At 38.5% G+C, this 218,160-nt stretch overlaps 6 protein-coding genes and 1 long non-coding RNA gene across 23 annotated transcripts; 1 reads left to right on the top strand and 6 right to left on the bottom strand.

Moving 5' to 3' along the window:
• The first annotated feature begins 216 nt into the window (after window positions 1-216).
• On the top strand, window positions 217-14,639 carry kif9 (kinesin family member 9). Its single transcript, XM_030123852.1, has 20 exons — window positions 217-328; window positions 1,892-2,063; window positions 2,435-2,541; window positions 2,635-2,865; window positions 2,989-3,072; window positions 3,208-3,300; window positions 7,771-7,918; window positions 8,011-8,075; window positions 8,163-8,240; window positions 8,589-8,657; window positions 9,565-9,669; window positions 9,752-9,804; window positions 9,929-10,004; window positions 11,134-11,246; window positions 11,403-11,558; window positions 11,666-11,874; window positions 13,630-13,788; window positions 13,917-13,993; window positions 14,161-14,220; window positions 14,462-14,639. The coding sequence occupies exons 1-20, from the start codon at window positions 233-235 to the stop codon at window positions 14,561-14,563; spliced, it is 2,253 nt and encodes a 750-aa protein (XP_029979712.1). The 5' UTR covers window positions 217-232; the 3' UTR covers window positions 14,564-14,639.
• Window positions 14,640-15,823: 1,184 nt separating this feature from the next.
• Window positions 15,824-84,176, bottom strand: scrib (scribble planar cell polarity protein). Of its 9 annotated transcripts, XM_030123842.1 has the most exons (44): window positions 83,098-84,176; window positions 60,261-60,378; window positions 58,867-58,945; window positions 58,151-58,240; window positions 56,933-56,989; window positions 56,471-56,534; window positions 54,999-55,073; window positions 54,652-54,796; window positions 53,575-53,693; window positions 53,250-53,449; window positions 52,563-52,729; window positions 52,318-52,445; window positions 52,034-52,159; window positions 49,766-49,951; window positions 49,273-49,644; window positions 47,637-47,699; window positions 44,894-44,983; window positions 44,725-44,802; window positions 43,041-43,358; window positions 40,030-40,110; window positions 37,103-37,342; window positions 36,980-37,000; window positions 36,615-36,725; window positions 36,349-36,525; window positions 36,120-36,236; window positions 35,723-35,911; window positions 35,361-35,480; window positions 34,700-34,756; window positions 34,117-34,173; window positions 33,441-33,521; window positions 29,235-29,306; window positions 28,392-28,445; window positions 27,601-27,723; window positions 26,410-26,457; window positions 25,175-25,342; window positions 24,629-24,788; window positions 24,322-24,541; window positions 24,151-24,240; window positions 23,878-24,060; window positions 22,094-22,233; window positions 21,860-21,897; window positions 21,317-21,391; window positions 18,915-18,969; window positions 15,824-17,814 (listed from the first exon to the last, which is right to left on the bottom strand). In XM_030123842.1, the coding sequence occupies exons 1-44, from the start codon at window positions 83,254-83,256 to the stop codon at window positions 17,678-17,680; spliced, it is 5,448 nt and encodes a 1,815-aa protein (XP_029979702.1). In that variant the 5' UTR covers window positions 83,257-84,176; the 3' UTR covers window positions 15,824-17,677. The 9 variants fall into 9 exon arrangements, with proteins under 9 accessions (XP_029979702.1, XP_029979708.1, XP_029979709.1 ...); XM_030123848.1 differs by lacking the exon at window positions 21,317-21,391; XM_030123849.1 differs by lacking the exon at window positions 25,175-25,342.
• A 490-nt stretch (window positions 84,177-84,666) lies between these two features.
• On the bottom strand, window positions 84,667-92,852 carry puf60b (poly-U binding splicing factor b). Of its 8 annotated transcripts, none has more exons than XM_030122964.1 (12): window positions 92,752-92,852; window positions 92,088-92,184; window positions 91,786-91,881; window positions 91,270-91,359; window positions 90,703-90,753; window positions 89,441-89,602; window positions 89,212-89,304; window positions 87,626-87,839; window positions 87,313-87,545; window positions 86,632-86,746; window positions 85,864-86,111; window positions 85,461-85,760 (listed from the first exon to the last, which is right to left on the bottom strand). In XM_030122964.1, the coding sequence occupies exons 3-12, from the start codon at window positions 91,861-91,863 to the stop codon at window positions 85,461-85,463; spliced, it is 1,584 nt and encodes a 527-aa protein (XP_029978824.1). In that variant the 5' UTR covers window positions 91,864-91,881; window positions 92,088-92,184; window positions 92,752-92,852. The 8 variants fall into 8 exon arrangements, with proteins under 8 accessions (XP_029978822.1, XP_029978828.1, XP_029978821.1 ...); XM_030122965.1 differs by lacking the exon at window positions 92,752-92,852 and adding an exon at window positions 92,691-92,710; XM_030122962.1 differs by lacking the exon at window positions 92,088-92,184 and having other exon boundaries at window positions 84,667-85,760; window positions 85,864-86,099; window positions 92,752-92,819.
• A 767-nt stretch (window positions 92,853-93,619) lies between these two features.
• Window positions 93,620-155,862, bottom strand: nrbp2b (nuclear receptor binding protein 2b). 2 transcript variants are annotated; one of them, XM_030123346.1, is made up of 18 exons: window positions 155,085-155,862; window positions 105,645-105,767; window positions 103,629-103,730; window positions 103,431-103,520; window positions 102,945-102,985; window positions 102,758-102,852; window positions 102,621-102,644; window positions 102,427-102,513; window positions 101,149-101,204; window positions 100,836-100,931; window positions 100,536-100,668; window positions 98,603-98,705; window positions 98,447-98,497; window positions 98,206-98,341; window positions 97,810-97,863; window positions 97,540-97,603; window positions 96,223-96,278; window positions 93,620-96,054 (listed from the first exon to the last, which is right to left on the bottom strand). In XM_030123346.1, exons 1-18 carry the CDS (start codon window positions 155,202-155,204, stop codon window positions 95,968-95,970), a joined length of 1,518 nt encoding a protein of 505 aa, XP_029979206.1. In that variant the 5' UTR covers window positions 155,205-155,862; the 3' UTR covers window positions 93,620-95,967. The 2 variants fall into 2 exon arrangements, with proteins under 2 accessions (XP_029979206.1, XP_029979207.1); XM_030123347.1 differs by having other exon boundaries at window positions 102,430-102,513.
• Window positions 155,863-172,084: 16,222 nt separating this feature from the next.
• On the bottom strand, window positions 172,085-175,123 carry LOC115410915 (mannose-specific lectin-like). Its single transcript, XM_030122744.1, has 3 exons — window positions 175,105-175,123; window positions 173,098-173,191; window positions 172,085-172,437 (listed from the first exon to the last, which is right to left on the bottom strand). Exons 2-3 carry the CDS (start codon window positions 173,185-173,187, stop codon window positions 172,177-172,179), a joined length of 351 nt encoding a protein of 116 aa, XP_029978604.1. The 5' UTR covers window positions 173,188-173,191; window positions 175,105-175,123; the 3' UTR covers window positions 172,085-172,176.
• A 3,459-nt stretch (window positions 175,124-178,582) lies between these two features.
• Window positions 178,583-180,054, bottom strand: LOC115410879 (mannose-specific lectin-like). The gene is made up of 3 exons (XM_030122702.1): window positions 179,915-180,054; window positions 179,595-179,688; window positions 178,583-178,938 (listed from the first exon to the last, which is right to left on the bottom strand). The coding sequence occupies exons 2-3, from the start codon at window positions 179,682-179,684 to the stop codon at window positions 178,678-178,680; spliced, it is 351 nt and encodes a 116-aa protein (XP_029978562.1). The 5' UTR covers window positions 179,685-179,688; window positions 179,915-180,054; the 3' UTR covers window positions 178,583-178,677.
• Window positions 180,055-200,182: 20,128 nt separating this feature from the next.
• Window positions 200,183-203,709, bottom strand: LOC115411433 (uncharacterized). Its single transcript, XR_003934213.1, has 3 exons — window positions 203,562-203,709; window positions 203,372-203,473; window positions 200,183-200,704 (listed from the first exon to the last, which is right to left on the bottom strand). It is a non-coding gene; the product is annotated as an uncharacterized LOC115411433 (long non-coding RNA).
• Window positions 203,710-218,160: the final 14,451 nt, after the last annotated feature.

Genomic DNA, 218,160 nt, shown 5'->3' with positions numbered 1-218,160 from the left:
GACACGGCGGTCGCTCGCGCTCGCTCGGTCGCTCGCTCGCGCCCGTTGCCATGGTAGTAAATGGAAACCACACGGTGAACCTTAAACCAACGACATGGACTGCGGATCAAACTAAGCTCAGTTGACTCGTTTCCACATGAAAACCTCCCAGTTCAACTGATGTGCTGCATCTTCGGTTGACTTTCCTTTGCTAGTTTTTTCTGCTGTACTAGTGTTGTCAAATACAGGTGGTATGAAAGCTGGAAACGGGGAGGTCGAAGTGTTTGTCCGGATCAGACCAACCGCAAACTTTGCCCGAGATCTTATTGAATGTCTTCCGGACGGACAAGTAAGTCCTCTTTACCAATATCATGACATTAAAATGACGCTAAATTTCCACAGTTAAGGAAGTGGCAGTGTATTTATAAGTGTTGAATTTACACGTGAGCTCTGGTCTCTTGTATGAGGCCGCTGGCTAATGATAAACTAGTTCCCTTCATGTATATATCTTAAGACACTAGGTTGAAACCAGCTAGCTAAAGTATGAAAAGTGAAATTATGCAAGGTAATAACAGTTTAAATATTTCTTACAAGCAGATTGATTAGTTAAATCAATTAACGTTTTTGTAGATATTCAGAAATTTCACCTATGTTTGATTTAGAGGCAAGGCAGGTTTATTTCTATAGCACATTTCATGTACAAGACAATTCAAAGTGCTTTACATAAAACATTAAAAGCATTACAGCAGAAGCAATAAAAAGTATAGGCAACAAACAAAAAACTAAAATCAGATAAATTGATAAAACAGAAACTTTAAGCTTAAAAGAATGAAAACTATTCAATGCAGCTGAGAACAGAGGTCTGAAAAGTGTGCCTGTCTGTTGTGCAGTCATAGATCATATTCCAAATTAGCCTGTTCTGTCTTATTTAAACCTCATAGAGCTAAGATGCTGGTGATCAAAAGCATCTACTGATCAAAAATGTTTAGTAAATTCTGAACCACTAATTGGATTAAAACATGTAAGTAGCCTAATTCAGGTAAAACGCTGTTTCTCCGTTTTTCATTGTAACTGGATATGACCCATTTGGATGAGCAGAGGTTCCTTAGTGAACGTTGAAACACTGTCATCTTCTGCAATATTAATTCACCATTAAAACCCATTTAGTTTTACAAATGACAGTGCATGTAGACACTAGTTTTTATGTTCAGTGAATGATATATTTGGCTGGAAATGCCACTTTTACTCTGAGCCTTTATGGACATCTACATGATCAGTAAATTAAATATAGGAAAATGCTTGATTTTCTTTGAAAAATGCAAAATTCAGAGAAGGAGATAAATCAAATGGTAAAGGTTAGATGGTGAGAAAAAAAATCATTTAGGGGTTACAGGCATAATATAGGAGATTTCTCTTAAAAAAAAAAAAAAAAAAGAGGGATGGAGCCATTCAGTAATAATGCTTCATCATCATCTATTAGTCACTATAAGTGAATAGTTTTGTGTTAATCTGCTGATCCGCTGCCTGCTTGTATTTTACAATTTTCCTCGTTTTGCTGTGTTTAGGATGCATCTGGCTGCCAATAAATAAGCAGTGTGTGTACTCCATATAGTAGTTTTTTTTTTTTTCACTGTTTTTTACTTATTTTAACTGCATCTCTTGTGACAATTATATAAATAGTATTAAATTACAATACTGTCTACCGTAATCATGATATTACTTTTTCACCAAGACATGTAGCTCTAACTGAAAGATGGCAATTGATGTAGCATATAACTGCCAAATTATATTACATTTGAATTACACCTTCTGCCCTAACCCTATGAAGCACAGTGGGAGAGACAGATTGGTTTCCTACATTAGACCATCATTTCTGTGTATGTGGCTCTGTTCTGTTGGATATGTCAACCAGACACTGAACATCTACCAGAGGAAAGTTGGCAGGAAGCCCCACCATTCCAGGCAAAGTCAGCTGAACTCTCAATCATTCAAGGTTAAAGGAATTCTGCAAGATGTGTCTCAGGAGTGGGTGTATGCCCGTGTGTGCCAGCGGGTGGTACTGGAAGCTCTGGATGGCTATAATGGTAGGTAGTTCCAACTACGTCAAGACAACATTTTTTAATCAAGTATGTAATGTTTTTTTTTTTTTTGTTATGTCTAATGTAACACCATCACAGTCAGGAAAATGGCATTACTCTGCTGATAAATGTTTCTAGTTCTTACCCTTGGCCAGTGTGGCCACAGGGTATTGTCATCAGTTGGTCATCTGTCCGTCTGTCCGTCTGTCCAAAAACTTTGGCATGCACTGATAAGTCAAGCCAGTGGGTGGCAGTAGTGTGCCTGATAAGTCAGGCTGAGAGTTTTCAAGTGCACACATGTTTTTTTGTCATAATTTTGTAAAAAGGAAAAAAAAATGGGTGAATAATATTCTGATGTCCTGTTAACTGTGTCCCAGGTACTGTGATGTGTTTTGGGCAAACAGGTGCAGGAAAGACGTACACCATGACAGGATCCACTGAATCATACAAGCAGCGAGGCATCATTCCACGAGCCCTTCAAAATGTAACACGCAATGAAGCATTGCATAGTTTGAGTTTTACCTATGAAACAGCCTAACGACTAAGAAATTAATTTGTCCTTTAACATGGTATCCAGGTGTTTCATGAGATGGAGAGGAGAACTGAGTATTCGATCTCTGTACACCTGTCATACCTGGAGATCTATAACGAGACCCTGGTGGATCTGTTGTCGTCACTGCAGCGCTCACCACACCTGTCTCCTCAGAGTATGATGATAATGGAAGAGCCAGGGGGAGGTGTGTTTGTCCGCGGCCTGTCCCTTCAACCGGTCCATAGTGAGGAGGAAGCTCTCAATGTGTTTTTTGAGGTGTGTGGTTATCAAGAAAAGCAAAGTTCATATTACTGTGAAATATGAATCAAGTGTTTTGCAGACCAGCAGTCCAATGCTTTTCTTTTCTTTTTGGAAAAGTCTATTTCTTTGTTTCCTCAGGGTGAGATGAATCGCATCATTGGCTCTAATGCCCTGAACAGAAACTCCTCCAGGTCTCACTGCATCTTTACTGTGCATATTGAGGTGTGAACACATTTACAGAATACGTAATATTCACTTATTTCTTTACTCTATCTTTTGTTTTCTTTGTTTTGTTTTTTGTTGAGCTATTACTTAAAATTTGAGAAATAATTTGTTGTTTTGTTTGTTTTTAATCAGTCTCATTTACGGACTCTGTCTGATGTCAAGTATGTCACCTCCAAACTAAATCTGGTGGATTTAGCTGGGTCTGAAAGGCCAGGAAAGACTCAGGTGAGTTTGACAATAGTATATAACTTCCTTTTACTTACATTTGTGGTTGAACACTTATATGCTTCCTTTTTTTTTTTTTTTTTACTTTATTTTTATCATTTGAATTCTGTACAATACAAACATAAGGGACATTTGGGATACATTGACCATAAAAAACATTGTGACTAACAATTGATTTTAGCAATGTGACATTGAAATGAAAATGGTTCATTTCTCCCATTTATCATAGATAGATAGATAGATAGAGAGATGTACTTTACTTATCCCAAACTGGGAAATTACAGTGTAGCAGCAGCATGGCACACATTCAGTAACAATACAGTATAATACCACAGCAAACATGAGTTAAGAGAAATATAACATAAGAGCAAACACTATACACTTTACACTATAAATTAGAAGTATAAAAAGGTCTGGGTAGAATCTGGATAATAACTGTAATGTGCTGAAAAATAACGTGCAAGAATAGAGCTGTAAAGTGCAAAACAAGTTGAAATATTCCAACCAGGAATGTGCAAGATGACATTTACAGTGGGGCAAAAGAGTATTTAGTCAGCCACTGATTTTGCAGGTTCTCCTATGTAGAAAGATGAGAGAGGTCTGTAATTTTCATCAGAGGTACACTTCAACTATGAGAGACAAAATGAGGAAAAAAAAAATCCAGAAAATCACATTGTAGGATTTTTAAAGAATTTATTTGTAAATTATGGTGGAAAATAAATATTTTGCCAATAACAAAAGTTCAACTCAATACTTTTTAACATAACCTTTGTTGGCAATGACAGAGGTCAAACATTTCCTGTAAGTCTTCACCAGGTTTGCACACACTGTAGCTGGTATTTTGGCCCATTCCTCCATGCAGATCTTCTCTAGAGCAGTGATGTTTTGGGGCTGTCGTTGGGCAACACGGACTTTCAACTCCCTCCACAAATTTTCTATGGGGTTGAGGTCTGGAGACTGGCTAGGCCACTCCAGGACCTTGAAATGCTTTTTACGGAGCCACTCCTTCGTTGCCCGAGCGGTGTGTTTGGGATCATTGTCATGCTGGAAGACCCAGCCACATTCCATCTTCAATGCTCTCACTGATGGAAGGAGGTTTTGGCTTAAAATCTCACGATACATGGCCCCGTTCATTCTTCCCTTAACATGGATCAGTCGTCCTGTCCCCTTTGCAGAAAAACAGCCCCAAAGAATGAGGTTTCCACCCCCATGCTTCACAGTAGGTATGGTGTTCTTGGGATGCAACTCAGCATTCTTCTTCCTCCAAACACAACGAGTTGAGTTTTTACCAAAAAGTTCTATTTTGGTTTCATCTGACCTCATGATATTCTCTCAATCCTCTTCTGGATCTTCCATATGCTCTCTGCCAAACTTCAGACGGGCCTGGACACGTACATGCTTAAGCAGGGGGACACGCCTGATGCTGCAGGATTTGAGTCCCTCTCGGCGTAGTGTGTTACCGATGGTAGCCTTTGTTACTTTGGTCCCAGCTCTCTGCAGGTCATTCATCAGGTCCCTCCATGTAGTTCTGGGATTTTTGTTCACTGTTCTCATGATCATTTTGACCCCACGGGATGAGATCTTGCATGGGGCCCCAGATCGAGGGAGATTATCAATGGTCTTGTATGTCTTCCATTTTCTTACCATTGCTCCCACAGTTGATTTATTCATACCAAACTGCTTGCCTATTGTAGTTTCACTCTTCCCAGCCTGGTGCAGGTCTACAATTTTCTTCCTGGTGTCCTCCAACAGCTTTTTGGTCTTGGCCATGGTTGAGTTTGGAGTCTGACTGTTTGAGGCTGTGGACAGGTGTCTTTTATACAGATAATGAGTTCAAACAGGTGCCATTAATACAAGTAACGAGTGGAGGACAGAAGAGCTTCTTAAAGAAGTTACAGGTCTGTGAGAGCCAGAAATCTTGCTTGTTTGTGGGTGACCAAATACTTATTTTCCACCATAATTTACAAATAAATTCTTTAAAAATCCAACAATGTGATTTCCTGGATTTTTTTTCTCATTTTGTCGCTGATAGTTGAAGTGTACCTCTGATGAAAATTGCAGACCTCTCTCATCTTTCTAAGTAGGAGAACTTGCGAAATCAGTGGCTGACTAAATACTTTTTTGCCCCACTGTAAGTGCAAATGAATTTATGCCCAGAGACCTCAGACAGAGGTGAATTTATTGTACAGTGTTTTGGAATGTGGCAGGAAAGATTTCCTGAGCCTGTCTGTTAGCCAGTAGAACTGCAGCAGTCTTTTGGAGAAGGTGCTCATGACACTGCTCTTCTTGAGTCCTCAATCTATGGGTCAGAATCTCCATGTCAAATATTCCATTCACAATTCAACACTGAAATCCAAAAGTATTCAAGTCGTAGTAGCCGTCTTATTAGAGCATCTTGTGCTCGTACCAGTCAGACTCAGTTCAGTGTTCTATATAGAGGACCCAAAATATGGAATAATCTTCCAACTCTTCTTACGGCACTTCCTCAAATTCAGTTTAAAAAAGTGTGAAAACTCTGCTCCTGAGTGATTGTAATTTTCCACATGGGGTACATTTCTAAGCTTGGTATATCATGAAATTTTATTTGTTGAAAATATACTTTTGTGCAGCTTGCAAATATTTTTCTATATTTTTAATTGCAGTTGTAAATAATTTTTGAAATCTGGAGGTTGCCACTTGTTAAGCCCCTAGAGCAGGGGTGTCAAACTCTGGTCCTCGAGGGCCGTTATCCTGCATGTTTTAGGTGTATCCCTCTTCCAACACACCTGATTCAAATGATAAGCCTATGATCAGGCTCTGCAGAAGCCTGATAATGACCTTCAGGTGTGCTGGAAGAGGGAAACGTCTAAAACATGCAGGATAGCAGCCCTCGAGGACCAGGATTTGACACCCCTGATGTAATGGCTTCCAGGTGTGAAGGAAGAAGGAAATATCTAAAACATGCAGGATACCAGCCTTTGAGGACGGGAGTTTGACACCTGTGCCCTAGATGGTTTTTGGTAATCATCATTACAATTTTTAACCAACATGTATTTATGTGTATGTTTTTTACTACCTAAAGAAGAAAAAAGGTATCCCGCACACTGTACAATCAACATGCAAAAAACTTTAATATAAGATAACGTTTCGGTCCTCTGGACCTTTTTCAAGCAGAGATTTTCAAAGGACCGAAACATTGTCGTCTTATATTAAAGTTTTTGGTAAGTTGATTGGACAGTGTGCAGGACACCTTTTTTCTTTTTCACTTGTACCTCATGCTCCTACGCACCTGTCCTCTGAAGACTTTTTAGGTGTGCACCAGCCTCCATACCACGTTTTTACTATATGAAAATTAATTAAATAAATAAAACAAATACATTTGTAGGCAGTCATTAGTTGTAGGTGGTTCTGATATGCACCATTTTTTGGTAATAGCCTTTTTACGGGCTGCTAATAGTATTTTAAACAAATATTTAGCATTATTAATTACATTATTACCTGTAATATATCTGAAATACATCACCAAACATGTTTTAGGGATTGCACGAACATTTATATGCTGTGCTATGGGGCTTTGGAGGCTTGTTTTGTTATGTGACTAAAAAGTGTGAATTTTTGCACATTTCTTTGGAGCCAATTTATCACAGTATTTTAGGAAATAGTTTAAAGAAATGTGAAAGACATCTGGTCATAAAAAGCTTCTTCTTATTCTATTTTTGCACGGGCTTGAGACATTTGATGCAAACATTTACTTCTGAGTGTGGCAGAAGATCTACTTGTCAAATGTAAAGTCTGCTTATTAGTAACCTGGTAGTTGTTAAATCCAAACTTCTCACACAGCATACCATCCTTATTCGATTCAAATTCCCTAAGGTAGGCCTAGACAGCTGAACCTTGACACAAGCGGGTGTTCCAACAGGACAATGACCCCAAACACAAATCAAAGCTAGTTGTGCAATGGATACAAGAGGAAAATGGAAGAGACAAAACTCAAAAGGAATCCCTGTCCAATATTCCATGGCAAATAAAAATGAAATAAGATCCTCTCAACCTATGAGCCCCCAAGGAAATGTTTATTCACCACAGTGATGTTTGGGCATCCGACATGTCTGATGAAGGGCCAATGCCCTGAAACATCAGTCTGGTGAATAAACATTTCCTCGAGAGCTCACAGACAGTGTGGATCTTATTTCATTTTTTCTCACTGTTCTTTTGGATCCTTCACACCTTTTAGTAACTGGATGTGCATGTCATTACCTCTTTCTAATATTCCATGGTACTCGTGGCTGTATGAGTGTAAACTTTCTTCCACAGTTGTTACTGCTTACATGTTAGAGCTCTGAATTCAGCTGCTATTCAGGTCAAATGGTTCAAATTTTCAGATTCTCCGTAGTTATACTATTGCAAGATCTTGACTTTTTTACTGTTGAAGATTTTTGTGTCATTTCACTCTTTTCTAACCATATTTCTCTTTTCCCTGTGCTCATGAAGTCAGAGGGTCAATTGTTAAAGGAAGCCATGTACATCAACAAGTCCTTGTCATTTCTGGAACAGACCGTTCTGGCTATAGCAGACTGTCACAGAGACCACATTCCTTTCAGACAGAGTAAACTCACATACACCCTGAAAGACTCACTGGGTGAGACTGCCATCCCTTGTTATGTCTCAGACAGTGCTAAGTGTCAAAATCATCTTCAGCTGTTTCATGTGCTGTCTTTTATCCATCTGCAGGAGGAAACTGCAATACCGTGCTTGTGGCCAACATCTATGGTGACGCTGCACACATTGATGAAACGGTAAGCAGTGTCATGTTATAAACAAGTCTGTCATACTTCAGACAGTGTCATTTGAATTTCTGGGTGATGGCTTGATATTCTTTGCAGCTGTCTACTCTGCGTTTTGCCAGTAGAATGAAGTGTGTCCAGACTGAGCCCACTGTGAATGAACATGTGGATCAGGCAGTGAGTTCACATCATAATCATACCTGACAATAGAAGAGAATAGGATAGGACTTTATTGTCACTGTTACAGGAACAATGAAAATCAGTTTAGCAGCTCTGTTTCTGTTTAGCAGCAAACACTTTAAGTGCAAAAAGACTATAAAAAATATCACTGTATAAAAATATCATACAAATTATACCGAAAAATATTGACAATATACAAAACTACAACGAAATACTAAAATGTACAAAAAGCTAACTTTATATTACAGATGGAAGAAATATGTACAACATATAATGGATATGCACAGGTAGAGAAATTACATAGGCAAGTAATGGACTCATATTCACATTTGGCTGATCTGTCAGGTTCAGATTAAGAAGCTTCAGAGAGAGATCCAGGTGCTGAGAGAGGAACTGTCCAGCCTCAATAAACTGGTGAGTAGAGCTCCAAGGAGTGGGAGAGTAACATAATAGTAATGGATTTACAGATTCATTCAACATAGATTATTTAGACAATGTCTTAATTTAATGTGTCTTAGTTTGAATAATGTTCTAATAAAACATGAAATACCACAATAAACCTGTTATAAAGTGTACTTCCAACTACACACACTGTGATTGAGGCAGTTTGTTTTTACATAATTAGAATTACCTTTATAAGCTGGTTCACTTTGGCCTTTCACATCCATTGAATCTCATTCAAGTGTGTTTCTTTTTTTTTGGTTCTTACACTTACACAAAAAAATGAATTGTTGTAGTTCTTGAAATATGAATTGAATGGATGAAAGTCACTTTTCAATTAGATTAATGAAACACCCTTTGTTTTCCCCGTGTCTGCGTGGGTTGACATGCACCTTAATAGGTTAATCGGTCAACCCTGTGGGTGTGAATATTAGAGTGAATGGTTGTTCATCTGTGGTTGTCAGCCCTCTGTGATGAACTGATGTGTACCAGGACCTCACCTAATGTAAGATGATATCGACTCCAGCATCCCAGGAGCACCCCAGAAGATCAAGAAGCTACAGAAAATGAATGAATAGATAATGAAACCCTGAAAATAAACTTAAGGTTAAGCAGACATACATTCTGTGCTCAGATCACAAATATCCATTCATGAAATCAGCACAATCTTAAAAAACAAAAGACAACACAAACGTTTAGAAATTGTCAATTGTCAAATACTGTAAATGATTATGGAGCATTTTTATTCTGTATTTTATAAGGTTAATTGTGCTGTGAAATGTTTATGACAATGAACAACCCAAATGTAGATTGGCTCATGTTTGGTCTAGCATGAAGTTGCTTGATTATTGTATGTTGTTCATTGTTAACTCTTCACCAGGCGGACCGACCACACATCACATATGCACCATTGTCTGAAGCCCAGATGGCTGACATCCACAGCCAGGTTCACAGGTACCTGGATGGAAGTCTAAAGGAAATAGACGTAAGAGCATCCTATTTTTGCTGACATACGCAGCTGTACCACAGTTCTGTCTAACTCCTCTCTGCGTGTTTTCTGATTACAGATTAGAAGTGTCAGACAAGTTCAAGCTGTATTTGCACAGTTCAAGCTTCTACAGTAAGTATTATCTTTCTATTTTAAATATCAGATTTCAAAGTATATTTTCTAACGAACCAGTCTGTAACTTTACCATGATTTGTAACATGATCGATGATAATGGTTTGTCTTATTTTACAACAAGTGAGCAGGAGAAGGAGAAGCAGTGCCAGAGCTACAATTTACTGAAGGAACAAATTGCCAACATGACTGCAGTCAAGGTGAGTAACGTCTAATTCAGGGTCAGAACTACATTGTGGAAATCTACAATGTTTTTTTTTTTCCAGTCTTAGTAACAAACAACAGGTTAAAGCTATACCGTATAATGTGGCGTTTTTACACTTTTCTTTTGTCATCTTAAAATGCTCCTAATAAGCGTGTGTCAAACTAAAATGTAAAAGAAATCCACCAGGTATTGAAACTCAAAAATGTTTAATGCTCATATGTTTCTGATAAAAGTCTGACCAATCATTTTATTTGGTCCGAATGAAATAATTGGCTGAACCTGGCTGAGCCTCCTGTCAATCATCCATTACGGCCATCCAGCATCCGATCCATTATCGCTGTCCCTGCATCTGATATGTGTACCTCTGAATCTGACGCTTCACTCGTGCTGCTTCTCCTGTCACTGACCACAGTCTACTGTCTAGGATGTGTATGGATAAAACTCAAATGCACATGTGGACGGAGAAAAACAGATTTATTAACAGAAACAACAACCAAGGGGAACAAACAGGAGTCTGATGAATGAAGGATGGAGATAAAAGTCCGGAAGCCAGGTGTACTGGACTAAACAGACATGTATGCACAAAGCTCAGCTTTTATGACTGTGGGACTCATACAGGTACATGTACATGGTGTCACACAGTGTAGGATTATGTAGGATGATAAATGCATGGACTATGAAACCTCAAATGTCCACGGAAAAATTCACGGAGGCCACATGTTCACAGTGCGCGTGCCCGTCGCCTGGGCATCTCATCTCTGTGGTGCAGTGGAGACACTGACCCAGTGCTGTACAGACCAGACCCTTAAATTCAGGGTCTACTGATGGAACAGGGGCCATGGGCCCACGGCAGGTGCATGATGTATCTGATTACTGAGGGAGGGGTCCGCGGACACACCGAAGCAGACCGGACCTTCGCCTCTGCTTCCTCCATGCGCATCAGGTTAGAGGAGGAGAGAGGAGGGGAGCCTCAGAGCTCAGGCAGAGGGAAGTGGGCGGGGCTTTGGAGGGAGGCAGGCTGTTCATGTTCCAACTTTTACTAAGTGCTGTGAGAAATGCCACATCGGTAGGTATAGCTTTAAGTGATCAAGCTTTAAGTTGATGCTGCTCAATAAACACTACAGGAAGGTGACACCAGAGGAAGCCATGAGGATTCAGAGGCTGCACAAACACAGGAAAACTCCCATCGCCCAAGTTCCAAAAAAGCCAAAAATAAGAAGCTGAAAGACAGATGCAGGTGAGTGATGGCATTAAATGAAGGTTTAATCAAAATGGATTCTGATGCTTAATACTCATATACTTTTATATTTGTGAATAATCCTACCCCATACATAGGACTGAACTGATTGATTCAACTGTATAGATGTAATAACACACTGTCTTGACAATACAGCCAAAGCAAGAGACAGGTGTCAAGGAGGCATTTAGAGAGTGCGTCCAAATCAAGGCTGAATACTGCCCAGACACCAGAGACTGAAGAAGAAGCAGACGCTGGGAGCCAGGACTCGCATGATTCACAAACACCTGTTGATGAACCCACTCAGCCCAAGTATGTGACTGATATGAATATAGTCTTCTTTATGAGATATTCTGCTAAGGACTGAAAACGGATGACCCTTTAGCATCCTTGTCACTAATTTCTTTGCATCTGTTCAGGTGTCCTCCCCCTAAAGCAGAAGCATTTGAAGACTTTAAGTTGAAGGAAGGCAGTGAGATCAATCATATCCTGAAGGAGAACAAGGCTATTCTGCTAGAGCGCCAAAGCCTTATGCGACAGCTCACAGAAGAGGTCAACACTGTCAAGAGACACATCGATGGCACTATGACAACTATACAACAGCACAAAGATCTGAGCAGAGGCCGAGGTACTTCATTCTTGATCAGTCTTCATTTTCACACATACAGAAGGTGACAGATTACTTTATTACTTAAAGTCCATATGAATCTGAACTGATTCAGTAAAGGTATTTTCTGTGTAAACATGATTAATTCTAAAGGGTAAACAAGATAATAGGAAGTGATGCTGGTTTGGTCTTATTAGTTGAAGATATAAGGTTCCAATTACATTTTACAGGACTTTATAATGTTACTTTACAGTGCATCTGGAAAGTATTCACAGTGCAGTGCTTTTTTAAATATTTTCTTGTGTTAGTCTTATTTCAAAATAGATTCAATTAATTTTTCCCCTCAAATTTCTACACACAATACCTCATAATGACGAAGTGAAAAAAGTTTATTTATTAAAAATAAAAAACAAAATATAACATGCACATAAGTATTTACAGCCTTTGCCATGACACTCAAAATTGAGCACAGGTGCATCCTGTTTCCGCTCATCGTGTTTCAGATGTTTCCATGACTACACTGGAGTTGACCTGTGGTAAATTCAGTTGATTGAACATGATTTGGAAACACGCACACAGTGCATGTCAGAGCACAAACCAAGTCATGAAGTCCGGGGGACTGTCTGTAGTCCAATGAGACAGGATAGTATGGAGGCATACATCAGAGGAAGAGTTCAGAAAAAATTCTGCAGTATTGAAGGTCCCAATAAACACAGTGGCCTCCATCATTAGCTTGATGCCAGGCCAATCTGAGATAAGGCAGTAGAAGGGGCTTAGTCAGGCAGGTGACCCAGAACCCCAGGGTGGCTTTGACAGAGCTCCAGTGTTGCTGTGTGGAGAGAGGAGAACCTTCCAGAAGGACATCCATTTCTGCAGCACTGAACCAATCAGACCTGTGTGGTAGAGTGGCCCAATGGAAGCCCCTCCTCCGTAAACGGCACATGACAGCCTGTCTGCACTTTGACAAACGGCACCTGAAGGACTCTCAGACCACGAGAAACAAAGTTCTTAGGTCAGATGAAACGAAGATTGAACACTTAAAGCCTGAATGCCAAGTGTCACATCTGGAGGAAACCACCCAGTGCTCATCCTCTGCCCAACACCATCCCTACAGTGAAGCATGGTAGAGGCAGCGTCATCCTGTGGGGATGTTTTTAACAGCAGGAACTGGGAGACGGATCAGGGTCGAGGGAGAGATGAATGCAGCAGCGTACAGAGACATCCTTGATGATTACCTGCTCTGGACCTCGGACTGGGCTAAAGATTCATCTTTCAACAGAACGACCCTAAACACAGCCAAGATAAAGCAGTGGAGGACAAGTCTGTGAATGTCCCTGAGAGGCCCAGCCAGAGTCCAGACCTGAACCCCATTGAATGTCTCTGCAGAGATCTGAGCATGGCTGCACTGATGATCCCCATCCAACCTGATGGAGCTGGAGAGGTTCTGCAGAAGAATGGGAGAAACTGCCCAGCAATAGGTGTGCCAAGCTTATAGCATCATACTAAGAGTTGAGGCTGTAATTGTTGCCAAAGGGGCGTTGAACAAAATATTGAACAAACACTGTGAATACTTACGTTATGTTTTTTTGGTTTTTTAGTTTTAATTTACAAGTGTTTAAAACAAACTTTTTTCACTTTATGTTGTGGTATTGTGTGTAGATTTTTGAGGTAAAATTTAATTTAATCTATTTTGGAATAAGGCAGTAATACAAGAAAATGTGTAGTGCTATAAATATTTTCTGGATGCACTGTGCTGCATATTGTGTTTGTATGAAGGGGAGACGGTGCCACAGGATCCAGATGCCACTTTAATGATGCAGCTCAGGGTGCTGAAGGCCCAGTACCGGCAGAAATACGAGGCGCTGCGTGATATCAAAGCAGAGGTCAACTACTGTCAGCACCTGGTGGATCAGTGCAGGTTACGGCTGCTCTCTGGTCAGTTCTCCAAAATCTTTCACATCTGATGCCTCCCTGATAGTGTCAAATTTCCACATGAAATTACAGCTGCAGGCATTAAAAGCAGTCATGTTTGAACAGAAAAACCATCTCCTTGTTTGTTGTAGAATTTGAGAACTGGTATAAGAAGTTGTTCTCGTTACCTGAGGAGGAGGAATTAACAATGGATAAGAACGTTTCACAGGTGAGTCGGCCTCACACTCTGTCTACATAGTATCCATTACAACTAAATAAAAAAACAATGGATCTCAGAAACACTCAGGCTAAAATTGGCCTTATTGCACTACAATAGAAGCTAACAAACTAAATGGTGGTCATAGTAATATGCTTTCCTTTTTTTTTCTTGAGCAGGTTCTTCATAGTCCCAGTGCAGAGTCATTCCACAGTGCCCGCTATAGGGTGCTCAAACGGGTAGGTGTTTATTTAATGTACAACAAATGTACTTGGATATGAAAGAAATAAGTGTAAATTGTACAAGGAGCCACCCCAATGGGTTAAAGCTTTAAGCCTTGCCCAGCAAATCCACATTACTGCAGACGCTGCTCCTGTCTTCCTGTCGACCTTTGGTTACATCCTTCCCTCACTCATGAACAAGACAAATGTTTAAACTTGACGAGTGTATAATATGTCTGTATGAATGGTGTTTTCACAGAGGAGTGCCCGAGCATCGTCCATGACCCCAGTACAGATGAACTCCTCTTCTGGGTCTAGGCCGAGACTTCCTTCAATTACTGCTGTCATACCAGTCACCTAAGTGAGTTGAAAACTAGAACACTGTAGGAGCTACAGCCAGGTCTGGAAGTATTTGGACAGTGACAAATGGAAATCTGCTCTTCCTGTTACTGACTGTTACACCCTGTCAACTCTCCTTAATTACATTCATGATGACATCTCGATTATAGACTTGGATGATGTCTACCTTAAAGCTTCAGGAGACTTTCATCACCAATTTTTCATCAAATCTGTAAAATCCATCTGTGATTACTCGCCTGAATCTCTTCCCTCATGGTGAACAATTTCAAAGTGTACGCCACCAAAAACAATCCCTTTGTTTACAAACAGAACTGGTAGGTCAGTCGTGCATCTTCGGAATTTTGTTGCGACTTGCATTGTGGGAAGCGGAGCTCCAGCCGTTTCCATGTTTATTGCCGCTGTGGCCATAATGCAGCTGCGCGAACCTCCGCTTCCCACTACACACGTTGCGACAAAGTTCTGAAGATGCCCAACTGACCTAGTGGTTCTGTTTGTAAACAAATGAATTGTTTTTGGTGGAGTACACTTTGAAATTGTTCACTGTAAAGGAAAACATTCAGGTGAGTAATCAGACAAATGGATTCGTGATACTTAGGCTATGACTCGGGTTTTACAGATTTGATAAACGGTGACAAAAGCCTCCTGCAGCTTTAAGTGTTTTCCGTTATTCACCAATTCAACAATTCTGTGACCATCCACTCTAGCTGTCTTAACAGGCCTTTTGGTGTGTCTGAACTCATCGGTGGATTCTTTGAGAATGTACCAAGTAGTTTAGGAGTGGCTAAATAAAGCTTTCACCATCTCTCTGAAAAACTGAAGTTTTATCATCTAAATGATGGCTTTCTTCACTGGCTTTGACACCTCTTTGGACCTTATTGTGATTTCCAGTGAGGTACCAAATGCACACTGAACATTTGGAATCAACTCCAGATCTGATTCATATGTCAAAGAAAAACCAGAGAACAGGACACATCTAGACATGAAGCGGTTAGTCTGTCAGTTGTCCATTTATTCTTGAGGGTAGAGGGACTGTTTATAATTGTTATGATTCCTTAAAAACCCCACTTAAATTAAAGCTGATTGTTTCATTTCATATCCGTTGTGGTCATGTGCAGAGACAAAAAATTTTAAAAAAAATTGTCACTGTCTAAATATATATGGACCTGACTGTATGTGACTGCCTGTATTTTACCTTTCACGTGGTGGTTTACTACTGTGTATTGTAATCAAACAGTTTGTACAAAAGACACAACACAGTGAATCGGCTTCTTAAATGAAAAGTAAAATTTATTATTCCTGAACCACAAAATAGACTTCTTTGGTTGTACAAATTCACTAGTTACAGTCTTGTATGAGCTCTAACCCTTGACCCTAGGACTTCTGACCCATTCCCTCCAACCTATTTGCAAATAGCCCCCAGAGAGTACTCAAGACAAAAGAATTACACAAAAACTTAAACACTGCATTAATAATGTAGTGAAACCCATCTGAAAAAAAAAAAAAAAAAAAAAATTACCTACTGGAAGTTAAAAAAGCCATTGCAAATGTTATCAAACAAACTGAATTTCAGTCAGTGAGAGCAACATGGAAAGCTATAATTAGAGGACCCTACATTAAATTAACACAAATGCTACTTAGCTTTGATTCTGCAAAAATAAGCTGTCAGGTACATAAACTGACAGTGTCAAACAGTGACGTTAATGTCTGAATGAGATCGATGTCTTGAGAGGGATTTTTCAAATTGGTTCTGCCTCTCTCGGCTCTCCCATTGACAAACCAATAAAACACAGAGCGTCCCAGCACCAAGTCAGCAGTCCAGACACTTCTTAGTCTAGGTCAAGACTGGCTCAGTTTCACACCCAAAGTTTGCTTTCCTTTCGGTATTTGTACATTATTCACACAATAATAAATGATTTCAGTGGCATCAGATTTAAATTAACCATAGACAGAAAAATATAATACCTGCTACCTTCACGTCACTCTGGAATCTCTCCAGAGAATGCAAGGATACAAATTAAAGATTCACATTGTTAAAAAGAAAAAAAAAAAGAAACAACCTAAACAGGACAGGGGTAAGTACCATTAATTAATGAAACTCATGATCTGAAATATGTGTAAGCATTTTCATATTCTCTACAAGGGGAATGTAACACAGTCAAATCTGGACAAAATGCTCATTTCTAATCAGTATATTATATGATGTGCAACAGCTTAGCTTTGTTAAAAACATCTAATTTGTAGATATGCTTAGCTCAAAAATCTCTGGATGACTATATATAGTGATATTTTATTTATTTTATTTTTTACATTATTCTATCATTAAAATTGTAATGATAACTTACAAAGTATTAGTTTGTCCCTCTTGTATCTAAGAGAACTGGATGGATTAAAATGTAATAGAATAGAAGGCCTTCAATTTGAGTTTTAACTACTAAAAACAATAAGTTACTTAAGATAAACAGCTGATCAATGGCAGTGCAAACATGATATGTACTGTCGTTTTTCTAAGCTATCCATAGTTGTGACTGTGAAGGTAGCAGGGTGTTCCCAACAATATATACACTCCTTTTCATCTCCAAAACAAACAAAATGACATTTTACAATCTATTCAATGAAAGTCTAAAAATAGAATTCAGAGTTAGTATAGCTATGACCCATTTCTTTTCTCTTCCAGTATGTTTTTTTTTTAAACAGCAAAATTATTGGGAGGTGCAAAACTGTAGATAAAAAAAAAAACTAAAGCCATCCTTCTTTTCCTGTTAAAATAACTCCGCTTCTAATAGGCAAACCAAGTATAAAACAAATAAAGAATGGTCTGTAAGTAACAATCGTAGCTAACCACACTAGCTCCTTCCTGCCTTTGAGGGACTGTTGTACAATATCTATTTGCCAACTCATCCACAGACTGTAAAGGCAAGACTGGCACGCAGGATATAAGGATGTGAGTGAATGTGTGGTGACTGAGTGTCATAGTCTCTGCAGTGGTTATATACGGTCGAGTACACTTTGCTCTACTGACGTTATGTGTAGTGTTTCGTGACGTTGCACCTCCTGTGGATGGACCAGTGTTCCACAGTGTGTGTGTTTGGGTTTCTTGTCTTGGTGGTGTGATGTGTTACGTGGGCACGGCGGTTTCCAGGCTGCGGCGACCCTGCCTCAGTTTGCGTTTGTTGCTGTACAGGGCCATCTCCTCCAGGGCTGAGGTGGTGGGCAGCTGGGTGGGAACCTCCACCTCGAGGCTAGCAGCAGGCCCTGAATGACAAAAAAAAAAGTTATAGTCCTTTACAGTTTCTGCATTTTTATCTGCTTGTATCTGAAATTCAGGCCCTAAATCATCCTCTTGAAACGACCGATTGAAGAAAGTGGAAAAAAAATGTGCAGGAAAATGACAAGACGGTGAATGCATCCCATAACCCTGTGAATGTTGCAGACAAGCAGAAACAAAACTGTAGCGAGGTTAAAAAGGCCATCAGGATGAGCTCTAGAGTCAAACTCAACAGGAGAGTTGATGCCGTTAGAGGAATCTGCTTCATCTCGAAAGGAAACTACAGTTTACAAGTCTTCCTACATCTTTGTAGTGCAGGCTGTTGAAAACGCCAACATGAGTAATTAAATCATAGATTGTGCTGAGAAAAAGGTCTAATGTTCCACAAATAAGCACAAAATCAACAGTAAAAAATATTCTGTTTTGTTCACATAGAAATCTTTCATAGTCTTTCTCTAGTTAGGACGTGAACTAGATCATAACATGCATTCACAATGGTCTTAAAGTCTGAAATTTAACCTGTTGAAACGTTTTGACTGTCTAACCAGTTGACTGCAATCCTGGCAGCTACTTCTCAGAGTAAAACATTACAGACCATGGCAAACGGCTGGACAGAAAAACAATAATTTACCCAAACCACTTTTTCAGCTACCATTATCCTGCCGTCTCTAATCCCCCTTTCATCAACACTTCAAAGTAAATTCATGCTGTCTGGATTAGTTAGTGCAATGATTAGTTTGGACACAGCAGATTTCCTCTTGGCTAAATCAGTAGCTGCTTTATATCCAATGGACACCAGCAGTCGAAGCAGACACCCCCCTGCAGCTACACTACAGCTGGCCACACATAAGCAGGTTAGAGTGTAAATTCTCAAACCAACACACACTCCTCCTTAAAACTACACACTGACCCACAAACACATGCACACAGACTCCTACCAACAGCAGCTGCTTATCCCAGGTAGTCACCTGAATCAGAAGGACAGAAGCATTTGAGCTAATATCCATCATCAGCACATGTTCCTCATGTATCCTGTTCATACCCTCTGTTCTCATACAACTACATTCAGAAACAGTCAAGGACTCACCTGGGTTGCTGGAGCCGTCATCGATGAACTGCATATCATCAGCTGTATCAGGGGACTGGAAGGCAAAAAGGGAGAGTGAGTGTATGTAGCTGGAGTGTGTTAGTAACCTGTTTCCCCAGGGAAGCCTTCACCATCAGAGCATTGGAGTTGGCAGCAGGAGAGATCGAGGTGCTGTGCAGCCACTCACGGCCCGTTTAGCAGCTAGTGCTAAAGCTCCCAATCGGACAGAGCCACAAAAGCCAGAGGACCGCTACTCGACTACTTCCCCAGGAGAGATTGGCATGTTAAAGGAAAGGGGGGGTTGAGTTAGACCATCAGTTCCGGGGATTGTTGTATATTTGGTGTGAGCACATCCACAGAGACAGTGACAGTCGATAAACGCACAACAGAAAAAAACAAGCAGCACGGCGCGAACCATTCTGTTTTAGTGTTTCTACTGCTTCCATGCAAACACTGGTAAAGTTATTTGTATACATTTGGAAACAGGTCTGTTGTGAGTGTCGGGACACCATTTACTCCAGTGTGTAAATGTCAACACAGAAAGTTTCACAAGTTTTCCAGGACTGTTTCAATACAGTACTCACATCTGTAAGCAGCAAGACAGTGTCAGAGATGGGGAACAAAAATTAATCCAAGTTTCATGCAAATCTGTACGTTACATTTCAGCAGCTGCTAAAATGGACTGTTCTGGTTTATACCAGGACCTTCTGCCAAAATCAGCTGATATCTTTTCAGAGATAGAAGATGGAAGATAGAAATTTATATCAAAATAGCAGCTACTTTAGAGAATATTCTCATGATTTTAATCAATGCTTAAGTCTCACTAACTTAGGACAACATTCTGCAAAGAGCTATTTTTCAGACTTTAGAATTGTACCACATAGTCACCGACAACTAATTAAATCCCAGAATATCTCAGTAATGTGAGTATTGTATTAAGGAGAAAAAAAGAAATCTGAATCCAACCTCTAGACCTTTTCATCAGTTCAGTAATCTTAAATGCAGTGAAAACATACAGTGTTGGTTCAGTTAAAACCCAGGTATGGGAGGCTGTGAGACACAAGGTGATGTCACTGTAGGGCTGGGTGATAGTGAAAGTACATCCTTCTGCAGCTCTCTCCTCTCAGTTTAAATCAAAAGAATAAATATAAGCATAGACAAGCTAACGTATCTTATTGTTACCAAGACGTACAATCTCAGTGGAGGGTAATTACAGCTGTCTCTCATATTTAACCCCATCATCTCAAACCCCTGTCTGAAAACAGTGTCACAATGTAGACATCCGACAACTGAAAACACAAGCAAGAGTAGATGCACAAGTCTCATGTCCTCTCAGAACATATGGATAACAATATGCTGAAGGCGATAGTGGAATTTTTTTGCCTAATGATGCTAAAAACTGTCAAGCACTGCAGGATTAACAGTTTCTAGAGGTTTTGCGACAATATTAGCTGTACGGTCTCATTCTGTAGTGATAACCTAAACCGTGAGAATGGGGGAAAAAACTATTCTGTGGTCTCCATTCTGTACTGAGCTAATAAATCTTGTTTCGACACATGAAGTAGTTGACTGAACACTGTGCAGCTACGTGGCCATTATCGCCCAGCCCTATGTGAGGGTGGAGTAATTTAGAAACCACACAAGACCCCACAGTCAGAGGAGAGCAGACTCACAGTTTGACATACAACAGATACTTGACCCAAAAATACAAGACCACTGCCAGACAAGCGCTGTTCACTCCAGCACCACTCAAGGATTCCCCTGCTTCCCTTCCCATCTCTTCCTCCAGAACAAGAATCAACCACTCTGGACAGAGCTAACTATGACCTACTGAGCGCTCTCCTGGAAACTGGAGCTCCTAAAGCCAAAACACAATGAGGAAAATACTCATCTACCCAACATGCAACCCAAGCAGGGAGGGAGGCAGCTGATGGAAGTGAATGGAAGAGTGGACAAAATGCATGAGTTTGTGGCCATTTCCACCCCGGAAACCAAGTCTGGTTAGTGGGATCAAAATCTGACTGTGCTGATGAGTGTTATTGTCTGTTGTAACTGATTAGTTAGCTGAGAGTTAGATGGGTGTGAGTCTTTACTCTCAAAGCTGTGTTGTTTTATTTTTTTTTTTTAAATCATTCATACAGCTGGGAGGATGGAGTCAGAACATGAGAAAGGGAGATTTTTTTTTCTGTTTTGTGTCAGTCGCTCATCAAGTAAGAGTTAGTTCACCACATCACTGTAGTGCAGGGCAGAAAGTCCTGATCGATTACAGAGCCAAAACCTAGAACTCAGTCGCACTGATGCCTCTTGATCAGCGGAGAAACTGGAGGGGAGAGGCAGCAAGGAAAGCCAAGGGAAGGGAGGGAGGAGGCCGAGGCCCTGGGAGCTCAGCATGCAGCCAATACCTGAATGTCGTATACGGGTTTGGAAGAAGGAATGGCAGCAAACTGTCGGTAGTCAAACTTCTTTGACGACAGGGACTAGAAGGATAGCAAACAGGAATGAGCGGAGATTGAGGGAGAGGGGAAAGGAAAATAGGAGGAAAGGGTAGGACAAGAAAAGAAAAGAAGAGGAGGAGAGCATAATAAGAGGGAAAGGGAGGAGGGAGAGGAAGGAGGCAGAAGGGCTGATGGGTGATTCAAACAGCCAGCTGTGGCTTATGAGGAGCGCAGTGTGTATTTTCTCAGCGCCGATTAGCTAGAGTGACAATGAGCAAGATGATGGATTAATGTCAGTGTGTTTTCAAGCCAAACTATGTTACCTTTCCAGAATGTAAAAAGACTACCTGCCTTTCACAAATGAAGTTTTTAAATTAGCCTGCGAGGCTGATGTTGAAGCTTTGTTCAAATATTTGAAGTCCATTGAAATGGAGAACAATGGAGTCTGCTGAAAAGAGTCATTTGTAAAACTAGAAAAAGTAACAAAAGCAAAACACTTAGAGGACTTACCAGCCTGCCTGGTGATGTCAATCCTCGAGGACTGAGCTCTGTTAGAAAAACACGAAATGGACAAATGTTGGTACATAATGTTTCACTCCAAGTCTAAAATATAATAACATGACTTCAAGGCTTAAAAATATTAAATACAATTTTGACAGGTCTTAAAAATTAACTTGATGTAATGCTTTCCTAAAAAATCATATATTGAAGTAGCACATAATTCCGTGTAAAGCATCTTCCTACCTTCCATCGGAGTGGGAGAGGGTGTGGGGGCAGGTGAAGGTGACTCCGTCAGCTGGTCTAGCGTGCCACGCTTCTTCCCATCCCGAGATTTGGCGATGACCATCTGAGCTTTCAGTGCATCCTGCTCCAGAGACTTCATTCTAAAAAGAGAAGGAATCGAACACTCTCAGATACATGACGATAGACGACTGATAAATGAAATGCTAAAGATATTAAAGGACAACGACTGAAAGAGGCACACGCCACTATGAGTGGGTGTTGTGCCAGTCACTACTAATGCTGGGGGATCCTTGTCCTGGTTTGCTGCAACAAACCACCAGTTCAGTTTCAGTGCACAATATGAAAATAGAGGCATTCCAGGAAAAGGACTACCTACTGCTAGTAGGTTTACCCTTGACTCACAAACAGCTTGCAAACTTACTGCGGGCTGTGTGTTAGTACAAGTAATCAATGATGTATGAAAATAGAGAGTACAGCAAGGCACAAATGAAAAGAACAGTGCTGCAGAAGGGGAGGATACAAAACACAGGATAGAGGGGAGGAACTAGAAGAAGCTACAAATTATAACAGCAAAGACGTGCAGAAGCAAGACAGCACTAGAAAGGCAGTGGAAGCACTGTCACAGTGTTGCTGAGAGTGCTTGCTTGGTCCTTTCAGAACTCTGCCTCTAGCAAAATCCCCAAATGCCAAAGCACCCGAGCACACCCCCACGATGCAATGCATCTGGCCCTTGTGGCTAGGGCCAAGAGGCAGACCTGAGCTGGGAGGCTGCGGAGGAGGAGGAGGTGGTAGGGGGCTGTGGGGCCGGGGCCGCACCCTGAGATGCCCTCACTCGGGCCTGGTAGAGCCTCTTAGCCAGGTCCTGCTCATACTGCCTAACATCCTCCTCCAGACCATAGGGCCTGTGGCCCCACGAGGCCACGGAGAGGGAGGAGGGAAGAGGACGGAAAAGGACGAGGGAATGGGATGAGGAGAAGTCCACCACGACGAAGGAAAAGGAGAGGGAAGACAGAGGAAGAGAGAAAAAAACCAAAGAACGGAAAGTAAAACACAAACACAATTAGGAAAGCCAAGAGGAATACATTATTTGGACACGAAAACAAGATTAAGAGTGGAGACAGACTAAGGACACAGACACACAGGATGGTCTTTTTACTACACAGTCCACTTCGATTTGAGATGACCCTGAACCATGTTATTGACACACTGTTTTATGGGGAAAATCCAGGTCCAAACTATGAGTCGTTGACCTTACAGTATCGACCTATGTCTAATAAACATTTAGTTCATAAAGGAAGAGTAACAACCACGCTTGGTGTAAAATCAACATTATAACCACAAATGTATGGTATGTCTGGATTACAGATCCAACAAATGCATCCGTTTATTGTTTGTGAAGCATAGCACTGTGGACTCATTTCTCCTTTTGTCTGTTTACTTATCTGTTGCAACATGATTAAACTTTTTTAAGTTAATATTGCGTATAAAGCCATCTGTGACTCAGAGAAAACAAACCTCCATGCACTGCCTTGTTCCAAAAACCTGATTTGTACAAAAGTACTGCTGAGGAAAACTAAATGTAATGTGTACACTCCACATATATTTACCCTTGTTTTTTTTGAGTGGAGGGGGACTTAAATTTGTGGCACAGACTAAAAAAAAAATGCAGATTTGATTCCATAAAGACATTTTCAGGACTACTGTGTTAAATGGTCTCTTCAATGAAACTGTAATAGGTGCGTTATCTTCTTGTTGTGTATGTTGGGTGCTGGTGTTGTATTTACCGTGCTGCTCTCCACATGGCTCTCTTCTCAGCCTCTAGAGCCCGTTTCTCAGCAGGGGACAGGTCTTTGTCAAGGGCCACGGCCAGCTCAGGGCTTTGCATTCGCAGTCTCTCCTGGTGCCTGCGCTCTGCTTTGGCTGTGCGGATGGGAGCTGTGGATTCCCCGGGGTACACTGGGATCAGGCTGAGAAGATACAAGGACAGAAGTGATGAATGCTGTGACATAAACAACGTACACATTCAAGATTGTTGCACTGCACACTCATATCATTACCCAGTCATGGAGTTGGGCCTCTGCTCCAGCCTGAAGCTATCCTCTAATGAATTCCTCTGAGAGTCTCCTTTCCCATCAACTGAGGAAGGCCTGCACACACAAAAGCTGTCAGGATACTGGGGGAAAAAAAAAAAGTTGCATATGAAGCAGCAGTATGATGTAACTTTGTACCCTGAGCTGCCACAGTAGCTTGGTGGTGTGACATTATAGCTCGGTGGTGTGGAGCAGTGCTGAGACGGGGAAGACACCGGCTCCACCTTGTACTCCACTCCGTCCAGCAGCACCTTGCCCGTGGCCTTCATCTGTGCCACCTGCTTAGCCAGGTCCTCTTCCTCATCCTCATCATCTTCATCCAGCAGGTACTCCCGCGCTCGCTGCTCAAACTTCCTCTCTGGACACCACAGATACAGTGTTCATTTAAAGGGCAGGTGAACAAAGTCAGACATGTTTATTAGTAAAATTAACACTAGAAACACACCTTCTTCCTCCCTCATCTTCTTCAGATCATCCTCTCCAACAAGAGAGACTCGAGGCTTGGGCTTTTCTGGTGTCTGCTGCTTCACGTCAATCTCAAAATATTTCTGTCTGTCCCTGAAGGAGCGCTGCTCTGGGCTGTCCTTACCAGCAGGAGAAGGACTCTGTGTGGTTAAAAACACAAAATCAGAACAACAGAATATGACACAAAAAATATTAAAGTGCTAAGATCTTGGAACCTGTGATACTGCAAGAAAGGGATACCAAAATGGTGTTTTTATGATTATAAGTAGATTTCTGCAGAGCTATTTGCAGAACACAATTTAAGAGAAGTCAGACAAAAAGACTGACCAAGAAGGAAAAATCAGCCATCAAATCAGACCCCAGCACCGCAAAGCTGATTCATAGTTGATTCTTATGAAGACCAATTTCAGACATAAGCAGGAAGGCTATCTCCCAGACTCTGAAACACCACCACCAGTCAAGCCAAGCACACCGTGGCCCTGATGACGGACAGGGCTGCTATAGCTGTGGACAAGGCGGTGGGTACCTGCAGGTCCAGGGATGGCCTGGAGACACGAGGCACCGCTGCCAGGCTCATATACTCCCGACGGTCAGAGGAGAGGGAGGGCCGGGGCGACACCTTGCCCGTCAGGCCCATGCCAGCTCCCTCCTGACCTTCTACGTTTTCATCAAACACCTCGTTGTTCAGCTCAGGCTGAAAAAGCCACGAAGACTGTCATCACAGTGTCAGACTAACATGACCAGAGCCAGTGAGTCTCAGTAACAGGTCTAGACATAAGGCTTTGTTCACACCTGGCCTTAACATGCATCTTGGGTGATCCGATCAAAGGCTGACGGCTCCAAGTACATTAGTTCACACTAGTAGTAGAATACACCTCCAGTGACTACTTGTTAATGGACCTCCCTCTCTGCTCTATGTGCAAAGAAGCTCATTTAAAGGCTGGAACATAGTTAAGCAGACACTGTGGATGCAGCACAAACTGTAAGACTGGATTTGTAATGTTTAAGTATAAAGTGAATGATGAATATTTGAGCAAAATGTTGATTAAATTCTAGTTCCTCGGTCGGAGAAGAAAAAGGCAGAGGGTCATTCTGATCTGCACTTTACCCAAGATGGACTGGATATATTGAATCTCTATGGACTTTTTGGAAATTCTGTAATACAAGTGAATAAGTTGGTGTGAGAATGGGAATGTACTTTTGGATGTGTTTAGAGCATGGTAGCAGTTTGAAAACTGTACTGATCTGTACGGATCATCAAAGTAATAAATACCCAATCAGTAAATAAACTAATCACTGAGCATCAAACTCCAAATGGTTAATAATGAATGAATCAGGAACTGAACATAAAATTAACTGTAAGGTGGGATTTTTATTTATTTTTTCAGCTATTATTTTTCCACAAAGTCAGGAATCCTGCTTGAGAACCCTGTTAAGAGCTATCAGCCACAGGCAGAGTCGAGTTCTGCTGATACCAACGTAAAATGTGTTAATGACAGATTAACTGGTATTATCTCTGGTGCACATTGCCATAAGAATGTGGGCATCAGCAGCTAGGACCACTTCTAAATGAGGTGGCATTGCATTGTAGATGCATTCTCACATGGCCTCTTGGCATGGGATCACCAAATGTTAATGCCAGGTCTGAAAAGGGCCCTCGAGCTTTTCGACTTTTACTTCAAAAAAGTGATGTTACAGTTGCTAAATACTCAATATAACTTACAATCAGACTGTGCTTTGCAGTCTTTGGGAAACACTCACCTCTGGAGAAGGTTGGGGGTGAAAATTGTTCCTTGCACCATACAAGTCCTGTTGTGCAAAGCAGGAAGAAACACAGAGTTAGGAACTAGAAGCAATTCGGACTTGGAACACCAACTGAGGTACAGGGCAGGCAGACTGAGAAGCACAAAACATGAATCAGGGATTGATTATTTGTACACGAGCCACACATGATGGATGAATGGGTCACGAATCAACACTGGTATGACAGCTGATGACACTGAAGAACAAAACCAACGATGAACGCATTCCACACGTCACAGCACGTCACAGGCCTCCCAACACGGTGCAGGCTCTGTTTAGGATAGCCTGCTCCAGTCAGGAAAGGGCGGGGGCGAGACCAACCAATCAGCACAGCATGCTTTTTGTTGTTGTGACCCGGGCAGTCCGGGCAGCACGGCCTACCTGCGGAGGCTCCAGCACTGCCAGTGAGCGAGGCACGGCGGCAAATGCCTTGTATGCCTGCTTGACATTCATGGGGAACTCGTCAGGCGAGGTGGGGGAGGGGGCGCGAGGCTGCAGGGGGAAGGGGGAGTAATGAGGGTGGGGTGGGTCCAACATGGTACGGGGGCCAAGGGAAAGAGAGGAAGTAGGGAGGACAGAGAGACATGGAGGAGAGGGCAGACTATGAAAAAAACCAGCAAAGTTGAAGAAGACTGTGGAGGAGAACAGGTGAACACCATGACGGCTGGTTTCATGTGAAAGGTGGGGGGGGGGGGGGGGGGGGTGATGTCAGAGACAGACAGACAGTAGGGCTTGGAAAGTTCAAAGCCATGATAGACTTTTCTGTATGAGCAATTGCGAAGGTGTGAGATGAAGTCTTACGGTGACTTCATTTACCAATTCAACTGTGCTGCTTGCTAAAAGAATCCATTTCAGAACAGCTACAATTAGAAGAGATTGTTGAGTCAGGTTGAAAGCTCTTTTACACCCCCAGGTGCGCCTGGGGCATCACACACAGCTGCAGTCTCACCTGCACACACTCCGCTCCACTGCACATTATACACACAGCTCTACCTTTCTTTGATTCTAGTTGCATTTGGCAAATTCTTGTGCTCTATTTATCTGCTGTTAGGCACAACTTGAATGTTCTGGACTTGTTTGGTGGCAGTTAGCGGCACAGAGCTCACTGTGGATAGTAAAACAGCCCTACGTTGTGGTGAGGGGTCTTACAGAGGTCTGGGAGTTGAAGGGGGAGGGGCCATGCTGGAAGGGGTTAGGACTGTGGCCATCTGGAGTGGCAGGGGAGGTACTTGGCCGCACACGGCCAAGTGGCTGGATGGCACCCGGTCGTGTCTGCAGAAAAAGACAAAGTAGATTTTGTATAAATAAGCAGCTAGAAATGTACTTTTAGATAACTGAAAAGGAATGGACCCAGAGATGGAAATTCAGCATCATAATTAATAATCAAAATATTTGTCTATGGAAACTTAAAAAACATCATCAACCTGAAGCCCACAATGAAAATCTAGAAAAGCTAACTCTTGATATGTAAATAATCTTTATCATGTTTCCAAATAAATTTAAAGTAGTGCAAAGTGTTGTGATGGTAGAAAACTATTCTGATCCTTTAGGCAAAAGTAACATTGTTAAAATGCTAAAGTACTGCCTGCAAAATGTACTTTTACATTTGAAAAATTTAACTAGTCAGTGCAGTGAAATGGTCCTTGTCACCATTTTACTATTGTAATTTGGATTTTTGATTAATTTTACTGCTGTATTAATGTGCATCTTTCATTTCACTGCTGCGGATGTTTAATGTTAGTCATTTGAACTATTTAATACAATGTTGGGTAGTTTAATATACAACAACTCATTCTTTTCTATCATTTAAGCGTTTTACTAACAATTCAAGAGGATTTTAAAAGTTTTCATATTTGTTTTTCTATACAATACCTGACTAAATACAGTCACACTGACAAAGTGCTGGTAACAGCTTGTTTTTAAGTTCCATAGACACTCACTGATGATGAAATGTTGTCCCTGCCGGTGGGAGAGGGGGTGTGGTGAATGTTTGCCTGCAAACATAAGATGAAAAAACAATGATAATGACTAATGAAAAAAAATGGATGGGATCTTCAACAACACTGCACAGTCTCTAGAACTATGGGAGCCTCTTTAGGATGATGCCAAGACAAGTCAAAACACCTGTCAGATGGTGCAACCAGTTTACTGTGGGCCAGTTTGATCATTCCTTATGGATCTCATTACTCATCTTGTCATGATGGCAATTCCTCTCAGAGAGTACACATAGTAACTGAACTAAGCTGATTATGAATAATGAAATGACTAAAAGGACATTTGCGATTCTTTAGTTATTGTTCTGTGAGAGAATATTAAGCCAAAGCTGGTCAGTAGACATTCAGAACAGTCAGTCAAAAATGTATTTCTATAAAATGCATATCCAGTCTGCAAGAGGCAAAGCAGCAGCAATGAGCTGGCATTGGAGACACAGTCACATGCATTCAGACTGGTAAGACTGGGGCAAACAAGGTAACTGAACTAGTCAATATCTCCACATTTTAGAACAGATACAGGCCTCAGAACAGCACATATATGCTCCATATAAAATCCAGGCCAGAGCAGAGAGGGCCATAAGACCCACTTACGAAGCGGGTCTCCCTGCCCAAACACAGGGAGCTGTTGGAAGAGTGAGGGCTGGGCTAAGGGTGGGAGGAAAGGTCAGAAGCATCAACTCTAAAATACCCTGTCTATGAAAACACAAGTGACTCATGTAAAAAGAGAAAATAAAGTAAAAAGATGGCACATGAGCAGATGATGATGATGATGAAGGTAAGGAGGCTCACCGGTTGGATTGTTGGAGAGTAAGGGGCTTCCCTGATTGGGCTGTCAGTCCTGGTATAATCAGAGGAAGGTGCCTGGAAAAACACAGAACACACTCAACAGCTGCTCTCACTTTCTATAGGAAAACAGTGAAGCAACAAGAAAACAAGGAAAAAAAAACAAGGTTCACTGGTTAGTTCGGTACTGAATGCCACTCATTCTGAGGAACCATAAGATGTCAATGGTAAGCGTGCACGTTTCTGAGTATCCTGCAGGTCATGTTCCTTCCTGACTTATGACCTCCCTCTGCAGCTGTTGTTGTAGACATTTCAGTCGGCCCCAACTACATACCCAAATATCTTATGAGGTGCTGCTAGTTCAGAGCTCACAGCAAAAACATGCACCAGTTCAGCTGGGTGTTGGTTGGGATTAATAGACACAAAGCACTGTTTAAAAAAAGCAATAAAAAGTGTCTGAATGTACTTTTGTCGATCCATGGTCCCTATGGTCAAAACAAAGACCAAACTGCACATATGTTAAGTTCACTTAAAGTAAAGCATCTTTGAGGTCTATCCCAATCCCATTAAACGGACGCAAATGGAAAAAAAGTGTGCAGTAACACAACATGCTGCCCCAAACCTCACACAGACAGGCATCTTGCCTTGTTGAACAACCATGGCTGCAACTGGCCGTGCTTCCCGTAGCCCACAGGAGGCCCCGACAGGCCTTTGCCTTTACGATTCGCCACCAAGAAAGGGTTCTCTTTGAAGCAGATCGGCTGAGAGTCCACTAAACATTCTTCCTCTTCTTCTGGTGCAAATGTTGAGGAGTTCAGAGTGGTTGATGACCCTTCACTTTGACTAACAGATGTTCCATTAGGGGAGAACTGGGACCCATGAAGATAATCTTGGTCTGTGCTTAGACTGGAACTGGACTCATGATCCGTGTGGCAGAGCAGGTTTGAGGGGTGGCCTAAGCCAAAGCCAGGAGGCTCTAAAGGGGCCCCGTACTGGGCCTGCAGTGGGGCCTCCATGGGAGCGGTCAGACTTACAGAAGTAGAGAACTGAACAGGAATAAACGGAAGAGGGAGGACACATACAGAAAACGGATAAACACCACGAAAATAATTAAAAAGAGAATCAAGACCTGGAGATACATGAAGTCTACATAATTTAATATTTTCTGTTAAGTCTTATCCTGATTAAATTAACAAATAATACTTTGTTGAAAATAATGATTATATGTAAATTAGGACTAAAAACTAAATAATTAATTTCATGTTGTGGCTATTGATAATAGTGAAACAATACATAATAAACAGATAATGCAATACATTGATTTATTTTGGATTTAATTTTCTTATATTTGCCGTATTATGAGAACCACACAGGTCAAATATATCACCATATTTTATTTTTTATCCCTGCCAATAATCCCTTAACCACTACATAAAACCTCATATAAGAAATTCTCTAAATCTGACATGGTTTCGTTCATTTTGAGATCAAAAATCTAAACTTATTTCAATTACAAACCTAAGTAAAATGATCAGCAAAATTAATGTGAGAGGTAGAGAAATCCTCCAGGCTAATGCTTAACTGTGTTCTATAAAAAGACACTCAACACACAAACCTCTAGCTGCTAAAAAGAGCTGCTTGCGTCACTAAATCTTTTCTCAAGTGTTTCAGATAAGTTTCTGAGTGGCTAACGTTCGGGACCTGTTAACTTGCTATGTGTGCTCGGTCACATTACAGAGGTCCAGGCTCTGCCTTAAATAACCAGATTATCAGAGTGGGAGACAGTGAGACTCCAGGACACCTCCAGCTCCTACTGTACACTCACTCCTGCTGAACCACTTCACTGAAGGCCAACGACAAAATACATCAACTCAGGAAACTTACACATTCAAATCTAACATTAACAGTTTCTGTGCTTTAAAAAACACCAGAGATCTAAAGCCACTTCAAAACACCAGGTCAATCCAGATGACTAACTGTTCAGACCTTTTTGGAATTCAGAACCTGTGGCCTTGACATACCTGCTTGTAATCCGAATAGTTTGGCCAATAATACAAGCATTGTGGAACGCTAATGTGGCCTGTTCATGCTGACTGTAAGAGTGGGTGGTGTGATGAGGGTCAGTGGGATGGAATGTGAACGAGTGCCCTTTTGGCATCGACACAGACTGTGTGGGACAGCTGGGGTTTGGTGTGTGAGAAGACAGCGAGGCCGGTAACTGGTTTGCATGCCGACACTGAGTCGGCCATGCTGGGAATGAGCTGCAAGTCAGAGGCCCCTGAACTCATCAGTTTATAGTTCCAGGATTTGGTTCTGACAGGCTTCGTTTTGGTTTTAACATCTGTGTATAATAATAAACAGCATCATTTGTTCCCAGAAGAACATTTAGCCTAACAGGTTTGGGAGAAACACACTATGCATTTTTAATAAATTACCAGAAGATGTAAACTATGTTCCAATATGTTACTTTTCTGCCCTTATCTCCAGTGATTTCTACATGATACAAAACAATCTGACTGGCACTAAAGTCAATACATTACTAGCCATGTTTCACTGAGAACAGTATGAAAGGCCAGGTTTTACAGTGATTTTTCTGTGTTTTAAACCATATTTGATCTTCCATCATAATAAGCCAAAATTATCAACAAAAGCAAACAAACTTACAAACTAATGTGAGAAAATCATTCCTAAACTAAAATAAAATCTGAGCTTTAATAACTCAACTGTTTTCTGTGTTAAATTAAATACAGTTGACTTAAATTATCTGTGAAATGTCTTCAGTTTCCATCCTCGTCAGTTCATTTCATACATAAACCTTATAATCTGGGTGTTTTTTATGCTGACAAATGGCACCTAGTGTAACCTTTATGACCAACATCAAATCCATGACTTAAAAACAAACACTGAGGTGTGGCTTATCAATAAAGAAACATAATCATTTCTGGTATTCACTTAAATCGTAAGTGCATGACTAATGCCGGTCTTTAAGGGTCATTGTGACACAGTTTTTCACCACGTGTGCTGGAGCAGCAAATCCAGGTCTAATTCACAGAGTGTGAACAGCTGCTTATGATATGTAGGTTAAGTTCTTCTGGACAATAATAGACTAGACAGAACACAACCTCTGAGACGGCACTAAAAGTTTAGATGTGAACACAAAAGCCTGACATCCAAATTTGAATAAAGCAGTAATATATATGTTACAGTTACAAATCACAGATATATGATTATGAATGAGAACAGATATGATCTTGTTTTCTAAGAACTTTTTAAGATGATAATGACAAAATGGCTGAAAAACAAAGCAGGAAGACACAAATACAAGTGAGAAGACCAAAAAAAAGGCTAAAATCCACGGGCACTCCTCTAGAGTCTTAATACTCACTGTGGAATAGTGTCAGGTTTGTGCTGTAAGTCCACTTAAACACACTCCTCTCAGGACTCTGGGAGCTCAAACTGAAACACTTGTCTGCTCATCTTCGATGACACCCTCCCTCCCTCCCCGTCTAGCACCCCACCCACCCAAGAGCCTCTGTCCAATTCCAAACCAGATGCGGTTTTAAAATATGGCCGAGGATAGGCTGGCTGATGGCGGCCAGCTGTCCTCCACCCCCCATCTACAGAGTCTTCCACATGCTCCTGTGCTTTTGGTCAATCTTGTGAGTGGAGAAGCGGGACAGCGCCCACCTCTCAGCCACGCTGCTTTTCACTGTGACCAATCCTTGTAACAGCTCTGTTTATTTGAAGTCTTAGTCCTTTTCGACCCATCTTCTTAACTTCCATATGGACGAGGCTGGGCTCCTAATTCGATGTCTGACCTTTGATTTATCTTCACTCTTCATGTTACTTTGGTCACATCACATTCATTATATCACAGTGACTTGACACGTGGGATGGGTGTGGCCTTGGGGCCTTTTGCGAGCTTGATGTCACTAGTAAGTTACGTCTACTAGGAACTACGAACATGGAAGGAAGTTAACATTCCTGACCTTCAAGGGGCAGCTGGTGGGCTGTGGGTCACTCAGTTTTCCAGGGACACTGACACATATTGAGGTCTATTCTGAGCCGTGAAGGCCATTTCCAATATTACTACCACGGATCCACAAGCCCTTTACAACTCAGAGGAAACAAACCTCCAGCCTCATCCTGATTAAGGATCATTAACCTGTGGATCCGCTGTTGAAACACAACAGAGCATTAAGGCAGACTCACCCTGTTGACTTTCTGCAGACTGGTGGTAGGCAGAGCAGCCAGGGTTTTGTAGTCAAGCTTTAGAGGTCCAGGTCCAATGTTCTACACGAAAATAAATAGAACCAGAGTGAAGAGAGAACTGGGCTGAGGCTTCTAAAGCAGCAAGAATCTATTCATTGTGAATTAGTTTTACTGGAGAAGACCATGTAGCTGTATGTCAAGAACCAACACTTATAAGGAGGATGAAAGCACAGAACAATTCATCGATATACGACTGAAAAGGGCAAGTGTGAGATACTTTATAATCGAAAAATGTGTCTATTCTTCAGATGTAAGGGGACATGCAGAACTGAAATATCCAGTCCACAATATTTATACCAGCAGTTATTTATTTACATCTGGCAGATACAAGCAAATTACCCCCTGTCCACCTAATAAATATCAGTTAATATTCTCATTATTATCATTTCTTATTTTTTTCACATGTGTGATATTTCAATTAGCTTTAGAACAAAATATGTGCAGTAGTTTCTCCTGCCCATTTCTTTCCATATGAAACCCGAGGGTCATTCTCCATAAAAACTAACACAGTTTGGATAATATGGCAGAAGGGCTAAACTCCTGTGAAGCTCCTGCTGTGGTGTCTGTGGTCAGACTGCCCTTTGGCACCGACATGCAGATAGTCTGAGGACCTCACCTCGGTCTCCTCTTCTAGCAGGCGAGTTGCCTCCTCACGCTCCAAACGCATACGCTCCTTCACCAAGAAAGGGAAGTACAGAAGGGAAGACAACCAAACACACACAGCCACACAGTGATGCGATGAAAGGTGAAATGAGGAGGTGATTTAGAGCAGATGAGAAAGCGTTACAGGGAGGAAGATGGATATGAACAACAGTGGAGAAGTAGAATGGAAGTGGGATGATTGGATGATCGTGTATCACACCAAACACACCAAAAGTGGAGGAGAGAAAAAAAACAGGGAAACAAAGGATAGAATCCACACTCGTTAAAAAGTACGCTATGAACTACGGGAGTAGAAAAAAAAGCATGCAAGGTAGGACTTAGCAGGAATAGTTCTGTCAAACACAATACCCACACAGCTGCAGAGGAAAAGCTCCATTCACCCTCTAACAAACTAAAGTTCTGACTAAAACTCCACCCATGTTTGGCATCCGCCGAGCTATGATGCCAGATAAATACAGTACACCTCTCTGCTCATCTGACAGATACAGTTTTATCTCTAGTTTTCTCAAAACAGTGACAGTTTCAGTGTCACTTACCACTTTCTCCATCTCTTCTCGCTCCCACTGTGATGTCTCTCTCACCATCTCAGACTCCTGGAGAAGGGGTTGAATTAAAATGACTACTGTTCATTCTCTACGCTGCAGGAAAAGCACTTTCAGTATCTTAAAACAATGCTGCGTTCAAAAGTAATTATTTCCTACATGCTCTCGATTAACTCTGAAAACAGCAATGATCTAATTTGCCCCTGCATTCCTTTAGTATGGGCGGTCTACCGAAAGTTAATGTGGACTAAAACAACTGTGCTGGCGTTTTCGGGGTACTCTGGTGGAAAGATAGGCTGTGTGGTGTGAATGTTTAGAGTGAGAGTCGCTGGCAATGGAAACTCCACCTGCTAACAGAATTGCTGTCGTGGCACACAGTTGGTTTGACAGAATTGCTGAACAAAACGTTTGATTCATGTGTTGACGTGGCCACTGCTTCCTGGTGTGTGCATGACAAATAGATAAAACTCCCAACTGCATTATTCTAACAAACCATTACACTGCACTTATGTGTCTGATGCCTTGGATCAGCAGTGCATTCATTCAAAAGGTTTCATAGACACAGATTAGTGCTAAAAGTTTTCCATTTACACTTAGAGAAGCATAATGTGGCCTTAAGTGGTGGACAGATACTTAGTGTTGGTTTTTAATGTACCTTCTGTATGATGTCCATTTCCTCGGGGCTCAGGTCTCGGTCTATAGAAGAGATACTCTCCATACTGTTCTTTCGGACGATACCTGTGGCAAAGGGGTTGGCAATAATGCCAGGAGATGCCTACAACAAGACAAAAGTAGAGTTTTATTAAGAAATAATGTGTGTGTGTGGGGGGAGAAAATTACATTATGACAGTACATTGACTAGATCAGCTGTTCAGGAAAGAAAAATACTACATATAGTGAAGACAGATTTTAAATGTATTTTAATGATTTTTTTCCCTTGTAAGTTTGTTGGAAATTTTACAGTACTGTCCTTAAAAGCTTGAACTGATTCAAAATTAATAAATCATGGTATCTCACCTCCACAGCGGCCACTTTTTGAGGGTCAAAACCATCACACACCAGCATGACCAGGGAGTCTCCCACCGCACGAAGGACTCGGACCGCCTCTGTGTGAGTCATCCCCAGCAGGCTGTGGTTGTTCACCTCCAGGATACGCATCCCAACATCCAGTCGGCCGTCGCGTGCAGCTGCACCGCTCGAACTCACCTGTTTCAGACAGAGGATGAGAAAGGGTTTATACAAACACACCTAATGTAGTTATTACATAGTCAAACCAGCTGGCTGATAAAGATATTAAAAAGTCTATGTTCCGTTTCTTTTCTGTGGTTAAAAATGTTCATGTTAATAAGGATATGATCAGCCCACGGGTATAAATAAAGCAAAGTTCAACCAACTGAAATTTGTTGTACTTTACCTTGGAGATGAAGATGCCCTCATCTGTGGCATCAAACGGATTTCCTGCATGTCCCTTGGCCCCTCCCCGAATACTGATGCCTAGTTTCTCCCCTGGCTGTTTCTGAATGACAATTTCCTGTGATGCACATACAAACATGTCACATGTATAGTACAGCCTACATTTACAACCGTATCCCATGTGTAAGTGTTACTTCACCGACACCGGTCACTGTGTGTGGACGTCTCACCTGCATGCCTGGTGGTGAGGGGTCCCTCCGTACTAACATACGAATCTCCTGTTTGTTAGCCAGTAGGGCGCGCACAGCTTCCTGATGTGTAGCATGGCGCAGGTCAATGGCATTCACTTCTAATATTCGGTCGCCGACACGCAACCCACTTTGACACGCCAGACCATGAGGAATCACCTGATGACATGAACAAGCAACATGTTTTAAAAAGGAACACAAATACAACACTAAACAAAAGCACCAACACAACTCTATCACACTATCACCTTTGAGATGAACACGCCGGGTTCGTTGATGCCAAATGGGTGACTGGCGTGGTCACTGCCTCCCACAATGCTCAGGCCCAGAGGGCCACCTGACTTCACCAAGGTCACTTCCTGTTAGAGACAAACCGTATTACAGGATTTTTTATGTATAACAGACCTTCAAGCCTTTTATTAAATGACCATGTGTGTTTTGTTCTACAGATATACTTTCTACTAACCACAGCTGGTTCCTACTATATGCACGTCTCACATCCTCTCATGTCTACAGATATTAAGAAATCTGAAAGGTTTGTATAATTCATAGGCCAATTAAGAGGCTACACTCTAAAGCACACCATTAAAATGATTAGACCAGGCCTTCATACCATGCACCATCTTCTCTGGAACTGGGCAGCAGGGGCCAAATAAGAAGTCATTAATGCTAAATGTTAGCGTCTACAAAACATTCACAGACGCGGAACTGATCGAGTCGTTTCCACTGGCCTTACCTCAATTGGATACTCGTCCTCCATTCGACCCAGGTGGTTCCCGTGAAGACCGTCCTCCTGGTCTGGAGAATCTGAGGGCTCTGGGGGTGGAGGGGAGTGGGCTCGTGCCCGAGACAGACCTGGAGAGCCACCTGGGGCATTCAGGTCTCGCTCCACCAGGAGGGCGATGGTGGGGGAGGTGCCGGTAAGGAGCGCTACTGCCTGGTCATGCCTGGCCTCTGTCATGTCTACACCATTGATCTGGATCGACAGTAAAACCAACGACGGAGGAGGGGGGGGTCAGCCCACCAGAATGCTCACAGTGAGAATGGGCCACATTCGCCCAGGGCAACAGGCCATCATGAATGAACATTAAACAGTACATACTTGCTGCTTGAAGCCCATCCCCATCGATGCACATTATTTAAGTATTAGTTATCTAAAATATTCCGGTTTTAGATTTGGAGATGTGAGTACGGTTAACTGCAGAAGAGCCCAACACCAATAACGAGCAACAGAAACAGGCAGAGAAAAGGAGGGAGCAGGTAACAGCGGATAACTGCAGGTGCTTTAAGGTGGGACAGGTTCCCAAAGAGAGAAACGCTACGAACAAGCAGAAGGAATTTAATTCTGACATGAAACTCCTGCCTGTCATCTTCACAGTCCTCATGCTTCTATCTGTTAACATAATAATTGTAATAATTTTACACCCTTTCTTGCTTTTCTTTCCTTAAAAACCAAGTGGATGCTCATCCAAAATGTTCGATCTTAAGAAAACAAAAGCAAACAGGGATATAATACATACACGAATATAAATAGTTTTTAGATTATTCCCTGTAACCCTAGGGTACATCAGGGTAGAGTTCAGCCATGCATTATCTGCATTTCAGTCCAAACTGACAAGCAGAGGTCAGCACTGACCCGACAGTAACAGCTCTTACCATTGGCTGACACGCCGTCACATCCGCTGCTATGGTAAACGTATGTACCATGTCAGCAGGGTGGCGGCCTCAGCCCATTTACCTCAACACCGGACCCACCACCAAAGCAGGCAAGGAGAAGCACCCAATGCATTAGTGAGCATGCACAAGTAGAGAGTGAGAACAGAGGGAACAGAGGCAGTCTACGGATAAAAGGAAGAGCGCTGGAAAAACAGCCAAAGGAAATGAGAGAGAAACCCGAAAGGACGCAAAGACGATCATTCAGAACATTTTTTTGTGTGTGATTTCCACACGGCAGAGCCAGAATAAAAGGAACAGATTTAAGATGCAGATTGACATTGGCAGAGGGACCTGGTCAGCATCAGTCAGTCTACAGTAACAGTGAATGACACACAAACATGCACCATTAGAGTTACTGAAATACTGATACACACAGAAACAAAGGGCAAGTGAGCACCGAGCAGAAAAATGCATGCACCCAGCCCTTAGCAGTGATTTATGACTCAAATGTCGCAGGATTCAACCAAAATAGCGACAAAAGACACTGGTGGCTCAAATTAGAATATCCAAAGTCACAGCTCTGAACTCTTGGATGTGATGACAGAGTGAAGTCTGATGAGGAGTCTGACAACCCTTGTATTAGTTTGGCTGTAAGTGTAGCTGAAGTAAAGGATGAGCGTAGTGACAAAACGATGAATAAAGAACATACACCAGAGAGGACGTTTACGATACAGTGTTAACATCATTTGTAATGAAATGGATAGTTTACTTTTAATATGTATAGCATTTTGTGTTTTGTGCAGGTTTAGTCAGAATTTAGTTTAAAATGTAGAAGATTTGTTAAGATTACTCGTGGAGCTGACATGGGAATTTATGGTCAGTAAAAACATAGGGTAAGGGGGCGGGAGTATATAAGCTGAACTTCATCCCTCTCCTTTTCGAATGTTTTCTTTTTTATATTGATTTTTCTTGTTGTATTGGTAGGGCTGGGCAATATGGGAAAAAAAAAAAAATCATATCATGACAATTTTTTTCATATCAAACGATATCGATATGTATCACGATATAAATCAAATCACTATTTTTGTCCACCTTAAATTTTCCGTTACTCATGAGTTATTTGTGAAGACATCAGAAGGTTATTTTCGATTTAAATATGATTTATTTTCTGTCAGAGGTTGAACATGACAGATGTGTTGAAGAACATTATACGACTGTTTCAGATAAATAAAACATGTACATATAATTAAAACTAAACTAAAAGTCTGACCAGCAGGAAAAAGCTTTCAAGTTTTAAAAGAGAACACAAACAAAACAGACCATCTTCACAAAACAGTGCTGGGGGTATATACATGGGGGTGCATTCCATAACTGTTGTAACTGGTGTAAACCGAAAATGAAACTTAACACGCTATGAATGTCCGACTCATGGCTTCTATGCCGCACCCTACTTTTCAGTAACGCCATCGCCCGAATTCTCAGTTACATTTTCTCCTGAGGGAACACTCATTACCTTCCGCTGCAGCCCAAACATTAGCATGTGTGCTGCGGCTGCTCTTATGCCTGTGCTGTGTACGTCAACCTAACCTGACGTGGCTCTAGCGTGATCGGTTCAGTGCGGCACTACTTAATTATGATTGGCTGTTCTTATGTCTGTCAAAACATGGATGAATGAATTCTGTCAAGCATGTCTCGTATTTCTATCGAGGAAAAGTTATATCGCGATATATATCATTATCGTTTTATCACCCAGCCCTATGTATTGGATTTAAATGTTGATACTAGAAATAAATCATCAATCAATCAAATCAATTATCATCTTAAGAATATTTACAGTGCAATGATGCACTCTAATTTCAGAGACTCACTTTTTAAGCACTTATGTTGGATAATACTAAAATAGACAAAAGTGATATAAAGGCATCAAATGATTCCTCTAGTAATGATAACGTCGTAAAGTTTCCTTTATGAAGTTATCATTGAGCTGAAGCCGGTGGATGTACTCACAGATATCACCCTGTCGCCAACATGCAGTGTGCTGTCTCTGTGCGCTGCTCCACCTTCTGCAATGCGAGAGATGTAGATTCCCTAAAAATAAACACAAGAAATGATTTATACATGTTTAAATTATTACAAACCAACATCAGCAGATAATAGCGGTTTAGAAGTGTAAATGATTACAACAAAATATACACTTTCTCCTGCTGTATTTAAGTAGAAATGCCTTAGCTGCAGGAGATTCTAATAATGAAGTGGTTGCCTAAATATTTTATCCATCTTTTTTTTTTTTCTCTCTCTCCTGTCTGTGCAACAAAGAGGGCAGGTTTTGGTTCAGAGTACTGGGCAACATTATGAAAGTGTCTGTCTAGTTTTACCAGTTCATAGATGTTACCCCACTGTAAGTACCAGTCACATGGGTGAGTCTTAATATAGGTACATGTGAGATATTAGCAGCAAGGTTATAATAGTTTTGGATTTTTCATTATAGTTTACTTTTATTTAGTTAAGATTTTTTCCTCTCTAATTCAGTTAGTTTTAGGAGCAGGTTCGCTAGTTTTTATTAGTTTTTGGGTTTTCTTTCTAAATGCTTAGTTTTACTTTTTCATATCTTTTATCTTCCTTGCCGTTGTATTCAAATAAATCCCATTCAGGACTCTGCTGCTTTCCCCCAACTTTAGTTTCCATGTTGCCAGGTGGAGTGGGGACGAGAAGCCGATTCTAAACAAGTGACGAGAAATGATGGACCGTGAAGTGCCGTATGGTGTTGTCTGCTAAAATTGCTTGAGCAAAAGAAATCGATTTCATATCATTCTGACATTGACAAAGATGAAAACGAAGGGAATTTTATCCATAATTTTTATACGTTTTAGTTAGCTTTGTAAGCACACATTACAGTTTCAGTTAAGTTTTTTTTTCTTTTAATGATATTTTTTATTTCAGTTAACGAAAATGTTTTTTCAATTCTAGTTTTTGTCATTTCGTTAGTTTTCGTTATCGATAATAACCTTGCTTTGCAGCCATCATTTTGTTAAATTAAAAAAAAAAAACACCTACATTATAGCTGTGAAGCACTAACATATTTGATCATTACAGCACATTAGCACAGCAAAGCAGCACATTAAAAGCTTGACCCAGTTCCCTTTGCTCAGACAAATGACATTGCTTGTTTAACCAACTATAACCTGACTAAAGTCCTCGCCTGCTCCACTAAAACAAAGTATGTACAAACATGCAGGAGCTATGTTTACAGCACCACCTCCTCAGTTCAACACGCAATCAAGCAAGTCACTGCATCCATTTCAAAACCCCTTTTAAAGAGGCCAGACTTACAGTCGGACCCGCCTAAATAATATGTTTATGAGTCCTTTCCTCTTTGTCGGCTCCTTGGACTGCACTTTCAAAGTAGTCCTGCACAGGCCCACACATCAGCCCAAATATACACCGCACCCCGACCAATTACAGCGCAGCGATCAAGTGTCAAGGCTGGCTATTCATATCCCCGTCTCCCTGGTGAAGACTGTAAACGCTGCGGCTAGAATAGATGCTGTTAAAAGACAGACCCCTGTGACACAGTTGCAGCAAAACACAGCGCAGAACGGCGTTCCAAAAAACACACCTGTCAAATACAACATTCAGTGAGTGTATGGTGGCCCGTGTCTGCCGTGGATCAGAAATGCCCTCAAAGAATGCATGACAACCAGCCGGTATGTTCTAACTAGTGACTGACATTTCTAGTTGTCATCGAAATAAAATGAGGAAGAAACTAAGCAAAATCAACTCAGCTATTACAGTTCAGAGTCAGTAGTAAGAAAATAATTTAGTTAAATGAAAAAAAAAAAAAAATCTAGTTTTCAAAAACACTAACTACATAAAATCTACAAATAATAATGCAACATTAAATAAAAAAAAAAAAACATGGAACTGCAACTAAATTTAGCTCATTACCCTTCAGGTGCTCTGGCATTTTTGTACATTTTTCTTTTGTTGATCATTTTGCCTGTTGCAGCTTTTGCCATGAAATTTAGCAGGGACTTTTCTTTTAGTTATATTTTTGAAATCCAGTGTCTTTTACTCTTATATGTGTTTTATACTCCCATGATGCATTTTGCACCCTCTGGTTCTCTTCATGACAAAAATGTACATGCACAAAAAAAAAAAAAAATGCAATGACCTCTATTATAACCACATTTTTAATCTTACTGTCATTATACTATATAACTTACTTTAACTTACTTTCTCTAATGTCCACATTTTATTTAAAAGAAAACTAGTGATAGTTGACATTTTTAGGGTATTCCACCTTCAGCAAATATTATTTCCTCTTTTTTTTTGTTTTTTTACAGATTCGACAAATCAGCTCCTCCTTAATGATACTTAAAAAACTAAAATGATAACGTTCTAAAAACCAAAAGTACTCAGCTCCACAAAAACAAAAATGCTAATGCACTTAATGAACTTATGCACTGATAAAAGTACCTACAATTAACTGAAATAAGAAAGAAAACCTTAACACTACAAAACAAAGCTAGTGAAAAACTCTGCTCAGGTTGGGTGTCTGCTGTCCCTGGATTTGCCTCCACACATGACTCTACATCAGTATCAAAAAAAAAAAAAAAAAAAAGCACAGAACATTATAAAGGATAACTCACACACTGTGTTTGAACTGTTGCCATTATCAGGCAGATGGTATAGAACAATAAAGACATGGATGGATAGATGTAAGAACAGTTTTAACCTTTTAACCCAACAGCAACATATGATGTGCAATATGTTCTTTAAGGAATCAGTACAATAATAGAATGTTTCTGTGTGAGTGATGGATTTCTGGTTGTGTTTATTTTACCTGAACCTTTTATGTTAAACTGCTTTTATTTGTGTGTTTATGGTAAGTTTTAAATATGATTTACAGACTGGATGGCACTTTAATTTTGTTGTAAATGTCATAACGACAAAGATATTCTATTCTCTCCTCCCCTCAGAGGTGTGGTGGATGTGATGGGTGTGTTTGAGCGTCTCACCGTATCTCCAGTGCGGTACGGCGTGGAGCCTTTGCCCCCTGCGATGCTGAAGCCCAGCCCCTTGTCGTTGCGGATCAGGCAGGTGGACAGGCGCTGCCGGGGTCCGCTGGGGCTGCTCTCCATGTTGAAGGCGAGGCCGCTGCTCCGCCTCTCCCGCGGGAAGTAGTCGTCCTCTGGTCTGAGTGGTGTGGTGGTGATGGCGTTTTCCGGCTCCACCATCCGCTCCCGCAGCACCGTCATGGAAACACTGACCCCAGAACTACGAAGCGCTTCCACTGCTGTGTGATGTTCTGCCTCGTGGAGGTCTACTCCATTCACCTGAGACAAACATACAGGGCAGTTCAGGGGCCACATACAGTCCAATATGGTCTAAAGTGGGCCGTAACAGTAAACTAATAACACAACAGCTTAGAAATGATAAGGGCGCCACATTTTTCTTGTTTTAGAGCAAAAAAGCACAATTAAATTATGAAAATGTTTACGTTTATAAACTACCCTTTCACGAAAAAAGTTAACAACTGTGGTTTTAGTATATTGCCAATATTTCTCAGTATATTGTGTGATATTTTTATACAGTCTTTTTTGCACTTTAAGTGTTTGCTGCTATATGGATTTTCATTGTTCCTGTAGTAATGACAATAAAGATTCTTAAGAAAAATAAGTACACTTTTATTATTATGCCTCAGCTTATCATTTATGCATGCACATTACACATCTCCGTGGATCTACAAAGGTAAAAAACATTTAGTAACAGGAATAATGTTAAAATTTTTGAGTTTGGAATTATTATTATTATGCTTTTAATTTACTGGTCCAACCCACTTGAAATCAAATTGATCTAATATGAGTCTGACACTCTTGACAATTTATATCTTCATTTTAATTGTTGGGCTTCATAAATTTATCCCACGGGCCCAGACTGCAACCTCTGGCGGGCTGTTTTTGGCCCACGAACCATATGTTTGACGTCCATGATACAGAGGGAATAAATATCCTGACTTAAAGGAGTGATATTTTGCATTTTTAAATGGAATTATGCATTTTAAAACATTTCCCTGTGGTCTACATAAACTGTAAATGCTATGCTTGGGTCTGAATTCTTCATTAACTCAACTCCAAAGGCTCGTCTTCAACCCTATTTCTGAGTAATGACATGTGAAAGGTCATTTTGAGCGCTGGCCCTTTAAATGCAAATACCCCACCTCCTCCGGGTTGTTGACTGTGTGCTCTGTCTCGTTCAGCCACTTGTGTTCATTAATACAACCAACAACTGAACATTTTAGGTAATCAGCTCAAAGTTTGGACATATTTTCAGTATGGACTACAACCACTGCTGCTGACAAACAATTATGTCGTACTCGGAGAAATGTTCATCGGAATTCTTGACCTTATATGTGCAAATGTCGTGATGTAACTAGTTATAAAACGTAACAACTTAAGAAGGAATGGAAAGAGGTTGCAGAAATCCACTTGATTTTAACCGGAATTAACATAAAGATAGCTTTGCAGCACCTGGAGGGTTCAAATTCAAACTTCTTGAACTATTAGGGTCCAAATACACAAATAAATGTACCAAAAACTAATATAAGTGGGTTTAGCAAAATATGACCTCTTTAAATGTGTTACTATAAACCACTGAAATGTCTACATGCAGTATATGCTAGTCTGCCACACAGGTCCTCACCTCTAGGAGTTTGTCTCCCACTTTAACTCCGGCTCTGGCTGCAGGACCCTCTTCAGATACCCTGGAGATGAAGATCCCCTGAGGACACATTTAAAACATGAATGTCAACTCAAATATTGAACTTCTTGTGTATTCTCGAAGATATCCAGAGTCTGTCATTATCTATTACCTCATCATCCCCCTTGTAAGGCGTGGATCCCTTCCCTCCAGCGATGCTGATTCCGAGACCGCCCGTTTGCCGTAGGATCGTCAGGGTGTGCTGTAAGTTGAGGAGGGGGAGTCAGAGCTACTAGGGAACCCACCTGAACACCCCTCAGCTCAGGGCAGACCGAGAAGGACGCAAACCAATACTGTTACTCTATAAAGATCATTGTTGCCTATGGATGGAAAGGCCAAATTACCTATGATTTTCTCCCTGACTGAGGTTGTGGGTGAGTGGGGGTCCACTCTAGGCAGTCAATTTAAGTTTCTGGTTTTAATTCACTTTTTTGGGTCTGTTCCATGCAACAAGAAGAAACAAAAAGAAAGCTGGAGCCAGTCATTTACTAGTAACCGCTGAATGATGATGGTACAACTAAACCTCTGATAGGAAGTAAATGAACACCCACTGTGTGAAACTGGATTCACCACTTCAGACCCTTAAATGAAAACATACTGAGTGATGTGAATTATACATGTACTGGAGGAGGGACTTAAGAATGAAAGGTACATGCTAAATACCACGTCAAAGACTGTATATTCTGTATGCAAGCCATGCAAAAAAAGAGGGAGAAATAGAAGAAAAAAGGAAAATGTCAACAGTAAAAGAGTGAAGGACTGGGCTGGGAGAACGCCTTCAAGTCCGGAGTGATGTTCAAATCCCAGAAATAGAAGAAAGGCATTAATCAGTAAATACTGCACCTAACAACGGTGCAAAGAAATATATAAGGAGCACATGTCATACAACACTAAAAACAAACATGCAGGAGAAGAAACATGCAGATTCAAACAATAGCAGTAACACCAATTCAATGTTTTGTGATATAAACACATTACTATCTGAGTAGTATCTAAAACAGACAACGGGGAAGTAAAATTCATCCATGCACAGCTCTCATTGGTGGCTAAATCCAAACCATCTCCATGTACCTGTATTTAAGAGGGAAAAAAAGGAGGTACAAAAGCAAAACCCTGAACAAAAGCAGTGCTACAACTTGGCTCAAAATGCAACTGCCCGTTCATTCTAGGGCAACACAGGATGAAGAAGGGATGAAAAAGAGCAAAGCAGCAAAAGCAAAAGGATGAAAATACAGGCACAGTGTGGCAGGACTGATGGAAGATCGCACTTCTATTTATTCATTTATTCCATTCAAAATTAGGGCTCTGTGATATGACTTAAATCTCATGTCCTTCTAATTATTTCATTTACAGATAAAACTATGCATCACATAACACAGCATATTTTCTTTCACATGTAAATAGTTTTGATTGAATGACCACATGTAAAGGCCTTTATCTTACTACATCTTATACAAAATAACCATACTGCGTGATAGTTTTTGTCATTATTAGGGCAAAAATTACATATTTACTTTATAACATATCATAAATTAAACTGACAAGAAACAGGAATTCTATCCACAATTGTGGACTGTTTTTGGCATGTAGATCTACTCCATCTTATATTTTAAAAGGGAAGTGGACTCTGTGTGTGTGTGTGTGTGTGTGTGTGTGTGTGTCTTGGACATTACACAAAATCCGGAAAGAGCTGACTGCTGCAGTAAGGCATACTTATGTATTTTTGGTCAAGGAAGAGATAAGCAAATACAGCAAAGTTGATAGGACCAATATTTTGGGAGATATTGGTAGTTTTGGAATATAATAGCCTTATAATCACATTGCTATCCCCAGAGTCATGTGAACACTTTGGCAGTGCCGTCTGAACTAATGCGTTACAGCAATGCGTGAATATACAATAAATATCCATGCTGGGGGACCGAGACGTAGCCCCCCAGGGTCGGGATGTGGATTTTAAAAACACCCCCCTTTTTGCATCCCACCCTTGGTATTAACAATGAAGTCCAAGATCTGAGGTCCCCCACAGGTCAGTGTGCTAGTGGTATAGACTAATCACTGATGTTTTCACAAAAATAGGGGGGTTAAATATGCAACGGGCAGTGGAAATAACTGATCACAGGTAAGATTCAGTCAGACACAACTCTACTGCACCATAAGGTTGCTTTATTTTTCATCTATATTTATACTGAGTCTTTGATTTTTGGGTGAGAGAGTTGCAGTAGAGAGGGGGTCTTCTTTCAAATTCTGAGATTTTTTCCCTCCAAGATTTGTTTTTTCTCATTTACTCCTAAAAGAAATACATTTCAGTTTTTTTCAGTGTTATGGACCATTTACATCACTAGATAAGCCATATACACCTAGAGAAACATATTCATACTTAATATTACAAAGCCAAACAGAAAGGATACCAGAGGAATAATCCTAATTTAGGATATTCTCACAACTTTGAGAAAGCAAAAGCAAAACCTCAATTATTCATATTAATTGTAATTATCTGCCTTAGTCTGAGTCCTTCTGTTCAGAGTTGAAGTGAAAACTGTCATTTACAACACAATTAAATAAAGGACAGATGTTTTTCTATTGTCATATCACACAGCTCTAATAGAACCTAAGTGAAACAACAAAAAAAAAAACAACATACAATAATAAACAAATGCTTGTTATTTCTTTGCTGCATCGAGTTTCTCCCACACTGGCCGTCTTAGTAGCTGTGGTTAGGGCATCCCTCATGATGGGGTTGGATTAACCATTGATTTTCTGTGGTATCTTTTCCACCACTGAATAGAGGTGGGTGAATGAGTGGGTGAGTGAGGGACACACAGAGAAAGATTGCGTGGGAAAGAGTAGGTACAGACCTCTTCCTCCTCAATTCGAGCAGGTTCAATCAGCAGATTATTGACTTGATCAAATGACACCCCCTGTTAGGACAGGAACCAGCAAGAGGCATGCGGATTAGTCAGGCAACATAAAAAAAAAATGCTCTCACGCACACACTCACAAAAAAAATAAAAAAATAAAAAAAAGACTCTCCCACATTTTCCATAAACTTCACCAAACATAACCAACACTCCCACTGTCTGCTTTCAAGTCGTGGGACTTTTGAGCCCACGGGGCTTGATCACCTTGAAGCAGAAGTGATCCCACACACACTTCCCAGCCACCAGAAGCAAATACAGGCAGAGATGGAAAAACAAGACCAAGGAGCTGAGCTTTAGTGCAAAACACACAGTTTAGAGAGAGTGGACAAAAGAAAGCAAAAGCTCCCAAACCAGAATATGCCAAGCCTCAACACCACAGAGGGCCTGGTCCTCCAGTAGCAGGACTTGATTTAAATCGACTACAGACCTGGACGTGAAAGAGGAACTGAACACTGAGCCTAGAGACAATCTACAGTACAAAGGAAATCAGAGAAGTACTACACGGAATGTGTTTACACTAAAATAGATTTCATATCACAAACAATCTTGAGAAATTATTATCTCGATACCATGTCAGAATACGAGTTAAAAAAGCTCGTTGGCTCATATTCCAGCTCTGCCCATATATGTTCTGAATGGTCTGAGGTCAGCCACACAAACAGACCCACATCCACAGACACACACAAATTATAACAGATTTGGTGAGATGCTGTTTGATCAGTGTTAAAGGAGATTTCTAGAATTACAACAATAGATCAACAATATTCATTGTTTCTCCCAAAATACTAATGATCAATAAGGCAATTAATTTGCTTAAGAAGTGCTTCAGCAGACTTCACTCAATCCATTCATACTTGCACAAGAAGACATGCACAATGTTATCAAAGCAGTGTGAATATGTCATTAACTAATTAAAACAAATCAGGAGATGGCTGACAAGTTTAGTACTAAACTGGGCCAGTGGAAGCAAGGCTAAAGTAGAGCTCAGCCTGCAGCTGCTGACAAAATAAAAGGAAATGAATAGGATCACAAAACTATAATATCACATGATTTAAGTGTCTGTATTTTAAGTAAAATATGAAAATATTCAATGTTTATCTGGGGAGCCATTGTGTAGCTGAACCACAAAATCCAATATGTGCAAAAGTGTCTTATCTCTTATTTTATAGCACAACACAGTGAACAAACACACATGCTACATCCTCATGAGGTCTAGCAAACCACTCCAAACTGAATGCAACTTCCAAGGTGCCAAGAACTCTAATATTTATAATTTTATGTGTATAGAGGTAATGAGCAAACACTAAAAGGATTTCTGTAACAAAGGAAAATATGCCAAAACTGAGGGTTTGATGAAACATTTTTGCAAAAAATAATCAAGAACAGTGCTTTAACCTCTGCTACAACTGTGGTATACAGTCATAAGTAAAGCACTGAAATTCACCGTGTGGCACCTTTACTTAAACAAAGCTGAACATAGGATGAAATTCTACTTGGATGTGTCTCCATTTTTACCCATCCACCCCTGCCATTCCTGACACGCATCCAACCAGGAGCAGGATCTCTCCTTTACCTTGACTTGGCTGGAGTTGACTTGGTTCCTACTGTCTTCCAGCTCCTCCATTCTCTGATTGTGCAGAGGGGTGCCGATTAATGGCTCTTCCTCGTCCTCGTCCTGGTCATTGTCAGCAGCCTGAGTTGGTGAACTGATGCCGTCGGGGCTGAAGCCCTGCAGCAGTGCAGCCACCGCCTCAGGCTTGGGCAGCTTGGTGATCTTGAAGTGCTTCTTGTAGTGTGGCGTGTCTTTCCTTATGAGGCGCTGCTTTTCTGCAGGAAAAGCTGGCCTCTCATCTTCCTCATCGCTCCTTTCCCCGTCTTCCCCATCCTCTTCGTCATCCTCATCCCCACCACGAATGATGGGCTCTTCTGCAAAGTGCACAGTGGGCTGAAGAAAGGAAAGTTTATTTCAGTATTTTACTCACAGAGAGGCACAGATATTTTTTTATCTGGAGAGATTTCCTAACTGTCTTCAATCTCACTGACACAACCTTTTTAAAAACATTCACCTCAATGTACTCCACTTCCATCTCATCCAGCTCTTCCTCCTCCTGAGGACAATGCCCATCCACTAGGTCCTCCCTGTGTGAGGTAACGGTCACATCGTGCCTTTCCTCATGTGAGGTGGCAGACAGTGTGCTGTTGGACACATGGGAGTCGTGGCTCTGATTGGACAGATCACTGAGCCGTTTCTCCTAAAACAGATTTAGTCAGTTTTAGTAAATCATAAAAGGATGCCCCATAGGAGTCAAAACTGAATCAACATAGAATTTATGTTGCTTCTTGAATCTGTGCATTAATAAGGATAGAATGAGGATAGCGATTTCTTACCAAGTCTGCACTATTTGGAAAAAAATAGGACCAATGTCCTTGTATCTCACTGGCATGTTCTATCAAGAATCAATAAGTTGAATTTGCGAGGTTGTCAAGTTCTGCCACTATGTTAGAGTCTTGTGGTCTTTTTTTTAAATATACTTTATCTTTTATTTGTGTTAGTATAAGGTACAAAACAAACAGAGAAATGGTCACAGAAACATTCAGACATTTACATACTGTTTACTGTCCACTGATTGAATGAAAAAGTAAAATTTTTTCCAATATTTTACACCCTTGTGTTGTTGAAGACGGAGACTGTAGGTCATCATTTCCATTAGATGGATGTGATTGACAATTTTTAATCACCAGGGAGACTGAGGGAGGATCCCTTTTTAGCCAATATTTGGTGGTGGCTTTTTTGCCAGTGGCAAGCAGCATTCTAAACAGATAAATGTAACTTTTACATAATTCCTCTGGGGGAATGCTAAAAACCAAAGTAGCCAATGACATATCAAAATGAACAGCAAAAACTGAAAACATCAATTTGATCATATTTCCCCAAAAACCAACAATACCAGGACAAGACCAGAATACATGTGCTTGATCTGCCTCAAGTGATCTGCACTCCTTCCAGCAAGAAACTGACCACCAAAAAAAAAGTGATTTTCATACAGGTGTTATAAAGAAGCGGATCAGACTTTTCCAACAAAAATCCCTATAGGTTAGTGAGTTTGTTGTGCAACTTTGAGATTTCCATCCCTTTGACCATATCTCATTTGGCATTTCCTCTTGCAAGTCTCTCTCCCATTGATGTTTTGTGTGAAAACATATGTCATCGTCCTTTGAATTCAAAGCTGTATAAATTTTGCCAGTGATGTTTTTGTGAATGGAACCTTTATAGGCATCTAGCAGTATTTGAATTAGATGAGAAGGAGTCTCTGTCACAGAACATTATATTCATTTTAAAAAGTAATCACAGAGCTGGAGATACCTGAAGAAGTCATGTTTACCAAGTCCAAATTTGAGAGAAAAATTTTGAAAGCTGTCCATCTGTCCTTCTGAAAGTATCCTGCAGAAAGCAGTTATGCTATGTTTGGACCACTGTCTAAATCTATAGTCATGTAGTGCAGGTTGGAAGTGCGGATCACTCAGAGTCCTGTAGTCTTGATGCAAGAGATCATTCTCCCAACAGAAGTGGGTGGTACTTTGACTGGAGGGTAACTCAACTAATTGAATGAAAGTCCATATATGACTTCCTATCGGTGCTCAGTCATGACGATACTGATATCTGTAACTGTCAAAATGTGGACCATTATAAGTAAAGGCAAGTTTTTCATATTTGAAAAATTCATCAAAAATGGTTAAAATCTAAATTTCTCAAAACTTTGTAGACATTGTCCCAAGGAAACTACATATACAATTTGAAATGAACCCAACCAGTAGTTTCATCAGAGAAGATGTTTGAAGAAATTGCTGGCAAAGATGATGATAGACAAAGTGCTGTCATGCTCATGGCCTGCTCATCAGCCAGTGAGATAAAAAGTACTATTGTAATTATTGAGGGCAATGTTGAGATTGTGTTCCAAGTCAGTTTGCGTGATAATAGAGGAAAATGCACAGATTACTCTTGCAGAAGAGGAATCAAATCAAATCAAACACACACTAGCATGAAAAAATAAGAAATCTAAAAAATCCAAAATACAGTACCTGTCTCTGTTTTGTGTAGCTAATTCCAAAATGTCACATTTTGCCCATTTCTGCAATTACATCACTACATCCTCTTAAATCTGGGCCTGAAATTACTGCCTTTTGTGATTATATATTGCACAGATATTGTGATTATGACTCCATTAATTGTGCGAGCCCCATTTCCAACATGCTTTTTTTTTTTTTTTAAATATTGCAAAAAACAGTTACATTACTGTCTCCAATCTGACCATTTCAGAGCATGTAGTAAATACCTGTGACTCAGGATACTCCTCTTCTCCATCAGGTTTGGAGGTGTAGGCTTCATTTCTCCTCTCCTCGATCACCTTCTTCATCACCTTCAGCTCACTGGGGTGTGGTGTGGCTCTGCGTTGAAGGCCCTTCAGCAAAGAAGAACATGTTACAAAACAAGTCTGCATCAGTGTGGAGTCACTACAAGTCAAATTAATGATGACATGATAATGTGTAGGTGGGGAAATACGGAAATCATAGACATGAAGAAGACACTAAGTGAAGCTGAGTTGTTGCGCTTCCTCACTCTGCGCTCTGCTGCAGCTTCATCATCCTCCTCCTCAGCTTTGGTCTCCTCCTGGAACTGAATGACTGATACTCTGTTCAGGTTGCTGTCTGTCCAGCTGTCATCCACACTGTTCTGCAACAAGTTCTCTGTGGAAAATGAAGGCAAGTAAAGATGAGAGAATTTTTCCAGCCATATAGTGAAACTAAAATTTTTTTTCAAGAACCACTAAAAACTTCACAGTGCTGTGAATATGTGCCACTCACCAAGGCTTGGAGAAGGTTGTTGGGGCAATAAGTAGCATGTTAAAACCTTCTCTCCTGTACGTTCATCGTCCTCTGTCTGGAACTTGAGCATTGGCTGTGACTGATTTTCTGCGAGCCACATGGCCTTCAGATTGAGGTTTGTCAGGGCGAAAGGCAAGTTTTGTAATCTGGACAGAGGAAAAGTGAAAGGCAGAGGAAAGAATGTGGTGAACACAATAAGCCTCTTTTTAACTCAGCAACTTACAGTTAAAAGTAAAAATCCATGTAACATGAACATATTGGGTATTTCCTACTATCATCAAGCTTAAGTATAGCACCCATTTTGACCACCGTCACAGTCAAAAAGTAAAACAAGCTCTTCAGATGCTGTTTATCGTTTCAGTTTTTCTAAATGATATATCTATAGCAATCCCAAATTCTCTGAAATTATAGGTTTTTGTTGAAATATAATAGCATTTTACAAACCCAAAATGTCTCATAAATGTTCCTTAAGCATCCACATACACAGTACAAACAGGACTATTAGGTAGTTATTATATATACTCTTTAAGAAAGAAGTGTAAAAATGTAGGCGATACCCCTTAAGGCTGTGGCTCATATACCTTAAGTTTCTTTGTGTATTTAAAGATTTAAGCTCATTCCAACAGCCGCTGTGCATTAACTGCTCAGAATGTTAAATAACATTACCTGTTCCCAGCCACGTCTAATACATGCAATTCAGTGGCATCTGCAAGCTCAGCAGGCAATTTGCCCAGGCGGTTATCTCTCAATGAGAGAACGTTGAGGCTGGCACAGCCGCCAAGCTCTTTGGGAACACTGCCTAATCGGTTGCGGTCTACATTCAGGTTGGTCAGCTTCTTCAACTTGCCCAGCGAGCGAGGAAGTGACTTTTAGAGAGGAGAAACACACATACATAATGAGTGAAACTGGTAAGGATTAAGGTGCTATAGTTGATGATTATATAATGAATTAAATCAAGCTGATGAGACTGAAAAATTGTTCATATTCTTACCTGTAAAAGGTTTTCTGTCAGGACCAGTTCTGTGAGGTTTTCACACTCTCCTATTGAGTCAGTCAGGTGGGCCAGTCTATTCTGGTCCACCTTCAGAATGGACAGCTGTTTCAGGCAGCCTAACAAGAAAACATAACATATAAGAAAGTGTAGCAATAAGCTACTAGAACAGATGTGAGATGTTTTGATTGTGTTGTGTGAATGTTATCTTTGTAAATATCCCTAATGATCAATGTTACTGCTGCCATTCTCACTCTTCAACTTCACTAGCAATGACTTACCAGTAGAGGGCAGCACTGCTCTTAAAGACACTCAAACAGATCTAGTCTGCTCTAATATACACTCAAGAGTGCAACCAAATAATAAGGCAAACTTCTACAAAATACCCTAAAAACTGGCATTACTCCAGTGGTTCCCAACCTGTTTTGACTCATGACCCCATCTTAACATCCCAAATTTCTGGCAACCCCAGACATTCAAAATGGAGACTTTTTTTTTTTTTTCTAAAATGAATGTTTTTGATCATGTAATAGTTTGCTATACTATGTTGCAAATAAACATTAATTTTAGATGACATTTAGTTTATATAATGTATAATATTATGGATGGAGGCAGAAAAGCCAGGTGTAGATTACTGCACAAAGAGAGAACTTTATTTCTCTTGGTCAGGATATGTACAGTCAGTCCAGCTTGGATTTACAAGGCTGACAATTAATACTGAAAAACAATAACTCAAACTATGAATTATGAAAGAGCTGCAGCATCTTAAACCAACTACAATGAACATTTGACAGATAAACAGTACCACAGTGCTTCAGTTTCAGCTTCAGAGTTTGTCATGTCTTTTATGTATTGTGATTGTCTCTCAACTCAACATATATTTTTTTATTATTAAGTTCTTTGGTTTTTTTTTTATCAATTACTGGAAATTTCAGGCAACCCCATTTGAATTCCAGGTGACCCCATGTGGGGTCCCGACCCCAAGGTTGAAAAACACTGCATTACTCACTAAACACATGACAATGAAAGCAAACTGTGCTCTGTCACATCATCTCATTCTGTTTGCTTCTGTCTCACCTATGCTGTCTGGTATGACTTCCAGCAGGTTCTGTGTGAGCAGCAGGTCAGTGAGAGCTAAAAGGCCATTTAGCTCTGATGGAAGCTCCTCTAGTCGATTCTCTGACACATCCAGACATACCAGTCTCCGGAGATTTCCCAGCTCCTACAAATGCAATAATTACCACTTAGGGAAAGCAACAATCAAATTCTTCTGCACTTATGAAAAACAAGGCCAAGATATGTTTTATCTGCAGTAAATTATATGTTTGTAATATAATACATTTTAAAATAAATATCTAGAGGAAAAAAAGTATTTCTTTGGATGAGGAGCCATGAAAGGCTTTATGTGAGGAAAGTGCACTCACTGGTGGTAGTGAGGACAACTGGTTACGGTCCAGCCACAGCTCCCTCAGGTTGGGCAGAGCACCGAGGGTGTCCGGCTAAGAGATGGGATGAAACGGACAAAAGACGGGGCGCAATGACCAATTACTGAAAATGGCAGGTTAGTTGGAAATGAACAAACACAGCAAAAAAACACAATGAAATATATAAAGTATACATTTGAGCATTAATACATTGTTATCACTCAAACACATGCTCTTTGATTACGTTCACACTGAAGCTTTAGTGCTCAATTTGGATCTATTTCTCAAATCAGATTTTTCTGTTTAAATTATTTATTTTTTTTATATACACATTTTTTTTTTTTATAAATATATCTTATATCAGATTGTTGAGTGAACTGGTTACCGTCCTGAATGGATCCAACTATGCAAAATAACAGTCACAAAGAATTCACAAGCAGCACACACTGTTAAAAACTGAGGCAACTGAAGTCTTTACAGTGAGGTATTTAAAGTTTCATTCATTAGTTAATTAATGTGCAGTGGAGGGGAGCAAGTATGTGAGCAGATGATGACAGGGATAAATAGAATGACTCCTGACAGCACAGAATTGTGACCACTGACAATCCAGAATGGCTAAAAAGTCACATGAATTCAAACACAACTGTTCAGACTAAGGCTACACTGTAAAGCAACCTGTATCTGATTTAGTGCCACATATGGAAGTGCCTCAAATCACAATTGGGGGGAAAAAGGGGGAAAAAATTAGATTCCATGTGTTTGTACTTTGTACAGATATGAGTCACATATATGCCACAAAAAGACAGACTCAAAAATAGTCTGAATGTAGCTTTTGTTATGACTCTATTTACATTATGGCTATCAATTTGTTAAGTACACTGATTTATGCTGACAAATGTTTTATTCAAACTTAATTTGGGACCAATTATTCAAAGTGGCTCTGCTCTTCTTGAGATCTATTATTTCCCAATCTTTTGTTGAAAAAAAGTCAGAATGAACATTTGTTTGCAATCACAAGTTCAACAGGCTGAATTCTTCCAAAATGAGCTCAAATTTAAGTCTAGGTAACAAGTGAAATACTGGAGATGCCATTAGAAACTGGCTCATGTCAGATATGCAGGCAGGCAAGGTTTCCTCATGATGTCAACTGTTTGCTCAGCCTCCGCCCTGGTCTGATCATGAGGCTTTGTTTACCCTGTCCTATTGAGACAGGTGGGTGTTCCCAGCCTAAAACAGCACTCACTCTGGGGTACAATGCATATAAGGCCTCATGTGACAGAGTGGCTCTGTTGCATTAAGTAAACATGTAGTTGGGATCATAGTTGTGATACAAATGTCAGAAGGATGCGAGTGATTACTGTGTGGATTATTTTTCAGGCAGGCCAAGGTGTGTTTGTGCACTCATTTCACTTCATTGTACAGTACAATAGCTACTGTATGTCATACGGTGTAAGAGTACGTGCTTGACTTACCAAAACTTCCAGTTCATTGCTGCCCAGGTCCAGCTGTTCCAGTTTCACCAGGAAAGAGAGTGACCTGAATAGGCACATAAATAGCACAGGCATTAAGTCACACAAATATGTACCTGAAAGAGCACATAGCATAGCTTTTCAGCTGATTACAATATGTCATTCATATACATGTACTGACATATGCCAAGAATGCTTTTGAAGCTATGTTGCATAAGGGAACAACTTCTTCTGTCATAAGCTTCCTCCTCAAAAACACAAATTTAATGCCCTGAAATACTGTTAATTAAGATGTCATGTTCTATTTTTGAGTGTGACAAGAATGTGGAAGCAACAAAATTGAGTAACGAGGAAAAGCAGCATTGTCACAGCTGTCATCCTCCCCATTTTACTTGATAGACATGATGGGGAATTAGGCAAGACGTTGAATACAACACATGTTCAATGAAGGGAGATGACACTTACGAGGGCAGAGACTTCAGCAGGTTCTCCCTGAGCTCCAACGTCACCAGGTTGGCCAGACTATAAGAAGAGGAGTGGCAGGAAAACCAAAGCGAGTGAAAGAAAAAGACAAGGGGTAGGAGTTGGCAGTGGAAGACATGAGAGGATGGGGGAGAGAAGGCAGGTTGGTTAGTCAGATGGCAGGTCTGTTCGTCTGGGCTGCTTGGCGTGGTGAGGGGCTCTTCCATCTGTTTGAGCTCAGCAGTCGCCAAGAGCCCAGAGAAGGGCGGCATCAGAGCCCAATGGGCAATACAGTTACACTCCTCCATGAAAACCCGCTCTGTCCCTGAATGTATCATGGATATAACTCAGTCAAATGGTCTCAAACGCTAATGTAATGGTTTTATTTGCAGCTTCACATTCAAGCTAGCATGATTTTATTATTTTACCCTGTACATTATATCAATTCATTATATAAACATGCTTATACAGATATTCAGATTCTCAAGTGGCAGCATTCGCAATTCTTACAAATGTTTAGGGCATAATAAGTTGCAGCTAACAGCATCTGAATGTGTATAAAGGTAAACTCAAGAGCATAAAACTACAAAAAATTAAAAAAAAACAAAAACAAATACAAAATAGCTTCCACACTTTACGTGTGAAGACAGTCAGTGTGAATAAATTTATTCATAATCATCAGAATTAGAAACCAACTGTGATCTTTCTTCCCTTTATCATTTGGGTAATTTGCTTTGAATGCATAGATTAAAATGTATATATTTTTCTTTTTTGCTACTTGTGGCATTAACGTATTTTTGAAAAATGTGTCTTAACTTTTAGTCATGAAAAAAATAACCAGTGAAAAATGTGGGTGCCATATTGAGATCATTGTGGTGACAATATTACACCTTAATGCTGGATGCACCCATTAATAAACAGTTAAAAAGGAGAAGATGATGTCTGTTTTGAGCTACTGCAGAAACACTGTGGCACAACATGGTGACCCACTCCCTCTGTGGACATAGACAGCTCATTCTAAGTGAATATAACCAAAAAGATTACTAATTTTAAATGCTTATAGAACAATGAATGCATAATTTTCAATGCTATTCATTACTCATCTCAAGTTGCTAGACCTTTAAAGATAATAAACTGTTTGAAGAAGTGAATTAATAACATGTTTTTACTACCACATCACCCCCCCCCACCCCCCAAGAGCCATTTTGCCCATGTACATACTTCCCAATGTCAGTCGGCAAATCCTGCAATGACACATCATTGAGCGCCAAGTGAGCCAGTGTGCGAAGCTGAGTGAAACCATCCGGCAATCTAAAACACAAACACAAGAGAGGAAAATGGTGATGAGTGTCTCTTAGGAATTTGTTGTACAAAGCACAGGGTCAACCTCTAGATATAACCGTCTGTTAAAGTAATCAGCATCAAAGCTCATGCCCGTGGTTCCACTGTTTTCCAATTAGAAGAACTAAGAAGACAGCTGGTACCTGTTAGGAAACACTGATTGGAACTGTGGCAAAAAGAATGAGCTTTTAAGAAGAAAAAGCTTTAAAAACATCTAAAAAAGCAGAGATATGGCTGGAAACATTCTATATCCTTAGTGATGCTTCAAACAAAGCAATGTTTGATTTTATTTAACCTGTGCACACATTTTGGTGTTTGTGCAAAACAATACAATGATTTCAAGCACTGCAAATGTGAAATAAAAAGAAAATGCACAAAGTACATTCAGTAATACACAGTCCGTATAATTTGCTGCGTGTATAAAACAGACAGCCGAGTAAATAGAGCAAACAAATGCAACTCTTCATGCTTTGTTTGATTTTTTCTTTTTTTTGTAGTCCTGCTTTGCTCCAGCTGCGTTTCATCCGGGCGTGCATGATTTTTTCTCAGGCTGAAGACAAGTATAAAAGAGTGATGTGCTGTTGCAATCCACTCACCTGGAGAGGGGGTTTCCACTGAAGTCTGCGATCTCCAAAGCTCTGCAGAACTTAATGCTCTCGGGGATCTCAGGAATGTCTGCAGGAGAAAAGACGAGGCAGGGGGGATGAGAAATGAACACCGAGGACACAGATATAAAATAGGGGGGTTGTGTTCTATAAAGTGAATCATTTTAAGTTCCTTATAATCACAAACAGATGGCTAGTGGCAGGAAACGGAGAGAGCCGGGAAACATGAGAATAAAACTGAAGCTGTACAAGAACAGCACTGGGAAAATATATTATAACAGTGCTGTTTTCATTTGACAGCTGTAGACCCATGAGAACCTCTATATTACAACTTCTGTATCTAAAAGCATTTCAACTGCTACCATTACTCCAGGAACAATACGCAGTGATCATGTGTGAAATGCATACATTTAGGGAAAGTCATGCTAAGAAAAAATTGAGGGGAGTTATTTTGTAAAGGACAGATTGATAAGCATAATAAACATTCTCCTATTGGATCCCTCTGTAGAGCGTTTTCTTATAGCAATAAATAATCTTAATTGTTTAAATGTATCTTTTTATTCTCGCTGTCATCATGGATTTTCAAAAAAAAAAAAATCATTTTGCATGATCTCCATTAATATGGAGATGTGACTTAAGGTTTCAGTGGAAATGGAGGTTACTGGAAAAGACTGCATCTTACTCTGTGTAGGCTACAATTACCTTAACATGCCAACATCAGAAAAGGCACCAATTTCATTCTATGTTTTGCCTGCTGACATATTCAGTGTCCTCACATACTGGCCTGCCCAGGAGGACAACTTTTGCCACTAGGCCCTGCATGTGCAGGTGCACAAATCAAATCCCTATTGAGCCACACAGCCAGTGACACTTATCTGGCTCAGTTTGTCCTGCAGCAGGAGCAGACAGGCAGACAGATGGGAAAGGCCCTCACAGGCCACTGTACACCGCTCTCACAGCACTTGGTGCAGTGTGTAGCAGAACAGTTGTCTCATATCTACAATGCGAGTGTCAGTGTGTTTATGTGCAGCACGGAAGGACACAGAGAGGGCAAGATATTTGCGTGTTTCTGCTGATGAGCTGCAGAAAACAGTCTAAGTAAATTAGTTTCAGCTGGAGTGTCTGTAGCATGTACGATTGGGGGCTGAATTGGTTTATTTTGTCTACAGGCCTATTCCCAAGGCATGGAAATTTATGAATAAGTGCTGAATGTTTTGAGTGAAGAAAGCAAAAAATTGGGCAAAGCTAATACCTAGTGCAGTGTCTTCATATGATTCAGCTGTGTTCCATTGTATAAAATGGAAGAAATAGTGGTTTTATGGATAATACCTTGCAGCTATCTGGAATCAACTATCACAATGCACAGTAAAATAATGTTTGTGTACCATTTCTGGAGATGTCCAGTTCCACCAGCTGCATGAAGTTTGCCACCTCAGGAGGGAGTCTCTGGATCTCATTGTCACTCAAGCCGAGCTTCCGTAGATTCAGTAGTCTGAAAAAAGGCTGTAAAGAGACACATTATCATGTTATTTAAGGACAGAACAATACATACTGTCTTAGTTTTCTTAAGAAATTCTCAATAATTATGCTTCATAAATGATTTGCATATTTATTTGATGATAAAAACCGTCACAGATTATGTCAACTGATTGATCAACTAATTATTTCATTTATTAATAGCCCATTTTAGGTCTGGGTGGAACAATTCATCAACTGGGAAGTATAACTGCAGGATTGAAGGCAGGTATGAATTAGATGACTAAGACTTTTAAATGTTGAAAACATTTCTCTGCTTTAACCACAACTGAAAAGTTAAAAACATTCCATTGTCATATTCCCAAACATTCCTCACCATGGAAACACCAACCAAACAGGGTAGTCTATGATAGGAGAGCTGAGGAGTGTGCTGCAGCCATGCCAAATGCTTTCACAAGAGGCGCGTTGTTGGATGGGGCAGCGTTCAGAAACATTCCTCCGCCAGCCTTGCTATGTGTGTGTTGTGCAAGTGTCTGTGCCATTTAGATGGTCAGACAAGACATGCTGGCGGGGCATGGCAAGAGGAACGGGCCAAAACTTTGCCGTTATTAACCCCATCAATGAGCCCCCTGCCTCTGCAGCCCACAGAGGAGCCACTGTCTGCCCTGTCAAGAGCCACTCGACTCCTTAGACGCTGACTCCAGTTGGACTTTCTGTGATGGGAATTTGTATAAACTCATTCAGAGATGCTTTCTGAACAGACGTCTGCATACTTGGAGCCTAAATGATAACTCAAATTCAAATGAAACTCTCTGTTAAGGACACTAATGTGTGTCAATAACTTGATTAACAACAATTTCCAAGCCCTTCTTGCTTTGCAATGATTAATCTTTAAAAATGTTGAGCTGTTACATTCTTTCCTCAGAAGCAGGACTGTCAACTTAATTACAAAATCACCTTATTCCAATTAGTTAACCTGATGAATTGTACATAGTGACAGAAAAGTAATATTTCCATTACTGTTTCACTGCCACTTTCTATTGAAAGTTTACTGGCCCATGTTAAATGACATCTCATCTCAAAGCACTTAACTCACATTGCTATTATTAGTTATTTCTACAGGCTTTGTATGTATACTGTCAAATCTATCTTTACATAGCATAAAAGGGAAGCAGAAAAGCAATTTTTGGCTAAAATCTTTAATGATGAAATTCTGTGTGTAATTTTATGTAACTGTACGTCCTGTGTCACAATACAATGCCCATTTTGTAAAATAAATTAAGAAACTGTTCTAAGTAATCGTTGTATTCTCATCACATCTAATATTTTCTTCTTTTATTTGGAACTTCCACACAAACAAATCCTGCTCAAAATTAATCCATTCTGTCATGTTTAACGCTGTCTAAGATTCACGCATCTTTCTGTCTAGACATGTGATGTGTGGAAGAACACAAACTGCCCAAATAGTGAAAAATACTGCTATAAAGAGAAAATAATGGGGACGATGATATAAACATCAGTGCAGAATATATATTATAATAACATATAACTCCTAATTGCAATTTTTTGCATGACAATTAATCATCTAATAAAATTTTAATAAAGAGGCGTTGCATATGTAGTTAATCAGATAACACAAAAATGTCTTTGATATATGCCGTTAGCTCTTTGTCTGACATAAGTGTAAAAACATACATGTGCAGTACAAATCTACACACTCAAAACAACAAGCTTGAAGACAGCTCTACAATTACACTGCCAAAGAGAAGAATGCTGCATTTCAGCTCCACTCTGTTCCTCGAAGACAGACATTTCCTGCCCTTAACTAGTTATGTGTATTGTGTTTGGATAAAGAATGAAATGTCTACAACAGCAAGGTTTTTCCCAGAAGCAGTTTGGTGAGGGGGTGTTTTTATAGCAGCTGGCAGTACATGACAGAGCTTGTCAGTACATTTCAAACCTGCAGTAGATATGAGCTTCTCCACCTGATGGAGACTGAAATAGGGGAGGAGTGGTGGGCAGATAAATACAAGGAGGGAGGGACAGATCTAGAAGGAGACAAAAGGGGTGTTGGCTCACTGAGTAGCAGGTGACAGGTATCAGATGGCTGAAACAGGAAACAGGAGCTGAAGGCAACCATGTGACCGGGGCCAAGCCCATATGGGAATCAGCCCCCAGGAGGGGAGGCTACCTTGCTGGCAGGACAGATGACACACGGACATAGAAAGCCTCTTAGGGCGACGGTGCTTAGAAAAACACACCTGATAACCAAGGTTGCAGAAACAAGAATACACTTCAAGACATTCTTTTCCCTGCAGATGCTCTTCACCTATTGGCAAAACATACAATGCAAATTCCCATTAAATTGTTCAAGGACAACCAGCAAATCTTCCATCCACCCAGGCTAAGTCAGTAACCTAATAACAGCTTCTGCATTCCTTTCTTTTTCTGATATCATCCTAGATCATCAGTTAAGAGGGGGAAAGTTGGACTGAAATGCATTCATTCTTCAGGAAAACAACTAATAAAGATGGTCATTCACGACCAACGGTTCAGAAAGGCTCAGCTTGGTTTTCCAGGAAGTTGAGAAGTAACTGCAGTTATCACATTTTGTGCCTAGTTCTCAAACCAGCTCTACTTTGCAGTATTGCAGAATATCGTTTCTTGTCAACATTTCAAATAATTTGTAGAATTAGTTAATGACATTTCAAACAAGCTATTTTTAATGTCACCGGCTCTTAAACAAGTTATAAATAGGTTTCCTTACAGTACAGCCATTTAACATTTACTAGTACTGGAATGGCAACGTGATAACTGCAGTAACTTTAATTCCATCGCTGAAAACTGCATCTGTTCTTTTCCATTTTCCACTGACTGATCAAATTAAAGAACAGAGAACAGTGTTATACGGGTCAATGGGTCAACTGGAATAACAAATGGAAGCTGTGGGATTTACTGTACCGTCACTGTCTCTTTATTGCATTAGTGAGGCACTGGACTGCTCAGTCACTCAGACAGCCTTTACAGGACTAGGGGTTTATGTGTGTGTGTGTGTGTGTGTGTGTGTGTGTGTGTAGGTGTGTGTCCATTTGTAGGGTGAGGCGTCACATTGTTGAGAACCAGTGTGCTACATTTCCTTTACAACTGGGATGTTTTAATAAGGGCCTCTGTAAGAACTGTTTGCTTAAGGAAGTGAAGCTTTTAAAGAGGGACATACAGTGTAGCACAGTGAAGTGGGGGGACACTCCAAGAACCCCATCAACTGGTAATTCAATCAAGCCTGATATATTTTTTAAAAAGTTAAGTAATGTACCTTTTAAGGGAAATTTAATGAGTTTGTCTCATGTCGTACATTTGTACTAAGCTTCATGAAATCCATTACAGCAGTTTTTGCACAATTCTGCTGACAAACAAACACTAACGAAAACTTCCTTGACAGAGGCAATTAAGAATTAGGGGACACTGAGTAACCTAGTCCCTATGTCAGCAGAGGGCAGTGTGGGGTCTCATAGTGCTCAGATCAATACAACATACCAGTCACTAAAACCAGCATAGAAACTGCAATAAAAGTATGTATCCATTTACATCGTGCCAAGAAATGGCGGATTACACAGTATTTGTTTCCCATATCTTAACACAGAGTATGTCAAATCCCTGGGTGCAAATTTTTTGGCATTCAACAAAACCAAACACACAATACCAAGCAGCAAAATCAATATCAACCACCTGTTAACTATTAAATCCTTGTAGATGAAGAAGGGAAGCCACATCTAACCACATTTCTCCTCTTCCAAGAACAAGTCTGGCAACTTAAACACTAAATTGCATGTAATTGGTTGAAAAACCTCAAGTCAAGAGGGAAACCTCACAGCTATGTCCATTCTTAAACTGCTTTAAATTCCAGGGAAACATAACTCAACTACCTTAGTAATGTAAAGCACTATGACTACTAATGCTGCTGTATGATGCTGCTGTTAAACTGTAGTAAACTTGTGCACAGTGGTAGTTTGGATCCTTATAACAGATATGTGTGTAACTCAAGCCCTTTTGTGAATTAGTCTGATAGCGTGGGTCTCCCATAATTACAGAACAGAACAGAATAGAAAATAATAGAACAGAATTGAATAGAACAAAATAGACTTCATTGTCTTTGTATGTACAATATACAGTGAATAAAGCTTACTCCATCATATACATCCCACCCACATAAGGAAAAAAAGGTGAAAAAAAAAAGAGGAAAAAAAAACTGCACTTCAGTGAACATTAAACTACACTTTAACACAGGATGTGTTAATGTGTGGATGAACTTTAAGTAAGAAGAGAGGACACCCTGTCCTGCAGGTCTTAAAGTAAGCACACACAACTGTTTACAAAGTGTCAGTTTGACTTTGGTTTGGGTTTCCAAAAACGTTAGCTAGAGTAGAAGTCAGCTTGTGTGTGTGTGTGTGTGTGTGTGTGTGTGTGTGTGTGTGTGTGGTGTGTGTTGTGTGTGTGTGTGTGTGTGTGTGGGATAAGAGCACTATGTTAACTCGCATGTCTATTAGCAGTGGTTGGTGTTTTTTAAGAGTGTTTATGAGTGTGTTTATGTCTGTGGGAACAAACTGTAAATTCACAGAGAGGAATGCTAATGTTTGTGGACCTCACATCACTCTTCAGAGACCAATTAAAATGTGACTGCAGTTATCCGAGAGGAAATGTCTATGCATTTGATTGTTTGTGCACAGTATGCTCATATGCAAGTAAACTTTATGTACGCAGGCCCAGTGCAGGCCTGACGTTCACAGAGTCTTTAGTGTTCCAGTCAAGTGACTCCATTTAACTTATGGTTTCCATCCAATCAGGCCATCAAACTACAGACAGAACAGGCTCCTCCTACGCTCCGAACACACACTCAGAGTGAATTTAGTGTGCAGGGGGCCGAAACCGTGAGGAAACTCCAGATACAAAACTCACATTGACCTTAAATCATTAACCTTCAGGCAGACTCATGTCTAAAACACCACTGTATAAAAATCCACACAGTGCTAGCTGGTAGAATTATTACTGAGTTAAAGTTTTGGCATTTAGTGAAACAAAAACAGAAGTGCTAAACCAACGTGATCAGGTCTCAGCTCGCCTATGGAGGCATTTTATCAATGTTTCCACTCCAAGTTTGTCACTAAGAGGAAGTTAAATTGCATACAATCATTACACACACCTCTTCATTATTCTCATAACCCTTTTTCCGCTTTACTTTCACACACTTCTATTCCTCTGGAAGTTCAGTATATATTCACACATTCCCAAACCCCTTAATCTTGTGCCAAATCTGCTGTCGGTCCAGTTCATATGTCCCCACTCTCCCCCATATCCATTCCTTCACAACGCACACAAACTACACACACTGCTTGCACACTACTGTGATGAGGGGCTCAAACAGAGGGGAGGGGAGAGCACATGCTTTTGTGCTGGCCTGGACTCTTTCAGTGTCCAGGAAATAAAAAGCTGAAAGGATTTGGTTGACTGAGTAACTTGGTCGGTCACTCGGATAGTGACCCTCATTACGGCACACTGGTTCCTATAGACAGCTGCAGTTATTGTGGTATAAACTGTGTAGCTACAATCTGTGATAACAGATACACAATGCTCTAACGCAAAGTAATGCATTTACAAACAGCCTTCCTTATGCTGCATATGTTATATCACACTAATGTTCAAGTTAAAAGCATCAGAAAGACTACATACTGAAGGCCAGTGCTTTGAGACCCACACAGGCAGTGGTTACTTTACTGCTTGGCCAAAGTAATCCCTCCTCCCGCATTGCAATGTTTGAACCCCAAAGTTCCTAAAATGTCTACACATGAATGACACTCTAACTGGTCTTCTACCCCTCCTTATTTTGCTCCACCTCTCTAAGTTCCCTCCATTTTCTCTGGCAGAGAGACAAAGGCCAAGCGGCCAGCCCCACACAGGGCTGTCAGTCACCCTCGGAGCCCCCCCTCCCTCCCTTTGGCCTGGCCAGGGGATTCCTCCATTGTCATTCCTCCGAGGGCACCGCTGAGAGGAGAGAGAGGCTGGCCAGTGCATGGAAGGATGAAGAGAAAAGTGGCAAAGGATAACAAAAGGCAGGAATGACTAAGAAGGATAAGTGATGGTGAGTGGGGAGAACAGAGAGACAAAGACAAGGAAGATTGTGTGCGAAGTAGAGACAGAGGAGCTGAGAAAAGGGGACCGATGGTGGATTATTAATTAAGAATGTAGTGCAGACAATGGAATCCCACTGTGCTCTGGGCATAATGCACCACTAACAGGGACACAGACTGCAGTCCAATCTAACTGACCAGCAAATGGTCTTTTTCAGACACACTGCCCTTTCCCCCCCTCAGATTAATAACGCAGTTAATTCATCAAAAAGAAAACATGCAGTAAATCAACAGACTGTCATGAATGTTGTTCAGTCTGGTCCGTTGTGTCCTAGTTACAGTGGGGGATATGATGTTTCCACTGGCCTCATCAGAAAACCCACACTCTTCAGATCATCAATACAACATTCCACCTACCTACAACTTTAAACCTACATTTTTCACTTTGTCTGCCTTCACTCACCATCTCCCACACACATTTTGCAGCTCATACACATGTAAAGAATAAAAGAGATGAACAAGCATATGCAGCCAAAGTGCACTTATGGTGCTTCAGCTAGTACTGTTAACTTTAAAGATGCTTCCTCAGGAACTTTTACGCACTTAGAAGTGTTGATATTTATGTACATGTCTTTGTGTGGCCATTTAATTGCATTTGTGTGAAACTATACGATACTGTGTATGTGAGCACTAGTGTATGTGTTCCACTTAAATGGCACTTTGAGCCATGACTAGCCTTATCCGGCTCCTGTCCTCCAGGCTGGTCCGGCCACACAGAGAGTAGGGTGTGGTAAAGCTGGTGTGACTGACAGACTGATTAACTCCCATCTCCTTACACCTGTCCTGATGACTTTGATCTCTGCAGAAAGCAAACACAGCCGAAAGCCAGGCCAAGCAGCACCTAGGCCTACTGCACCACTTCAGCAAAGTATATCTACAGTTACCACACTCTGTGTTAACAAAGAGATAGAGAGGGGAGATTAAAGTTGTATCTAGCACTAAAACATTACAGGAGACATAACCACTGTGCTTTTGTTACAGTGAGGTTTAGATTTGCATGATGAGGCAGGAAAATGCAGTGCGACAACGTGTGGTGGATGAGATTTCCTGTATGACTGAGGCAATGCTGAAAAAGACCAGCTCAAAACAATGCTTTCATAACACACTGCTTTTTTCCTCAGTGAGATGTCAGTGTGAGTAATATTTGGCTTTTTATTGAAGGTACATGGTCAATGAATGCCACAAATATTTTCCTTCCCTGTAAAAGTTGTAGGGAAATGCCACTTCACACTGAAATAACAATTTTGAATGTAAAGGAGTATTTTAGTCTGTGTTTTCTATGGCGTAGATGAGTCAGAAAAGTCATTGAGTAATAGGTGGATTAAGGCCTCTAGACCAGTGTTTGTCAACGGGGGTGGTACCGCATTGGGTGTTGGGACACAGTCAAGGGGAGTTTGGAATGAGAAAGCTGAGAGGGGGGCGGTGAGACCAAAATGTGGGGCGTTAGTCTGTATAAGTATCAATATCAAGCAGGGTTTTATGTCAATTGTGAATTTCCAGCCTCAAAGTGGTCCACGAGGATGTAATAAAAAAGACAAATTTATATCAGTGTTTCTCAAATCACACTCATCTGACTTCCAAACAAAAGTTACAAGTACAGATAATTACTTTATAAATTAAAACCCAGTCAAATGTAGCCTAAATAAGCCTAAGAGTAGACTTTTATTTAATTTGTCTATGTAAACCCACATTTTGCGTCACCGTCTCTATACAGTTAGGTTACCTAGGTTGCTTATTGTCATATCAAAGACCTCTCATTACCTGTGAATTGTGGTGGAAATGAAGTAGAACAGCTAACTAATCCGAAACAAAGAAATGACGACCAATGTTACCAATATGGTGCAAAGACATTCTGTTAGCCTCCAGTTTAGCACCATTTGTAATATACTGCAGACTTAATTTGTAATATACAAAATATAATAATATAGGTTGTTTAAAAAGGGTTTTGTTTTTGTTTTTTTTAAAGAGTGGGAAACTGGTCAGCTAGTTAGGTGGTCTGTGAATTTTTTTTTTTTTTATGATGAAGCGGTCCTTGGTGTGAAAAAGTTTGAGAACCCCTGCTCTCAACTATACATGTACAAATTTGATATGTGTGTGTGTGTGTGTGCAAGTGTATATGAGTGTAGTTCTGTATTTAGGCTTACTGCCTCATAACCTTTATGCCTGAAAACACAGCCGTTAAGGAAAAATAAGAACTGTCCATAGAAAAAAGGGAACCCCACAGTCAGGTCAAACTGACTGAACATAACGTACAACTGAACATAGGCACCTCAAACTGCTGCTTGAAAACACAGTACAGTCTGATAATGGTTCAACTGAGCTACTGAGACAACTCAGCCAAATGCTGCCCTAGAGTCAACATGGTTAATAAACAACCACTGTGGCAATACGCCCCCCATGGCCTCCTGGAATATTGCTGACTTCTGCTGATTTGACACAAAGTGATAACTTTTCAACACGTTGATGACACTAATTACAGCAGACATCTGTAACATCATACACTCATCATATACTGTACAAAATAAGTTTACAGAAAGCAAACCTTACTGTTACTGTAGCCTGAAAGAGGCTTCAGGAGGAAGATTGAGAGGGAGCAGGTGAACATGGCATTGTCTAGCAAAGAGGCTCAGCTGCTCACAAACACACACGGATGGCTAAAGAGTAACTATGTGACACATACACAAGTGGGATTATGCTCATCATATGAAGTACAGTAGAACTAGCTCTGGTAGCTCTTTCAGCACTCTAGTGTTTTAAAGAGCAACTATAACAATATGTTCGTATTATATTAAACATTAGCTACTTGGCATAACTTTGTGATATCAACATTGAAGAGAAATATATCAACATGAATCAATAACTACTTTGAAATCAAAGCCTCATCTTTACAGTTCACAACCTGAGCTAAATTACTGAGTTCCTTAACTGAGGCAAAATACAAGGTATCATTTGTTGTGTGCAAACTTTTTCATTTATAGACTACGTTTACTTCCCCTAAACAGATGTATTATAATAGTAAATAATGTGGCATGTGGTGCTCTTGATTATGCACTCCGTAACCAGGAATGGTGACTACTTGGTGCTGTAAAGCATTTTCCAGTCAGCATTTTAAAAATAGACAAGTAATCCCTCCAGTGTGTTGCCATATTGGTGGGCTAATCGCTACTTTGGTTACTAAAAGTGTCAGTGATACAAAGGCTTGCACCACCAGTTCTGGGAGATCATGTCCACTAGCGCCAAGCTCCAGCATCTATTTGCAATCCAAACCAGATTCAAAACAGCAGCCAGACTGAAAGCCATGAACTTGATTTTTTTTTCAAGCCCCTGCACTTGCCAACAGTATGCATTAGTATTAGGTTTCATAAACATCTTTCCCCTGACTAAAGGAATCACAACATGTAAAGATAATCAATAAACTGTTATTGACAGTACCCTACCTCTACATGATAGAAAGCAGGAAACACTATAACTTTTAAGTGCATTGTGTGCTTTGCTAGAGGGAATGATCACACATATTGGAAGTTTCCTTAGACAAAACAGGGTGCGGTGTAATGAACACCTACAGTGAAAATGTAAATGCTGCAGGTGGATGGCAGAGTCACTAATAGAGTAATGGAGTCGCTACAGTTCAACTAATGGACTGTCCAGCTATTCTCCAACACAGCAGGCCTGAAAATGTACACCCAGCGAGACCAGAAACTATAGAGGCACTCCGTTCCTATTCTCTCTCTGTGTTCCCACACACAAGACAAAACCAGAAGCGCCATTGTTTACAGTCCACATAGGACGTTTGGCTCTTTCCTGGATGGGCTGGATCCGGTATGTGCGGCCTCACTGCCAGCTCTCTGTCTCATAGTGAAGTAGTGCTGCAGTGGCCCGTGGTTGAAACTAGGCCCTCTGGCACCGCACAGCTCAGGCTTAACCCAAGACACTTCTTGGCTTGACAGGCAGCGTCAGCTCATTCTGTGGAAGCAGTAGCATTAAGACGAGCTCTGTAGCTGCTTGTTTGATGGTACATATACACAGACCTGCAGCCAAAAGAGGAATGAGCCGAGTTGTTGGAGGGCAATACAAATAATCCTTAGGCTAATCTTTCTTATAAACTGTCATACTAGAAAGCTATTTTAATAAAACTGTAATCTAATTACTCCTTGTGATCTACATGAAGTGCTATGTCTTAAAAAAAAAACGACTGAAAGAGCGTGTGAGTGTGTGTTGTGAATGTAAGAGTGGCTAGGGTACAATTGAGCCATTGTGTGCCCAGGTTGTGGCCTTCCTCCCAGGATCATGTGGCTCAGTATCTATCATTTTCCAGCAACGTTCTCAACATTCCCCACTTTCAGCAAGACTCACATCGGTTTCACTCTTTACATTTCTTTCATGAATGTTTGTTCACTGTCTTATTGCTGACATGGAAATATACAGCTGTGATGTTAGACCCTCTGAGGAGCGTCGATAACGGCCACATTGAGAAAGTAAACTGCCAGTCTGCTGTCTACATCTCTATTTTCACTTCACATTCAATGCAGGATGAAGCTAGACATTTTGGCAACGTGTTTGAAACAACCAGCATTTAATGCCACACAGTTCTTTGACTGTTGACTTGACATAACAACATCAGTTAAATAAGAAAAGACAGATAATTAGTTGCAATTCTATTCCCCAAAATACAGATTGCAATTGATTTTAATGCTTGAAAACATAGCTAAAAACAAAAAAGGAACATTGTAATACCCTTATTTAACATCATCAGCCATTCATCGTGATGAGTGCAGTGTCATTACCTAACAGAAAATTTGTCCAAAGAAATACCAGTTTGAAGACATGACATTCCCAACCACGGGATAAGAATTACACTAACTCTATCAGGATGTATCAACGGCCTGCTTTGTACCAAACAGAAATGAGCCGACAGACATCTGGCAGCTTTGCCTGCATCCAACAAATCTCTACAACACAAGCACTCCCAAAGTTTGGGAAAATGTTTGACTCTTCAGCCACTAAATAGAGAAGGAATACAATTAATTTGGTTGACCTCATAAACTTTTGCATGCATCATGCCTTTGAAGCATGTCATCTGCCAAATATGAAACATTTAGAGCTGTAAACTCAGGACACTGTATAGCAAATAGTACAAAACTGCAGAAAACAACATAACCCAACAATAAGTTCAATAACTGGTCCACAAGAGCAGCACAAAGTCACCTTTATGAAGTTTAATGATATAGCATCTTGTCCCTGTGGAAAAACGACTGCTCCACTTTAGATGCTGCTATAAACTATCCTTTCCTTGCTGCTGTAGCTTTTTCAAACCTCAAGGACAAAGTGTGGCTTTGAGAAAAGCAGGTCTGCTCTCCCTCTCACTCTCCCTCTGTATGACAGGTCTGGCCTGAGCAAAGGCCAAGGTTGCTGCGCCGTAAGCACATTTGAGAAAGCAGTTGCCATGGTCTTTCTGCACACAGAGATGCAGTAGTTCTGCAGTGACAGGGAAGCCCCAGCCCATCTGGTGACTCTCCCTGACAACACAGGGTGAATGCGCCCCCGCATCAGGCAAACCACTGGCCCTGGGAGATCCATCACCTTGGAGACCGGCATTTGTTCATTGAAGAAGCCAGAGAACAAGACAACTGAATCCTCCCTTGTGACGCTTAACTGACGATGAAATGAAAACTAAGCCTTGGTTGATATATTTTATCTGCCCACAGATAAAACAGAGTATGTTAACATCTGCACTGTATCATTAAAACAAACAAATGAATGAATACAACAATGTAATCTGACTTCAAGTCACTTATCTTAATTTCTGTGATGTGGATTCTTTCTTTATAAACACCAAAGGCAACACCTCGGCATACTCTTAAGCTTAGACTGTTACTGAGCCCTGCAAGGCAAACCCCACTAATATGTCATAGAGACAGCATAATTACAGAGTTGTCTCCACATTTCCCACCTGACTCCAAAGAGGATCAACGCCAGGAACTAACAAAACATTATCCCTAAGCCTATAGTAAAGCTTTAATGAACACTCAAGGCTGTCTAAAACACACTCTTCAACCTGTCTGACGTCATGAACATAGTTTGTTACAGCAGATCTAGCAATACACACCAGAAAAAGAATTACACTACACTTGAAATGAGCAGAGATAGTGTATTTTGTACCATGGCCTGCATGTTATGTTCCTATGCTAACGTAGTATGAGGTGTCAGAGTCCAACTAAACATGGTACATGTACTCGACTCCATACCTTTGACCTCACCTTACATGTTCCTGTGCTTAAAGGATGTGTTAAGACTGTTGAACTGCAGCAAATGTCACACAGTCAGTCCTCCCAGACCAACCTACGACGATACACATCCTGCAGCCTGTTACACTCTTCCTGCAGTCTGCCATTTTTGAGCACAAAAGCATCCAGAAGTGATAACAGGATGAGAATCTAGTTTGCTCATGAGTAAACCTGCACAGATTTGCTGAAATTAAAATACTTTAAAGTAATAATCCTGAAGCTGCAGCATGATGAAGAGGAATATCCAGTTGTGGCATATTAGTCACTTCAAGGTATAGTCTTGAATTTATTAGGTGGATGCCGGCAACTAAATACCCTTATAATGCACACTACCAATAGGCAGCCTGAAGAAATGTTTCCAAAAGCTTTACCTGCTACATTTTTTAAATATAATTTTACCTTTTTCAAATAATTCCAAAACACAAAATAAATATGTACATATATAAAAGAAAAGGAGAAGTGCGCCTTCTTGTCATCACCACATAGGATTATACATAATGTTATCTGGTAAAGTGGCAGGGCTATTGAATTGTCTTTTACACTGGATGCACAAAACCCAACCATCAGATGGGTGGGGTTTACACAACACTTCAGTTCATGGCACATGTGCTGCTTTTGTGGACCAGAACCAACGGAACATCAACATGACAGTGAATAGAGGAGTTAATAGTAAGAACAGGTAAACATGTCCAGAATGTTGCTGTAATTCTGCTTGTGGACAAATATTCACTGAAAATAAACACCATATAAAATGAGCTTGTGTTAAGTATTCATACAGGGCAGCACAGTAGTACAGTCAGAGCACTGGATTCTTACAGCTGACCCCGTTAGCGGTATTCCCATTCGTTATGAAGTCCCAAAAGAGCATGTACCAGCATAATTAAAACACTGCTCAAATAGGGGTAATATTTAACAATGGGAGTCTCAAATGTGATTATCTTGAGGACTTAGCCGGAGTGTATGAATGTGCAGCATGTGTGTCAAGCATGCTTCAGTGTTTTGTGTCTGTGTGTGGGCTTTCCCAGCAGGAATGTGAAATGAGTAAGTTCAAGTGTGTAACTGTGTATATGTAAGTGCGTGTGTGAGTGTGTGTGTGTGTGTGTGTGTGAGTGTGTGTGTGTGTGTGTGTATGTGTGTGTGTGTGTGTGTGTGTGTGTGTGACAGAGACGGAGGAGTGACTGTAGCTTTTAGAGGGCAGGGCAAACTCCTGGAGATTCCAGACATGCCTGCATTTCCTCAGATGTCACATGCTGCAGTGCAAACACAGCTATGCCGAGTTAATTACACAAAGCATTCACACATATCCCAAAAGTTTCAGACTTTAAAACAAAATAATTATTATATTTTCTGCAAAGATTGGTGATGTAAATATTGTTTGGGAAGGTCTGACCCAACTGTAATATAATTAGAAAGCTGCCTGGAGGGAAAAGAAACCACAGAGAATGAACTCAGAGACGCATTGTGAAGTTCTACAATTCCACAGATTAAAATAACTGACCTTTAACTGGACAATGCCCCAAACAATTAACACTTGGTCAATCAGTCGTCACAATTTTCTGTTGTGTTGTGACCAGGTCATCTGATCTAACACTCGACACATCAACACAAGAAATAGCAAAGGAAGGGTTAAGTACTCAGACCAAAACATATTCACAGCAAAGGGGGAAAAAAAACACAATGAGGAGAAAACCAAGGCATTCTTGCTGCACTGGAGATGAAAAGATGTGCTCCAGGGCCTACTAGCAGGCCAGACATGCATGCATCAGTACTGGGCACATACTGCTGCCATCTCTTAAAATTCACTCCTGCTTCGTTCAGTATTCATCTGTGGCATGAGTGTGACACATGGGTGCGTGCATGCTGCTTTGTTGTCTCCAAAGAATCCTGCTGTGCTTCTATTGACCTCTTTCATCCATTCTCTGTCATGAACACAAACATTCACTCATCAGCACCTCCAACAGAAGCCCAGAGCTGCTCATGTGGCACAGCCTACACATTCAACATGCTTCATATTGTGTTTGTTCACTAGACAATTAACCAACCAAGACCATCAAGCTTTGTCAAATTCTACAACTGTCCTACGAATGAAAAACACTGTCATAGCTGCTTAAATCCTAATGGTAGACTTTTCCACAACAGGGCTGGGTGGTGCTGCCAAAAAATACCCTTTCAATATACCTTGACAGATTGGGGATAGGCAATGTACATCACAATATTTTTCTGAAGTGGATAAAAGTTGAAGTTAAGCTAAACCCATGCAAGGTCTAAAAACATATTATTTTCAGCCTATTTAACAAAAAAAAGTTAAAAGGAATGACAAATTTGTGTATAGTCCATGATAAATAACTTATAGACCTATATCACAGCAGGAGGTGCTTTCAATAACATTACAAGGATTAGAGTTAAGAACATACACTGAACAGGTTACATTGAACTAACTAAGCACTTTAGTATTTAAGAATAGCAACAAAAACATGGGCTTTAATAAACTTGCCAGCCTGGCAACACTAATTCTACATTCAATTCAGAATGTAATGCTCTTCGTAAAATTCACTGGTGCAGAGAGTTTTGCAAAAAGGTGAGGAAAGCATAACGATTACAATTCACACTTGATGTTTGTGATAGTCATTTCCTGCATCCCATGCAGAACACACCATAATACATTCAGTATATTTCACATATAATGCTTAAAACTTAAAATCTATAAATGAAAATCCAAATCTATAAATGAAACCAACTTCCTTTACATGAAATCACCATCTTCTCAAGAACTATATATGAGCTGGAAAACTGGGTGTACAAGCATTTGCTTATGGATTGTGCAAAAGATGTTACACTAGAACACTGTGATGAGTTTAGGCAGTACATCCTTATGCAGAAAATGATGCAAATTACCAGCAACAACATCTCAAGCACATTGAGAGAAAGACTAAAACATGTCATTCAGACTCTAAGCTAAAGGTAAGCCAAATCAATAATGAAATCAATATGGAAAAGAAGTAGACACAGCAATTTAGATAATTTGTAAATGGTTATTTAGTCAAGGACAAATGTAGTGAATATCAGGAAACTGAAAACACAGACTTCTGAAGGAACCCACTATAGCATAATATTTATATTTCTTATATATTTTAGTAAGTTAGAATGCAAATGCTTGGCATGAACACGCTAGACACATTCTAGAAATAATTATGCACCAAAACTGACTTGTCTGGGAAGAAATCTGATAAATACTTTAAAATACTTTGGAACAGGTAAGTGTGAGTATTTGCTGTAGTAGTAAATACTGTTGTAGCCAGTATATTACCGTATTCCTTTACCCTGACTCTTATCTTGTATGATTACAAACAAACAAGGCGCTGTGCATCATTTATCCTGAGCGCCACAATTTAGAAACAATATGCACTTCTGAGTGTGCGTGCAAGATAGAGGGAGGGGCAAAAAGAAAGAAACACTGCTGTGCTGGGAGGGGCAACTGATGTAAACAGCAATAAAGCATAAGGCAATTTTTCTCGAAACTTCCATTTCATGCCTGGACTTAACATCCTCCTGTGCTCCACAAACAAGGTGGAGTGGAGAAGGTCTCACAACAAGGCATTCCACAGCTCACTTGATTACTCCAGCTTCCTGCAGGCAGACACGCCCACAACAGAAAAGAATCAACAAGAAAAACACAGCTGTCAACAAATCAGAGCCGTCCAAAGATGCTAAAGAACAAGACGCTGATGGAGATGATATAGAAATTAGATACTTAAACTATCCTGAACCAAACGTTATGTGAACCTGTCACCTGTTTGAAACACTGCATGAAGAGGAATCGACTCTGTTGTGGTAGCTGTTGCTGAGATAGAGAGGCTAGTATTTGGTTTGACGCCAACATCCATTACTTCCATATGATACTGTTAAATCAAAAATACACAATCAACAGTAAATATTGAATTAAAGAAGTGAAAAGGTGAAAGACGTGGACACATCTATAAATCCAGAGCCTCTTGACTACAGAATGTACACAGGGATGTGAGGGCTATCAGGTTTCAGAGCAACAGATAGAGGCCTTCAATGGCTGTGTGTGGCCTGCAGATAAAGGGCAGCATTTGTTTGTGGTTGGTTTTAATGCCATCCCAGGTGACCTATTCCCCCACAGGGACATCAGCACCCTGACAGATTATCCTCAAAGGGCCATTTGTATAGTTCCTGAGCTACTGTACGATTAAAGTGCTCACAAACAGCATCCCATCCCAAAGAAATGTCAGTGCTAAATGTAAGGTCCATATTTAATATTGTATTGGCAATGTCCCTTTCCAATCTGTAGCCTACACATGTGAATTTTACTCACGCAGAATGAACATCTGTCACAAAATGACCTCAAAGTGCACTGCTATCTGTATAGGAAACAACCACCATCTACACAGTAATTATAAGGAACTGATAAGTTTGTTTGTTTACCGAGGATCTTTCCAGAAACCTGTTACTTAATTTACAGGACATTTCCTTCTCAGTAGAGAGCTTCAGTTGGGGGTGAGAGATAAAAACAATCTTAAAATGTGATTGCTATAAGACACATGTTGATAATAATGAACTTGCCAAATTTTTACTCAACATGTACAAACCTAAAACACACAAAATATAAATGTAACAGCTTTGCAGTGCCACATGAGCACATACTGTAGTTTCAGTTAGGCAAATAAATGTCAGAAGACTATTGAGCACACTGGCAGGAACAGATTGGTACATTTACAATGTTCTGAAATCTCCATTTCTTTAAATGGGGAAAAAAAAAATGTAGGCATCAACAACCAACTGGTAAGCATTATCAAGTTATACACCGAGCTAAATATCATTATTCATGATAAGTAATATTTATGGTCCTATCACCCAGGTCAAGCTTCAGTGGTGCCATGTTGTCACTTCCAATAGCAAACCTATTTTTTCAATGGTAAAGTTATTCATTACAGACAACAGGCTGATTTATGCCACATCGACACTAATGCTGACATTTAAATAAAGAAGAATTTTCCTCTCCATTTGAGCAACTCATCCACATATAATGGGACACTAAACCAGGGATTTTTGTAAAGTGCCTTCAAAATGAGGATTTTAAAAATGGGAGAAAATACCCGATTAGACACATATCTATATTCGTGTGGACAGGGCATAAAGTAGAATATACTTAATGTATGTAGCTAACCTGTCCTATCATAATGCTCCAGTACAGCATAGAGCAGCCACAGACTCTCCCCTATCGCAAACAGCTGCCACCACCACCACAGCCATCAATTATTCACTGGAGCCTTGCCTCCTTGTTTACCTTTGAGGCTACTGACCAAGCCATAGTACATGGAATAGTGGTGAGACGAAAAAAATTATTAGAGATGACTGTCTTTATGCATGCCACATGTCATTGCTGTATTTTTGACTGTAGGTCTGAATTTACTCTAACAGAGCAGTTAGCATCTTTGTTTTGTCCTCAAAAAGCATGTTTTTGCAAAATGAGAGGAGGAGGAGGAGAAGGAGGAGAAGGAGGAGAAGGAGGAGAAGGAGGAGGAGAATCATGTGTCCATGTGTGTTAAGTCTCTAGAGGATGAGCCATTTGCTCTGTGACCACTTCTTCTTTCCCACCTGACACTACATGTCAGTCAAGACTTAGTTGAGCATGGATGGATGGACGGCCTTAAGTAAGGCTGGAGTCCCAAAAGACCGGTGATCATTGAAGCTAAGCTCAGCTCTCAGATCATTTCCTCTAGTGGAGGTGCCAGGGCCCCCTTCTGCTGTTAATCCATCTCTGGAATAAAACCCACCCTCCACTAGCCTGTACTCACTCTCCCTGCCACACACACGCATACAGACACACACACACTCACCTCCCTTTACCCCTCTGTTCAGATCGGGGGGAGGGGGACAGGCAGGATGTGAGACCAGCTGGTCATCAGCTCAGACAAAGAAACCTGCTGAATGTGCTCTTGCATCAAAAAGAAACTCAGATCTCTCTGACTGCCATTTCTTCACCACCAGTTCTGGCTCCCTTAAAGTTTTTGTTGACTCTGTAAGAGGGAGGGCCTGATTACAGCATTTTTAATGCAACCACTACTTCCTCTTTTCTCATAGATGTTTAATCCTGAACAAATCTTATAGCTTGGCCTGAGACACAATAAAGCAATAACATTCACACAACTAACCAGATTTTAGAGTTGTTTACACCCTGCGAACAATGGTACCAACGGCTTCAACAAAGCAAGAAAAAGAGTAGAAGAAGAGTGAGAAAGAGCTGAGAGAGCATGTAGCTTTACCACAGAGAGGCCAGAGGCAGGTGTAATTTATCTTTTTCTTAGCCTAGTTCAACCAGTCGCTAGGGAGAGACAAACCAGGACTCACATTAACTGGAAACTAAGGGATGGAAGGAAGGGACCGCAGAACTGAACGACACACTTCATAAACACAATGTGAAGTGTACACGTCTTAGGTGACTGAATCAAACTTTTTGCAGTTAGTACTAAACTTTTGTCTCAAGATACATTTCCCTCATGCCTCCATTACGAATAGATGAAGCACAGTGCAATATCAGTCACAGTGAACCATTTATAAATCCTCCTCTGGATGATATTTGAGTAAATGAAGCAACACTACACTTGAAATATTCAAATAACGGTAACGTAGAACAATTCACATTCACCATGAGCTGAGTGAAGGACTCTAATTTGGGCCTCACTTGACCCAAGACTGAATGTACACAAGGGACTAAAAAGAAAAGGACTCAGATTTTTATCAATGTATTTATGTACTTGAAAAGAGACCCAAATGACTGAAAAGCACATCCCAGAGGAGGCATTCACTGATATGCAGTAGCTTGTATGAAGGGGGTCAAAACGATGGTGCTGAGGGCGTTTTTACGGCTGGGTGAAACCCTAATCTACTCTTTAGCCACTGATCTGTTAGCGCGCACACACACACACAGAGCACTGGTGACAGCCGAAAATTAAAAAGACTGCACTGTCATCCCTCTGTTACTGCACGTATATATACTTCCTCTTTATTATGTTAAAACATTAGTCTTACATATTCTCCAAATCTACTGAAGTCAGTATTTGTTTATGTCTAGCTCATCACAGGAATTCAGTGCTGCAACATATCATGTGTACCTGGAAAGTCCTATTAGGTAATAATACTGGAAGCGACATAGATAAAACTTGTTTAGCAAAGTCGGATTGGGTCACACCCATTAGGGATATGTTCCCTATTTCAACAATAGAAATGCCAAGACAAGAACAAGTGGATATACTAGAACATGTACATATGTTAAAGCCCTTGCATTGGTTGCTGCGTACTGCACCTGCATCTCACCTGGCTACTCCAAAATAGGTCCTCTTGCACATTTCAGCAGGTGTAACTGACCTATTAACTTAAAAATGATCATCTGAGTCCTGATACCTTTGCAGTCTTAATGCAGATCTGGTTAGGGGCAGCGTACTCAGGAAACACACAGACCCATGACATTGGATATGGGGGGGGGGGGGGCGCGATCAGACTGGTGAATAGACTCCTTTGTAACCTGTCATGGGACTTGAGAATGGCTAAAAAGATAATTCCCTCTTCCTCAACATGATCTTTGAGGCAAGTCCTTTGCTGTTTGACAAAGCAGTAGGAAAAAACATCACTTTGTTTCAAGCATTCCCGCTAAAAACTTGTACATTATAGGTGTCCAGAGACAATTATTATGCATCCACTTCTAAGCAGAATATATGCAAGTTCCAATCAGTGGCAGATGAACTAGAGCAAATATAAAAGCTTTAATCAAAAAATAGACAAGTCTGCCAATTTCAAGTGAAAGTGACAAATGTTTTCTTCGCTACTGCTTCAATTTAGCTACTGTGCACTAACACTTCATAAACTTCTAAAAATAACATCCACTGAAAAAAAAGAAAATATCTATTAAAAGAGTGTCTAAGATTATGTATTGTGCAGTAAGTAAACAGAGCCACTTCACAGTATTAAGAGATAAAGATGTATGGGCATGAAGGGAATTCCTAACCAGCTGCTACTTAACAGATTTTCCAAAATCATTCCATACCAACAGGTCATACTATAACACTGAACCAAATTGTGTTAGCACCATTTAGGCCAACAGAAACTCCAAAATCAAAGACTGTGTTCATGTGACAAACAAAAACATTACTACAGAGAACATTCCCTAAGATTGTGGTGGGGGTGAGTCCAAGAGAACTCAGGCAACCATCAGGAAATCTAAATCTCCATCTGTTCTCTATGTTAAACCCCTACCTCTACCAATACGATCTGGACTAGTACATCCCCTGCACCATAAACCCAAGACCACCACATGTCAAAAATGCTTTAAATCATGTTCTTTACCTGAGTGAAACTAACACCGTCTGTCTGACTGAAAGCAATCATATGATAATTTGGAGTCCAAGCCTTCAGAGAGGTGGCAGGTTGTTGCAACAAGCTGATTTTTCTCCATCTATACATTTTTTGTACATGATGTCGCATTCAGAATAGGTAAACCATGATCTCTATTAAGCTTATCGTCAAAGATGGTGAAATAGCTTAAGTGATGAGCAAAAACAAGCCTTGATGTTACAGTGGCATCTAAAAATAAACCAAGACTGACACAGGCTTACACGCACTCATGTTGACTTGTACACAATGTGACATGGAAGAGGCATAGACGCACATAAATACATCAGAACCCTTTCACATGTATAGGCTTATTATGGTAATGAAATCTTCATACAGTTAGTGCCCTTGTTCCCGACCCCGTATGGGACTGACCTCTCACACTACTGCCTCAGTGAAGCCCCGCTGATTCAGAGGACCGGAGAGGGCCCATATGCTTTGTGTCTGCACGCTACGCATTCAGCGAGACCACATGAGACATTCTGTCACCATGCATTTATGTCTCCTGGTTGAAGTCAGCACCACACAGAAAGATTCACTCGGTTAGCTGCCTACCCCAGAGTATTCTGACTTTGAGAGCAGGTATGCTGGATGTCTGATAGGTATGAACTATTCCACAGGTGACTTTCATCAGGCAAAGCACGCCAGGAAGTTTGCATCTGAATAACTATGCAGATAATACAACCATTTTCAACAGCTGTGTGCATGTGTGTGCATTCATGCTGTTTTACTTTTTTGTATACCAAATATCAGTCTAATTTCCAAAATAATGAAAAGCAAATGGTTAAATGTCTGATCAAGAGTTTCCTATGTATAAATGTAGTAACATTTAGTCCTGTGCCAACACTACAACCGTTGATGACCCAGCCTGTTCTTGACAGTTTTTCATTACTGAACATTTCACTTGCTTCTTTCACCACCAACCCAAAGCTGTCAAATGCAGACAACTATGAATGTCTTCTACTGCCCAGTGTATTCATACCCCACCACAATTAGAGCCTTTGCTTCACCCTGACAAAGAACAAAAGGGCTGAACTGAATTAAACTAGGAGAAAGTCGAGCATGCAAGTCTTTTGTTCCACAGTTCCACAGAGTCAGAGAGAAAACAGACCAATGACAACCCTGCTCCTCTTAAAATAAACTCTTGGGCCGTGCAAGAGAACCTTTGTCATATTTCAAATTGTAGGAGTGTGGGTGGGGACAGCATTGGAAGTCATTCCACAGATGCCTTCCCACTCTGCATCCAATCCAAATGGCCACTGATGCCATTACTACAGGCAACATAGTGTCTGTGCCAGCTGTTTTGGTTTGGGAAGTCCCTTGTGAACACAGAGTAGGAGAACTCCCAACATTCCTCTTATAAAAATATATTATATTAAAAACAGAGGGCATACACTTTTCATCCAGATCCAGCCCCCATTTTCTTCAAACCAAGCTAACAAAAAGATGAATAACATATCTACTGCAAGTAAACTAGTTGAATTATTTAGACAGTTAGTGCATGGTTAGGCACTGTTTTTTTTTTTTTTTGCTGTACACACAAAACAAAACTTGCCAAATCAGGACATTTACCATTGCCAGGCGAAGCTACTAATGATAAAGCCCTGCAAGGTAGAACGACCAAACCCACTCCACAGGTGGAAAAGAGGACGTACCTGAGCAGAAAAGGAACCACCTAAAGCAGGTGATATCATGCAAAATATTTTGCTGCTGAAGGCAAGACGTGACCTTTGAATGTTATATAGGTAAAAAGGTATATGTACTAGTGGTATGTGACTTTGACAATATGTAGACAGATGTACCCACTTCACATGTGGGGAACAAACACGAGTGACTGATGGGACTTACATGGTCCGTCATCCCTTACATACCTTGGGTAGCTCTTTGAGTTGGTTGGCATCAAGAAGCAGCTCTTCTAGGCTGCGACTGTAGCGGAATATCTCATCAGGGACCGTCTGTAAGTTGCAATGCCGTTTGTCCACCGACTCGACGTGGCGGTTGCAGCGCCACAGGGGGATACACTTCAGCATGTCCGGCCGCCTTGGGGGATATGGTTGCCGGTGCTACTGAAATCTCCGCATCGAAGGTGAAGCAGGGGGGGGAAGGTCGCTAGGATAGAGGACAATGTCAGAGTGGGGCTCACTCAATGTCAAAAAAATCGCTGTGTTCCCAAGGCGGTCCTGAACAGGAGGCCAAAATCCACTTAAGCACAAAATAATCCCTTCGATCAGTTAGCGATATCTCCAGTTTCAGTTCAACTATAGGGCTGTCCGATTCGTCGTAGCGTCATCCACCCCGGAATTGTAATGAACATAAACAACATTGAGAAGTCCCGCTTAGCGAAAGTGTTTATTTCACTTCTTGTACTTACTTCTTCAGACAGACGAAGTAATATTAGCCTTTTTTTGCTACCACTACCATCCTAGAATCACACTGACGCTGTGTCGTGTCGTGGCTAGCCGAAAAACATGCACCCAGAAAACCAGCTATACACAGACGTATTAAGTACCCCAAGTCATGAATAAAGACTGCTAAAACAAACTATTTCCTTGTGTTTCACATAAAAAATATTCCTCAATAAAAGTTAGCATATTCTACGAAATATTCAGTAGCGATTAACTCGTGTATGGCTGCGCAAGGATGTGCTCGTCTACACCGGCTGTGTTGTTAGCAAGCTAGTTACCGTTAGCTAACATCGGCTAGTAGCTGACTGAATGCCTTTGTGCCTAGCTGTCGTTAGCTAACACTAGTATCGTTAAAGCTATGAAAAGGACCTTTCTACGCGTCCATTTTGTGTGATAATAACATCCCAAACATGAGCCAAAGAAGCTGCCCAGTCAGTGTTCTTCAACTGAGACGCAGTTAAAATGCCAGCACCAAAAGCAGGAGCTTCAACAGGAGTCGCGCTTCCCTCCCATAGTTGAGGCAAGCCAGGCCGGTTTGGCGTGTGGGGGGCTGGGCTAGGTTTGAGCTGAAGCACCGCCGCTTTCGCCTCACTGTAGCAAAGGCCACACAAGTTAATTTAGGGCTCCACCTAGTGGAAACTACAGGTAACTGCAGCTGGGAAGTTTACTCGTTCTTTGAACCTCCTTTAACAAAACGCTTTGTCTTTCACCATCTCCTGTTTAGTCTGGTACCACGGAAGTCACTTTAGGCTCAGTAGAAATAACTACCAATCTGGTTTTGTCATATAAAATCATATATAGTTGTAATGTCAGCACTCAGGTGACTGCTCTGTTAAGAGTATTGGAGTATTTTTGTCACAGAATATTCATGTATACTTCAGTTTGACAATAAACCCCAAAAGCAGACCAAGATTTAACTCTAATAACTTTACTGTTTTACTGGTTGCTTTAACAATGACATGTTAAGCATTTCCCCAAGTAAATATTGAATAGACTGGTGAAAGTTTCAATATTAGGTATATTCTCAACAGCAAATCAGGACACAAACTTTAATTATGGTGCAGAAACACATGGATACAAAAGCAGTTTACAAGGTAAATGTTCTCATCGTGGCACTTATTTCAGATACTGTTCATGTCACAGAATACAAAGTCCAAGTGGAGGGAATAAGAGTTAAATGATAAATATACACTATGCAGAAACAAGAGAACTGGAAGGAGTCCCAGACGAGCCCCTGAGCAACGATATAAATACAAAATAGAGTTGCCCATTTTTCCTACAAAAAGCCAAAAAACAAAATCTTCTCCAAGTTATTTAAAGTTCTGTCTACTGTCATACTGTCCAGGAAGGAGTAGCTTTTGAAAACAATAAACATGTTTACAAATTAATCCTTAAAAATAATTTTTTCATTCCATCATTTGTTAAAAAAAAAAAAAAAATCCATCACACATTCTGTGGACAAAGAATAACCTTTAATAGTATAAAGAAAAAAGTGTTTACATGTCCCCGCAGTTTCATGAAAGAAAAGAAAAACAAAACAAAAAAACAGGAGCTTAAAGCAGGAAACCTAAAATATTTAACAGGATTACAAAATTTGAAACTTGCACCAAAAAGGAGTCTTCACAGATCACAAATCAAAATCTGACACTGAAATATTTAATGAACCCCAAACAGGGTGCGTAACATTAATATCAACAGCAATTTAAAAAAAGAAAATAAAAACATAATTACAAGTTTCAGAGGCCCACTTCTCTAGCTGCAGTGAGTGTAGCTGAAATGAGTTAGGCTGACAGGTATGGGATGGGTGCTGGTGAACCATTTCAGATACTTTATGCAGAGAGGTCACTGCTGTTGAAACGGTCTTGGTCATACACTTCTGCGACAACTTTACGACCTCCGAACCAACGGTCGTTGAGGGCCTGGATGGCTTTGTTCATCTCCGAGGCCATGGAGAACTCTACAAAGATTTTGACAATAATATCTGCGTCCTCCTCTTCTCCTTGCTTTTCCTGGTATATGATGACTCTGTTGACGGAACCGAATTTACCACACTCCTCTGTCACCTCGCCTTCAAGATCGTCGTCAATATCTTCTGGACCGACCATATTTCGAAGTACCATCACCGTAGACTGAGGATGAGAATGTTGAGTATTTAGTAAATAGAAATAGGAAAGAAAAAAAAAAAAAAAAAAAAAAAAGAACCATGTTACACCAAATCTACACAGATCTTACCTCAGACTTCCTTAGCAGTTTCTGCATGACCATATGCCTAGCACTGCTGCCAGAGATGCTCATGTGCTCTTGGTCACTTAACATCTCCTGTCCGGTTCCGTCTTGGAGCATCTCCTCTTTTTCCTCTTTCTTTTCTAGTTGGTTGGCAGCTCCGGCTTGGTTAGACAGGACAGGTGGTGATGCGAGTACAGGATTTACAAGGCCAACCTGGGGAAGCACTGGTATGGGAGGACGCACTGGAGTCACCCCTTATTGAGGAAAACATAAGTCAGGGCCTTAACACAGACACATGCCTTCAAACCACAGAGGCAGTTAAGTACTTGGGAATGCATGTTGCCTTGTAGTTTACTGCAGATCAAATTAATTCAAATACTGATCCTGTTCTTGGGCAAATATTTGACTACAGAAATGTAATCCACAGTCATCCAGTTTGAAGTCGATAATGTTTGATTATTTACTATTTATTCAAGTTGAAAATATGCAAGAAAGGTCTGTGTGTGACCAATGAAATTACTAGCACATTCACACAGGTCATTTATATACATTCTTTTATACACTCAAATTATTTGTTTTACAATTTGACAGGATAATCATGTACACAGCCTGTTTTGCAATGCTCTTAATTGTGCCAATTTCTGCTTTACGTCTCGCTGAGAAGAGTAAATAATTACAGTGGCTTAGATTCTGCCTCAGGGTGTAGTTGTATTAAATGGTATTTATGAAATGAAACCCAGAATAGGGTCCAGTCAGTTGTGTCTTTGTACACACCTGTGATGACCCCCGGTGCCTGGGCAGCCATTACAGCCTGAGGTATTCCCATTTGCTGACCCAGAAGCTGGGGCGCAGCTAACGCCCCCAGAACTGATGCGCCAGCTACAGCCTCCTTAAGAGAGGGGGGCCGAAGACATTAGGTAAGGGAAACACACAGAACACAGCACAAGGCAGCACAGTCAACAATCAAACAGTCATACATTTCAATGCAAATTCACAAACTATTTACCTATTTTAAACAAGCCATAAAATGGCATTTTAGTGAATACTACATTGTAAATTACTTCTGCTGTCAACACTGAAACATACTCTGAGGAATAACACTGTTTACTTGATTATTTTGACACTGACAAAACAGGTTTCACTGTGTTTGTGCTTACTAAGAGACATACCTCTTAGCTTACACGCCCAAGCAGTGAATGGGAGGAGCTTTGTTACTTACATGTCTATATAATGTGCATAGAAAGAAAACCAGATCGTTCATTCATAGTCTGTTTTTTTCAACACGTTAGGCTGGCTAAATAACATTAAGCCCGGTTAATGGAAACTGAGTCTGTGCGGCTGCCGTTTCCATGCAGTTTTACAAAACTGGTCTTCTCCCAGTCACCTTAATAAAAATGCTACATTCATATTCATCTGTACTCGTGTCAATTCTAGCTAGATCTGGGTTATATTTACCTGGAAGGCCATTAAATCCCTTTGGAAGGGATTCATACTTGCCTGGGCCGTTATCTTGGCTGTGGCTGCCGCTGCAGCCACAGCCGCTGCTGGTGGCAGACCACCGGGGGTTGTGGGGGTCAGTAATGGCATGGGTGGGGTCACTGCTTTGCCTACTCGTAGGTACTGACCCCCCAGGTCAAAGAGGTTCATAGAAGATACAGCATCCAGGGCTGACTGTGGCTTTTCATACTCTGTAAGTAAATATAGTTGTAGTTAATAGCAGAGCAATAGCAACAAAAGGGCACAAGCGACTGTGGGGCCACCAGCTCACCAATGAAGCCAAAGCCTCTGTGTCGCCCTGTGGTGGGATCCCTGGCTAACGTGCAAGACTTGATCCTTCCAAAGGCCTCAAACACGCTCTTGATGTCATCGTCAGAGAGGTCAGGGTGGACAGATGCCACATAGATCCGGTTAAAGGCGCGTGCCTCCTCTGCCAGTTGGTCAATGATGGGTTGCGCCTGACCGATGTTACTTGGCCGCCCAACCTACAGCACAGATCATACGAGCAGGGCTACTGAGAAGGGGATTCATATAATCAACTGAGGACGCAGAACCCTAAATCCCTGCAACGATACTTTCGAAACAGCCACCATATTCAGTCAAAGCTACCTTCCTTCAGCTATCATGATGCAATGCTCTGTCTAGATGTCTTATATCACCTGGTTATTCAGCTCCATTGCAAGTACCCTTAAAGATATGTAAGTGGGTTTACCAAGAAAAATACATACACATTTACAGCCTGTCATTCTTAATCTGGCTACCAGTAGAACATAAGCTAGTACTATAAATTAAAGGTGTAGCATTATAATGAGTAAATAACTGAATACACAAAGCTTTAACCTCATTAACCTGTCTGAAAAACCCTAACAAAAATGACCAAATACTAATATGACTGCCATATAATCATGGTCTCATTAGGATACTTGTAGTGATGAAGCAATATTGGACCAATATTTTCCTGGAAATGTTTCTTTTATCAATTATTAGTTTATTCACATTATAAGTACAAACTAGTAACCCAATACCCATAACACTATCAAATAAAGGAGTACAGCTTTATCTCAGTGCACAGTGTGACTGGCTGAGCTGGTGGCAACACCGGAGAACGCAGCAACCCTCAGACTACAGCTACAGTCTAGTAAAGGTTCATACTGTCTTCCAAGTAAGCTGTGTAAGGAATTCATTTATCAGACAGGGGCAATTGTTTACCTGTTTGACTAGATGAGGGCTACAGGAAGTAGCCAAAACCAGTCAAGCGGGTAAACAACTGCCCCTGTCTGATAAATGAATTACTTACATAGGACTACAACTACACACTGATATCATCTACTGTTCTGCAAAAATGCGGGTCCCTTTAAATAGCTCCCTATGTCTGACGATCTCGTTGGGACTTGGATCTGTGCTACAGATGGGGCGGCCAAGCAACACCAACCAGGCGCAGCCCATCATCAGTACACCATGGACACAGAGCAGCGCATGACACCGCTGGGCATCGTACTGGAACTTGTCACTAAAACAGCCTTGGTAACATCAACGAAGCATAACACATAGCAGACAGACACCAGACAATACACACACAATACACGCACCTGAAAATAACAGACACAGACAAGCAAAGAGAGAAAGAAAATTAGTGTCTTTACATACTTATAAACAAAAAAGACAAATGAAAAATTTCAAAATCATTTTTAGAAGCTAATTCAAATATTAACTCAATATCCCAACAGCCAGGAAGGACTCCAAATCCCCATCTCACCAAATAATACACAAAAAAAGGTTAACAAAAAACAAGATAGTTTTCCTTGGTCCAAGTGTTGGCATGACCTCGAGAAATGCTCACATCTACAGATAACTCACCTTAATGTTTCGCCCCCCCAACATGACTGAGTTCATCTGCTCCAGAGCCAGCTGAGCAGCCTCTGGCACATCATACTCCACAAATGCAAACCCCTGCACAGAAAGTAAAGTAAAAAGATGCATAAAATGTAAAATAATAGAGAATAAGAGTTTTTAGCAAATGTATTGAGTCTGAATAACACATTTTTTACCTTGGTAAACATCGTAAAAAATCATTTATTGCACTGACCTTGTGTTTCATCGTAACAGAATCCCAGGACATGTCAATGCTCTTGATGGGGCCAAAGGGGGCAAAAGCCTGTCTGATGGTATCCTCACCAAGCTCATAGTATATGGAGCCCACATACACCCGACACATGATGGCTAGAGCACGTTGCCGCTGAGCTGCCACCTGCCAACCAGGGAAAACAACACACAATAAGCATTAGAGAGTAAGAGAAAGGAAAACAAATACACACATACACACTCACACAAAGTTATAATAAAAATGTGTATTTTCTACTGCGCTTTCTTTCCCCAAAAATAGAGGCCAATGCCAAGTTATGGAGCTGGACATAATAGAGCAGTAATGGGATACATTAATCAATGGACACAACTTTGTGAAATAAATAGTAACGTGGAAGAGTTATAAAATACTGATGTCACCACTTGAATTTACCATATGGCCTCTTTTCTGTTACTAGTGAACAGACATATGGAGGAAAACACACTGAAGTGATTGACATGCACAGCCCTTACAAATATTTGGCTTCAGTAACTGACCTGTAGTCCACGGGTGCAAGTAAGGTAACAAAAGTAATCGTGGAGTTCAAACGAAATCCATATAAAGTCTTGATGAAAACAATTCAAACTTTCTTCTCAAATCTAAGGGTTGTGCTGTGTTTTTTCTGATGTTTTTGATTCAGCCTGCCTCTGTTTCATTCAGTCACCAACAAGAAATAACAATTGTCTAATTCATGACATAATGGGAAGAGAATTATTTCATTCAGAGGAAAAAAAACTTGACTGAGATGGCCAAAAAGATCCCTGTTCCAGCAGTTCTCTCATTTTGGTCCATTACTGGGATTGCTATCCCTCTTTCATCCCATGCCAAGAGCATTGTATTTTGAAATCCAGCAAATGCATATTTCCAAAGAGACGTGACTTTTCTTGCAATGATAAACATGCTAAAAGTTCCCTAACAGCCAATAAGCTTCAGCTATCTTTTTGGTAAAAAAAAAAAAATAATAATAATAATAAGGCTAATTATCCCACTGCAACTCAAGGCGGCATGTAAGAAGTGCTTAATAATTTAACACTAATTCAGCTCACAAAGTGTTACGGACATGGTTACGAGTAAACAAGCCGTATAAAGCCATGTTTTCTTGCAAAATATGCATTCTTGACAAAAGGGCAGGGATTGTTTGCGAAAGCAATTAGTAAAAGAAGGGTAACAGTCCTTTTTTTTTTCATTGGGAATGCGCACAGAAAAAAGTTTAATAATCTATTGACCGATTGTAAAGGTGAGAGAGGATCTCCAAAGCCCATTGTCACTGCTGCCATCTGAAAGACAGTAAAGATGAAAAAAGTGCTGAAAAGTAGGTTAGATATCCCTTAGCTTTGATTTTTTTAAAAAGGTAATTGCTTTGCTAGATAGACAGAAGCAGTTAAGCTAACACTGTATTCAGAACCTCCGTCTAAACAACATACAGTTTGGGGAGTTGCCTCCCCTATCTAAATAACAAATCACCACACAGCAATAAACATGAGTAAGTCCCCTTTAAAAGTGCAAATCATTAACAATATAACCAATGCATTCACCGACGATCATCTCCATCTGAAAAAAAGCAAAAGCAAAAGCAAGGGCACACGGTCTATTGATGCGGTCTTTGTCACAGCAAGGGAGGAAAAAATAGCACGAATTCCAAGACCCCATATATAAGTCCGATGTTTGACTGAAGAGATAACTGAATTACTCATGTATGAAAAGGCTAAGGTAAACTGTCTAGAATCACTCTTAGGCCACAGGTGATTTACAAAACTGTTGTTTGGCAGATTGAAAAAAGTAATACATCTCACCTGCAGATTGGTGAGCTGTTGTTGCTGATGGGCAATGGTCTGCTTCACCAAGACACTCTTAATGCTCTGTTCCATGGCATACTTCTTTGCCTGAAAGAAAAAAAAACAAAAACAACTTACTGATAACACTTCTATACAGTCAAGCACTGACATTTGGAGGACTCACAATATGCACTATTTATACTATGCTTTGTCTGCTTATTCTAAAGCACCACAGTAACCTATTGTTAAAGGCAACAGATCGCATTTCACCCGATTTCAAATGGGAAGGTAAGCACCATTTGTGGTGACCTTCCTTTTCATTAAAAAGTCCTGCTGTCACAGTAGTACTCTGTCAGTAGTAGTTTCTGTCCGTCTAAATCAGGAATTAGATTAGGCCTACTTAAAGTATTGCTGTTACGTAGATCCTTCTACCAACAGGGATTTTTATTTCATATTCTTTGTTGGACGTTAATACTTGTCACACCCTTGCAAAGTCTATATTTTGAATGATGTTTTATACCAGTAGTTTCTTACCCTCTGAAGTGCCTCCTGCTGCTCAGGGGTGAGAGGCGGCAGGCCGAGCTTGGAGCCTGTGCTCTGTCCATTCTCCATCGTCAGAGCTTCACCTCCCTGCAATTCAGAGTGAATTATACAAAAATCCGGAGACGAATTCTGTTAAAACACCTGCCTGAAGGTCCACAACCACATTTCCCTACAATACAAATCTTCATTATAATTTCTGCAACCTCCAAAAGCTTAGGTTATTATTAAATATGCCATCATATACAGCACATACACCCGGAATTAAACCAGGTGACTCCGGACGAACTTCTTACCTACTCAACCCGCTAATCGCTGGGTCCACCAGACTGAGGCAGGAAAGCCCCCAAGGGGAAGAGGACTGATGGGGAAGCTTTAACAATTCAACAAATTCTAGGGGAAAGAAAATGCCTTCAGACTAACAGTAAAAACACAGGCAGCTAGCAGTGACGTTATTTAACACTGAGATCTACACATAGCCAGCCCGTCGTTTGTAGATTAGGCTACTTTTAGTGTGATGCTCATGAATGCTAATAACGGCGTTCCTCCTCAATAACAGTAGCTAGCAATGACTAGCAAGACACAAGTAGCAATATCGGGCTACGGCTAAACCTTGGCCGACAGATCACTTAAAATGGGAACAGATCATTAGCTCTGACATGTTTATTAAATTCCAATAACATAATTGCACAATTCTTACAAAGAGCATAATAAAATCGGCCTGATTTATGTAAACAGTAACGATATCTTTGTTGCTAGTAACAAGCTAACTGTTAGCTAATGGCAAGCATTCATCAGTATGGCGCGTGAAGCAAGCTCTATTTCCCCTTTGAGTTTTATTACCAATATACTGAATATTAAGTACAATTCTATGTGTCTAGATATTGCGTTTTACTTACGCAAAGACTAGTGAAGCTGAAAAACAAGTTATTATCTATATTTATCAAGGATTTTATTTACCGCAGTCTCCGTAACCGCCATGAAGCACACCTTCTTCGAAAGGCCCACACAGCTCAAAAACCGCGAGATTTTCGTGTTTTCAATGAAAGGTATCGCGATGTTTGGATTAAAAAAAAAAAAAAAAGAAAAATCATCGCGAGGATGGGGCGTAGGGGCGGGGTTAACGTAAAAAGGAAAATTCCACAGATTGACCACGGCGTGGGTGAACTTTGTCATGCAAATGTGAGGTCTTTCAGGAACTGTGAATTTATTCAGTATTGATCACCTCCCTTAAGATATTTCTGGGCAATGTTTATGTTTGGTTTTTTTCTTTCGTGTTTTCTTTAATAATATCCTTCTAAGCTTGCACCAAACAACTACACGAAAATAATAGACTATATTTACAAACATATCTAGTAAAAGCTTTTAACACAATATGTGTTCATGTCGGTGCTATCAAAATACCCATGTTTAAAAGATTTTTAAAATTTCTACAGAATTTCATGTATTTGATTTTAGATTTTCCTGCATGTTTATAATTCACCTGCATTTTACTACAATTCTCTTGAGTCAACAATTTCTTCTTTGCAAACTGTAATGCATGTTCATTCTGATTCTGATACATTCAAGATGTGTTTTTATTTTATATTGACACAGTTTTACCGTTTACTTTGGAAACTCACATTGCTTTGACATTGTAAATGGAATGTAACTTGAAGGACATGAGCGAGGAACTTACACACTCCAGTTCTACTCTTGATGTTAATAAATTGCATAAACATACATTATACAGATGTTAAATACAGATGTTAAATTCTGTTATGTCTCAAATTAGTTTAATCTAATGTGATCCAATTGAACACGTGAATCATAAAAATCAACACAATGGTCATGTCACATACTGTTTATTGTCATGTAATTAATTGCAGTAGCTACAATATTTAACAAAGGTTTAAGTAGAACACACCCAAAGGCAAGATTCGTTCAACAAATTCACAGAAAAAGTCATCTGACATAAAATAAGACTGATATGGACATTTTATTCATGTTTGCACAGTCTAAACATTCATTTTCTTGGTCAGGTCTCCTTGGAACTGAACTGTGACGAAGGCAAAATGCAAATATCTGAATGGTTGCAGGCTATTAACACATGCAGCTTGCTAGATCAAATGAGAGCAATAGTGGCACCGCTTTGTATTCATTTTTGCTTAAAGTAAATCCCTTAATAGCCACAAACAAATATGTACATCACAGCCTAGCATAGGCGTATGTCTGGGAGAACTCAGGGCTCCTGTCTTCAGAGACACACTGATAAGAAGGCTTGACACAGAGTATAGTAAGTATTTACTGTAAGCAATGACTGTACAGCAGTGTAACTGTTATGAAACTGTGACCCTACAGAGCTAAAAACAAATGAAGCAGAGTGAAGTGATACTGACAAACAAGAATATACTGCTGAAGATTACTCAGACAATTCACAATTTTTTTTTATTGTCCAGTTTTGTTGAGGAAAAACCCATTCAAATGGTAGTCTATCCTATTGCTGAGATTAGTTTCTTGACATGAAAATCTGCCAGAGCCAAGGGGAAGTATTCTATTTTTATATTTGCGTGGGCTGCAATACAATCAATTCCAAAGTTTACTGTAATATTGTGTAGAAGAAAAGTGTAGTACAATGGTCAGGGCAAAAATATTCAAATCTTTTTTAGAGGTGGGTTTCTGCAGCCATCATGCAAATGTTGGATGTTTAACAATAGTAGCATTATTTATTACAGACATAACAAGATATACAAAAAGTAAGGAATTTGAAAGATTTGGGTGGGTTTTACCTTTAAAAACTTGAACCTTTACAAAACAAATTCAGTGAAAGAGAAGGAAATATTTTAGTTGATTCAGGAAAATGGAGAAGAAAAGAACTACAGCAGAAATATGTAATAATCATATGACAAATTTGACTATTAAGTATTGAGATCACGTCACCAACACCCTTCACCCAATTTTTATAGGACTTAGCTATTACGTTGCAGCTTGTATTGATGCATTATAATAGTTTTGTACATGAGCTACAACTGTTCTCAAACTGATATTGACTGCAGGACAAAACATTACCACTTGATCCATTAGTTCAATACATGATGGCTGTAGCTCTTAATGGAGCTGCCATTTCCGGGTGTTGCAGGCTTAAGTGCATCTTCGTATTCGCTGAGGCTTGCTTTATCGACACGTAATAAAAGACGGGAACAGTGAAAATCATAACCCATATCACTTCATCTGGACTGACTATCGTAAAGGTCAGCCTGAGGAAGATTTATTTCAAATTGCTTTGTTGGATAGATGCCGTTTGTCCAAAGTACACTGCCATATCAGGCACTTTGCAAGTCTTTGGCGTTCATTACACTTTCACAGGGGAAAACCCCTTAAGAGCACTACAGGCTAAAAGAGAGGCATCATCTCATTGCTCGTTATTACAATTAGGCGTGGCATGTTTAGGTCTGGGAGACATAACATCTGACCCAGTACTGCAGAGTGGGGGGTTAACTTCTCAGGTCATTAAGTAAAAAGCGGACTTGTGTGATGCTTCTGTGGTTCACAGTTAAATAGAAATAAATACGTTAACTGACTGAGTATTAACAGTGCATGTAGGACGGAATCTTAAATTCCTAAAACTATAATTAAACTGAAAGTTCTGGCTTGTTGAAGAAAGAGGTCTTAGTAAATTATTATAACTTTGTTTACATTTAAAGTTGAAAAAAAAAAAAAATCTGAGGAGACAATGGAGTGCAAATGAGGCGCGTAAGCAGTAAAATGTCCTTCTGGAGCCATAGTTGCTGCATTTGTAAGTAAAACAAACCCATTCTGAGTAGTGGCATTATGGAAAACATAAGCTGTCAAAATATCTTAAGGCATGGTAGCCCTTTTAGGCAGGGAGTTTGTCAATCTTCCACTGCTTTGTGGGATTGTTAAACACAGCCACGGTGCCTCTGGTTGTCCACCCAGAGTTGCCTTCGGTTTCTTTCTGACTGCTGGCGTATCCTCCTGCTTCTTCCGTGGGATGATTTACTGACTGTCAAGGCCCAGCATCCTTCTGTAGATGTCTCCTTATATCCCCAGCTGGGTCGACTCCCTCATCTGTCCCTCTGCTCCCGGCTGTGTGACCCTGCCCGCTGCCCTATCCCGTTCTCAATCCGTGTGGTCCAGGCCCCAGGCCCCTCTGTCTGGGCCAGTCGTGACCCGTCCTCACTGTGTGGCCCCGGACACGAGCGCTCGGACCCGGTGTCGACTGATGGCATCCTCCAGGAACCCAGCGACTTTCTCACTGTCCTCCTATGAAGCACACAAAGAAAAATAAAGAAAATGTTTAGACAGTACAAGCTGTATAACATACAAGAAAGAAAACTATGCCCAACATATCTGCACCTACAACTAGTGTAGTAAACAATGAAGAATTTAGTTCATAAAACCTCAGAAAAGACAGAAAGGTTTTATACTAACCTCATTAATGAAGGCATAGTGAACAAGCTCACTGGCAAGGTCTTTGGAGGTGTCCGCTGAAAGTTTAACAATAAACAATTTAGTTACAATAATCTGTGATTTTAAAAAAGGACCTACTCTCAACTCAACTTTTATTAACCCTTTAACCCATGAGACATTATTTCAATGAAACAGGCTGCTTGGAATGTGTCATAAAAGCTGCTGTGAGTATGTGCTTGCATTCCTTTTCTTTATTCATTTTTAACAGAAAAAGACAAAGAGAGGAATTGAAGTTTTACAGGTTTTTACTAAATAAGGCACTCAGAATGTACATCAATAAGAGATTTAGTCCAAGGCTGTGTTTATTGGCTGAAAAAGGACAGATGGCTGACGTATCAAACGGGAAGTTTTGTTATCATGGTTGGGGTCTCAGTGGCAGTTAGGATTATTCTTAAACACTGGAAAACCCCTAAAGTCCAACAGTTTAAAGAATGGGTAAACATGATGATAAAGACTGCTTCATATGAATGTATGCTTCATAAGTTTAACAATAGGGATGGAACCACAGCACCAGTTTGGGAGCCATTCAGGTCTTACATAACTATGACTGCCAGTCAGCAGGATGACAGCTGAACTACTTCCCTCTAGTATTTATTTAGTTATCTATTTTATTTATTTATTTTTTCTTTATAAGAACTTCCATGCTTTGTAGCATTTTTGATACTTTTCATTTATGTATAAAAGCCCTGTTTGTTAACATTAAGCAACATTGTATGATTGTCATGTACCAGGTGAAAACGCCAATAAAAACTTGAACTATAAAAAAAAGACATTTAGGATGCTGAATATGAACTGTGAACTGGAACACACTGAACAACAAGTATTTGAATTTAGGTCCTGTAGGTTTAGTTTTTTTGTTTTTTTCTACGTAAGTCCAGCTGTTTTTTGGCACCTGCAAGTTCAGTAAAAACACAGTAAAAAAGGAAAAAAAAGGGGGGAAAAAATGACAACACTTCAAACAACTGTAAAAGTAAAAAAAAACAAAAAAAAAAAACAAGGGAAAAAAATAAAAGCCCAAACCATCTATTTTATAGTGAGTCAGTCTCACTCTCTGCTCTGTGTTTTACCCCCCCATTCCACAGGTGGTGGGGGGTGCACTGAGCATGTTCAGATGTCTATGAAAATAACAAGGTCTATTCTACCAGTACATTTTGAAATGCTTCCTATTGAGTAAACAGTTCAATTTTTATGAATATTTAAAATAAATCATACATTCAGAACACTCATCACAGACACGTCAGGGGCTAAAGGGTTAAAGCATAATTACAGTGAACTTACTTGGAAGAATGTCACAGCTAAGCTGCCGATGAAGTTTGTCATCCATCTTCAGAAACAAAGAAAGCTGGAGAAAAAAAAAACACAAGGTAAAGTTTACATCAAGTTAAATTTATGTTTAACAAGTATAACAGAATAAGCTCTTAAAACTTCTACACTTCTTCACTGGGGCAAATAAACTGTAGTAAATATATACTTTTACACTACATATTAGAGCCCAGCATCAGAGTTTGCACTAAATGGTCGAAGTACCTGTAATACAGTATGACTCACATGAGTTTTGGTCCCTTCTTCATTTGACTCCAAATTACAGTGCATCTGAACAACCTGCAATGCCAACAATCATTAAAACACTGCCTCTAAAATGCTTTGGGTGATAATAAATGTGCACGATAATAATAAACAGATGTGAGCATGTCAGATCTTGTTACATGTTATTCATAAGCACAAAAGTAGAGAAACACAAACAAGTCAAGAACATGTGCAAAAATAATGCTATAAAAAAACTTATTTAACATGAAGCCTTAATGATGGTAAATCAGGATCTACTACTATGCAGACTCAAAGTAGCACACAAGCATTTCTGTCTTTGTTATCACATGGTTCATAACTTAGAACTGTATGCAATACTTAATGCAGCAAGCTTGTCATCACATGCGAAAAGCTAACCTTCCGTGTTTCTGTTTCCTGGGGTTCGGGAGTCGGCGTCTTGACCGTCTCCACCTGCTCCTGAGACAAGGACAGGGCTCGGGGGACGGGATGAGGCCGAGACGAGGCAAAGTTCATTAAAGGGTAGATCCCATTCCTAAAGAACAAAGTACAAAACATTCATTGCAGATATTTAACAAGCGATTAATGTCATTTTAAGATTTTTCTTTCAACACAAAATTACTTGCAGTGTTAGACTTACTTTACGTCTTCCAGAAACTTGTCGAGTTCCAGAGGGGATACATGCGAATATCTATTGAATATAAAACCAGAGACACAGGAGATAGTGAGTGCTGTGCATAATATTTGATTTTCAAAGAAGTAAAAGATATATAAAAAAAAGAGTGGTGGATTTTACTTGAGCTGAACTCCTTGTCTGTCTTCATGCTTAATCTCAGCCATTATAGCGTTAGGGTCGAAGGACTTGGTTTTTTCTTCGACACAGTTCTCTGGAAGCAAGTCTGTAGATGAACCAGATTGCACATTGGTAAACAGATTTGATATGCAGCATGTGCACCAAATAGTCACTTGATATTAGTCCACGAAAGTACCAGCAAATTTTATTTTTTGTTTTTAAGACAGTCTCCTCAGTACCCAAATCGTACTGAGGTACCTTTTCATTGGTACTGGCTCCAATGTCTTTGGATTTTTTTATATCATTTTATTGTGTCTCTTACATTGTTTTTGTATTGTTACATCTTTTACATCATTTATAATTTTGTTGTGTTAAATATGCAACAAGATAAGAATAGAAGAATTGTTCACAATGTTGGTTTTCGTGAACACACAAATCCACTATTTTTACAATCTAAACCTTTAAAACTCATTGACCTTGTGGAGTTCAAAACTATTCAAATGTATAAAGCAAACAATAACTTACTGCCGGGCAATATTCAAGAAATGCTTTGTGAAAGAGAAGGAGGCTATGATTTAAGGGGAAAATTAAATTTAAAGATTCATAAAGTACGCACTACGTTAAAAAGTTTCTGTATCACCATCTGTGGAGTCAAACTGTGGAACAAATTGTGTGTGGAGAGCAAACACATATCAAACATAATTCAGTTTGAAAAAAAAAGAAATAAAGAATTGATTCTTGAGAGGTATAGTATTTAATAATGACAATGAGGGCTGTTTGTTTATGGATGATGTTGTATTGATAAATATGCTGTAATTTTTGAGGAATATTTTTGAACTGTTGAGTCTGCATGACTGTACTGCCATGAACATATTCATTAATTCATTTTCTGAACCTGCTTTATCCTCACTAGGGTCACGGGGGTCGCCTGGAGCCTATCCCAGCTACATGGGGCGAAGGCAGGGTACACCCTGGACAAGTCGCCAGTTCATCACAGGGCGCCATGAACATATTGTTGTGTATAATTCAGTTACTGCATTATGTAGTTGTTGTGGTTCGATGCTACAATTAGGAAAAATGTATTGTTGTATTAAGTTAGTGATAAAGGTGTAAAAGCACTTGAGGGGTAGGATTAAATAAGTTTATATTTCTTCCTACTCCTTTTCGACCATGCAAAATCCAAACTCGTATGCACTTGAAGATAGACTCTGTTCATTTAAATGTTATCTTATTTTTTTGTCTTAATTTGTTTTGTTTTGTTGCATGCAATAAATAAATAAATAAATTTATAAATAAATGGTAAAGATGAACCTGATGAAACCAATTTAGATCATGTTGTTGCACCCCTTACATCATTTTTGTCTTGTTGCAACTTTTATGTCTTGTTAGATCTTTTGCAGCTGACCTCTCACCTCTGAGTGACTTTAAAGCAGGCACTCCTTCTTTTTAATTCACATATGACATTATTTCTATGTTTTCTTCTATTAATTGATGATCTATTATAAACAAGTATGTGACTAGACAGACAGACAGACAGACAGACAGACAGATAGATAGATAGATAGATAGATAGACAGACAGATACTTAATTTAATATATAATACTTATAGACCCAGTAATGCATTTTTGTCCTCTGTAGGGGACAATAATTTCACAGCTATACTTAAAAAACAAACAAAAAAACTTTCCACATAATAAAAAATGTATCTGAAAAAACTGTTGAATTAGGCTGTTTTCAATCCAGGTAATTACTTGATGTTTAAAAAAGCCAAAACTTTCACTCTCCTGGGTCTCTGGAAGATATATAATGAAAACAATTAACCTGTCATTTCATATATTAAGAGTATTTCTATAAATCCTCCATATGGAACAGTCTACATAGCACAGGCTGACAAACATGTTGGTATGCCTGGCATGTGGAGGTGACAAAACTCACACTGGTTGTTGATGAGGCAGTGGGCGGCCAGCAGTTTGAGGGAGTGGACCTCGAACAAGACCCGGTGGAACAGCAGGTCATGAGCAGTAGGACGGAGCTTGGCTTCATGCCGCAAACAAGACTGAGTGAACTCCTGCGGGTGAAGCCCATGTATTAGTACATGACTGCACAGCACGACCCCATTTATTCTATGAAACACGTCTGGTATGTAGGTGGGGTAAATAAAATATAATGGGACAGTCTAAATTTATCGTATTTTCGGTTGGGTGTATTTAGGACATGAAGCATATTGAGACTCACTCTCATGAGAGGGTCTTCCAGAGATTGACCTGCATTGGCGATGGCCTCCTTGGACACAGCAGTGTCTCCGTTGGCCTGGATCTCCAGCACCGCCATCTATGAACACAAACAGTCTGTTATCCTACATAGATTCTCTTCTCTTTTATATTTCCTGTTCACTCTCGAATGTTTCTGCCTGTCTTTTGGCACTTTTTTGTGGTATTTTTAATTCTGTTAACGCTGCATTTTCCCCAGGGTGGGATCCATAAAGTCATATCTTATCTTATACTGACATACAGAGAGTGTCGGATATTACAGATCTTTGCTTTCTCACCTCGAGGGCACAGATGCCAAAGGAGAAAATGTCTATGGCATAATCGTCCGCACCAGCTACAGACAGAAAAAGAGAAACAAACAAGACACAAAATCTATTACACAGGTATCTTGCAATAAACACTTTGCTCATTATTAAAACACAGTCATGATTTTGAGGTAGCCTGACAAAAATAACTAACACCTCCCAGAGCTACACAAAATATTTATTAAATCCAATCTGTGGAACAAGTTGAATGTTGTGTCAGTAGTCGATTGCACTGTGTCATTATTTTCCTCAACTACAGTTCAAACATCACACATCTCTCTGCGCTCTTGTAGGAGATGCCACATCGCGGTTCTCATGACATTCTCAACAGTTTTGTTCAATAAACTGCAGTGAAATAATAACAAAGTGCTTAGCTTAGAGAAGAAAATGATCCTGGAAAAAGGCACTACAAAGGCAAGTGTCTGTGACATTTTACAGTCTTTTGTAATTGTTTTCAGACTTTTCATCTTTTTTCTTCACACAAATGTCCTTTATAAACATGCACCTGAACACCTTATTGAACTTGGTGCAAAATTCACTTTAACCAACTAAATACTAAATATTTCAACCAAATGTGACTGATGCTACTTTAACTAAATTATATACTTTCATCTGTAAAACAACTGTGTTAATTAATAAACAATAAACGACGAAACACACACAATTCAAAGCACAGCAGAATACCTAAACTGTTTATTTCCTACATTATTCACAGTTCACTAGAGCACTGCAAAATAAAAGATAAAAAAAGTGTGATCTCCTGAACCACGTGCCTAAAGGGAGCCCAGTGCTAAATTTTCTGCAATATATTTAGTACAATAATTAAGAAAAGGTATCAGAATAATCTGCCTTATTTCAAACATATAGTTTGATTTGAAGCAGCAGCAGATTTTCCTCTAAGTAATCTGTCAAGTTTTGACTGAATAAAGTATAAATGTCTGCAAAATCGGATTTTTTTAAATTAGCATTTTAGTATTTAGCATTTTATTTGTATAGAATTTTGCTGCTGAAAATTGCAGAGGAAAAAATTGTGACTGAATGTTTTTTTATATCAAAGAACTGAAAGAGTCGACACAGTTTAGGTTATGTAGTTCAATGACAGAGGAGTGTTTTGATAAACTGGTGGGAAAAAATTGTTATAAAATCTGAGATTCTCACTGAATTAGCACTTTGAGGTAAGATATTCTGTTAAAAATGACTGTAAAAGACAGAACTCAAGCCACCAAAATTCTACAAAAATTACAAACTAACTGCCATATTCTGGAGCAAAAAAGTGGAGAGTCCTCTGCTCATCGCGATGTTGTCTGCTTTTCCCATGGACGCTGGCACCTGGAAACACTGTAAAATAAAAACACAGAGAAATATTAGATCAAATAACGATTAAAGACAATGGCAGCTAAAAATGACAGCAGTAAAAACAGATCTACTGCAAAATGATTTCTTACCATTAACGAATAGCCTGTGCCACACTGCAGAGAGAAAATTAAACATAATTGAGATAATCTGATTTGTAGAAACTGCAATTAAATGCAAGTAATCGATGAAGGTTGTAGTAACAGCAAAAGCCCTGTTGGGAGCAGACCTGAGCCGATCTTAATGAGGCCGTTGTGCTGGATGAAGATAGTGTCACAAGTCAGGTTGCCGTGGATTATCGGTGGGTCACATGAGTGTAGGTAACTGTCAGTGGGCAATAATAAACACTGTCAATGTTAGGGCTGTAATAACACACATTTGTTAGGTTAAAATTCTGGAGAGAAATCAGCCAGTACCTGAGGGCAGACAGAATCTGGGTGCACCACCTTTTCCAAGCCTAAAATATAGGGTAAAAGGAGAATTACTTTAAAGACTGTAAGGAGCTTAACAGCGTGTATATTTACATCTGTACTGTATAAAACAACAATGCATAATCTGCCTTAATTTACAGAAATATGGAGTACACAAACAGGGTAAAAATAGCTCAGTCACAGTGTTTCTTTTTAATGCTGCTGTCCAATATCAGACAGAAAGGAGATGTTCACAGAAAAGGCTAAAGGGAGGGAAAAGGAAGGATTATATGCTAAAGAGAGCACATGCCGGCTTCAATCCCACAGCAGCAGAAGGATAAGACAAGTCTGCAGTCGGAGCCGTCATGGTGCTCTGTTACATAATCTCTAATCCTTGTGGAAATATGGATCTGAATAGTGATGGGGCTGCAGTACTCTGTGCCGCCACCAAGGATCACTCATACTGTATGTGACCAGGGTGAAAACACTGACCTTCACATTCATTGTCTTGTGGTTCTTCTTGGTTTTCTTTAAAAACTGCTTGAGGCTACCCGACGACATGTATTCAGTGATGAATATAACCTGTGGGTCACAGATAAAGGCGGGGATTAGTGTTTATTTTTAGTTTTGAGTGTGAAGAAAAGAACAATAGAGACAGACGAATTAGAGTGGGAAAAAAATAAAACATACCCGAGCCTGGCTTTCCTTCATATCCAGCCAGTACTTGTGGAACTTCACAATGTTGGGATGTTCAACCTGCATCAGGTTCTCAAACATCTCTTTGATCTTCTCCTACAAAACATTCAGAAACAGTGGTTTGTGGTAGGTAAACCATAAAACATTTTCCTTTCTGATAAAACTGCAGATTAAATTCTCAAATAGTTCCATATTTGATCTGTATAGTCTTCATATTCTGGAGAATTATCTATAACAATAACTACTATGGTTTATGTGACCAACAAAGTACAACCTGCAGATGTTGTGTTTGCTCTCACACTGAACCAATTAACAGCACTATTTTGTAGACCGAAATTAATAATAATCACAATCAGAATTAATTCCAGCGGAAATTATTAGGTGCTACAGTTGCTGCATTCAAGTACAATAAAAAGTAGCAGGAAAGAACTTATCAAATTATCAATATTAAAAAAAAAAAAAATACTGCTTTTATGCAGACAGAGGGGGTTGGAAGTAATTAAGAAACACGTTGGGACACCTGTAGGAATTGGTAGCACCAGCTTTCGAGGTTTGATCAACCTCCATTGCTGCAGAACTGCTTTAAGTTGTTAGCCCATTTCTTGTTCACCTTTTTGTATAATTCTGAAATGTGCATTATTTTTCAGTCTTGTTTAACTTTACCTTTTTTTTTTTTTTTTTTTTTTTACCTCTGGCAGTTCACCGCTTACCTTTGTACCATTTCAAGTTGTTCATTGGACTTGAACTGCTCGAATTTCAATACAAAACTGGAAAAAATTGGGGTGTTCTAAAACATTTGACCAGTAGTGTACATATTAAAACACTCTATTAAGACATAATTAGAACAGTAATTCGTACAATATGTACAAGACAATATATTATCAATATGATAATTAAAGAAATATACATAAATAACTGCGCAAAAATTTTGTTGTGTGTAATTATAATTCATTCATTTATTCATTATCTGAACCCACTTTATCCTCACTAGGGTCACGGGGGTCGCTTGGAGCCTATCCCAGCTACTTACGGCGGAGGCGGGGTATACCCTGGACATTTCGCCAGTTCATCGCAGAGCTGACATATAGAAACAATCAATCACTCTCACATTCGCACCTCATAATTATAATTATGAGGTTAAAACACTCAGATAATGCATTCACCATTTTTGTTTGCAGTTTTGTACAATAATAAGTCGGCAATTTTGGTTTAATAAGTCTGTCAGCTTGGAATCTTAGGAATCGTGGTGAAAATTTTTCACTGTGTAATTTTTTCAAAGAGCAAACAAAATGGATCAATAATGAAAATCTAAATGAGAATGCATTCATTTGGATACTCATTTTCCAAACCACTTATTTCTTGGGAGGCTTTTGGGGATTCTGGATCCCTTCCCAGTTTCTAACAACAGCAAGGTGTCGCAACGTTCATCACAGGACCGGTATTTACAGAAAAATAATCATTCACTCTAAAATCACACGTTAGACCAATTAACCCATTAAGGTGCATGTCTTTGGACGATGGGGGGGTGATGAAAACCCCGGCCAAAACCCACACAGACATGGGGAAAACATGTAAACTCCACACAGAAAGACCCCACGACCCAGGACCAGGACCTTCTTGGTATAAGGTGACAGTAGTGACTACTCCACCACCATGCCATGAGAATGTATTTATTTAATAGGAAAAATATAGGTCAAGTCAGTTTGAAAAAAAGCATGTCAACTGATGGCTATAATTGGGCTTTTATATATGGGGATATAAAATAAAATATAAAAAAGTAAAATAATATAAAATGTAAGTTCAAAAACCGACAATGAAACACTTATTTCAACATGCAAAGTACAGATCTGGTTCACTCCTAGTCCTTAACCTTTTTGTAAAAAAATTATATATCTAGAAAATAATCAGTTGTAACTGTTTTTATAAAGTTCTTCTTCCTTTGCAACATCAAATCAAATAGAATCACGCTGAATACTGTCTGCTGTCTGCATACAGTTAGGACTACAATACCTCCTGTGCTTTGAAGACTTTCTTGTCCGAGAAGAGCACCTCGTTCCACACCACTTCCACGCCTTCTTCTGTGTCCATAGCCAGTGATGCACTTTCCACACCTGGGACATTACCTTGGCTGACCTGCAGGGGGCACACAGAAACAGATAGGTGACCATAAATTTCTGTGCACTAGTGTTGCAGCTGCAAAATATGTATTGTTTCTTTGTTTCTTTTTACACCACAAAAGGTAAAAACAGTCAGATGCACATTTTATTCAATTCCATTAAAGCTGCTTGAGACTAAACAGAGTGCCTGCTCTGCCCGTGAACACTAGGCCTAACTCAGCCTCAAGCGGTCTCCTAACCAATGAGAAAAAAAGACAAAGAACGGGCTGGCGTCCCCAAAAGACTCAGTATTGTCTGTGCCCCTGAGCTGTTAAAAACAAAACAAAACAAAACAAAGCAGCAGAGCTTACCAGGCTCTCTGCAACACACCCCAAAAAAAGCATGACTGAAATGATTAGACATCACTCCTGCTCCGACAATATCTGCTGAAGAGGTCCTTATAATCCATTCATAGAGATTTGATACTATCGGCTGCATTAATGAAAAATTTAATCTGTCTGTGCAGAAAGATGGAAAAGTCAGGATAGTTTAAAGCAGAATTTACAACCTAACCCTCAGTTTGATCCACTGTTGTATGAAAAGGAAACAGTGTAGATGCAAGTGAGATCACTGACTGTATTAACTGTACTGGGTTTAAGTTCAACGCTGTAAAGTACCATTACCATGCATTACATTTACAATCAGCAGTTAAGAAGGAAGAGAGGCAAGAGGATGAGCAGCAGAGTGAAGGGTGGATTAACAGCAGACAGCAGAGAGGAAGAAGGAGACTGTGGATGAGGGATTTAGAGAAGTGAGACATGGGACACAAGATGGTGGAGGTGGCGCTGAAGCTCTGAGATCAGCAAAGAAAAAAAAAGAAGAGGAGAGTTTAGAGGCACTGGTTGAGGCTGAGTCTATAATCTGGCAGACGCACATAGCCCCGGGGTTTCATCTCTCTGCATGAGGCGGCGTTTATGCAGAAGCGCCTGAGAGCTGAACACACTGCTCATCACCGGATATTGCTGCCTCAGCTGGGGAGACCTGATGCAACCTCCTGCGGTTTTATGGTGCAGTGAGTACAGGATCCCGGATTCAGGATCAAGGTGCAGTTTTAATAAGTATTAACCCTTTAACCCCTGAGATATTATTTCAATGAATCTGCTTGGAATTTGCAGGTGTAGAAGTGTCATAAAAGCTGTTGTGAGTATGTGTTTGTGTTTGTTTTCTTCAGTCGTTTTGTTTTACTGTGTGTTTTAGGGTCAAAATGGGGAAAAACAGAAAAGACAAAATGGTGAATTTAAGTTTTACAGTTGTTTACTAAATAAAGCACTGAGAATGTACATCAATAAGAGATTTAATGTTGAACATGAACTGTGAACAGGAACACACTGAACAACAAGTATTTCAATTTCAGCCCAGTAGTTTTTGTTTTGGGGCTCTTTTTTCTTAAATCAGTCCAGGTGCTTTTTGGTACCTGGTGGATCTCTGAAAAGCAGTTACATGGTCAAAACTCAGTCAAAACTAGAGAAAAAAAAAAAAAAAAAATTAAGGAAAATCACGACAACACTTCAAACAACAGTAAAAACAAAAAAAATGATGATAAAAAAGAAAAATGTGTTAAAAAAAAAAAAAAGAAAGCACAATCTGTCTCTTTATATAACAAGTTGGTCTCACTCACTGCTGTGTTTTGCACACACACACACACACACACCCCCCACCCCCCCCGCCATTACAAAGGCAGTGGGTGGTGCACTCAGCATGCTCAGATGTCTATGGAAAGCACAAGGTCTATTCTTTCAGCACATTTTGACATTTTTCTTATTGAGTTGAATTTTTATGAACACTTAAAATAAATTGCACATACAGAACACTCACCAAAGACACGTCAGGGGTTGAAGGGTTACAAATGATGCGCGACCCTCAATTCTTTATAAGCCCAGACAAATTAAAAGAACTGCCAACAGGACGTTATTTTGAGTGGAAGGACATTTCAGAAATGTATTCAATCACTTTTTTTGTAGCTGAGTCTGTCCTTGTTGCAGTGAATGACCGTCTAATATTCATTTTCAGCACTGAGGGCCTGACTGATTACACACACAGCTACATCAGTTCATTTAGGACATTTTTTTTCCTTTACTGTACTACAGAACCAAAGAGTGGGCAATGTTTCTTTTTTTTATTATTATTATTTAATTTTTTCAAGACGGTTTAGTACAGAAAAAAAAACAAGAACATTTAAAGAGGGGTGTACACAATCAAATAAATTACAATAACAATATACAAGGAAATGTAGTTTCCTAAAGAAAAGAGAATACATAGATAAAAAAAAAAGATTTACAAAAAGTCTGGTTGTCTTATTAAGATACATGTCCTGCACTTCTCCCATACTTTATCAAATCTGTCATTTTGGAGTCTGTTGTACAATATGATTCGCTCCATCACAAAAAATGTGTGAACAATTTGATGCCAGTCTTCCAGGGTTGGGGTATTTACATTTAACCATTTTTTAGGAATAGCTTTCTGAGCAGCTATACTCAACATTCCAAACAAACATTTAGTGTCCTCATTTGTGTCCAATAGGTAAATATAACCAAAAAGCACTTCATCTTGATAGAAAATTGTCTGCACCCTTAAGATTTACCTAATCTCTAAATGAGTTACATTCCAGAAGTTTGTAATCTGAGGGCATGAACAGAATAGGTGGGAATGTTTTACTGCCTGAGTTCCATAGTTTCTCCAACAGCTGGAAGAGTCTGAATAATGTTCACTTTGTGTTGGAGTAATAAAGAACCTACAAAGACTCTTCCAGCTGAAGCACCTCCAAGAATTTGAGCAGGTGATCCTCCACTGAAAAGCACACTGCCTCAACCATACCTGACCTCATATCACTGTACTTGCCTCTATTTCCCAATTATACTTAATATATAGTCTGTATTTGAATTTCTGACCTCCTGAAGGTCTTTATATAACCTAGAGATTAATTTCAGACCAGAATCAGCTTCATATACCTTGATAAAAAGCTTTAGTATGGGCATGTCAAATGTTTCTTTTTTTTAAAGGCTGTCGATATTCATTCATTTTCTGAACCCGCTTTATCCTCACTAGGGTCACGGGGGTCACTTGGAGCCTATCCCAGCTACTTATGGATGAAGGTGGGGTACACCCTGGACCTGTCGGCAGTTCATTGCAGGACTGACATATAGAGACAAACAATCATTCTCACATTCACACCTATGGGCAATTTAGATTAACCAATTAACCTATTAGTGCATGTGTTTGGATGGAGGGAGGAAGCTGGAGTACCCAGAAAGAAACCACGCAGACACGGGGAGAACATGCAAACTCCACACAGAAAGGTCCAACCCCCATCAGCTGGTGCTGGAATCAAACCCAGGACCTTCTTGCTGTGAGGCACGAGTGCTATCCACTGCACCACTGTGTCGCCCGCTGTCAATATCAAATCAGTGAATATATGGATCCTATCTCTGAGTCTGATATAGTTTCATACTGTCTTCTACATACAATTATTGTAGATAATTCATTTGTCAAGACAGGGGTAGTTGTTTGTTTAACAACAAATACCATCGCTGGATCAGAGAGGCCATTTAGAAACGCACGCCAAAGACAATGAACAGGGATGACGGCACATACACCCTATCACACACCCGGGATGTAGTCCTGGAGAAGACGTCAGACAGCAGGGGGCATAAACCCTCCCTGCTGTCTGGCCAACCCTCCTGAACAGCCTATAAGGCACGTCACAGCAAACATCATAGTGATGCTTCTGACAAAGGCTACAGGAAGCAGCTGAAACTAGTAAAGTGGGTAAACAAACAACTACCCCTGTCTAATAAAGGAATTATCTACAATAAATAAATGATCCTATCTGAACATGTGCTCTCAATTTTCATTGCTGCCTTCAGAACATCGCTACTACAACTATTCATTTTAACAATTTGTCATAATGGAAGTCCTTATTGTATTATATTATTGAATTAAAGAAAAGAACACTGATAGATATGTGCATGGGAGGAGGGAAATAATTCTTTTATCCTGTCATTCCAGATACACAAACATTCAATCAAGTAAAATCACAAGACAAAGCAAAAAAATGAAAAAGAGCATAACATAACATGTAAAAGAAACTGTTAAAAGAATTCAATAAAATACACACTAAACAGAGGTGGCAAAAGTGCACAAATTCTTTACTCAAGTAGAGATACAGTAAAACATTATTTAACTTCTTTACTAGAGTACAAGTGAAAAAAGTACAATGTGAAAGGTTCAGGCTCTGAAATGTATTTAAAGTGTGAAAGTAAAAGTTAGGAAGGACGTCTCCACCAGCTGTTGTGTGCAAAGTGAACTGACATTATGCAAATATGTGACAGCTAACTCAAAAGCTGCAGGAGCTGAAATTAAGTGGGAAAACATTAGTTTGAGAATACACCTCGACTTCTGAAGCATTCTCCTCTAGGTCCATATCACAAAACAAAATATTAATTCATATTCATGCTGATATGGAAAAGCCACGGTCACGTCTGACAGAATCTGATGAGTGATTGGTAGTTACTGCTGTCAATCATGTGTTTAATTCCCTCAAATGTCAGACAAAATCTGAGCATCAAATGGTTGATTTGAAGAGAAATTTTAAATGTTAAAAATATTACAGCACTGGTTCATGGTCTGGTCTCCCGTTCATGTCTGTCTGATTTTCAACATAATATTCTTCATTTGTCATGGATGATACACTGAAGGATTCACTAAGGCAGGGGTGTCAAACATAGAGCCCGTGGGCCAAAACCGGCCCACCAACTATTCCAGTCCAGCCCACGGGATCAATCTGCGAAGACCAAAAATTACACTGAAAAGCTTAACAGTCAAAAACTCATTTTAGCTCCAAACTCCAAAATTTTACCAATATTATACCTGTTACTAAACGTTTTGTGTATTTGTAGATCCACTGCAATCTTTAAGTTTGGATGTGCATGAGTAAATGATAATTTGAGACACAGTATTGTTAAAATTACACTTATCTTTCTTAAGAAAGTTGAGGTTTTTCAGGTTATTCACATTATTGTGAAATGATAGTATGTGCATGTAAACATTTTCAGAATTTAATTTAACTTTTTTGCAATAACACATGAAACAGAAAGTTTGGAGTTGTCCTTATTTATAGATTATCATGCTATTATTTTACTGGCCCGGCCCACTTGAGATCAAATTGATCTGTATGTGGCCCATGAACTAAAATGCCTTTGCCATCCCTGCACTAGGGGTCATCTCTTCTACGTGTTACAACTGCCCTTCCATTTAAGTTCAAATCTATCTTACAGCTGAAACAAAATAGCACATTACGTGCACGCACTTGAAAACCCTCAGACTGACTTATTAGGCACACTACTGCCACCCAGTGGCCTGACTTATCAGTGGATGTCAAAGTTTGTGGACAGACAGGCGGACAGACGGATGGACAACCAACTGATGACAATACCCTAAGGCCAGAGTGGCAGAGGGTAAAAACTAAACATTAAATTCCCTCAAATGCATTAAAACTAAAGTAAGGAGGCTGTTTTGATAATGTAAGGTGCATAAAGTGCAAATATTTGTGTTAAGATGCAGTGAGAAAAAGCAAAAACTTGCACAGATATCTAATAACTTTACTTAAATACAGCTACAAAGTACTTTTACTTAGTTACATCCCACCACTGACGATAAACAACAATCACTTAATGGTTAAGTTCATAGAAAAACATGAAATGGATCAACATTTGTGAACAGGAAAAGTCGTTCTGCATCATATTTGCTGATACTTGTGTCCCAATAAAAACCCTTCAACAAAATTTACTCCACCCTGTTCATTCCGTTGGTCCCAAAAGGGTTGAATGTATGAAGTGTTGCTGATTAAAAATGAAATAAGCGTGTAGGCACACCTGCCGCTCCTCTATCATCATCTCTATCTGTGTGGTTTCCAAATGACAGCTGTGCGTCTCTGATGAGCAGCTGAGAAGTGACGGAGGAGTTGATAACAGGGTATCAGCTGAACACCTATTATTTGTGCTTCCCACACCTCAATGACTGCTCATTACTGCTAAATGCTAACCATTGATATATTCTACAGGGCTCCGCTTGTACCACGCCGATGCTGACATCATCTTCTGGTGCTCAGCGATGAATGGAGTCAAAACGCCTTTCTGTATCCGGCTCAACAGGAGGAGGTTTGTTTTTAACAGAAGGATGGCAAAGCAGAGGACGACCACAAAAGCAGCTATAAATGTTCTTATTTATGTTCCAACTTCTCAGACACCACAGCTATGTTGGCGCACATGAGATATGCCAGCCACAAAAGAATGAAGTGACTCCACATATGCTGTTTCGCCCACTGTGGGTTGTTTATTGCTCAATCCACACAGCAGCTATAAAGCCCTTTGCATGATGGGAAGGGGTTTTCTGCAGGGAAGAGGTGGACAGCAGGACAGACATGATATATAATCTGTCTACTCCCACTCTGGGAAGATGATCATCTGATTACTGCTATTACAGAGCTGAAACACAATGCTCTGACTGGCTCACAACAGAGGGAATTCCTTCGCTGTACAGGAAGAAATCGTGTCCGTTTCCCTTTGGCGTCAGGGCTTGGCTGTTGTTTATTTTCTCTAGATGTTGAGAAACACTCGGTCCCCTGTCCCAGTGTCCATATCCCAGGGGTCTAGGGAGGGCCTTTGCTTGGTCATGGTAGCGTGAGACTGGTAAACAACACCCTGGAACCAGAAATGTGATTGGCTGATAGGAGGGAGGTGGGTTGAGGGTGTGGAGAGGGATTTAAGCACCGTGTGTTCTTGTTAAAACGACACAAACCTCTATTCTGATGTTGGTTAAATGTCCATCTGAGCCGGGTAAAACTGGATCCTGAGGGCGAAACCTCTCATTGCATCAGCACACAAATTAATGCTGCACGCCTTTCATTCAAATAATGGTGTTTTCAGTAGGTTGTTGACTTTATGTAATTAGAAATATCAAGTATAGCCAGTAGAACTCCAATAATCAAGTAATTGTCGACTGTTAAATTAATCAACAGCCAAATTCTCTTATTACACCTCCTCTCTGACAGTGACTGAATACCGCTAGGATGTGGAACCAACAACTTTGTACCGAATACGTCTGGAGGTGAACTTAGTTATGAAGATGATTCTTTTTTTTTTTTTTTGTCGTCCAGGATTTGATCGTGTTGGTTGTTTTTGCTGCTTTCTTCCTAATGTATTTTGGATCAAGAATGGATGTTTGTATTATTTGATGAACATTCTGAGTTGTTTCTATCTGTTGACACATGGTGAGGCCTCATTCAGCTTTAATGGGCCCCAACTGTGGAACAATCTACCTGAGGTCTGCTGCGAGTGTTCATATGTTTAAAAGTGAACTTAAAACCTATCTTTTTCACTTTAGCTTTTAGTTAAACTCATTTTTTAACATTGTTTTACCCTGTTGCTTTTACATTATTTTTATTTACAACTGCGGGACAGTGGGGGGGGGGGGGGGTTGTGCTACATGTAATATGTATGAAAGGTGCTACACAAATAAAGTCTGTTTGATTGATTGATTGATTGATTGATGTTCTCCTTTGGTTTTAGTTTGTTTCATGATCCTTAAATGAAATCAGCAAGCAAGATATTTGAGAGAGCCATCTTGGGCTTTGGGAAAAAGGTCGTTCAACAAAGATAATATAATAACAGATTAATCTACAAAAAAAAATACTCATTTGTTGCAGTTCTAAGAGTTAATGTCAGGGAGAAAAAAAAGCTGATCTACACTGGAGGTCTCACAGCTTTATTGCTCTTGAATAAATGACAGTGACTTAAAGCCACTCATGTTTCATATTATTAGTAACATTTATTCACATAGCTGGTCTCAAATCAGCTGAATAAGCGTCTTTTGTGTGAGTGGTGATATTCAACAATCATCATTAGTCTTTACATTTTATATCGCAGTATATAGACTTCTAGCAGCAGCCAAGTCCCAGGTCAAGTGACACTTATAATGTCTACTTACACACTCAGACATCACATTTGTAATGACTGTGACAATTTATTAAACATTATTTCTAATCTAAATTATAAAAGGCAAGTGGCCTCTGTGTGTGTGCGTTAATGATGTGACGTTCACAAATGAATCAAATCTTTTGAACAGCTCTTTGAAATGAACAATGGGAACCGAGTCTTTGTAAAGAGCTGTTCATTTTTTATTTATTTTTTATTTTTTTAAGGAGGGAGTGTCCGATTGCCTGTCAATTTAGCGTCACTGGGAAGGCATAGGCAGGAGGAGAATGTTCGAGCAGAAAAAAAAGAGTGCTTGTGCACTGTGCATGTCTCATGGCAAGAAGTTAGCAAAAAAACAACAGTTTGGAGCATGAGGTGAGCATACTGGAGGAGGCGGAGCTGGAAGACTGGTCAAAACCGGAGAAAAGTTTGAGAGTGAGTGAGTGACCACCTGTGAGTAATGAGCCAAAGAAAAGGGAGGAGTATTTGGATGCACTTTTCAGGAAGAAAAGATGGGCATGCAACTTGCAATATTTTTAAAAAATGTGTACCTAGATAAATGCAGCGACCTCAGATAAATGCAAAAAAACCCAAAACTATACTCTTGCTCTGAGCCATCCCAAAATTCATGAATTTTTAATTAAATATCGGGGCCAAAAATAGGACCAAAATTGGGACAAGAAAAGCTACCCAGGTGTCAGTGCATTTGATCTGGAAAACATGGCTGTAAATGGTCTTATATACCACTATAAATAAAGAGTATTAAATGTGATGATCCTAGTGGTTTTTCTAATCCAGACATGCAGGTTTTTCATGAATTGGCAGTCTCATTTCAGGTTTCGCGTGTAACCCATCATGTCCACTCACATTACACACGGGACCTGCCCATTTAAACACAAATAAATCATGAGTGATTTTGTAACAGCGGTCATTTTTGTGAAACACTGCCTCGCATAATTAGCTTGATTACCAAAATGTACCTGTGAGAGAGTAAAAAGATACACAAAAATAATAGTTGTGTGTAATTTTTGTGTCCTTTTTACTGTGTTACACACATATTTTTGTATAAGAAATAATATTTAAAAAAAGATAAAAATGTGTTTTATTTGAAAAACTGTTTTTCTTTTATCTCAGTAAATATTTATTTTTAAAATAGACCTAAAGTGCTTCCAGACTTGCTTCATAGCATTAGTCTCCATCTGGTTTGAAATTTTAGCCCCCATGTCCTGTATTTAGGGACCAGTTTCACAGAAGCACCCAAATTTAAATTACACATTGTATAGTACATGCTAAACACAAAAATAATCCACAGCTGCAAAGTTTCTAGTCGTCTTCAGTCAGACTCAGCATAAAGACGACAAGAAACTTAACTGATGGTGATACTATCATGGTCAGGAGCCTTTGGACAACAGGTTGACAATCTCATTGGGATTTTACCTTGTTAAGGCGTACTATATATTTTTAAGACTCATGCCAGGCTTTTTGAACAGTGCAAGTAATGAAAATCTCTTTTGTACACAACATGAGTACAAATGCTGGCCAGACCATCTGCAGTCACAGTGCATTGTGCAGAGCCATGAACTACAGTATGGCAGCTCTTTCCGTGTGATTCTCTTACAAAGGCATCTCAGCAATAAATGAAAGAGTGTCTTTGTCTGAGACTGTGTGTGGGTCTCAAAGACAAAGCTTTGTCTGCAGCGTGTCAGCATCTCGTCTGCTCTGAGCCTCTTCCTACACCTCAAACCTCCAAGATGAGCTGATACTCTCATTAATATTTAATAACACGATCTGCTACAGCTAAGGATACACCCAAGTTATCTGCATACCACTGGAGTGCCTACACGTCAGCAGGCTGTGCTGTATCTAAATGAGAGCGTGAGAGCTTCTGCTTTGTGCCTGTCTCCCTCCTGGAGATTTCACTGGCTTCAAAGCGGAGCGGGATCAAAGAGTCACACTGAAATACTGAGCAAAATGCAAGATGTGGAGAAAATGTCTAGAACAAGTGGAAACAATGGCACCTTTTTAATTCAGACTGACCCAGCATGACCTGGAATTATATGTATATATGCATGACAAATAGAATGCTAGTTCTCAGTACTGAATGTTATATCAGTTGAAATTCTTTAAAAAAAACATATATATTTGTTTTTGGTCTGTCTGTTTTTTGTCTTCTTGTGCTGTATGTAAAGCTGCTGAATACTTGAATTTCCCTCGGGATTAATGAAGTATCTATCTATCTATCTATCTATCTATCTATCTATCTATCTATCTATCTATCTATCTATCTATCTATCTATCTATCTATCTATCTATCTATCTATCTATCTATCTATCTATCTATCTATCTATCTATCTATCTATCTATCCATCCATCCATCCATCCATCCATCCATCCATCCATCCATCCATCCATCCATCCATCCATCCATCCATCTGCTTTACACATAATCAGCTTTAACCAACTGCATGTTACTTTTTTTTATTTAGTTAACCATACGTGTGACATTACAATTCTGTGGCGCTTCTTATTTGTACTGAGGAGTCATCTGATTAGTTTATTAATCAATTAATTTGTTATCTTTTTCAGTGCTAACCAGTATATCTTATTTTCTTGCCATGAAATTAATGCAATAAATAAATGTCCAAAGCCTGCCTGAAGCACAAGGAATATGAAAAATCTTTTTATTTACATTTGTCATGCATTCATATTCAAGATGCAAACATACACTCAATCACATGGAGCCCTTTATACTGTACATGGACCATGCTTTTACACCACTGTGTGATCCAGATCAGATGAGGCCCCAGCTCACCACCAGCCTCTCACAGATTAACTATTATAAATGTGATGGTTATGTGACTGCACATTGCATATTTACTCATATCCTGCAGGCCTAATTCATTGTAAAGCAACAAAAAGCTGTTTTAAGACATTGTCGCATCTTGTAGTTTTTCCTTTAATTCAAAAATTAGCAACTATGGAAATGTTTATGCTGCTTGTTGTTTATACATACGTTTATACATTTTTCACATTGTACCAAAAGGCTTCTGGACTGGAGGTGTAATTCTTCAGTTGATGGAATAATTGTCATCTGTAACTATTTTGGGATGTAAGACAGACAGAGGTGTTTTCACTGTTTTAGCTCCAGCTAGAGGCAGGAATCACAGAGTCATTTAATATGACTATAGTTCATTTCAAAATGTAACAATTGCATTGCAATATCTGAGATTATTGTTATCTACAATCACACAGTCTCAGCACAGTTTGCAATGAATCTCAAAGCCCTGTCATATATAATGTTAGAGTTAAATATTTTATCTATATTATAAAAACCAAGTGGCCTCTGTGTGTGTGTGTGTGTGTGTGTGTGTGTGTGTGTGTGTGTGTGCGCGTGTGTGCGTGTCTCGGGGATTCACACAAAATCCGGAAAGAGCTGACTGCTGCAGTTTGGCATAGTTATGTATTTTTGGTCAAGGAACAGAGTAGCGAAAATAGCAAGTTGATGGCACCAGTATTTTGGGAGATATTAGTAATTATGGAATACAATAGCCTTACAATCATGTTGCTATACCCAGAACGCTTTGGCAGTGACTGCTGGACAAATGTGGTACAACATGCATGAATACACAACAGCATAAAAACTACCACATCTAGAACCTGTGGATCCCCACGGGTCAATGTGCTTGTATCACATAAAGTTGCAACTGGTGTATAAGCACAGGAACAGATAACACCATTGTATCATACTGGCGCCAAACACTGATATTTTTATAAAACATACTGGAGCTTTACCAGCCTGACTTCTTTAAATTGACATGGAAGATGCAGTCAATGTGTATAAAAGGCTCTTCTATATTTAATGAAACTGCAACACAGTGGAAAAAATGCACAATTCCTACTATTTGCCACTGAGTAGGGGTGTAACGGCGCTCGTTTGTACCAAACGGTTTCGGTTCGGGGCCTTTGATACAATATGGAGGTGTACCGAATGAATACATGTAGCCTATGTGAAGAACACAAATACTCGCCTTAAATTTTCACACGAACCTTGAAGCAGAACACACACAGTACGAGCAGAGTGGCCACAAGCAGAACTCATGTGCGGGTTTTCCCCTACATTCATTCTGCACCGCTCTGCTGCTGAATTGTCAGTGCCGCTGCAAAAACCCCCACTTTATTCTGAGGCTGGAGAGCCGATAAGGGGGGTGGGGGTGGGGTTTAAACATGACAACCAAAAGTATAACAGAGGCACAGAAGCCAGGTCAGACTTTCGAAGCATGTTAAGTTTCAGTTTCAGTTTTCGGTAGTTACAGAGCACAACCCCCCCACTGGTCTCCTTCACTGTACCGAAAATGTATCAAATCGAAATTTTTCTGTAGTGTTACACCCCGACCACTGAGTATTTTTTCTTCCCCAGTTACGCAGACATTAATGATAATGATAGTAGTAAACTATATTTCGAACATAAGTACAAATAAAATACAAAGGTGAACAAAAGGCAAAGAGAAAGCACGAATTTAAACAGAACACTAAAGAATATCGATGGCAACAAGCCAACCAAAATAGAAAAAAAAGTCTACCTCATTTTGGCTCCTCAACAACACATTATGTCTGAAATGGAGTAGGAAGAAGCCAAGCTTATATTGTCCTACCCCTGTTTACATGACTACTACATAGAGTTCAGAAAAAGAACAGGTCAGACATAAGTTACTGAAAAACATCTTAACTTACAACAAACCATAGAGAACAGAACAGCACAAGGCAATACAGCTGTATTTCCTTCCTTATGTGATTGTAGGTCATTTCGATTGATTTCACTAAGAAAACAATATATATTTTTGCAGGATTATATTTAAAATTTACCTATTTCTATTATAAAAACCTGCTTTACTTGCTTTAAGGTGACTGACAATGGACAGTTTCCGTGGAGACAGGTGTCAACCGACGACCAGACCTACCACGTTCTTCGCTCAGTGTCAAGGCCTTGAGCCACTGACCGTCTGCTGACCTTCATCAGTCACACAAACAGCTCTACAGTCCGCCTCCACGGCTCCGTCTCTGACCCCAGGATGTCACATGTGCAGCACACAATCAGGTCAGCATCTCAGATAATGCGTGCCCGATCAGTGTGAAGAATAACATGATGGCACCAGCCAATATGGAGATTTGATGTTAACTAATCTGCAGCATTTCTCAAATTAATGTCCTTCACAGCCCACATTATGGAAATTAAAGAACGTGCTTCATCGCCAGGATCTCGACTTTCTGAAGCATTAAAGGGTCCGACCTCTTCCAAATGATTGGCAAGGTCATACACGCTCGCGGGCACATATTGAATAAATCAGCCTTCGTCACGTCTCACTTTTTCATTTTCTCATGAAGCAGTTAAGGATCCCTACATAGAGGAATGTAGGAGCATGAGGCGGGTTAACAGAGCAGATGGGTTCAATGCAGGAGGGCTGCTGCAAAACAAACAGCAACAGGACACAACAAAGCCAAAACACTGTGAAAGGATGACAGGCTTACATAGGCTCTTTCAGAAAGCTCATAAAACCATGAATATACTCCTACTGTGGTATACAAATGACCTATTATTTAAATTTAAACAAAAAAAAAACCTTAGATAAAATCCAATAAGAGCTGAAAAAAGAAAAAAGTTACCCTTGACCCAGTCCCATGCTTTTCTTACATAACTGAGATTTGATTAAAAAAAAAAAAAAGTATGACCTTAAAAACAAGATTAGAAATGTTTAGTTTGTGTGGATGCTGTGACTTTCTGTTGCATTTGGTTTTGTGTTTGTATTTCCAGTTTCAGTCTGTACCAGTGCTGTGAGATAACAATAACCACACTGTCCTTGTCCCCTGTGTCACTCCAACAAAGCTGTTGATTTACAGGAAATGGCAGTAGAGAGATGGCAAAACCACAACTGATGTTAAGATGTTTGAAGCCGACCTGACTGAGGTGTGATAAGCAGAGGAAGTGTTGTGGACGGTCATTATATAATCTTTACACTGCCTTTCCTCAGAAATGAGGCTTTGCTCTTAGGGCGGAGGAGTGTGAACGGGGATACATAACTGTTAAGGACACATGTGCCTACATGTGCATATGTGTGAAGAAGTGTTGTTTTCACACCAATTTACACCTTGAAGCCAGATAATTATATGTCAAATGTTAATTAGTAGCTCAGGGATTGGTATTGGATCCCTTTAGATTTCAAATCTCATTTTAAAAAGAATTGTAACTTTAATTAATTCTAGTATTTTAGTGGACAAAGCCTTTCTGACATGGTTATGGACTACCTCGCTGTCTTGTTTTTGTAGAAATAGAAGTGCCCATATTTGAAGAAAAGGGGTCAAAATAAATACCCTTAAGAACAAGATGGTTCCGTGGAGAACAACTTTTTGTTTCAGTGTCACATGCTCTCCATTGTCCCACCCTTATAGAAAACCAGTGGCAGATTCTGCCAAATTCATTCCACTGGAAGAAGCGATTTTAGAGATTTCAGCTGGTTCTTTAGCACCAAGTCACCCAATTATATATTGGATCCATTTTCCACAAGCCATGTATGTTGTGAACATTCTGACGTTAAAATGACATTGTCAGATGCACAAGATCAGGAGAAGATAGATGTATTTTAAGACCTGTCTCCATCTCAACAACAAACTCTCACGAAATCTTGCAACATAAATGTCATCTGGAGGAGGCAAAAAACAAGTAGGAGGCTAAAAAGTGATCACAATACTAGAATAATGTTAGTTCCATTAAGAATATGATATTAGTGTATGCTTACTGTATTTACACCTTATTTCTCTACTTTGATCCATCTACATAACATTCTCAACTCTTCTGACCACGTCCATTTAGAAGAGAGGAGGTGAAATCTTTCACATCATTGGCAAAGCTGCGTCATTTTTGCATATGGGGATGTATATATATGTGACACACAATGCATGCTGCATTGTCAGGATCTTTGATTAAACTCCCCAAAATTAACACTAACTCACTGAAAACAGACCATGTCAACTAACAGTGTAACGTTATATGCAACCAATTAATTCTTAGCCTCTTCATAAAGATCAACACATACAGTAATGTCAATTTTGTTAATGTATGAACACAATACTTAGCACTAGCACTGCCCAATTACCAAACTAACTGACAGACCACATTGTCCAAACCTGAACTAACAACATTAGCTGTAGTCATGCTAACAGGCCAGGTGTTGGAATTAAGTGCTGTTAAACTTCGTGACAGAATCTTCAGGCAGTTTTATTGTGTAACTTCTTCAAGACCATTGCAGCTGTCAAGAGAAAAACATGTTTTCTTAAATAACTTGACGCTCCACCTTAGCAGCTGAGCTACCTGTCAATCAAAGCTACAATGGAAGAACCCCAGCTGTCACTCAAAGCCACCACTCCCTGAATTATGCAGGTAAGTTATACAACAATTCCCTCTCCATGCAGCTGTCATGAATCAATTAACCACAGAAACATAAACCATTTGTTGCACCAGGTTGTAAACATGTGTATTTCTGCAGTAAAGTCAGGTCATTTAACATAATGGTCTATGGGGATCGACTCAAGCGGCCTTTCTTAGAATTCCACATTGGCTTCATTTTTCACCCACTTGGTTTAAATGAGCTATCGACGCTGTGCTGAACTCCAGCCAGAGCATCAGTCCAACCCTGTGCTCTCAGCACTCTCATGAGCCCTGATCATCATAACTTAACCCCATCTGCTGAACCTTCCTGCAGCAGCTGAGGAGTCAGTGAGTTGAAAAGCCCCCACACCCCGCTGAGCACACACCCATCTATTTCAACCAATCGAACATTCCTGTGTTCAAGCGGAAAGAAAAAGCACAAGGTCAGGGGCACTTTTATCTGCAAACCTACAGTGTGTGCTTACTGATTTTCCCATTCAGCCTCTCAAGACAGAAGAGATAAGAGTCTCTCATTAACCGACATACATACAGTACCTGCTGAGGGGTAAAATGAGTGCAGAAACACTCGTTTTGCACACTCCTCAAAAGGCAAGAAACAAATCTCTCCATCTCTTAATCTTGCATGAGTAGGTGATATCTGATCAGACATTTAGATGACATTGTGCGGAAAATAAAAAGACCTACAGGTGAGAAGCAACACCCATCTTTATCAGAAGCCTCCTGCCTCTGCTCCACTGTGGAAGCTTAAAACTGTATAATCTAACAATAATCTGCCTCTTTTGGGACCACATTATTCTCTCCGTTCTGGCGTTCTCCCTCAGTCACTCATTGGAAATTATTGCAGCTGCCACTTATCGCTTATCTAATCACCCATGCTTTTTGTTGAGATCTTAAAGTACTAATCAGCTAGAAGAGACATGGGAGAACATGTGAGAAAAAGTTTAAAGAGACAAGTAAAAACCAGTAAAATAACAGAAAAATAGCCTATAAATATTGACAACTCCAAATCTTTTAGCTTTGTTTTAGTGCAAAAAAGTAAAACTAAATTATGAAAATGTTAAAATGTCAACATTTACAAAGATCCCTTTTGCAAAAGATAACACATAACCTGAACAACCTGACATTTTTAAGAAAAGTAAGTGCAATTTTAACATTATGCCTAAACTTTTAGCATTTATATGTATATGTATTACAGATGACAGTGGATCTATAAAGACACAAAACATTTAGTAACAGGCATAATATTGTTACAATTTAGGTTTGGAATTTGGAGTTGTCATTATTCATAGGTTATTCTGCTATTATTTTACTGATCTGACCCACTTGTGATCAAAAAGGTGAAAATGAGTTTGACACCATTCACTGCTAATATTTTCATTAACCCTTTCATGCATGAATTATGAGAACCTTAATCAAGATTTTTTTCCTGAGTGTTTTTATTCCTCTTCAGGCATTAAAAAAACAATGCAATTGAAATTTTTTTTATGAACCTATTTTTTCATGGAGTTGCAAAAATGTCCACTCAGCTGGACACCATGCGTTTAATTTTTGAGGCAAAGAAACATGTATTTACTGATATAGTGTGTGAAAAGCATGGTAGAAAAACATTTTTAATGCTACACTGTAAAATAAAGTCTGTAAAAAACACAGTAAAAAACTTTCATCTTTACGGTGAAATTCTGGCAACCACGGCTGCCAGTAATTTACCGTAAATTTGAAAAACCAACTGTAATGCTTCATGTCTTGTACTGAATTTTTTACGGTGAAATTCTGGCAACCACAGCTGCCAGCAATTTACCGTAAATCTGAACTAGCTGCAATAAAATACTGTAATATATCATACAGTTTGTGTCATGTTTATTACTGAGATAGACTGTAACTTTGATAGGAAATTACTGTAAACAGGTTGATGGTATAACTGTTATTTTTACAACAGACCAACGTAAACAAATAACAGTTCTGTTCTGCAAAATTTACAGTTGCCACAACAGCATATCGTAATGTCCTCTACATTGTCACCATAATTTTTATGGAGAATTTCTGGGAACCACAGCTCCCAGTATTTTACTGCAAATTCAACAGATTTTTAATTTTTTTTTTTACAGTGTACTAATTCATTGTTTTCTCACATTTTAACATACTCTAACACTAGTCATTACTCACTTCATGGAGATAATATGAAAAAAAGCTTTTGTTGTTAATTACAGTCAAATAAAAATAACAAGCAATTACTTTACACTCAAACAGGTTACTGCAGATCAGGTTTATCAAGAACAGCAAAATTACAGTAATGGTATAAATGTCGGCGTACGGGATGATGCATGAGCGGCTAATGTGTTAGATGATATGGAACTAAAGCAACAAAATCCATGAATATACAAGAGAACAGCTGTAGAATAACTGTCCACTGTAGTGACCACTATGCATGAAAGGGTTAATTTGGCACTTTGCAAATTCATTCCATGGGCTGGATTGGAATCTGTGGTGGGCCGGTTTTGGCCCACGGGCCGTATGTTTGACACCCCTGCTCTCAGAAATACACAATAAGGCAGTTGGAATTTAGAAATACTGACAGCTTGGAAATGTATTACCATCCTCTAGTAGTATGTTATTGTTTCATTGTGGTGGGATGTATGACACATGACAAAACATAGTGGAGAATAATACTGAGCCCAGTACATAATGGTATTCTTAGTTTGGAATATTTGGGTTAAAAATTAGTCATTTTTGCATGTACTTGATTACAATTGGATAAGTGTTTATTATATATCGTCACTATCTGACTTTTTTTGCCAAAATCAAGAAATGCTCCATTTCTGGTGAAGTTTTTTGTGTTTCCTAAAAAATCTGAAAAGTGACATAAGCAATTATTTTAGAAAGGTGATGATATATTGTATGACATGCACCTATTGCAGCTATTGCATCACTTATCAGTCATTTAAAACTGCACTGAGTAATATCTAGTGGTGAAGTTTCATGTCACGACCAACTGAAAACTCTCATCTGCATCTACGGTTGTCCAAAAAAAAAAAAGGAAAAAAAATGGAGCCTGATTCATTTACTTTTGTTTTATGTCCTTTCTGGGTTTTTTAGTTAAGGGGTAGGAACTCAAATTCACCCTCAAACTTAGATGATGGTAATGAACCATCCCACGGGGAATAAAACAGAAAGAAGAAGAAGAGGAACTATGATCTGAGCTACACACTGCTCTCATTTTCCTGTAATTATGCACAAATGAAAACATAATTATGAATATTACACTCAATTTCTGCAATTAGATCCTCTAAAATCCCCTTAAATGTTACACTCCTGATGTTGAGGGAAAAAAAATAAATTCCATCAACTTCATTCAAAAAATAGTGCAATAATTTTACGGTGTTTTTAAATCCTGTCAACACAATTTTATGCCTGAATTTGTCATTAATTAATTTTGAGATGATTTATTTCCTGCGGTGAGCTTGGCTTTTCTTGCTGTGGGGGAAAAGGAACGGGGTTAACAACGCTGACCTGTTGTGCATGTCATTTTTAATGAAGAAACAGGCCTCAGATCTGAAAGTGGTCCAGCCTGAAAAGAATCCTACGGAGCAACATAGTCTGCAAACACCCACACTGGCAGTGTAGGGAGGAAACACTGCGTGTAAGGTTTATAAATTATTACATATCTTTAACCCATGAAGACCCAAACATCCACTGGTAACCAAAATCATTCACTGATGTAAAATATTGAATACTTGATGATCCACTAACACTGGTCTACAATTTTTTAGCAATGATTTGCTTCAGAGATTAAATGTGCTAAATGTTACGTATTTTAATAAGATTAATTGAAAAATAAATGACAAAAGTGCCAGTTTGCCGATGTTTTCAAGGTATATGATTAAGTGTTATTACACATATATATTGGTTTATGTACATTTATATAACAGTTTTATAAATCTTCCACTAAATAGAACCTGTAAAGTGAATGTATTCTAATGTGCAGACAGTGTTTTGAAGTAGATCTTGTAGCTCTGAGACAAATATTCCTTTTGAGTCAAACCCATTCTCTCGTTAATTCTTGAATTTCACATTTTGACCCAAGGCTGTATCTTGGAAAGTTCAGCCAACAAGCATTTTTTACTTGATTTTTCTTTATCAGTGACTTTCATGTGGTAAAATTTCATTACTTTTATTCTGGAAGCATTTTCCTTGTATAATCCTATCAATCTGTGTATATAATTGGTGTAAAATACAGTTTGTTGTCTTTTCATAGTCATCAGATATGACCCATTTGGACGTTCAGAGGCTCCGTAGTGAACATAGAAACACTGATTAAAGACAGTGCGTGAAGGCACTTATCTTATGCTCAGTTAACAATATATTTTGCAGAAAACATCATCTTTTTCATCAGTTTTCTCTGTTTTGGATATAAACACCCTCAACTTTAATCTGAGCTTTAATAAACATCTACATTATCAGAACATTAAACATCGGAAAATAAATTATTTTCACTTAAAAATGCAAAATACAAAGCATAATACTAGATTAAATGCTGATAAATGACCTAAAAAGGTTAAAAATAGAGAAAAATTCATTTGGGAACTACCACAAAAGCAGCAGTGGGTGTTTATGAGTTAAACATGTTTTATTCTTCTATCTTCGTTTTCTCTTGTAATGAATGTCACTGTTTCGAACTAAAATTTTAGAGGCTCCATAGTGAACATGGAAACACCGATTAATGACAGTAGATGGAGACACTTATTTTATGTTCAGTTAACAATATATTTTGCAGAAAACATCATCTTTTTCTTCAGTTTTCTCTGTTTTGGATATAAACACCCACAACTTTAATCTGAGCTTTTTTAAACATCTACATTATCAGAACATTAAACATAGGAAAACACCTGATTTTCACTTAAAAATGCAAAATACAAAGCATAATACTCGAGTAAAGGCTGATAAATGACTTAAAAATGTTAAAAATAGAGAAAAATTCATTTGGGAACTACCACAAAAGCAGCAGTGGGTGTTTATGGGTTAAACAAGTTTTATTCTTCTTTCTTAGTTTTCTCTTGTAATGAACGTCACTGTTTCAAACTAAAATTTTTGTTAAAAAACTCATGACACAGTGTTTAAGAGCTTGTCAATGCCGCTGTGCTGAATCAGTCAGATATGCTGCAGTGCTCTGACCCTCACACTCAGCTTTTATCTCACTATCTGCCCTGAAGCACCACAGACATGCAGCTTTACGCAAGAGGAGCACGCGTTCAGACCAACATACTACACATCTTTACACAGCCTGGAAGCAGTGGGCCTCATTCACTGAGTTATAGGTTCAAGCTGAGCCATGAGTGTACATACTCAGTGGGAATTATCAATGAGTCTTCTCTTTTTCTGAAAGATCGGGTATGTTGGAGCAAAATATTCTGCCATTAAATCAATGTTTCCTGTGCAGTTCTATAACACACAAAATAACAATGATTACTGGTTTGTTTGTTTTTTTACTGAGTGTAATATGATGTATTAGACTGAGCACTGATAAAGCACATGGACCGTGAAGGCTTACACTTTCCAATTAGAAATGCTCATTGTTGCATTTTATTGACACCAGTTTCATGGATATATACAACTTTAAATCAACCATTTTCCCCTCCAGTATTTTCTGCTTTTTTTCTCTTTCGACTGTATTTATACCCAACAAAAGACTAATGCAAAGCAGAAACTACTGGAACTGTTGTTGTCTTTGTATGTTTTATTTGTGTTTTTTACATGTCTATGGACAAAGTCCTGCTCTTTATGGACCTAACATGGGAAACTAGAAAAGCACTCTGAGAGCGCAGACCTTTCAGACCTCCACCAAGGCAGACCCCCCCCCAATCACCACCAAAATGTAATCATTTGTTCCTTGTGCTGGTATCAACATTTCCTGAAAATTTAATAAAAATACGTCCACAACCTTTTGAGTTATCTTGCTAACAGACAAACAAACAAACAGACAGACAGACAAACTCCGATGAAAACATAACCTTGGTGGAAGTAACAACAAAAATAGCTCATAAGAGTTTAATTCAAGAGCTGATATCTATCCTTTTTCCATGTTTTCTTGATAATAACCAAAATCACTTCAGTTCTTACATCAATAGCTATGGCATTGTACTGACAAAAACAGTGCTTTTAGGGATTCTGTGTTTTCTTTTCTGTCTGTTTTAGTCACATGATACCAAGGTTATTATCATTAACGAAAACTAACGAAATGATCAAAACTAGAATTGAAAAAACATTTTCGTTAACTAAAATAAATAAAAACTATAATTAAAAGAAAAAACGATAACTAACTGAAACTGTATTGTGGGCTTACAAAACTAACTAAAACGTATAAAAATTATGGATAAAATTCCCTTCGTTTTCATCTTTGTCAGTGTCAGATTGATATGAAATCGATTTATTTTGCTCTAGCGATTTTAGCTGCTGGCACCATATGACACTTAACAGTCCGTAACTTCTCATCACTTGTGGTTTAGAGTTGTCTTCTGGTCCCCACTCTACCTGGAAACATGGAGACTAATGTTGGGAAAAAGCAGAGTCCTGTCTGGGATTTATGGGAATATGATGGCAAGGAAGATAAAAGATTTGACAAAGCTAAAATTAACACTAAAACTAAACTAAAACTAAGCATCTCGAAAAAAAAAAAAAAAAAAAGAAAACTAATAAAAAATAGCAAACCTGCTCTAAAAACAAATTAAAACTAACTGAATTAGAGAAAAAAAAGTCAAAACTAAATAAAACTAAACTATAATGAAAAATGCAAAACTATTATAACCTTGCATGATACACACAGGAGTTAGTACTTGATTGCATAACCATTGTTTTTGATGGCTTTTGATGGTCTAATAATTTTTTCCTTGACTGTATATAATGCAAGTCAATATCACACTCGCTCACAGGACAGGCTCATACTGCAGGTTCCTTCAGTGTGTACTGAAGTGGGAAAGTCCAGTTTTTCTTACTGTGCACCTGAAACCTGGAACACTCTCCAAAACCATCTGAAACTTAACACACTTTTATCATTAGGACAATTTAAATCCTTAATCACTTCTTATCTTATCTTCAGCTGCTTTTGTGTTTAAGTAGATGTCTTTGTTTGAGTTCATCTTTATCATTTTAACTTTTTGGTACTTCTAATATGGCATTGTATGTTTCAAATATTTTGTGTTTTAAATCCATAATTCCATCTTATTTTACCTTTAGCTGCTCCTGTTTTTAAGTAGAGTTCTCCATTTTTTAGGGATGCACCGATACCGATACGAGTATCGGCATCATACTCGTAAAAGATATCCGATACAAATGCACCGATACCATTTACGGCTGTGTGACATTCACAGTTCAGTGCAGCAGGTACACGGCGGTGGAATAATGTGTGTGGAGTGTGAAGAGTGTGGAGATTTTTCAAAATAAATGACGGTGATAAAAGTAACACTGACTGCAAGTAACGTTAAAGACACAGACAGATATGGATGCAGTGTTCTGTCCGTCCTCTGCGTACATTCCATCCGTTTTCCAGGTGCTGGCGGATGCGTACCCAGACAGAGAACACCAGTGGGAGTATGGAGCGGGTCGGACCGCCGCCAACAGAAATGAAAACGAAACTTACCGCTCATATACAGGGTGGGGAAGCAAAATTTACAATGAACATTTAGTTGTTTTTTCTCAGCAGGCACTACGGCAATTGTTTTGAAACCAAACATATACTGATGTCATAATCATACCTAACACTATTATCCATACCTTTTCAGAAACTTTTGCCCATATGTGTAATCAGGAAAGCAAACGTCAAAGAGTGTGTGATTTGCTGAATGCACTCGTCACACCAAAGGAGATTTCAAAAATAGTTGGAGTGTCCATAAAGACTGTTTATAATGGAAAGAAGAGAATGACTATGAGCAAAACTATTACGAGAAAGTCTGGAAGATACTATTAAAGAAGAATGGGAGAAGTTGTCACCCGAATATTTGAGGAACACTTGCGCAAGTTTCAGGAAGCGTGTGAAGGCAGTTATTGAGAAAGAAGGAGGACACATAGAATAAAAACATTTTCTATTATGTAAATTTTCTTGTGGCAAATAAATTCTCATGACTTTCAATAAACTAATTGGTCATACACTCTTTCAATCCCTGCCTCAAAATATTGTAAATTTTGCTTCCCCACCCTGTATCTTTTCTCTACCTGCTGAAGTTAAACTTTTAAACCTTACCAGCGAAAACGCTGCAATATTAGTATCACATTAGTGTTACCTCTGTCGTCTCCATGTTTGTTATTACTGACTTTCTTCTTCTTCTTCTCAAAAAACTTTACTCTTCTTTGTGGTATTTGTCCAGTATGGTTAATTCAGAGCGGCGCCCCCTGGTGGATTAATTGAGAAACGCTCATTCCAACACATTAAATGTCAGTAGCAGCACTTTGTTCCAGTCAGACTAATGATAACGACAATAAAGCACATTTACAAAAGGAACTAAGAACTGGAATGGGGTTATGAAGTACTCGTATCGGTACTCGGTATAGGCAAGTACTCAAATGTAAGTACTCTTACTCATACTTGGTCTGGAAAAAGTGGTATCGGTGCATCCCTACTGTTTTAATTCATCTTTGTCATTTTTACTTTTCAGTATTTCTGATATGTCCATTGGATGTTTTAAATGTCTTGTTCTGTCTCAGCTATATTGTAAATGAGGTTGCATCCTCAATATATCTCTGAGTTTAAATAAAGGTTATGATGATGATAATGCTGCACGTCTCCCATCAGGTGAAGTTATTTTCTGAACAACTAAACAATGCATCCTTCTAGTATCATCAAAAAAAAAAAAAAAGGAAGATGCTTTTATCACACTGGCACAGTCCCACAGCTGCTGACTCAAAGCTTTGACTAAAGTTCATGCTGCATCCTGGGTTTTCCCACAGTGAAACCACAAATGCTCCCTTGGATATTTTCAGCCTTTCATGCATACTTTCCAAAACTCTGAGATCAGACATGGGATCTAACTATAAGCATTTCCCCTCAAGCTACATTCCCATATAGGTTTTAACACCATTACATGAGCAAATTTCATACTTATTTTATTTGACAGCAGTACCTGGCAATTACTGTGTAAATGGAGTCTCAGGAGGTTGACAACTGCTTGGTTAATACAAGACTCTAGAAAGTCACTGTTCCAGGAAATAGACTGGCACATAATCACAACATGTCATTTTTGCACTTGTGTAGCTGTTCAGTTCCTTTGACAGAGCCAGTTTTGGACTTTAATTGGAAAAGGAGCATTTTTGCATTGCAAAGTTTAAGGAAAGAGCCTGAATGTGTTTTACATTTCTGTCTCCACTGTTGCAGACTTTGCTTTGTAAATTAAGCTACATGTGAGTGCTGTATTTTACCAGTCACAGAAATGCCTGTGTTTTCACAAAATGCTGTGCACTTGGAATTAGATACTGGCAACTGTTGAACACTTGGTGATCTGAGTGTTCAAAGCTTAAGTGTAGGATGGACTGAGAAACCGTTTCACTATGGCTTCCATTTTGAGTACAATCCTTTTTACTCATGAGAAACACAGTTGCTAACACCTCCGCAATTTTGGCACCACTAGAAGACGTTTGGAGAGAAGGTTTACAAAACAACCATGGAGTCTTTTACAATTCGTTTTAAAGCTAACAGTCCAGTTCTTGGAAGAAAAGCATCTGATGTGTGTGAGAATGTGCCTCAACCTGAAACTGGACCCCATCCTGCTTCTTTAAAAACATCTGCAATTGACTGTGTTCTTGGCGGAGCTTAACACAGTCTGGCAGAGTCGGCCTATGTACTAAAGTTCTCCATAAAGTGGGGTAATTTCTGCCCACTGGATTATCCAACTCATGCTTGTAAATCCCTACACACTGCTTGCTTCATTGCTACTAGAAACCCAGAGGAAGAGCAATGCATTATGCGAGCACCACCGACCGCACCCCCCTCCGCATCTAGGAGAGGTTACTGCGGTACAGCTTTCCAGCAAGCAAAAGGGGTGACTCAGGGTAAAAGCTCAAAAGGCTTGGCAAACAGTGCAAAGGGTTATTGAGTGTTTGCCACAGTAGCCAGCCAGGAACAGTTAAATTCTTTAGGTTTGTGTGCAGCAGTAGCGTGTTAGTGCATGTCGGGACTGACATGAGCTTTAAACACTTCCATTACTAGAGTCTGAGCAAGAAAACAATAATGTCAAGCAGAAGAAACCACTTAAGAGGGGTGTGAGAATGTAGTTGAGCAGAAGTTTCTCTCTCGCAGCTATTGTTGTGTTTATAGGCCTCAATTAGTCAAGTGGCTGACATTGAAGCTTGTTAAAACAGCCCCATGTGAAGAAAGTAGGAAAAGTACATAAGAAGAGATGACAGTGCAGAAATAGTTGTGTTTATCGTGTGACGCTGGTCGTCCGAAGGGATAAAGGCGAGAAAATAGAGTGAACCTGAGCTGACTCTTCAGCACGTGTTTCAACAAAGCTCTGTTGGCAGACATACAGGGAGACAGCGAGCTGCTTTTTATGTGCCTGCGATGGTTATGTAACATTAGAGACAAAGCTCAATAGTAGTGTCTGTGAAAGCACCATGAGGGGGGTTAGTTTGTCCACATATCCAGGCCTTGCATTCTATGAGCCTGTGCTGTCTACAGTTTCTGCATCACCAGGCCCATAAACATGACCTTTGCAACACTACAGTTACATCTAAGGCACAGGTGTCAAACATGCGGCCCGGGGTCCAAATCCGGCCCGCCAAAGGGTCCAATCCAGCCAGCAGGATGAATGTGTGAAATGCAAAAATTACACTGAAGATATTAACAATCCTTTTAGTTCAGGTTCCACATTCAGAACAGTTCAATCTCCAGTGGGCAGGACCAGTTAAATACTATCATAATAACATAGAAATAATGACAACTCCAAATGTTTCTCTTTGTAAATGTAAATATTTTCATGTATTTACACTAAAACAAAGCATAATTTTTGCAAAAAATGTGAATAACCTCAACAAATATGAACAACCTGAAATGTCTTTCATTTTTCTTTTCATTTTATTTATTCATTTAGACAGGGACAATGCACAATATACATTAACCTGAAAAAAGAGAAATGTGGTGTGCCAGGTTCTAGCACTAGTGCTAATTTCCACCTGTCGTCCCTGGGCTGGCTGATGTTATCATTAAAATAATAGACATTAATAAAAACTAAAACATTAAAAAACAGTAAAAAAAAAAAAATAAAAAAAAATGCATATTTAAAACTTCATCTGTATATCATTAAGAGTTTTAAGAGAAGTAAGTACAATTTTAATAATTTTCTGCCTGTTACTCAATGTTTTGTGTATTTGTAGATCCACTGTGATCTGTAAGTTATAATGTACATGTGGAAATGATAAACTGAGGCAGAATATTGTTAAAATTACAGTTATTTTTTCAGTTTCTTCATGTTATTCACATCTTTTGAAAGGATAGTTTGTAGATGTAAACCTTTTCATAATGTAAATTAACTTTTTTCACTCTAATACATAGAGAAGTTTGGAGTTGACATTATTTATATATTATGTTATTATTTTACTGGTTCGGCCCACTTCAGATCAAATTTGGCTTAATGTGGCCCCTGAACTAAAATGAGTTTGACACCACTGATCTAAGGTACTTTTATGAAAACGTCAGAAAACCAGCTCTATTAATTGCATTTGACCCAAGGGGTGAGGACCAAAATGGAGCCAATTCAGAAGTATGTTAAAGTTGTACTACCGCTGACAGTAAATTACTGTTCTGTTAATTATATCTCAGGATAAATAGAAGAGGTGGGTGTCTGTTGTATTAGTCATCAACTGACAGATCTGTGTGACAGCTCACTCATCTGCCAAATTGTGCTTTCTGAGTTTTGGCTTGTCTAGTACAACACATTTTTTTCCTGATAGACAGCTCCACTGTAGTTGTGGTTAGTAAGTTCCATTCACAAGACTGTAAAATTAATTTACCGTCACACAGTACTTAATGAAGTTTGCTGTTTTTCCTAGTCAATAAGCTCAGCATTAAGTCAACTCTGACCCCTTGGACACCCACAGTCCCTTCCCTTTTTGTCCAGATATGGTCACTTCTGGATCCACAAAGCCAACAATGAAATGGACGGTGAGAAACCGATGGGTGACATCATGTTAACGTCAACTAATTACACATCATTTACAATTTGACACCATATTTAAAGGTTGCACATGCTTTAGTGTAACATAATCATTTTATTAAAATAAGTGTTTGGAGGCGGACATTTTTTAATGAGTTAATGGTAGCTAGCTCCTTTAAAAGGGTAGTAGAATAGAATAGAATAGAATAGAGTGTCATTGTACAACAGCTATACAATGAAACTGGGTAGAGTTTACTGTCTTTAGCACAAAAGGGGAAAAAAAGAAAAGAATGTAGGGAAAAACTGAACAACATATGAGTGAACCTAGGGATTTTCACAAAAAAAAAAAAAAAAAAAATCAATCCCTTACATAGAAATCAGTGCACAGGCTATAATGGATCCATATCATGGATGGAGACAGCTATTATCTTAGAGTCAGCTGATGTCAACAACAGCTAGCCGAAAACACATTTCACCACAAACTTCACAGAAGTGCATTATAGTGAACCTTTAATAAATTCTCATGTTGTTCTGCTCAGTTTTTACATGTTTAAAACTGACATTAAAAAGCAAGCTTGGCAGTTACCTAGCCTAAAAATATGACTCATATCTAATTATTACACTGCAAATGATTTGGTTCTTACCAACATAAAAAAAAAACACTTAGATTTAGAAGTGTTAGAAAATTATTTCTTGTTTTAAGAGTTAATTCCTTATTTTAAGTGTTCATCCTTAGACATGCTTATTTCTAGATTTAATTCAAGAATTCAAGAAATCTTGTCAAGTGAAATTATCTAGCTGCATGCACAGATATTTCACTTGTTTTGAGTACCTTTTTCCTCAGATTTAGTGTTTTTATCTTGTTTTTAGACCCTTTTTTACAGTGTAGGCAAAACAACTGTCGTTTTCTTTCTTTGTGCACATACACATGCACCGACAGTATTTAGATTTTACGATACTGAATGTAAAATCAGGATGTCTGGTATTAAAACCATCTGTGTATTCATGGTCGCTGTAATCCTGATCGTCACTGAGCTGCACCGGGTGGGGGCAGTCATTCAATGGGTCCATATTTAATTCATCAGGGGTCTTTGTGATTGATGGGAGCAAGGATGCACTTCCAATTCTATTCTGGCTCCTGCATAAAAGTAACCTGCTTTTGTCTCCGCTGCCTGAGCTGCATAAACACACGACGCATTCAAATTGTCAATGCAAATGAAGTCAAATGAGGCAAACAGGGCTGACAGAAAAATAAGAGGGAGTGATTTTAACTTTTATCTTGCAATGAAGATACATTGGGTTTTACATAAACATTGAACACAGCACTACATTTCTTGGTTTTGATCATTTCTGTTTTGTGACTGTAGTATGCAACATGACATCACAATGAAACTGTTTATGTCAATATCCACCTGAACCGCAGTGTAGTTAATAAATGTTCCATTACTTATCTTCTTATTGCATCACTGTTTTACAGTAGATACAAATGGAGCAAATAAAGCAATGAAAGAATGCAAAAGTGGGATCAAAAGTCAAACAAATGTACCTTTTTTTTTTTTTTTGCATTTTGTCACTCTTGTCACTCCGATAAAATTTTAACTATTTTAACAAGATATTTTAACATGAAATATGTCAAATCCTTACAATGGCCTTTGTTGCCACATCCCTATTTTCATGTGTATTTAGCACAAATACCTACTACACAGATATTCATATTTGGTTTCAAAGGTCAAGTGTGTGCAGTCAGCGTTGAATTGCAAAGGAATGAATGGACGCTTTTAAAGCCATAAAAGCCATAAGAGCATGCACATATTAAAGTATACAGGTAGTATCGCTCCTTTATTGACAGTTCAAACAGAGACGACTTTATGGGGATAATCATGTTTATAGTAGCTTCACTCCACATATTTTGATCTGGGTGCAGCAGCTGGAGCCCTCAGTTGGATTTGTGTAACGTTTTAGGGATGTTCACACGCATGTTCTACGATCAAAGAGTAGAAGCGCACACATAACACTGAAGCCGCTGTGACCAGGTGGAGAACATTGGCCTTTGCCTCATAACAAGAGGAGGGTGTGTTTAAATACTGCTCACAGCTGTAACTAAAATGCCTCAACAATCCCTTATGAAAGTCAGTGTAAGTGCAGAGAGCAGGAGACTGACATTTATTAAAGGGTTGGCATTACAATACACAACAGGAACTTGACTATAGCACTATTATTATCACTAAATATGTGCAGTCACAGGGACTTTTCACAAAGCTCTCACAGGGAGCCACAAGGAAATCCCACTGCTAAAAATCATATAATCCAGGTTAGTGTATATTGTTTTTTCATATGTATTGCATGTACTGCCGGCAACCTGACACCAAACTACACCGCTGTTTCACTTTTGCGTGAGAAACAGATTTCTAGGCCACGTGTAAGAGGATAAGTAAAGTATACTCTTTTCTTAACCTACTTGCATACATTCTTGAAATAATTTAAAGCTCCAGTGAAAAAGATTCATTTTCTGAACCCGCTTTATCCTCACTAGGGTCATGGGGGTCGCTTGGAGCCTATCCCAGCTACATAGGGGCGAAGGCGGGGTACACCCTGGACAAGTCACCAGTTCATCGCAGGGCTGAACATATAGAGACAAACAATCACTCACATTCACACCTATGGGTAATTTAGATTAACCAATTAACCTATTTGTGCATGTCTTTGGATGGTGAGAGGAAGCCGGAGTACCCGGAGAGAACCCACGCAGACACGGGGAGAACATGCAAACTCTACACAGAAAGGTCCCACCCCCGTCGACTGGTGTTGGAATCGAACCTAGGACCTTCTTGCTGTGAGGCACGAGTGCTAACCACTGCACCACCGTGTCGCCCCAGTGGAAAAGATTTACAGCGATATGAGGAGTCTAGTTACAGCAGTGGTTCCCTACATTTTTTGGCTTGTGACCCCATCTTAACATCACAAATTTCTGGTGACCCCAGAAATTAATTTGTTTTTGATCATGTAATAGTTTGCTATACTATGTTGCAAATACACGTTAATTTTAGACGACATTTAGTCTATATAATGTATATTATTATGGACAGAGGCAGAAAAGCCAGGTGCAGATTACTGCACAAAGTGAGAATTTTATTTTCCCTGGTCTGGATATGTACAGTCAGTCCAGCTTGGATTTACAAGGCTGCAAATTAATACTGAAAAAACAATAAAATTATGAATTGTGAAAGAGCTGCAGCATCTTAAACTGACCACAATGACCATTTGAAAAATAAACAGTACCACAGTGCTTCAGTTTCAGCTTCAGAGTTTGTCATGTCTTATATGTATTATGATTGTCTCTGTCAACTCACCTTATATTTTTTATTAGTAAGTTGTTGTTGTTGTTGTTGGGTTTTTTTTAGCAATTACTAGAAATTTCAGGCAACCCCATTTGAACTCCAGGTGACCCCATGTGGAGTCCCAACCCCAAGGTTGAAAAACGCTGAGTTACAGAGATGGAATATAGTTTAGTTTAATTTATTAGTTTATTGTATCTTGGACAATCCCCATTAATGAACTGTATCAATAACAGTAAAAAGGGGCAGCTTTAGCCAACATGGCTAGTATCCTGCTGTAGTCCCCGATCTGATGACAACAGGCACCCTAAAAAACAATATATTACAGCACATTATTTAAAAAGAAAGAGTTAAGACAGATAAGAGACATGATAAATCAATAAAGTTAAAAAGGATAAAAGAGAACAGTGAAGCATCAGTACAATCATACAGAGACAGGGTTCCTTAACATTTAAAAAGGACCTGTGTCGAAGAAGTTTAAAATTAATCCAAATGTTAAAAGTGCTAGAAGAGCTCCTGTCGCACCTGACCTGCCAGCTGCCGCCATCATGCCCCCATCTATTGTTATATTCACAGTTATGTCCTCATTAGTGTATAATCACCTGAAAATGCAGTTTCATTGGTATTTCATTATGGAATCCATCATATTTCTACAGCAATTTAGATTAGATTAGATTAGATTAGATTAGATTAGATTAGATTAGATAAAATTAGATTAGATCCTTTGGGCAAAACCCTCAGGAAATTGAAGCTCCAATAGCAGCTAACCCTAACCCTAACCCTAACCCTAACAGCACATACACCAAATATACACACAAGAAATACAACAAGAAAACAGCAAAACAATAACTCTAAAAAAGAAAACAGTATTGAAAAAACTGGCGATTGCACATTATAAAGTCCTAGTAGAAACAAGAACAGTATTCCTGGTCTTATTTTTCATGGTGGGTGGTGAAATAATCACGTCACCTACTACAGATCAGAGTTAATAACGCCTTAACTAAACAGCCCAGAACAAGCAAAACAAACACTGCCTCTGATCTGTACATTTTTAGTCATGCATATCCATACCTATCCTCACACTTAGCTAGGACCGTGCCCATGCAGTAGATAGGTCTGCCACTGTGAATTATGGGTAAAAGTTATCTGGGTGGATGCTGCAATAGAACATCCTTACAACATTAAATGACACATAAACAGACGTATGTCATTTTCAAGGTGTCTTTTGAGCGCAGAGTTTGTCCTTCATAGAGTGAGGCAGATGTTTTAAGGCACTAACGCAGAGATAGCAGAAGGAAAATGACGAAACATTCCCCCTTATACCGAATAGTTCCAATGATTCACACTCGGCGGCCACCATAGGGAAAGGTTAGATCAGAGCAGCGGCGCAATCTGCAACTTCACCACAAAATATGACGAAACATGACACTTTAAAAATTTAAGGCTGCATCTAATGATTAGAATCATTGCTTATTTCATTGACGATAACTCTATCTTTTGGCTTAAAGGAGTGATATTTACCTTTTTTAAATGGAATTATGCATTTTAAACATTTCCCTGTGGTCTACATAAACTGTAAATGCTATGCTTGGGTCTGAATTCTTCATTAATTCAACTGCACAGGTCCATCTTCAACCCTATTTCTGAGTAATGACACCAGAAAGGTCGTTTTGAGCGCTGGCCCTTTAAATGCACATGACCCCACCCCCTTCCAAGTTGTTGACTGTGCTGTTCTGTCCCGCTCAGCCACTTGTGTTTGTTAATACAACCAGCAACTGAACATTTTAGTTTAATCGGCTCTAAGTTTGGACTTATTTTCAGTATGGACTACAACCACTGCTGCTGACAAACAATTATGTCATACTCAAAGAAATGTTCGTTAAAAGTCTTGACCTTATATGTGCAAATGTCGTGATGTAACTAGTTATAAAACATAACAAATTAAGAAGTAATTGAAACGGGTTGTAGAGATGCAATTCATTTTAGCTTTGCAGCACCGGGAGAGTTCATATTCAAACTTTATGAACTGTTAGGGTCTCCAAATACACAAATAAATGTACCAAAGACTAATAAAAGTGGGTTTAGATGATTTTATATGACCCCTTTAATCAACTACGTATATAACAGCTAAAAAAATATGTTGTGCCTTTCAGGAAAGTCCTTATTTTCAACCAGCAGTCTAAATCTGCAACACACACAGTTTATTGTGTGACAAAAGAAATTCATTTCTCATGTGACAAGCTGCCACCAGCATTTTTCCTGTAAAATAAATAGTTTTCCTAATATTAGGGATGAATTGTTGCTGCCCTAGAGACCAGATTCCTGCAATTTATTATAATGCCTTTCATTCAGCAGGAAAAACTCTGCTGGAGTTTATGTTGTGCAGCTACATTCCATTTATAAAGTGGTAAACTTGTGTCTTCTACAGTGGATTTCTTCCTGTAGAGCTGTTAAGTCTCTCTGCAGATTGCTCAGTTTAGACAGATGCTTTTAATAGCTCAAAGAACTGAAACAAAACCCTGACATTTAACAAAAGCCTTGTAGTATTTGCGATTTTTCCCTGGTTGCAGAGGGAATGTCTTCAAGTTACTTTATCTGCATTAGTAAGAAATTAAACAAGAGGTGCAGCAAGTTTTAAGTTTACTTAAGACTCTTTAAGTGGACGGTTTTGCTTCGGTGCATTTCATTTAACTGCAAACAGAGGAAGAGACAGAAAAGCTGACTCCCGCAGTAGATGATAATAAATTAAGAGAGATGTAGAGCAAAGGCATTTTGCAGTTCGAGTTATGGAAATGAAGTGGAACTGTTAAGACGTGTGTTTCGGCTTGATAAATGTCAGATCCAGCTCTAATCATGACTCCACATGAAAACTCAATTTTGCTTAACGAATGAGTCTACTCCCCAACACCAGCCAAAATGTGACTGTGGAAAATGTGTGTGGAATCTGATGCATTTCATTCTTGCTGACTGTGTATGTGTGTGTGTGTGTATGTGTGTGTGTGTGTGTGTGTGTGTGTGTGTGCGTGTGTGAGGGAGCATGCTTGACTTGGCACAAGACATTCCTCAGAGGCAGGGGTCGCTACGTGACGTGAGCTGCTATGACAGATCTGTGAAAGCCCGCAGACATGTCAGCCGTTCCTAGAGGATTCCTTTTCATGCCAGTTTTCCTGTCCGGTTGACATAAAAATCAGGGTAGCTCCATTTCACACAGCTGGAGTGGAAAACGCTGACATCTACCTCTATTGCAGATCCAGTCAGATATGATGGCACCGTGGAGGCCTCGCTGACAGACCGGCTCCCATTTCACAACCAGGTGACCAGATCCTTCAACATCATATGACCTATGAACTGTTTTAACTGTAGCAGAATCTAAAAAGACAACCTCAATCATCTGTTTTCTCCTATTTTCTTTCTTGAAGGAGTGATATTTTGCTTTTTTTTAGCTCCATCAAGGAGGTTATGTTTTTGCCAGCGTTGGTTTGTCTGTCTGTCCTTGTACAAGATAACTCAAAAAGTTAAGGATGGATTTGGATGAAAATTTCAGGAAATGTTGATACTGGCACAAGGAACAAATGATTACGTTTTGGTGGTGATCGGGGGGGGGGGGGGGGGTCTGCATGGAGATCTGTGCTCTCTGAGTGCTTTTCTAGTTTTAAATGGAATTATGCATTTTAAAACATTTCCCTGTGGTCTACATAAACTGTAAATGCTATGCTTGGGTCTGAATTCTTCATTAATTCAACTCCACAGAGTAATGACACCAGAAAGGTGGTTTTGAGTACTGGCCCTTTAAATGCAAATGAGCCACTTCAGGCCCCACCCCCTCCATGTTGTTGGCTGTGCTGCTCTGTCCCATTCAACCAACAACTGAACATTTTAGGTAATCAGCTCAAAGTTTGGACATATTTTCAGTATGGACTACAACCACTGCTGCTGACAAACAATTATGGTGTACTCTGAGAAATGTTCATATGAAGTCTGGACCTTATATGTGTGAATGTCGTGACGTAACTAGTTATATACGTAACACATTAAGCAGGAATTAAAATGGGTTGTAGAAATCCACTCGATTTTTGCCAAAATGAATATAAAGATAGCTTTACAGCACCTGAAGGGTTCAAATTCAAACTTTTTGAACTATTAGGATCCAAATATACAAATAAATGAACCAAAGACTAATAAAAGTGGGTTTAGTAAAATATGACCCCTTTAACTCTTCCTACCTTGCAACGAGACCTAGCACACACACTATGAAACAACAGCAACCATGATAAATGTCATGTTTTGACAGTGGAGGGAGACAACTTTCCCCAGTTGCAGGATCTGCCACAAACGACATTTAACTCAGTGTTTGTTTTATGGTTTAAAAAAAAAAAAAGAGAAAATACACTTGTTATTGCTGAAAATGCAAAAACAGTCACAAATATTCATGTCAATACAAACACTGAATTGAAAAGATTTGAGTATCCAAAGGTTAAGATTGTTGTGACCTCCATCCATTCTTATGAACATGATGGACAGTTTGGGGAAACAGGACAGTTCTCCTGAGAATGATTTCCCGTTTTACTGTCACATGGTTCCTCCACTGTCCCCTTTAGGAGACCAGTGGCACATCCAGTCCTATTCATTCCAATGGGAGAAATGAACATGAGTTACAGATAAATACTGCAAATACTGGACCCATTTTCCACATGTCACATGTCTTCATAACATTGTGACATTAAAATGACATTTCTAAGACACAGATCAGGAGAAAATCTACTTTGTTTTCGGTTTGTCTTGCCAGATTTCGAAACACAAATCTTGTCTGGAGGAGACACAACCAAACAAGAGGACAAAATGTATGATGACAAATGATTTCTACAACTTTCTTGCATCCACTCCCACTTAAGAGACAGGAAGTGAACAATTCTACATCATTGTCAAAACATAAACTACACCATCTTTGTAAATAGAGGATCTTTGGTGATACTTCAGGAATATTTTTCTCTAATTTGGCACAAACATTCACTTGGAAACAGGGATGAACAGATTAGATTTTAGTCACCAAAAGTCAAAGACCAATGTTGTTGATCTCATAAAAGGCACTTTTAGCTATAACTGTAGATAACTGCATGGAAACATTAGGATGCAAGGACAGTAGAAGCAGCTCAGTGAACTGAAGGCTCATCATCACAACGTCCTCTAAACAACAGCAAAGGTCATGATGGTCTGTTAAATGTTGGCAGAAAGTAAAATGTTGTGTAAAATGGATTTAAGATTGCACAAAAATGCAAATTAAATCCCATCCTCAGCTCCATTACTTATTTCTATTGCATATTTATAGCAGTTTGTTGCTGTAAATTGCCTGAGATCCTTGTATTAGTGTTGATATTGGACTTTAATTCACATTGACATGCCACTTGGGCAGTTTGAGGTCACTTTTGTCCGTAAGCATCAAGCAGGAGAGAAATTCCCTATGTTATCTGCTTATAACCAATGGGAACAGTTTGTCTTTCCTGTATTAACAGCCTGTATGATATAAAGGAGAGCTGGTTTAAGGGAAGAAAAGAACCAATTAAGTAACTGTAAGGTCAGAACTTAATAATTTGAGGAAATTCAACAAATAAATGATGAACATAAATAAGTTTATTCATCTGAGAGACATGTTTTGAATAAATAAACAAAACTGTGGATCTGTTCCGGATGCCGATGCTTGCTTTCATATTAACGCCTATAAAGCACTCAATATGGCAGCGTGATGACAACAGTATATGTGTGTTACAGAGTGGATATTAACAGACTGGATAGGGCAACTTCTGCATCTAGAAAGTGACGGATCACTACACATAAAACCGTCAAACAGGTGATAGACTATAGTCCTGCCATTTTCCATCAGTGTTCTTCCTCCACATGCTGGTGGTTATGAAATAGCAGCGTGTCTGTCAACATTACAGCATTCAGGTTCTGCAGACTGTATCCATAGAGCTCATTGTGTGTTTAAAAGTAATGACAACAATTAGCTCATGTGAAAAGCACTGGAAAAGAAATCTGAGTCAAAAACACGCCCCCCGATGAGCGCTGTGTGGTCAAACAACACCTAACAACTAAAACATGCACATATAAAAAACACCTTATTATTACTAATGTAACCTGGGAGGCTGGATCAGACGCTCAGGTTGTAAAATACCGCATGTCATCACATAAGAGCTAAAATACAAACTGTATTTAATCCATTCATAAATCTGCCGGCGAGTCCAGAAGAGGCCTAGCTGCAGGAGCCTTATATTTTTATGTAGACAGGCAGAGTTCAACCAGAATAACCTTTTCATCGACAGCCACATAAGGTATGATTTATGATTCACACTTCTCTCTTAGAAACACACCTGCACTGCACTACAAACCTTCCATCACATCTTATCTCATCTCATCTCATTTGAATTTACAAATGAAGCTGAAACACAAACCTACAACAGTTCATTTTTAGGAATGATTTAAGCTTAAGGTGTCCGTGTGATAATTCTTTATCTTTGTAAATATGTGCAAAAAAGCTACATTATGAGTATTTTTTTTAGATGTATTTATTATGATGACGACTCATTTTGAACTCGGGCGCAGTTACATAAGTATGTGGTGCCGGGGAAAATCATTCTTACATTTACTGATAAGATTAATGGTTCACTTTGAGCATTACTGAGCAGAGATATGTACCTTTACACATACCATAATTCATGTGGTCTGAGAGAAAACACAACTTTTAGACATCTACTTGACTCTGTTACAGGCTGCAGAAAATTTACCCAAAATGTACACAAATTTAGGTTAATTCCAGGAGTTTTCACAGGGGGTTAATGTTTAGTTCTTTCATTCGGACTAAGAGGAGAGAGCAGCAGAAAGATGATACTGACTAAAATTTGCTTAGAGGTCTTATTTATGTCTTTGTGCGTAAGAAATCAATATGAGTGAATCCCCAAAGGAACTTTGTGTTGGTAAATGCAAGTTATGCAAATTTACAGGATTTCAGTTCTGTTTCAACATGTTGATGGTCATATGAACTATGTTTTCAGCTCAAAAATGTCCAATTTCATCACAATTAATGCTATATTTTCATGTCACAAATGGCCAAGTTATATTTGAACTGAATTTACCTGAAAAACAAATATTCTATTCTTTTAGATTCCCCAGTTTTTCTTACAAGATTCTATCCTACATATCACATGTTTTATTTTTACAGGTTCAATATGGAGTATGGTGCTGAGCCATCCTGCTTATGTTACGCCAATACATACATTAAGAATGTCACACGTCACTTTTTAAATCAACAGTTTTATAATAATAAGCATTTTTATAAAGAAATAACAATTCTATATTGTTATTTACTCTTTAGTATGATGATAAACTACACAATATATAATTCTGATCCTAGTTTTTGCACAGGGATCATTTGTGGAAACGGTGACATGGCTGCCGAGCATCAGTATGATGGGATCTGTAACAACCATGTCACATCCGTCCACTGCCACATTTTGTGTTTTTGTGTCAGTTGTTATTGTTTTAGATCCACAATACGAACATTTATGAATAAGAGGAGAATTAGCAATAGTAAGTATATAAGTTTATTACTAATAAAGTACTGGTACTGACCAGATCATCATGGGTAATGTCACGTCCGTCCACCAGCAAAAGTTTTCACACACACGTGCTATTCAAAATCCAATATTTCTGAAAATATAGCTTCCACTGTCAAATAATATCAGTAGTCTGTGCACAAATGTATTAGCACTATTTCAACACAGTTCTATGCATTTCTTACAACTTTTTTTTTTGACAAAAATGGCCAATCATTTGACCCCCTAAGTACATTTTAGCCGATGTGTCTTTATTTACTTATCCTATTTGTTTCCTCTGATTTATGCATCCCTGCAACTTTAATTTCTTAATCTGCCAAAGCTGTCAGTCATATTTCCATTCCCTGCTAAACCAGGTTTTAGTCATCCAATCACATTTAAGCGATTTTAATCAAATGTTGATGCCTGATTAACCAAAACATGTTTCACTCAAAAGTATGTTACATTACAGAAAACAAAGAGGATCTACTTCCTTTTCATAATGCTCAAATCCTGCGTTCTAATCCATGAAATGAACGAGTGTGAATTTTTGTCCCAGTAACCCAACAGGTGGATGGGACCGCCGCTGGCAGTGACCGCGTTAACAGGTGGATCAAAGCTGGCTGTCCCTGCACAGTTTCACCTCCAGGGAAATCTGAGAGGATGTCAGTCCTCATAAGGCAGCTGTCAAATGAGCAGGCATGGCTGTGCTGCAGGATCATAATAGAGTACGAGTCATTAGGAGGACGGGAAATGCTTACTGCAATGCCACAACCTGACATAAGCTTACGAGGGGCAGCGGTCGGGCTTAAGGACTTGTTAATGAGACTGAAGGTGTAGACAACAGCCAAAAACATGGGGAGGTTTACAACAGTGTGTAAGTGTAAAGGAGATTATTGTTTTGTTGCCTTTTATTTGTTTTACATTTAGCATTTTTTTAATCTCTGTTAGAGGGGTACATCTGTGGAATAATCTGGAGCAAATCTTAAAAATGTCTTCTTCCATTTGTGCATTTAAAAGGATGTATAAATCCACTATAATAACAAAATATAGAACATTATAGAAGTACACATAAAATAAGTTATTATTGTAGTTAATTAGTTATCATGATAAGAAGATATTATTACATTTATTGATCATTGTATTTGGAGTAAATATTTAAAGTGCATATAAATATTATAGTCCATATTAAAAACGGTCGATTACGCAAATCTGATTGTGTGTGAGGTGACTAAAAAAGTGCATATGAAGGTTTGTATGGATGCTTTGTGTTATTGTAAAAATATACAGAGGAAAATGTGTGTTAACAAAGCAAAGGAAGCGGATCTAGTTTAATTATTAGTTTGTAAAAAGGGGGTGGGAGTCAGTAAGTTACACTTCTTCCCACTCCTTTTCAAGCGCAGAAAAATTTTATTTATTTAATTTTTTTGACCATGTTGTATGATTCTTTGTTATCTGATGATTCTATGTGCTCGAAATAAAACTACTACTACTATTACTTTTTTGTATTTTATTCTTGGACTTTCATTTTCACTGTTGCACTTTGAGATTCTTTTGAATGAAAAGTGTTTTAAAAATGCAATTTAATGCCATTATTATTATTATTATTATTATTATTATTATTATTATTATTATTATTATTATTATTATCATTATCATTATCATTATTATTATTTGACTGAAAGGAAAGGGTGGGGATGTGATGACATTATATCACCAAAACCGGTCCAATGCACCCCCTGGGATGAATTTGTGAAATGCAAAAATTACACTAAGATATTAACAATCAAGGATGTCAAACTCATTTTAGTTCAGGTTCCACATTCAGCCTGATTTGATCTCAAGTGGATTGCACCAGTAAAATACTATCATAATGACCTATAAATAATGACAACCCAAATTATTCTCTTTGTTTTAGTGTAAAAAAGTACAATTAAATAAAAACCTTTATATTTACAAACAATCCTTTCACAAAAAATGGAAATAACCTGAACAAATGTGAACAAACTGAAATGTCGTAAGAGAAGTAAGTGCATTTTTAATAATATTCTGCCTTTTACTGAAGGTATTTGTAGATCCACTGTGATCTGTAAGTTGAAATGTACATGTGCAAATGATAAACTGAGGCAGAATATTGTCAAAATTGCACTTATTTTTCTTACGACATTTCAGGTTGTTCATGCTATTCACATTTTTAAGGACACTTTGCAGATATAAGCATTTTCATAATGTAATTTTACTTTTTTCACCGTTATTATTTTACTGGTCTGGTCCATTTGACATTATATTTGGCTGTACATGGCCCCTGAACTAAAATGAGTTTGACACATCTGCCTTATATCATGATCAATGTTATAGAGTTCAATTTGGTGAACTATAGTGAATATTATGTCATCCTACTCCCATTAAAAACTCAGCATAACCTCAAAAAGCTTTTATCAAAATGGATCTCTGCTCTCTCAACAGTCTAACAGAGCTGGACAGCCTAATGTTATAGCTCTACTGAATGGATAAATTGAAGCGATCACTTTTTACTTAGACATGGTACTGTTTAAAGCAGTACAGAACAATAAAGATGCTAATGTGGATTGTAGCACCACAATACCACATGGAACCACAAATATTTTTCCAGTCCCTCCTTTATGCCAAATGTTGACAGACGATCGCGTGATTAAGTGTCCCAAATGGAAAAGTGACCACCGGGATGTCATTTTCATTTCAATGCTCCAATAAACCTATGTATTCACCATTATTTTCATACCAAATTAATGACATACAACTGAAACAGTGCTATCTTTAATGTATATTGTGCTTTGACTGTTCATGTGGGCTGTTTCCCAATTCCAATTGTGGTTCGTGATTGTGATTAAAAACATTGTGATGTGTGGATTTTTGGGCAGATTGTCCACTCTTACACACAGGATTACCTAGAGATTTACTGCCAAACTGATGAGTCGGTTTACTGACTCACAGGAAACATTCATTTTGCCCATTAAAACTGTGCTGCTACCTCCAGTTTCTTAGAGCTAACACATACACGTTAGCACTGACACATGCATGATATTTTAGGTAACATGCGAGTGTAAAATACAGCATCTGCCCATCACAATGAACCTCACATATGTGCCTCTGCTCATGATTAAACTGTAGCAAATTAATATAGTGTTCCACAAGCAGGCCTGCCTCATTTTCATCTGATAGTGAGCAGATGGAGAAAGAACCTACAAATAGAGGATGGGTTTTTTCGCAGAGCAATTACAGGAATGAATACTGTGCTGCTTTGGCGGCTGGGTGTGGATTCACTTCAGGAGGTCGACTGTGCTGCATTATGGAGCAAAGATACCAGGGGGCAGTGATAATCTGCCCAGACTGGACTGTAATAAAAAAGAGGTTAAGGCGGACTCCAATTGCACTGCATTGACTACCAGATAATCATTTTCTGAAGCATTACATCTTTTTACTTTTGTGCAGTCCAACAGAAGAGTTCTCAATGATTACTTGTAAACTAGAAATGCATCCATTTGGCTTGCCTCCAAGGTTATTATCGTTAATGAAAACTAACGAAATAACAAAAACTAGAATTGTGAAAACATTTTCATTAACTGAAATAAATAAAAACTATAATTAAAAAAAAAAAGATAACTAACAAAAACTGTATTGTGTGCTTACAAAACTAACTAAAATGTATAAAAATTATGGATAAAATTCCCTTCGTTTTTGTCTTTGTCAACGTCGGATTGATACAAAATCAATTTATTTCGCTCGAGCAGTTTTAGCTAGCGGCACCATACGACACTTCATGGTTTGTCACTCCTTGTCACTTGTGGTTTACAGTTGCCTTCTGGTCCTCACTCTACCTGGAAACATGGAGACTAAAGGTGGGAAAAAGCAGCAGAGTCCTGTACGGGATTTATCTGAATACGATGGCGAGGAAGATGAAAGATATGAAAAAACTAAAACTAAACTATAACTAAACTAAAACTAAGCATTTAGAAAATAACGAAAACGAACAAAAACTAGCAAACCTGCTCTAAAAACTAATTAAAACTAACTGAATTGGAGAAAAAAAAGTCAAAACGAAATAAAACTAAACTATAATGAATAATCCAAAACTATTAGAACCTTGCTTGCCTCAACAGCGATGCAGTCTGAGTCAGTGCTTTTCTCTTGTGAAATATTCTGCAATACTCTTGAGTGTCCACATTCTGGGAAGCCACAGATGATTCAATCAGAGGATACGTGATACTGGACAGATATGCAAATCATGAGCTAGTAATTCTTGTTGCTGACACATTAAGTTCCTAGTATGTGAGCAGAAGAGGTAACCAGATTGCATTTCAAACAGCCTCGTGTGTAACTTTACTTCGGACTTTTCCTGGAAAGAAAAAACTGGGTTACACCCCATACTGAATGAGCCTTAGTTAAATCATTTCTTATGTAATCTTGCAGTGCTACTTCAGGGAATATTTTCACACAACCATCAACTGAAACAAACAAAAAAACTCACTGCGCTAGAAAGGATAAACTGTCTTTGAAGGCAGCACATTCATCCAAATTAAAAATCTCAAACCACTTCCTGCCCACTGAGAAAACAACCATCCAAACGGTACCATATGCTGACCATGTGACTGCAGCTTTTGTTTATTTTCATAGCAGAGTTGTATAAGAGATATGACAGCGTGTAATCTCAACTTTCACCCACTAACTTATTTGAGTATTCATGAGTATTTCAAGCCTGCCGTTCAGTCACACCCAGGCCTGCCTGATGGAGTACATCCAACTCTTATTCAGCATAATGTGCAACTTTTCCCTCAAGTGTCTCTGTGTTTTGATGGACGATTTCATATAAGGGCTGTTAACGGTTCAAAGACTTAGTTCAGCTTAAGGCAACTGTGCGGCTGGATGTTTACCTGTTTGTGATGCTTTATAAATTACTGGAAACAGTTTTCTGTTTGGCTTGCCAACAAAGAGAAAGTGTCTCATGGGCTTAATTCTGTTAGCAATAATCAAGATCAAACATGTACAATGCTGAAGCAACTATGAACTAACGCACACACCTGTTTCTTGTTGCTATTTCTTAAAATTTTCAGCCAAGTATGAATGACAACTTAGTTACAGTAAGTCAATATTAATAAAGACAGACACACTGTATAGCAGGGGTGTCAAACTCATTTTCGTTCAGGAGCCACATTCAGCCCAATTTGATCTCCAGTGGGCTGGACCAGTAAAATAATAACAGAGAAAAATGTAAAATTATGTTATGATCCGGTTTACATCAACAAAGTTTTCTTAAAAATCTGAATAACATGAACAACTTGAATTGTCTTAAGAAAAACAAATGCAATTTTAACAATATTATGCCTCAGTTTATCCTTTACACATGTGTATTACGATCGCACAAAACATTTATTAACAGGCAGAATATTGGTAAAATCGCATTTACTTTTCTTAAGACAGTTCCGTTTGTTCATATTTGGTCAGGTTATTCACATTTTTTGTAAAGGTATAGTTTGGTAATGTAAACATTTTCACGTGATTTTACTTTTTTACACCAAGAAAACAAAGAGAAAATTTGGTGTTGTCATTATTTATAGATTATGATAATATTTTACTGGTTCTGTCCCACTTGATATGTAATTGGACTGTATGTGTCTGTATGTGGAACCTGAAATGAAATGATTTTGACACCATTGAGTGTTGATATCTAAAATGTAATTTTTGCTTTTCACAAATTCATCCCGTGGGCCAGATTGGACGCTTTGGCGGGCCGGATTTGACCCCCGGGCCACATGTTTGACACCTGTGCTGTATAGGAAATCATTGCCACTGTTGTACATATGATCAATATGTGTTAACTGATACTTTATAGTCACATTTTTTAACTGCATCTTTAAAATAACTGACATGAAATCAGTAGTGCTTCAAAGCAAACAGCAGTTAAAAACGATCAAAGTCTACATATATTTTTTATGTGAAGTGGTTGTCTCCTCCATAAGTCATACATGACTGTAAAGCATTCCGCCACATCATAGAAAAATATGATTTATGTTCTGACATGCCTTTGGCATTTCATAACATATCACCATCAGAGTGTTATGAGCATTACTATTGTGAAACTGTATTTCCTTAAAAGACTTATGCTCTCAGTGCGAGTGAATGACAGAGGGCTTAAGGCACTAAAATAATCTGTTTAAGCAGAAGGAAGCTGAAGTGTTGCTGAGGAATGGCACATGAGTAAATGTAATGTTTTTAGAGGAAAAAGTGTGTTACTGTAAATTTACTCTGAGTAAATGTTTGTTGATTCTTTCATTCTTTTTAGTTGTGAAACAGCTCTTTAAAAAAAAATCTATATCCATTAAAGTCTGATTTAACAGATTCAAAGAGAAGTGATGTTAGTTAGCTAGCATGCTACTGTTTGCTGGTTTTCTCTCATTTCATACATTTATTTAAGTTTTGTAACTTTATTTATCAGCTTAGAATGAAGCATAGAATGAAAACTGTTAGTGTTATATGGACTCAGCAATACAGTAGTAGAGCAGAATGAATAAAGAATAAAGAACAGTTTATTTGTTTTTAAAGACTCAAGTTTTTTCACCCATTACTATGTTTCTGAGCTGGAAAAGAGTGCGGGGTGAAACTCATAAAGCTAACACTAACTTACTGAAAACATGAACCATATTGAATAACACTCTGATGTTAAACACCAAGAAGTACTTAATAAATCCCAGATAGTAAAATCATTATGGCTTAAATCTGGCGCAAAACTGGCATGCCATTTTGGCAAATTTCTGGGCGGATGTATGGGCCCTAAATGGCCCAAAATAGGTAAGCCAAAATCAAACCAGAAGGAAGCCAAAATTCATCCAAAGCTAATTGCAGACTTCCAAAATATAGCCATAATTGTCCCAGAAAAGCCCCAAATCCCCATATTCCAGCCAAAAAGTAGCCAAAACTGACCCAAAGAGAGGCCAAAAGGAGGCCAAAATTCACCCCAAATTTGTGTTGATCATGCTTTTAAAATGAGGTGGGGTTTTCTTCTGGGTAGAAATTCCCGCTCTTTGCGCAGTGTTTTGGCTTTACAGAAATATGCCAAAACACAACCAAAAAACATCCATATATGGAATAAGATGTTGCCGCTCTTTAGTCAATCTTCTGGCTTGCCATAAACATGGCATACCATCCCTATACTTGATCCCGCTCTTTGCCCAGTCTTTTGGTTAACCACACATATGCCAGAACTCAGCCATACACTGCTGGTGCCTCCATATCTATTATGGATAACCTTAATCATACCACAGTTAAGCCTAAAGGTTTTCATAATGCCGAAAGAAAGCCAAAATTGCCAAATGTATGCCATAATACTGCAAAAATATTTGCTATCTGGGATGTAACATGTACACATTGATCCAGCACATACAGTGTTGACTAAATGTAATGTCTAAACACACTCAATAATGCTAGCTCACTTATTTAGCAGGCTAGTTGGCATACCATATAATCCAATACAATTTAATGCTAAAATTAGCTAATGTAGCTAACTGACTACAACCGAGCTGTTTGTCTGGGAAAAAGGTGATTTAATTCATAAACCGGATCTCAAAGAGTCCAACAAAGCAGCCGTGGTAGCTCTTAAGAATATGCTATTTCAATAAAGGTATATTTATGTTTTTTAAGTGCTCAACATTTCCATAAAAGCATATTTCATCAGAGCATTAAAAGAACTGTATCTTAATTCATTATTTCTGTCCTGAATGAATGGAAATGAGACTTTGGAGGAAATGCAGTAAACATCAATACAGACAGATGGGTAATCAATGGGTGGAAAAAAACCCCGGGTGGGATGTGTGATTTCCAACACAACAAGACTGCTGAATGGTACGGGAAGCGTGGTGGGACAGAAGGAGGTCATATGATGGTGTCAGTGTGTGTGTACTAGAGATAACCCTCCACTTAAACTCTCAGTCTTATCTGCAGCTTTTGGTGGAGGCGGACCCTGAGGATTCACAATTACTGATACATGTTTTTTGTCTTAGATAATAACGGAACTTTTTGTGCGACAGCTTTGGGCCTCATCAAGGCGGGCTGACTTTTACAGCATTGATGTTGACATAGAACAAACACAGCCTTATTGATGACAGAGACCTGGTCCTGGTCTGTAATGAGGCTGCAGCAGTGGTCTATTCGTCTGAACAGTCCGACTACTGTTGATGTTCTCATGGAAAAAAGTAGGCATGTGTAAAAGTGTGGCTCTGAGACAGACAAAGAGGTGTAACCAACAGGAATATCTCAGGAAGAGACAGCCCTGCTCTATGTTTAAAGAGATTTCGACACAAATTAGGCCCTTCCCAGTTTTGACGGATGTGGCCCTGAACACGTTTACATGTCATAATACAAGCAACGTTTGTTTTCTGACATGTGGGTCCTAAGATATGGAGTTACATGTGCTGTATTCCTGCTAAACCCTCTGAAATTCTGAAATAAGCTTTTGTTTTATAAATCACCTGGTATCAGTCATTTCTACACCAAATATCAAAGAGTTCTGAGGACTATGAGAAACTTGCTTTTTCTTCAGACCATGTGACTGTAAACTAAATATTTCTAATTTAGAGAACTGGCTGGGGGAGAAAATTCAATTATAGGAGACAACTTGTCTGTTCAGTCTCCTGGAAAGAAGCCAGGACATTACTGGACACAGATCAAGTGATTTATCAATAAATAAAGAAAAAAGCAAGTTGATGAAGTGGCAATAAGAATAACCTTTAAATAAATGGGATGCGACTGTGCTAGAAATTAAGTTAAGTCAGCTTTGACATAGGTTGATTTGGGATATTTTGACAATAACTGAACTAGATTCCTCCTAAAATGGTCACTTAGATTATAACAAAATAATTTAACCCATAAAGACCCAAACATCCACCATCGACCAAAACCATCTACTGATCTAAAATATTTAATAACTGTTGACCCACTAATTCTATGAGCATAAATAATTAAGGTAAAATACAGTTTGTCATCTTTTCGTGGTCATCAGATATGACCCATTTGGATGTTCAGAGGCTCTGTAGTGAATGTGAAAACATCATTGTCTTCTACCACATTGATTCACCAGTAAAACCCATAGCATTCAATAAATGACAGTGGTTGGAGAAACTTGTTTTTATATTCAGTTAATAATGTATATATTTCGTTTAAAAAGTCTCTTTTTACTCATTTTTTTTCAGATTTGATCTAATAACCTTTGAATTTACTCAGAGCTTTAATGAACATCTACATGATCGGTAAATTAAATACATGAAAATACCAAATTTTCACTGAGAAATGCAAAATGCACAGGATAACAGTATAATAAGTAGTGATAAACCACTTGGGAAAAACAAAAAAGCATTTGGAAGTTGTGATAAAAAAAAAAAAATTGTTATTCTTTAACCCTTTATCAGGCAAGTGACTATTTTTGATAATTTCCGCACACATTAAAAGACAGTGACAACAACAGTTCCAGTGAGGAGAGTGAGTCAACAGTCTCAGGTCCAATGTGGTCTGCAGGGTCTGTAAGGTCCACCTCTGCATGAACAGTGAGTGGACCTGCTTTGTTTGGTACCATGAAGTAATGGTACTAATGTAAGGAATGATGTTCAAAGGGAGAATGTGGATGTGGACAGGGGTCTGGATCAGCACTGATGTTGGTCTAATGTTCTAAAATACATGTTCCTTTCACCTTACATGTGTTTTTCTTGTATTTTTATCTCCGCCAAGGAGGTTATGTTTTTGCCGGCGTTGGTTTGTTTGTTTGTCTGTCTGTCTGTGTGCAAGATAACTCAAAAAGTTATGGACAGATTTGGATGAAAATGTCAGGAAATGTTGATACTGGCACAAGGAACAAATGATTACATTTTGGTGGTGATGGGGGGGGGGGCACTGATCTGCCTTGGCGGAGATCTGTGCTCTCCGAGTGCTTTTCTAGTTTATATCGTCGGCTTCCTGATAAAATCTGCTATGTGAGTTTTGGCAAATTTTACAGGAGAAACAAAAAACTGTTTATATAACAGGAAACTGTGAAATATGACAAGAAAAATATCTGTTCTTTTAATGTTGGTACTTATGATGGAATGTAAACAACTTTCACAGGAGCCTGAAATTCGAAGCTATAATAGGGGAGATAGCAGGTTTTTATTCCCAACCAAAAATGTCACTTAGCAGGTTTTATCAGGAAGCCGACGAATATACTTCCACCTATGGGTAAGGAACCAAATATGGTAACTTCATTAACCTTGATTTTCTACATAACAATAAACAATTTAGAAAATTTCACAAAAGTAATAAAGTCTTTTTATGTCCTCTAATAACACACTAAGTTTGAAATTTTGAATTTCACAGTATTTCTATGAGTGAAAAGGGTTAAAAGTTATAAGCTTAAGTCTTGGAGATGAATTGGAATTTTTTATTCATTTATTTATTTATTTTACATCCACAGCATGTTATTTGAGTGAGAAGAAGAGTATAAGCGCTGAGATGGGATGAAAATAAATCTATAATATGTTCTCAATCTCCTAACATTGGTTGCACTATTTCTGTCACTGAACCACTGAAATAGACTTTATGTGGGCTAAGCAGATCAACGGAGAGGCTGTTTGACAGAGAGGTTTACGGTGGGATGGTGCCGGCCAGAGCGTTGGGCTGCTTTAACAGAGGATGTCCTGGGCGAAGTGGATGGATTTGTCTCCGATTGGCTGAGGGAAGCATCCAAGAGACAGAGACAGAGACAGACCCATCCATCCACCCATCCATCCACCCATCCATCCATCCATCCATCCATCCATCCAAACCAACCTGCTCTTTGCGCTTCTGCCAGCGGCCGCACGGACTCTCCTCCAGGATCTCACTCTCATCCTCGCTCTCCTCCTCCTTCCCCTCTGATCCTGATTTCCTCTCTGGGACGGACATCGTCATTTTAGCGCCGTATATTTCCAGATCTCAGACTCCTTCTTTCCTTCCTTCCTTCCTCCTCTTATGTCCTTCTGTTTTGTTGTTATGGAGGAGGCGAGACGTAGCGCAGAGACGCTCCGCCGCTTGTCTGCGCAGTGAAGAACCCCCCCTCCTCCTCCTCGTCCTCCTCCACCACCAACACACACACACACACACACCCCCTCCAGACGACACCAGTCGCTCACTCACTCACTCAGTCAGTCAGTCACACAGACCCCCCCACCCCTTGGCGCTCAAAACATCTTGCTCCAACACTGTATATATTGCCTGGATCAGTCACTGAGCGGCTTCTGCAGCTTCTCTGCGTAAAAAGTAGAAGACGCACACATTACAAGGTCGCTAACAGAACTGATCAGGATGGAAAAATATATTCCAGACTTCAAGCGCCCTGTAGGCTGCATGCAAATTGGTTGCGAAATGCTTTTCTGTCCATTCACACACTGAAGCGACGCGTGCGTAAAAATAAAAACCAAAAAAATTATAACGCAAGCCAGCGATTTCCCGTGAGTCCACTGGGCTCACTGGTCGCCTCTCATACCGTCTGTTTTATGCAGCTGGGTTCATTTTTCGACCGTCTCCCACACGCGTCATTGTCGGTGTTGTTGGATATGAAACCGTGGGCTCCTGCCAGCCACGGTGCGCAGAGGGATGGAGCGCACTACCGTAAAGCAGGCACTAAGGGCGCAAAGGCCATTCATGGGCAAAGCAAAAAGGTGCTAAAGGTTAGAAAGATTACTCAGACACTGCACCAACTGTACGCCCTCAAAACCAGACCAGGTCACCAGAAAAACCTAATGGTTTTTATATGTCTGTAAAAAACGAAAGGATTCTTTATGCATTTAAGGTCTGTGGTCAAACATGGCTCTGTTTAACCCTTTCATGCATAGTGGTCACTACAGTGGACATCTATTCTCCAGCTGTTCTCTTGTATGTTCATGGTTTAGTTGTTTTAGTTCCATGTCCTCCTGAGACCAAACAGTGCATTTCTGTCCTTTTTAGTGGACAAAAATTTGAAAGTTTCACTAAAAAAATGCTGTTCATTGCAAAGGACATTCCATTAAAAAATAAATAAATGAAAATAATTTTTAAAAATGCATCTGAAAAAACTGTTGCATTATGCAGTTTCCAATCAAGATGACTATTTAATGTAAAAAAGCTAAAAATGTTCACTTTGCTGAGTCTCAGGAGGATATCAAACCAACACAGTGGACACTCATGCATCATCTACACTGACATTCAGACCATTAATGTAACTTTGCTGTTCTTGATAAACCTGATCTGCGCTAACATGTCTGAGTGTAAATCAACTGCTAATTTTCTCAAACAAAAAGTTGTTGTTGGTTTTTTTTTTGGTGTATTATCTCCATAACTAGTATTAGAATATGATAAAATGTGTGAAAACATCAGATTAGCTGTATTAAAAATGTTTTTATTTCATAGTTTTAACACAATATATCACTTTATGATGATGGGTTTTAAATATATATTTCTTAGCTTCAAAATTTAAACGTATGCTGTTCAGCTGAGTGGACATTTTTGTGACTTAGTGAAAAATAGGTCTATAAAAATTATTCTATCGCACTGTTTTTTTTTTTTTACATGCCTAAAGAAGAATAAAAACACTCAGGAAAAAAATCTTGGTTAAGGTTCTTGTAATTCATGCATGAAAGGGTTAAAGGACCACTTCAAGCCTCATACTGCAAAACTGAGCCTCACTAAGTTGGCATGACTTAATTCAATATAAACCCTGCATGTCTGGACTGATAGGCTGATCTATTTTAATATAATTTAACTAAACTGACAGATGGCGCTGTTAAAAAGTAAATAAAGCATCAAGATTCACCATGAGGGAAATAAAAGTTTATGTAACTTCAATGACGATAGATAAGGGTCAAAACACAGCAATGTCCTGTCAGAGAGCTAACTTTAATTGATTGCCATTCCGACATTTATTTCAATATAAAGTAGCTCCTTGTTTTGGGTAATCCTTTATGGTCCAACTAAAGCAAAAATTAATTTAAAAGTAAAAAATGTGAGTCATTTAGCGACACTAATCTGTGAAATTATCCCTAAAATGTCCCGTCAAAGAGATTTCGAATACCGTGTTTTCACCCATAAGTTAAAAGGAAGTTAACACGGCGGATAAGTCACATATAAAAACACAAAGTATAAAACATCTGCACTGATTTGATAAAGAATATAAATGGGTAAAATATCAACAGAAAAACACATTCATTTTATCAGAAGGATTAAACACTGATCAGCCATAACACTGTGACCACTGACAGGAGAAGTAGTGATTATATTGATTTTCTCATTACAGTGGGACCTTTCATAGTATTGGATACATTAGGCAGCAAGTGAATATTTAGTCCTTGAAGCTGATGTGTTGGAAGCAGCAAAATGAGCAACATAAGGAGCTGAGTGACTTAGATGAGGTCCAAATTGTAACGGTGATGACTGGGTCAGAACATCTCCAACTGCAGGTCTTGTTGTTTGTTCCTGGTCTGCAATGGTTAGCACTGACCAAATATGGACTAAGAATGGACATCCTCATCTCAGGAGGATTGATTATCTGTGGGAGGTGTTGGACAAATAAATCCAATCTATGGAGGTCCACCTCTCTACTCCCAAAACTTCAGGGATCTGCTGGTAACGTCTTGGTCCAGATACCACAGAACACCTTCAGAGGTCTAGTGGAGTCTAGGCCTCAGATCAGAGCTGGATTTGTGGGAAAAGGAGGAAACTACACAATATTAGACAGGTTTTAATAATGTTCTGATCCCATAGATTTGCGATTGGTTGAAATCTGGTAGTTCTTTAGACCAGTTTTGGTGGGTTCTAACCACTTTACATTGTGAATGAACAACAAGCTCTGGACATGCTCTGAACCAGTGATTTGACCATCACTGTTTCTACCTTGGGCGGTGGTGGTGCAGCAGATAGCACTCATGCCTCACAGCAAGAAGGTCCTGGGTTTGATTCCAACACCAGTTGATGGGGGTGGGATCTTTCTGTGTGGGGTTTGCATGTTCTCCCCATGGGCTCTCTCTGGCTTCCTTCCACCATCCAAAGACATGCACTGGTTAACTGGTTAATCTAAATGGCCCATAGGTGTGAACGTGAGAGTGATTGTTTGTCTCTATATGTCAACCCTGCGATGAACTGGCGACATGTCCAGGGTGTACCCCACCTTTATCCATAAGTAGCTGGGATAGGCTCCAGCGACCCTAGTGAATAGAAAACAGTGAACATTTGAAATAACTTTGGAACATTATAAAATTACCATCCCCCACAATTTTGTGTTTGAAATTTGTAGAATAAAGCATTTTATGTCCAAAATAAATCCTATTAAGTATCATCTCTCCTGACCATGTAGTCGCTCCAATATGGACATCTCAAATGATGTCAATTTTTTTGGGACACCCTGTACATATCAAGAAAATAAATACCAAACATACATATTAAAACACTCTATTAAGGCACAATTAGAATGGCGATTTGTACAAGACAATATATTATCATTATGATAGTCAAAGAAATATGCATAAATAAGTGTGCACAAACGTTATGTTCTTATAATTATGAGGTTTTATACTTTTGTTTCCAAAAGCCTGTAATTACTGAATCTTCAACCACACTTTTTTTTTTTTTTTTTAACAAATATCTTTATAAAGGTTTTCACACATTACACATATTACCACATATATCACATTTCACACATTACCACCTCTGAATTTTGAAACAGCTGTGAAAGTAAATAACATAAAATAATAATTGACAGACAATATAAGTAATATTGACTTGAATACTTCTCAACATCCATTTTGTATATATCTGATACATAATCAAACATCATTTAACAAAAAAAAAGAAAAGAAAAGGGGGATTTGGTCTCACTTTATAAGATATGAGGATGAGATGTCAGGTCTTGATTAAAAAAAAATTAGAAATTATTTCCATATGTTGTGGAAAATATGAGTTTTCTGTTTAATTGTGTACATGAGCCTTTCAATAGCTATTCACAATGAGAGTTCCACAATCCATGAATTCAACAATGGACAATCAACACTTTTCCAGTGTCTAACTATAAGACGCTTTGCATGTATTAGACAGAGGTTCTCAACCACACTTTATGCCTGGTTTTAATAATCAGAGAGCGAGTAAGAAGCATACTGTAATCTGTGTTTATTTCTAAGTATTAAGCAGAGGTTTACTTCGACTCATGAGAACAGCTTTTGAGAGAACCTGTTTTGCCATCTAGTGGTGATGCTTTAATAACACCTCTAGATTTGAATGTCTGACACTTTACCAGCACTATGTACAGTATGTGATGCAGCAACTTAATTATATCTGTATGTACTGTTTAATATGAGAAAATTCAGGTAATAGCTAATAATCCGAGTTTTAAGCAGCTTTGAGCCTTGTGTCAGCAGCTCAAGTGGAAATACTGTCAGATATGCAGTAGTGAAGAGTTCAGTTGTAATCACAGATCTATATATTAATCACCCTGGTCTGTATTTTTAGCACAGAGCGCTTTCAGAGCGGCTGTGAGTGAGCCCCTGATCTGCCAATCCCTCTCACCGTTAATGAGATTTACTCTTGGCACAAGGAGCAAAGCAGACAATGGTGCTGTCTAGACTAGCCATGTCCCAGCCACAAAATGGTGTTTCAGAAATGTCAGCGCTCACAAGACCACGTGAAGAACAACATCATCCAAATGTAACATCAACACTTATTACACATCATACATCACTGCACAATGTGAAGGTGCAGTTTTAGCACAAAGTGAAAATCAATGCACGACCTCAAGTTTCATCATTTCAGCCCTTTGAGGAGAAGTTTATAATTAGGGGGGGGCGCTTAATCTCAAATACCACATTAGCCCTGATTTTCTGGTGCAACAAGATTTTCTAAGCACTCCCGTGTAATTTTCTTTTTTTTAATTTTCATCCAAACCCCCCCCACACCCCGAAAATTACTTTTTTAACTCTGAAAATCGCAACTTTCACAGCTTCTCCACTCTTTTGTCCAGTGCAGTGTATAAATATGTTCATGATGGGCCATTTAATGATCTTGTAAGTGCCATATTGTATCGTAAGAGTACTTTGTAGTATGAAAAGTCTAATGTCAAGGTCATGTTGTAGGTTAAAGGTCACCAAAATGCCTAGTTTTTAAAAAAAAATCATACCATTCTGACATTTTATCAAATATGTCCTAAGTTCTCTTCCCTCTGGTTTCCTGGTGGGATCCCCCAAGGCCTTTGGCCCTTTCAAAGCCACATTAGAGACAAAATATTGCAACATGTACATTCCATTTGAATTTGCTGCCATTAGTGTGGCAGGAAACACTAGCACACATTTTGGCGGGAATCACTAACCATTCCTTCATTCAGTTTTTGAACTCGCTTTATCCTCACTCGGTCACTTGGAGCCTATTCCAGCTACTTAAAGGCGAAGGCGGGGTACACCCTGGACATTTGACCAGTTCATCGCAGGGCTGAACATATAGAGACAAACAATCACTCGCACATTCACACCTATGGGTGATTTAGATTAACCCATTAAACTATCAGAGCATGTATTTGGATGGTGGGAGGAGCCAGAGTATCCGGAGAGAACCCACGCAGACAACATGCAAACTCCACACACAAAGATCCCACCCCCATCGACTGGTGTTAGAATCGAACCCAGGACCTTCTGTCTGTGAGGCACCAGTGCTATCCACTGCACCACTGTGTCGCCCGCAACAGGACATATACATGTAAATGTCAAAGTCATGTGAAGCTACCATTTGTTCTTTTTGACATGTTTGTATGGATAATACATTGAGTAAATAGTTCTGTTTCATGTGTCTTATTGAATGGAAGTTGTTTGTGGTCAGTAGATGTGTTATGAGGAGAGAACCTGAGCCCAACATTTGGAAGAACCCACATTAACAGCTTAATTCCATGAAATATGCATTTTTGACCATTTGGGTGACCTTTGACCTATAATTTGACCTTGACACTACACCTTTTGTAGTGCAAAACACTCTTAAGACATGACATGTCTCACAAAAAACATTTAAGGGCCCAGCATGAGCAGATTGCTACATTGTACTTCATCAAAAGTGAAGAAGGTTTGAAAGTTGCCAAAAACCCCACGTTTTCAGGGTTGAAAAAGTAATTTTCGGGGGGTGGGAGGGGTGGGCTTGATTCGACATTTTTTCACATTTTTGTATTCCCAAGACATGGGAGCATTAGAAAATCTGGGCTAAAGTTGAATCTGAAAATTTTATCTGAAATAGCCCCCCCTCTATTATAATCGGTGTTATTATTTCACTGTATTATTAGGAAAAGAAATATTGAACCATCACTCACGTACTACGTGCTTAAATATCCCCCCAAAAAGTAATAGCCAGTCATGTGACCTGTATGGACTGGCTAAACTGGGTAAAGGTAGTTTTATCAAATGTTTAGTTGAGTAAAACACATTTTAATCATTTTATTCATCATCATTCAATCATTTATTAAATTTCCTTAGAAAAAATTTTCCACATCAGACCTGGTATAACTCTAAACGTGTCTCCAGTGTTACAGAAAATTAAGTAACAATTGAAAAGATGGAAAATGACTAAAATGTCTGCGGGGAAAATCAATGATTATTATTCCTGAAATGCACCATAACTTCCCAAATCTGATTTTTAAGCAATATAATTGTCTTATTTAACTTTTTTTGTGTGAGAGGACAGAAGGACTCAAAGAAGTTTTAGCCATAAAAGACTAAAACAGCTGCCAACAACCAAAAACATCAACTGAGTTAAAATGTTTAATAATTTTCAAACAAAAAATTCTATCAATAATAATAATAAAAATAATCTTACTATAATGGACGTTCTGCAAGTCTTTGTCCGACGGGTGTTGCAGCACAGGAGGGCATATGGGTGCAATGCCCCTGTTGCACCACGGGAGGGTGCTATCGTACAATGGCACCACAGGTACAATGCCACTAGTTTAAAATAATTCACGAAAAACGCTATTTCTCAACTTTATAGCTGCATCAGATATGACTCATTAGGATGTTCAGAGGCTCTATCATGAACATGGAAACGCTATAATATTGATTCACCAATAAAACAAATGACAGAGGTTGTAGACTATTGTTTTTCCATTCACTTAATTATGTATTTTGCTAAAAAAAAAGTCACATTTTCTTCAGTTTACTCTATTTTGATTTTTTCCCCCTATGTATCTTTATTTAGGCCACTTTTTATGTGACAGTTTGTGTGCCAATAGTATATGAAGTACTAATACCAAATATACCAAATTCATGAGGTACTTATTGGAAAAATTTATTTTATTCATCATTGAATGAATAAAATAATGTCAAAAATCATTGACATATGCCAGGCTGCAAAAATCAAATAATATTTGATCACTTTTTATGTAGTATATTGAAAAAAATTAAGTGTTTATGTTTTTTCCATCCAAAAAAATGGCTTGTTTACATTACAAACACGACATTTAAAGGGTTAAAAAATGGGACAATTATTGAGTATTTGGTATTTTTATTTATGGTTCAAGTTGATGAAATAGAAAAAAGTGTAAAATAATTCAAAACAAACTGTATGAAAATTTTTTTGACATTATTCCACAAGTGTGCATAAAACGCACACTTGGTGTTTAGTCAGGGCCTTGGTGGACGGGATACCAGAGGGTTAAAGCCTATTTCAGATGAAAAAACAAAGACTTTTGTAGTTTGGAATGGATTTTTGAGTATGATTACTCCAAAAGTACACAGTAAAAGCAGTTCATAGTATTTTTGCTAATAGTTTATGAAGTACTAATACCAAATATACCAAATTCATGAGGTACTTATTGGGAAAATGAATTTTATTCATCATTGAATGTAGTCTTAAAACCTATTTCAGATGGAAAAAACAGACACTTTTGTAGCTTGGGTGGGACTCTTGAGTATGATTACTCCAAAAGTACACTAAAAGTGGTTCATAGTATTTGTGCAAATAGTTTATGAAGTACTAATACCAAATATACCAAATTCATGAGGTACTTATTGGGAAAATTATTCTTAAGTTGTTAACCCATTTCTTGTTTGCCTTTTTGTATAATTCTGAAATGTACATTACTTTTTAGTTTTGTTTGACCTTACCTTTTTTTTTTTTTTTTTTTTTTACCTCTGGCCACCGCTTACCTTTGTACCATTTCAAGCTGTTCATTGGACTTGAACTGCTTGAATTTCAATACAGAACTGGAAAAATTGGGGTGTTCTAAAACTTTTGACCGGTAGTGTATATGAACTTGTAAACTTCCAAACTTAAAAGATCACATTTTACTTGATACTTTAACTTCACAGTGTTGTTACTCTTGGATGTTAATGGAACCTTTATATTATTGCCATAAAAAATAGGAAAGGCAGACGTTCATCCACTGACATGTATATAAATGTGTATAAAGAGGAGGAAGCAGAGTAAGGTGTGTGAGCTACAAAACAGCATGAATAGCACAATCCACACAGTTTTTATCAATGAAAGAAAATGTCATTTTGCATTTCTCACAATACTGTTGATAAAACAAAATCAAAACCACTTAATATCAGGAGACATAGTGGTTGACGATGAAAACATATGTCAACAACTACATCTATAAAGAAGATTATACAGATAAAATATATGTCTTTCTGTATAAAATGCTAAATAAAAAGTACCAAAAACCAAACAAACCACAGAACACTGCATATAATTACAATAATTACAATCACCATTGTAATTTCATCAAATGGCCACATGGTGTCGCACTATCCACATTTGTATGTTTCCTTTGATTACATGGAGGACTGGCAAGTGTGAACATGTTATTTTTATGTACATGTTAAATCACTGGAGGGGGTTTTTGGAAACATGTTTCTTCAATATTTAATTATAATGCAGTAATACATAATTGCACAGCAGCAGCAGCAGCAGTTAAATTTGACCTGTTGGCTGTAAAAGTATTAAGGTCATGATGGCACCTCAAAAATATTAATAAGAGACATAGTACAAACAGTCCTAAAACCTTTGTAATCCATAAGTATAATACAATTCTATACTGGCAGATGAAGTTTATTTTGGAGGTCTTATTGATTTATTTTAAGTCTTATCAATGCCAGATGCACTGTGAATAAAACTTGAGTTCATGTTGTGTCCAGTTAGAAAAATAATTGTTGCAAATGTAAACTGGGAAAAGAGGAAAAAGCTGGACAAACCCCCATTATGATTTCAGTATCTTACTGAATCATGAGCAGGAAACGTCTGTCCAAAAATGATAAACTCTGTAGGAGCGGCTCTGCTGAATTCTGCTCCCTGCCGACTTCCCCTTCCCAAGTCAAACATGAGGAAGACAATGTGCACCAAATTCACCCTGTCACAACTTTTTCTCCTTTCTGACTGTAGGGTATGAAATTAATTGTGAATTATTCAACCTCTTAACACCATCATGGCTGTGTGGCAATTAAGTAATTCATAATACTAACGGCATTGTACCCGTGGTGCCATTGTATGATAACATGATAAGTAGAAGTTGTCTGCCACCACTATCCATTTGTAAACTACCATTTAATCATGCATTGTGGAGGTAATAATTTGAGCCAACATGTGAGGCATGAAGGGAAGAGCATGTATTTGTTTGGCCTGTCAAGCATGAGGAAATTCATACAGCGGTAGTGAACTGCAGCCTTCACATTGTAACATGGTCTGGTAGCAGTAGAAATTTCATGAACAACAGCATAACCACCAGTGTTGGGCAACTGACTTTGAAAAAGTCATTTGTTATAGTTACTAATTACTTTTCCAAAAAAGTGATCGAATTAGTAACAGAATTTCTCCTTCATAAATGTAATTAGTTACCAGGGAAAGTAATTATTGCGTTACTTTTTTGAAAAACCTTCAAATGTGTAAAAGGAAACATATTTTTGAGCGTGTTTCACGGGCCAGTTTCATAGAGTAGAACAGCAGACAGGTACTGCAGACCATAACTGTGGTGAGGCTGGGGTCCACCAGGGCCCGGCTTTTCCACCACATGACTCCATATCTGCATTTATAGGAAGAAGATGCTCCTCCAGTTAATCCCACATCTCCACTTTTTTCAGTCGCTCCTCCCTGATCCAGCTGTAAATGTCTCCAGTCCAGTCAGTCAGTCGGACTGTCACTGATAAGTCCTCCCCTAAGTTAAACTGCACAGTTAAACTGGCATCATGGTGCCACTACTCGGTGCCAACACTAGGTGCCATGGCGCTGCGGTACCACGGCTTGGTACCACAGCTCGGTGCCACAGCACAGTGCCAGGTACCATGGCACCACGTACCATTGCCCGGTACCACAGCTCAGCTCGTTGCCAGGTGCCATGGTGCTGCGGTACCACGGCCCAGTACCGTGGCTTGGTGCCATGGTGCGGTGCCAAGGGTTCCTATCAATTACATTGGACTGTGAGCTAAGGAAGCACCTTGTTCGGCCTGGTGTTATGAACCATGTCAGTGCTACACAGAGGAGTTTCAACTCATTACTAGCACATGGCGTACTTGTGCAAAGAGACTCACATATTATAAACACTGACTTTGTTGTTGTGTTTGCATGGTGATTGCTGTATTCTTCTTGTTGTATTCTAGTGACATCCTGATGGCGGCCGACTCCGGGAAATCCACGGTCTTGGTCCTGCTAGATCTCCTCGGCCTTTGACACAGTGGACCATACCATAATGATTGAGAGACTGAGGGACCTGGTAGGGATGCCAGGGCCTGTGCTAGACTGGTTCTCCTCTTACCTGACTGGCAGAAGCTTCAGTGTGTCAATCAATAACATCCAGTCTGACTCAGTGGATCTACTGTGTGGTGTGCCCCAAGGCTCTGTCCTGGGACCAGTCCTGTTCTTACTGTATGTCCTCCCGCTTGGCCACATTATCCGGCAGTACAGTGATATCTCCTATCATCTATTTGCAAATGACATCCAGATGTACTGCTCCTTTAAATCCTCTGAGCCCCACAAACTGAGTTCCTTAATCAACTGCTTGTCAGAGCTGAAGCAGTGGCTAAATGATAACAGCCTCCATCTGAACTCCAGCAAAACGGAGACCCTCATCATTGCCCCACAGTGCAATCCCAGGGATTAAACAACACCTCGGAGACCTGAGCTCTTCGGTAAAGACCAAACTGAGGAATCTGGGCGTCATCTTTGACCAGGACATGTCTTTAGAATACTACTCCAAACACCTAGTGAAAAACTGTTCCTTCCAACTCCACAACATCTCCAAACTTGGGTCTATGGTGTCCATCAATGAGCTTGAGATGATCGTTCACGCATTTGTGTCTTCTGGCTTAGACTACTGTAACAGCCTGTTTACATGCTTAAACGAGAAGGAGCTGGCCCGTCTCCAGTTTGTCCAGAACTCTGCTGCGAGGCTTCTGACCCACACAAACAGGAGAGCCCACATCACTCCCTTTCTTAAATCACTCCACTGGCTCCCTATTTTCTATCGTTTTCATTTCAAAATTCTGGTGCTAACTTTCCGGGCTCTACATGGCCAAGCCCCTGCATACATTGCTTCCCTGATTCAGCCCTACAGCTCGGCCCATAGCCTGAGGTCTTCAGAACAGCACCTGCTGATGGTTCCATGCACATGTTTTAGCACACGTGGTGACAGGTCCTTTAAAGCTGTAGCACCACATCTGTGGAATGACCTGCCTCTACACCTACGGTCCATGGACTGTAGAGAGTTTTAAAAAACACCTCAAAACCCTCCTGTTCAAACAGGCTTTTTAATTTCCCAATTGACTCAGGACCACCACAAACTGATTGCACTTTATGTATTCATCATATTTTAAACTGTTTTTAATGGTATTATATTGTGTTTTATGGGTATTCTAATTGTATTTTACTTGTACTGTTTTATTCATTTTTCACAATGTAAAGTTGCTACTTTACAGTGTTACATGCACTCCATGTGTCTCCCCCTACCTCCCCCCTCTCCCCCAGTCTCTCTCTATCTCTATCGCTCTCTCTTTTCTCCTCCTTTACTCTCGCTCTTTAACCCCAACTGGTCAAGGCAGACAGCCATCCTCCAGGGGTCAGGGTCTGCTCCAGGTTTCTGCTGTTAAAGGGAAGTTTTTCCTTGCCACTGTCACCAGTCACAAGTGTTTGCTCCTGGAGGATTCTGTTGGGTTTCTGTAAATTTGATTTGATTGTGATTTGATTTCATAAAGCACTATGTGATTCTGTCTGTGAAAAGTGCTCTATAAATAAAATTTACTTACTTACTTCCAACTACTTTTTTTTGGCAACCCTTTAACGAAAACATGATAATAAAAGCTTTTGGAAAACTGGGGCCTGTATAATTCTAATAAAATCCAATGTCATAGATATGCAATGGAAAATGTTTGAGGGGGAATAAGGAGCAGTGTGTCATGAAAAGAACAAGGTATAAGCTATGGTTGAGCACATGACGAGAAGATAAAGACAGAAGGAACACAATAAATTAGAAATAATTGATACTGGTCAAATCAAATCAAATTTTGTTTAAAAATTGCCAAATCATAACAAAAGTTACCTCATGACACTTTACAAATAGAGCTGGTCGAAACTAGACTCTCAAGCCAATTTACAGAAACCCAACAGAATCCTCCTGGAGCAAACACTGGTGACAGTGGCGAGGAAAAACTTCCTTTTACCAGGCAGAAACCTGGAGCAGACCCTGACCCTGGCGGATGGCTCTGCCTTGACCAGTTGGAGTAAAAGAGAGAGGGTAAAGGAAGAGAAAAAAAAAAGAGAGAGAGAGAGAGACTGGGGGACGGGGAGGGACACATGGATGCAATTGATGCACAGATAACTGAACTACAACTGTCAAAAGGTAGATCAGCTGGTGTTAGTATAATTACTACAAACCAGAACAAATGTACATAACTGTTAATACTACTACTACAAATACGAGTATTAAAAGTGGACATACTACTAATACAACAGTTAGTGCAAATAGTAGCAACCTCTACCATCTATGGAACAATATAATAAACACTATCATAACTATATGGATGAGTGAGTGATGACAATGAAGGCAGGAGAGAGGCAGGACCCAAGCAGCAGGTCCAGAGTTGATCCACGGAAAACCTGTAATGATCCTGGGAGAACCTGAGAGGTGATAAAGCACAGAGACTCCGGGGAAGAAGTCAAGTCAGTAACATGTATTTGGTCAAAAGTTGTTTTTTTTTTAAATAATAAGTTATTATATTAGTAATATTTTGCTTTTGTTAACCCTTAACCCTCTGAAATTCGAAATTTCAACCTTAGTGTGTTATTGAAGAATATAACAAGACTTTATTACTTTTGTGAAATTTGTCAATTTTTTTTAAACGTTATGTAAAAAACAAAGCAAAAACACAACAACAACAACAAAACCAAGGTCAGTGAAGTTACCATACTTGGTTCCTTCACCATAAGTGGCAAAAAAATAAATAAATCAAAGAATTATATATATAAAACACAAGAAAAATACATGTAAGTTGAAAGGAACATTTATTTTACAGCATTAGAACAACATACGTGCTAGTACAGACACCTGTCAACATACATATTATCTCTTTGAACATCATTCCTTACATTAGTACCATTACTTCATGGTACCTAACAAAGCAGTTACACTAACTGTTCATGCAGAAGTGGACCTTACAGAGCCTGAAGACCATATTTGACGTGTCCTCACTGAAAATATTGCTATCATTGTCTCGTAATGTGTGCAGACATTACCAAAAATAGTCGCTTTCCCCCTAAAGGGTTAAACCGTTGGCCTAGTCAAACCCACAGTTTACCCTGTACTTCCTCTTGATATGTTTATTTCATGTCCATGTTCACCACATTCTGGAACTTATCAGACATATGCATCCGTTTTAAACAGAGTCTGGCCGAGCTGACAGCCACAACTCAGGTCCACTATCCTAAGCCCAGTGAACATGTTTCAACATTGTACCAATAAACATTTCTCTCTCTCTTTTTTTTTTTTTTATCCATCCTCCACCCCCTAATGGACTATTACGCTGATTAAAGCAACATTATTCACAGCCCTAACTGTTGCCAAGAAGACAATTGTCCTCCACTGGAAAGCCAGAAATCAGCTAAATATTCCACACTGGAAGAACCTGTTAATTACAAAGGCATATTAGGGCCACATAAGAAAATAAAAACACTTGTCACTACGAGAATGAAGTCTTACAATATCGAGATGAAACCCGTAATTTCATCCGAATAAAGTCGAATACAAAAAGAGTCATAATTTTACGAGAATAAAGTCATGATATATTGAGAATAAAAGTCATAATATCGAGGGAATAAAGTCATATCTTAAAAAAATCTTAATGTAACGAAATTTCAGTTGAAAAAAAATGTCTGCTTCACTCAATCTCAAAAGTACTCGTTTCAACAAAATCTGGTCTATATTCACGAACAAACTTACCTGCATTAGCCTGACTCCCATTCCATAACCAAAAACAGATTTACTTCATGCCTGGCTTGAACGTCCGTATAGTCATATGATGCGCTAGCCTTTGTAAACTGCTCTTTACCAGTAGAACAGTGGCAGCGGTACCACAGCCACTGGAAATAAGCCACAGGCACCAGCACCTCTGGCAGCGGTGCCACAGCCACCGGAAGTGCCACAGACTACAGCAGCACCTCACACTGTAAGACCGGATGAGTTGAGTTTTCTTAAAAAATATCAAGTAACTCATTGCCTTAAAAAATAAGTAATGAGTAATGAAAACTTGGGTGAATTAAACTTAAATGCTTGACTTGAATGGAAATGCTATTTTAAGTACAACACACTAAATGCCAAGTTAATTTAACTTAACATTTGTTGCAACGTCAAATACTTTGTATAATCATTAGACTTAATATTATCAGTTCATTATACTCATTTCCAAATTAATTAATTTAAAATCTTTTGCAACATAAAGTGCTTAATGTAGTTATTGAACTTAACATATTACTAGTAGCATGTATGTAAGTCAGCTCAATGTTATTTGCCATTATAGGAAACGCTTTCAATTAGGCAAGGAATTAAGAATTTAATTGTTCAATGACAGATTTTGATGAACAGGAAAGGCATTGTTAGGCCTATGGCTCTTACTCATGGTGCAGCTCTACAAAAATACAATAACAAACACAAATAGGCCCTATCCATGCCTCCAACATGTGATGCTCTACACCAGGGGTGTCAAACTCATTTCAGTTCAGGGGCCACATTCAGCTAACTTTGATCTGAAGTGGGCCGAGCCAGTAAAATAATAACATAATAATATATAAATACTGTCAACTCCAAACTTTTCTCTATGTCTTAGAATGAAAAAGTAGAATTACATGATGAAAATGTTTATATTTGCAAACTATTCTTTCAAACATTGTGACTAACATGAACAAACTGAAAAAATAAGTGTAATTTTAACAATATTATGCTTCAGTTTATCATTTACACATGTACATTATATAAAACTTACAGATCCCAGTAGGTCTACAAATACACAAAACATTTATTAACAGGTGGAATATTGTTAAAATTGCACTTACTTCTCTTAAAACATTTCAGGTTGTTCATATTTTTTGTAAAATTATATTTTGTTTTAGTGCAAATACAGGAAAATATTTACATTTACAAAGAGAAAAATATGGAGTTATGAGTATTTATAGGTTATTGGGTAGGATTTTACTGATCTGACCCATTTGAGATTGAATTGGTCTGAATGTGGAACCTGAACTAAAAGGACTGTTAATATTTTAGTGGAATTTTAGCATTTCACTAATTCATCCCAAGGGCCGGACTGGACCCTTTGGCCCCCGGGCCGCATGTTTGACACCTGTGCTCTACACCAACACTGCACAAGGGCAAACTACCAAACAGCAATAATGAGACATTGTCTGAAAGGTATTATGTGTCCACCCTCACCCATTGGTAGTGGATGGCACATTGAGGATGGGGAGTTAACAGTGACCTGGATGACTACAAATCCTGCTCCTCAAAGTGTTTTGCAGTTCGTCCACTGCACTTGGAAACAAGGCAAATAAAATGTGATACAGACAGGTGTTCCTGTATGTCAGCAAGACTGTCTTGCACTGATTTGTGTAGGTGCCAGCACTGTGTGAAAGTTCAGAAGGAAACAGAAGATACAGCTACATGGGATGATGTTTGTGATGGTGATGGTGATGATTAGACATGTTATAGAACCATGAAATATCCTCTAAAAAAACATCCATTGAACAAAAATAAAAGTTTACAGTGTACTGTGTAAAAAACCAGACCGAGATCTATTAAAAAACATGTATTGTTACATGACAAATGCATCATTGTTAAAAGAAGAAAAGAAACCCTGCAACTGTAAACACTGTAAATGTCAAACAATGCTGTTACATTGATATACGTGTGTTTGTGTGTGGCAAAATTCACCATGTGTAATATGTGAAATCAGTAGAAGCTTTTTCCCCACAAATTTCCAAGATTTCATGGTCTAAATTTACATTGCATGGTAATAATTCATCAAGACTTGTCTAAAATGTTAATATGTATAAATATCAATTTGTGAGAGTTTTCGTGTTGCTAAAATGAATGTTGATAAATAAAACAAGTGAATCTAGCATCACAGAATTTTCATTTTTTAATTTTAGATTCATATAGATTTACGGCTTGTGACAAAAAACTGCAGGATATATTGCGGAGAACTTTTAACCCAAAGTCCATGAGGGTACAGTCTAAACAAAAGTGCATTTAAAAAGTAGTGCCCAGACACGGGAACGAAAATCATTTTCTAGCCACTTTTCGTGGTTCACCTTATGGCCTATTTGTGAAAAATGGTTGCTTTATTTGAGCCTGGGTTGCATTGACATTCAAAGAGCATGCAGAGCTTTCCCTCAAGGGCTTTGTGTAATGATTTTATTTCATGCCACGGCTTTGACTGGAATCCCAAAGACCTGCACATTCTCTCTCCACCGTCAGTTTACCCTCATTGGTCAGGGTAAGACGGCACATGTTGCAGCTGGATGAGGCGGTGTTCGTGTGCCACTTGGGTTCGTCTTTCTTGTTGTACATGACCAGGTTGCAGTCGGCCTGCATGCACAGACGGATTGCATCTGATCCATCAGTGTCTGAAGCCCACACTGGCTTCCAGCCGTAGATGACAAAGTTGCCATCCTCCTGCAGATGAAAATAAATACTTCACAATTAACAATTTAACCCATAAAGCCCTAGTGGTACTTTTGTGTCAGTTCCCAAATGATTTTTTCTCTCAGTTTGACCTTTTTTAAGTGATTTATCACCATTTATTATAATATTATCGTCTGTATTTTCCATTTTTCACTGTAAATCATTTATTTTCCTACGTGTAATTTCCTATATTTAAATTAAATGTTCATGAAAACTCAGAGTTATTATATCAAACCAGAAAAAACTGAGGAAAAAGTGACTTTTTAAGTCAAATCTATCATTAAGTGAACACAAACCCATTGTGTCCATCCACTCTCATTTATGAAACTCCATGGGTTTTACTGGTGAATCAATGCTGTAAAAGATTACAGTGTTTCCATGTTCACTACGGAGCCTCTGAACATCCAAAATGCATTTTAAACCAGTTATTTACATGGATTGATAGGATTAGTGGATCAACAGGTATTAAACCATTTACATCAGTTGATGGTTTTGGTCGTTTGAGGATGTCTGGTTCTTTATGGGTTAAAGATATACTTTTTACATAATATGAATTTCCAAATTTTATCTACTTCTGTGAGTGCACCCACAATGAATGCAACTATCATGTATTTCAGTAAACTTTTTGCATGTGCATACTCTCAGAATTACCTGGAAGACAGCCTTCCACTCCCCATTGTTTGAAACCAGGTAGTCACCCCTGCGGAGTTCATCATTTCTGGACAAAAAGTTCCTGCTCATGATTCTGAAAAATACAGAAAATCACATTCCTGTTTGTCTATCTGCAGCCCAGAACACAGGCAACTATAACTGTAATAGACGGTGTGCGTCTAAATGTATGTTGATTCGGATTGCTCTTCAACTGAGTCTTCCTCGGTCAGAAGGAACAGACAAACTTCAATGGTACAGTTCTGAGGTTTAATGAGGCTGAAGAAATGGGAGCAGGTACATGGGAAGCGATGCTGGAACAGGTATTGGTTGAATGATTGAGTTGGTGGATATATGTGTGTGAGTATATAAATGTGTGTGTGCGTGTGTGTGTGTGTGGTTATCTGCAACAGACAAGGAACAAAGGAACTGTATCAGTAACAAAGCGCTATACACATTACACTGGAATGCAGTATAACAGACCTGCAGTAACATAGTGAATCCCATAGAGGGCACTCTAACATCACGTATGCTCAATGCCATATAAACAGACCCGCAGTAGCCTGGCAAATCCCACAGAGGGCACTCTGACACCAATTACGGTCATAGGCTTAAACGCCGTAATTAAAGCTGCAGTATGTAGGAATTATATTCTAAGTAATTGTAAAATTGCCTTGACTGTCACCAGACATTAAGGAATCATGTTCATTTCAAATACTGATCTCACTGACAGTAGTAGTCCAGCCAGAATATGTGCAGTTGAAAAGCTCAGTGTCAGCCCCGAAATGATGTTTATGTTGACATTGTGTGTTTTGGTCTGATGCTCCGCCCATCACCTGTCTGCTAATCGCAGAGTCAGAAGCCTTTCAGCATCCAGGTTGCCAGGTCCCAGTGGGCTGCAGCTGGAACATTTCTGATCACAAATGTCTGACGTTATTAAACCTAAAAGGACTCTTATTATTCCCAAATACATCGTGACAAAGTGAGAAATAAAACAAGGAGATGTATAGGAGATGACTTAGAAACATGGAGATGGCTGAAAGAGGAGAAGGATTTGAAGAGCAACGCCGGCCCTGCCTTAGTCTGACCACTGGTAAGAGCCACTGAGAGCCGACCTAATGCTCATTTCCCTTTTCTCTATCCCCTGAATCTTCGCAAACTTTCATTTGAGTGTGCAGGACGTTTGTCCTGGCCTGTTATATATTAGACTGATGTAGAATAAGTCTGGTGATCATTTTTTTGTGTGAAATTTATGGTGTGGTGGCAAGGATTAGAGGAAACGCTAGTAGTAGATGCTCATGCGGGATCTGGCAACCCCTAGCCTGGGGGGAGGAGGAGAGGATACCACGTTCTACAGTATTTCGAATGTGATTGCAGTACCAATTTTGGCCACAATCCTACATACTGCAGCTTTAACTAAACGGGAAAAAGATGCCACAACGAGCTAAATAAACAGTGAATAAAAACAAATACTGGTCAATAATAGGTTACTGACAGATTATAGTCATCCACTAGCTACTTTGGAGCGGACGAGGAGCACTGTGGCAGGCCTTAGCTGTAGAATTAGCAAATGAAACCACAGGTACAGCTTTTTCACTATCTAACCCCCAGAAATAACACGCCTTTCATGCAAAATATTCTACTTACATCTTAAGGACGCACACGGTACTTATACACTCAGGATTAAAAGAATTATGACAGGATGTCAATTTCTGCTCCGTGGATGCTGCTGCCCTGCTGGACCAAATGAAAAGTAGCATACGCAACCATGAGTGAGCAGAACTGCAAGTCAAACACATGCATCATGGGTAACGTAGTCCTCCATCAGGGACTGGACTTTTAACAATAACTTTTGCAGCACAGTTGTCTGGAGTCATTTCACAAACTGAGTTCAGTTTTTATCCACAGTGAGCCTCATACTAATCTTACATTCAACATCACAGATTGAACAAAAAACAACAGGATCCCTGCACTAAACTCCTTCTGTCCATATACATGCATTATACTTACAGGCTTGAAGGCCGTGCACCAGTCAGACCTCAGCAGAAAAAAAATAAGTGCAGTGAAGAACGTTAAGTTCTCTCCACTTTTATACACATGAATTGGAGGTGGAGAGACGGGGGGATGTGGCCTCCATAGTCACATTAGAACAGTTCGGCTTTGTGTCGTCTGAGGACATGTAAAGGCTTATGTAAGTCCTCCTGCTCATAGGATTATGTGAACACTATAAAGATGTTCTTAAACATAAAACATTTTGTTCATTGGGTTGAAGCCAAACATGTTGCTCCACAAAGCAGCCACTCTCTGTGCTGCATTAAGGATACCTCACAAGTTTTGCAGTTTCACAATGTCTTCATTATTGATCAACCTTCCACTTATTTATTTTGATATTCAAAATACAAATTAGTAGAATATACTTAATGTTTTATAGTAATGTCATAAAGCTCAAATCATTTAAGTACATTGTAATCAAAGAATTTTAGTAAATACAAATTCCAGGCTTACAGTGCAGTGGCACCTCAGGCACCGGTGCCGCAGCCGCAGGTCACAGTGAGATCTCATCCCTACTGCTGAAGGACCACATCGGTCGCAGTGGAGCCGACTGTCGAACAAACCAATGGTGTGTATGTGACAGAAATATTCACTGTTTAGTTGGTTCCATGCTGCAACAGTAGTCAGCGGAACATCAGCTGTTTAGTCAAAGGTGAAGTCCGGTTAACCTAATACTAACTGGTCAACAGTCTGACACTAACCTAAATCAGAGAAATGGATGTATTCGCGTTGTCGCCGTGAGCTGAACACCAATTTATTCTTTATGTATTGTGATTTCCACCTGAAATGGACCGGACGGACTCGCCTGTTTGTACGCTGGTCCATCATCTACTGCTGTTTACAACGGCCCAGGTCAGACAGGTCACATGTCACATCACACTGGTAGGAATCTGTCATCATGTGTTCTGTTATTCATTTTAGCATTTTTTTTAATTTCCTGTAGGAAAGCGAAAAAGGGACCAGGACCGTGGAGTTCCAGACCGGCTGTCCAGGACCAGCTGGTCCAGACCCTGGTCCAAAAGCCTGAACCTTTCACACATGTTTATTTCCCTTTTAATCTCAAGGCACCTTGTTTTTTTGCACCTTTTGTTTCAAATGAAAAAGAAAAAAAAAATCGAACCTAATACTGTCTGTTCATTTACAAGGCATCAAAATATGAGTATAAGTGCTTTAATCAGTAATATGCAGTCGAATTAAATGCAGGCATTTGAGTAAATCTGTCTGACTTTAGGGTTGAACCTGGACTATATCTGTAAAACAATAGAAATGAAACAGAACCATCCATCACACATAAATTTAGATGTGATTTAGTTTAAGGAATGAGAAGTTGAAAATACATGTTCTACCATTTTTAAATAATGATTAAGGATATGTAATGATGGTTAACTTCATTTAAAATGTTTTCCAGATGGATTAAGTGATTCAGCAACCAGTAAAATGTTAAACCCAACCCATCCACTTACAGTACTGTGTCATTTTATTGTGCTAGAGGTTAGTTTGTGAATGGACATGAACTGGACTACAGGTTCTGTTACTGCTCCCTCATACATCATCAACCTGATCTGAATAAATTACCCTGAACTTTGGGGTGCGGTGGAAACACAATTATCAGGAACTTTTTTACCCCAAATAAGTTCCTGGTAATAAAGTTCCTGGTAATGAAGTTCCTGGGCTTTTGGTGGAAAAGTGCCTATTGACAAATCTGATTAGCTTAAAGTAAAAGGTATGATTTATGAAACAAGCAGCTTCATTAGAAAAAATATGAACCAGCAAAAATGGTGATGTAGCTTTTGTTTTTTTTGTTTTTGTACTTAGAAGTCACAAGTGGACTTGTATGTTACGTGGGCTTAATAGGGACGTTTACCCTACTTCCTGTTTTGACAGACTTCAAAATAAAAGCCCTACCTGAAATTACTGAAATTAAAGCATTTTCTCTTAATAATTATCAAGTTAATTATGACTGTCTTTACTACTGACAATCAACTGAAATATCTGAAAACAAATAAATAATGCATCCTTTTAATATAAACTTAACCCAACATGAATTGCCCGGTTTTCTTTAAACTGAAATACATTAGTTTAGTTATAACAGAGGTATTTCAGCCTGACCACACAGGGAATCCAGCTGGGACCCGAGCCTGGCTGCACACTGGGCCATTAGATAAAGCTACATTATCTTTGTCTGAAATAAATACTTTATTTATGAAAGTTTAGATATTGATAATGTTTTTTTGTGCCCCCCACCTCATCCTTGCGCTTCCTGTGTACCTCACAATTTTCACTCTGCAGGAACGCCTGGGTATTAATACTGTATATTAATCGCCGTTTACATTTTCAACAGTTTTTATGTCACTACTTATAAAATATAGACTAACATCTTCTCCCAAAAGTCAATGCTCCCCAGCATAAAAACTAGTCACTTAGGAGGGAGAAGGCAAGAATCCAAGGAGCTGCAACTTGTCAACTGAAGGGAAGAGAATGAATCTTTAGATACTCAGCCAAGTCCAGCCTACTATTACCTAACGCTGCACTGCTGCATTCACTTGCTAAATGTAATATAAGATTTTGATTATTGTGACCTTTAACCCTTTCATGCATGAATTATGTGAACATTAATCAAGATTTTTTTCTTTATTCCTCTTTGGGCATTAAAAAAACAATTCGATTCATTTTTTTTTTTTTTTTTTTACAAAGCTTTTTTTCATAAAGTTGCAAAAATGTCCACTCAGCTGGACACCATGTGTTTCATTTTTAAAGCAAAGAAACATGTACTTACTGATATACTGTGTGAAAACTATGAAATAAAAAATATTAAATGCTGCTAATTTGATGTTTTCTCACATTTTAACACACACTACAAACAGAAAGTTATGGGTAATTTTAATTTTTGGGCTATTTTTTTTCTAGTTGGGTTTCTTGCACAATGCTTTTTACTTTTTTGTGTGTGAATTGAATTGAAACACATTTTTTTAATGACCAGACAGTTTTATTTACAAATGGCAAAAATGACAAAAAAAAAAAGAAAAGAAATATCCTTAACTTTTTGTTTGTAGTGTACTATAATACTAGTCATGACTCACTTCATGGACATAAAATGCCTAAAAAAAAAAAAAAACCTTTTGTTGTTAATTACACTCTAATAACAATAACAAGGAATTGATTTACACTCGAACATGTTAGATCAGGTTTATCAAGAACAGTACAATTACAGTAATGTTTTCAATGTCAGTGTATGGGATGGTGCATAAGTGTCCACTGTGTTGGCTGATATGAAACTAAAACAACAAAATCCATGAACCTACAAGAGAACAGCTGTAGAATAACTGTCCACTGTAGTGACCAGTATGCATGAAAGGGTTAAAAAAAACTCAGAGACAGGCTCATTTAAATCTACCCTCAAGGATAACGTCATACAAAAGAGAGAAAAAGACACTTGTGCTTTGTGAAAAATGGTTGCTTTATTTGAGTCTGGGTTGCATTGACATTCAAAGAGCATGCAGAGCTTTTACTCAAGGGCTTTGTGTAATGATTTTATTTCATGCCACGGCTTTGACTGGAGTCCCAAAGACCTGCACATTCTCTCTCCACCGTCAGTTTACCCTCATTGGTCAGGGTAAGACGGCACATGTTGCAGCTGGATGAGGCGGTGTTCGTGTGCCACTTGGGTTCGTCTTTCTTGTTGTACATGACCAGGTTGCAGTCGGCCTGCATGCACAGACGGATTGCATCTGATCCATCAGTGTCTGAAGCCCACACTGGCTTCCAGCCGTAGATGACAAAGTTGCCATCCTCCTGCAGATGAAAATAAATACTTCACAATTAACAATTTAACCCATAAAGACCTAGTGCTACTTTTGTGTCAGTTCCCAAATGATTTTTTCTCTCTAGTTGACCTTTTTTAAGTGATTTATCACCATTTATTATAATATTATCGTCTGTATTTTCCATTTTTCACTGTACATCATTTATTTTCCTATGTGTAATTTCCTATATTTAAATTAAATGTTCATGAAAACACAGAGTTATTATATCAAACCAGAAAAAACTGAGGAAAAAGTGACTTTTTTAGTCAAATCTATCATTAAGTGAACACAAACCGATCCATCCACTCTCATTTTTGAAACTCCATGGGTTTTACTGGTGAATCAATGTTGTAAAAGATTACAGTGTTTCCATGTTCACTACGGAGCCTCTGAACATCCAAACTGCATTTTAAACCAGTCATTTACATGGATTGATAGGATTAGTGGATCAACAGGTATTAAACCATTTACATCATTTGATGGTTTTGGTCGTTTGAGGATGTCTGATTCTTTATGGGTTAAAGATATACTTTTTTACATAATGTGAATTTCCAAATTTTATCCACTACTGTGAGTGTGCCCACAATGAATGCAACTATCATGAATTTCAGTAAACTTGTTGCATGTGCATACTCTTAGAATTACCTGGAAGACAGCCTTCCACTCCCCATTGTTTGAAACCAGGTAGTCACCCCTGCGGAGTTCATCATTTTTGGACAAAAAGTTCCTGCTCATGATTCTGAAAAATACAGAAAATCACATTCCTGTTTGTCTATCTGCAGCCCAGAACACAGGCAACTATAACTTTTGCAGCACAGTTGTCTGGAGTCATTTCACAAACTGAGTTCAGTTTTTATCCACAGTGAGCCTCATACTAATCTTACATTCAACATCACAGATTGAACAAAACACAACAGGATCCCTGCACTAAACTCCTTCTGTCAATATACATGCATTATACTTACAGGCTTGAATGCCGTGCACCAGTCAGACCTCAGCAGAAAGAAAGTAAGTGCAGTGAAGAACGTTAAGTTCTCTCCACTTTTATACACATGAATTGGAGGTGGAGAGACGGGGGGGATGTGGCCTCCATAGTCACATTAGAACAGTTCGGCTTTGTGTCGTCTGAGGACATGTAAAGGCTTATGTAAGTCCTCCTGCTCATAGGATTATGTGAACACTATAAAGATGTTCTTAAACATAAAACATTTTGTTCATTGGGTTGAAGCCAAACATGTTGCTAGACAAAGCAGCCACTCTCTGTGCTGCATTAAAGATACCTCACAAGTTTTGCAGTTTCACAATGTCTTCATTATTGATCAACCTGCCACTTATCTATTTTGTTATTCAGTTGATTTATGCATGACATAATGATGTTTTTAATGATACAAAAGACAGTCTGAAAATGGAGCAAACTGTGTTATTGTGCTGTTAATTAGTCAATCAGTCAGTCAGTATTTCCCTTTGCTTTTGCCTCACTGCAGCAGCTATTCTTCCTGGGATTTTTTTTTTTTTACGTAACAGTTTACGTCTAATATATATCAGACCATAGAAATACAATGATGCTGCTGTGTTTTGTTTGTCTGATCACTTCCTTTGAAACTATCAGACATTATAGACTGCGAGTGGTTCTCAAAAAGCACCAGCAAGTTTTGTCTTTTATTTCTTGCTCCTTCTACTTTTACTTCAACACTCGTCTTCGGTGTTAAAGAATATCAGATACAATTCCACCCCCCACCCTCCTTTTTGTGGGTCTGTCTCTTGGCTACAGACCGTGGAGTTTTTCACATAGAGGCTTCCAGCTGGAATTGCATAATCAAGCCAACATACACACAGGAGTAATTAACCTGTTAAACCCTGACCATATTTTCAGGGGAAAAACGCCTAAAAAGACATACCCAAAGTAAATGAAGAATTACTTCACAATAATAAGGTTCATATGGATGTTCTTGGTGTCTATGGACATTTAGAGACCTACAGAATCTATTCCCATTGTCTAAAATATTGTATCTATTACTGTGCCTGAGTAAACTGTAACAAACTAAAAGAGAAATTGGAATTTTTTTTATCCTCGCCTGTTGTTTTTTGGCTGGATTGACGATGATATGCATAAATTGTTCGTGTCGGAGATTTTTAATAGCGTATATTTCACCCCACAAGATTAAAAATCATGTTTGAACATTAAAGTTTGCACTAAAATACACTTTTGATGTACTTTTATTAACATTAGGGTCTAAACTTTGAGCAAAAGTTGAAAAAAACATTCATTGTCCTGATTTATTATATTTTTATAGTAGATGAATATTAATATAATTTTTTTGGCCCGCGGGCAGGCTGATAGGGCTAAAGGGGTTAAATAACTTCCTTTGCATCAGTACACCACTGTATATCACAAATACACATGGTCAATGGTCAAGCAGTGATTGTAAGCCTTTAGGGGGTCCATGAGGTATTGCTTGTCAGTCTTATTCAGCACCGTGAACATTAACTGTATTAATAAACAGCAAATTTAAGCAGTGTTTTGCATTAGCCGTCGTAAAAAGAGAGTGTTAACCTACTTGCAGATGAAAGTTTTGTAAATGGTTATGTGCACAATGGTAAATGAAATACAAATACTGTTTCATTCAATCAATAAGTGGAGCCACATATTGCTGCAGATGATTTCATTTATTACTTTGTAGTCTTTCTCATTCCATCCCTTTAACAAACTATAATTGTTTTCATTGTTTCACATACACCACTACAATAAATCAAATCTGGGTCTTCTCGTTTGTCTTTTTATTTAGTACATAGTCTCACATTTACCAAAAACAAAACCACATCATAGAAGACCGACTCTAAAAGGTGATTTAACTGAAGGCTTCATTGTTGACAGATACATGCACATGTGCCATTTTCTCTTGTTTATCTATTAAGTGAAGCAGTTCAGATGCAGGAATGGATGCTAGTAATGACACGTAAAATTTTTTCAATATAAAACAACAGCATGCAAAGGGCATCTGTTGGCCATGCTCCTCCTTGGACAAGTTTGAGCATGAGGTAAAGGCATGCACACTGGCCCAATGCACGTCTTTAACCGGTAGACACTGCCAGAAGAGTTGGAGCACCACTGTTGTAACTCATTTTTGAGCAGTGATCAGTTCTGGAGGTCCTCATTTGCTGAAACAAAAGGAGAAAACGTTAATGTGCTTGTTCAAGTGTTGTTTGAAGTATTAAAGCTATACCTACCGATGTGGCATTTCTCACAGCACTTAGTAAAAGTTTGAACATGAACAACCCGCCTCCCTCCAAAGCCCCACCCCCTTCCCTCTGCCTGAGCACTGAGGCTCCTCCTCCTCTCTCCTCCTCTCATCTAATGCGCGATGGAAACGGAGGAAGAAGCAGAGGTGGAGGTCCGGTCCGTTTTGGCGTGTCCGTGGACCCCTCCCTCAGTAATCAGATGCATGATCCACCTGCTGCGGGCCCACGGCTCCTGTTCCATCAGTAGACCTGGTCTGTGCAGTACTGGGTCAGTGTCTTCACTGCAGTGCCCAGGGGATGGGCGCGCGCACTGTGAAGGCGCGGCCTCGGCAAATTTTCCGTGGACATTTGAGGTTTCATAGTCCATACAATTATCATCCTACATCATCTTACATGTGTGACACCATGTAATTGCACCTCTATGAGTCCCACCACCATAAAAGCTGAGCTTTATGCAGACCTGTTCAGTCCAGTACAGCTGACTTCCGGACTTTTATCTCCGTCCTTCATTCATCAGACTCCCGTTTGTGCCCCTCAGTTGTTGTTTCTGTTAATAAATCAGTTTTTTCCCTTCCACATGTGCATGTCAGTTCTATCCAAACACACCCTAGACAGTAGACTGTGGTCAGTGACAGGAGGAGCAGCGCCAGTGAAGCGTCAGATTCAGAGGGACACATATCGGATGTGAGATGGCAATAATGGATCGGATGCTGGACGGCCGTAATGGATGACTGACAGGAGGCTCAGTCAGGTTCGGCCAATTATTTTATTCGGACCGACTAAAATGATTGGTCAGACTTGTATCAGAAATATATGAGAATTAAACATTTTTGAGTTTCAGTACCTGGTGGATTTCTTTTACATTTTAGTTTGACACACACTTATTAGGAGCATTTTAAGATGACAAAAGAAAAGTGTAAAAATGCCACATCATACGGTATAGCTTTAACTGAATATAGTTCAGTATCTACACGTTAGTGAGTTAATGTTAATAGAACTGTGGTGATGCTAAAGTCACTGTGATATTCAGATAGCAAGAAAGGTCACATTTGGAAAAACCCACAAAGAGTAAAAACAAATAAACAAACATTTATGTCAAACTACAGTTTCCCAGTTTGGGGTTAATAAAGTCTGTCTGTCTGTCTGTCTGTCTGTCTGTCTGTCTATCTATCTATCGATCTATCGATCTATCGATCTATCGATCTATCGATCTATCTCATAGGCCATTTATTGATACCTGCACTTGTGGTCTTGTCTAAAAATGATCTCACTTCCTACAACGCCGAATTATTTAAGAAACAATGAATACATCTATTTTTAATGTTAAAGATCACCCGCTGCACAGTTAATCTGACACTTGAACCAACAAGGACTGCATTTTTCTTTTCCATGCTTGTACCTTTGTTGATATGTAAAAGAGAAACATGCATATTTTGTCTTACTGCAACTGGGAAATGTGAAGAGACTATAAAATACAGAGAAATTCTCTTTATTTATGTGTTCTGCCAATTATGTTCAATTTTTTTCAAATCCACAAATGCCAAACAGTTGTTAAACACTGTTTACATTTGTGCACTACGCCTTTTTATTGGGTGTAATCGTCTCACTCATCACTGTGAACTCGATGCTAAAGCTGAGTGGCCATCTTTGAACTCACAAAGGTTGACCCACTGGTTAACTTTAACCTACAAAGCTCTTCCAGGTATGGTACCGTCATAACTATCCTCTTTTCTCCATAGATTAGCCAGTCAATGTTCTTTACGGTCTTGTGCTCGGTATAATTTGAATGTACCCAAAGTTAGAACTGAATTGGGGAAGCGAGCTTTTAGCTTTGCTGCTCCCTTTACCTGGAACACACTTCAAGTAGAGCTGAAAATGCCAGATCTCATGTCAATACAAGCTTTTCACTCTGTCTTACGGACAAGACAGCGAGAGTCAATCGGACGGTGCCTGTGTGTTTAAACTGCTGTGACCTTAACTAAATTTTTGCACTTTATTAACTGCACTTTGAAAAAAAAACTCTCTCACTTTTCTGTTATTACAATACTATTACTGTTTGTTTTAATTTATTGTTACTACTAGGAATGCACCGATACCACTTTTTTTCAAACCGAGTACGAGTATGAGTACGAGTACTTACATTTGAGTACTTGCTGATACCGAGTACCGATACGAGTACTTAATAATCCCATTCCAGTTCTTGGTTCCTTTTGTGAATGTGCTTTATTGTCGTTGTCATTAGTCTGACTGGAAAAAAGTGCTGCTACTGACATTTAATGTGTTGGAATGAGCGTTTCTCAATTAATCCACCAGGGGGCGCCGCTCTAAATTAACCATACTGGACAAATACCACGAAGAAGAGGAAAGTTTTTTGAGAAGAAGAAGAAGAAAGTAAGTAATAACAAACATGGAGACGACAGAGGTAACACTAATGTGATACTAATATTGCAGCGTTTTCACTGGTAAGGTTTAAAAGCTTAGCTTCAGCACGTAGAGAAAAGATATATGAGCGAGAAGTTTTGTTTTCACTTCTGTTGGCGGCGGTCCGCACCGCTCCGTACACCCGCTGGTATTCTCTGTCTGGGTACGCATCCGCCAGCACCTGGAAAACAGATGGAATGTACGCAGAGGACGGACAGAACACTGCATCCGTATCTGTCTGTGTCTGTAATGTTACTTGCAGTCAGTGTTACTTTTATCACCGTCATTTATTTGGTTAAATCTCCACACTCTTCACACTCCACACACATTATTCCTCCTCCTCGTACCTGCTGCACTGAACTGTGAATGTCACACAGCCATAAGTGGTATCGGTGCATTTGTATCGGATATCTTTTACAAGTACAAGTATGAGTACACACTCTGAGTATCGGAGCATCCCTAGTTACTACCTGTCTGTAAAACCTGTTTTCCTTCTTGGCGTGTGCTGCTGACCTTTGGCTAGGTCACCCTTGTAAAAGAGATCTCGATCTCAATGGGATTTTATCTGGTTAAATAAAGGTCTAATAAAAATAAAAAACAAAAAAGAAATCATGACTGCTTCAGAGAAAAGTACAAAGTAAAGTAAGTAGATCTCAGATAAACCTGACTTGAAAACATTTCCTTTGTCGTGTGATTGAAGTCTTATTGCTCTGTAATTCTTTGCTTCTATACTTTTACTTAAAATCATCTATTTGATTTCTCTGTTATAATTACTATACTTTCATTCTTTAAGTACTTTATTTTTTATTTTCCTCTGCATGTTCTCTTTATATACTGATTTGGTTTTGTGTATGAGATGTGCTAAAAGATTAAACTTGTCTAGTTTTTTCTACTGATACCTTAAACCAGATAGGAGGAAATAAGGGGCTGTAGCATGGATGTGATATCATACAAATAAAAGAAGAAAAAAAAAACTTTGAAAATTCCCAGACTTCCAGAGAACTATTTCACAGATGTTGGATACAATTAAGTAATAAGATGTTATGCAGTAACATGTACCTCAGTGAGTCTTGGTTTCTGGATGCAGTGAACGTATGGTTTGGGATTGGACTCTATCTGGTCTGCTGCTGTTTTATAACAAACTGCACAGTCCATCAGCGGCTGTAAAAGTAAAGAACAGGAGGGCGTTGGTGACATTTTGAAGCAATTCATGAGATAAGGCTGTTAGATTTCACATGATCACACTCACTCTGTCGTTCCTGAAGGGACATGTCTGAGAATTTGACTCAGTTGTTCCTTTGGCACACCTGGTAGGTTTCAGGTAGAAGTGATGGTACAGGTATTTCACCCCAAATCCAGACTGAAACAGAAAACAAAGATTTTTTAATTTGTCTGAAAGGGCCTAAAGAGACTCTGGAGACTATGAAGGGCTGATAAAGTCTCAAAAAGTATTATAAAACAACTACTGAACATATTATTGGACAACAGAGCATTTCTCCGATAACTTACATATCTTAACAGTAGCTTAGCGTACTATTGGTAAGAAAAAGTTACCGGTTAAAAAATGTGTGATATTGAAATTGTGAAGGTGAACATGGTACACAATATTTATGTTGTAAAAGCTGATTAAAGAATATGTGGAAACCTCCAAGGCTGACAAGACGATACTGAGGACCAGCTCTGATTGGATGGTCAGAGCGAAGCTAATATTTGATATAGATTTTGATATTGATTCAAGCCAAAAAAGCTCATTTAATGGAACTGAATTGAACTATTAATACATTTGAGGTGGATTTTTTATGCCCACAGTGGCTGACGGAGGAGAGGAAAATGATGTGGTCTCAGACATACTTAAAAAACATTTTCAAGGTAGACTTTTCCAGAAAAGCAGGACATCATAAGGCAGGGTCGGCCAACCCCTGACACTAGCTAACTGGTCAAGTGGATGTTCTCTGCCCTCAAGAGAATATAAACTTATGTCAGGAATACGACTGGACAGAGGAGACTCTCAGCCCAGGCCTCCATGGACATAAAAAAGGACTTATTGTTGGAACTGAAACGCACAGATCACCTCTATGACAGAGTCACTGAAGTTTTCCTGCACAAAGAAAGGAGAATAGAGTTTATAAATAAATAATGAGGATCTCTGGTGTGTAGGCTATGATGTTTTTTATTTAAATTTTGTATGTTTTTGTCATGTTATTAGATAAATATTGATTGTGAACTGCTCCAGATCATGTACATGCTACAGTTGTGGTTGTAGTGTAGAGGTTTGGAGTTGTCTTAACTGGGTTTACAGCTTTAATAATGATGGTATTCACCCTTAAAACACCAAACGTCTGTCTCTGTCTGTAATGCCACGCCTTGTTATTTTGTGTTTTTTGTGTAGTATTGATGGTTTCTATAACTGTGACATCATAGTGGTGGTATTAAGAGGTGGATTAAGTCAAGCAAGTCCCCACTGAAGGCCCGGGTACCAAATGCACAGCCCGCCACTGCTTCAATGTAACTTTTACACTTTGCAAATTCAAAGGTTGGTTTGGAACTTTTGGTGGGCCGGTTTCTGCACTCCTGCTTTATTTCCTTAAAACCAACCTGCTATCATCTTATGGGTTCACAGAGTGTTTGCCCACTATTTATATACACTGTAAAAAAAATGACTGTAGAATTAACACCAAAAAGTTGTAAAATTGCAACATAAAAAAACTGTAAGTGACAATAAAATGCAAAGTTGTTTATTTGAAAAGATTTTTGTGTTAACGATTAAATCAAATATAGCTGTAGTTTTTACAGGAAGAGTATGTGAACAAAACCAGATTTGGATGTAGAAATGATGTATTTCTATTTTTTTAGAAAATAAAACTGTAAATTGTAAAACAATGCGGTGCCGTTTAAATTGCAAGACCATAATGTTGAAATAATGGCCTATTTGCTATATATATATATATATATAAGTTATAAAAAGTAGACATTTAACAGTGTAACATTTTAAATTTGTAAATTAATGGGTCGGTAGAGTTGGTACAGCGGTTCGTCCAATAACCAAAGGGTTGGTGGTTCAAAATTCTGGCTCCGACTGTCCATATGTCAGAGTGTCCATGGAAGACACTGAACTCTAAATTGTTCCCAGTTGGACCTGGTGGTTTGGAAAGTGCTTTGGACACCGTGAAGGTGGAGAAAATGTGCTACATAAGTGCATAAGTCCATTTAAATCCAATGTTAAATATGCATGTTTAAAATGTTAAATGTACATGTTTAAAATGTTAAATGTACATGTTTAAAATGTTAAATGTACATCTTACTCTGTAAATATGTTTACAGTTGGATGTGTTTTTTACAGTATTGTTCTGGAAACCACAGCTGCCAGTTTTTTTTCCATAAAAACAAGAGGATTTTTTTACAGTGTAATTTAAAGGTATCATCTTCCAGGATTAATCAGATTTAACATATATTGCCTTTTACACAAATGTTCCAGGCTACTGCTCATGTAGGACAGTCCATCAAACACTGTAATGTGTAAATGATCTGTTTTAAAACTTTTTTTTTTATGTTGTGACCATATAAGTCCTTAAGCCTGTGGCCTATTCTGCAGATGCTAAGTTCATTTTTATTTTAGTAATTAATACGTAAATGGTAAGCTATTATGTTTCCCATTTGCAGGAGTTTTGTATTTCAAGTGGGTTCAAGAAAGTAGAACAAAGTGAAAACTCTAGCACATGCTGTGTCCTCTGATAATCTGACAGGTTCAGTGTCAGCTCTTGTTGTTGCTGGAATGTTGCTTCCTTTCCTTGAGGAAAAACTTCTCAGCAGACACACCTTAATCTGTTTTTTATTTTCGATCACTGGTGAAAAGAGATTCAAGCTGAAAATGTGCTGAGTCTTAAAGAATGCTAAGATAAAGCAAATACGAACCAGAAACCCCTGAAGATATGAACATGAGAGCGAGAGTGTTTTAAAGTCACACAGGAGCAGAGGAAATGAAAAGTGAACAGGAATTAGAAAAGTCTGTTTTTTTGGCAAATCATTCAGTAACATTTACACAGTAGTTGAGTCTGATTCTTATCTTTATCCTTAGAGCAAATTAAAAGATCTGGTGAAGCAGCTCATTCTGTTTTTAATCAGTGAATGAATCTGATCCTCTCATTTAAAAAAAAACAAAAAACAAAGATGAAAGGTATGTTCTTTAAATTCCTCAGGCCAAGATCTTAAGTACACATTTATTTGCCAAGTTTACCTCAATCTCAGACTTGTCCAGACTCCTTAAGAAACGAAAATGGTGATGCACCCCCGCATGGGAATTGAGCTGCTCTAAAGCCAGATTCACTCCCTGTTTGTACGCATCTGGCAGCTGGTCGTAAGGATCCTGGGCTTCAACGGTGAACAGCAGAACTCCAGCACAAACCAACCACAGCAGCATGGCAGCCATCTTCATCTGAGTGTGTGAGGAGAGGACAAGCTCGACTCAGATGGTGAACACCTCCCTCGCCCTGGGGATCAATACCATAAAACCAAAACAAGTCCTATTAAGGCAGCAGGAATAACAAGTGAAACTAAACACAGTGACCAGCGGTGGACCTGCTGTGTTCACTGTTTACTCACTCACTTCCCGTAAAACCCCAGGGGCCACAGACTAAAGCATGTCTTAACAAACCACACTCACATCACTGAGTTTCCATGGAATAAACTATCTGCCAAGAAGTGAAAGAACACTCATATCTCAAAGTGCTATCGCATTGAAGATTTGGATTAGTAAGTTTTGGAAACAACCCCAAAAAGGGAAGAAAAGATGCGGCTGCCAGAAAAATCTAAAGGTCGGCTGTGATCTGTCATGTGGGTCAATGACCTCCTCTGGCTCTGAGAAGCCGGAAAGTGGGTCATTCAAAGAAAACTGGGATGTTCTCTGTTATAGGTGACAGATAAATAAATAAAGTAAAGTAGTACTCATCACCATGTCCACACAGAGGGTTTTTCTATAAAGGTTTTCAGCTGTTTTCAGCCTCTTAAAGTGAAACTGTTTCTGCACAAACGTCACAGATGAAACAAACAGGAACTGATTCACACACAGAAGAAGAAGTCTGTTCAGAGTGATGAAACTGCAATAAAGTTAACCCTTAAAGACCTAAGACTATTTATACTATTTATACATTTAAACTTTTCTTAGATTTATCATTATTTATTCAAATATTATCCTCAGAATTTTATATTTTTCAGTGTGAGGCATTTCCTTTATTTAACCCATAAAGACCCAATGCCATTTTTGTGTCAGATCCCAAATGATTTTTTTTCTCTATATTGAACCTTTCTTAAGTGATTTATCTCAATTTATTGTAACATCACCATCATCAGTATTTTGCATTTTTTCAGTGTAAATCATGTTTTCCTACATTTAATTTTCTGGCCATGCAGATGTTTGTTAAAACTCAGAGTAAATTCAAAGGCTATTATATCAGAAACAGAGAAAACTGAAGAAAAAGTGACTTTTTCTGTTCAATATATCATTAACTCCCAAATTCCCAACCTTTTTTGGCTCGTGACCCCATTTTAACATCACAAATTTCTGGCAACCCCAGACATTCAAAACGGAGACATTTTTTTGCTCTAATTAATTGGTTTTTGATCACGTAATAGTTTGCTATACTGTGTTGCAAATAAACATTAATTTTAGACCACATTTAGTCTATATAATGTATATTATTACAAATGGAGGCAGAAAAGCCAGGTGTAGATTACTGCACAAAGTGAGAATTTTATTTTCCTTGGTCAGGATATGTACAGTCAGTCCAGCTTGGATTTACAAGGCTGACAATTAATACTGAACAAACAAGAACTCAAACTATGAATTATGAAAGAGCTGCAGCATCTGAAACTGACCACAATGAACATTTGAAAGATAAACAGTACCACAGTGCTTCAGTTTCAGACTAGTTTGTCATGTCTTTAATGGATTGTGATTGTGTGATAAGGCTTGCGGAATCAGTAACATCTTTTAAATCACTTCTTAAAACACATTTTTATAGACTTGCTTTTATGTGATGTCTGTCCCCTTTTTAACATTAATTTTTCATTTTAATTTTTAAATTTGATCCTGTTTGATAATTAACTTGTTCATACATCTCTCTAATTGTGTTGCTTCTGTTTTAGTGTTTTTACTTGCTTCGTGTATCCTGCTGTTGTGCCCTCTGTCAAAGCACTTTGTAAACTTTGTTTTTAAAGGTGCCATACAAATAAAGTTATTATTATTATTATTATTATTATTATTATTATTATTATTATTATTATTATTATTATTATTATTATTATTATTATTGTCTTTGTCAACTTACCATATATTTTTTTATTGGTAAGTTTTTATTTTTATCAATTACTAGAAATTTCAGGTGACCCCAATTGAATTCCAGGTGACTGCATGTTGGATCCCGACCCCAAGGTTGAAAAACACTGCATTAACTGAACATAAACCAAGTGTGTCCATCCACTTTCACTGATCCAACTCCATGGGTTTTACTGGTGTAGAAGATAACGGTGTTTCCACAGTAACTACCAGAGCCTCTGAACATCTGATTACCATGAAAAGATGACAAACTGTATTTTACACCAATTATTTACATGCATTGATAGAATTAGTGGATCAACAGGTATTAAACAGTTTATACTGGTAGATGATTTTGGTCACCAGTGGTTGTTTGGGTCTTTATGGGTTAACTCACTGATCCTGGAGCTGGTCATAAAAGCTCAGAGTAAATTCTAAGGTAACTATATTGAATCAGCAAAAACTGACACTCCAAGCAAAATATATCATTAACTCAACATAACCATGTGTCATTCTTAGTGCAAAAAAAAAAAAAAGACTGTATAACAATATCACACAAAATATTGAAAAATGTAGGTATATGCGAAAACTACAGGATAAAGTACTGAATATACATATGTTACTAAAGTACAACTTAAACTACTGAAATATACAAAAAGCTAACTCTACACTACATGTGAGAAATATGTACAAGTAAGAATATACAGAGGTAAGACTAAGAAAAACAAGGTTTATGGCCTTTATATAAAGTTTTCTTTGTATAGTCTTAGAAATGTAATTTGCAGATAACAGATATGTGCACTACTCATTAATCTGACAGTTACTTTTGCCATAAAACACAAACAACTTTGTACAAAAAAGGCCAAGAAGTATTTTTCAGTAGAGGAAGGAGCTCTCTATGTAGATTCTGCAGTTGTTGAACTTGCACCAACATGTACCATGAACTGCATTACCGGCTTTGAGTCTGGTCCAGGATCTTCATGCTTCATGTCATACCCATTATCAGTTTCATTGTCTCTATTCAGTTTATCCTGTAATGATGGAAATGCCAAAAATAATTGCTGTGGATCACAACAAGTTTTGAGTTGTCCTTCGTATTCAGAGCCTGGGGTTTATTGCAAACTGTGAGCAAAAATTGTATCAAACTTATGGATGTAACTCAGTTTGATAACATTTACACTGCAAAAATCTAAATCTTACCAAGTATATTTTTCTCATTTCTAGTCAAAATATCTCATCACACTTAAAATGAGACATAATCACCTAAAGAGTAACTTGCTTGAATTAAGATTGAATTAAGCAAAAAAAATCTGCCAATGGAACAAGTGAAAATTATCTTGGTAAGATTTCTTGAAATAAGATTTTCAAGATTTACCGTCTAAAGAGAAGTTCTTATTTCTCACTGAAAAGTTACTCTTTAGGTGATTATGTCTCGTTTTAAGTGTGATGAGATATTTTGACTAGAAATGAGAAAAATACACTCGGTAAGATTTTGATTTTTGCAGTGTACCTCTGGTTCTGGACTTTTTCCTTCTGATTAACCTCACTGATAACACCGGTCTACAAGGAAAATGCTTCCAGAATAAAAGTAATGAAATTTTACCACATGCGAGTCACTGATAAAAGAAAAATCAAGTAAAAAATGCTGGTTGGCTGAACTTTCCAAGATACAGCCTTGGGTCAAAATGTGAAATTCAAGAATTAAAGAATTAATTGACTCAAAAGGAATATTTGTCTCAGAGCTACAAGATCTACTTCAAAACACTGTCTGCACATTGGAATACATTCACTTTACAGGTTCTATTTAGTGGAAGATTTATAAAACTATTATATAAATGTACATAAACCAATATATAAGTGTAATAACACTTAATCATGTACCTTGAAAACATCAGCAAACCGGCACGTTTGTCATTTATTTTCCAATTAATCTTATTAATATACGTAACATTTAGCACATTTAATCTCCGAAGCAAATCATTTCTAAAAAATTGTAGACCAGTGTAAGTGTTTTTAAGGCTACTCAGCTGTTTAAGTCCAGCTCCTTGAATCCTCTTTGCATAGTGTTACAGTCCCTGGGGTCCTCTTGGGGGAGCTACGTATGTTTCCAGCTCTTGTCTTCCAACAGGCACCTGATGAGGAACACCTGTGGCGCCCAGAGTTCCTGCCCTTAAAAAGTCTGCCTGTAGTCTTCTCTCTAGCTCTCTCGCTCTCTGCTTGCTGCCCTCACAGGTCCTTGGTTTGTAAGCTCTTGGGTTGGTTATGTTGCTTTAATATTTTGTTCTGTTCTGCACTTTTCAACACTCACATCAGCACATGTCCACTCATGTACACCTACATTACTGACATTACTGATGGCTCGTTCACATTCTGTAAAATACTTTAGTTTGTTTTTCCCTAATTTGGTCTAATTTGGCTTATTTTGATTTAATAAAATATTCTTGTGTTAAACTTCATTTATGGTGTGTTCCCCTTTTTGTTGTGGCCTCTGAGCCAGGTCATAACAATAGTGTTTGTGGAAATGCTCTTGCTTTCACTATTAAACATAGACATGAGTTGTGCTGTTGATTTTACTGATCTGCTTTCACCAAACATGCACACCAATATTCCGATCACTGTGTCATTTCTGGAATCAGAATCAGAATCAGTGTCAGTTTATATGCCATTTGCAGAAAAACTGCAATGGAAAGCAAGTTGCAAGAGCTCAGCATAAAAATACATGAAAGACAGTACAAGGGAAAAAAACAGTTATAATCTGAACGGTTATCAGATTATTCAAGTGACCATATAAACAGTATAGTCTGATCTGTTTTATCAGATATCAGATTAACGCACTTGGATTTCTCTCCAATACTCTGATGTCTTCCCGCATGTATACACGTTAATCAGATTTATTTTGTTCTGTTACGTCTGCGCATGTGTAAACACTATTAAAATCATAAAAAATGAAAGTTACATAGTTAAACATGGAAGACAATCGCAGGAAGTTTGATTTTACCATCATTATGCACATACATACTCTGAAAAAAATCCAATAACGGACCAGGGTTTTCAGTGATCACATTTTAAAAGTGTATGTGAATGATTATTACAATTATCTGATTACTCCCAGCTATCAGACTTTTATGGTCGTGTAAACAGACTCACTGAAAGGATCTCCAATCAACATCATTTAAAACATTTCCAACTGCATTTCTCTTTTGAAGATGATAGTTCACCACAATCCTTCCAGGTTTAATAAGGTATTAGACATTTTCAATCCAAGTTTAGTAGTTTCAGTAATTTCCTTATTGTCTTCTTTGCTTCATGCAGATCAATAATTTGACCCACAACCATGAAATATGTTTTCTGATAGGACTGTGTGAGGAAATGAGAAGCTGCTCACTGCATCAGTTAGGGTTAAAGAACTTGTCACAGCTGACACATGTTAACCACTGCAGTAATTATCTAATGGGAGGATCTGGACTATTTGTTTAGTTAAATCCAGATGGGGACTTTATCGGACGGGTCGTGTATAATACCAATTAGCAAACACATAGTGGCTCCAGAGAAAAAGTAAAGTAAAGAACTCTGTCATTACTCTACTGTATGAATGCCTTCAATGGCAAAATGATTGAAACAAAGTGGCTGTTGCAAGGATGCACTAAGGGCACATCTCAAACATCTGAGTGGAAAATCCCCAGACCCCAGGAGAAATTTATCACAGATGTTAGGAGGGAGTAACGGGATGTGAGCTTTAATACTTACCTCATTGAGTCTTGGATTCTGGATGCAGTTACAGTTAAGGGTAGGACTCTATCAGGGCTGCTGAAGTCTTACAGCAAAGAACAGAATCTGCCAAGTCAGCATAAATGTAGGACAACATAAGGATGTTGGGGCCATTTTAACCCTTTCATGCATAGTGGTCACTACAGTGGACAGCTGTTCAAAGGTATTCTCTTGTATATTCATGGATTTTGTTGTTTTAGTTCCATATCAGTCAACACAGGGGATGCTTATGCATCATCCCATACACTGAAATTCATACCATTATTGTAACTTTGCAGTTCTAGATACACCTGATCTGCATGTTAAAGTGTAAAAAAAAAAGGCAATTGTTATTAGACTGTAATTAACAGTTTTGTTTTCTGTTTTTTTTTTTTTTTTTTTAAGCAAAAAGGGTTTTTTTTGCATATTATCTCCATGCAGGTATGCTAAAATGTGAGTAAACGTCAGATTAGCAGCATTAAAAGCGTTTTTATTTCATAGTTTTCCCACTGTATATCAGTAAATGCATGTTTCTTTGCTTCTAAAATGAAATGCATGGTGTCCAGCTGAGTGGGCATTTTTGTAACTCCATAAAAAATAGGTTCATAAAAAAATCCATCAACTTGTTTTTTTTTTTTCCATGCCTAAAGATGAATAAAAACACTCAGGAAAATTTTTTTGATGAAGGTTCTCATAATTCATGCATGAAAGGGTTAATATGTTATTCCTGAAGGAGAATCTGTGATGGTTGAAGTCAGTTTCTTTGACAAACCTAGAAAAAAAGTTGATGGTAGAGGGACTGGAGTTGAGAATTAGCACTAGCTATAAACTCTGTATGCATCACATCAGCTGCAATTATGTTTGAGTGCATTGTCCCTGTCAAATAAATAAATACATTTCTTTCTTTCTTTCTTTCTTTCTTCTTCTTTCTTTCTTTCTTTCTTTCTTTCTTTCTTTCTTTCTTTCTTCTTTCTTTCTTTCTTTCTTTCTTCTTTCTTTCTTTCTTTCTTTCTTTCTTCTTTCTTTCTTTCTTTCTTTCTTTCTTTCTTTCTTTCTTTCTTTCTTTCTTTCTTTCTTTCTTTCTTTCTTTCTTTCACCCACCCACCCCAAATCCAGACTGTAACAGAACAGAAAGCTAATTTAATGTAATCATGAGGACTGAAGGGTGACTTTAACAGTCTTAGAGGCCCTCACGGTCTTCTGTTATCCCATCTATTAATAGTGATAAAAACTACTATGAAGTTTAGAAATTATTCTTAAACATGTTCCTCATGAAGACATTACTGGAAACAAAGGAATTTGGCATTGGGGCTCCACCAAAACACACATTTCATTGTGAACCATGCAATATTTAGTCCAAAAAATCAAGGTTTTGCTAAACATTTGTTCTCTTGGTAAATGTTTCATTTATTGTTGTGTTTACTACTGAATTTCAATATGAAATCTGAGCAGTTCATAATCTGAACCACATTAGAAATCACAATAATTATGTTAATATCTAAACAAAAAAAGATGTGAATAACCTGAAAAAATTTTAACTTTTTGAGAAAAATAAGTGCAATTTTAACAATATTATGCCTCAGCTTCTCAGTGATGCATGTGTATTATGGATCGGATCTACAAAGACACTGGACATTTAATAACAGGCAGAAAAGTGTTAAAATTGTGCTTAATTTTCTTTAGACATTTCAGGTTGTTCATATTTGTTCAGGTTATTCACATTTTATTGTTACAGGATAGTTTGTAAATGTAAATATTTTCACAATTTAATGTTTTTTTTTTGCACTAAAACAAAGACAAAAAATTGAAGTTGTCATTATTAGTAGGCATAGTGTAATATTATTTTTTTCACATCAAACTGAGAAGAAAATATGGAGTCATTATTTTTTATAGGTTATTATGCTATTATTTTACTTGGGATCATACTGGTCTGTATGTAGAACCTGAACTAAACTGAGTTCCACAGCCTTGTCTGTGGAATTTTTGCACTTTGCAAATTCATCCCACGGGCCTGATTGGAACCTTTGGTGAGCTGCATTTGGCCCCCGGGCCGCATGTTTGAGACCCCTGTGTTATATGAAAAACTCAATAAAGATATTGACCAGAAAAAAAAAAATGGTGCAGATGGAAAAAATGGAAGACTGAAGTGGGGAGCTGATATTTCTGCACTAGTATATATAATGAGAGATCTTTTATAGAGATGACATCCTCTGGTCTGATATGCATTAGGAGGCATGAATGCTTAGAAGGAAGGAAGTCACACCAATCTGTTTATTTAACGAAGTTACTAAACATTTTAATGAGTCAATTATCAGCAAGCAGCAATACTGTTTGTGTTTTTAAGCTTCATATGCTGCTTTTCCAATAATTAACTGGTATGTCAAATGGATAGTGAAATGCAATGCCATATTTTTTCCTGTGCGGATGTTTCATATTTCAAGGGTAGTCTAATGGAGCAGACAAATGTTTTTATAATGCTACAAAAAAATGGCTCCTAGATAACCAGCACTGCCAACACTAATATGCATTCTAGTGTCTATGGCAAAGACTCCAGTCTGGTCAAACAAATCAATACTGAACTTTTGTCTGCACACATGTATTCTATAAACTGTCTTGGTTAGTTCTTTTGAAGATTTTAGCCCAATAGTTTTTACTTGTACCTTTTTTCTATGTCTGGTTTGCAATTCCACAATTAGCTTATCTATCTATCTATCTATCTATCTATCTATCTATCTATCTATCTATCTATCTATCTATCTATCTATCTATCTATCTATCTATCTATCTATCTATCTATCTATCTATCTATCTATCTATCTATCTATCTATCTATCTATCTATCCTTCTTGCTACTTTTTTTCTTCTCTTTCTCTTCTTCTCGTTCTATCTTTTATATCTAATTCTTGCACTAGGAAAGTTAGTGTATTTTTATATATATATCTATTACTATGCCTGAGTAAACTGTAACAAACTAAAAGAGAAATTAGAATTTTTATCCTCGCTAGTTTTTTTTCGGCTGGATTGACGATGATATGCATAAATTAATTGTTCGTGTCGGAGATTTTTAATAGTGTATATTTCACCCCACAATGATTAAAAATCATGTTTGAACATTAAAGTTTACACTAAAATACACTTTTGATGTACTTTTATTAACATTAGGGTCTAAACTTTGAGCAAAAGTTGAAAAAAACATTCATTGTCCTGATTTATTACATTTTTATAGTAGATGAATAGTAGGGATGTCCGATATTGGCTTTTTTGCCAAAAACCGATATGCCGATATTGTCCAACGCTTAATTTCTGATTCCGATATCTACCGATATCGCTGCCGATATATGTGGGATATTAAACTAATTTTAGGTAACATCACATATCTCCTGTCATGGAATTAACACATCATGCCTAATTTTATTGTGATGCCCCATTGGATGCATTCTCAAATGCAACAAGGCTTTCAAAATGTAAACACTGTCTGTGCAAAGAATACATACTTCAACTTAACTCTTTCCCCGCCAGAGCATTTTCCAGTGAGTTGGTAGCCAGCAGCAGCCTTTTTGGTCATTTTCACTAATGTTTGGAGGCTCACTGAAAATGTTGTGTTAGGAGTATGTGCACACTGAATACATCAAAAGAAAGAACAGAACTTCAACTTTTAAACACAAGAAACGATTTTATTCTATCTTCATTCGTTCGTGAGATATGAACATTTGAATATTGGTCATTTTCAGGAAAAAACTGAATTTTGAGCAAAAAACTGAGAAAACTGCATTTTTTTTCCAAACATATTGATTTTCAAGATAAAATTGATTTCCTATTTACATTTTTGACTCTTTCTCATTCACCAACAGTAACACTGTATTCCAAATCACAAAGTAAAATAATAATAACAACAATAATTGTAACAAACAGTTCTAAGATATCCCATCATTCCACAAAATATTAGAGGAATCTACACCAAACTTTAGACCAAACCTCTTCTAAAGCACCAGGTTCCTTCTAAACTTATCACATTTACATACATCAGTTAAAAGTCGTCCACATAGTAGTTTAGTTTTTTGATATAAACACTTCAATATTCCTCATTTTCAAGAAAAAAAGAAACAAATGCACTAAATACTGTAGATTTCTGGCCTTTGCTTGGCTGCACCAGGTCCTCCTGTTGGACCACCTGCTGTGTTTGATCTGTAAATAATTATATGGACATCTAGTTATTTATTTATGTATGAATATATGTATGTATTTATTTCCTACTAAAGCCAAATCCAACAGTGTCTTACCTGTGTCCCTGCTGACATTCTACAGCTGAATCTGTTCTGTGTCCTCAGTCTGAATCTGAACTCACTCTAACAGATGAACACTAGCTGTCCTTTGTCTTGTTCCATGTCTGTGTGTCTGTCTTCTCCTTGAATGTCCACTAGAAATGTCTCTTTTCTCTTCCTCCTGTCTGTCATTTTCTCCGTGTAGCTCCAGGCCCCCCCGCACCTCCGTGTCGGACCTGAGCCGATCCGTGTTTCCCGTGTTCCGTGTCCGTCTCCCTCACCTTCTATTTCTCCGTTGCTGTCTCTAAATGGTTCTTCTGTAACTCCATCATATATTGAATTGTCAGACTCTGTCTCCATAATCATCTTTAAGGCTTTTGAAACTGTGCGGTTCCTGCACAGTCTGCCTTTCCTCATTCAGTGACTGACGCTGGATGTGTTGCCATGGGATACGGAGACTCCAGTGCAAAAACATTAAACCCGGTCCGTCATTTTTCCGAAAAAGCTGCTTAATTGTTTGTTTTTGGACCAAGGAAAGTAATTCACATGATCCGCAACAGCTTCAACTACAGTATAACAGTGAAAACACGGAGTGACGGAAAATCTCATCATTAGCAGAGAAAGAGTTAAGTTGTGGAAAAAATGCCATATTTATTTATTTTCTCTCCCTCCCTCCTTGAGTCTATTACAGTGTGGCAACTCTACTGTACAATTTTGAAAACTGCACATTTCTTTCAGCTACAAACAATGCTTCATTTACGCGTCGGTAAATGCTGGTGAGATCAAGGCATTATTTTATCGGTTTTAATGATAGGCAAAAAAAAACGATACCGATATTCACCGATATTACATTTTTATGTCAATATCGGGCCGATAATATTGGTGGGCCGATATTATCGGACATCCCTAATGAATAGTAATATAATTTTTTAGGCCCGCGGGCGGGCTGATAGGGCTAATTAAATAACTTCCTTTGCGTCAGTACATCACTGTATATCACAAGTACACATGGTCAATGGTCAAGCAGTGATTGTAAACCTTTAGGGGGTCCATGAGGTATTGCTTGTCAGTCTTATTCAGCACCATGAACATTAACTGTATTAATAAACAGCAAATTTAAGCAGTGTTTTGCATTAGCCGTCGTAAAAAGAGTGTTAACCTTCTTGCAGATGAAAGTTTTGTAAATGGTTATGTGCACAATGATAAATGAAATACAAATACTGTTTCATTCAATCAATAAGTGGAGCCACATATTGCTGCAGATGATTTCATTTATTACTTTGTAGTCTTTCTCATTCCATCCCTTTAACAAACTATAATTGTATTCATTGTTTCACATACACCACCACAATAAATCAAATCTGGGTCTTCTCGTTTGTCTTTTTATTTAGTACATAGTCTCACATTTACCAAAAACAAAACCACATCATAGAAGACCGACTCTTAAAGGTGATTTAACTGAAGGCTTCATTGTTGACAGATACATGCACATGTGCCATTTTCTCTTGTTTATCTATTAAGTGAAGCAGTTCAGATGCAGGAACAGAGTTCCTGCATCTGCTAGTAATGATACGTAAAATTTTTTCAATACAAAACAACAGCATGCGAAGGGCATCTGTTGGCCATGCTCCTCCTTGGACAAGTTTGAGCATGAGGTAAAGGCATGCACACTGGCCCAATGCACGTCTTTAAGCGATAGACCCTGCCAGAATAGTTGGAGCACCACTGTTGTAACTCATTTTTGAGCAGTGATCAGTTCTGGAGGTCCTCATTTGCTGAAACAAAAGGAGAAAACGTTAATGTGCTTATTCAAGTGTTGTTTTAAGTATTAACTGAATATAGTTCAGTATCTACACGTTAGTGAGTTAATGGTAATAGAACTGTGGTGATGCTAAAGTCACTGTGATATTCAGATAGCAAGAAAGGTCACATTTGGAAAAACCCACAAAGAGTAAAAACAAACAAACAAACAAACAAACATTTATGTCAAACTACAGTTTCCTAGTTTGGGGTCAATAAAGTCTGTCTGTCTGTCTGTCTGTCTGTCTGTCTGTCTGTCTATCTATCTATCTATCTATCTATCTATCTATCTATCTATCTATCTATCTATCTATCTATCTATCTATCTATCTATCTATCTATCTATCTATCTCATAGGCCATTTATTGATACCTGCACTTGTGGTCTTGTCTAAAAATGATCTCACGTCCTACAACACCAAATTATTTAAGAAACAATGAATACATCTATTTTTAATGTTAAAGATCACCCGCTGCACAGTTAATCTGACACTTGAACCAACAAGGACTGCATTTTTCTTTTCCATGCTTGTACCTTTGTTGATATGTAAAAGAGAAACATGCATATTTTGTCTTACTGCAACTGGGAAATGTGAAGAGACTATAAAATACAGAGAAATTCTCTTTATTTATGTGTTCTGCCAATTATGTTCAATTTTTTTCAAATCTACAAATGCAAAACAGTTGTTAAACACTGTTTACATTTGTGCACTACGCCTTTTTATTGGGTGTAATCGTCTCACTCATCACTGTGAACTCAATGCTAAAGCTGAGTGGCCATCTTTGAATTCACAAAGGTTGACCCACTGGTTAACTTTAACCTGCAAAGCTCTTCCAGGTATGGTACCATCATAACTATCCTCTTTTCTCCACAGATTAGCCAGTCAGTGTTCTTTACGGTCTTGTGCTCGGTATAATTTGAATGTACCCAAAGTTAGAACTGAATTGGGGAAGCGAGCTTTTAGCTTTGCTGCTCCCTTTACCTGGAACACACTTCAAGTAGAGCTGAAAATGCCAGATCTCATGTCAATACAAGCTTTTCCCTCTGTCTTAAGGACAAGACAGCGAGAGTCAATCGGACGGTGCCTGTGTGTTTAAACTGCTGTGACCTTAACTAAATTTTTGCACTTTATTAACAGTACTTTAAAAAAAAAAAAAAACTGTCTCACTTTTCTGTTATTACAATATTATTACTGTTTGTTTTAATTTATTGTTACTACTAGGGATGCACAGATACCACTTTTTTCCAGACCGAGTACGAGTATGAGTACTTACATTTGAGTACTTGCTGATACCGAGTACCGATACGAGTACTTAATAACCCCATTCCAGTTCTTGGTTCCTTTTGTAAATGTGCTTTATTGTCGTTGTCATTAGTCTGACTGGAAAAAAGTGCTGCTACTGACATTTAATGTGTTGGAATGAGCGTTTCTCAATTAATCCACCAGGGGGCACCGCTCTAAATTAACCATACTGGACAAATACCACGAAGAAGAGGAACGTTTTTTGAGAAGAAGAAGAAGAAAGTCAGTAATAACAAACATGGAGACAACAGAGGTAACTCTAATGTGATACTAATATTGCAGCGTTTTCACTGGTAAGGTTTAAAAGCTTAGCTTCAGCACGTAGAGAAAAGATATATGAGCGAAAAGTTTCGTTTTCACTTCTGCTGACGGCGGTCCGCACCGCTCCGTACACCCACTGGTATTCTCTGTCTGGGTACGCATCCGCCAGCACCTGGAAAACAGATGGAATGTACGCAGAGGACAGACAGAACACTGCATCCGTATCTGTCTGTGTCTGTAACGTTACTTGCAGTCAGCGTTACTTTTATCACCATCATTTATTTGGTTAAATCTCCACACTCTTCACACTCCACACACATTATTCCACCGCCGCGTACCTGCTGCACTGAACTGGGAATGTCAAACGGCCGTAAGTGGTATCGGTGCATTTATATCGGATATCTTTTACGAGTACAAGTACACACACTGAGTATCGGAGCCAATGCCGATACTAGTATCGGTATCGGTGCATCCCTAGTTACTACCTGTCTGTAAAACCTGTTTTCTTTCATGGCGTGTGCTGCTGACCTTTGGCTAGGTCACCCTTGTAAAAGAGATCTCGATCTCAATGGGATTTTATCTGGTTAAATAAAGGTCTAATAAAAATAAAAAAACAAAAAAGAAATCATGACTGCTTCAGAGAAAAGTACAAAGTAAAGTAAGTAGATCTCAGATAAACCTGACTTGAAAACATTTCCTTTGTCATGTGATTGAAGTCTTATTGCTCTGTAATTCTTTGCTTCTATACTTTTACTTAAAATCATCTATTTGATTTCTCTGTTATAATTTCTATACTTTCATTCTTTAAATACTTTGTTTTTTTATTTTCCTCTGCATGTTCTCTTTATATACTGATTTGGTTTTGTGTATGAGATGTGCTAAAAGATTAAACTTGTCTAGTTTTTTCTACTGATACCTTAAACCAGATAGGAGGAAATAAGGGGCTGTAGCATGGATGTGATATCATACAAATAAAAGAAGAAAAAAAAAAACCTTTGAAAATTCCCAGACTTCCAGAGAACTATTTCACAGATGTTGGATACAATTAAGTAATAAGATGTTATGCAGTAACATGTACCTCAGTGAGTCTTGGTTTCTGGATGCAGTGAACGTATGGTTTGGGATTGGACTCTATCTGGTCTGCTGCTGTTTTATAACAAACTGCACAGTCCATCAGTGGCTGTATAAGTAAAGAACAGGAGGGCGTTGGTGACATTTTGAAGCAATTCATGAGATAAGGCTGTTAGATTTCACATGATCACACTCACTCTGTCGTTCCTGAAGGGACATGTCTGAGAATTTGACTCAGTTGTTCCTTTGGCACACCTGGTAGGTTTCAGGTAGAAGTGATGGTACAGGTATTTCACCCCAAATCCAGACTGAAACAGAAAACAAAGATTTTTTAATTTGTCTGAAAGGGCCTAAAGAGACTCTGGAGACTATGAAGGGCTGATAGTCTCAAAAAGTATTATAAAACAACTACTGGACATATTATTGGACAACAGAGCATTTCTCCGATAACTTACATATCTTAACAGTAGCTTAGCGTACTATTGGTAAGAAAAAGTTACCGGTTAAAAAATGTGTGATATTGAAATTGTGAAGGTGAACATGGTACACAATATTTATGTTGTAAAAGCTGATTAAAGAATATGTGGAAACCTCCAAGGCTGACAAAATGATACTGAGGACCAGCTCTGATTGGATGGTCAGAGCGAAGCTAATATTTGATATAGATTTTGATATTGATTCAAGCCAAAAAAGCTCATTTAATGGAACTGAATTGAACTATTAATACATTTGAGGTGGATTTTTTACGCCCACAGTGGCTGACGGAGGAGAGGAAAATGATGTGGTCTCAGACATACTTAAAAAACATTTTCAAGGCGGACTTTTCCAGAAAAGCAGGACATCATAAGGCAGGGTCGGCCAACCCCTGACACTAGCTAATTGGTCAAGTGGATGTTCTCTGCCCTCAAGAGAATATAAACTTAAGTCAGGAATACGACTGGACAGAGGAGACTCTCAGCCCAGGCCTCCATGGACATAAAAAAGGACTTATTGTTGGAACTGAAACGCACAGATCACCTCTATGACAGAGTCACTGAAGTTTTCCTGCACAAAGAAAGGAGGATAGAGTTTATAAATAAATAATGAGGATCTCTGGTGTGTAGGCTATGATGTTTTTTTATTTAAATTTTGTATGTTTTTGTCATGTTATTAGATAAATATTGATTGTGAACTGCTCCAGATCATGTACATGCTACAGTTGTGGTTGTAGTGTAGAGGTTTGAAGTTGTCTTAACTGGGTTTACAGCTTTAATAATGATGGTATTCACCCTTAAAACACCAAATGTCTGTCTCTGTCTGTAATGCCACGCCTTGTTATTTTGTGTTTTTTGTGTAGTATTGATGGTTTCTATAACTGTGACATCATAGTGGTGGTATTAAGAGGTGGATTAAGTCAAGCAAGTCCCCACTGAAGGCCCGGGTACCAAATGCACAGCCCGCCACTGCTTCAATGTAACTTTTACACTTTGCAAATTCAAAGGTTGGTTTGGAACTTTTGGTGGGCCGGTTTCTGCACTCCTGCTTTATTTCCTTAAAACCAACCTGCTATCATCTTATGGGTTCACAGAGTGTTTGCCCACTATTTATATACACTGTAAAAAAAATGACTGTAGAATTAACACCAAAAAAGTTGTAAAATTGCAACATAAAAAAACTGTAAGTGACAATACAATGCAAAGTTGTTTATTTGAAAAGATTTTTGTGTTAACGATTAAATCAAATATAGCTGTAGTTTTTACAGGAAGAGTATGTGAACAAAACCAGATTTGGATGTAGAAATGATGTATTTCTATTTTTTTAGAAAATAAAACTGTAAATTGTAAAACAATGTGGTACCGTTTAAATTGCAAGACCATAATGTTGAAATAACGGCCTATTTGCTTTCATATATATAGGGCAGCCTGAGCCCAGCACACAAACCCTGGTTTTACAGACAAATCCCGCTACGCATTTGTAGATCTGTCACGGCAGAAGTGTAGCAAAATTCACGTGTGTAAAGAGAGCCAATCGAGAAGCCGCTTGACTTGTAACCAATGATTTGTCTGTATTTCTGGGTCTTGTAGTGAAAATACTTTGACTTTTCAAATCTGACTACACACACACAAGTTGTTTTACATATTTGCAGATTGTTGTACAGACACACAAATCTCATCACGCATTTACAGATTCATTTACACATTTGCAAATCCGACTGCGCACAAACAGATTGAAATACAGACACTCAACTCTCCACACGCATTTGCAAATAATATTGCTACAATAATGGCCCCCAAAAAAATACTCTTTTGCAAAAAAGTTAGAATACGCCTCAAAGAAATCCCACACAGAAACTAAAAATAAATGGGAAACAGGATTTCATCTTGATTTTGTCTTTCATCTCTTCATTGTGACAAATTATTCAGCATAATTTTAGTGCTTTAATTGATTCACGATGTTTTATAAACTACCATCACTCTTCAGTTCTGTCTAGTGAAGCAGCCATGTGTGTTTAATCAATATGAAACTAACTAGTCTGAGGTATTTCCCTTAAATCTTCAGACCAGATGCTTACAAAGACACTTCTCTTTGTCAGACTTACCATTTAGACTTCTCAAGAAGTGAAAATGGGAGCTGGGATCCATTCCCGCCATTGGGTCATAGAACACATCTGCTGCACAAACAAACAACAAGCGCCAGCTTCATCTGAGCATGTGAAGAGGACAAGATAAGCTCAGATGAATAGTTTTGAATAGGTCCTGTCCTGGGGAATCAGGACTAAAATGCATGCATCCCCAGATTAACACATACCTGCTGTGCTCAGTGTTCACTTCCTGATGTAGCAGGAGACAGTAGAACATGGGTGACCAAGAAGACAGAGGCTAAAATGTTAAAAGACTGTGAGACCTGCTCTGATCATCACCCTGTGCACACACTGTTTGTGTTTTCATAAGATTATTTTGTAGGTTTAAGGTTATTTTAGGATGATGTAGCAGTGGCAATTTCTCATAGACTGCAAGGGAAGCTCCGCTTCCCCTAAAATTATGAAAATTAAATGGTTAAATCTGTTCGGTTGTGTTGACATTTTATTAACTACAAATGTGTTAGAACACGTTCATCTCAAAGATGAGTTTGTTCAGAATCAGCTTTATCACAAATCAGCGGACGCGATGTTGTTCACTTCTCATACATTCCCGTTGCGCTGTTTTCTCATTCGATCTCTGCTCAGTGCATTTGTCCGTAGACTGCAGGCGTCTCTGGGCTTCAATGGGACTGAGTGGAACAGTTTTTTTCATTGCCTCAAAACTGGACGGTAATTGGATAAATGCCACGATGTTGTCCCGCCCCCGGACGCCGGGCGTCTCTGGGGGTGAATGGAGCTGTGGGCGGAGCTCGGCCGGGCTGGACGCCAGAATCCCACATGCTGATTGGAGGATCAGTTGAAAGGCTGAATCCCGTTTGATTGACAGCTAGTTTGAGATCTACTCCTTCACTGACACAGTTCAGTTTAATACCGTCGCGCATTCTGCTGTGAAATCAAGAGAGAAACTACTATGAAATTACTCATTCATTTCTTGCACTGTAAATAAAACACACTCATTGTACTTCCTTGTTTCAATTTAACATAATTTCAGCGTTTTCTTGTTTCAGTTACATAATTTAATCATTTCTTGTTCGAGTTTAATATCGTTTTGTAGATAGTTAAATCAATCAAACTGTCGGCTAGGTCGGAGTGAAAGGAGCATCTGTAGTTTAAAAAGGCTGAAGTCTTACACCCACAACACAATGGGCCAAGGCAATCTAGGCAGCCCAGCTCTGCTGGACATTCAGAGGACACTGGTCCAGTCCCTGGAAAAGACGCCTACTGGTACGATAAGGTCACTGAGCATTTTCTTAAAAAGGAGCGGAGGGTCCAATGTATGTTTAAATAACTTGACTTTTTTTCTTTTTTTTTTTTGATGTAAGCCGACAATGAGCTTCCCCTGTCTGAAAGACAAGCAGCAGATGTAGGGGTGCAAATGCCCTCTGAGATTTGGTTTAATGTAAATGCAGTGTTAAATTTACCTAAAATAAAAAAAAAACATGAACTAAAATTTTTTTTCTTTGTGTTTTATAAATTGATTTTGTGTATAATCTGTATCTTTGGGTTAGCGCATGAGGCCCCCTGACTGACCATCTCTGATTTGCCGAATATTTGAAGAAAATAATATTATTAGTTGTAGTAAACACCATAGAATTCATAAAAATGTCATGAATCTATCCCGAATAGTTTACAAGCAATGTCTTCTTGAATTCAGCATCCTCACACCACATTTTTAAAGCCTAATTTCTCATAAATTAATGAAGACCTAAGATGAAATGTTGTATGCTATTTACAAGGACTAATAATGTGATTTTTTTTAAGTACGAAGTAAATTGAAGATCATCAGTCACACTGTAAACCTGGACTTTGTATTTACTAAAATGCTTTAATTCCAATGTACTTAAATGATTTAAGTTTTCTTACATGACTATAAAATGTTAAGTATATTCTACTAATTTGTAGATATAGTCGAACGTACAAAATTTTTTTAAGTTGAATGGATTTAAATCACTAAGTTTTAGTCATGATCATACCTTTTTATCTCTGCATTGCATTGTGAGTATTGGGCATGTTGTTGAAAATGTGTTATTTTTTATGTGCAGGGGTTCAGCGGGGTTGTGGTTAGTGTTAATTTGGACTTAATGTGTGTATGGCAATGTCATTGGCCTTTTTGTGTTTGTTTTTGTATTTTTGTAGAGCTGCTCCATGAGTAAGAGCCATAGGCTAAACAATGGTTTTCTTGTTCATTTGTAACTGAATTATATCCCAAACAAGTGTTTATACCTTGCCAAATTGAATGCACTTCCTGTACTGGGAAAATAAACAGATCTATCCTCCTGCCTTACTTCCATCCACGCAACAATATAATAAGTTGAATAATTATACAAAGCAATTTATATTGCAAAACATTTAAATTTCAGTCACCTTGGAACCGAGTACAATGAACTGATGATATAAAGTCTAATGATTATACAAAGCAATTGACATTGCAACAAATTTTAAGTTAACCCTTTCATGCATAGTGGTCACTACAGTGGACAGTTCTTCTCCAGCTGTTCTCTTGTATATTCATGGGTTTAGTTGTTTTAGTTTCATATCAGCCAACACAGTGGACGCTTATGCCTCATTTTATAAACTGCAATTCATACCATTACTGTAACTTTGCTGTTCTTGATTGGTTATTGAGTGGAAATCAATTGTTAATTGTTATTTTTTGCATATTATCTCCATGAAGTGAAAAATAACTAGTATTAGAACATGTTAAAATGTGAGAAAACATCAGATTAGCAGCATTAAACATGGTTTCATTTCATTGTTTTCATATCGCTTTATGATATTGGGTTTTAAATACATGTTTCTTTGCTTCAAGAATAAAATTCATGGTGTAGCTGAGTGGACATTTTTGTAAATCTATGAAAAAAAAACCTTAATCTCATTGTTTTTTTCATGTCTAAGGAGTAATAAAAACACTTAAAAAAAACAACAACAAAAAAACACCTCAACTAAGGTTCTCATAACTCATGCATGAAAGGGTTAAATGAACTTGGCATTTAGTGTGTTGTACTTAAAATAGCAATTTCACTCAAATCAAGCATTTAAGTTTAATACACTCAAGTTTTCAGCACTCATTACTTAAACTGTTTACTCAAATTTTTTAAGTAAACTCAACTTATTTGGTCTTACAGTGCAGGAACATTTTCTGACCCGTGGTGATCTGAGGTGGATTTATGCTTTTGTTTTTATTGCTGGTTTCGGCCTTTTTGCACAGATATCATTTGTGGTTTGCTGTGGCACAAGAAGTATTTTGGGTGTCTTTGTGTGTAGTTTTGATTGGCGTGTTGAGTGATTGGTGAACCACACTCCACAGCAACATGTTGTAACCTGACCCTCTTATTTATGGTATTTTTGGGAGTCTTAAAGCAGTAAAGCAGCCTTTAAGGTCTGACTGTTGACTTTGTTTTTGTGTTAATAGTAAGACTTGATCATTGTTGCACTGCCTCCCACTTCCTGTAAACCCACATGTGCTGCAGATTAAAGTGTGTCTAAACAAACCACATTCTCAACCATGAATAAACAGATTGTCAGAAGCATAATTACACTCATATCTCAAAGTGCTATTGCAATCATGATTTGGATAAATACAACCAAGTTTTGCAAACAGCCCCAAAATGAAAACATAAGACTGCCAGAGAATCTGAAGGTCTGCTGTGATCGGTCATGTGGGTAAATGGCCTCTTTTGGCTCTGATTCATCTGTTCGCTTTTGTTTTTACGCAACAGAAAACCAGAAAAATGGGTCATTTGGGGGAGATTAAGTGTGATTAACCCTCAAATACCTAAACAGTCACCACTGACCAGAAGCATCTACTGGTATAACATTTGGAATGACTTCTGAACTGCTAATCCTATTAATACGCGTAAATAATTCATGTAAATCGCAGTTTCTCAGCTTTTCATCATCATCAGATATGATCCATTTGGATGTTCAGAGGCTCCACAGTGAACATAAAACTCTGTCATCTTCAGTAATGCTGACTCACCAGTAAAACAAAGGAGTTTGACGAATGAAAGTGATTGTAGATGCTTTTTTTTAAAAAAATTATTATTATTATTGCAATTTAAAATATGTTAAACAAGGCCAGTGAAAAACAAAACAGAACACATACCCCCCCATACACACACACACATTCATACTTAGTCAAACGTGTACAGTATTGCGAACATTATTATCACTATAATCAAAACCACCATCATCAGTACTAATAATAACAGCAACAACCATGAGAAGAAAGGGAGAGAACGATAAATAAAATGAGGGAAATTTTAAAAAATGTGGGTGATTGTAGATGCTTATTTTTATGTTCAGTTAACCCTTTCATGCACGAATTATGAGAACCTTAATCAAAATTTTTTCCTGAGTGTTTTTATTCCTCTTTAGGCATGAAAAAAACAATGCAATTGAAAATTTTCTTCTGAAAAATAAATAAAAAAAATAACAATAATAATAATAATAATAAAAATTATTTTTTAAAAAATGTAAAAATACATTAAAAAAATAATAATGAAAAAAAAAATCTCATGAACCTATTTTTCATGAAGTTGCAAAAATGTCCACTCAGCTGGACACCACACATTTAATTTTTGATGCACAGAAATGTGTATTTACTGATAAATTGTGTGAAAACTATGCGGAGGGCTTGTGATTCTGGGGGTTTATGCTCAGGAGAGATCTACATAATGTTACCAATGCATGTCAGAAAAGATATGTAGTGTCTTAAAACTTTAATAAAGATATGTGTAAAAAAAAAAAAAAAAAAAAAAAACAACGAAAAGAACAACAAAATCCATGAATATACGAGGGAACAGCTGTAGAATAGCTGTCCACTGTAGTGACCAGTATGCATGAAAGGGTTAATATATAATATATTTTGCTGAAAAAGTCACTTGTATTTCTTTTTTCTTTGTTTTGATCCAATAACCTTTGAATTTACTCATGAACATCTACACTATCGGTTACTGATATCTAGTAAAATTCCTCATTTTCACTGGGAAATCAATCAGTCAAATTTTATTTATACAGCACCACATCATAACAATGCAGAAGATCAGAGGTGTCAAAAGCATTCACATTCATTACTCAGGTAGAAGTATAGATACGAGGGTTTAAAAAGACTTTTGTAGAAGTTGAAGTATCAACTCAAGCTTTTTATTCAAGTAAAAGTGCAAAAGTACTGATTTCAAAACTACTTAAAGTATAAAAGTAAAAGTAAGAAGAAAAACGTGCCACTAGGACAAAAGCTTAGGTGGTTCCACGGGGGTCTATAGTGCACTACCCCACCTCCACAAAACACATTTTTCTAAAGGCCGTAACGACTATAATGTTATACTAAAAAGTTAATGTTGAAACATTTGGGATGCACTAGTCTACCTATTTCAGACGCATATAAGCCCTTTGAAAATGAAGGCATTTTAGACCAATGCAAATGTATTAAAGAACCATATATGTGCACTACTGAGCATTAACGTGTTTCATGGAGCAGAAGATATGATGACTAGTTGAATATACGTATTGGAATGGTGCAAAAAGTCAGGTGCGATGGATCATGTACAAAACCGATAGGGTGTCAGAATGGTATATGTTTATATTTCTCATCCAACCACAATTAAATTCACTCTATCCAGATGGAGCGATTTATCTGGATAGTTTTTTTTTTTATTTGAACAATGAAAAGCCGATGAATGATGAGTGACAAATGAAAACAAGCCCAAATTAAATAGTAGTAAAGAAGCTATTTTTAAAATGTAAGGAGTAGAAAGTGCAGATAATATCATGAAAATGTAAGAAGTAGAAGTAAAAAGTCAGCTGAAAAATAATTCTCCATTAAAGTATAGATCAGTGGTTCTCAACCTTTTTTCAGTGATGTACCCCTTGTGAAATATTTTTCAGCCAAGTATCCCCTAACCAGCACAAAGCATTTTTGGTTGAAAAAAAATGACTTAAAACAGAGTGCTGTGCCATCAGTGTCTGATTTATTAAACTTTGGAACTCCATTTGTAGTGGATAAAATAAAAAGACATAACTAAAAAAAGAAAGAAATAATTAACTTAATTATAAATAAAGATTTGCGCACATAAAAATAATTATCAACATAAAGTGTCCTCCTTTGGGATTATAGTAAAGATCTGTTCTCAAAAAGAAATCATTAACTTAATTATAACTAAAGATTTGTCTACATAAAAATTATTTTCAACATAAAGTGTCCTCTTTTGGGATTATAGTAAAGATCTGTTCTCAAAAAGAAATCATTAACTTAAGTTTAAATAAAAGCAGAAACTGCTAAAAATAATAAAAAAAATAAATAAATAATTTATTATCTTAAAATATCTATTTAATAATTAAAAAGAAGACTGACAACATTACCAACTGTCAACACTGAATATTGCATTGTTGTTCTGAACTGAGTGTTTCTGCATTTAGTCAGACACTTTAGTCAGACACTTTGCTGTGGGACTTTGTCATTCTTGGTGGCAGGGAGGCAACTGCTGTGATCAAGCTCTTTATTTTTAAAGGATTTTTCCATGGATGCTACTTTTTAAATATATTTTAAAATCTCACATACCCCCTGGAGTGCCTTCACGTACCCCCAGGGGTACGTGTACCCCCATTTGAGAACCACTGGTATAGATAACCAAAATTTCTTCTTAAGTAAAGTAATAAAAGTATTTGTACTTCTTTACTTGACACCTCTGCAGAGGATGAAGCAATTAATGGTGGTAAATCACTTAGGAAAGGTTAAATGTAGAGGGAAGTCATTTAGAAGTCCCAGCAAACTTATTTCTAGGTCTTAAAAGGTTAAAAAAAAAAAAAGAAAAAGAAAGAAAAATCACCCATTCCCAAATGCAACGGACTATGTCTGCTCACAATTAAGGGTTTCCAGTAAGCACCTCCAGTCTTATGTCGTAACATCTTAACCCTTTCATGCATACTGGTCACTACAGTGGACAGCTATTCTACAGCTGTTCTCTTGTATATTCATGGATTTTGTTGTTCTTTTCGGGGGTTTTTTTTTGTTTTTTTTTAAACATATCTTTATTAAAGTTTTAAGACACCACATATCTTTTCTGACATGAATTGGTAATATTATGTAGATCTCTCCTGAGCATAAACCCTTAGAATCACAAGCCCTCCCCATAGTTTTCACACAATTTATCAGTAAATTCATGTTACTGTGTGTCAAAAATTAAACGCATGGTGTCCAGCTGAGTGGACATTTTTGCAACTTCACGAAAAATAGGTTCATAAGAATTTTTTTTTTTCATTATTTTTTTTTTCTGTATTTTTTTTTCTGTATTTTTTTTTTTTTACATTTTTAAAATTATTTTTATTTTTTTTAATTTATTTTTCAGAAGAAAATTTTCAATCACATTGTTTTTTTCATGCCTTAAAGAGGAATAAAAACACTCAGGAAAAAAAATTTGATTAAGGTTCTCATAATTCATGCATGAAAGGGTTAAAATGAAAGAAATAGAAAAAAGAGCCAGTTCACTGAAAAAAATCTGTGTGGAAAATGAAACTTTATTATCAATTATGTGCAATTAAGGTAATCATTTTTGCATAGAGGTAACTATCAGGAATACTGAAATAATAACACTAGAAAGATCATACTACAGACATTAGTTATGAGGTGGAGTGAACAATAACACTATTAAAAATAACACTCAATGTACTGAAGAAAAAACACTGAAAATACAACTAGATGGGAATTCATCTACTCTGTGTGGATGCCAGGAGAGTTGGGGCTCCACTGCTGTAACCCATTGTGTTGCAGTGCTCTACTCTGCTGGTCTTCATCTCCTGCACTCACAAAAATCAACATAAAAAGGACAGAATTAGAAACACAATGACAGTTACGTTACATTACAGACGTTAAACCCAGAGTAAAACCACTGACCTCTGTGAGCGACGGCTTGTGGACGCAGTGAACGTACGGTTTGGGGTCTTGTTCAATTTGTCCTCCAAATGTTTTATAGCAGACTGCACAGTCGATCAGAGGCTGCATGAGCGCACAGAAACAACACAGCACAGACATGTCACAGCAGCGCTCACATTCCAGAGGTCGGTTCATGTATGAAAATAAGACTCACTCTGTCGTTTCTGAACTGGCACGCTGAGGAGTCGGTCGTTCCTTTTTCACACTTGGTGGCTTTAAGGTAGAAGTGGTGGTAGACGTAGGTCACATCAAATCCAGGCTGAAGGAAAAACAGGAGCATCCAGATCATGATTAGATTTGTTTTATTTTATTTGTTTTATTCATTTGCACATCATAAAACAGCACAAGAAAAATAAAAAAAAAAAAACAAGTGACATCACTGCGCAGGAGAGGACAGAAGCCAAAAAAGGCTTATGTGAACACTTACCCGGAAGTAAATAATACACAGGGGAAAAAAAAGAGAAAAAATAATTAAAAATCTGATATAACTGAAATAATAAACTAAAGTAAAAATAATAAAAAATACAAATCAAATGATATACAGAATTACATTTTTTTCACAAATTAGTCTTTTCAGATGCTTTTTTTTTTAGATTAGATAATAAAATGATGACAAACTTTCATGATTACAGCATTTTCTTGGAGCAAATATCTTTAAATCTGTTAATACCAATGAAAAACTGCAGCACAATGAGTAATAACCTGGATTCCATAGTCAGGGTGCAGTACAGTACCTCAATATGCGACTTCGTGATGCTTCTAAAAAACAGAAAATGGTGCTGGATTCCTGTGTGAGAGCTGAGTTTCTCCAGGGCCAGATCCACTCCTTTCCTGTAGGTTTCAGGAAGTGTATTATAAGCCTCCTGTGAGTCAGCAGGCGAGAAAAAAGCTCCAACACTGAAAAGCAAAAGCACCAACACAGCCATGTTCCTGTGTGTGTCTGTGATCGTCATGGGGGCGATGGGACAGTGTGACGGACCACCCACTCAGCGCTGTTACCCCGAGAGAGAGAAAGCACGTCCACGCCCATTTTTTCCTGAAACCTGTTTGGAAAGCACGCCCACAGGAAGTCAACGGAAGAAAGGTGCATCACATATGTGGAAAACTCTGTAAGGTGGTACAATGAGATGCTAAAAGCTATTCCAACACCTGTGACAGCAATGGTGAAAGAAAAGGTTTTGTATTCTAAGAAATGACCAGAGATGAGACAGCTTCTCAGAGAGGAAATTAACATTTTTACCAACAATTGTACAAACAAAACAGTAAGACATTTTCTGATGGGAATTCTCTTTCCTAATACATCAAAAGGAACTCCATTCATTGCAAAAATCAAGATGTTGCCAAGTGTATTTTTGTCATTTCTGGTCCAAATATCTCATCACACTTAAAATAAGACATAATCACCTAAAGAGTAAATATTCAGTGAGATATAAGAATTTATTTTCAGACAATAGATCTTGAAAATCTTATTTCAAGAAATGTTACCAAAATAATTTTCACTTTGCTTGAATTAAGCAAAAAAAAAAAATCTTAAATTAAGCAAAAAAAAAATCTGCCAAAGAAACAAGTGAAAATTATCTTGGTAAGATTTCTTGAAATAAGATTTTCAAGATCTATTGTCTAAAAATAAGTTCTTATATCTCACTGAAAAGTTACTCTTTAGGTGATTATGTCTTATTTTAAATGTGATGAGATATTTTGACTAGAAATGAGAAAAATACACTTGGTAAGATTTTGATTTTTGCAGTGTTCTTAAAGAGTTTGAGGTTAAGGAGCTTAAAATAATGAGAAAACTTTATTTATCATTCCCCTTCCCTGCTAAAATGAAACAGGTCCATTTCAAAATAATGAATGAGACTGATCCAACCAACAAATTTATAAGAATGAGATTTCACTTTGAGGTGAACAACTGTGTGTTCTGTGAAAGCAGCATTTATTTTTTTCTGTGCAACTCAGTACAGTCCTTTTGGAATGAGTTACAGAGCCCAAGAGGGTCCAAGAGGGTGGAAACACCACCTTAAACTTTGAAGACTATTAAATTTGGTCAGTGTGTTAATGAGAATTCAGCTTTTATGTTAAACATTTTAATTTTATTTGGAAAATTTTTCAAAAATTTTCCATGTATAAATCACTGGTTGAATGAGTTATTCTGTATAAATCTCTACAATATTTAGAAGATAAGAAAGCCCTTCATATATTGTCTTTAATTTGTGGTTCACAACTTAAAATGAGCCCCTGCTTTATTTATTTATTTTTTCCAATTTTCATTCTTAATTCCTATGTACTCGTACCTTTATGGGAATTGTGACATAAATGCCATATTTGTTTGTTATCTTTTAAAAAAATAAAAATAAATAAAATTATATATATATATATATATATATATATATATATATATATGGAAAACACAACAAAAAAAGGATAAATGAGTGAATATCTGGTGTTTTTCATCAGTATTTGTTCCATTTATCTACAAAGGGACATCAGCACCACACACTTTTTATTACTCTTGAAACAGAATAACAAATTGCATCAGCATTTCATGACTCTCACAGATACACAGAATTATGCAGATGACCTTCATCTCATCCACAGGAGCAACACAAACCTGGACTTCATTGCCTGCTCCATATAATGAACAGAGTTTACTTTTGATATAAATAGCATTCTTGTGTTTTGTCCAGGCTTAGTCAGAATTTATTTTGATATGTGTATGATTTGTTAAAGCTTATTTATGGGAGCTGACACGGGAATTTATGGTCAGTAGAGGGATGGGGGTAAGGGGGGTGGGAGTATATAAGGTGAACTTCATCCTGCTCCTTTTCAAATATGTTTTCTTTTCTTTGTTATATTGATTTTTCTTGCTGCGTTGAATTTAAATGTTGATACTTGAAATATATAGTCAATCAGTCAGTCAGTATAAATATCCTCTTCATGCACAGTGGTTGAAAGTATTTAAGCACTTAACCAGGAATATAACCATAGAATAGAATAGAATAGAATAGAATAGAATAGAATAGAATAGAATAAGCTTTATTGCCATTGCAAAACACCATTGTACAATGCAATGAAATTTGGTTTTACATTCTGCGGTGCTCAGGTATAATACACAAATCAATTATACAGTCAAGAATAAAAATAGAAATAGAAAACAGTCAACAGACAACATAATGATAAAACATAGTCAAGTAAGAACACACACGTGCACGCGCACACACACCTACACACACACACACACACACACACACACACACACACACACACACACACACTAACCAAAGTGAGTCCAGTGTCAAATATGCAGAACGTACAGTTGATAGTAATGACTTGAGGGGCCGGCCAAGGGAAGGTTAATATCTAGATCCAAAAATAAATGTAAAATCACCTTTTGAAGACTTATATTTTGAAAGTACATTACTTTTAGTGTCCAGCATGAGTTTTATTTTTTCAAAAAATGTTTGAAAAAGACTTAGATGGCATTATATTCAGCATGAATTTATGTTTGCATTCTTTGTCAGTTCAATTCAAAGCCTAACTTTAATTCTCTTCTATTAGACATTTATTATACTTGTGATAAGTTGTTGTAAGGTCAGTTTAAAAACCTTTTTTTACAATGGTTACAAATATCTAAGTGAAATAAATATATCTTAAAATGGATTAAATGAGTTAAGGTATTTGACTTTGTAGATATTATATATGAATGTATATACTAATAAATATGCTGAATAAACTATTGAAACTTGTAATTATTCTCCCTTGTCCATCTGTTACCAAAACACTTAGCAAAACTCTTGTCATTTTATGTCCTTATATATTGAAAAAATACGAACTGTTTACTGTTTTGCAAAATAGTTACCCTAGAGGACCAACAGTAAAGATTTGACAGTTTTATGAAAATTGGAACTGCACTTTAAGGCAGGTTTTATAAAGTGGTCGGAAACAGATGTTAATTTTCTGTGCATCCATTACAGAGGGGTTTTTACTATTTTTAAGCCAGAAAATTAGGTTAAAACATTTTTTTTTTCAATCATACATCTAAAAGTGCTCATTATTCCCTGCAAAATGAGGTATCATCCATGTTTCTACCATAAATAGTTGTGAAAGGGCAGACACAAATGTAGCAATGCTGTCCATCTGTTACCATTTGGGCCTTAGTGTGATTTAGTGATTTTTTTGTGATTTAGTGATTTGATCCGAACATGCAATGAAATTTAACATATATGAGAACAAGCAAAACATACATAAT

Source organism: Sphaeramia orbicularis, chromosome 20 (assembly GCF_902148855.1).
Source record: "Sphaeramia orbicularis chromosome 20, fSphaOr1.1, whole genome shotgun sequence".
Lineage (NCBI taxonomy): Eukaryota > Metazoa > Chordata > Actinopteri > Kurtiformes > Apogonidae > Sphaeramia > Sphaeramia orbicularis.
The sequence above is the reverse complement of the archived record's forward strand: the minus strand, read 5'-3'. Positions and strand labels throughout refer to the sequence as shown.

Coding starts and splice junctions, on each gene's coding strand:
- kif9 (XM_030123852.1), top strand. CDS start 233: ATGAAAGCTGGAAACGGGGAGGTCGAAGTGTTTGTCCGGATCAGACCA. Junction 3,073..3,207: donor TCTTTACTGTGCATATTGAG/GTGTGAACACAT, acceptor GTTTTTAATCAG/TCTCATTTACGGACTCTGTC. Junction 11,875..13,629: donor AGATCTGAGCAGAGGCCGAG/GTACTTCATTCT, acceptor GTTTGTATGAAG/GGGAGACGGTGCCACAGGAT.
- scrib (XM_030123842.1), bottom strand. CDS start 83,256: ATGCTGAAGTGTATCCCCCTGTGGCGCTGCAACCGCCACGTCGAGTCG. Junction 52,446..52,562: donor ACAACCTTCTCCAAGCCTTG/GTGAGTGGCACA, acceptor CATTTTCCACAG/AGAACTTGTTGCAGAACAGT. Junction 24,241..24,321: donor AGCTACTGTGGCAGCTCAGG/GTACAAAGTTAC, acceptor TTGTGTGTGCAG/GCCTTCCTCAGTTGATGGGA.
- puf60b (XM_030122961.1), bottom strand. CDS start 92,772: ATGGCGGTTACGGAGACTGCG. Junction 90,754..91,269: donor AACAGCTCACCAATCTGCAG/GTGAGATGTATT, acceptor ACTGTCTTTCAG/ATGGCAGCAGTGACAATGGG. Junction 86,747..87,312: donor GGGATTTAATGGCCTTCCAG/GTAAATATAACC, acceptor CCCTCTCTTAAG/GAGGCTGTAGCTGGCGCATC.
- nrbp2b (XM_030123346.1), bottom strand. CDS start 155,204: ATGACGATGTCCGTCCCAGAGAGGAAATCAGGATCAGAGGGGAAGGAG. Junction 105,768..155,084: donor GGCAGAAGCGCAAAGAGCAG/GTTGGTTTGGAT, acceptor TGCCCCCTGCAG/GTCAGCCAAGGTAATGTCCC. Junction 97,864..98,205: donor AGGAAACAGAAACACGGAAG/GTTAGCTTTTCG, acceptor TTGGCATTGCAG/GTTGTTCAGATGCACTGTAA.
- LOC115410915 (XM_030122744.1), bottom strand. CDS start 173,187: ATGAGCAGGAACTTTTTGTCCAGAAATGATGAACTCCGCAGGGGTGAC. Junction 172,438..173,097: donor AGTGGAAGGCTGTCTTCCAG/GTAATTCTGAGA, acceptor TTTCATCTGCAG/GAGGATGGCAACTTTGTCAT.
- LOC115410879 (XM_030122702.1), bottom strand. CDS start 179,684: ATGAGCAGGAACTTTTTGTCCAAAAATGATGAACTCCGCAGGGGTGAC. Junction 178,939..179,594: donor AGTGGAAGGCTGTCTTCCAG/GTAATTCTAAGA, acceptor TTTCATCTGCAG/GAGGATGGCAACTTTGTCAT.